Raw genomic sequence first — 288358 nt, 5'->3', positions numbered from 1 at the left:
AAGTTTCCAGATGGAGTCCTCAGCTCAATAAACATGGATTGTGTGTGGGGTTATAATATTTTGTAGAGGACATCATGTGAGGTCAGGTACACAGGTTTAATTTGAAACTCAAACGAATTGCTTTCACTGTTTTTCATGAGGATTTTGTTTATCCTCACTTCATGTTGTCCTTCTTCCAGTTATGTCTTTCCTTGACATTTTCTTCAGGGTCCCAATCAGATACTTCTCTTACGCAAAGCATTTTCTTGTTGGCTAAAACAACTTTTCCCCATGCGGTGCTGAATCTGCACCTTCACTTGGTGGTCTTATCCCGTTCCATCTTTGAATACAGTTATTTACTAGTGGATGTATCACTCTTCTTAAACTTCAGTTTCCACATCATGGTAGCCAACCTCCAAATGGCACCAGTATTCACACCTCTTGTATAGTTCTTTCCTCACCAGACACACACTAAATAGAGCTGACATGTGGAACCAATGAGATATTTCAGAAATAGCAGACTGTGACTTCCCAGACTAGGTCATAAAAGGCACTGAAGCTTCCTTCCTACTCTGTTGGATCACTGGCTCTGGGAGAAGCCAGGTGCCATGTCATGAGGACAGTCAAACATCCCTATGGAGAAGCCCATATGGGGTAGAAATGAAGCCTCCTGACAACTTGTCAGGAGTATCGTGAGCCACCCTGGAAGTAGATCTAACTTCACTTATGCCTTCAGATGGCTGTAGCCACAGCAGACATTCTGACTGCAAACTCGTGAGAGATCCTGAACCAGAAGTACCATCAACAAAGCCACTCCTGAATATCTGACCCACAGAAACTGTGAGATAATCAATGTTTATTTAAGCCACTGAGTTTGGGGGTAATTTGTTATTCAGCAATAGATAACTAATATGACAGCTGAAAATATTTAGATATCTGCTTAGCATTAAACATGGTCTCCAGCAGAGTGGACATGTTATAAATATTTGTTGGATTGGATTGAGTTGAAGATTTATGCTCTAGAGTTGAGCACTCAGTTTATACATGACAAAGCCTCTTAGGAGAGCAGACACTTTCCTGACCTGACACACCCTGGGTGAGCTTTCAGGGACAATCCACTCATGTAGGAGTAGATATTAATAACTAATAATAGCTAAGATTTTTAAAACAGTTCTTAGATGCAAAACATTGTGAAATATATTAGTCTCACTTTATCTTCGCAAAATCCCTATGAGTTAGATATTACTGTCCCCACTTGACAACGAGAAAATTGAGACAAATTATAATCGGTACCCTGCCCATGATCACCTAGCCTAGCAAACAGTGAGACTAGGAGTTGAACTCGAACAAAGACTTCAAAGATCATGCCCTTAACATTACATCATCTTGCCTATCAGAAAAATCAATCAATCAGTCAGACCTCTGAATCGTCCTAGTAACAATCTCATAGTAACCTTTCTTAACTTTTGGGGCATTGTCGATAAACCAAACTCTAGACAAGTTGTTCTCAAAGTGCGGAGTCCAGACCAGCAGCATCAACATTATTTGGTTGTTAGAAATGCAAGTTCCTAATGGAAAACAATATAAAAAAGAATGTGTGTGTATGTGTGTGTGTGTGTGTGTGTGTATATATATATATATATATATATATACAAAAAAGTGAATCACTTTTCTGTACAGCAGAAATTAACACAGCATTGTAAATCAACTATACATCAATAAAAAAATAAAATAAACCAAAATAAATAAAAGAAACGTAATTTGCCAAGCCCATCCCATATCCCCTGACTCAGAAATGTGGGGAGTGGGACCCAGCAATATTGTCTTAATAAACCCTCCAGGGGATTCTTGATACAGGCTCAACTTTGAGAATCACTGCTCTAGATTGCCTGAATGTCAAAGGCTGCTGGACCTGTGAAAGAAAAGGGGAAACATGCAGCATGAGCCTGGCACTTTTATCCTGACTTTGGCCCTTCCCCGACTATTGCCCTGAATCAGTCATTTAACCCTTAATAAGCTGAGTGACTGGGCTGCTCAACCTGTGGGCAACTCGCACAAATTGGCAGGATGCCACTGAAAAATATATGCAAATAGGGGGTTTGAGCAAACTTTGATGACACTTTCTATATTCTTTGTTGAATTAGCAAAGCCTTTCAGCGGGTAAGGGACTGTCCCCAGCTCTGGGAATTCCCAAGTAAGAGATAGGACCCTTTCTACCTTGGAAAACCCAAGTCTTAGTGAGGCTGATAGAGTTCCTGAAGAGATTACTCACAAAGATTGGATCCAAAGGAGGCTCATCATAAAAACACAGACATGCATGCAAACACACATACACACACCCCTAAAAACCAACTCATTTAGAGTAGGAATTCTACTAAACCTTTGACTACATAGTGATATTGCTCTTTTATTTAAACAATAATCATAATTATTATAATATAAATAACAAATATGCCCAACTTAATGGATTGTCACAATAAACTCTTGGTTTGAATTATGTGTGTTACATGGAAAATGATTACTTTTGAATACTTAATAAATCCTGGTTAAATTTAGATAAGCTTTGTTTGTATCTCTTTCCACACTTTCACATAGCTGTGGCTTTGTGTTTTTCTTCTCCAGTTACTGTGAATAACACACTCTCCTGCCTCATTCTTTATTTTTTTAATGAAAAAGAAAAAATTAAAAATTAAGTTAAAATGAAAAGCACTTCAATATGCAATTGAAAGATTGGAAACATAACAACACAAATTCTAGGAAATGCAAGGCTTTGCTTACACTGCACACACATTATTCTTTTGTTAATATTTAAATACTTAAAAGTACAGTATAAGCCAAAAATAACTCAAACATTATGACAATGTTTCAGTAACAAATACCACATCAGGACTCCACTGAGAAACTTCCACAAAAGGCCCAGTGTCACTTGCTTTGCTTTTATTTATACTAAGCAAAATCAGAGAGGGCCAAACTCAAGTCACCCTGGAAACTTAGTGACAATTCATTGAGAAATATCATCTCTCCTAGTTAGGAGAGTAGGGTTGCTTTTGAGGCTGCCTCTTAAGAGTCAGTGTTGTAGTGGGTATGAAATACCACTCAAGAATATACTCTAACCCAATGCTTCTAAACTTTTAAAGTACATAGGAATTGCCTGGGGGTCTTGTGAATATGCAGATCCTAATTCTGTACACCTGGGGCAGGGCCTGAGCTTTCGTATTGCCAGCCAGCTTCCAAGTGATGTCAATGCTCCTGGTCCCTGGACCACACTTTGAGTAGCAAAACACTATTCCAGCTATTATCCCCAGGACAGACAACCTCTTCTCCAGGAAAAACCTGACAATGAGAAGGACCTCTCCTAAAATTACTTCTTCATTCTTAAAAGGCAAGATAAACCAGAAATTACTAGAGCTTATCAATGAATTGAGTAAAGTTGCAGGATGCAAACTGTACGGAAATCTGTTGCATTTCTGTACACTAACAACAAACATTCAGAAAGAGAAATTAAGGAAACAATCCCATTTACCATCACATCACAAAGAATAAAATACCTAGGAATAGACCTACCTACGGAGGTAAAAGACCTTTACTCCAAACACTATAAGATGCTGATGAAAAAAATTGAACACAACACAAAGAGATGGAAAGATATACTATATTTGGCAGAATTAATATTGTTAAAATAACCACACTACCCAAGGCAATCTATAGATTCAATGCAATCTCTATAAAAATACTAATGGCATTTTTCACAGATCTGGAAAAGATAATTTTTAAATTTATATGGAAACACAAAAGACCCCAAATAGCCAAAACAATCTTTAGAAAGAAGAAGAAAGCTGAAGGAATCACACTCCCTGACTTCAGACTATACTACAAAGCTACAGTAATCAAAACAATATGGTACTAGTACAAAAACAGACATAGAGATAAATGGAACAGGATGGAAAGCCCAGAAATAAACCCACGCACTTATGGTCAATTAAGCTATGACAAAAGAGGCAAGAATATACAATGGAAAAAAGACAATCTCTTAAGTGGTGCTGTGGAAACTGGATAGCTAATGTAAAAGAATGAAATTGGAACATTTCTAATACCATATATAAAAATAAACTCAAAATAGGTTAAAAATCTAAATGTAAGACCAGAAACCATAAAACTCCTAAAGGAAAACATAGGCAAAACACTCTTTGACATAAATTGTAGCAATATTTTTTGGATCTGTCTCCTAAGGCAAATGAAATAAAAGCAAATAAACTTAAAAGCTTTTGCACAGCAAAGGAAACCATCAACAAAATAAAAAGACAACCTACAGAATGGGAGAAAATATTTGCAAATGATATGACTGATAAGGGCTTAATAACCAAAATATATAAACAGCTCATACAACTCAACATCACAAAAACAAACAACCTGTTTTAAAAATGGGCAGAAGACCTGAACAGGTGTTTTTCCAAAGAAGAAATGCAGGTGGCTGACAGGTACATGAGAAGATGCTCACATCATTAATCATCAAAGAAATGCAAATTAAAACCCCTACGAGACACCACCTCACACCTGTCAGAATGGCCATCATCAAAAATAACAAATGTTGGCGAGGATGTGAAGAATTCGGAACCCTCATATACTGTTGGAGGGAATGTAAATTGGTGAAGCCACTGTAGAAAACAGTATGGAGTTTTCTCAAAAAATTAAAAGTAGAACTATGATATGACCCAGCAATTCTACTCCCAGCTGTATACCCCCCAAAAAAAACACCTATTCAAAAAGATACATGCACCCCAATGTTCATAGCAGCATTATTTACAATTGCCAAGATATGGAAGCAACCAAAATGTCTATCAACAAATTAATGGATAAAGAAGATGTGGTGTATATATATATATATATATATATAAAATGGAATATACTCAGCCATAAAAATGAATGAAATTTTGCTATTTGCAACAACATGGATGGACTTGGAGGATATCATGATAAGTTAAATAAGTCAGACAGAGAAATACAAATTCTGTATGATATCACTTATATGTGGAATCTAAAAAATGTATCAGACTAGTGAATATAAAAACAACAACAAAAAAAGCAGACTCACAGATACAGAGAAGAAACTAGTGTTACCAGAAGGGAAAGGAAAGCAGGGAGGGGCAACATAGGGGTAGGGGTTTCAGAGGTACAAACTATTATGTATAAAATAAGCTACAAGGATATGTTGTACAACATGGGGAATATAGCCAGTATTTTATAGCTGTAAATGGAGTATGAACTTTAAAAATTATGAATATTGTACACCTGTAAAGTATAATAAGGTACATTAACTATACTTCAAGTAAATAAAATAAAATAAAATAAAGGCAATATAAGATAATTCCATTATATTCATCACTATTATTTTTAAAATTTGACATAAGGCCTTCATTTCTTGAGGGAAGACTCCCAGGCAATATAGTAAAGCTTATTTTCTGTGTAATCTTGGATAAGATTCTTAACTCTTTGAGCCTCATCCATTTAATTAATATTTAGTGAACTCCATCCAGGTTCCAGTCCAGGTGCTATACCCTAGAGATAAAACTGGTAGACTCACAGTCTAGAGAAGATGCATTTGGAAGCAGGTGATTTCAGAGCCTGTGATAAATGCTTTCATAGTGATTAGCCCAGTAGGTCACAGAAGCCCAGAAAGGGAGCTGCTACCCATTGAGACAAATTTGGCAAATATGCATTCACCAAGTGAAAGAGAAGAACATTTCCATGTGCCTATTATAATATCAGTGGCCTTCAATGAATCATGACTCTCTGTGTCGCCACCCCTTTGCAATGTGATGCTGCTGCTTCTTCTATCAAGCAATAGAATCAACTTTTCCCCTGAATCTAAACTGTGACTTGCTCTGACCACTGAGATATGGAAGAAATGACATGCAGAAATTCTGGAGCTTTAAGAGACCTTTCAATTCCCATTCCTGCCTCTTGTAACACAGCCATCATGTAAAGAAGCTTGGACTAGATGGCTGAAGGATAAGAGACCATGTGGAGAGACATCCCAACCTTCTTGCCATCTTTACCAAGGCCACAACGTGTAGGTGGGGCCATTTTAGACACTCCAGTTCCAGCTGCCCATCAGAAGAATGAATCCACGTAAGAAGGCCCAGGCAAGACTGGCAGAACACCCAGCCAACCCACAGAATCATGAGAGATAATAAATCATTGCTATTTTGAGTTACTAAGTGTTGGGATCGTTGGTTATACAGCAATAGATAACTGAAACACCAAGTGAATGAGAGAGAGAGAGAAGTGCATGGAGAAATTTCAAAAAACTCAGTATGTCTGGACATTACTGTGTGAAAAGGCAGCAGTATGAATTGGGCTTGCTGAGGAAGGAAAGGAACAAGTCTGTGAAGGGCTTTGTAGAGTGTTTAAATCTTATTCTTAGGCAATTCAGAGCCATAGAAGTGATTAAAGAAGTTTGGAGGGGGGGGATATTGTCAGATTACTCACTTGTAAAAGGGAATGTTAATACTAGTTGCTAACTCCTTCCAGCAGTTTTTAGTTTAGTGAAAATTCAATGAGATATAATGGTAAAAAACACCATGGTGGGGGGGAGGGTCTCTGCTGAGAGTCCGGATGACGATGGCAAAATAAGAGGTCCCTGAAGTTCCTTCCTCCCATGAACATTCTGAATATACAGCTACACACAGAACAATTCCTTCTGAGAGAAATGCAGAAACTAGTTGAGTGACTCCTACCTATCAGGTGACTGAAAAAATACCCACATGAAAATAGGGAGGAAAGGCTGAGACACACTCTTGCCATAAATCCCACCCCAGTACGGTGCCAGCTATCTACTGCTGTGTAACAATGTAGCAGCATTCAATCAGGAGGGAAACTTCAACTCCCAGGTTCTCCCTGAGGAGTGACACTCCCACACCTAGTGCCCCAACTTTTAAGGCTGCCACCCAAGGGATGGGCCCCCAAATCACATAGTTCAGAAAGCCAGCAGGACTTGCATTCACAAGTCCCACAGGAATAAGCAAAAAAAGAAGGAGTTCTTAACAGACATGTGAGCACTTGCTTGCAGCTATTTCTACAGGGCTCAGTGCAGAAGCAGCAGGTGCAAACACCCATATCCCAGTTTCTCCCTGGAAGGAGTTTGACTATATGCTTCCAACTGCTACCTGGGAGTTCAGCTTCTAATCAGCCTGTGCTAACTGCAATCCTCCCCTTTGAGATGGATGGGTCTTGGCACACATTGAACTGCTAGGAGTCACCAAGAACAAAGACTGCAGCTTGGACAATCCCAAAGGTTTGAGAGACAACTAAGAGCTAGAGCAGGGTTGAAGGATAAGGTTCATCTCCTACACAAGATCACTCCTTCAAGGCTGAGAGTGAAAATAATTTGACTTACAGAACACATTAAGCTGACCAATACATGTATTATGGGGATTCCAGAAGGAAATGAAAGAATTAAATCACTGTAAATGTATATGCACCCAATATTAGAGCATCTAAATCTATAAAGCAAATATTAACAGTTTTGAAGGGAAAAATAGACAGCAATACAATAATAGTAGGGTACTTCAATACTCCACTTTCAACAATAGATAGATCTTCTCAACATAAAATTAATAAGGGAAAACTGGACTTAAATTACACTGTAAACCAGATGGGCCTAACAGACATACAGAATATTTCATCCAAAAGCAGCAGAATACATATTCTTCTCAAGCACACATAAAACATTCTCTGGATAGTTCATATGGTAGGCCACAAAACAAGTCTAAATGAATTTAAGATGTTTGAAATCATACCAAGCATTGTTTCTAATCCCAACGGTATGAAACTTGAAATAAATTACAAAAGGAAAACTGAAAACTTTACAAATATGTGATAATTAAATAACATGCTTCTGAACAAACAATAAGTCAAAGAAAAACAAAAAGGAAAATTTTTAAATTACTTTGATGCAAATGAAAATGGAAATACAACATACCAAAACTGAGATGCAGCAAAAGCAGTTCTAAGAGGGAAGTATATAGCAATAAATGCCTACATTAAGAAAAAAAAGAAAGATCTAAAATAAACAACCTAGCTATACACCTCAATGAACTAGAAAAAGAACAAACTAAGCCCAAAATTAGTAGAAGGAAGGAAATGATTTAAATAGAGACTAGAAAGATAATAGTAAAGATCAGTAAAACTAAGAGATGGTTTTTAAAAAGACTAACAAAACTGACAAACTTTTAGCTAGACTAACTATGAAAAAAAGAGAGAAAACTCAAATAAATAAAATAAAAAATGAAAGACAAGACAACATTACAACTGATAACACAGAAATACTAACAATCATAACAAACTACTAGGAACAACTAAACACCAATAAATTAGATAACTTATAAGAAGTGGATAAACTTGTAGAAACATACAACCTACCAACACTGAATTATGAAGAAAGAGAAAATCCAAACAAATTAATCACTGGTAAGAAAATTAAATCAGTAATCATAAACTTCTGAACAAAATCAGTTCAGAACCACATGGCTCCACTTCAAATATTTAAAGAAGAACTAATACCAATACCCCTCAAACTCTTCCAAAAAATGGAATAGGAGGGAACACATCCAAATTCATTTTACAAGGCCTGTATTACCCTGATAGAAACCCAGACAAGGACATTACAAGAAAAGAAAATTACAGGCCAACAACATCCCTGATGAACATAGATGCAAAAATTCATCAACAAAATATTAACAAACCAAATTCAACAGCACATTGAAAGGATCATACACTATGATTAAGTGGAATTTATTCCTGGGATGCAAGGATGGCATAACATACATGAAGCAGTAAACATGATACACCATTATAACTAAATGAAGGATAAAAATCATATGACAATCTCAGTAGATGCAGAAGAAACATTTGACAAAATTTAACATCACTTGATGGTACAAATTCTCAATGAATTGGTTATAGAAGGAATCTACCTCAACATAATAAAGGCCATTTATGACAAGCCCACAGCTAACATCATACTCACTGGTGTTCCTCTACAATCAGGACCAAGACAAGGATGCCCACCCTCACCACTGCTATTCAGCATAATACTAGAATCCTATACAGAGAAATTAGGCAAAAAAAAAAAAAAAGGGAAATAAATAGGCATCCAAATTAGAAAGGAAGCAGTAAAATTTTCTCTGCAGATGACATGGTATTATATGGAGAAAACCCTGAAGACTCCAAAAATAAAACCCAAACCTGTTAGAACTAATAAATGAATTCAGTACAGTACAGTTATAGGATACAAAATCAATACACAAAATCAATAACGTTTCTATACACTAACAACAAACTTTCAGAACAAGAAATCAGAGAAACAATCTCATTTATAATAGCATCAAAAAGAATCAAATACTTAGGAATAAATTTAACCAAGGAGGTGGAAAAAAGCTATATGTTGAAACCAGAAGACATTAATGAAAGAAATTCATGAAGACACAAATAAATGCAAAGATATTTCACATTCAGGGATTGGAAGAATTAATATTGTTAAAATGTCCATACTGCTCAAAGCAGCCTACAGATTCAGTGCAATCCCTATCAAAATCCCAATCGTAGTTTTTACAGAAATAGAACCAAAAAAGTCTACAATGTGTATGGAACCACAGAAGACCCTGAACAGCCAAAGCAATTTTGAGAAACAAAAACAAAGTTGAAGGCATCACACTTCCTGATCTCAAACTATAAAGTTATAGTAATCAAAACAGTATGATATGGGCAAAAAAACAGATATATTGTTCAGTGGAACAGAAAAGAGAATGCAGAGATAAACCCACACATGTGTAGTCAATTAATTTTTGACAAAGGAACCAGGAATTACAATAGGTAAAGCATAATCTCCTCAATAAATGGTGCTGGGAAAACTGGATATCTGCACACAAAAGAATGAGACTGGACTCCCTATCTTAAGTGTAAGATACAAAAATTTTTCTGTACACAAAAATCAACTCAAAAGGGATTAAAGACTTGAATATAAGACCTGAAACCTTAAAACTCCTAGAAGAAAACCTAGGCAGTAATCTTGACGTTGGTCTCGGCAAAGATTTTTTTGATTTGATACCAAAAGCAAAAGCAACAAAAGCAAAAATAAACAAGTGGGGCTACATCAAACTAAAAAGCTTCTGCATTGGAAAGGAAACCCTCAACAAAATGAAAAGGCAACCTACAGAATGGGAGAAAACATATGCAAACCACATGTCTGATAAGAAGTTATTATCCAAAATATACAAGGAACTCATTCAATTCAATAGCAAAAAAATAAATAAATAAATTTTAAAATGGGCAAAGGACCTGAATAGATATTTTTCCAAAGAAGATATACAAAGTGGCCAATAAGTACATGAAAAGGTGGTCAACGCCACTAATCATCAGGGAAATGAAGATCAAAACCACAATGAGTTATCATCTCAGAGCTATTAGGGTATTTATTTATTTATTTTTCACTATGAAAATGCTTTAATGGTGGTACCTGTACAGCATGTGATGTCAAGACAAAAAGAAGAGCAAATACACACACATATTAGGGTATTTATTACCAAAAAGGCAAGAGAACAAATGCTGGAGAGGATGTGGAGAAAAGGGAACCCTCTTGCGTTGTTGGTGGGAATGTAAACTGATACAGCTACTATGGAAACGATAAGGAGGTTCCTCAAAAGATTAAAAACAGAACTAACTTATGATTTAGAAATCCCACTTCTGGGTATATATATATATATATATATATATTCAGAGGAAACAAAAATCACTATCTTGAAGGGATATGTATTCCCATGTTTCCTGCAGCATTATTCACAACAACCAAGGAATGGAAACAACTTAAGCGTCTGTTGATGGAAGAATGGATAAAGAAAATGTTACATACATATATGGAGAGAATTATGCTACGTGAAATAAGCCAGACAGAGAAAATCAAATGCTGCATGATATCACTTATATGTGGAATCTAAAAAAAAAAGGAACAAATTTTTAAAAAATGATGGGACTCAATGAAACAGAGAATAGAATGAGTAGAAAGGTGGTTGCCAGGGGCTGGATGTGGGGGGAATAGGAAGGGGTTGGTAAAAGGGTACAAGCTTTAACTTAGAAGGTGAACAATGTCTGAGGGTCTAATGTATAACATGGTCCCTATAGCTGATTACACTGTATTGTATAACTGAAATTTGGTAAGAGAGTAGAACTTAAGTGTTCTTATCAAGAGAAAAAATGTAAATATGTGAGGTGATGGACGTGTTAGTTAACTTGATGAGGGGAATCTTTTCACAAGGTATACATATACCAAATTATATCCTTGTACATTTTATGAATGTTACAATTTTATTTGTCAATTGTACCTCAATAAAACTGAAAAAAAAATACCATTAAGGGAGGAGTCATGATTCCCAGAGCTGGTAAAAATTTGGCCCTGCTTCTTTCTTCTTTCTCCACTCTTCTATGTCTCTTGCTGACTCAGTGTCCCCTATCCTAGCCTGTCAAGAATTTGAAGAGAGGGTAGCAGCTCTGGCAAGAAGATGAAGATGTATGTGACAGCAAGAAAAATATGTAAGTGCCAAGGAAATGGATCTTGGAGGTCCCACCTGGGTACTTGCCACTGGCATGGGATTTTTCTCTTCTCATGAATTTTCTAAAAGAGAAGCCTATAACTTGGAGGATCACTTAATCTTGATCCTCCACAATAAATGTAGTTTGTCAACTAATAAATTTACCTTTGAGTGCAGTGACTCAGCCCTGGAGGACTTAACCTACCTCTACAGAAAAGAAAACTGTTCCCAGTATGTTCTCTGTCCCCTAATGCCTGGGGTGGTGTTGTAAAATCCAGTGCAGCTTTGGTAACAGAGCTCTGAGAAATTGAGGAGTTGCTTTTCCAAGAAGCTGAGGACCAAATATAAACAAAGTGTTGGGTTTTTTTTTAATGTTTTCAGGAGTTTGGGAAGGTGTAGGGTTCAAGAACCAAAAGCCGGATTCCCTGTCTGTCCACCACATGATCCCATCCTTGACTTAATAGAATACAATTCAGTCCCCATTTATAAGATACCATGTAAGATACATACTATCAGCTCCTGATGATTCTTAAAATGCCATCATTGTCCATCAGAAGAGTCTACTTACTCTGGAGACTATTCTGTCAGGGCACTAATACCTCCCAGTCCCATGGCCAATCTTTCCCAACACAGTTACTTACCTAGAAGATGACACCAGGGGAAAGTGCCCCTGGAATGTGTTCTCTTATACTCTCAAGGGTGTGTAAAATGCAGCTCGTGGGTTTAATTAGAATTAACTCAGAAAAATCTCATTTCCCCTGCCAACAAGAAACATTAAGTGGACCAAGTGATATTAGAATATAAAACTCAGAAGGAGAATTCTCTGCAGGCTGGACCATTCTGTGCAGATAAGATTATTCTTTGGGAAAAAAATGCTTGGCCTGGAGCCACTGGGGGAGCTTGACATGGCTCCTCCATGTCACATTTATAAGCAGATTATACGGCCAAACTGAAAACAGAGAGAGATTTATGAAAGAGTGTGATGCCACAGAAGGCTTCCAAAGATTTGATGGAAGAAGGTTTTGTTCAGGGTGTTAGAGAAGAATATCTGTGTGTTGGAGGGTGGAGCTTTTTATAGCTGAATTTATGCAAAAGAGTATGAAGTTTCTTTTCCTACAACTAAGAGAACCCTATCCTTTTCCCCCAGTAGCTTTCTGTTCAAGCCCAAGCTTGGTAGAAAAGTGCTAATCTGGGGGTCCTGACTTATTGATGGGCTGCATGATTGTAGGGTGTGTTGTAAGTAATTTGCTATTAATGCCACTTAGAGAATGGAAATGTGAGGTTGGTTTGTTTTTTAAATTCATATATATTGGAGCAGATTCAAAGTCACTGTAAGAATTAAGTCTAGGCACAATTGCATCTAGGGCTTGGGATTAAAGACAGCATAGGACACAACCAAGGGAATGCACAATTCTAGCCTGGACCACTCACTCTGTGCATCACATCAGGAAAAAGGTTAGAAACTTTTTGCCTAGTTCCAATAGATGCTGTATACATTCTTGAAAGTTCCCATCCTTAGTTTATCCTTAAGATAAACTGATTCTCTTCCTACTCAAGGGGTGCATTCAGTCATATCTTCAACAATCCTAGAGGTGTCACTGTATCAAAAGCCAGTCCAATAATTAATACCAATAAGGATGGTGTATGAAGCATAGAAAAAATTAATAATGACTGTACCTGTGATAGATAAACTCCACAGATCTCAAAAGCTGACTTCTCATTCACACAAAAGCCCAAGGCTGGAATTCAGCTGGCCGTCAACTCTGTATTCAGAGTTCTAGGTTTCTTCCAATTTGGGGCCCTATAGTCTTCAATACAATGTCCTACAGAAGAGGAAAGAGAAAGCGAAAATGGCACACCAATCCTTAACCACATCAGCCAGAAGTGACACTGTCATTTCCATTTCTATTCCATTCATTTAAATGCAAGGTGGCCTGGGAAATACAGACTCTGTCCAGGAAATGATCAGAAACAACTCTACACTGTGGATAGAGAACACACGTATTTGTGAGCCTCTCCCTATCTCTGCCATATGGGAAGAGAAGTCTCTGAATACTAAAGAAGATGAGGAAGCCAGACATTCCTTTTCTCAGCTTTCCTGAAAATCACAGGACCATGGCGAAGTTTAAATCAATCAGATGGCCCTCAGCAGGATTCTGAATCTGGAACTGGCAGAGTAAGAAAGAAGAAAGAGGGAATTATTTCTGGCCACAGTGGCAGTGGCAGCCACATACATAGTGCCACTGGCAGCAGCCAGGGTACATCGCTGATGATGTCAGCGGTGGAAGCTGTGACAGCCCTCACCCAGTCGTGCTTTCACAAAACTGGGTCACAGGAATTATTTGGGTTGCACTTCTGACTGCATGGATGCCCTTTTTATCTGCCTATCTGAAAACTCATTTCTCTAATATTCTCAGAAATTCTATGAGCTCCCCAATTTTCTACCAAGAAATTCTTTTTCTGCTTACACCAGTAAGAGTTTCTGTTGCTTGCAGCTCAAAATCCCGACTGACATAATAATAAATGATGCTATTCTGCATGGAACGGTGTGGGGAGATGGAACATTAAAATAATATTGGTTTTATTAAGCCCCTCTTAAGATGACAACAAGTGAAAATCCAATTAAACGAAGCTCCAAAAACATTTCAAGAAATTGGCAGCAATTGTTGGAGTAAATGCCAAGTATTCCAAGGTGATTATATTGAGGGAGATTGTGCTGCTTGGATAGACATGTAAAAGGGGACACGTGGTGATAAGTTTTTAAATCATATGTGGCACATAATGATGGAAAGTTTAGCCTGCACAAATGAGGCATATTAGATTAATGGTTTAAGAGTGATCAGCAAATGTAATCAGTATATGGGAACATATGGCTTTATAAATGTTCAGGTTTATATATTATTGTCTTTTCCTATATTGTATGTATTGCCTTTACAAATAAGTAAGGCTACATGTCTGCAAAAAGTACACAGCACTCACAGAATGTTTCTCAATGTTTTTCATTTTTAGCTGTTGTATAATAAATAATTAATCTGCTAACAATGAGATAAAGTGTCATCTCTTCCATGAAGCCTCCTTCCTTCCTTCCTTCCTTCCTTCCTTCCTTCCTTTCTTTCTTTCTTTCTTTCTTTCTTTCTTTCTTTCTTTCTTTCTTTCTTTCTTTCTTTCTTTCTTTCTTTCTTTTCTTTCATTCTTTCCTTTACTGTTTTTTGGGGGGTTTAAGAAACATCACTGACCTACTGATCTTTTTCTAAGAGTTAATGGTTAGGAAGTTCAAAGTTTTATTTGAAATCCATCTCTACCTTTACCCAATACGTGACCTTGTTCAAGTCACTTATCTATTCTGATTTCTGATTCATGGGAAGGGTACATAGTTAGATGCAGGTTATTATCAAGATTTCACTTTGTTTTGTTTGAAGCTTGTGCAAGTACTGCTTACATACTTTAAATAATTAATTAACCAACTGCATAACTAAATCAAACTGAGCTATACAAAGACCAAATATAAGAATGTATAATGAACCAAGGATCTTGATTTATCCAATACTGTGTAACTGAGACCTCCCTGCATGACAAACCATTGCAAAATGTTGTCAGGTAACCAAGTTAAATAAGTGACCTGTCCTCTTGGGAAAACAGAAGAATCATTCGCTTACAAAGTGAATTCGCTAAACAGAGTTCCCATGTCTACTATTCATAGTACATGTATATTGAAAGAGTTGGCTTTCTATCCCAGATCTAAAGAGATCAACTGAGCACAAGGTAGTGACTTCAAATGTATCTGCTCTGTTCAGAAATGCACCATCCATTGTAAAACAAACGTTATTTAGAGGCTTCAATTTACTATCTGGAACAGAAATAGAATGGATGGTGTTAATTGAAGTATCTGAGTTGTCATTTTATGAATATTTTAGTTCCATTATAAATTACTCACTTGTTCAGATATGTCAGCTTTCCTCCCCCCACCCTTCTAAGCCCTAGAACATCTCTAGTCTAGTAAATAATTAAACGGTTATCAGAAAAAGTCAAAAGGAATTTGACATGAGAATATCTCATGATAGATAGTGTTAAAGTTAGCCACAAATAACGTGTCTCTTAATTAACTACTCTAGAGGAATCACCTGCCAAGGCCTGTCGGTGAAGACTTGGTCTCAACCCCCTCTCCACTTGTGATGCCATGGTGTGGTCAGAGCCACCATCTCATAATTCTCATGTGAGACAGGGGGCTCGAAAAGTCTTTGTTTGGAAGGCCACTTGCTTAGACTATGTGGTCTCTGACTTCTACCCTCCTAAGTCTTCAAGACTTGGTCCAAAGACGATGCCGCTCATGCAAAAGCACAGCTATTAACTCTGCTAATCCCAGTTCGCCACTCTAGTCCTGCCCTCCAGGCCAGCTGAGCTAAAACAAGCCAGCAAAAAACTAAATAAAGATTTTTCCATATGTCAACAAAGGTGGCAAAAAACAAAAGAAGACAAGGACAGAAAAAATTCAGCCAAATGGGAAAGAACCCTGAGAGAAAAACCAACCAGTGATGGCTGAGAGAACTCAACTCTTTTATGTTCACAACTGTGAACATTCATAGATGAGTATTCATAAAATAAATTTTAAAAATAAAAATTTAAAAAGCATTCAAATAAATGAAGTGAAAATATGCTCTTAATAAATAAGTCTGCATTAATAAAAGCAAGTGGCTGGAAAGAATCCTGTGTCAGCTCTGATATACAACTGTTATACCGCAGACAGCTTGAATTACTTTGCTAAAGATATTTTTTAATAAGATGCCCATTGGTCTGATTCTGGTGCTGTTGGAAAATAGCATAGACAAGAGTTGTATATATATATCAGTATAAGCCAATGGTTTATCAAATCATTTAACAGCAACATGTTTTTGTGCAATGTTACAAATATGGTGAAAACAATAGTATAGATGAGAACTTCTTTTATCTATCAATAAGCAATATAAAAAGACAAACCACACAGTATCTACTGTCCTGTCTCATGGAAACCCCCTAAGAATACATTGAGTTAGAGACTATTTATTGAACATCCAGCAACTATTCTATGCAACCAATCATGGTTTTGAAATTAAGAAGTCTTTTTTCTCCACTTCAATAACGTAAACTTCATAAAGAATCAGAAAATCTTAATCTATGGACAAATTGATTTGAGCCAAAATTTAGAGCATTTTATACCCAGCCATTTTTATTTTAAGGTTTCATCTTTTGTTGCAATCAGAAAGAAGTTGTTGTACATTGTTTGGGATTTGGATGTTATTACAATACTTCTATTGGCAATTTCAATTTTTTCTTTAATATTTTTTCTTTTTTATCTTGTATTTAAAGCTCTACTTTTCACTTTTTTTCACCAGTCATAAGTTTCTTTCGAGTCATATTGAGATTTTATTGACATATAACATACGTAAGTTTAAGGTGTGCACTGTGATGATTTGATATACCTATATGTTGCAAAATGAATACCCAATAAGGTTAGTTAACACCTCCATCCTCTCACATAATTACCATTCCGTGTGTGTGTGGTGATAACATTTAAAATCTACTCTCTTAACTTTCGAGTTTATAATAGAGTATTGTTAATTATAGTCACCATGCTGTACATTAGATCCCCGGGGTTTATTCAACTTAGAGGTGGGAGTTTGTACCCTTTAACCAACATCTTCCCATTTCCCCCATCCCTCCAACCCTGGTAACCACCATTCTATTGCCTGTTTATATGATTTTGGCTTTTTAAGACTCCACATATAGGTGAGTGCATACAATGTTTGTCTTTCTCTGTCTGGCTTTTTTCATCTTGTGTAATGCCCTCAAGTTGCATCCACGTTGTTGCAAAAGGCAGGATTCCCTTCTTTTCTATGGCTGAGTAGTATTTCAGTAGTATACATACACCACAATTTCTTCATCCATTCATCTGTTGATGGACACTTAGTACTTTCCACTTTCTTGTGGGATTCGGTGACTGAGAATGATTCATTCTGACAAGAAGTTTGAGTAACAAGGAGAATCTGAGTTGGCACCAACACCCCAGTGCAAATAGATTAACAGCAGCCATATCTACCCACAGTGGACTCAGCCCGGGCTGCTCCCTATCTGTCTATGATGTCTTAGAAGTCAAGTTCCATGGAGGCTTTAACACACTGTCTTCTCTGCAGTCACATTCCCATTCAAAGTGTGTATCAAGCACATTAATGCTCTTTTCCCCGTGCTTGGTCCAATTAGACAGTGTTGCTCCAAACAATAAATGCTCATAAAAATGAGAAACATATTATATAGGAAGGTTATTATTGCCCTGTGGCCTAGAAATTAGATTGGTCCACACATGTTTCCAACAGAATCTTTAATTAAGATGCCTTTCTTATCAATGTGCTTTAGCAATTACTTGTATTGATGATGGGCCATTATTTTCCTGGCAAGGTAATAGCGAATCTCACTGGGGTGTCTTCACAAGTCACTTCCAGAATACTTTCTGCCTTTTGATTCTTTTTCTGTGACAAATTTACCTAAATGACTTGGTACTTATCAACTCCTTTCTTAAATAAGAATGAATTGGAGCGTACACTTGAAAAATATTTGAGGATAAATGTAGTTGGGCTAAAGACTTCTATTCCTTAAGAACTCAGTAGAGACATTCATTCATCCATTCATTCAGTCATTCAGCAGAAAAATGCTGAGGGCCTAATAAACATCAGTCATGGTGCTCGGATGTTGATGATAAGATTGTTGGTCTGCCGATGTTAAACTTCCACGTTAAGGTGACAGATATGGGCCTGCTTGCATGGGACCCAGCCTGAGACTAAAAAATAATAATGAAAAGAACTCATTTTTAGTGGAGGCACTAAGCAGTTGAGGGTCTGGCTGAGTCACCATGGCAAGAGACAAGGGCCCAGGCATGTACAAGTGAGGTCTACCAAGGAGGTCTGAGCCTGAAGTACAGGAGCTGTTGCTGTCTCGCAGGAGTATCCGTAGCACCAAGGGTGCTCCCATTCTACCAAATCAGCACGAGGAGACCACTGTGCTCAAGCTGTGCCAATACAGAGAAAAGAACCCAAAGCCTACCAGGAGCAGCTCTCAGCAGTAGATACCAGCAGGATGGAACCAGCTACCCCTCAGAGGTCATTATCCCAGCAAAAGCGTAAGATGACCAAACAAAGTCCTGAGAATGTATTTCCTCACCACCATGAGAAGGTCGTAAGTCCCTGTCCCACAACCACCTACCTGTTCTGTTCGGGGTAAAATGGTTTGGTTTCTGAGGACTGGAGAAGAGTTTGAAAAAAAACACCATCTCCGTTAGACCACGTTACGTAACGAAAATGTCCAGATTAGGGATTCGTTAATGATAACCCCCCAAAACTGATACTTGGTAGGTGGGCACTCATGAGAAAGATCATATAAGTAACAGGGAAATGTTAAAAGCTGTGTTTCCTTTGCACTCAAGATGAAAGTCAGTCTGAGTGTTTTGGTGACCCGACTCCCTTCGCCTTTTGTACCCCCAGCAGCTGTGAAAGCAAATCTCTCTTGCCTTGAAAATGTGTAGGTATAGGAAAGCAGGATGTCCCATACCCAGTGCTCTGGGGGCAGCCAAATAGAGGAGTCTCTCTCTGCTTAACTTCCAAACCTCTTCCACAATTTACTTACATTATTTTTCATTTTTATTTTGCACACGTGTTGAAGGTTGCTGCCTCGTGAAGAATTGACTAAACAAGTTTTAAAATATTGTCTCTTGCCCCGTTCACACCAGCACCCATGGGACTGTAGACTCTTTTCCTCTGACATTTGAAAGCATTAAAACAGCTCCGGGGCTGAAGGAAACGTTTTCCCTGTAATCTCTGAAAAGTGTAGTTGCCAAGGAGACAGAGGCCATAGAGACCAGGTAAGAAAGCTTCTGCAGTATACTCACTTGGTTATTCAGTATAGAGGCAGGAAAGCAAGGGATGATTGGAGGGAAGAAACAGGGTTTCCCAGCATCTTATACCTAGAGTCTCTTTTTTTATGTAATCAGAGGAAACTCAAGCTTCAAAAATGGTAACGTTTTTTGAAAACATTGCAATTTAGTCTCTGTGCCACCTTGATTTAGTATCACCAGGTTGAAATGCAAACACCATCCTCAGAACAGCTACTTTCCAGAGAAGAAGGGGTCTGAGAGGAGCAAGTTTTATATGATGAGAGGATAAATGACAGCCACCCAGCAAGACACTCTACTTTCAAGGAAGGACATAAAATCATCTCTCTATAGTGGAGCTAGGAAAGACGTGAAGTGAATACAATTCTGAGATTTAAAAAAAAAGAGGTTGATGGGTAGATGGAACAAAAATATGAGAACAGTTCAAGTTTTTCAAAGTACATCCACCAAATCTCACGTGTACTTACTGAGTGGCTTCTGCTTGCTCATGTTCTTTTCATTCTACCATCAAAGAGTCGGTCAGAGTACGTGAAGGTGCAGGAAATCCCCTCAGAAAGCACCACAGGCTGTTCCTAGCTGACTTCTTTCTGATATTAGAGGGAGAAAAAAGAGGGTTGCAAAGGAGCTGAGAGAAGATTCACTATCAGGCAACATTCTCAATTCGCCTAAATTTGACCATACTTTAATATGGGATGAACAAGACTGGATCTTTTGTCAAATGAATTCTAAATTGGGGCAAAGAAATTGATAGAATATTGCATATTCTGACAGGTGGTTTTCTATATCAACCAGTAACAGAGCCCTACTATTTTACCCTGTACAACTGAACTTAGCACATCAAGGTTTGAAGGCAGGAAAGACTCCTCGTCTTATCTGGCCTGCTTGAAATGCTTTCTCCTGACACAGTGAGTATTTTAAATTCAAGAAAACCGAAATGCCAGGACTTCCCTGGCAGTCCAGTGGTTAAGACTTCGCCTTCCAATGCAGGGGGTGAGGGTTCGATCCCTGGTCGGGGAGCGAAGATCCTACATGCCTTGCAGCCAAAAAACCAAAACCATTTTTAAAAAGAAGCAATATTGTAACAAATTCAATAAAGACTTTAAAAAATGGTCCACATCAAAAAGAAAAAAATCTTAAAAAAAAAAAAGAAAGAAAACCAAAATGCCGAACTCACAAGAAAGGAGAATTCTACCTCCTGGCCATAAATTCATCGAACCAGAAGCCAGAAATGGTTGTCTTCATAACATACAGCCTTTTGTCCTTTTCTTTTCTTTTGAGTCCAAACTTTCTTAACTGATTAGCAAAGAATCATTCTAATAATTAGCTCATGAGGAATTCTGCGGTCATGCGACTATACCTATCAGAAGAACAAAATTTACTGAATACGAATTTCAGTCCCTTTTTAAGATAAAAATCCAGCCACAATTCATAGGCATGCCATTACCTTTTTTTTTCTTTCTTTCTTTCTTTTTGGCCACACCATGCAGCATGCAGAATCTTAGCTCCCTGACCAGGGAGCGAACCCGTGTCCCCTGAATTGGGAGCGCAGAGTCTTAACCACTGGACTGCCAGGGAAGTCCCAGAATGCCATTATTATTTTTTTAAATTTATTTTATTTATTTATATTTGGCTGCGTTTGGTCTTTGTTGCTGTGCGTGAACTTTCTCTAGTTGTGGTGAGCAGGGGCTACTCTTCATTGTCGTGCACGGGCTTCTCATTGTGGTGGCTTCTCTTGTTGCAGAGCACAGGCTCTAGGAACGCAGGCTTCAGTAGTTATGGCACACTGGCTCAGTAGTTGTAGCTCATGGGCTTAGTTGCTCTGCGGCCTGTGGGATCTTCCTGCACCAGGGCTCAAACCTGTGTCCCCTGTATTGGCAGGCAGATTCTTAACCACTGTGCTACCATTATTTTTAAATCAAACTGTTAAGCAGTAGAACCTGTAGTTGATATAATATATATTTTCTTGCCTATATTGCCCTCATAATTATTTATTCAATTAGAGTTCCAAAAGACATGGGTTTTGGGTTCCAAGGCTACAGTTGGTTTTCCTGAAAATCTGTGCACACAAGGGAATTATGAGTACAGTGGACACAAGGAAATCCTTGGATTTTTTTCTAGCAAGAATTAATGAAGCAGCAATAGGAAATAAGATTATACACATAGTAGACACTTAATTAAATCAATTAAGTAATGAGTAATTGATAAATATATATAAAAACAAGGCAGTTTTCCACCATGTGATTTTAGCTATTATATCACAAGGTTGTTTTGAAATTTTTTTAATGTATTAAATTTTTTAAAGAATTTTATCCTATATCATTAGCCTAGAAAATATCAATATGCTTTTTCCATGAGATAAATATGAAAACAGCCATGTTTATTCCAATTCCTATAGGTAAAGAGCCACATGAAGAAGGTAAAATGACCCATAAAAGGCCATGGAAAGACTAAAATAATGACAATATTTTATACTTTGTATTAGGAATTAACATGGAGTAATATTTTTCCAATAGAATAATTCCAGAAGCAAAAGTTTTGGGTTAAGTGGGTAACTGAAACAATTTTAACATTTTGACTTCTGACCTCTGACTCTCCTGAAGGCTCTGTGGTCAGAGAAATTTAGACTTTTTTGCCCAAGATGCTGGCCCAATATAAGTGTTCCCATAATGTCAGGAATCCTTTTTACACAACATTCCCTTTCCCTCATATAGATCAGAATTTTTCAATTAAACTCCTATTTAATTTATCTCTTCCCTTTAGAATACTAAACGGGATATTGTTTTCTGATTCTTCTTAATTGTTCTCCTTTTTCTGATCCAAATCAATTGGAACATCATAACAGTTTCAAAATTAATTACACAATTTCCCCTCTGCTTGGATAGGTATGTAGGCATCTCAGAGTGTGATGACTGCATTCACGTTACTAATTACTCACAAAATCCTTTAATGTCTGTGTGTCTGCACTGGCCCAAGTGAAACAGCCCACCTTTAGTTGGGAGTTGCTTTGTTTAGAAAAAAAAAAAAACCACGGTGGAAAGGCATTGAACAGAATCTACTCCACCTTTTGCCTTACCGGCTCAATTTGTGCTTTTTTTTTTTTTTTAATTCTACTTTGCATAAAGAGAAGCCAAACATTTGACTCTAGAGACCAATTTTTTTCTGGAAGGGAATGCTGAACTGTTTCCATCCAATTAGGGAGGTAAGACCTGCCTTTCAATAGCCCTAAGATCTATAATGAGGGGAATCTAGAGTCACTGGAAATTACTCCAAAAGCCCCTCTTCATTGTTTCACTTTTTTTCCCTTGCATGAAGTGCAAAATCCATGAAAAATGAACTTTAAAGAGAAAACATTTTAGTGCATTTGGATCAATTTGAAATTTTTTGTTGATTTGTTTGTGTGAGACAGAACGTGGTTATCTAATAAACAAAGGAGAAAGAATATTTTGAGAAGTATTTTAGAGACAACAAGTCATTCTTTTTCATTGTCCCTAAAGTAAGTATCAAAGGGCTGCCTCAGAAGGCTGGACAGCTTGTACCCCTACACAAGTCCAGTGGGAACTGTATACAGAGGTCTGTACACACAAGTCACTCTGTGGGGTTGTGCAACATGTAGCATGGTGCACAGATATTTGTCCAAATGAGGTTTGGGGGTGTTTTTTAATTTTTTTTCATGAGGACTTTATTATTTTAAGATGAGTCAAAAATTAATCCCCCCCAAGGGGAAAATTATTCTTTGTAGCCCCCATACTATCTAGTTCTAGGTACTCTAGATAGTATAAATATAAATATTTGTTGAAAGAATAAATGATTGAGATATCATATCTTTTGTTTTCCTCTTTTTAGACTTTTTCCCAACTCCTGCAATCATTTTCTAACAAAGCACCTGAACATAAAATGTAGTGAGAGAAAGTAATAAAATTAGAAGACATTTTTGCAAGAGGCAATGTGGTAGGACTCCTCATTTTGAAATCTGGATTCTCTTTCTCAGTTGAAAGTCCTTTTTTGGGTGGAGGGGAAGAAGAGTCCTTGGCAAACTAGAGCACATGGTATTGATCAGTTGTTGACTAATTATAAATTTAGTTAAGTCCCAAAGAACTCCCAAGCCAACCGGAAGGGTTATTTTAGTCTTCAAACAAATCCCTACCCCACTATCACCTTATGCTCAAACCAGAAGCTCTATAATGTTCCTCTGGTGCTATCAGCTCATTAATGCCTAATTTTCCAGTAACTAGGACATCATTTTCCAATTCCAATCAAGATGAGGTTTTAAGTGTAAATATGCTTCAGAAAAGCAACATGGATTTATGTTTATACTTCCAATAGCTGATAGTAGATTGTTCCCTAAGAATCTTGCATAAAAGATAAGAGGGAGAGAAATTAAGGCAATAGGTGCCTGATATGAGGGGATGGATGGATGAAAAGAAGGAAAGAGAAGATTCAGAAAAAAAAAAAGAGTCTAGAACATTAAAAATAGACTTTCTTTGCAGAGTGTATTTTGCCTGCATTCAGTCTTTGTATCACAGAACGAACTCAAACCTGAAATAAGGCCACACACACACCAAGAAAAAAATAAATAAAATAAACAAGTTTAATTAGGAATGAACCATTGGTATTCTACTTCTGCCAAGTATTTGGGTGGTTTCCCATAGTACACAGCTGTATCATTGCTATGAAATTGCTAAGTGTAGAAGGAAACTACCATTATCCATCCCACAATAATACACTCCTTTACAATTCTCCCAAAATGGGTACAAATGTCCTTTGAGTGTAATAACCTTCTCGTTCTTCATCAGACCTATAATTCTTCAGCCTCCAAAATAAATATTTGTGCTCACTCCTGAAGCTTAGTGCTCAGCCCAAGAAAAGAATTAATTAAAACTAGCCCAATAGATTGTCAATGAACAATACAGTTCATAAACCTGGGATAGAAAATCTAATTGTAACAACAGATGGCTGAGTTATAAAACTTTGTTTTTGTCATCATCTTAAACTTATATTTTGGACAATGATTGAGGAAAGTCAACAAAACGAACAGTAATTGAAAGCTTTCACCTACTCAAAAGGACTTTCCAGTTTTACCTCTATATATTTTAAATGACTATGTTATAGTTCATGCTACAAATCACAGGGGTTCAATATCTGCCAGAACCACTGATTATTCCTCTGAGCCATGCAATCTTGAGAACCCATGATTAGGAGACGAGGGGAAGATGGCGTAAGAGTAAGACGCAGAGATCACCTTCCTCCCCACAGATACACCAGAAATACATCTACACGTGGAACAACTCCTACAGAACACTTACTGAACGCTGAGAAGACCTCAGACCTCCCAAAAGGCAAGAAACTCCCCACGTACCTGGGTAGGGCAAAAGAAAAAAGAAAAAACAGAGACAAAATGATAGGGGTGGGACCTGCACCCATGGGACGGAGCTGTGAAGGAGGAAAGGTTTCCACACACTAGGAAGCCGCTTAGTGGGCGGAGACTGTGGGCGGCAGAGGGCGGGAGCTTCAGATCCGCGGAAGAGATCACAGCAACAGGGGTGTGGAGGGCAAAGTGGAGAGATTTCCGCACAGAGGATCAGGGCCGACCGGCACTCACCAGACCGAGAGGCTTGTCTGCTCACCTGCTGGGCCGGGCATGGCTGGGAGCTGAGGCTCTGGCTTCGGTCAGAGCGCAGGGAGAGGACTGGGGTTGGTGGCATGAACACAGCCTGCAGGGGGCTAGTGCGCCACAGATGGCTGGGAGGGAGTCCAGGGAAAAGTCTGGAACTGCCGAAGAGGCAAGAGACTTTTTCTTGCCTCTTTGTTTCCTCGTGCGAGGGGAGAGGGGATTAAGAGCACTGCTTAAAGGAGCTCCAGAGACGGGCGCGAGCCGCCGCTAAAAGCACGTTCCCCAGAGACGGGCATGAGATGCTAAGGCTGCTGCTGCCGCCACCAAGAAGCCTGTGTGTGAGCACAGGTCACTATCCACACCCCCCTTACGGGGAGGCTGTGCAGCCCGCCACTGCCGGGGTCCCGGGCTGGTGCAACGTCCCGCCGGCCTCTGCCGCCACAGGCTCGCCCCGCACTTCGTACCCCTACCTCCCCCTAGCCTGAGTGAGCCAGAGCCCCTGAATCAGCGGCTCCTTTAACTCCGTCCTGTCTGAGCGAAGAGCAGACACCCTCCGGTGACCTACACGCAGAGGCGGGGCCAAATCCAAAGCTGAGCCCCTGGGAGCTGTGAGAACAAAGAAGAGGAAGAGAAATCTCTCTCAGCAGCCTCAGAAGCAGCGGATTAAAGCTCCACAATCAACTTGATATACCCTGCATCTGTGGAATACATGAATAGACAACGAATCATCCCTAATTGAGGAGGTGGACGTTGAGAGCAAGATTTATGATTTTTTCCCCTTTTCCTCTTTTTGTGAGTGTGTATGTGTATGCTTCTGTGTGAGATTTTGTCTGTATAGCTTTGCTTCCACCATTTGTCCGAGGGTTCTATCCGTTCATTTTGTTTTTGTTTTTTGCTTAATATTTTTTATTTTAATAACTTTATTTTATTTTATCTTACTTTATTTTATCTTCTTTCTTTCTTCCTTCCTTCCTTCCTTCCTTCCTTCCTTCCTTTCTTTCTTTCTTTCTTTCTTTCTTTCTTTCTTTCTTTCTTTCTTTCTTTCTTTCTACTTTTTCTACCTTTTACTCTGAGCCGTGTGGACGAAAGACTCTTGATGCTGCAGCCAGGAGACAGTGCTGTGCCTCTGAGGTGGGAGAGCCAACTTCAGGACACTGGTCCACAAGAGACCTCCCAGCTCCACATAATATCAAATGGCAAAAATCTCCCAGAGATCTCCATCTCAATGCCAGCACCCAGCTTCACTCAACAACCAGCAAGCTACAGTGCTGGACCCTACGCCAAACAACTAGCAAGACAGGAACACAACATGACCCATTAACAGAGAGGCTGACTAAAATCATAATAAGTCCACAGACACCCCAAAACACACCACCAGACATGGACCTGCCCACCAGCAAGACAACATCCAGCCTCATCCATCAGAACACAGGCACTAGTCCCCTCCACCAGGAAGCCTACACAACCCACTGAACCAACTTTAGCCACTGGGGACAGACACCAAAAACAATGGGAACTATGAACCTGCAGCCTACAAAAAGGAGACCCCAAACACAGTAAGATAAGCAAAATGAGAAGACAGAAAAACACATAGCAGATGAAGGAGCAAGATAAAAACCCACCAGATCTAGCAAACTAAGAGGAAATGGGCAGTCTACCTGAAAAAGAATTCCGAATAATGAGAGTAAAGATGATTCAAAATCTTGGAAATAGAATAGACAAAATGCAAGAAACATTTAACAAGGACCTAGAAGAAATAAAGATGAAACAAGCAATGATGAACAACAAAATAAATGAAATTAAAAATACTCTAGATGGGATCAATAGCAGAATAACTGAGGCAGAAGAACGGATAAGTGACCCAGAAGGTAAAATAGTGGAAATAACTACTGCAGAGCAGAATAAAGAAAAAAGAATGAAAAGAACTGAGGACAGTCTCAGAGACCTCTGGGACAACATTAAACACACCAACATTTGAATTATAGGGGTTCCAGAAGAAGAGAAAAAGAAAAGGACTGAGAAAATATTTGAAGAGATTATAGTTGAAAACTTCCCTAATATGGGAAAGGAAATAGTTAATCAAGTCCAGGAAGCACAGAGAGTCCTATATAGGATAAATCAGAGGAGAAATACACCAAGACACATATTAATCAAACTGTCAAAAATTAAATACAAAGAAAGCATATTAAAAGCAACAAGGGAAAAACAACAAAAAACACACAAGGGAATCCCCATAAGGTTAACAGCACATCTTTCAGCAGAAACTCTGCAAGCCAGAAGGGAGTGGCAGGACATATTTAAAGTGATGAAGGAGAAAAACCTACAACCAATATTACTCTACCCAGCAAGGATCTCATTCAGATTTATGGAGAAATTAAAACCTTTACAGACAAGCAAAAGCTGAGAGTTCAGTACCACCAAACCAGCTTTACAACAAATGTTAAAGGAACTTCTCTAGGCAAGAAACATAAGAGAAGGAAAAGACCTACAATAATGAACCCAAAACAATTAAGAAAATGGGAATAGGAATATACATATCGATAATTACCTTAAATGTAAATGGACTAAATGCTCCCTCCAAAAGACACAGACTGGCTGAATGGATACAAAAACAAGACCCATATATATGCTGTCTACAAGAGACCCACTTCAGACCTAGAGACACATACAGACTGAAAGTAAGGGGATGGAAAAAGATATTCCACGCAAATGGAAACCAAAAGAAAGCTGGAGTAGCAATTCTCATATCAGACAAAATAGACTTTAAAATAAAGACTATTAGAAGAGACAAAGAAGGACACTACATAATGATCAAGGGATCAATCCAAGAAGAAGATATAACAATTGTAAATATGTATGCACCCAACATAGGAGCACCTCAATACATAAGGCAAATACTAACAGCCATAAAAGGGGAAATTGACAACAACACATGCATAGTAGGGGACTTTAACACTCCACTTTCACCAATGGACTGATCATCTAAAATGAAAATACATAAGGAAACACAAGCTTTAAATGATACATTAAACAAGATGGACTTAATTGATATTTATAGGACATTCCATCCGAAAACAACAGAATAAACATTTTTCTCAAGTGCTCATGGAAAATTCTCCAGGATAGATCATATCTTGGGTCACAAATCAAGCCTTGGTAAATTTAAGAAAATTGAAATTGTATCAAGTATCTTTTCCAACCACAATGCTATGAGACTAGATATCAATTACAGGAAAAGATCTGTAAAAAAATACAAACACATGGAGGCAAAACAATACAATACAAAATAACGAAGTGATCACTGAAGAAATCAAAGATGAAATAAAAAAATACCTAGAAACAAATAACAATGGAGACACAGCAACCCAAAACCTATGGGATGCAGCAAAAGCATTTCTAAGAGGGAAGTTTATAGCAATACAATCCTACCTTAAGAAACAGGAAACACCTCAAGTAAACGACCTAACCTTGCACCTAAAGCAATTAGAGAAAGAAGAACAAAAAAAACCCAAAGTTAGCAGAAGGAAATAAATCATAAAAATCATATCAGAAATAAATGAAAAAGAAATGAAGGAAATGATAGCAAAGATCAATAAAACTAAAAGCTGGTTCTTTGAGAAGATAAACAAAATTGATAAACCATTAGCCAGACTCATCAAGAAAAAAAGGGAGAAGATTCAATAGAATTAGAAATGAAAAAGGAGAAGTAACAACTGACACTGCAGAAACACAAAAGATCATGAGAGATTACTACAAGCAACTCTATGCCAATAAAATGGACAACCTGGAAGAAATGGACAAATTCTTAGAAATGCACAACCTGCCAAGACTGAATCATAGAAAATATGAACAGACCAATCACAAGCACTGAAATTGAAACCATGATTAAAAATCTTCCAACAAACAAAAGCCCAGGATCAGATGGCTTCACAGGCGAATTTTATCCAACATTTAGAGAACTCAAACTCTTCTAAAATATAGCAGAGGGAGGAACACTCCCCAACTCATTCTACGAGGCCACCATCACCCTGATACCAAAACTAGACAAGGATGTCACAAAGAAAGAAAGCTACAGGCCAATATCACTGATGAACATATATGCAAAAATCCTCAATAAAATACTAGCAAACATAATCCAACAGCACATTAAAAGGATCATGCACCATGATCAAGTGGGGTTTATTCCAGGAATGCAAGGATTCTTCAATATACGCAATTCAATCAACGTGATACACCATATTAACAAAATGAAGGAGAAAAACCATATGATCATCTCAATAGATGAAGAGAAAGCTTTTGAAAAAATTCAACACCAATTTATGATAAAAAAAAAACCCTGCAGAAAGTAGGCATTGAGGGAACTTTCCTCTACATAATAAAGGCCATATATGACGAACCCACAGCCAACGTCGTCCTCAATGGTGAAAAACTGAAAACATTTCCATTAAGATCAGGAACAAGACAAGGTTGCCCACTCTCACCACTCTTATTCAACATAGTTTTGGAAGTTTTAGCCACAGCAATCAGAGAAGAAAAGGAAATAAAAGGAATCTAACTCATAAAAGAAGAAGTAAAGCAGTCACTGTTTGCAGATGACATGATACTATACATAGAGAATCTTAAAAATGCTACCAGAAAACTACTAGAGATAATCAATGAATTTGGTCAAGTAGCAGGATACAAAATTAATGCCCAGAAATCTCTGGTATTCCTATACACTAATGATGAAAAATCTGAAAGGGAAATCAAGAAAACACTCCCATTTACCATTGCAACAAAAAGAATAAAATATCTAGGAATAAACCTACCTAAGGAGACAAAAGACCTATATGCAGAAAATTATAAGGCACTGATGAAAGCAATTAAAGATGATACAAATAGATGGAGAGATATACCATGTTCTTGGATTGGAAGAATCAACATGGTGAAAATGACTCTACTACCCAAAGCAATCTACAGATTCAAAGCATTCCCTATCAAACTACCACTGGCATTTTTCACAGAGCTAGAACAAAAAATTTCACAATTTGTATGGAAACACAAAAGTCTCCGAATAGCCAAAACAATCTTGAGAACGAAAAATGGAGCTGGAGGAATCAGGCTCCCTGACTTCAGACTATACTACAAAGCTACAGTAATCAAGACAGTATGGTACTGGCACAAAAAACAGAAAGATGGATCAATGGAACAGGTTAGAAAGCCCAGAGATAAACCCATGCACATATGGTCACCTTATCTTTGATAAAGGAGGCAGGAATACAGTGGAGAAAGGACAGCTTCTTCAATAAGTGGTGCTGGGAAAACTGGACAAGTACATGTAAAAGTATGAGATTTGTCACTCCCTAACACCATACACAAAAATAAGCTCAAAATGGATTAAAGACCTAAATGTAAGGCCAGAAACTATCAAACTCTTAGCAGAAAACATAGGCAGAACACTCTATGACATAAATCACAGCAAGATCCTTTTTGACCCACCTCCTAGAGAAATGGAAATAAAAACAATAATAAACAAATGGGACCTAATGAAACTTCAAAGCTTTTGCACAGCAAAGGAAACCATAATCAAGACCAAAAGACAACCCTCAGAATGGGAGAAAATATTTGCAAATGAAGCAACTGACAAAGGCTAATCTCCAAAATTTATAAGCAGCTCTTGCAGCTCAATAACAAAAAAACAAACAACCCAATCCAAAAATGGGCAGAAGACCTAAATAGACATTTCTCCAAAGAAGATATACATACTGCCAACAAACACATGAAAGAATGCTCAACATCATTAATCATTAGAGAAATGCAAATCAAAACTACAATGAGATATCATCTCACACCTGTCAGAATGGCCATCATCAAAAAACCTAGAAACAGTAAATGCTGGAGAGGGTGTGGAGAAAAGGGAACACTCTTGGACTGCTGGTGGGAATGTGAATTGGTACAGCCACTGTGGAGAACAGTATGGAGGTTCCTTTAAAAACTACAAATAGAACTACCATATGACCCAGCAATCCCACTCCTGGGCATATACCCTGAGAAAACCATAATTCAAAAAGAGTCATGTACCAAAATGTTCATTGCAGCTCTATTTACAATAACCTGGAGATGGAAACAACCTAAGTGTCCATCATCGGATGAATGGATAAAGAAAATGTGGCACATATATACAATGGAATATTACTCAGCCATAAAAAGAAACAAAATTGAGCTATTTGTAATGAGGTGGATGGACCTAGAGTCTGTCACACAGAGTGAAGTAAGTCAGAAAGAGAAAGACAAATACTGTATGCTAACACATATATATGGAATTTAAGAAAAAATAATATCATGAAGAACCTAGGGGTAAGACAGGAATAAAGACACAGACCTACTAGAGCATGGACTTGAGGATATGGGGAGGGGGAAGGGTGAGCTGTGACAAAGCGAGAGAGTGGCATGGGCATATATACACTACCAAATGTAAAGTAAATAGCTAGTGGGAAGCAGCAGCATAGCACAGGGAGATCAGCTCGGTGCTTTGTGACCATCTAGAGGGGTGGGATAAGGAGGGTGGGAGGGAGGGAGATGCAAGAGAGAAGAGATATGGGAACATACGTGTATGTATAACTGATTCACTTTGTTATAAAGTACAAACTAACACACCATTGTAAAGCAATTATACTCCAATAAAGATGTAAAAAAATAAATAAAAGATCCCATGACTAGAATAGACCCCCTAATAAAAGTGTCTCCTGGTTTCTTCTCTTCCAAGTGTGGTCTATGAACCAGCAACCTGTGCACCACCTGGAAGCTTGTTAAAAATTCAGATTCCCTGGGCCACACCCCATTGATGGTCAATCTAAGTTTTATCAAGAAGGATCAAGAACAGTTAGAAATCAAAGTTGTGCCCAAAAGGGAGTGGAAAAGGAGCAGCTGTCAGGGGAGAGAACATGCAAAGGCCATGGTGGAAATTTTTCAACTCTGAAGTCCTTCAGGGTCTCTCACGTTACTAAGGCTGAGTTCTGAGGTAGGGTCTTGTCTTTTCTATTTGGTTTCATTGTTGTTTTGTTTGTTGGCTTGTTTTTTTAACTTTTTATTTTATATTAGACTACAGTTGATTAACAATGTTGTGTTACTTTCAGGTGTCCAGCCAAGTGATTCAGTTATATATATACATGTATCTATTCTTTTCCAAATTCTTTTCCCATTTGTGTTGTTACCTAATATTAAGCAGAGCTCCCTGTGCTATACAGTAAGTCCTTGTATGGAGTTCCCTGGTGGGCCAGTGGTTAGGACTCCACACTTTCACTGCCGAGGGCACAGGTTTAATCCCTGGTTGTGGAACTAACATCCCACAAGCTGAGCAGTGTGCATGCCCCCCCACCCCCCAAAAAAGTTTGTTTTTATTTAGATAATTTGACCTGCCCCAGCTAGACTTTTGACCCTAGGAGTCAGAGAAGCCTATCACAGGAATCGAAGGAAGGTGAGTTCCGAGGAAGAAAAAATTTAAGTGCTATGACGGAAGCAAAAAGGATTTTCATTAGAAGATTCATGCTGCTTAATAGGTGCTCAATGAATAGTCACTAATATTCCACTTGCCAGCAATAACATTACACTTTCTGAAAGAAAAGAGGCTTAAAAAAAATAGATTTCCATCCATTAAGTATCTACTATGTTCCAAACACTGTACTGGACATTTTTAATTCTTTTTAAAAATTCTATTTATTTGTAAGAAGTGGCCACATTGAATGTTCTTGCCTGTTTGAACTCCACTGTACCACATGCTGTATTCCTTTGACCAGAATGGGGCAGGTCAGCCCCTCAGTGGGGTACCTGGCCTGCCTGCCCCCTTGGCTTTGTCCTGATCACTGCAGCTACATTCTCCATGTTTGTATAACTTCTTATCCGTAACACTCTCCACTTCTAGTGCTGATCTTTTGTATTAAAATAAAATAGCAAATATGCTGAGTGGAGCACACAGTACAAAATGATACTTGTAGTATCAAGCACTTTCCAAAGTGTATAATATTTGCATTAGGTCATCAAATATATTCCCTACTGTGGAAGAGAGCTTTTGTTCTCTGCTTTCCCCTAACATGTTTCATCTCTCACAAGTGAAAATATCCTTATCTCTACTAAGCCATTCTTATGTAATCTTCTCCCTGTATCTGTTACTATTCATAGGGGAAAATAATATCACTCTGTATGAGCAGAGATAAATCCTAAGCAAAACATATTACAACTGCATTTGTCTGGAGCAGTGTTCCCTGTAAACATGGAGGGTGCAAGCCTTCAAATTCCTTCATTGTTTACAGGTCCAAAAGTAGGATTCCTACTAGAATCAGGATGCTCAAAATTGAAAATTAAAAGGCACACTCTGAGTCTAGTTGGATATCTTCCACCATGCTACTTTGAAGAATATATAAAAGAGAAGGGAAAGGCAGGTGGTACATTTTTAACTGGCAGCTGAACATGTGCTTGGCTTAAAGTCAAATGAAATAACATAAGGCTAACTGACTGGTATACTTTTCCCTGATCCCTTTAAATTCCTCTTTCTCAAATTCTTTGTGACATTTAAATATCCTACAAATTAATCAATGTTATGAAACAATGAGATGGTTGTGAATGAAGACAGTTAGCAGCAATAATCATAATAAGATGGCGACCTTTTCCTGAGTATTTAGGATGTTCTTTGACTTTACCTGAATCATCATCCAGTCTCATGAAAACTTTAAGAGATATAATAGTACTCTCATTTTATAGATGAAGAAACTGAGGCTGAGAGAAATGAAATGATTTGCCCAAGGTCCCAGAGATAAATAGAGGGAAGACAAATTCAAACTCAGTTTTGTCTGTTTGTATGTTTGTTTTGCTCCAAAGCCAATGTTCTCTTTACCTTGGTCCCCAATAATCATGTTATCTACAGCCTCTTTCCTTATTTCTATATCTCTATAGAGCGCTCCCTAAAACTTTTTCAGGTTTTCTTGCTGGGAAGAAACGCCAATGAGAATACCACTGGGAAAGGACTCTTTCCGACTCCTCTGTTCACAGGCTGGCTCCCACGTGGCTGGTGCTCAGTCAGTGTTAAGTAATAACAGTTCAAACCCCGTAATGATCAAGCCGGAAGTGCCTCCCTCTTTATACTTTTTAATGACTTCATAAGGTTCTTTTCTGTGAATTGTTTAATCACAAATTTCAGTTAGTGCTATTTCCATGCTCTTTTTCAACTTTTGAATACAGACATTTCTATTTTGCCAAGCTTTTGGAAATGCCAAATTAGAAACAAGCTTATTGTCTTCCACACAACTTTTGCAGTGTGAAGAATGGAAAATGCCACCAGAGTGCCTGCGTGCCTAAGAGGGAAAAAGAAAGGGAAAGAATCCATGTTAAGTCATCTGAAGAACGCCACCTTAGATGAAATGCTTCAAAGGTGGAAAGCCGTTCTTTCCATATTGAAAAACACCCGCCATGCCACCTGAAGAGCACTAACAGACAAACCAAGGTAGAAACTCCAGGGGAAGCAAGGGGTCATTGAATGACATAAAACTGGCAGGCTTTTGTGCAGGGGTGAGTGAGTGAGTGACTTGCTCTTTAAAGGAATAATCAGTCTCCGGCACTAAAATGTGAGATTAGAAAACAAAAATTTCACCTTGCCCTGGAGGATTAAGAGGAAGATACGTACATGAAGTTTGAGCTTGGTGTTGTCACTATTTTATGATAAACCATCTGTACAGACACTATCACAGAAAGCATTAGACAGGCTCTCTGCCCGAAAACATTTGAACTGGAAGTTCACCTCCAGGAAGTTGAATTCTTTTTTTTTTTTTAATTGAAGTGTAGTTGATATACAATGTTTTAAGTGTACGGCAAAGTGATTCAGTTATACATACACCTATATATCTATTATTTTTCAGATTCTTTTCCATTATAGTTTATTATAAGGTATTGAATAGAGTTCCCTGTGCTATACAGGTTTTTGTTGTTTATCTATTTTATATAGTGTGTCTGTTAATTCCAAATTGCAAATTTGTCCCTCCCCCTGAAGTTGAATTCTTGAACCGTCACCCAAACTGAGAAATGTATGTCCTTCTCACAAAACCTTTCTGATGTTTTGGGAAATTCAAACATGAAGATGACAGGGAATTCCCTGGCGGTACTGTGGTTAGGACTCCGTGCTTTCACTGCAGAGGGCTTGGGTTCAATAGCCGGCTGGGGAACTAAGATCCCAAAGGCTTCGCAGCCAAAAAAAGGCAAATCATTTACTCCCAATGGCTACTAATTATACAAACTTTGTTACTGTTTACAATGGCATAGGTACTCAGGGTATGAAAAGCCTTAAAAGAAAGCTTAAGGAAATCCAACAGAAAGGCTTCAATATGTATTGTCAAAGGTGATTCCATTTGTTTCTGAGGATGCCTTTGAGCTCTTAAACCTAGCAATATCCAAGGAGTAAAGGGATTATTAGATGAATAAGAAGGGAGTAAAAGATATGAAACAGAGGCTTACAACTGGCCAGGCCCTCTGAAAACTTTTATTTGGCTCACGCAATGCTTCTTAACATTTTATATATTTTTCCCAAACTTAAAAGTTAGAAAATTCTACGTAAAATCCAGATTAGATCTCCTTTAAATAGCAGAAGATCTGGAAAATTTAGCACATGGTTCCGCAGGGCAGTAAGCAGCAGGGCTGAGAAAAGTTTGCTCCCCCCTTCCACTTTCGTAGAAAGGGCCCCTGTTCTTCAGTTTTTCACAACTCCCTGGAAACAACACCCAACCTGGTTGATTTATTTCTATGATCTCTCTGGCTCCTGTGAGCATTTAAGCATTTACAATCTTTGTTGCAAGCATTAGTGAGGGAATACAAGTGGTGTGTATCTGAGAATTCTTTGACTTAAAGATTTTAGGATATTTATCGGTATATATGAGCACAGTGATAGACTAAAAAGCTCCCATATTCAGAGTTAAATGACATGGCTTTGATTCTACTTCTACCCTTAATTAGCTGAGTGCTCTGAAGCAAATTATTTTAACCTCTTGGACTTGGATTTCTTCGTTAGTAAAACAAAGTTATTGTGTTACCTTTAGGGTCCCTTGCAGGTCTAGAAGGCTGTACCTGTTATGTGGCTAAACCATAAGAGCCAGGGGTCAAGTTGAGGTCTAAGTCACCTCTTACTATCCTAATGACACCTTGTACATGCTGAGAGAAGAATGATTTTAGCTTCCTCTAAATAGTAAAATTCTAAGGGAAAGGAGTACAGAAGTCATAGTTCCTTTAGAATACCACCAAAAAATGAGAGATTTAATTCAATCCTATCCAATCTTACTCAAAAGATAATTTAATATACAAATAATAACAATTCTGTCTGACAGAGATCCATCTATTATGGGTTGAATTGTCCCCAACCCCCTATAAAAAAAGATATAAGTCCAACCCCTAGTGTTTCAGAATGACCTAATTTGGAAATTGGGTATTTACAGAGGTAATTAAGTTAAAGTGAGGTCTAGTGGGCACTAATCCAATATGACTGGTGTCCTTATAAAAAGGGGAAAGTTGGACACAGACAGACACACATACACATGTGAAGAAACATGGAGAACACCATCTACAGGCCAAGGAATGTCCAAAGCTATTAGAACGTAGGAGAGAGATATGGAACAAATTCTCTCTCACAGCTCTCAGAAGGAACCAACCCTGCCTTAAACTTGGACTTTCAGCCTCCAGAACTATGAAACAATAAATTTCTGTGTAAGCCATCCAGCGTGTGGTACAGGCATACCTCAGAGATATTGCAGTTCAGTTCCAGACCACTGCAATAGAGAGTGTCACACAATATTTTTTTTTTGGTTTCCCAGCACATATAAAAGTTATGTTTACACTATACTGTAGTCTATTAAGTTTTCAATAGCATTATATCTAAAAAAATTTACATACCTTAATTAAAAAACATTTTATTGATAAAAATGCTAACCCTCATCTGACCCTTCAGTGAGTCGTAATCTTTTTGCAATAGTAACATCAAAGATTCACTGGTCACAGATCATCATCACGAATATAATAATAACGAAAAAGTTTGAAATATTATGAGACAGTGACACAGAGACACAAAGTGATAAAATGCCATTGGAAAAATGACACCAATAGACTTACTCAATGCAGGGTTGCCACAAACTTTCAATTAAAAGAAATGAAATATCTGCAAAGAGCCGTAAAGTGAAGCACAATGAAATGAGGTATGCCTGTACTTTGTTATAGCAGCCCTAACGAACTAATATACCATCTTACATCCATCTACCCCCAGCTGACAAGAGACATAGCTGTTCCTGGGGTGGGGGCGGGGGGGGGGGAAGACCCAGAACAGAAAGGAAATAGCATCCTTGTGACCTCTGCAGAAACATAATGCAGACCATCTTGGCTTTTCCAATTGTTAATCTCCAGGTTATGAACAAGGGCTGGTATGTACTGGTTCCTAGTAACTCTTCTGAATCTTGAAACTGCTTCTTAAACTGGATCCAAGACCAGCTACATAATCTGCAGAACCCCGAGAAAAATGAAGATGCAGGGCCTCCTGTTAGAAAATTATTAAAAATTTCAAGATGGTGATCGGAACGCATTGAAACATGCATGGAGCACTATCTGATGCAGGGTTGCACACCTAGGAAGCCGGCCATGACTGGGTCCCTTCAAGCATTTGAGAAAGCCACTAACATCTTCACTCTCCTTTCTTTGCTGGGTAATTCTGGAATGTATCTTGCCTCTTTGTAGAGCATTTTTGACTTGCTCATGGTTGGTCAAGTCCAAGTTTTCTAGCAAATTATCATCTCTTTCCACAAGTACATTTATTTGCCAATTGTGCTGAATCCATTCAATGTCTCAGCTACTGTGCTAGCTCCAAAAAAAGTCACATGGAACCTCGTCTGAAATCATGTATAAGTTAGAGGCAGAAATAACTGCAACATAAGGAAATGTGTGATTAGTAAAATAGAAATAAGATTGCACTCTAGATGTTCAAAGAGGAAGAGTTTACTTCCAGATAGAAGAGGCGATATTGGATGGACCCTTAAGAGAATGGATTGGATTTTGTTACGCATTTATGAAGACAATCCAGGTAGAAGAACTAGTACATACAAAAGCACAGAGATGGTGCACAATGAAATACATTTGAGGAATATGGGCATTTTGGTGTAAGTGGAAACATTATGGAGCCATTTGGGGGTAAACCCAGAAAAATGGGGTAGGAGTAGGTCAGGAGGGCTTTTCCTGTCTAGGAAGCTAATGGTGCATGAGAACTGATTAATTAAACTTCAAATTAAGTTTATGTCTGACAATGATGGCATCAACCTTACAGGTGTACATAAGTCTATCCTACCAAGTTTTGCTGAACACTACTATTTTATTCCCATGGGGGGGAAAAAAACTTTATAAAAAATCTTGGGCCCTCCTAAAACAGAGGAAATCCCACCATCTTTGGGTTCTTCTGATAAGCTGATGCCCACCTAAAGGTGTCCTATCAGGACACATCATACTAGGTTGCAATTACTTGGTTACAAGTCCATCTTCCCCACTAGACTATGAGTTCCTCAAATTCAGAGACTGTGTCTTATAATCCTTTTCTACTCCTACATTTGGCAAAATGCCTAGTACATGATGAATGTTTAGTAAATATTTGTTAAATGACTAAACAGAGATTGCTGCTATATGTGTTTGCCCCCATCTAAACAATCCCCTTCGATCTGCTCATAAGTGAAAGGTATTAAATAAGAAATTGGAATGAAAAGGCTCTCATCTAGCTCTAGCTGTGAACAATAGCTAATTGTTTTACTTTCCAGTACATTCTGTTTCCCATACCTATGATGCTTTGCCTTCCGGTCTGGTTTCATCATCCTTCAGTGTCCTCCTGGTGCCTGGTTGCCGAGTTACATGGTACCATTGTTTTCCTACACTTGGCACTGGGAAGTCACCTCTATGGAGATGAAGATGAGGGACTCCAGGTGTGTTTAGCTACATCAAGGACAGCCTTAGTGTGAGTATAACATCCGTTTCCCGTACAAAATGGCCCCCTGACATTCAGTTCAAGATTCAACTTTGGAAGGCCATAAACTTGAAAGGTAATATGGAACAGAGGCAATCTGATATCACCCTACTGCCTCAGGAATTCCTCTGCTGTGTAATGCTAAAAAGCCATTTTAATGTGTCCTCCTGCTATTCTGTCTTGCTTGTGGCATCTTTGTTAATTTATTTTTTCTGAGAGAGCGTTTGATGGTGGTTTTACCTTAGGACTCACTTCAGGTGTGGAAGTAGGGAGAAAATTCCTCTGCTGGAAGACTTTGTTATTTGGTTTTTGAATGGAAGGCTCTGTGACATAAAGAGTGTTAACTGTCTATTTTGATAAAAACTGCCTGCAACACAGGCTGGTAGGTAGGAAGTTTTCAGATGGTGTCATGATGTGAGACACTTACTGTGACATCCGAGGACCCAGTGGTGTCCCCACCACTGCATACTGGGCCTCACGCCACTTACAAGGAACAATTTTAAATCACTTTGATTTTAAAGCAATTTGAAATCAGGGTGAACATCAGAACACAGTTTTATCATTTTTAAAAATGTGTATGGTGTAGCCCCTGAGTTAGGCAGTCAAGGGAAGAAAAACACATCTTTGGAAAGATAGTGAAGCAGACTTGGAATGAAGAGGGACGTCTCAGGCTCCCTGGATCTGGAGCCTAGCAAGGTGCTTAGTTTCCAGGGTTCAGCATCCTCATCTTTAAAACAAAACAATAAAAATGACTACCTTATGGGCAGTTCAACAAAACAGCACTCAACAAATTACTTGATGCTAAGCACATATTAATTACTCAAATTATTATCATACTTAGCATTGGTTGTGGAGTCTGGCATCTTGAGTGATTTGAATCCAGTTTGCTCCACATCTACTGATCATATAGTCTTGGGCATAACTTCTCTTTGCCTCAGTTTCCACTTCTATCACATTGGATAGAACGTTCTTTTAGGATTGGGGTGAGTATGAAATGAGTGGATGTCTATGTAAAGTATTTGGCAGAGTGCCTGGTATGTAGTAAGCACTCAATAAATGTAAACTATTATTGTTACTATTACTGTTACTGCTAAGATCATTCAAAAGGCAGGATCAATGTTCCCGGAGAAAAGGAAAATGGCCTATTGTAGGCATTTTGAAGATTCTTCTGAGGACAAAGAAGCAAAGAGCTGACAATTAGATGATACCAAAGGTACAAAGCTTCAAAAAATGTTATATTCCTTAAAAAAAAATTATTTTGAAACAATTTTATATTTGCAGAAGATTTGCAAACATAGTATAGTGTTTCCCTGTATATCTTTCACCCAGCTTCCCCTAACATTAACATTTACATAATCATGATACAATGATCTAAAGAAATTAACACTGGTACAATACCATTAACTACATTACAGACTTTATTCTGATTTCACCAGTTTTCCACTAATGTCCTTTTTTCCATTCCAAGGTCCAATCCAGGATCCACATTGTACTAGATTCTCTGTCTCCTTCGTCTCCTCTAATCTAACTGACATTCCCTCAGTTTATCATTGTCTTTCATGACCTTGACCTTTTGAAAAATAAAGGTCAGATAATTTGTAGATTGTCCCTAGATTTGGGTTTGTCTGGTGTTTGCTCATGATTGACAGGGATGATGAAAATTGGGGAAGAATACCACAGAGGTGGGGTGCTTCCTCAGCTCATCAGATCAGAAGGCACCTGATATCAATATGCTTTGTTACTGGTGATGCAGTAGCTAGGGCCAGCCCTCACCCAAGGGGAGAAGACATAATCTCTGCCTTGTGGAGGGCAATGTATCAAAGAATTCATGAACATATAAATAAAACCAGCACAGTAATTAATACATATTTTGAGGAGAAATCATTTGTGGTGATGCTAAAGTTTCCTCTTAAACTTTTACCCACTAATTTTTAGCATTCATCATTATAGCTTGCCTGCAGCAACTTTCGCTATAATGTTCTAGCGATAATTTTCTATGTCCCTCATTCTGTCTATATTTATTCATTGGAATTTCTCTGAAAGGAAGAAGTGACCTATCTTATTTATTTACACAAGCATGGATTCATCAGTGTGTATTTTATCTTTTGGGCTATAATCCAATACTATATTATTTTTTTGCTCAAATTGTTATAGCTTTGGTCATTGGGAAATTTTTTAAGTTGCTTTTCCTTTTCTCATTTTCTTACTTTTTGAAACAACAAGATGCTCTGGTCTCATCTTATACTTTTCCCTGCCCTCAACCTTTTCTTCAAGGAGACCTGATTCCTTCTATTGGAGAATGCTTTTTAGAAACCAAGTTCTGGGTGTTAAATAGGGTGTCACTGCTAAGAGGCCTTCTCAGGGAATATATGTATGTATACTAACCAATGAATACACATACACATATATATGCATCCAAATTTATTTTCATATCTAACTATATATATCTAACTGTATATATATTAAAATAAACATGAGTTCATACTGATGTCCCTGAATCTCACCTAGAACCACAGGGTTCATTCTAACCTTCCCACTGATTATTTGTAAACTTCTTTCTGGCAATGAGAAATCTGGCATTTGTTTTCTACAATATAGGTATTTATTTGTTCAATCCTAGTTTCAGAATTGCTAATCCATACCCCTGTGAGAAACAAATTTATCAACTAGAGTAAAGAGTTCATGTACAGTTTGGGTCTTCAGGCTTACCTCATCTAGTTAAAATATTGTTTTCCAAAGTTACATAGGTCAACTCCTTTCTTTCCTCGTCACTTTTAGTAATTATATCATGTATTTATTTATCACAGTCTGTATTCCTTCTTGACTTTCACTGACATCCTGGTTATTTTATTCAATTTGCATAAGTAAAACTTGTTCTTCGTGATGTCCACGTCTATGAATTTTGACAAATGCATAGAATTATACATCTACCATCATGATACCTTTCAGAAAATCACCCCCCCACCCCCGCAAACTCCCTCCCGCTGCTTTTTTGAGTCAACCCCTCCCCCACTCCCCCACCACCAGTCTGCTTTCCATTTCCATAATTTTTCCTTTTCCAGAATGTCATATAGGTAGAATCACACAACATATAGACTATTATTATCTGGCTTCTTTCATTTAAGAAAATGCATTTAAAATTCATTCATGCTGTTCATTCATGAATCAATAGTTGGTTCCTTTTTACTGCTAAGTAGTATTCCATCTTATGGATACACACAGCTTGTTTACCCATTCTCCTGTTGAAGGACATCTGGGTTGTCTCCAGTTCTTAGCAACTATGTATCAAGTTTTTATAAATGTTCACATACATGTTTTTGTGTGATTATAAGTTTTCAGTTCACTTGACTAGACACCTAAAAGTAGGATTGGTAAATCATTTGGCAGGTGCATGTTTAACTTTATAAGAAACTGCCATGCTTCCCAATGTGGCTGTACCATCCTGCACTCCACTAGAACTAGAGGGCCCGTTGCCCTGCATCCTTATCAGCATTTGAAATTGCTGGTTTTGTTTTGTTTTATCTATTCTAATGTAATGGTATCCCATTGTGATCTTAATGTGCATTTCCCTAAAAATGAACTTCAGTGTTTAACGTATTATTATCATAGGCTTATTTGCCCTCTATGTATGCCCTTTGGTAAAGTGCCAGTTCAGATTCAGCCCATTTTTTAAGTGGGTTGTTTGTTTTTATATTTTTGAGTTTTAAGATTTCTTTATATATTCTGGTTGTAAGTGTCTTGTAAGATATGTATTTTGCAAATGTTTTACCCCATTCTCTGGCCTTTCTTTCCATTCTCTGTTACCAAATGCAGTAAGTTCATGTGCCTGACACACACTGAGGTCAAACAAACTGAAACATTGGAGTTTGGAGCCGAGAAAGGTGTATTGCAGAGCCAAGCAAGGAGAATGGGTGGCTTGTGCTCAAAAGCCCCAAACGCCCCAATAGTTTTCAGGGAGGAGTTTTTATAGGCAAAATTTGGGGTGAGGGCTGCAAGGTATGTGACTTTCTTCTGATTGGAGGGTGGTAAGGTAACAGGGCTGTGCTCCAGGAATCTTGTGCTCAGCCTGAAGTTACCATCCTCCACCTGGATGGGGACCTTGGTTCTGCAGAACTCAGAGATAGTGTTATGTGTATCCCTTGAGGAGGAACCAGGACCTGCCCCAAGGCTGCACTATTGTCTCTTGGCTGCTCCTCCTCTGTTTCTGCATTCCCTCACTTCCCTGATTAGTAAGAGTTTGAATCTGCTCTTTGGTGTTCAGGAAGGTCTAGGATGCTGAAGCCTTTATCCTGCAAATAAGAAACCAGGGACTCTTTGTACCCGCGAGGACCCCATAGTGTCCTGCTCAGTTTATTATCAGCATCTTTCACAGAGTAGAATTTATAATTTTGATAGAGTTCAATTTATCAAATTCTTTTCTTTTTCAGATTGTGCTTTTGCTTTCATCACTAAAAAACTCTCTGCCAAACCCAAGGTCACGCCCATTTTCTTCTAGCAGTTTCATAGTTTTATACCTTACGTTTAAGTCAATGATCCATTTTTGAGTTATTTTCATATAACGTTGGAGCTATGTCAAGCTTCCTTTTACTTTATTTTATTTTTGCGTGCGGACGTCAAGTTATTTCCTCACCATTTGTTGAAAAGACCATCTTCTCTCCATTAAATTGCCTTTGCATATTTGTGCAAAAATGTGTTGACTATATTTATGTGAGTCTATCTCTGAGCTTCCTATTTAGTTTCCTGGTCTGCTGTGTGTCTTTTTGCCAATAACACAGTGTCTATGTTATATCTGAGTCTGGTTCTGATGACTGACTTCTCTCTTTGGAGTGACTTTACTTGCCTTTGTATGTGTCTCATAATTCTGTTGAAAGTTGTTCATCTAGTGTAATATAGTAAATATTGAGGTAAATATTCTTTGAGCCTGTGTTAGGGGATCCACTGACCAAAACTACCCTCCCTGGCCGGGGACCATAGTAACCACTTGCTTGAGTTTTCTTACAATTGCTTGAGGTCGTGGTAAGGAATGTGGAACTAACAAGCTACCATCAACCAGAAGAATTTGGGAAAGGCCAAAAGGAGAGAGGAGACGCCAGTTCCTATGTCCTTCCAACCTCCCAGAATCCTTTTTGCTGGAATCCATCTTGACTGAGCGATGTGCGTGCCACCAGGAAGGACCCTGAGTCAGAATGATTGGCCAGAGACAACCGGGAAACTAACCCCATCATCATAAAACCCGAGACTGTGAGCCACGTGGCAGAGCAGTTCTGGGTGCCCTTACCCTCCTGCTCTCCGCCTGGGCGCACCTTCCCAATAAAGTCTCTTGCTTTGTCAGCACATGTGTCTCCTCGGACAATTCATTTCCAAGTGTTAGACAAGAGCCCCTTGGGTTCCCCTTCCTGCAACACTTGGAGATGAGCACAGCTTTCCTTCTGTGAGGCCTTTAGTGTCAGATGTTTGTGAGACCTATTCAGGAGTTTTGCTGTTGCTGTGGTTACTCTCATCCCACCTCAGGCTTCATATCTTCTCTTCAGGCTGGGGCTGGCTGCCAGAGGTTATTTTCTCAGTGTCCACTTCCCTCTTGGATCTGGGTCTGCCCTTTGTGATGACCTCAAAGAAAATATGACCCTTGAAGCTCCCCCAGGTTTAGCCTGGTGTTGAAGGGCAGAGGATAGAGGGCATTTTCTGATGCTCTGATTAATCCTCAATTCCAGGCAGGCCCAGTGTCCCTCGGTCTGGTGGGAGATGGGGAGAAGAGAAGATGTACAAAGTCCCCTGCCCCTCCCCCAGCTGGCTGCTGGGCCCAGGGTGCACACATGCCCCTCCCCCAGAGGTACAGGGGTTTTTCTCTTCTCTTCCCTCGGTTGCCATGAGAGTCCAGCAGTACATTAAGGTACCACTTTTGGCTGCCGTGCCTCAGATTAAGGCTTTTGTTCTTTAGGGAGACGGTTCTGGGGCAAGTTTCTGTTGTGGCTGCTGCTCCCCTCTCCCAGACACTCCCGCAAAGGAAGCTTTGAATGAACAACAGAGAGATGGAAACATTGGGAAGGTTTTCAATATAGGATCTGAGACAAGAGCAAGTGTACATTTCAGAAACACACAGAGACTGGTTTGGAGGGGGGCAGGATGTGAAAAGGCCAGATACAAAGCTCTTGAAATGGTACAATATAGCAGGGTAAAAGGAAAATCAATTCTCTTTAGAGCTGGTATCAAACTTCCTCTTAGGGAGGGAACTGTCTCTGTTCAGGAAAATCCCTTGGCAAGTCATTTAGTTATGAAAAGATAGACCCTCAGAAAAGAAGAGGAGAACAAAAGCTCTGCTGAATTTCTCGATGGAATCAAATGAAGTAAAATTTGAACTTGATTTGCTGAAATTGATGAGAATGGGAAAGAGAGGCAGGAAAGCGGATCAACACAGTGATTACAGAGCACCTTGTAGGGAGCTGAGAAGAGTGATATACCTGGGGGAGAGGATTATCTAAATGACATTTATGTATAAGGATTTCTAAAGTGCTAGTGTAAGGTGATTGGTTTCTGTGATGTAAATGCCCTCTATTGCCCTGAATCTTCAAGAAAGTCAGCCAATACACAACAAAGGGAGTGTTCTAGGGAATTGTGATTGTGGTGGGGTATGGGGAGTCTCCGTAGAGGCTGTTTCCATTAATTGCCTAACGGCAGTGGTCAAGAAGGAGGGCCAGAGAAGCCCCTACAGTGAACAGATTCAGGGAAAGTAAGAATTCCACACCTGACACAAGCACAACAATTGAAGCTCCCAAAGGCAGGCACTGAACTTTTCACACATCAAAGATTTGGGCATTTGAGACAGGGTGATCTCAGTGAGCCCTTCAACTCATAGTCAGAAGTGCATTCCCAAGGCCAGGAGTAGGATAACACTCAGGGATGGAGTATACAACTGGTGCATCTGTTGTATATATTATCTAATTTAAAATAATTATATATATATATATATATATATACACACACACACACATATAGTTTAATAAAGGCACAGCAAACTGAGTGTATCAAAATAAGCTGTTTTGGTCTCCAACTTGTACTATCAAGAGAAAGCACCAGTTAGGTCAACGTATTCAAACCACTTGGAATTATTTAAGAATGTCATTGTATATCTGTAAAAGAGAAAATACAGTTGAGGTTACTGTCAGAGAATGTTACTCTGGGAGAAGATAACACATAATTGTGAATTATGTTTCAAGTGGCATCAGTCTACTCCAGAAGGAAAATTGGGCATTTTCATAGGATGAAAGTAGAGATGGGAAATGGGAAAATCCAGGAGGACTGGGATTATGGCCATGCTTGGAACCACTGCTCCCAATATGAGTCTTACAAAGACACTTAAGTCCCACTGCACATAACATATCACTTGCAAAAGGCAAATTGGGCATAAAATGCCAATTATTTTGCACCTGAGACACAAAAGCAAGACATATTACAAACAAGTGTATTTTGGGAGATTCTTTCAAAACAGTTAATCACTAACTTTGGCTCATAGTCTGTTGTATGAACTTCAGTACCAAACAAGAGGCAGTTGGAGTTACTGTCAACAACAGAAGCACTACATAAGAGAGTCAAAATTTTAAAAGAAAACCTCCTGTACATTTATACTGTAGGAATATGTCTTATAAACAAGGGAGAAAATGTCACTAAAAACTCAAGGTATTCTTGGAAATATTCACGTTCACATTGTCTTGGATTTTTTTGTCTCCAAAATATCTCATGTCCTTTACTGAAACTAACATAGAGAATTATACTCCCCTGAATTCCCTTGAATTCGGTCTGTAATAGGGATACAACACCATTACCAATCCAAGCACATTGGAAAGTGAGCATTTTTTAAATTAATCCTGATAGACTTAATATTCTTTAGTGTCTGTGTTGATTTGGTTCCCTCAGAAGCAGACCCTGACATGAGGATTTGAGTGCAAGAAGAACATTTGGAACACGATCCCAGGAAACTCTGGTAAGGGAATGGGGAAGTGAGACAAAAAGGAGGTAAAAGACGATAAAGTGTGCCTTATCAAGGAGATAATCGCTGTGCACAGCAGAGACTCCAGGCTCCTGGAGAGCACTGAGAGATAGTGTAGAACACACCTCAGTATTATCCCAACGGAGGGGCCTGAGCTCAGATGTATATCTGCCAACACCTCATGTGTCTGCTGAGGGTTGACTCTAGGGATATTAACTGCAATTTGCCCTGTGACTGGGCCACCCATCCTCCAGGGACCAGAAGAGCCCTTTGGAGAGAGTTGAAAGTGCTTGCCTAAGCAGCTTTGGGAGCTTGTAGAGGTAAATACTGAGAGGATGTACGTAGGGCACCCACGGCATCCTTGATGTCACTTGAGCGTCACTCACAAATGAATCGCAGAACTGTGGAATGAAAGGGATGTCCAAATAATAAGGAATCAAGTTCTTTCTACAGGTGGTTCTGCTACTGCCTACCTGGTATAGGCCTCTATGCTTTTGTAGTAAGCACCTTATATTCTTTTTAGAGATGGAGAAAAGGAAGACTTATAAATGTGCTGCTGGTATTCCAGCTGAGCCCATATGAAATTCATGCAGTTGTGTCTTAGGAAATGAGGGAAGGAGAGTGTGGCATGTGTAGTGAATTCTGATACAAAGGGTAGCAGAAATGAGAAGTTGTGGAAACAGAGCCGATATTGTGCCGTCTGCTCCCCACCCTGGCCCCAAGGACTCATTCCCTGTTTGGCGGTTATATGAGAAACGGTGCCACAGTGAGAAACGGAGGCTTCTTGGTTTTTCTGGCAAGAGCACAGTGTGGTCCTGAGGCTGTGAGGACTACTGGGAATCCATCACTTTGACAGGCTGGGTGTGGGCTTCCAGATATGAGAGCTGGGGGGCAGCCCCCTCAGGGCAAGCATCGGTAATTCAGGGGGAGGGGACCAAGTACCAGCCTCTGTGGCCAGAGCAAGGCACCCCTCGCACGTGACTTCACAGGTCACATACCACCGAGGGGGCAGCGTTTAACATGTGGGAGTGTAATAGGGAAGAACATTTTGTATCCTATTACAAGTTAATCACTAAAGTGATGTTGCCTATAAGCTTAAATTATACATCATGGCCCATCTCTGGGAACCCTGCTTCCTGGGTAATGAGCATTAAGTTAAAATACCTTTGTTAAGCTCACAGGAAACATCCTGACCAGGTCCACCTGTGAATGACTGCAGGGAGGAAGAAATTAACACGTGCCCTCCCAGAGGCTGATGGGAACCAAGAAGTGCTTGGCTTTACTCCCTCTCCTTTTAGTATAAAAGGAGGCTAAATTCTAACTCAGGCAAGATGGTTCTTTGGGGGCAGGACCCCACTATCTCCTCGGTCAGCCTGCTTTCTGAATAAAGTCGTTATGCTTTGCCCCAACAGCTCGTCTCTCAATTGTTGGCCTGTCATGCAGGGAGCAGTATGAGCTTAGACTCGGTAGTGGGAGAAATGTTCATGGACACCAGAGATACTATCAACCACTCTTGGGAATAAGTAGAGAAGCCTCGGAGACGGGACTGGGGTTACACTGGAGCTGGGTAGAGAAATGGGTTGAGGAACGACAAGGCTCAGATATTGGTTGTGGATTGTGGTGGGACTCCATGGTGGATCAGAGTTGGAGTGAAGTTCATGGATGAGAGAATCAGGACACGTGTGAGAAACCCAGTGGGGCTCTGGAATGGATACGGAGCAAGGATTTATTCCTTCAACAGATGTTGATTGAGCTTTTAACACTTGTCAGACATTGTTCCACACGCTGGGGATACATCACAAGAGAGGAAGTTCCTGTTCTTATGGAGCTTACAGTTTAATGCAGCAGTAGTACTACATGTGCGTGCTACTAGACAACTTTTTCTACTGTTTTAAGACATCTTTTAATGGTTCAACAATAATTATCTTTTAAAGTTATTCTCTTAGGATCAGATGTGGATTTTGCATACTGGAATGTTCAAGGATGAAAATTTTTGTGTTGAAACTTAAGATGCACAATGTCTCCATTAGTCTAAGCTGTTCTTGGTAATTCCATTCCTTGGCATGTGATACAACCCTGGCCAATGTAACTTAAAGGGGAGTTTGCTAAGGAGCTTCTGGAAAATGTTTTCCTTCTTGACAAAAAGACACTTAAGGAGAAATGTCCTCTTTTCTATCTCTCTACATGGTTGTGTGAGAACATGGCATCTAGGACCACAGAGACCATCTTGTTTCTATGAGGAAACAAACAGAGGGGAAATGCCAATAAACTGAGGATGGAGAATGGACAGATAGAAAGAACCTGGGTCACTAGGATCATCTTTTGGCCACTGATTAATATATCCTGGAATTGCACCCGTTTTTGAACATATAAATTCTTCTCACGGTTTAATTCATTTTTAATGGCATATTCTGTTACTTACAGCCAGAAGCACACTAAGTGATGGACTTAGTGAGTTTACCAAAGAGTTAGTCATCTTTTAAGCATCAGTACCAAATGTCCAAAACTGCCTGGGTTTATATCACTGAAAACAGAAATGTGTTTCTTCACCTAAAGTAAATCTGTTTATATCAAAGTATTCCACAGACTGACTTTACTTGCTTTATTCTCATTCCTCTTGAAAGAGAAGGCTTGTAGTTTTCTCCATTGAGTTAAAAAAGTATAGATTGGATATACTAAATGTGCCCATTGATATATTTTTAATAATGCAGAAAAATAATAGTACTCAAGCCTAACTATTATAATAAACAGCTATCCAAATTCCTCATGAGGAATTTGTCATTTTTAGTAATTTGTTAGGTATTCAGGACACACCATCCTTTATCATACACTTTTAAGGTGCAGAGAATACCCTTTACACGTGTCTGCCACACCTCTCCTTCAACATGGTTGCCCCACTAGCCACTTACGCCATGGAAAAAAATATATATATATCTGCCAGAGTCACTAAATGTAGGAAGAATCCCAAGGCAGTAAGAAAACTTCCAATTATACCCTGATGTAACTTCTTTTACAGTGTCTTCATATTCCCATAAATCAAAACAGGTGAATGCTTAACACTCTCTTTGAAAAGTTATATTTTTTAAAAAAGGAAAGAATCAGTTTCTCTCACTGTGAGATTTTTACCATTATCTTGTGAAAACCTTTCAAGACTTTTTCAGTATAAACTATGTCAGGAGAAATCTCAAAATATACGATCTGAATTGCAGATGACAAATGGCCTGAGTTTCCCATCATTCCAATGTTGTCAATTTGGTCTTCCTCTTCATTGACTCAGGACAGACAGTGGGACTCCAGACTCAGGTCTTCATTAAGTATCACATCCAGTAAATGAATTTATTTCCTTTACTAATATCATTGCATCAGGGAAACGTGGGGGAACACTGGCTTGGAAGAACATTTCTGGTAGCTGCAAACAGTTCCATTTCCTTCCTGTAGTCCCAATAAAGATGAAAAAAGAAAGAAAGAAACAATGAAGACAGAAGGAATACAACTTCATCTGTTTTAGAGTTCCCCTCCACAGTTTCACACCAACACACTGCATGATAAAAATCGAACACTTAAAAGAGTGGGACGGTGTGGAGCCAGCAAGCCCTCCACCTCCACCTGCATACCTTTCTCAGAACCACAGAGTTCACAGGTGTCACCCAGCGAGGTGTCTCTGATACTGGGTGCCAGCCCCCAATCCAATTTATTCCCTTCCCTAAAGCTTCCTTCCTCAGATGTGACAATCACACCTCCTCACCTTCCTCCTCCAAGAGCTTCCCTGATTCGTTTTCCCCTGCTTAAATCATCTGAAACCTGCCACGGCGTCGGCGTCGTAGTACCTCGCAGAAGAACAGATGCAGTCGGGTGCACCTGGGGACAGCTGCGGTCTGGACTCCGGGCCCCCATCAATTATCACTCCCCCTTACACTCGCCCTCCCCTCCGTCACGTTGCCACCTGTGCTTCGTGTATTCCTGAGATTCCTTGGGGAAAAAATGCAGCGAGTGGCATTCAGGAGGCTCTCTGATTCCCGCATAGTGTAGAGTCCATCCCTCTCTTTCAACGTGCTAATTGTAAATGCAGATACAAAGAAATGCCTCCAGAAAGCACAGGCTTCAAGCTCAACCCAGACAAAGGTGTAGCAGCTGCCAGGACTCAAACACTCTCGGATTTCAGTCTGAGGCACGCCTTGGATATGACCGCAGGCTCACAATTCCCCTTGTCTTGGAGGGCAGAATTGGCCCAAGCAGGAGGCCATGACAGTGTCTGAGAGCCGCCCAGCCATGTGAAGTTTTTCAATATATTACAATTATTAAAACACCTGTGCTGAATAACCTGCTCCAGGATGAAGTGTTCTGAATCTCTGAAATTACTCATTTCTTAACTAGGCGGGCTTACTGATTGCACCTCTTGGTCGGCAGGAGAAAAAGGAGGCAAAGCCAGGTACAGAACGTCTTGAAGTTTCTTTTCACCTGCATTGCAAGGCATGATACACCTGCTTTGAAAGTCTTCTTCTCCTGCAATGCTAGTGAAGACCAATCCAGGTTTAAACGGTCCTAAAACGGCAACCATAGGCAGCCTGAAGAAGCCAGCCCAGGGATGAGAAGGTGCTGTTTATTTGGACTGAGATTGGAGTGGAAGAACTTCTTACTAACATCAGATGATTTGGAGAAAGATAATTTAGGGAGGAACCATGCAGCAATGACAGAAATGCAGTTTTAAGTGAATAAATTCCCTCCTGCTTCTCAAGATGTACTAAGTGCCCGTGTCATACGCTTAGTTTATTTTAAAGCCGCTGGTCACTTAAATCGAAAATCACACAGATGGATGAAAAGTTCTCACAGGATTAGGAAATGTCTTTAAAAGATCCATGGCCACATGGGCTCTGTGACCATTGGCAAGGCTAGGACTTCAGCCTCTCTGTCCACGAGCCCGCAGCCTCCTGCCGTCCAAGTAGACTTTAGGCTCTAACGGTGTTTTTGCTTCCTTCAAATGAAATCTCTTCTTTGGTCAGGGTTTCTTTCCTAAGCAGTAGGGCTCAATTCAGGTATGGGCAAGTGATACAGGCACTGATGGAAGGAAGCCATGCACAGGTTCTAAGGAAATTCAATTCTTGTCTAATCTCTAAAATTTCTTGAAGCATGAAAGGGCTCTGGGTCTGCCTCATCCCAGGGTTCTTTCTGTAGGGACTATGGTATGGTTCTGAGACCAGCTATAGTTACACCCACACTTGAACTTCTTAAGCATCCCTGGACTTAGAATCAAACCAGACCAAGCCAGGTGGAACCCATAAATGCACCCCTTGACTCATTGCTATATCAACACAATCTAGAAACATACAAGTGAATGCCATTAATGCTCTGAAAATCTTCTCTCGAGAAATTTCTAATATTTCATCAGTGTTTGTGTTCCAAGAGCTATGCTAAGGCATTTTATATAAAATCATTTATTCCTCATGGCAAGCTGGTGCAGAAGCCACTCTTGGTTTTCCCATTTTATAAATGAAGAAGCTGAAATACAGGGTATATAGGTAACTTTCCCAAGGCCACAGACCTGGTAAATACTAGAACCAGAAATGGTCCCACACATTCTAACTCCAAAGCCTTTACTCTTTTAACTACTACATGATTCAACCAAAAGAAAAAGTCACCTGTTCAACCTCATGAATAATATTAGCAATGTAAAGGAGAATAACAGTGAGAGAATCTTTTCTTTCTCGGACTAGAAAATAATTGCAATAATACTATCTGAGCAGGGTTGAAGGCTGGGGTTGGGACCTCACTGGTGCCGGGGCTCCATATAGGTATGAATTTCCTGGAAGGCAATTTGGCAATAATACAAAATGCTTGGGGATTTCACCTACTACTCCAAATCAGCAAATTTATTCCCAAGGATTTATCTTAAGGCCACAATCCAGACAAGTGGGATAGGTGAATACACAATGATTTCCTCATAGCATTGTTTGCAATGGAATGAGAAAAAAACACAATGTTCAGTAACAGGGAACTGGCTAAACAAACTGTGGTGTAGCCATATATTGGAACACTTGCAGTTACCCAAAATTGTGATTTTAATGTCTATTAAATGATGTGGAAATATGTTGAAGGTATACTTGTTAAATAGATACAAAGCCATAGGCATAATATAATCCCATTTTTTTTGGAAGATTTACACACACACTGGGAGCTTTAATGAAAAGCATTTCTTATTCCCATTATTTTAACTCTGATTATCTTTGTCGTGTGAAATTGTGCACAAGTGTTTTTATTTTTCATTTTCTCTGGATTAATAATGTGATTTGTGTAATCAAAGCTTTTTAAAAAAGCTATTAGTCGTGATAATAAGATTAAATTGATCATATAGATCAGCAAATCTCAACCGCATTGTATAGGCAGATAAAGATATGAGATCAGTTATGAAATGTCAACATTGTCTTATTACAAGTAATACTGAAATAAAATTAGCAAAAGCTTTGTGAATTCAAAGTTATCGCTTCAATAATGACCCTTTTACACCCTTGGGTTCCAACATTGCTCTCGTGAGTAGAGGTAGAAGGAAGCGGGTAAAATTCCCACTACCTGGGCCGGCATGCCATCCACAGCTGATGTGATCCAATGGACAGCCATCTCCACCCCACAAACTGACACATCTGGCCTTGGCAAGGGTGGTGGGGTCTGGCTGATGTCTGCATGTGAATGACCATTCGTCCTGTGGCCTCTGCAGAAAATAAAAGTTGAGAGTAAAAGCCACACACTACTCAGATTATTTCTGAGTTATAATGTTGGAAATCCAACACTGTCCAAAATATTTCATACTTAAAATCAAACCACTCCAGTTCTTAACATTTCACACCATACCCACAAATCAGAGGATTCTGACCCTCACTCCTTCCCTCTTTTTGCCTCTTTCTTCATCCATTGTTACAAGGCTTTCCCGAGATCAGAACACAATGCTCCTGGGCCCAAGGATGCAGGTCCGAACTTTTGGGGTGTCAACCAACCTGGCTCTGTTCCTCGGGCTCAGGCTCCAACTCCTGCAACGCTTCTCAAAAAAATGTAGAGTTTGGCCAGAGGAGGCCAAAAGAAATTACTCAGCTGAATTTTTTGCCAGCGTGGCAAAGATCAAAGCACATGCTCCATAAAAGGTAGGTTGCTGACACTTTTCTGGATGCAAAAGCAAGCGTTGCGTGGCTTTAAACCATCCTGCAATCCACACACTTTTGCTGTTTGTTTATTGCTTCATCCAACAAATGCGTTAACTGATAGTCAAAGGCGCACTCTTTGACAAGATCGAATATGCTGACAATATGAGAGTCCAAGTGAGTAATTGTTTCCACCACTTGCAATAGGATTAAGCATTTATCAGATAAGGAAAATACTACCATTCAATTGGGAGCAGGGGTGACAGTTCAAATATAAAATATTTGGAATATGTTTCCCTATCTGATAAACATCTCAATCAATTTCCTTGCTACTATATCAATTTTATCTCTATAGAAAACACAGGATTCTGTTTTTAAACACCATACAGATATATTTACACTTGTTCGGGCACAAAGAACTATACATGTATATGTGTACTGTGTGTGTATTTGATTGTATGTAAGGTTACATAACACAATGTGCTTTAATTCACCAAAGTTAAGCCTGAAGTGATTTTGCATAGCAAACCATAAAGGGGAGCACGAAAGGAAGTAGGTAGAAAAACTCCCCAAAAATAGCATAAGGAAAGCTAAGGAGGAAAAAAGCTTTAGGAGGAAAGAGTGGTCATCAGTTTCAGCAGGGGTGTAACAGACATGAGGAAACGCAAAGACAAGGACATTTTCACAGACTGAGGATGTTAGGTGACCACTAGGGACTTTTGTTACCTGCAGGAGTGTGATGGGGACAGAATCAAATTGCAGTTGGTTTAAGAATGAACTGGCGAGAGTTTGGGATTACAAGATGCAAACTATTATATATAGGATGGATAAACAACAAGGTCCTACTGTATAGCACAGGGAACTATATTCAATATCCTGTGATAAACCATAATGGAAAAGAATATGAAAAAGAATGTATATATACATATAGCTGAATCACTTTGCTGTACAGCAGAAATTAACACAGCATTGTAAATCAAACATACTTCAATTTTAAAAAGTTAAAAAAAAAGAAAGAAAGAAAAGACAGCATAAACCACCCTCAATTCGATATTGTCTTCAGACAGGTATTTGTTTATCCTGCCCCCAAGAGATGATTATTTATTTTCTCCTTGCAGATCCCTAGGGACAGAGACGTGACATCCTGCCTTGTTTGTTTGCTACCACATTTCATCCAGATGTTGCTTCTCCTGAACAGAGATCTGTACATTTGTGGCAAAATGCACCAACCTCGACGCTGGAGCCTTTGTTCCAATGTGGACTATATTTTAATAAACACGTCTGGGTCACTAAGTTCCTCACAACAAATGTTTTAACATCTTCCTATTTCTTTCTCCCATTTGTTCAATTCATTTCAAAAATAATAATCATTGTTCTTTGCCCTTTTGTCCAGTTTGTTACACTGTCTTGTATTTTTTTTTTACTTAGAGAAATTTAGTGCAACATGTTATGCCTCTGATTCTAAATGTCGACAGTAAAGCTCTCCAAACTCATGATTCTGTGACAAATGTAGCTCCGTCTCATTGCCGAGTCACAGAGGCACAAGCATTAATATTTTATGCTATATGACAAAATACTGCAACTTTGGAAAGGGCCGGAATTAATGTTACTATGACAACTCCAAATTTCTGACTTTTAGGCATGTAAAATTTCAAAGATACAGTTGCATTACAACAAAAGGTAGTTTCTAAAATTTCGCCTGAGTACTAAGATATTTATTACAAGTCTTCACTGAGACCCATAGGAAGTGTCTCACCCACACCCCCCAACCCCACGCCGGCTTACAATACACATCAGTGAAATAGATGGGAGTGTATATGTGGTTGCAAAATATTATGAAATCAATTAAAATCTCATTTCTTTTCGTAGCGGCTATACTTATAAACACACACATACAGTATGCAGCCCCAGATAAAAATACAAATAAAACATAAAGAGAAAACATATAAAACCTCATAAATATACAGTATCCTGCCTTATCAATATTCATTTATGCATATCTCTGCACTCACGCATTAATAAAAGGACATATATTGGATTTGAATGTGTGAGGGATGGGTAGGGAAGCTGTAATCAAGATATTCAAGCTCTCCTCTTCATGGAGAAGGATTACATTATCTCTCTCAGCCTATTATGTTTTCTGAAATTTCCAAATGTATGTTTTGGCCTCTTCAACTTTAGTCTTTTGCATTTAAGTAATGAGAAAGTTAAGTACAATAAATGGATCACTCAAGGGCATTACAAAGAATGTTTTGATCTATTTAAAGCCTTTAGCTTCAGAGCAAAGGCCTGGTTTACTGTGACCTTAGTGAATTCAAACGGTTTTGTTTCTCTAACAAGTGAAGCATATATTTCAATAGAATTAATGTATGACTAGCTTCTCAAAAAGACTCCATTTCAGGGGGTGGGGAGTGGAGGGAGCTTATTTCTAAACCCCCTCAGACATTTTTAAGGAAGCATCTCACACGCTACCATACATAAAATAGATAAACAACAAGGACCTATTGTATAGCACAGGGAACTATACTCAGTATCTTGTAATAACCTATAATGGAAAAGAATCTGAAAAAGAATATATATATATATATATATATATATATATATATATATATATGTATGTGTAACTGAATCACTTTGCTGTACACTTGAAACTAACACAACATTGTACATTAACTATATTTCAATAAAAAAAAGAAAGCATCTCAAGTATAAAGTCAATTGATGAAAACTTGAGAAGTATATGGACCTGCAACTCTATTTGATTTCTGTTAGGAATTAGTGGTGCAAATATAGTTTTCTTCAAAAATTCAAAGCACTGAGACTCTTTGGGGAGAGATCTGTGCTTTTTCTCAACTGAGGCTTTCCTGTTTCCCCATGGGTTACAGGGTAGAGGGCCCTGTTCTCTTCTTATTCGGTAACTGTTAATGCTGAGGCCAAACCCAGCTCTGAGAGGAGATTATTTACTGTTTTCTGGGCCTTCACGTCCCTTAGGTGTCTTTCTTTTCTATGGCTTTTTGTATTCCTTTGGCAACTATGAATAATGCCTCAACATCCTTACTAAAGACTAGTTGTTTTATGGAAACAGGATGGATAATTAGCACATTAATTCATTAGCGTTACCCTCCTATTATTGAACCAATCATCTGTGTAAGCAAGATGTCCTTAGTTTATAAAAGATATTTGTGCCTGTGAGTGAATAATTGTGAACCTGTTTTTCTAGAAAGAGTTTAAAAAGACATTTCACACAGAGTTCCTTTGTGTTCTTACTGAAAACAACTGGAAGAATGTAACAGGGGCCCCCGAGGCAGCTTAGGGTTCCGGGATCCAAGAGGTCTAACACAAGAATTATAATAAGCAAGTCTCCGAAATGGAGCCTTGATTTAATAATAGCTCACATTTATTGAGTTCTTATTGAAAGTGAGGTGCTATTGGAAGTACTTTCCAGTTCCACGCTTTAGTCCTCAAAAAGACCCCATAAGGATAAGGCAATGATACAACAGACTAAATGACTTGTTCAAGTTCATACAACCAGAAAGCAGAGGAACCAAGATTTGAATCCAGGCAGCCTGGCTCCAGACCCCACTCAGCTGTTTTTCTTGACTTAATTTTATCAGACCACTTAAGGAGATTCAGTGTTTTGGGCATAGAGTTTTGGGCCCTCTTGAGGCACCTCTATTACCATCTGCATCTGAGGATGTGATAGGTCTTCCTATAGGTGGAAGCTTCAAAGCAGTTCCTCTCTGTTCAGACAGTTTTGCCTCTTTCATATCTGAAATCCAAATATGTCATTGCCCTTAAGTCAGGGAGAGAAGGAAAGACCAAACTTATACCTTAATTGTTACGTTTTCTCTTTATTATTACATAGGCTTTTTTCTTATTATTAAAGTAATAATCTCTTATCACAGAAAATGTTTTAAACACCAAAACTATCATTTTAAATAGTTATGCCCTACTCATGATCACTCCTGGTCATAATGCCATAGTAATTAGCCCTTTAACATATTTTCCATGCATATTTTCCATATTTTAGATCATAGTGTACATAGTAATTACTCATAATATTTAATGCCAGTGCACTAATATGTCAAGTTTCATATGCATCTTGCTTATTTATTTTATATCATAAGCCTCATGCTGCTTATTTATTATCAGGTCAATGGCTTTATGATATTTCATCATGTGTAATAGCTAATGTGTTTACAATTAAACATTTGTGTTTTCCATTTTTTTTTAACCATTATAGATAATACTGAAATGAACATCTTTGTGTGTTTCAGATTATTTCTAACATGGATAAGGTAGACTTCTAGACATGGGATTAGTATGGCAATGATGTGACCCTTTATAAGTCTGGTAGTTATTGCCAAATTGCTTTCTAGAATCTACTGTGCAATTCTCACTAGAAGCCTGAAACATTTAGTGAAGCAACTGTTGTCTGGGGAGGTTAGGTCAAGAGACATGCCAACCCCGTGACCAAATTAAACCATCAGAAAGCTCCATGTTTGAAACTCATGAATGCCAGCTCCTCAGAATGGCCCTTCCCAAAGTCATACGTCAAGAGGATGGCCTCGGCTTTCATTGAGGACCATCAAGGCCACATCTGTATGGGCAAAACCACTGCTGAAAACTTCGTCCCCAGTGTTGGGATGATCCCTTACATAAGAGGAAGCAAACTTTGTCCTGTCTGATTCACTGGTACACATCTGTCTGTTTCTTTTAGAAAAAAAATATATAGTTCCATTTTTGCCTGGACAGTCAGGATACCCAAAACTTAAGTGAATATCCTATAGTAGCCTACAGCTACAAACTTTTCATGAGCAAAATTTGCTGCCCACCGTCTTGCCCCAATCTCGTGTCCCAATCACACATCTTATTACTGCTGTAAGCAAACTCTCTGCCCTGGAAAATTTAAGTCCCACTTTTTGACGACTCTTCCGTTGTCTTCAACATCCGCATTACACGCCCAGTGCCCTTATCCAAACACCTTGTCTGAATCGTATGTGTTACTCTGTTTTCTTTAATTGCCTTTTATGTCCAACTTGGTGCCTGGGTCATTGGCCCCCAAAGGGTTCCTCTCATGTCCTCATCCTGGAGGGATTCTTAGAGAAGAGGGTCTCACATCTTAGGTTTATGTAGTGATCTCTATGGGATCTATTGTGTATTTCCCAGGGAAATACAGTGAGGTGAGAAGAATCCATTTTTACCCCTGATAACTTTTAAGGACTTGAAATCCTTTTAAATCATAATAACTCTAATAAAGGCAGAGTCACTTAAGGTAGGAAGTCATTCTCCTGCACAATAGAAACATAAACTGCTAAACAGATCTCGTTCTTATTGTTAGGGCTACAGCTTAGTACAAGACCTCAGCTGGAACCTCCTGAGTGGTTAGGAAAACACAAAAGTTGACTCAGTACTCATTATACATATGGAACCTCTCCCCAAGAAAAGAGGACATTTCTGAAAACCCCCTTTCAGGTTGATTAGGGTTTAGAAATTTTTTTCTGTACCCCTGCACCAGGGAACCTTTCTCAGTGGCACTCCTTCAAAGAGAATAAGTATGTTTTGTAGAAACCTCTTTAGAGAGTGCTTGTGTTGTCTGGAAAGCCACTCTTTTTCAATATGGGAGCTGAACAAACTAGCTCATGTCCTTTTGTAGCCCCTGATTATTCCCGCTCAAGCTTCCAGAATTACTTGAGAAGTATTCAGTTGGTGAACCTCTCCCTTTGTAAAGTCAGAATTTGACTTGCATGCCTCAGTCACGGGTAGAGTCATAAAATGTGACTGAACAAGGCACTTGAGGAAAGAAATTCAGGGTCAGTGTTCACGTTAGCCTGGCAAAGGAATCAATTCACTGAGGAAAGCCACCAGGTAATGAATGGGTTGGAGGCAATTGAATTTTCTGTCTGGAGAAGTCTTCAACTCTCAGGAGGATGAGGGAAGGAAAAAACACTTGTTGATCCAAGAGGCTCTTTAAGTCTCCCATGGCTCGAGTGTGGAAATGTCCCAAACTAGCCACTGCCATAAGAGGAGGCAGCTTCAAAACAGGCAGTGACAGCTTCCCCTAATTCCATCTGAAACTTGCAGAGAGAAATTGCAGAAACCATCTTCCAGCTCCTGGAGACCGGGAAGTAGTTAATGGAGCCATATATTCATCATATTGATTGGTCCATTGATTTTTTTTTTCCCCTGTTTTAAGCACCCTTTTCTTGGTCCTGTGCCAGAGATGCTTTAAAGAACTTAAACAAGACTTACACCAAATCTTGCCAATGGCCCCCAGGGAACCGACAAAGTAACCTTCTCTGTTGTCACCAGTGCAGCTGCACAGGTGAATCCCCTCCAGAAGAAACTGCAGAATTTTGGATCCAAAAAGCTACTCAACCTATCAAGCTAAGAACCCCAACTGGGAAGGGAGGTAAGGAAAACCTAAGTAAGGAGCCTGGGCAGTTGGGCTAAGAGGTTATGAAGAAAGAGATTTGCTCAGGTTGCCCTGCTAATAAAAGATGAAGGATTCTTATCTCAGCATCAGGGGTATGGATGGAGCGTATTCACTCTAACAGGACCAATCCCAGAAGTTCTGGCACCACCAATTCCTTAATCCATTTTGAGAATCATCTGGAACATTGTTTAAAATGCAGATCCCTGGATCTACCCTCATTGAGTCTGATTCAGTAGGGAAAGGGCCTCGAACCTACATTGTAACAAGCAGATTCCTAAGTGAAGGGGGTCTTTGGATTCAGCTTCTCCAACTCTGCGAACAAGTTAACAGAAAAGCTTTATCTGGCGACTGCTGTAGATTAATTGATGAGGTATAAAATGGATGTTATTAAATATTTGGAAGGTTGCTAATTATCCCTAATTGTTGGCCTTGCATCCCCCTACACAAAGTACTCTAGAGAGCCTCTTGCCAACCCTTGAGTAACAGAAATACACAAAGATTGGTATTAATTGGTATTAATTAGAAACTTTTGATTGCAAGTAGCAGAAACTGACTTACTGATTTAAGTCAACTCAAGCAAACCAATGAGGCTACAATGGTGTCCCATGGAGTTTGATGACCTGAGATGTAGAACCAGAAATTCACAACACTCTGCCTCTCTCACTTATGCTAATCTTCTCTCTCTCTTTCTCTCTGTCTTCAAATATTCCTTCCCTCCTCTGTTTACAAGACAGGACACGGGTGCCCCCAAGCAACCCAGTTAACACATGAGAGCTCTACACACTGAGACTAAATTCCAATTCTAACTTGGGTTGGTTGCTACCTATGGTACAATCGGTATGGATCCAAGGTCATCTAAAGGTCAGGGGCCCACAGGAAGAGTGGAGAGTAATCTTGAATAGAGAGTGATAATGAATTTAAAGTTTCAATCATACTCTTTCTGGGCTTTCCATTTAACTCAAATCCTCACACCCCTAATAGAGATTATCTTCCAATTAATCATGCAGAATGTAACTGTTATAACAAAAAACCAGTGGTCCATAGATGGTTCTTTCTTAGAAGGAAGATAAAATATATGGACATGATTTAGTCTCAGCACCGGGTCAGCTCAAGGCATAATTGTCAAATGGATGATAAATAACTGATTCCCTTTATCTTCTCTTTCCAAGTCTTTATACTCCACCTGTGTCTACCCGCTCACCCCACCCTCTTCAGGAGACTAATATTATTTAATCATTTGCACCCAGTGTGCATGGATTAAGTCGATCTGTTCCTTACTCCAGGGGAAAAGATAACCACAAGAAGCTTAAAAACATCCATTTGAATGACAGAACATTAATTTCATTTACCCCGAAGGGATCTCTTTCCTAGAGCACTGGGCGTGTGAAGTTAGTCCTTGTGCTAGGATTTTGGTGCCTCTCACATTTGAGCAATAAAGCAAATCAAAACCTACAGAGTATGATCAGGAGTCCTGATGTCAAAAGCAGATGTATTCTCGGATATATCTTTTGGCACTTCATGACCTATTTGCCTGTATCAGGAGAATTTTCTGTTTTTAAATATTAAAATGGGGTGAAAGAGTTCATTTCAGCCTCGGCGACAGGCAAACCCCATGGTACCCTCCTGCAGCTTGAACAGAATTTTCTTTCTGAAAAAATTCATTCTCGAAAGGTTGAAGATGGAGGTGTGTGTGTGCGTGGGTTGGGGGTGGGGGGAGTTTGATCACAACTTAGCAAACCTTGACATTCTTTACAAGCTCCATCATCTACTGCTTGAGGGCATTTTCACCCACCCAGGTGTTCTCTACTGGCAGCTAGTTGGTGTGTGTGTGTGTGTGTGTGTGTGTTGGTTTTAATCAAGCCACAAACTTCTTTGCTTGAAATTTTATAAGTTCTTTCTGGATTTAATTTGTGCATTTGAAGAAAGAATTACCAATGAGCGTCTGGTCTCTTGAAGGTGGACACTCACCAAGCCACCCATCAGACATCAGAGCCAGCTTCAAATGTGTCTCCCTTTGAGTCCAACGAGCACAACCTTATGCTTTTGGCCAAGGTGTGACTTTTCTTTAAGACGGGATGAGCTAGCTCGTGCCAGTGAAATCCAATAGGACAGCAAGCAGCAATTTGTTCCCACTGCTCTTTGGGAATTCACATTTTGTGGGGGGGGTGGGGAGTCTGTCTACACTGAGCCACCTGGTGGTTGTGTAGAGAACAACAGCCAGAGGCACAGGTCCTGGGTGACACAACAAACATTTGCAGGGGGGCACTCTTGGGGAGGGTGGGGTAGTGATTCTGTGAGACCCCTGAAGTGAAGGAAGCAATTGGACCGCAGAGCTTGCTTCTGCTACTCAGTACGTCTTCTGTAACAACTCGTCAGGGTGATGGTATTGTAGTGATTCAGAGAGGAAATTTGGAGAGCTGGAAAAATGAGTCACTCTTCACCCCACCGACTGCTGGCCACATAACCCAGAACAAGTTACTCAGCCTTTTGAGCCTCTGAAAAATGAGAATGATAACGGTACGTACATCACACAGTTGTTGTGAGAATTAAATGAGATAATTCATGAGGCACAGAACGTCTAGTACAAAGAATGGGCTTGTTAACGTGGTTAACAAGCAAACACAACACTGTCAGACTTCGTTGGGAAACTCTCACTGTTTCTCCTTTGAAATGAGAGCCGTGCTTCTCTTGCGTGGTCAAAGATCTGCTGACAGAGTTGCCTTTAGAGAAAAGAGGAAGAATCTTTTAAGAAGTGCTGTTAAATGGTCAAATTCAATTAGTCAAGTAGAAGTGACCTTTAGCTTCTCTCCATTTATGAGGAAGAGGTCCACTGTGTATCGTGGTGGACTCTGAAGATTCCCTTTCTTCTTTGTCTTCATTGTGCCATATTTGACCGAACTAGACGCCGCAAAGCCTTAGGAGATATTAGTCAGAGAAAACAGACTTATTGACCAGTTTCAGCAGCTTAATTTGATGTCTATTCAGATGAAAGTTGAGAGCTGTTGGTGATGGTCACATGACCATTGCATTTATCTCATTTAATCCTTACAACAAACATATGAGGTTGGTACCATCATCATACATGCAGAGTGATTCCATCTAAATCCCAGCTCACCCAAACCAGTGAGGGAAAACTTCCTTTCCCATTTCCTGTCTGTCTTCTTCCTCTCTATTTTTATTTGAACATCAAGTGACTCATTCTTAAGTACTGATCTTCTGGATACATCTGAGAGCATTGCCCATACCACAGACCATTTTCTTCTGCCAAAATACAATGAAGAATCTGTTGAGGGAGAAAAAAATTATAGAAAAATGCTATCGAAACCCAATAGACTTCAATTTTGAGTGATTTTATTTTTCTGGCCAATATCTCAATAAGAAAAACCTAAATAAAATAGAATTATGTAGAGGATGAAATCTCACATTATTAGTGGAAGACACCAGATACTCGGCCATATTCTTCTCTCTCCATTTCTCAGGCTGACTCACTGGAAGAAGGTCTTAGAAAGGTGGATTCAATGGCACAGAAAGGGCCACAATCCCAGGTAATGGGGTACGAGCTACTATTTCTCTTATTCATTTGGAATATAACTGAGATGGCATGGAAATTAGAGTCAAGGAATCCAAAGAATATCCAACTGTAGGAGATATCAATATTTTGAGTTTAATAACAGAAGGTATGAGTTTGTCCTTCTTCCATCATATTATGTAGGTTAAATTAATAGGAGTTGGGAGAATGCCAATGGTTTTCCATCTCTACTAAGGCGTTCGATGTATTTTCTTGATTGTATTGTGCTTTGAGAGGTGCGACATGAGCAGGAATTATGTTTAATATCATAGGAGCTTTTCACTGTGCAATACTTCACAGTTTGAAAATTCCTTTTAAGTGGGTTTTTCAGTTTGATCTTCACAACAATAAAATGAATTCCACAGATTATTATTAGAATTCAAATTTGACAAATGAAGTTCCAAGAGATTAAGTGACTTGTTCAAGTACATTCTGCTAGTAAATATTCACGCCAAGATAAAAAGATGGTGTTGCTGGGAGCTTAAATGGGATGCCAAGGAAACTTGGGAACTTCCTCTCCTGCAAATCTTTTAGAAACACAGTGTTTTCTGAATAAAGCATTTTGATAAGCGGTACTGAAGGAAGGTTAGGAAAGAGACCAGGAGACCTCGCCTAAGTATCCTGCTAGCCCTGTAATCGGGACAGTTTCTTGCTCTCTAAATGGAAGGGCAGAGATGATAATAATTAAGCTTTAGTCTTCTGTACTTCCTTTCATCTGAGCATTTCAGCCAGACAGGAAGGAACCACCCCCTCTACACGGTATGGTTCTCTTTTCAAGCAGGTCCATGTCCATTAACTCTCTAGACTTTGATTTGGGGTGAAAGACAAACGTCTTAAGGAAACCCCAGGAATTTGCACCCCCAAAACGTGTGGTCAGGGCTGCTTTTTATAGAGCTGGATGTCATCGTTATAGAAAACTTTCTGAACAAACCAAGTTCCTGCTCTTCTGCGTAAAAATGAAGTTATGGCACCATCAAAGTCCCTAGTCAGCAGCATCTGCAAGTTTAGTGGGAGAGTCTGAAGGCAGAGCATGAACCGAAATGTGAACACTCCCTCACTCTGTCCCCGCCTCCTCCCAGCCTCCCACCTGCAATAGACTGTATTCATATCTCCCAGAGGAAATATGCTGTTACTGATAATATGATCACTGAAACACTGGGAGTGGTTAGATATCGAGCTCTGGCAGTGCGTTAATAAAAGGCCTAATGAAGAACAAAAAATCCTGCCAGTCACTGTAAAAAAATATTGCCCTCAGGAAATTATAAATCAGACACAATAGTGTGAAGTTAAAAATATACATATATACATTGCATTGGCTCGCTGATAAATGCAGGAGTGGGCAGACTGGTGACGAAGAAAATATGTCACTGGATGCCCTTGAAGTTCCAGTCCACCTCATATGGCGCAGTTAAACGCCTCTGCAGTGCAAAGCCAAAACCACATTTACTCAGCCTTGTCAGATCACGCTGCACCACACAGCAGAAACAGGATGCCTGGTCCACAAATTAGTTCTAATTCCCAGAGCCTGACTCACCTCTTCTCCTTTTCTTTTTCTCACTTTTTTACTTGTCTGTTTGCCTAATTCCGCCTCATTCATCTCAATGGACTCTTAAATGCTGCCTCTGGATACAGACCTGTGGTAGGGTTTCCTTAATAGATCCACTCTGAACTTGTCTGGAAAGAACCCAGTGGAAATTAATTTTATGGGCAACCTCAACCCAATGCCATCTGACGGACAGAGGAAGTATGAGGAACAAACCAAGATAGAGGCCCTGACCAACAACTTAACCTACCTTTCTGCCATCACTACAGAACTAGTCACCCCAAACATAACCAGAGTTCTTAAAGTATAAGCCCAAGGCAATAAATTCTCCCCCAAAATGTAGGAGTTGCCTTTCACTCCAACCTGAAAGGACCAATTTCAAATTTTTATTCTGAGACCCTTCCTCTTTCCATCTAGCTTGAAGACAAAATTGGTTCCCGAAGGGTGTTGCTAAGGTAACATCTACCACATGTAGACAAAAATGAGACCAGTGACTCTCTCGTGTTTGCACTGCCCCAACCTTGAGCCAAGCCGAAGACGCACTTTCCCTTCCACATACACTTAACGGCGGCATTGTGTGTATTTGGTCATGCGTATTATCAGACAGAGCTTTGTCATGTTGCCAGATGTGTGACCACCAGACTTATTTGTCAAATAAATTCGTTGATGGAATCTAGTTATTTAGTCATTTTAGTTCATGAATTCCAAATTCTAATATGTATTACTCAAAACCAACTGAATAACCCAACCAAGCTGGATTAACTAATACTTAACAGAGTAAGTTATGCTTAAATAGTTCTTGGTGACATGCAAAATAAAGGCTATGAAAAGGTATGTTTTTCACCCCTAATTTCTAAGTATTAAAGAAATGACTTGTGTCAAAAGGAGACACTCGATCGGCAACCAGGGGACCACAAACCATCCTTTAAGAATCAGCACTTTGGGAACGCTAAACTACAAATGAACAAGCCATGCCTATGGACCAGAATGTTGGCTTGATAAATTATTACTGGGTTTATTTTTTGGTCTTTGTGATTCCTGAGTTTTTAGTCTAGTTATTTTTTTTTACATGTTCCTGCTGTGCTGGGAGATCTTAAAGAAGAGTCTTCAGGGCTTCCCTGGTGGTGCAGTGGTTGAGAGTCCGCCTGCCGATACAGGGGACACGGGTTCGTACCCCGGTCCGGAAGGATCCCACATGCCGCGGAGCGGCTGGGCGCGTGAGCCATGGCCGCTGAGCCTGCGCGTCCGGAGCCTGTTCTCCGCAACGGGAGAGGCCACAACAGTGAGAGGCCCGCGTACCGCCAAAAAAAAAAAAAGAGTCTTCAGTCTACACCTGAGTTAGGACTACTGAGAGATATCATAGGAGACACCTCAAGTCCACATCTGGATTTGCAGTTAGGAAAGAGGTGGAGCAGCGGCTATGCCAGGATATGGTTTCCCAAGGAAATAGCCATCTTGAGAACAGAGAGAAAAGATGAAGGACCCCCCACTGGAATGTTCTTCCTCCTGGTCAGTTTTAGAGAACTGCAGTCCTATTTTACTAAATATACCACTAAATGCTGTTAGGTAAAGCCTTTAGATAAATAAATAAATATAATACTTATATTTATAAATATATATATAAATAAATAAAGATAAATAAGAAAATAAAGATAAGGACAGAAAATCAGCCTTTGAAATTCATCCACAAAGATTCTTAGTGGTCTTAGCCAAAGCAATTGTAGTGGAGCGGCAGGGGTGGGAGCCATTCTGGAGTTTGTTAAAGAGTGAATTCAATGAAAATGTTGAGTAGCTTTTGCAGACCAATCTTGGGAAGATAAGCTGTGAAAATGTGTAGGGAAATGGGGCAGTAGCATGAGGTGTGACGGGGAAGAGGAAATGTAGAGATGGGAGATAAGACGGCATATTTGTATTATGGGAAATGTCATTCAGGAAGAGAAAGATTGATAACGTAAGAGAGAGAGAATGGCCTAATGAGCAAAGATCTTAACAAAGGGAGAGGGGATGATCTCAGGAGTATGTATGGAGGTACCAACATTTGAAAGAAGGGATATGCACTTCATTTTAATATTAAGAAAGAAGAGGACAGGCAGTACTGCAAATGGATTTGGACCACCCATTTTGATGATGGAAAAAAATGACAGAGTTCTCTATCTTATGGTTTTTACTTTCATACTGACACTAGGTTATTAGCTGAAATGAGAGGGAAAGAAGTGAGAGTAGGATAGAGTTTTTAAATGATGCTGATTATTTTTTTTATGTAGAATTGTTGAATAGTGAGTATTAAGAAGCCATTTGAGGTCTGATATCTTGACTTTTTGTTTTTTCCCTCAGCTATGTCGTACTCCTTCATGTGCAGATATGGAAAGGGCAAGAAAAGTTGAACCAAGACTGGAAGTTTACAAAATTCATACAACAAAGGGAAAGAGGACAAGAGCATTGGGATATTTGTAAGGGAGAACTTTTTATCACAAATCTAACCTGGAAATGAAGGGAAGTGATAGCAGACATGAGCTCAAGGATTTTAAGTAAGCAATGAGATCAACAGATTGAATGTCATGGAGTAGAAAATACCAGAATAATGAGACATTGTGGTCCAAGAAAGAGATATATGTAACTGAGATTCTGGAGTAAATGGAAAGGACAAGTTCACTTCAAAGAGAAGGAAAGGAACTGAAAAGCCAAGTTCCCAAGAATGATGAAATAGGTGTAGAAGGAAATTCAGATCCTGAGGCTAAAATTTAATTTAATGAAAGAAGAGAAATGGCTAGGAGGAAGGCTGTAAACAATGGTCATGAAAAGAAGATGATGGTCTATTTAAAGAACTGAGCCTCAAAGCTACAGGAGTTGCAGAGGACGGAGGGGACCTCTGGTCTAAAAACAGCCTGGTGCAGTGGAGGACAATTATGTCTCTTTCCGGTCCTGGTAAGGGCGAAGAAACCTCTCCGAGAGAGGGCTGCTGAGAAGTGAGGTCTTCAGAGGACTGTCAGATGTCAGTCCAGGTGGCAAAGTGGACATTTATCAGAGAGTTTGGGTCTCTAGGGTGGTTTACCTCCACAGGGAGAGTGTCAGGATTTGATAGTGAGGGGAGACTAGAGGGTGGAGTCAGTTGTCCCGTGATGCCAGTTCAATGAATAGGGAAGGAGAAGAGAACAAGCAGAATTGTGAGGCGTGATGGAATGTTCCGAGTTTCTGCTTTTTCTATGAATATAGCCACTATTTTGAGCATTACTGAGTATCTGCAGTGTATGAGGTATGCATTGTCTCATTTAAACTTCATAACAATCTATAAGCAAGTTGCCTCATTGCCCATTTTACAAAGGATGAAAGTAGGACTTGGATGGGCCATGTAACTTGCCCCAAAACACACAGCTTTTAAAAGACAATGTTAGACATTGTTTAACATTTAGTAACAGATGCATTACTGAAGAAGTTGATCATCATTTGAAATTTTGTTAATCAAGCCACAGTTGTAATGCACTAACGGAGTTTGGATTTCTGGGAACGCACTTATGAATCCTTTGTCAATGCAAAAATAACTTCCCCAAATTGATGCCTCCTCTGTAATCTGTTTGGACAATCCCAATTTTCTTGAAGCAAGATAATTTTTATTAAATGGTGTAGTTACATAGTATTCTAGATCAGAAATGATCAAAGCATTTTACAGACAATAAATGGTCTCTCTGATTTAAAAAAAAATAAAATGACCCAATAAGGTCAGTGGCAAAAGCAAGAATTACACCAAGGCATTATGACTCTACTCAATATAAAACACTGCAATTCCTTACTCATTAGCAGAGCTTTATTTTCCATGGGATGTATTTCAAATGAGGATATGCTATAAGTAGAAAACAATACATACGGGTTCATTAGTCTTGCTCTTTTAAAGATAAATGCTGTATGTGCGATAAATGCTGTGAGCAAGAAATTATAAGCAGGTTCCCATATGCTAGATATCTATTTCTACAGCTCCTATCATCATGGTTTCTGGGCACTTTGACAGATAGATGAGGCTAATTCAGGCAACACAGTACATTCAGAAGAGTAGGTGAAAATCCTCTCTCCTTAGCTCCCTGCCTCAAAAAACAATAATTCATCAGAAAGTGAGAAGAAGAAAAGATTTTCTGGAATGGAAACCTAAGAGAAAAGCTGCACAGAAGGGGCAAGTTTCAATCTTTTGGTTACAAATAATAATGTTGACTGTATTACCCTTTGATCAAGGTGTTTGGGAATCTATCCTAAGAAATAATCCTAAGTGGCGAAAATGTTGTATGCTAATCATCATAGCCTTAGATTAAAAAATTCAAAAGTAAACAAGAAAGAAAAGTGTTTAAAAGTAGGAGATATTTTCAAGTAATTCATAGCGTCTATTTCTCTGAATATTATGTAACTGTTAAAATCATATTTATAAAAACGGTAAAATTATTTGGGAAAGTTCTTATATGACAAAAGTAGTAATCCGTTCAATGTAGTATGTCAAATGTTAAATAAAGAATATGATTACAACTGTGATTGGGTTTAGGTATTGAGACAAGAAGCATAGAAAACACAAGGCATAGAAAAAAGGTTGGGTTTAGGGATTGAGACAAGAAGTCATTTCTTTTTGTTCTTTTAACTTTTCTGTGTTTTTCAAATTTCTATTAAATAAAGAGTCATATTTTAAAATATAAATGATAATTCTTTTATATTCTGAAGGTTTAATAGCTGGAAATTCTACCAATGATTATTACACCTTAAAAATTAGCCAGTGTGTGTTTCCACTAAGTGTATTATTATTGGCTAACCCTATGGTATTTTTTAATCATCTTTAATCAAATATTCTTGATTTTACATACCTCGAAGTACACTAAAGTGTGGACAGTTGATGCATTTTGACAAGCACGCCCATATAACCACACCACAGTCAAGACATAAAACATGTCCCTCCCTCCAAAAAGTTTCCTTATGTACATTCCCAGGCAAATCCTCCTTTACTCTTAGAGACAACCACTGATCTGTTTTCTATCACTACAGATTAATTTTTCCTGTTCCAGAATTTCACATGAGTGTATTCTTTTGTATCTGTCTCTTTTGACTCTGCATAATGTTTCAAGGTTAATCCATGTTGTTGCAACTGTATCAACTGTTTATTTTTTATTGTTATGTATATATATATCACATGTATCTATATACCACCTTTTTTATCCATCCACCCATTGGTGGTCATTTGAGTTGTTTCAATTTAGGGATACTATAAACATTTGTGTTCAAATCTTTCTATGAACATGTTTTCATTTTTCTTGGGTAAATACTTACCAGTGGAATTCCTGGGTTGTATGGTAAGTGTATGTTTAACTTCATAAAAGTTAAACCAACTTTCCATGTGCTTTCCCAAAGTGGTTTTAAGCATAAAACGTCTAGGAGAAAATCTTTTCAACCTTAGAATATGCAAAAAAATTCTCAGATAGGACACAAAAAGCACAAACCATAAAATAAAATTTCTTATATGTAAGACTTCATCAAAATTAAAATTTTCTGTTCTTTTAAAGGCAGCACTAAGGAAATGAAAAGGCAAGCAACAGACTGGGAGAAAATATTTACAATACATATATGTGAAAAAGGACTTGCATCAGAATGTATAAATAACTTTTACAACTCAATGATAAGAACTCGAACAGCCAACGAAAACATGGGCAAAAGATTTGAACAGACATTTCTACAAAGAAGATAAACAGATGGCAAAAAAAAAAAAAAGCACATGAATAAATGTTCAATATCATTAGTCATCAGGGAAATGCAAATTAAAGCTATGATAAGATGCCATTACACTTCTACCAGAATGTCTAAAATTACAAAGATTGACAATACCAAATGTTGGTGAGGATGTGGAGCAACTGGAACTCTCACTGTGTTTTTTACTGGTATGATTCATCTTATACTGACATCTTAAACAAGTAACAGATCATTTCCTGAGTCAGGCCTGAGATTTAATTAATGTTCATATTTGTTCTTTATCTCGTTATGCCCTCAGACTTTGCTAATTTCCATGACGGGATTACTGTACATAGCATCACTAAATATCGAATACTCTCTACATCAGAAAAGAAACAATTAATATTGGCCTGATAACTTATTTTAGGATATCACCTCTAAAACGCCACCTCTTACATTTAACATCTCGTTCAAACTTTGTTCTATTTAAATTTTTATAAATGATTTTAGAGATCATACTGCATCTCATTCTTACCCTGTAAATCTTATAATGTCTTTGTCCAAAAGGAATAAAAATTCAGGCCAGAAACAATTAGCAAATTCTCGAGTTATCTTTCAGTTTCTACATCGAAAGCCAAATTCCCCTTTGACTCAAGTCAAGCTTTATGGAGTCAATTAGAACGTTAAGTGTGCTAGGTTGTGTAGTTTGAACTGTGAGATTGGGAAAATTCAAAAATAGTTTCATTTACTCTAGACTTTTAATTTCCTATCATCTTCTCACAATCTATAATAAAACAGCTCCGTGGTCTTTCCAAAGTGAACACAGGATCACTCTTGAATTTTACTAATTGCCCTCTCTGCAAGTCTTATTTGTACTTTTTTGTGTGTTATTCTGACTTTCCAAACCCCAAATCAGATATTTCAGAGGCAGCTGGGAGGCAAACAATCTGAGATATGTTGTTTCTCTGCCAGAATAATGAAATTTCCACAATATTTTGATGATGTATGGAAATAATGGAACAGATATTTTAAATCCAATTTTTCCAAGATCCCAGATCATATATTTACTGGAGCTATAGCCATACCAAATGTTCTCATCACACCAGAGCAGAAATACGTTTTGATGATATACTACTGAGACCTCCAAGTTTAGACATCACATATATCTGATGGTTTTATAAATTATCTGTGGATTATGCCCTCCGCAACTTACTGGCCCCTTTTCAGTACCAATATTGATGGGTTTGGCTTCATTATTCATTTCTTCCTAAGTTTCTTTAAAATGTTGACACATACAGATTAAATCAGATGGCAGGATTGTTCATGGTACAGCCTGTACCTTTTTGGAGACACATATTTAATGAATTAAGAAAAAATAATAGCATTCTGCAGGAAAAGCAAAAAATGCAAGATCAAAACTCCAGCTAAACTCTTTAAGCCATTATGAGTGACCTCTAAACCACAAACAATGCTAAAGTTCTTGGGAAAACTTTGTTTCCCTGGCACTCACAATGCATATTAACTCAGAAGCAGAACTCTGCCAAAAATGTAAACCAGTCACTGTTTATCAACGTGAAATAAAATTAGCACATGAGCAAAAGGAAAAGCACATCTTTGGTGTCAACATTTCTGTGAACTTCTCTATAGTGATTACAGTTGCGTTTGCTGGGTTTTACAGAAGTATGATGGGCAAAAGAAAATGTACACCTGGAGTGAATGGTGCAGCTGTTTGTGGTTGCAGGTTGCAACTATGTCAGGTACAACTGTGTTCATTGCTCCTGATTCCAGATTTACAGAGCCTCTTAAAGTCACTGCAAAATGAATAAGATTTACAGAGGTCCCCAATTCTGGCTGCACATAGACTCGCTAGAGTGTTTGAAAAAACAAACAAACAGACAAACAACACTCCAATGCCTGACTCCTTCTCCAGGCTCACTAAATAAGAATCTCTGGGCATGGGACCTAGATATCAATCAGTATTCCCTAATAATCTCTGGTGATGTACAGTTAGGTCTGAAAAATTCTATATTGAAACAAACTTTAGCAGCTGTGTCCAACTCAGTCTTCTGAGATGATAGAGGTGGTTGGGAAAGGATTGAAGGTCATGGAGCTATTTCCAATTTCTCAAAAAGTCCAAGAGAAAACACACATGCAACCTACAACATGTGGGATGGGGAGGGGTTGTTTGTTTTCTGTTCGTTTATTTGTGTTTTGTCTATAATTATATTAGCTCAATACTGTGTCATGAAAGAAAAATTAATTTATTTGAGGAATAGAAAATGAAGAAATGAACTATTACATAAGAAAGCATATTTTCAGTAGACAAATATCTTCAAGCATGGGCTCCATTTGGGAAAAACTAAAAAGAGGATCTCTTGTAGATAGCTGTGGCTTTTGCCTGTACAGCATCCATTTTCCTTTGGAAAAAACAGTGCTCTAATTTTGGAGTCAGGGGAAAGATTTCTCCCCTAGAGTCAGTCTGAGACTAGTTGAGCCCACCACTTGGTCCTAGGATAAGCATGTGACCCTGACCTGGATAATTCCAATATCACATCCCCTCAGCCAGAATGATTGGTTCAGGTCCTTGACAATGACCCTAGTCAGACTATTAGAATAATCAGGTGTCAGCCCTGAGTCTTTTCTAGAGGGATAAGAAGAAGCCTCCAGAACCACTGTGAGAGAAAAGTCTGTGTTAACATGAGGGCATTGCAGAGGAAAGCAGAGAATAGCAAGGAAGACAGAACTGCTCCAGTTGACATAATTGGGTCCCTGAGATACAATGATCAAAGCAGAAAGATCTTGTGCTGGTCAGTTATGTGAGTAAATAAATTTTATTTTATTAAATTCATTCATTCATTGATTTTGTAAAAGTCAATATAAATAAAGTTTCTGTTACCAGCAGCCAATCAAGTGTGATGAATGCAAGATCCTTGTCAGTGAAATTGTCAGAACCATTAAGAAATCTGGAGATGCTTTCCCATCTCACAGGCAGTTTTTGTTGGTTTGTTTGTTTTACTAGGCAAACTAAAGCTTTAATTTCCTAGAATCAGAACCTCAAGGACATTTCTAGTCAATCAATCAATCCTTTAACAAGTATCCAATGAGCCCCCTACCTGGGCCTGTCACTCTACTAGGCATGACAGGAAAGTGGAAGTAAGTAGAAGGCCTGGTCCCGGCATTCAGGAAGCTTACAATCTACTCAGAGAGATAAAGCAAATGCATTAGAAATAACTCGGGGAAGAAAATCACGTAAACTTCAGTAGAAAGAAGTATTAATTAGCATGCCCTAAGTGTTTTCCATGAGCCAAATGTCATATGAAGTATTGTAAATGGTACTACCACTGCCTTCAAGGAGCATATTATCGAGAACATAAAACACAGATTCCAGAGATGATCTTAGTGCATTACAAAGCAACATGGCATAATTCAACAACAAAAATGGTACTTCAGAACAAAGGTCATGAACAGCATGGGAATTACTGGACAAATTTACTTCAGAGGCTTCTACTGTGACTCCCAAGTGCCACCAACACTAATCTCACCTAAACGTTGAATCTCTAGGGTCTGAGGTCTTCTCCCAACTCCACCACAGCTCCCATGTTCTCTGTTGGAACAGGTCATCCTCTAAAAAATAAGACCACCTCCACTGTTCCCCAATTCTCCAACTTCTCATTATCCTCCAATGCCTCATCATCCTTCAACTTCCCCTCTTTCTCTAGCTCTCTTCCACCTCTCTAACTCTCCAAGCTGTTTCCAGCTCAGTGTCCAGAGCTATCCAAGTGCACTGTAATGGAGTTCTCATACTAAAGACGGAGAAGGAGGCGATGGAAGGGTGCACTCAAGGGAGCAGAAATTGCATCCATGGTGAAACAAATCTCTATTTTGTTTCTTTTTCCTCTGGTTCTCTTCTTCCCTTCAACATCCAAATCCAGACTCCTTTGGAAACAAACTACTTTTGTGTAAAGAATTGCTTTTGTACTTTAAAAGAGGAGTTTGTTAATGCAAATGACTCTCCAGAGTATGTGTGTCTCTGTGTGTATGTGTTTACATGTATATGTGTGTGTGTGTGTATGTTGAGGGTTGATATTTCAAAGCTTTGGAAAAGGGAGGAGGCCAGGAGAGGTTGAGAAAAAAAATCACCAAATAAGGATTCTTATTTACTTTATATACTCCTGGATCATTTCCTCACAGGGCGTGGGTGATCAATTAGATTAGTACTGCAAATATTCACATACCAAGAACACAAAGAATGCCTCAGTAACAGAATCAGAGAAAAATTCAAGAATTAAAGGTTCTCTAGTATCGATTCTGCTACCTTACTACCTTAATTTTCCCTTTGAATTCTCACTAACTTTTCTGTTAAGTCATGGAGAGCATGAAGCATTGAAAGGGGAAATTACACGAACTGACTACACAGAACTCTTGTTTTTAAATAAAAAGTTGACATTTAAATGAATGATGGAATAATAATGTTAAAATATTAGCCAGCCTGATCCCACCCACACACCCCAAGTGGTCTCTCAACACGTCTTTGGCTTACCCACTGTTCAGTCAGCTAGGCTGTTCTCATCTAATTCTTTCAGAGAGAGGATGTGACAGGAGAGAACAAACAAAAAAAAGGAGTGGCTTCTTGGCTTGTGGATTCAAAAGCCTAAATAATGAAGTAGAAGAATAGAAATGAGTCACAATCTAGCAAAATATTGAGGATAAAATATCATGACAATGCACAGAGCTTTCCCTAAGTCCTCACGGCCAATTTAGAAAACAAAGTTCCCTAAATGTCACAGAATTAGGAGCAAAGGAAATGCAATGGGGGCAACGGACTTCAGTGCCCTCCCAAGGGAGGGTCACTGTCCACGCTCCTAAGCTAAGCCCAAGGCAGAGGACAAAAATCCCTGAGAAGCTGGTGAAATCTAGGTGAACGAAAGGAGGGAAAAGCTGAGAGAAAGAGTGACCTCAGAGTACATTGAGGCAGGTAGAACTTTAGACAATAGCAGCATTTCCCACTCCGCAGTGCAGCGGAGGAGAAGGAAGATGACTGACTTTGGTCAAGTGTGGCTCAGAGGTAGCAGGAGAACCACCCGACCTGTGATTGTGCACACCAGAAGAAGGCATGTCTCTGTGGTGACGCAAGGAGACTGACAGCTGAGATACAGATGAAACAAGGAATGTCGTAGCCATTGTGGACAGAGATCACTGAGGATCGATCGGATAAGGCAATGAATGAGCAAATGACATGGAAGACCAGATTTGGCCTGCCCCCTGCCCATGCATAGTCTTCCATAATGCAAGATCTTTAGCACTAAATAATTTATAAAGGCAGACGTAATATCTGTTAAACTCTTAAAAAAATGGACATATTTCAGTAGTCAAAACCTATTATCCAGCTGAATAATAATGTTCAAGTAACTGTTTCTAATGCAAAAACTTCTCTTTCATATGGATGATCACAAAATTCTGTGAGTGATCTCCTTCTAAAATGAAGCTGATCAAAATTTTACAACTGACCAATATGATCAACAGTCACCACATCACCTTAGAGTGATGAAAGCTGAAACAGTCACACCTCACCCCCTCGAAAACAGACATGACTGAAATATCTGCAAGCCAACAGGCACCAAAGGCATTGCTTCAACCAAGGCTCGATAATAGCTCCATTTTCCCTGTTCCCAGAGCCATGAGTGGGTGGCTTAGGGCCAGAGCAGAGTAAACCTCTGAGCTTCTATGCTGGGAGTAAATGAAAAAGTATTTATAATGTCACTCATTTGATGCCTCCACACTCATGTACCATTTCCATCATATTATGGTATGCTGCTTTTAAATGCCTTGTACATTTCCAGGGTCTATGCTTTGTGCCATCAAGTAAAGCTGTTGAGGAGAGGGATTGAGTCAGACCCAGTGGATGCCTCTTTATTTTAGGTCTTTCTCCTGTTTTTGACATTATTGCCCATTGACTGTTTTTTTTTTTGTTTTTTTTTTTTTTGCAGTACGCCGGCCTCTCACTGTTGTGGTCTCTCCCGTTGCGGAGCACAGGCTCCGGACGCGCAGGCTCAGCGGCCATGGCTCACAGGCCCAGCCGCTCCGCAGCATGTGGGACCTTCCCAGACCGGGGCACGAACCCGTGTCCCCTGCATCAGCAGGCAGACTCCCAACAACTGCGCCACCAGGGAAGCCCCCATTGACTCTTAAATCTCTCTTTGCACTTTGCTCCTTGACTTGGAGCATTGATCACTCAATAAATAGTTATGGACCATTATGTGGCAGGTACCATCCTAAGTCCTGGGAATACTTCTGTAAACAAGGACAAGGTTCTGGCTCTCATTGAGTCAACATTCCAGTGCAGGGAAAAAAAACAAGAATTAAAAAAAGAAATATATGAATGACATAACTTCAGATTGGGATGTATGTTTTTATTTAGGATTATCAGGAAAGACATCTCTGAAGAGGTGACTTATGAGCTGAAACTTCAGTGATTGGAATGAATCAGACTTGCATATATCTGGGAGGAAAGCGAATAACAAGTGCAAAGGCTCAGAGACAGGATGAACCAAGCCTCATGGCAAGAAGACCAGTGTGTCTTAAGCTGAGCAGTCTAGAGGGGACATGAGGAAAGGGCCTGGAGAAGCAGGCAGGGGCTAGCTCTGTTGTGCCTTGTGGGCTATGTCCCCTCTCTCCCTGATTGTCCCCTTCTTTTCCTCATCATTCCATCTTAATCTCCTTCATGTGCTCCTCCAGTTCTTCTGGCCTCTCAAATAGTGGTATTCCCCAGATTTCCATCTTGCGTCTATTCTTTCCCTTCCAGGCTTTTCCTAGGTTGTCACTTACCATTTGATGAAAACTCCAAGATCATTATGTCCAGTGGTAGAATGCGTTCATTATGGCTCTTAGTGGTGGCCACAGACACATAGCAGTATCAACATAGGAGAGCTGTCTGAGTTCAACAGTATCAACATGTAAGTGTTGTATACAGCCCCTCATAAGAGGCCCAGGAATAACATCGCCCACAAGGAAACCAATCGTGAAAAAAGAAATTTCCGAATGTGAATCTATCTCTATGGCACTTCTCCCAGGGGAGGGTGTACACTGCCTCTTTTCTCCAACTTGCTTGAAGATCAAGCTTCCAGGGACAGAGACAACATTTATCCGTACAAGATGTCTGGACTGTTGGAGGCACCCATGCAGTGGTTAAGGTAATAAGTCTTTATAGCTCTACCCTAGGTTTGTCTAGATAGATGGAATAATTTTATATAGGCATATTTCTGGAATGTTGAGTAGTCCTATAATAATTAAAAATCATTTGGAAAGGCTGCTACTGGTCATTCCCACTTATTACATGGAAGCCAACAGAGCAAATCTTGCACTGTTTGCTGTAAGTCTTTAGACCCCCAGCTCTTTGACACCAGCCCTGAACTCTTTCCTGAGCTTTAGGTTCATCTATCTACTTTCTCCTTGGTCTGTTCATTTCTTTTCATTGTTATGTATTTATTTTTATTGAAGCATAGTTGATTTACAGTGTTTCAGGTGTACAGCAAAGTGATTCAGTTACACACACGCACACGCCTATGTATATATATACATACACGCATATGTACTCTTTTTCAGATTCTTTTCCACTATAGGTTATTACAAGATTTTTGTTTTGTTTTGTTTTTTATCATTTTTATGGGAGTATAGTTGATTTACAATGTTGTCTTAGTTTCAGGTGTACAACAAGACAAATCAGTTATACATATACATATAACCACTCTTTTTTAGATTCTTTTCCAATATACTCAATTACAGGGTATTGAGTAGAGTTCCCTGTGCTATACATTGGGTCCTTGTTGTTTATCTATTTTATCTATAGTAGTGTGTGTCCATTTTGATATAGCTGGGAAATGTAAACTCAACAGATCCTAAACTGAACTCTGCACTCTCCTCCACAAGCCTAACCTTATACTCTTCCTATATTTCCAATTTATTCTAATGCGATGTTTATACTTTCAGTCACTAATGCCAGAATCTACCAGTCAATTTAGATTCTTCTCATCCCCCACATCCAATAAACTAACAGATACTCCCAGTTTTATTTCTCTCAGATATTTCCCTAAATCCATTCCTTTCTCTACATTTTCATAACCTCTGTTCGTTAGGTCCCATCACCTTTCAGTAGACCATTGTAACAGCCTTCTAAGTAGCTTCTTTACTTCCAGTTTCATTGTCTCTGAATCCCCTCTACACACTAACATCAGAGAGAGTCTCTGAAAACCACTCTGCCCAGAACACCATTCCCTTGCTGAAACCTTTTCAGTGAGTCCCCATTTCCAGCAAAACATCCAAGCATCCTACCATGCATACAAGGTTCTCAATGATATGTCTCTACCCATTTTTCCAGCATAATCCCACCACCACTCTGCCTTACCCTTTATGTTTTACCCACAACAGATTTCCTGCATTTCCTCACTCCCCATGCTGTTTGCTCTCTCCTTGGAATTTTGCCTGAAACTTCTCTTCTTTTCATACCACTATATCCAATCTATCAGGAAATCCTATCAGCTCTATCTTGGAATTTAGCTAGAATCTCACGACTTTGCACCATCTTCACTGCAATCAATCTGCTCTAGAAATTCACTGTCTCTCACCTGGATTATTGTGACAGTCTCCTAATTGTGTCCCCACTTGTACCCTTGTTCTCTGTAGTCTATTCTTTCCCAAGAAGCCAGAGTAATACTTTTTAAATGTCAGTCCTATCATATCTTTTATCCATTGTTTCCCCCATTTTGCTTAAGTATAATCCAGATTCTTTACAATGGTTCACAGTGTCTTAACATGATGTGCTACCCTGAACTCATCACTTCTCAGCTCTCACCTCCTCTCACTGTCCCCTTTGCTCACTGACCTCTCTACTCTTCCTTGGCCATGCCAAGCCTGCCCTTGCTCATGGCTTTTTCACATACTCTTCCACCTACCTTGAAATTTCTTCCACTCTGTATCCACGTGGCTATTCTCTGACTTCGACATGAAAGTGACAGCCCTACATAAACACCAACCTCCCCATGACTCTCCATGGCCCATACTCTGCTTCATTTTCTCCTTATTACTTCTTTTTCTCCTTTATCAACACCATTCTATATTTAAGGAAGATGGTTTCTTTAATCACCTGTCTCCCTCACTAGAAGAGAAACTCTACGACAACATAGATTACGCTTTGCCTTGTTCATCTTCAGCCCTCTGCATCTGTAACAGTACCCAGACTATAGAGCTGCTCAGTGAAGATTCCTTGAATGAATGAGTGAATCTCCATATCTGCTTAGGCTATGTTTTCTGATGGGTATGTTCCACATTTTCCCTTCTGTTTTGTTTATATTCATTTTTCTCAGCATGGACATCATGCCCTCCATAAAGCCATTCCAGAAACCCCAGTTTGGGCTAATTGTTCCTCCTCACTACACCCAGAGCACTGAATGTGTCATCACCTAGCAATCGTTTGTCCATTATAATGACATAAATCTATGTCCTTCCTCTTGCACTAGACTTCAATATCCATTATGAGGGAATATATCTTCATTCGACATAGTAAGCACATATGAAGCACATAGTGCTAGGCACTAGGCATACAGCATTGAACTTATAGGAAAGCCCTCATATTCATGATGCTTGCAGTCAAATGTCTTACTCTCTGGTGCATGGCTTGGCATATCTTGGCATATTAATCATCTTGGATGATTAATGAGTGTCTCTATTTGGGCCTATTATCTTTTATCTTACATTTAAAAAGGGGTCTCTCCTCATATTATTTCTTTCATCAGAATAAAGGGTACAAAATTTGAAGATAATAGCTTCGGTTTTCCTTTGTAGTTGGCAACTTGGTTCCCATTCCAAAAGTCAAAGGCATTCATGCATTTTTCCCAGGAACGGGAGCACCTAAAGAACTCAAAGAGAATAAAGAAGTAAATTGAGCCTGTGATTTGCTTACTTTTAAATCAGTTTTACCAATGTACAATAGACAAACACTAAAATGCACTCATTTTAAGTGTTCATTTTGATGAGTTTGGGCTAATTTATTTAACCATGCAATCACTATCACAATGACAATATAAGAACATTTTCATCAGCCCAGAAAGCTCTGTTGCCTCCTTCCCAGTCACCCCCATCAACACCTCTAGCCTCAGGCAACCATTCATCTGCCTTCTTTCCATTTAAATTAGGTTTGCAGTTTCGTATAAATGGAGTTATTCAGTGTGTAATTGCTTAGATCCAATTACCTTTGCACAGTCTGATGTTTTTGGAATTCATCCATACTGCTGCTTGTATCAATATTTCATTCTTTTTTATTGCTGGGTAGTATTCCATTTTATGGGTATACCAAAATTTGTTTACCCATTCATCATTGGATAGACATTTGGGTTATTTCCAATTTGGGGTAATTGTGAATAAAGCTGCCATGGACATCTGCATACAAGTCTTTGGTAGAAAACTGTTTTCATTTCTCTTGAAGAAATACTTAGAAGTGAAAATGTTGGGTCGTAGGGTAAGTGTATGTTTAATTTAATAAGAAACTGACAAACTGTTTTCCAATATGACTGAATCATTTTACATTCCCACCAGCAAAGTATTAGAATTCCAGTTGTTTTGCATGCTTGTCAACACTTGGTATTGTCATTCTTTCTTATTTATGTCAGCCTATTTCTTATATTTCAGGGCAGACTAATGTCTTGATAACTAGGGCAGAGTTTGGGAATACTCAAGCCTTGTAGAATAAGAAGAACTAATCTGCAGATATCTTCTTATAGGCAATTTGGTGAAACCCTATATAGTGGAGCCTGGTACAAAGACAGCGGCCAAGGTTTTCTAAGCCCTAGGAGCTGATCCTTGGCAACAAAACTGAAAAGACATTAGGGTTCAGAAGATAAGGATGAAAAGGATAAGAATGCAACTGGAAATCATGGTTGGGCTACAAGCTTTAGTAGGGGAAATACAGGGCTAGGTTCCTGTGAGTCTCTGGGCACAGCATTTTCATCAACCAATCAAAACATAACTTTGTTTTAGGTATGTTTCTGTTTAAAGACACCTTATTTAATATATGTTGTTGATTCATTAACGGTGAACTCATAGACAACAGCACTATGACTCATACCAAATGAAGCTATCTAAAACACATAATTTTCTTCATAAGACACATCACAGCCTTCTTGATCTTGGGGACACTAGACAGCACTTCAGCACTGTGTTTGGGGGCCATTTTAAACAGAAAAATCACCAAAAGATCAACTTGTAAAAAATGTGGCACTAAATAGACCACAAAAAGGGTACATGTTTACAGTAAGAGAGCTGAAACAAGAAAGCAGTGTTGCTTTGTTCATCCTTTGCTAGGAATGTGCACATCCGGTGACAAGAAATTGTGTGTCCACAAGTGACCGTGAAAGTGCCACGAGTACTGATCTGGGGGTTACAAGTAAATTTTAGCAACTAGGCAAATTTGCATAGTGGAATCTGCAAATAATGAGGATAAACTGTGTGTGTGTGTGTGTGTGTGTGTGTGTGTGTATGTGTGTGTGTGTGTGTATGTGTGTGTGTGTGTGTGTACACAGAGTGGACAGTACGCTCCGTGAAGACATGAGCATTGCTGATATGGCTTTAGAAAGAAAATTCGCTCTCTGTGGATCCTCAACATATACTGAATAATCAGTCATTTTTGATCCAACATTAGTAGATCAAAAGAATGTATTCAAAGCTCCATTTCTCTCCAGAGGTGTTAATAAATTATAATCATTTAACCTCAAGCATTCTCTAGACTAAAGCGCTTTGCATTAGTGATGCTTAACTTTGTAAAAAAACAGTTTTTACCCAAAAATACTGATATTACAGAGTTTGAAAATCAATCACCTTATTGCTGTACATCTAGTTTGTCAAGTTTAGAGCCCTTATTGCTTGGGGTTGGGTCTTTGTGGCCATTCCTCATGGATCATCAGAATTTAGATCTTTGTGAGCTCACACTTAATTTGCACCCTAATTTTCCCTTTTACTTTCTAATGCCTCCTCAACTCTTTCTGCAAGGAGCCAATACAAGACCTTCCATATTTTAAAGAAACTTATGTCACCTTATACCAAATGTAGATTGCTCTTTCCATAGTTTTAATACTTTTTCTTATTGGCCATCCATTCACTTATTTTTAAAAATCATTTAAGAAATGATGATTGAGTGACTCATGTCCTAGATCACCATCATGTTCTATGTGGAAATCTATCTTCTACTTCAATGCCAGCCAGTCAGCTCTCTGCTGAGCCTCATAATCTTGATTCATATTTCCCAGACCTTCAGTCATCTTCATGTTTATCTTCTATTATCTTCTTTCTTGTTCTAAAGATCTTCTTTTGGTTCAAAAGCCCAGAACTGAATCCAAAACTATCTGATTAGTGCAGGTAAAACCAACGAATAACAACAACAAAAAGAATCTTGGGATTTGAAGCAGAAAAAGTTTAAGTTTTTCTAATTATAAAATGACTGGACTTTATTGTCCCAAAGTATTTAAAATAGTTAGTAAACGTCTAATCTCAGCATCCAAAGATAATGCTCTTTATAATTTGTTGTCTTTCTCTCCTTTGCATATTGTTTTAAATAGTTTAAATTGACAATGTATGCATTTTCCTGTCTTTTCCACTGTCCCATAGTTTAAATTCTTTATAAATATAATAATATTCTTTTGTATAAAGACATCATAATTTAATTAGTCATTCCCATGCTGTTAGACAAATAGATTCCTTGTAATTGAGTAACATTGCAAAGGATTAGCTTTGATAGCAAATCCAAGTGAAGTTTTCTTAGTCATTTTTGACATGGTTAAATATGACCCATTATTTCTGATTGGAATACACAGTGTTAAATTTATATCCTGGAGGATATAATACTCTGTGGTTTTTGACTTCCATTTGTGTTTACCAAGGTCACTTCAGATTTATTCCTACTAAAGGTGTGAATTTAGCAATGGAATTTTAAGTGGCTTTATTATAAATAAGTTACACTTGAACAGAAAAATATATAGAATGACATCTCTGCTATAAACAAATCAAACAAAAATATTCTTTTAAAAATAAAAAAATGTTAGAACTTACAGGTTTAAAATAGATAAGTCATATGGATATAATGTACAGCATGATGACTATAGTCAATAATACTTTGAAAGTTTCCAAGAGAGTACATTTTAAAGTTCTCATCACAAGGAAAAAAAAGTTTGTTATAACTTTATATGGTAAAAGATGGCAACTAGAATTATTGTGGTAATCATTTTGCAGTACATACAATCTTTATCTTGTATGCCTGAACCTAATATAATGTTATATGTCAATTATACCACAATTTTTAAAAGAAAAATAAATAAGTGAATAAACCAACAAATAAATAAAAACAAAAATAATGTTAGAATAATGCCAAAAATGAGCATGGAGCTTGTATCTGCTAGAGTTCAAGTTTTGCTGTAAAGATAACAACATGACCTATTTGGGGCAGTCCATTTCACAATAAATTATATATTTCATGTCATGCACTATAACTAAAAGCAATTAGAGTTCTTATTACTCAGAACTTCTGAAACAAGATCCCCTTTTACAGATGTAAGCATTTACTTTATAGTTTTAATCATTCTATTCTCACCACTTAATAAATTTACTGAGTCCCCCATTCACCCCAGGGAACATGGCAATGTACCAATTTGCTTTGTATTTGCTGAAAAGAGCAATTAAAATGTCCAGAGAATTTTTATTCTGAAGAAACTTGTTAACCCCCTGCTAATAGGTAAAAGGTGCTCTCTTTACATTCCCAAGGTGAAGAAATCAATAGAATCTGAAGTATGATCACCTATGAGGAGTGGAAATCACTTGTACCATAATTATCTGCTATATTATATGGTCAGAACAGGAATAAGAAAGTAGCTAAGTGTAGCTTAGCTGTGGGTAGCCTCTCTCCTGCTCTCTCTCTCTCTCTCTTTCTCTCTCTTTCACTCTTTCAATTGTGGGTATGGAGTGAGAGGAAGCATGTGCTCTGAGAAACAATTTATGGGCAAAGGGTTAAGATACAGGTATAAGAAACAGACCTCAAGAGAAGGGAGTCCAAACTGGGATGTTGAAAATTATGTACATGTGGATAATTTCACATGGAAATAAATCCCATCCATCATTTCTTAGAATTTGCATAGGGTGAGATTGCATGTCCCTGCCTCCTTGATGGGAGACGTGGTCATGAGACTTACATGGGCCAATGAAACATAGGATGGGCATCACTTCCAGGTGGCAGCTTGAAGAACCAGGGCACGGTTGGCCATGATGCTACCTTCTTTACACTGTGATGGTGGATTCACATTTTGAGATGCGACCTCCATCTACCTGGGTTCCTGATTGACTATAAAGAACAAAGTCCCATTGCTAATTTGCTTTGGAAATGTCACATGCACAGGAAGTATATTTGTATTGTTCTAAGCCCATGAGATTTTCGAGTTGTGGCTGTAGCATAACCCCAATTTATTCTGACAGCCACCCTTGAGGAGAAAATCTCCAGTAACAAAACAAAATGTTTCTTGTTCTCAGAATAACTTCATTTGCAAAAGACCAAGTAGAACTGGGGTAGATACTGGGGTCTTGTGACTGAATTAATTCTTCAAAGCCTACGGAAATGGTAATATTTGAAATTCACCCCTTCCAGACACAGAAGACTTGCTGAGTATTCCGTATTCTATGAGGTGAAATCCACTTCTTAATTCACTTTAATTTTTCCTTTGTTTATATTCGTTCACTCCACAAAGTGGAGTTACCTAATTTGAATAAATTAGGTAACAAATATTGTTACCTAATGTGAACAAGTCACTTCAAGATCATCTTCAAAGATGACATGAACCTTATATTTGAAGACTTTCTCACCTAAGGATGGGGATAAAAGATTTTCAAATATTAGGATATGAAATAGGAAGTGACCTTCCCTCCCATAAATCAATACTTTGGAAACAATTACTTAATTTGCTGTAGAGCTTTCAGGATTTTGATGCTCATAAAGGGACATGTGTTCTACATGGTTTTCTGGAACCTGAATTATTCACATTTCCGTAGCATCTTTCCATATGACTACAAAAAGACCAACCTCATTATTTTTTTATGTTAACTCTTTTTTTAAATTGAAATATAATTAATTTACAATGTTGTATTAGTTTCAAGTGAACAGCAAGGTGATTCAATTATACATATATATATATTTTTTCAGATTCTTTTCCACTATAGGTTATTACAACACATTGGATATAGTTCCCTGTGCTGTATAGTAGGACCTTGTTGTTTACCTATTTTATATAAGTAGTGTGTATATGTTAATCCCAAAGTCCTAATTTATCTCCCCCATCCCTTTGCTAACCATAAGTTTGTTTTCTATGTCTATTCTGTTTTGTAAATAAGTTCATTTGTATCATTTTTTAGATTCTACATATAAGTGGTATCATAAGATATTTGTCTTTCTCTGTCTGACTTACTTCACTTAGTATGATGATCTCTAGGTCCATCCATGATGCTGCAAATGGTGTTGTTTCCTTCTTTTTCACAGCTGAGTAATATTCCATTGTGTATATATGTGTATATACAAATTGCAGATGCCACAATAGTTTCAGTGTACATTTTTCCAGACTCACATCCAGAAGAAAAGAGTTTATATTCCTGGAAGCTCACAACTGCATCCTAAGATTGACTCTGATAGGACCAGCTTGCAGCTCATAACATCCCTGACCAATCACTGTGGCTCAAGGTGTTGGATAGGCTGTTTGACCAGGCTTCCATCTTATACTCCATGTCTGGAGTCACAGCAATGAAGCACCCACCCAAAGCATGTGACCTGAGTGAGAGGGAAGGATATAATTTTACACAAAAAATGAAGAATAAATGTTCTTGGCCAAAAAATAATTAATGCCCAATCTAACCCCTGTCTCCCTCTCTGGACCACTATTAGCCCTGCTTACATATTATCACTCTTAACAATCACTCACGTACCCTTTTACAAATGTTTGATGCATATACAAGACATACACAAATGGGATCACACTATAGTTTTTTTTTTTTGCTATTTTACATTTCATTAATAATCTATCCTAGATTCTCCATATGAGCCCACAGAAATCTACTTTATGCTTTTCAATGACTACATAATACTCCATTATAAGTATGTACCGTAATTCACTTAACTAACCCTGTATTTATGGACAATCGGTTTTTGGGGGGTAGTGTTGTCAGAACAAATAATGTTTCATTGAACATACTTGTACATAAATATGGCACATTTGTTCAAGTTTATCTCTAGATCAAAATCCTAGACATAAAGTTACTAGGTCAAAGAGGATGTGCATTTAAAATCTTGATAGAAATACTCAAAAAAAACAAAGAAAACTAATGGTTGAATCTCTTTGTATTCCTATCCATAGTATATGAGAATGCCTGAGTTTCATTGTACCTTTGTACTTTTGCTCCAAGCAATGACTAAAAAGCAGTATTTTTATTTTATTTTGTATGTCATATGTTTACAGGCCACATGAATGCCATTAACTGTGAATTGCTTTTTTCCATGCTCATGTTTCTTCTGGGTGCTGAATTTCTCTTATTTTGTTCTTAGTATATTAAGAAAATTAACATCTATTCTGCTATGTTAACACATTTTTTTAGTCTTTTGACTCTCTACTTTTCTATGGTATGTTTGTCACATCAAACTTTTTCAACTTTTTATGCATTTAAATTTGTCAGTCTCTTTCCCTTGCAGCTTCTGGGTTTTGCATATTACTTAGAAATCACTTTAAATGTGTATAAACCTCATTCATGGTTTATTCTGTTCCTTTAATGCCACTTTTGGGGTCAGGTCATTGATCCATCTGAAGTTATTGTTAGTCTTGGGATGTGGTAGTCCTTAGCCACTTGTTTCTCTCTTCTTCCAGATACATGGTGGAGGGTATGTACACAGCTCATGGTGGATTTGACTGTGAAAATAATCCTAGGTGATCATTTGTGGGTCGAAGTGGCACAAGTCACTGTAGGTCAAACTATTTAATTGCCAAGGCAAAGCCTCACTTTTCCCTCTGATATGCAATTGGCCGAGTTTGACGTGGTGGCACTCCTACCATCTTGGGTCTTTGAATGAATACAATCCACAGAGGCCCCTGGGCGACCATGAGTGAAAAATAAACTTTTGTGGCATTGAGCCACTACTAATTGGTTGCTTTTTTAACTGCAACATAACCAACACTATTCCAACTGACACAGGAGATCAAGTATTATTTTTGCATTTTTATTTAATAGACACTCATTTGTCCAGAATGTTCCATCTTGTCTCTCGGGTGCAGTTTTAGAGCAGACGGTGTCAGTGCCTCTCCCATATCACCTCCCTGTTAACATTTGTTTGTACTTGCTCTGACTCCTAGCTCCCAGCACCAGCAGGTTTTGTTAGGATGTCCTCTCACTGATGGAACTCACTTTGCCACCTGTTCAACAAACTGTAAGTTTCTGGAATCCATGCCTGCAGAAGTAATGCTCAAGCAATATCAGAGGAATGTTGGAGGTTAAAAACTGTAGCTCCCTTACCCCTTAGGTGAGATAACTCTAAAGTGGAATAACTTATATGGGCTTCCCGTGCTTCCCCAGTGAGATTATACTTCATAACACTGCTCAGTATCTAACCCATTACAACTTTGGTAACCCCATTCTCATAAAAATCCAGGATGTCCACCCCTGCCGCAAAGGAGACACAGTGGAGGGAACATGACATTGGCCATTAGAGCTTAATGTGAATTAAGACCTGGAAGCTTTCAAGTCTCAAAAGATAAAATTGATTTCCAAAAATGTAATAAGCCAGTCAATTATTCCATGCTTATTCACAGTAAGTGTTTATATTTAACTTTTCTGAGGTTAAATCTACTTGAAATCCTATTTGAAATTCTTTTTTAAAAAGGATCTATCAACTTGAAACTGAATTAGTTGGATTTTAATAAAAGGTATACTTGTATAAGTTAAGAACAACTATGCTACTATGGAGAACAGTATGGAAGTTCCTTAAAAAACAAAATAGAGCTACCACATGATCCAGCAATCACACTCCTGGGCATATATCTGGAAAAGATGAAAACTCTAATTTAAAAGGATACATGCACCCTAGTGTTCATAGCAGCACTGTTTACAATAGCCAAGACATGGAAGCAACCTAAGTGGATAAAGAAGATGTGGTATGGTATATATATATATATATACACAATGGAATAATACTCAGCCATAAAAAAGAATGAAATAATGCTATTTGCAGCAACATGGATGGACCTAGAGATTATCATACTAAGTGAAATAAGTCAGACAGAGAAAGGCAAATATCATATGATACCAGTTATATGTGGAATCTAAAAACATGATACAAATGAACTTATGTACAAAACAGAAACAAGCTCACAGACATAGAAAACAAACTTATGGTTACCAAGGGGAAAGATGGGCGGGAGGAGGGATAAATTAGGAGTTTGGGATGAACAGATACACACTACTGTACATATCAATAGAAACAGATAAACAACAAGGTCCTACTGTATAGCACAAGGAACTATATTCAATACCTAGTAATAACGTATAATGGAAAAGAATTTGTAAAAGAATATATATATTATTTTACCTATATATAAGAATATGTATATATATATATATATATATATATATATGGGGGAGGGGTATAAATGAATCAGTTTGCTGTACATCAGGCAAGAAAAGAACAACTAGTATATGGGTGACCAGAAAAGCACAGATATTGTTCAGAGATAATATAGTAATTCTTGAGGTGATATTAGTTAAATTAAATTTTATTATATTTTTATTGGTGATAAAGTTCAAGTGAGAAGATGTTTTTTGAATGAAAGAAAATATGGTGGTATCCAAAGAATTGAATATTTACTTATCTCAATTAATTCAAAGCTCATCTTATGTCTCCCATGAGAGAGAATTTCAGGAATGTAGAGGTCTGAGTTGTGAAGTTGATACATTTCCACCATGAATTAATCAGCATCCTCAGAGTTGAACAGGTGTCAGAAGAGAAAGTTCAGGCTTTACTGACCTAAGGCAGCAGGAAACCAACAAACTAAAGCCTCTATAATCTATCACTGATAACCAAAAACCAAAACACTATTTCAAATTATAGTTTTTGGGTTTTTTTTAAATATATATATTTTTTAACATCTTTATTGGAGTATAATTGCTTTACAATGGTATGTTAGTTTCTGATTTATAACAAATTGAATCAGCTATACATATACATATATCCCCATATCCCCTCCCTCTTCATCTCCCTCCCACCCTCCGTATCCCAACTCTCTAGGTGGTCGCAAAGCAACGAGCTGATCTCTCTGTGCTGTGCAGCTGCTTCCCACTAGCTATCTATTTTACATTTGGTGCTATGCAGATGCTTCCCACTAGCTACCTATTTTACGATAGGGATTGCATTGAATCTGTAGATTGCTTTGGGTAGTAGAGTCATTTTCACAATGTTGATTCTTCCAATCTGTTTTATTTTTAAAATTAATTTTTATTGGAGTATAGTTGATTTACAATGTTGTGTTAGTTTCTACTGTACAGCAAAGTGAATCACTTATACATATACATATATCCACTGTTTTTTAGATTCTCTTCCCGTATATGTCATTACAGAGTATTGAGTAGAGTTCCTTGTGCTATACAGTAGGTCTTATTAACTATCCATAGTATATATGGTAGTGTGTATATGTCAATCCCAATCTCCCAATTTATCCCTCCCCACCTTCCCCCTTGGAAACCATAAGTTTGTTTTCTACATCTGTGACTCTACTTCTGTTTTGTAAATAGGTTCATTTGTACCATTTTTTTTAGATTCCACATATAAGTGATATCATATGACATTTTCCTCTGACTTACTTCACTCTGTATGACAATCTTTAGGTCCATCCATGTTGCTGCAGATTACAGTATTTCATTCCTTTTTATGGCTGAGTAATATTCCATTGTATATATGTACCACATCTTTATCCACCTCTCTGCCGATGGACATGTAGTTTGCTTCCATGTCTTGGCTATTGTAAATAATGCTTCAGTGAACATTGGGGTGCGTGTATCTTTTCTTTTTAATTTTAATTGAAGTATAGCTGATTTACAATGTTGTGTTAGTTTCAGGTGTACAGCAAAGTGGATCAGTTATACATATATACATATCCACTCTTTTATAGAGTCTTTTCCCATATAGGTCATTACAGAGTATTGAGTAGAGTTCCCTGTGCTATACAGTAGGTCCTTATTAGTTATTTATTTTATATATAGTAGTGTGTATATATCAATCCCAATCTTCCAGTTTATCCCTCCCCCCTTTCCCTCCTGGTAACCATAAGTTGGTTTTCTACATATGTGACTTGATTTCTGTTTTGTAAATAAGTTAATTTGTACCATGTTTTTGTTTTGTTTTGTTTTGTTTTTTTGCGGTACGCGGGCCTCTCACCATTGTGGCCTCTCCCGTTGTGGAGCACAGGCTCCAGACGCACAGGCTCAGAGGCCATGGCACACAGGCCCAGCCGCTCCACAGCATGTGAGATCCTCCCGGACCGGGGCACTAACCCGTGTCCCCTGCGTCGGCAGGTGGACTCTCAACCACTGCACCACCAGGGAAGCCCTGTACCACGTTTTTAGATAAGCAATATCATGTGATATTTGTCTTTGTCTGACTTACTTCACTTAGTATGATAATCTCTAGGTCCATCCATGTTGCTGCAAATGGCATTATTTCCTTCTTTTTTATGGCTGACTAATATTCCATTGTATATATGTATCACGTCTTCTTTATCCATTCCTCTGTCAATGGACATTTAGTTTGCTTTCATGTTTTGGCTCTTGTGAACAGCGCTGCAATATACATTGGGGTGCATACATCCTTTCAGATTATGGTTTTCTCCAGATATATGCCCCGGACTGGGATTACTGGATCATATGGTAGTTCTAGTTTTAGCTTTTTAAAGAACCTCCATACTGTTCTCCATAGTGGTTTTACCAATTCACATTCCCACCAACAGTGTAGGAGGGTTCTCTTTTGCCCGCACCCTCTCCAGCATTTATTATTGTTTTTATTTCCATTTCTCTAGAAGGTGGGTCAAAAAGGATCTTGCTGTGATTTATGTCATAGAGTGTTCTGCCTATGTTTTTCTCTATGAGTTTGATAGTGTCTGGCCTTACATTTAGGTCTTTAATCAATTTTGAGTTTATTCTTGTGTATGGTGTTAGGGAGTGTTCTAATTTCATACTTTTACATGTACTTGTCCAGTTTTTCTAGCACCACTTATTGAAGAGGCTGTCTTTTCTCCACTGTATATTCTTGCCGCCTTTATCAAAGAAAAGGTGACCATATGTGTGTGGGTTTATCTCTGGGCTTTCTATCCTGTTCCATTGATCTATATTTTTGTTTTTGTGCCAGTACCTTACTGTCGTGATTACTGTAGCTTTGTAGTATTGTCTGAAGTCAGGGACCTTGATTCCTCCAGCTCCTTTTTTTGTTCTCAAGATTGCTTTGGCTATTCGGGGTCTTTTGTGTTTCCATACAAATTGTGAAATCTTTTGTTCTAGTTCTGTGAAAAATGCCAGTGGTAGTTTGATAGGGATTGCATTGAATCTGTAGATTGCTTTGGGTAGTAGAGTCTTTTTCACAATGTTGATTCTTCCAATCCAAGAACACGGTATATCTCTTCATCTGTTTGTATCATCTTTAATTTCTTTCACCAGTGTCTTATAATTTTCTGCATACAGGTCTTTTCTCTCCTTAGGTAGGTTTATTCCTAGATATTTTATTCTTTTTGTTGCAATGGTAAATGGGAGTGTTTTCTTAATTTCACTTTCAGATTATTCATCATTAGTGCATAGGAATGCCCGAAATTTCAGTGCATTAATTTTCTATCTGCTACTTTACCAAATTCATTGATTAGCTCTAGTCGTTTTCTGGTAGCATCTTTAGGATTCTCTATGTATCGTATCATGTCATCTGCAAACAGTGACAGCTTTACTTCTTCTTTTCTGACTTGGATTCCTTTTATTTCTTTTCCTTCTCTGATTGCTGTGGCTAAAACTTCCAAAACTATGTTGAATAATAGTGGTGAGAGTGGACAACCTTGTCTTTTTCCTAATCTTAGCGGAAATGTTTTCAGTTTTTCACCATTGAGGCAGATGTTGGCTGTGGGTTTGTCATATATGGCCTTTATTATGCTGAGGAAAGTTCCCTCTATGCCTACTTTCTGCAGTGTTTTTATCAGAAATGGGTGTTGAATTTTGTTGAAATCTTTCTCTGCATCTACTGAGATGATCATATGGTTTTTCTCCTTCATTTTGTTAATATGGTGTATCACGTTGATTGATTTGCATATACTGAAGAATCCTTGCATTCCTGGAATAAACTCCACTTGATCGTGGTGTATGATCCTTTTAATGTGCTGTTGGATTCTGTTTGCTAGTATTTTGTTGAGGATTTTTGCATCTATGTTCATCAGTGATATTAGCCTGTAGCTATCTTTCTTTATGACATCTTTGTCTGGTTTTGGTATCAGGGTGATGGTGGCCTCGTAGAATGACTTTGGGAGTGTTCCTCCCTCTGCTATATTTTGGAAGAGTTTGAGAAGGATAGGTGTTAGCTCTTCTGTAAATGTTTGATAGAATTCGCCTGTGAAGCCATCTGGTCCTGGGCTTTTGTTTGTTGGAAGATTTTTAATCACAGTTTCAATTTGAGTGCTTGTGATTCGTCTGTTCATATTTTCTATTTCTTCCTAGTTCAGTCTCAGCAGTTGTGCATTTCTCAGAATTTGTCCATTTCTTCCAGGTTGTCCATTTTATTGGCATAGAGTTGCTTGCAGTAATCTCTCATGATCCTTTTTATTTCTGAAGTGTCAGTTGTTACTTCTCCTTTTTCATTTCTAATTCTATTGATTTAAATCTTCTCCCATCTTTTCTTGATGAGTCTGGCTAATGGTTTATCAGTTTTTTTTATCTTCTCAAAGAACCACCTTTTAGTTTTATTGATCTTTGGTATAATTTCCTTCATTTCTTTTTCATTTATTTCTAATCTGATCTTTATGATTTCTTTCCTTCTGCTAACTTTGGGAGATTTTTGTTCTTTTTTCTCTAATTGCTTTAGGTGCAAGGTTAGGTTGTTTATTTGAGATGTTTCATGTTTCTTAAGGTAGGATTGTATTGCTATAAAATTCCCTCTTAGGAATGCTTTTGCTGCATCCAATATGTTTTGGGTCATCGTGTTTTCATTGTCATGTTTTTCTAGGAATTTTTAATTTTTTCTTTGATTTCTTCAGTGATCTCTTGGTTATTAAGTAGTGTATTGTTTAGCCTCCATGTGTTTGTATTTTTTACAGATCTTTTCCTGTAATTGATATCTAGTCACATAGCGTTGTGTTCAGAAAAGGTACTTCGTATGATTTCAATTTTCTTAAATTTACCAAGGTAAATTTACCTGTATAATCTATTCAAGTATTTTCTCAGTCCCTTTCTTTTTCTCTTCTTCTCCTGGGACCCCTATAATTCGAATGTTGGTGTGTTTAATGTTGTCCCAGAGGTCTCTGAGACTGTCCTCAGTTCTTTTCATTCTTTTTTCTTTATTCTGCTCTGCAGTAGCTATTTCCACTATTTTTTCTTCCAGGTCATTTATCCATTCTTCTGCCTCAGTTATTCTGCTATTGATCCCTTCTAGAGTATTTTTAATTTCATTTATTGTGTTGTTTATCATTGCTTGTTTCCCCTTTAGTTCTTCTAGGTCCTTGTTCAATCTTTCTTGCATTTTCTCTATTCTATTTCCAAAATTTTGGATCATCTTTACTATCATTATTCTGAATTCTTTTTCAGGTAGACTGCCTATTTCCTCTTCATTTGTTAGGTCAGGTGGGTTTTTGTGCTGCTCCTTCATCTGCTGTGTGTTTTTCTGTCTTTTCATTTTGCTTATCTTACTGTGTTTGGGGTCTCCTTTTCGCCGGCTGCAGGTTTGTAGTTCCCGTTGTTTTTGGTGTCTGTCCCCAGTGGCTAAGGTTGGTTCAGTGGGTTGTGTAGGCTTCCTGGTGGAGGTGACTAGCGCCTGTGTTCTGGTGGATGAGGCTGAATGTTGTCTTTCTGGTGGACAGGTCCACGTCTGGTGGTGTGTTCTGGGGTGTCTGTGGCCTTATGATTTTAGGCAGGCTCTCTGCTAATGGATAGGGCTGTGTTCCTCTCTTGCTAGTTGTTTGGTATAGGGTGTCCAGCACTGTAGCTTGCTGGTCGTTGAGTGAAGCTAGGTTTTGTTGTTGCGAAGGAGATCTCTGGGAGATTTTCACTGCTTGATATTCCATGGAGCTGGGAGGTCTCTTGTGGACCAGTGTCCTGAAGTTGGCTCTCCCACCTCAGAGGCACAGCACTGACTCCTGGCTGGAGCACCAAGAGCTTTCATCCACACAGCTCAGAACAAAAGGGAGAAAAAATAGAAAGAAAGAGGATAAAATAAAATAAAATAAAATATAGTAGGATAAAATAACATAAAGTTATTTTTAAAACATGAAAAATAATTATTATGAAAAAATTTAAAAAGTAAAAAATAAAGAACGGATGGACAGAATCCTAGAACAAATGGTGGAAGCAAAGCTATAGAGACAAAATCTCACACACAAGCATACACAAACACACTCACAAAAAGAGGAAAAGGGGGAAAAATAATATATCTTGCTCCCAAAGTCCACCTCCTCAATTTGGGATGATTCATTGTCTATTCAGGTATTCCACAGATGCAGGGTACATCAAGTTGATTGTGGAGCTTTAATCCTCTGCTCCTGAGGCTGCTGGGAGAAATTTCCCTTTCTCTTCTTTGTTCGCACAGCTCCTGGGGTTCAGCTTTGGATTTGGCCCCGCCTCTGCGTGTAGGTCACCTGAGGGCGTCTGTTCTTCTCTCAGACAGGACGGGATTAAAGGCGCAGCTGATTCGGGGGCTCTGGCTCACTCAGGCCGGGGGAGGGAGGGGTACAGATGCAGGGCGAGCCTGCAGAGGCTGGCGTGACATTGCACCAGCCTGAGGTGCGCCATGCGTTCTCACAGGGAAGTTGTCCCTGGATCACGGGACCCTGGCAGTGGAGGGCTGCACAGGCTCCCGGGAGGCTGGTGTGGATAGTGACCTGTGCTCGCACACAGGCCTCTTGGTGGCTGCAGCAGCAGCCTTAGCGTCTCATGCTCGTCTCTGGGGTCCGCGCTGTTAGCCACCGCTCGCGCCCGTCTCTGGAGCTCCTTTAAGCAGTGCTCTTAATCCCCTCTCCTCGCACACCATGAAAGAAAGAAGGAAGAAAAAGTCTCTTGCCTCTTCTGTAGCTCCAGACCTTTTCCCGGACTCCCTCCCGGCCAGATGTGGCGCATTAGCCCCCTTCAGGCTGCGTTGATGCCACCAACCCCAGTCCTCTCCCTGCGCTCCGACCGAAGCCCGAGCCTCAGCTCCCAGCCCCTCCCGTCCCGGCGGGTGAGCAGACAAGCCTCTCGGGCTGGTGAGTGCTGGTCGGCACCGATCCTCTGTGCAGGAATCTCTCCACTTTGCCCTGCGTACCCCTGTGGCTGTGCTCTCCTCCATGGCTCCGAAGCTTCCTTCCTCCGCCACCTGCAGTCTCCGCCCGCGAAGTGGCTTCCTAGTGTGTGGAAACCTTTCCTCCTTCACAGCTTGCTCCCACTGGTGCAGGTCCCGTCCCTATCCTTTTGTCTCTGTTTGTTCTTTTTTCTTTTGCCCTACCCAGGTACGTGGGGGAGTTTCTTGCCTTTTGGGAGGCCTGAGGTCTTCTGCCAGCGTTCAGTAGGTGTTCTATAGGAGCAGTTCCACGTGTAGATGTATTTCTGATGTATCTGTGGGGAGGAAGGTGAACTCCACATCTTACTCTTACGCCATCTTCCCCTGGTCCCCGCAAATTATAGTATGTTTCTTTTTTTTTTCTTGGCCCTTATCAGTTTTTTTCTTCCTTTAGTCTATTTGGGTTCATTCAGTTTTCTTTCTCTGATTTTTTTAAGTTAGACAGTTAATTAATTTCCAGCATTTCTCATTTTTCAATTTAATTATTTAGAGCTATAAATTTCCCTTTAAATACCATCCTCCAAGCTTATAGGTGTAGTATTTTCTTTTGCCTTTATTTTGTATTTTCTAAAGTCCACAAGCTCTCTTTTTTTTTCTGTAATAACTTTATAACATCTTTTTTTTTAAACATCTTTATTGGAGTATAATTGCTTTCCAATGGTGTGTTAGCTTCTGCTTTATAACAAAGTGAATAAGTTATACATATGCATATGTTCCCATATCTCTTCCCTCTTGCGTCTCCCTCCCTCCCACCCTTCCTGTCCCACCCCTCTATGTGGTGACAAACCACCTAGCTGATCTCCCTGTGCTATGCGGCTGCTTCCCACTAGCTATCTATTTTACGTTTGGTAGTGTATATATGTCCATGCCACTCTCTCATTTTGTCACAGCTTACCCCCTTCCCCCTCCCCATATCCTCAAGTCCATGCTCTAGTAGGTCTGTGTCTTTATTCCCATCTTACCCCTAGGTTCTTCATGACCTTTTTTTTTTCTTCTTAGATTCCATATAAATGTGTTAGCATATGGTATTTGTTTTTCTCTTTCTGACTTACTTCACTCTGTATGACAGACTCGAGGTCCATCCACCTCACTACAAATAACTAAATTTCGTTTCTTTTATGGCTGAGTAATATTCCATTGAATATATGTGCCACATCTTCTTTATCCATTCATCTGTTGATAGACACTTAGGTAGCTTCCATGTCCTGGCTATTGTAAATAGAGCTGCAATGAACATTTTGGTACATGACTCTTTTTGAATTATGGTTTTCTCAGGGTATAAGCCCAGTAGTGGGATTGCTGAATCATATGGTAGTTCTAGTTGTAGTTTTTTTAGGAACCTCCACGCTTTTCTCCATAGTGGCTGTATCAATTTACATTCCTACCAACAGTGCAAGAGTGTTCCCTTTTGTCCACACCCTCTTCAGCATTTCCTGCTTCTAGATTTTTTGATAATAGCCATTCTGACCAGTGTGAGATGATATCTCATGGTAGTTTTAATTTGCATTAAGGAAACACTCCCATTTACCATTGCAACAAAAAGAATAAAATATCTAGGAATAAACCTACCTAAGGAGAGAAAAGACCTGTATGCAGAAAATTATAAGACACTGATGAAAGAAATTAAAGATGATACAAATAGATGGAGAGATATACCATGTTCTTGGATTGGAAGAATCAACATTGTGAAAATGACTCTACTACCCAAAGCAATCTACAGATTCAATGCAATCCCTATCAAACTACCACTGCATTTTTTACAGAACTAGAGCAAAAAATTTCACAATTTGTATGGAAGCACAAAAGACCCCGAATAGCCAAAGCAATCTTGAGAACAAAAAATGGAGCTGGAGCAATCAGACTCCCTGACTTCAGATTATAGTACCAAGCTACAGTAATCAAGACAGTATGGCACTGGCACAAAAACAGAAATATAGATCAATGGAACAGGATAGAAAGCCCAGAGATAAACCCACGCACATATGGACACCTTATCTTTGATAAAGGAGGCAAAAATATACAGTGGGGAAAAGACAGCCTCTTCAATAAGTGGTTCTGGAAAAACTGGACAGGTACATGTAAAAGTATGAAATTAGAACACTCCCTAACACCATACACAAAAATAAGCTCAAAATTGATTAAAGACCTAAATGTAAGGCCAGACACTATCAAACTCGTAGAGAAAAACATAGGCAGAACACTCTATGACATAAATCACAGCAAGATCCTTTTTGACCCACCTCCTAGAGAAATGGAAATAAAAACAAAAATAAACAAATGGGACCTAATGAAACTTCAAAGCTTTTGCACAGCAAAAGAAACCATAAAGAAGACCAAAAGACAACCCTCAGAATGGGAGAAAATATTTGCAAATGAAGCAATTGACAAAGGCTAATCTCCAAAATTTATAAGCAGCTCATGCAGCTCAATAACAAAATAAACAAACAACCCAATCCAAAAATGGGCAGAAAACCTAAACAGACATTTCTTTAAAAAATATATACAGATTGCCATCAAGTTATAGTTTTTAATGTTTTGTCTTAAGCCAATTTTGCTCTGTATTACAGAAAAGAAGGTTCAAGGAACTCAGAGAGAAAAACTCAGTTGTGCAGTTTACATGAGATTACGGCTCTGGCAGGAATTTTTTCCACTACTGGCAAAGCCAGGAAAAAAAAAGCCTTTGTTTTGTTTTTTGTTTTTTTTGCAGAATTTGCAGAAACAATAACTTTAAATCAGCCTTCTTGATCTACCACAGGCTCCGGGTAATTATCCCCAATAGATCCCTTTAGTGAGTCAGTTTCTATTTTTTTCTTCAAAAGTAGTTTCTTTTTGACATTTTTATGCAGTCTTTCTGTTTGCTAAAATAACAGAAGTCTCCTCTTACAAAAGCATCAACAACTGTCAGGGATTTTTTTTTCCAGAGTGCAGCTCTCAAGCCTTCTGACACAGTGGCTAAAAGGGCAATCTGAGTTGTGAATTTCATGCAGATTCCTTTTGCTTTAGCAGATTAATGAAACTGAAGTTGAGACTGGCCCACTGCTCTATTTGATTGTCAAACACCAATGCTGCATACCTGAAATCTCTTTGTGAGTTTCTTGAAATATTCTTTTCTTCTTTACCCTGATCTTAAAGAATCCAGTAGAAGTCAGAAAGAAAAATCAAATAAGGAGAACGCCTGCCTCTGGCCAGGTTGGAGAATAAGGAACTGATTTCGTCTCCCACCAAAAACAACCAAAAATTAGACAAAAATATACGAAGCAATTGTTTGCTTTCAAGACATTTGATCTTCAAATGATAAATGATACTGGTCCCTCAGGTATGAGAAACAAACCAAGTGAACACTATGTTGCTCCATCTTGCTACCTTACAAGAGTTTCCAGGCCACATCTAGATGGAGAGAGCTCAGGTGGAGTGCAGCCAACTCCTTGAGCTGAGGAGAGCAAGGTAGCTATAGTTCACAGGACAGAGTACCAGAGTGTAATGAGCTACACAGAGAAAGTACTGCAGATACCTACAGAGTGTCCCCCTTGAGTACACAGCTGAGTACAGGTCAGTGTGTGCATGTGAGGGAATTACCTGGGACCAGTGAAAGAATCACCTGAAAGGATTAGAGGTACTAGTGCCCAGTGAACACTCAGGGGTAAGAATCTTATGTGTACCCATCAGGCAGACTGGAAACCTGAAGATTTACAGGGCTTTGAGTACAATACTCAGAAGCATCTTTTGTCAATGGGGAATAATTAGCCCATGAATAAACACGACATTGGTTCTGCCTAACAGTTATTAAAAACAAGACCAGAAAGGACCAAACTGGTTCCAAGTAACTTAACTGCATCCCAGAACAAAGATCAAGAGTATTTATAGAAACTCAAAAATATTCAACATCGCACAAGGTATAATTTACAATGTCTGGCATTCAATCAAAAAGTTCCAGACACACAAAGAAACAGGAAAAATATGATCCATAATGAGGAGATAAATCAATCAATTGAATCTGATTAAGAATGAACCACAGATGTTAGAGTTAGCAGAGAAGGATGTTAAAATGGTTATTATAACGGTATTCCATATGTTCAAAAAGTTAAGCAAAAACATGGAAGATATAAAAAAGATCCAAATCAAACTTCTAATGGTGAAAAATAGAGTCTGTCAAGTAAAAAATATACTTTCTAGGATTAACAGTAGATGAGACATTGTGAGAGAAAAGATTAGTGAACTTGAAGGCATAGCAATAGAAACAATCCAAAATGAAACACAGAGAACTTTTAGAAATTGGACAGAGGGTCAGTGAGGTGTGGGACAATTTCAAGCAGCCTAATATGTGAAGTCACAATGGGGAGAGAGAGGCAAAAAAAATTTGAAGAAATTATGGATGAAATTTTTCCATATTTGTTAAAAACTATAAGCACCTGAAGCCGAGAAGCTACAGAAACATAAAGAAAATGATACCCAGGCACAGCATAATCAAACTGATCAAAACCAGTGATAAACAGAAAACCCTAAAAGCAATCAGAGAAAAAGATATGTACAAAGGAACAAAGAAAAGAATAATAGTAGATTTCTTGTTGCAAACAGTGCAAGAGAAAAAAACAACAGTAGAACAACATCTTTAAAGTGTTAAAAGGAAAAAAAGCTGTTGTTCTAGAATTTTACATTTAGTGAAAATGTCTCAAAAATGAAAGCAAGATGAAGACATTTTTAGATGTATGAAAACTGAAAGAATTCATCAACTTCTTGAGAAGATCAATAAAATTGATAAATCTCTACACTAATCAGGGGAAAAGGGGAAATATAAATTGTCAATATCAGAAATGAGAGAGGTGATATCACTAGAGACTTTACAAATATCCAAATGATTCTACATACACAACTTTATACCAATGAACTCTGCAACTTAAAGGTAATGGGACAACTCCTTGAAAGATACAGACCATCAAACCTCACTCAAGAAAAAACTAGACAGCATAAATATCCCTCCATCTATTAGAGAAGTTAACTTTGTAGTTTAGAAACTTCCTACAAAGAAATACTGAGGCAAAGATGGCTTCACTGGAATATTCTACCAAAGACTTAAGGAAGAAATAATATCAACTCTAAACAAATACTTCCACACAATTGAAAAGGAGAAAATACTCCCCAGAATGCCCTGATTTCAAAACAGATGAAGACATTACAAGTAAAACAATTGCAGACCAATATCCCTCATGATCATAAATGAAATTTTTCTTATCAAAATTTGAGCAAATTAAATCTGACACTATGTAAAAAGATAACACATTCTGACCAAGTGTGCAAAGTTGGTTTAACAGTAGAAATTTGCCAATGAGTTTCATAATAACAAAGAAACAAATAAGAAACAAATAAGCAAAATAAAGAAAAATTATATTAACACCACAATAGATGCAAAAGAAAGCACTTGACAAATTTCAACATACATTCCAGATAAGAACTCTTAGAAAACTAGAAATACAAGGGAAATTTCTCAGTTTTAAAAAGGGCATCTACAAAAATACAGCTAAAAAACTGTAAATATAGCTTTACCTGAAATCAGAAACAGCAGGATGTCCAGTCTCACTACTTCTCTTCAATATTGTATTGGAATTTCTTGTCAGTGCAATAAAGCAAGAAAAAGAAATAAAAGGCATCCAGATTGGAAAGGCAGATATAAAATTGTTTTTATTCAAAAACAACATAATTGTTTATGTATAACTCCATTGCAATCTATAAAAAAACTACTAGAACTGTTAGGTGAGTTTAGGAAATGTTTCAGGATGAAAGATCAATATATAAAAATCAATCAGGCTTCCCTGGTGGCGCAGTGGTTGAGAGTCTGCCTGCCGATGAAGGGGACACGGGTTCGTGCCCCGGTCCAGGAAGATCCCACATGCTGCGGAGCGGCTGGGCCCGTGAGCCATGGCCGCTGAGCCTGCGTGTCCGGAGCCTGTGCTCCACAATGGGAGAGGCCACAACGGTGAGAGGCTCACGTACTGCAAAAAAAAAAAAAAAAAAAAAAATCAATCGTAGTTTTATATACTAGCAATAAACAATCAGAACTTTAGATTTTAAAAAAAATGCCAGAAGAAGGAATTCTTCCAAACTTATTCTATAAGGTCAGCATTATCCCAATACCAAAACCAAACAAGACACTATTAAAAAAAAAGAGAGAGAGAATTACAGGCCAATATCCCTGATAAACACAGATGCAAAAATCCTCAACAAAATATTAGCAAATCGAATTCAACAATATGTTAAAAGGATCATACACCATGATCAAGTGGGATTTATCCCGTGGATGCAAAGATGGTTCAAAATCTGCAAATCAATCAATATGATACTCCAAACTTAAGAATTAAAATTATATGATTATTTTAGTAGATTCAGTAAAAGCTTTTAACAAAACTTAACTTTCATTTATGATAAAAACTCTCAACAATGTGGGAATACAGGGAAAATAACCTCAACATAAAAAGACCATCTATGGCACACCCACGGCTAACATCATCATTTCCTCTAAGACCTGGAACCAGACAAGAATGCCCACTCTCACCACTTTTATTTAACATAGTATTGGAAATCCTAGCCACAGCAAAAAGACCAAAAAAAAAGAAAGAACAAGAAAGAAAGAAAGAAAGAAAGAAAGGGAAAGAACAGAAAGAAATAAAAGCCACCCATATTAGAAAAGGAGTAAAACTATCACTGTTTGCAGATGACATGATACTATATATAGAAAATCCTAAAGACTCCACCAAAAAAACTCTTAGAATATATGAATTCACTAAAGTTGCAGAATACAAAATTAACATACAGAAATCTGTTGCATTTCTATACAGTAATAATGATCTATCAGAAAGAGAAATTTTACAAATAATCCAGTTACAATTGCATCAAAAAGAATAAAATACCTAGTAATAAATTTAACCAAGGAGGTGAAAGACTTGTACTCTGGAAACTATAAGACTTTGATGAAAGAAATTGAAGACAACACAAATAAATGGAAAGATAAACTGTGTTCATGGATTGGAAGAAGTAATATTGCTTTTTGTTTTTGCTTTTTAACTTTTTCATAGATCTTTATTGGAGTATAATTGCTTCAAATACTGTGTTAGTTTCTGTTGTACACCAAAGTGAATCAGCAATATACATACATATGTCCCCATATCCCCTCCCTCTTGAGCCTCCCTCCCATCCCCCTTATCCAACCCCTCTAGGTCATTGCAAAGCACTAAGCTGATCTCCCTGTGCCATGCTGCTGCTTCCCAACAGCTAACATTTTACATTCAGTAGTGTATATATGTTGATGCTACTCTCACTTTGCCCCAGCTTCCACCTCCCACTCCGTGTCCTCAAGTCCATTCTCTATGTCTACATCTTTATTCCTGCCCTGCAACTAGGTTCATCAGTACCTTTTTTTTTTTTTTTAGATTCCGTATATATGCATTAGAATACAGCATTTGTTTTTCTCTTTCTGACTTACTTCACTCTGTATGACAGACTCTAGGTCCATCCACCTCACTACAAATAACTCAATTTCATTTCTTTTTATGGCTGAGCAGTATTCCATTGTATATATGTGCCACATCTTCTTTATCCTTTCATCTGTTGATGGACACTTAGGTTGGTTCCATGTCCTAGCTATTGTAAATAATGGTGCAGTGAACATTGTGGTATATGTCTCTTTTTGAATTATGGTTTTCTCAAGGTATATGCCCAGTAGTGGGATTGTTGGGTCATATGGTAGTTCTATTTTTAGATTTTTAAGGAACCTCCATACTGTTTTCCATAGTGGTTGTATGAATTTACATCCCCCCTTCAGTGCAGGAGGGTTCCCTTTTCACCACACCCTTTCCAGCATTTATTTTTTCTAGATTTTTTTGATAATAGCCATTCTGACTGGCATGAGGTGATACCTCATAGCAGTTTTGATTTGCATTTCTCTAATAATTAGTGATGTTGAGCATCTTTTCATGTGCCTCTTGGCCATCTGTATTTCTTACTTGGTGAAATGTCTATTTAGGTCTCCTACCAATTTTTTTCTGGGGGGGCAGGGTACGTGGGCCTCTCACTGTTGTGGCCTCTCCTGCTGCGGAGCACAGGCTCCAGACACACAGGCTCAGCAGCCATGGCTCATGGGCCCAGCTGCTCCACGGCTTGTGGGACCTTCCTGGACCGGGGCACGAACCCATGTCCCCCGCATCAGCAGGCAGACTCTCAACCTCTGTGCCACCAGGGGAGCCCCCCCCCATTTTTTAATTGGATTGTTTGTTGTTTTGATACTGAGCTCCATGAGCTCTTTGTATAATTTGGAGATTAATCCTTTGTCTGTTGTTTCATTTACAAATATTTTCTCACATTCTGAGGGTTGTCTTTTTGTCTTGTTTATGGTTTCCTTCGCTGTGAAAAAGCTTTTAAGTTTAATTAAGTCCCATTTGTTCATTTTTGTTTTTATTTCTGTTACTCTAGGAGGTGTGTCGAAAAAGATCTTGCTGTGGTTTATGTCAAAGAGTGTTTTTCCTATGTTTTCCTCTAAGAGTTTTATAGTGTCTGGTCTTACATTTAGGTCTTTAATCCATTTGGAGTTTATTTTTGTGTGTGGTGTTATGTAGTGTTCTAATTACATTCTTTTACATGTAGCTGTCCAGTTTTCCCAGCACCACTTATTGAAAAGGCTGTCCTTTCTCCATTGTATGTTCTTGCCTCCCTTGTCATAAATTAGGTGACCATCTTTTTTGCTTTCTTTAAATTTTTGGCCATGCTGCATGGTATGCAGGGTCTTAGTTCCCTGACCAGGGATTGAACCCATGCTCCCTGCCGTGGAAGCAGGGAGTCTTAACCACTGGACCACCAGGGAAGTCCTGGAAGAAGTAATATTGTTACAATTCCCATACAAACCAAAACAATCTAAAAATTCAATGCAATCCCTATAAAACTTCCAATGGCATTTTTCACAGAACTAGAACAAATAATTGTAAAATTAGTATGTAACCACAAAAGACCCCAAAGAGTCAAAGCAATCTTGAGAAAGAAGAACAAAGTTGGAGGTATTATGCACCCCAATTTCAAACTATATTACAAAGCTACAGAAATCAAAACAGTATGGTGCTTGTACAAAAACAGATATATAGATCAATGGAACAGAAAGAGATCTCAGAAATAAACTCACCCTTATATGTTTAATTAATCTACAATAAGGAAGGCAAGAATATACAATGGGAAAAGACAGCTTCGTCAATAAATGGTGCTGTGAAAACTGGACAGCTACATGTAAAAGAATTAAACTGGACCACTTTCTTATACCAAGTACAAAAATAGACTCAAAATCGTTTAAAGAATTAAATGTAAGACCTGAAACCATAAAAATCTGAGAAGAAAACATAGGCAGTAAGCTCTTTGACGTCAGTATTAACAATATTTTTTGGATATGTCTCCTCAGGCATGGGTGACAAAAGCAAAAATAAACAAATGGGACTACATCAAACTAAAAAGCTTTTGCACAGCAAAGCAAACCATCAACTAAATGAAAAGGCAACCTACTGAATGAGTGATGATATTTACAATAATATATTCAGTAAGTGATTAATATCCAAATTATATAAATAAATCATACAGCTCAATATCAAAAAACAAACAATCCAATTAAAATGGGCAGAGGACCTAAATAGACATTTCTCCAAAGAAGACATACAAATGACCAACAGACACATGAAAAGATGTTCAACATCACTAATCATGAGGGAAATGCAAATCAAAACCACAATGAAGTGTCACCTAACATTGTCAAAATGGCTCTCATCAAAAAATCTACAAATAACAAACGTTAGTGAGGATGTGGAGAAAAGGAAACCCTCATGCACCATTTGGGAATGCAAATTGGTGCAGCCAATACCGAAAACAGTATGGAGGTTCATTCAAAAAAATAAGAATAGAACTACCATATGATCCAGCAATTCCACTTCTGGATATTTACCTAAAGAAAACATAAACACTAATTTCAGAGGATATGTGCACCCCTATGTTCATTGCAGCATCATTTACAATAGCCAAAATATGGAAGCAACCTGTATCTACTGATAGATGAATGAATAAAGAAGATGTAGGTATATATACATATATATAATGTAATATTAATCAGCCATAAAAAACAGTGAAATCTTGCCATTTGTGACAACATGGATGGATCTAGAGGGTACTCTGCTAAGTGAAATAAATCAGACAGAGAAAGACAAATACCACATGATCTCACTTATATGTGGAATCTAAAATAACAAAATAAATAATCAAATGAAACAAAACAGACACACAGAAACAGAACAAACTAGTGGTAGTTTGGGGGGTGAGGGGGAAGGTAGTGAAATAGGTGAAGGGGATTAAGAGTTAGAAACTTCCAGCTACAAAATAAATATCAGAGAGAGGTAATATACAGCAGAAGGAACGTAGTCAATAATACTCTAATTATTTCGTATGGTGACAGTTACTAGACTTATTGTGATCATTTCATAATTTATTTAAATGCTGAATCACAATGTGTGCACCTGAAAGTAAAATAATATTATATGTCAACTATCCTTCAATTACAAAAAAGGAGATAGACATCTTACCTTCATAGGAAGGGAAACTAAGCTAACAACTGGCTGCTTAATGGGAATAATAGAAGCAAAGAGATTGTGAAATAATATCTTCAGAGACAGAGAATACTGGGCAACATAGAACTGAATATACAACCAAACTATCTTCACAAATAAAGGTTACATAAAAATATCATCAGATTCATGAGCACAAGCATTTCTATTTTCCCTCAATTGATATTTATTCTAGTTCTAATAACATTCCAATATTTTGTTTTAATATGTTAAAGATAACTTTAAAAATTATGGAAGAACAAAAGTTCAAAAAAAGCTGAATAAACTTGGAGTTAAAGAAATGAAAGGCAAAGAAATGAAACAAAGTGTGGTGACTTAATCAGATGGTAAAATATTTTAAGATTTACAGATTTAAGACTTAATGAGTGACAAAAATAATACTAGGAAAATAAGCTACCTCTCTGGAAAAAAATGGATCCTTACTGCATATCATATACAAAATAAATTCAAATGAATTAAGGACTGAATTATAGATGGCAATATTTCAAAGGTTTTTGAAGAAAATATACAAGAATATCTTTAACATCAGGGTAGGTATGGATTTTGTCAACAAGACACAAAAATAATAAATTAAAGGAAAAAGCCAAAATTATACTGCATTAAAATTAAGAACATCTATTTTTCTAAGTACAGCATAAAGGAAGAGCCAAAACAAACTTCAACTGGAGAAAAAAATGTCTGCCCCATACATATTACTGACAAGAGATATTTACTATCTATTACTTTCAAAAGATGTTGTAATGGACTGAATGTTTGTGTCCTCTCTAAACTCATATGTTGAAATCCTAACCCCCAATGGGATGGTGTTAGGAGGTGGGACCTTTGGGGGGTAATTAGATCATGAGGGTGGAGCCCTCACAAATGGGATTAGTATTCTTATAAGAAGAAACTAGTAAGAGAAGATGTCTCTCTCAGCCGTGTGATGATTTAAGGATAAGATGGCTGTTTGCAAACCAGGGAAAGTGACCGAAGACTAGATCTGTTAGAACCCAAATCATGGACTTCCTGGCATCCAGAACAGCTAGAAATAAATGTTTGCTGTTTAAGGAAAAAAAAAATCGCCCTTAAAAAATGACACTAAGAAATATGAAATAATTAGGGATAAACCTGACAAGAAACATGAAAGACGTGTGCACTGAAAACTACAAAACATGACTGAGAATAATTAAAGGTGTAAATAAGTGGTGAGAGATACTGTGTTCATCAATCAGAAGATTCAATAAGATTAAGAAATCAACTCTCCCCAAACCAATCTATAGATTTTAAACAAACCCAATTAAAATCTTCCCATGCTTTTCTGTAGAAATTAACTGACTGATTCTAAAATTGATATAAAAATCCAAAGGATCTAGAATAGCTAAAACAGTGTGGAAAGGGATGATCAATTTGGAGAACTAACACTTATGAAGCTACAATAGTTAGGACAGTTTGGTGTTGGTGTAAAGATAGACAAATAGATAAATGGAACAGGATAGAGTCTAGATATGGACCCACACATATACAGACAAATGATTCTGACAAAGTTTCAAAGGCAATTCAGTTGAGAAAAATTGGTCTTTTCAACAAATGGTGCTGGAATAATTGAATATATATATAAATTTAATGGTACAAGATATGGATACATATACAATATATATGTATATATGAATGATCCATATCTTGTACCATGAAATTAACTTAGCATGAATCATAGACCTAAATGTAAAATTTAAACCTATAAAAGTTCTAGAAGAAAACTTTTCTGACTTTGTATTAGATAAAGTTTTATTAGATATGACACCAAAAACACAATCTGTAAAAGAAAGTACTAACAAACTGAACATCAAATTTTAATTTTAATCAAAATTTAAAACTTGTCCTTTTTGAAATGCACTGATAGCAGAATGAAAAAAACATGTTACAGACTTGGAAAAAATATTTGCAAATTACATATCTGATTAAGGACTTGTATTAAAATATACATTTTAAAATACTCTTAAAACTCAATAATAAGAAAACAAACAGTGGGCAATAGACTTGAAAAGGCACTTCACCAAAGATATACTGATGGCAAATAAGTACATGAAAAGACCCTCAACTGCATTAAATTAAAACCACATGAGCAAAACAGACCTATTAGGATGGCTAGAACTTTTTTTTAAAGATTTACTGTATCTGATTTACTGTATGTGCTCCAAGGATTTTGGAGCAACTGAACTCTCATACATGCTGGTGGGAATGAATGTAAAAAGGTTCAACTCCTTTGGAAAAAAAAATTTGACATTTTTTTTATTTTTTGGTTTCGTTAGGCCACACCATGTGGCGTGCAGGATCTTAGTAACACGTGCCCCCTGCATTGGAAGCCACGGAATCTTAACCACTGGACCACCAGGGAAGTCCCTGATAGTTTTCTTAAAAAGTGAAACATATACCTACGTATAATCTAGGCAATCCACTTCCAGATTATTTACCGAAGAAAATAAAAGTATGTATCAGAACAAAGACTAGTACACAAATGTTCATTGTAACTTTATCTGTATTAGCCCAAAACTGGAAACAGCACAAATGTTCAACACAGAAAAAAGGGTAAAGAAACTGTGATACAGTGATATAATGGAACACTACTCAGCCATAAAAATGCATGAACTGTCGATACAAGCAACGACACGGGTGAATCTCAAAATAATTATGCTGAGTGAAAGAAGCCAGACACTTCCCCCCCCCTGCAAAAAATACATACTTTTGGATTCTATTTGTCCAAGATTCCAGAAAACACAAACTAACCTATCGTGACAGAAAACAGGGCACCGGCTGACTGGGGATGGGAGGGGTTCATGAGGAAGGGCAGGAGGAAGAGATTACAAAAAAGTATGAGGAAACTTGGGTGTGATGGGTGTTTGCATTATCCTGATTAGTTTGACAGCTTCATGGGTGTAAACGTTTGTCAAAACTTACCAAACAGTACACCTTAAATATGCACTGCTTGTTTCATGGCAATTATTCCTCAATAAAGCTGATAAAATTTTTAAATATGAAAAAGTAGACTAGATCTTTCCTTTTATACAGAATCCAGACACGCTTCAAGGAAGATTTGAGGTGAAAACTATGGTGACCCCACAAAGACTCATAAGGCTATAGTCTTGGGAGGTAGGAGGATTCACCTAGAGGTTGAAGCAATTTCTTTTCACCTAAAGCTTGAATAGACCAAGGTCAGATCCAAGTGGTTGGGGCCTAAAGAATGTTAATTTGAGGATGTTAGTTTAAGAAAAGAAATACAAAATTCAAAACGTTAAATTAGATTCAGAAGTGATTATCAATACAGAATAAGAAACCAGAAAACCTTTCCAACTTTACAAAGCTGACACACACCTCAAATTGCACAAAATTCAAAAAGTGATGTATATATTCATTAATTCACCACTTACACTTCTTAATACTATTTGTGCAAAATCTTTGTTCATCTCTTTTATGACAATTTTATAACATTGTCTATAAGAAGATAAAAAGATAGTTCATTCATTCCTCTAGAAACACCCATATAGCATGAGCCATTGTACATGCAGCATTATTTATTATATTCCTAACCAGAGCACATTTTCTAGTTTGATTTCATATTGATAGGAACTACATTACATTACTAATAATTGGAAGAATTTCCATAGACTCGCTTCCATTTCTGTTCATTTCAACCCAAGTTCCTCCTCACTAGCTACATACTTCTAGTTCTGGACAGCTTAGCACCCACTCATTTCGTGATAAAATCTCCAACCATACGGATTCTTGTCTCAGTGCTGGGTACGTTGGCCCAGTTGATGGAACGAGTATTTCTGTAAGGCCGTCCTACACTGGGATGGCTAGCAATACCTTAACTAAATATGGAAATGTCTGTGGCCCACATAAATACATCCCTCTTGAATTGTGTCCCCTAGAATTTTCGTAGTCACTCCAATGATACCCAACCCAAGTAAATATAACAGGGCAGAGAGCATTCGAGGGGAGAAAAGACAATTGTCAACCAATTTCAGTTAAAATATCTAGCTCTCGAAAATTTTGGAAAATCCTGTGACTAATGAACACATCAGTAGAGTCCCTCCTGCAGCCTCAGAAGGGCCCTGCAAGTAAGGGACCCTGCAGGTTAACATCCTTAGTTTCCCAGTGGAATGACATTTAAGCCTCTATTTCTTCTTCCACCTTCCTATTTTCTCTCTACTGTTTGCTCTCTCCCTCACAACCATTTCCCAGCTTCTTTCAGTTTCTCAGTTTAGAGGATGATGATAGGTACTTGGCTTTATATGTGATCTGTATAACACCTTGAGAACTATAGCTCCTTTTCACATACAGAGGAAGTTATCATCATGATACCTTCAGCAAATTGAGCAGTTATCAAGATAGAGAGAAATACCCTTTGCTTAAGATATATTAATACATTGCTTCAGATGAGAAACCAATATGTGCACACATTTTTTTAAAAATTAAGTCTATGTGGGACTTCCCTGGAGGTCCAGTAGTTAAGACTCTCCGCCCTTCCACTGCAGGGGGCACGGGTTCCATCCCTGGTCGGGGAACTAAGATCCCACACGTCGTGCAGCATGGCCAAAAAAAAAAAAAAAAGAATTAAGCATATGTAAAGAATTTGAGAATTTTGGTCCTCAAACATAAACACAGATGCCAGTTTTTATTATTCCTTTGGAATTAAAACTCAAATTAATTAGAATTATCAGAGAGTGGCATCATTTAATTAATTTTTTTCTGCCCAACTTAAAATCCTTAACTGAAACATTCTTTGTTTTCATTCTGCATTATTCAGAATCTTTATAAATTTTAAGTGGACAACTTTTGTCACTTAGTGGTAATAGCCTGAATGTAATTTAATGTGATTAATTAGGTTGCTGAATTCTTTCAGGAATGTGATTCATACCAGAGTGCCTGTGTCACTTACAATTCTTTGTAGTGAAAGTAGCACAAAACCTATAGAGTGGCTAAAACTATAAATGGTAGCTTGAGCGAATGTTTGTAATTATTCCTGGAGCAGGGCTTACTTCAGGTAAGGCTTGATCCAGGAGTTCAATGGTTGACAGTATGAGCCTGAATTCCCTCTGTCTCTGACCTCTATCTTCTGTCACAGTGGCTTCAAACTCAGGTTCTTCATAGTAGTTACCCCAGCAGAGCCATGCTCTCTCCCCTAGGTAAGAAAATGCTGCCACCATTTCAGAACTCACATCCTTATACAATATAGTTAAAGAAGGGAGCTACTCATTTCCAGAAGGCCAGCAAACATCTCATTCCATTTCATTGGCTCTGAATAGTACCTATTCATCTTTGAACCAGGCAATATGGCAGGAGAAATGGCAAAGAGGAATATAGTGCTTGGCTTACGTCAATCTAAGCTCACTTCTAAGGCAGGCATGGGGTCAATTCTGCACAAACCAAACAGCTCTAGTGTGCTGTGGGGGACAGGCAGTGAGGGTAGATGTTCCAGAGGAAAATAATGGCGAGGGAGAATGGATATCAGGGATGCAACCAAGAAATACCTGTCCACCACAACATCTATGAAATGATTAGGCTTTGAAGTCAGGAATCTGGAGCTCTAATTCCATCAGATTCCATCATTTATTATGTATAGAACCTCATGCAAGTTGACTTTTTTAAGGCTGTTACCTCTTCTGTAAAATAGTGAAAATAATACCTACTCCCCAAAGTTATTATGAAATTTACATAATATACATACAGTGAATGACAGAGTGTCTGATCCATCGTAGGTGCTCAATAATAATTTTCACTCTTGTACAAATTCTTCAGTCCTACGAATGGCTGCTATTAAACTGGAAGGCAGGGGAATTCTCTTTTACAGAGAACAAATTACCACTCTGGTTAGAAGAAAAACAGATATGGACTTCAGGGAGCAATTGACTTTTCACCACTGACCTCACCCAATGTGTAGAAAATCCCCTTGCAAGCCTCCACTGAGAGGTCTTTTAGGATGGAACTAGTCCTGAGGTCCCAAATCCAAACTGAAACTCGTTTTCCAGATAAACAATGATCTGAATTGTGATCAAGTTCCTATACTTGCTCAGAAGTATCCATTTAAGTCCACAGGGTTGCTAAAAACTAGGACCTTCAAAGTACATTGGGTGTGATTGCAATGGATTCTTCCCCAAACATAAGTCCATCTACATCAGAGTTTCTATGGGGAAGATATATTCATAAGTGATCTCTAAATGAATTTTCAGTACAGGTCCCATTATAAAATAGTGAGTAGTTTAGTCTGGCAGCAAACACATCATTGAGTGTATATATTTTTTTAATATTTAAAAAATATCATTGAGTATATATATTTTTTAATATTTAAGAAATCTAAATGGAGTCATCTTTCATAGAAAATCCCTGGGGGAGGGAGCAGTAGATGGACAGGGAACAGCAAAACAACATATTATTTAAAGATATGTCACACTTCCCAAGGTCCATCCCCTCTGCTATCCAGTCAGTGTCCCCAGACCATGCTGCAGCACACCAGCAAAGGCTCTTTCTCTGTATTTCTCTGCAAAATGTTCTTTTACATATATGAAATAGCTTTGGGGATCTTTTCTTTGGGGGAGAAAGGACCAAAGTGAAAAAAAGTCTTCTCATAGAGAAGCAAATCATCAGACCAGACAAGTAGGTATCCCTTCCCCAGCCCAAACAATGGGATAATTTCTGGTGGGCCATCCTCAGCTCCAATGAAGTTCACTGCTTTTTTTTTTTTAATTCACAGCTCCCACTCTGTGGAATATTGCAGGTGTGAAGCAGCTGTGTTCAGAGTAACATCTCATACATTTGCACAGTGTTTCAGGCTGGGCTTGCATCTTTCTACTTTTCCTTTCTCTTTTCTTTTTTTTTTTCTTTTCTTTTCCTTCTCATTTGAGTTTATAGAACTTCACTCTAGTACTCAATAGCCATTATGGCTAGAGAGCACTTCCTTTAATTCAACGTAAACTCCTCCTGCTATAATAGCAAGGAGGTTTCTCTCTTCTTCCACTCTGTTGATATTTGAGCACAGCTGGTCAATCAATTCTGTGTTAAAAACTTTCATGAACTTGAAGATATTATTAGATTTCCTCCCTTCTCCTGGCCATGGAATTATCCCCACTCATTTGCTAAAATATTTCTTGCTTACAAATGATTTTATCATCTGTGTTTTTCTTATTTACCCTATCCCCAATTTCCCCATCCCTTCCTGAACTGAACCCCTCACTTTGGTTATGGAATATAACCAAAAGGAATATTGGAATATAATCAAAGGAGAGAAAAGTAAGTAATATAATAAGAGGAGAGGAATAAGGAATATAATTAGCGACCAGAAAGGAATATAATAGGAGGAAAGAAAAGTAACTGTGGGCTTGGTCTTTAGATAGACCAGGAGTTGAATCTTGGCTCAGTTGCTGACCTTTTTGGAACATTCTTACAAATTACTCAACACTTCCGTTCCTTATGTAAAATAGAGATAATTCATAGGGGTATTGTGAAAACTAAATGATATACTACATGAAGAAAAAGCTTTTCTGGCACCAAAGGCTCAATAAATATTTATGGTGATGTGGAAGGCATTGTGACTACCCCACCCAGATCCCCTTGAATTCCTTTGACCCTTTCTGTGCATTTATTCCTACTCCTTGGTTTTTACTTTCAGTGACCCTGCACATGTCTCTCCTTGGGAGGATGAGCCCAGGGCTGTTGGAGCAGAAGTACCTGGGAATTTACATGGCCCTGGGGTGGGCCTCCACAGTGACTGGTGATGTACATGTATGGAGGCCCAGGCTCGTCCCAGTTGCCTCGTGGGGGACAATCAACTCCCACTCAGGCTCTCTTGAAGGATGAGGCTAAACATCTCACAGTGGAACTTGGTCTGAAGCCCACTTGTGGCTTTGCTTCTTCCCTTTCCCTGTCCTAATACCTACCCCCTCCATCACTGATTTCTCCTAGGAGCATTTCCTCAATAAATCAGTTGTATGCAAATGCTCATCTCAGGACCGGTTTCTGGGGTCCTGACCTAAGACAGTTACCAATGCAATGATCATTCCTCACGGTGTTCACATACCTCAGTTTAAGAAACATAATACTGATTTTCACTCAGGTGAGCCAATACTCTGAAAAAATTCCCAAAGAGAGCCACTTCCTTAACTCATCACCTTATAACAAACTGTGGCACATTGTGAATTATTTAGTAAATTGCCAGAAGAAAGGGAGGCTTTAAGCAGGTGGCATGGATATTTCCAGAATAATTCACAATAATTCATTCATTAGAAACTACCTTTCCATCCCTCACCTTGTTTTTGTACTACTGAGCCTACAAGGAAGAAAACCCTTCCCAACCTGTGGACACAGTTCTGCTCGGCATTAAGAAAATGTGTGTCTAATCTCATCCCCTCCCTTGCAAGAGAGACTAGAGACAGGGCCTTGAGAAGTTGGAACAAGACCTCTTATCCAAGCCACCCTGGAGAAGGAGACACACAAGCAAACAGCTGAGAGCAAGCACAGACACACACCGAAGTTGGAGTGGAAGGAGAGGAGTCTGAGGTCTTACAGAAATGGGCTCAGGGCAAGAGCAATGAAGAACACTCAGAAAGCATCCCGTGTGATTGCCAACCAGGCCCTTGGGTCATTGCATCTGAGGTGTGGGAGCGTGTCAGGCTGGCTTAAAAGTCCAGATGCAGAGATTTTAGAGCTGAAGACCACAGAGTGTGGGAGTTTACCGCATCTCACTGTCAAGCCACCACTCCTGAAGGGGGCATTTAAGGGACTTCAAATAAATTAATTTACTCCTCCCATGGGTCATCTCTGATCCTTGTTTTCACCTTCCCCATTGCACCCAACTTCTGGATTGGTCAGCAATTAGTCAATAAATCTGCTGCCCCTAATTTAAGTGGAAATCAAATAACCAAAGGAAGCAGCACATTTAGGGTTCCCTCCGCCCTCCAGGGCAGGACCACACCTGTCCTATACTACGTGAGCTTTGTGACAGCTTTCTCTTAAGAGGCTGTATTTCAGTTAGCTGAGGCTGCCAAAAATGCAATCCCAAACATGCAAAGCAGTGTGACCATTATTTTTCATGTGCATTTGCATTTCTTGAGTCTTATGGGGCAAAGGTCTATACTTTTTCAATTTTAAAATTAATCCGATCACTCCCTTCCATTACCAAGTCTCATTCCACTTAGGCTGAGTTTGAGTCCTTCTAAAAATCAAAGGGATATGCTTTTGTTTTAGCCAAGATCACCCTCCAACCTTGTAGCATAATTGGACTTCCTATCAAATCCACCCACACAACTGCAACCCCATTCATTTTTTTAAACTGGATTTTTACGTTTAAATTGGTAACTATTGAGAGGATTTTTAAACAGCTATGTTAGACCACTTTGTTTTTTTTCTAAAAGATGAGGAATCACTATTTATCTTGCCAAGGCCACAGCATGATAAATACATTGAGAAAGCAAAGCATACACACACACACAAAGTTTCTACAAGGCCTCTTTTCCCGTTGTCATGGTTTCTGTTGAAGCCTGGTACCTATGGTAATCCTATTTGGATAATGTTCTAGTTTTTGTTTGTTTGTTTATTTGTTTATTTGTTTTAAATATGGCACCATTTCCATACTTTAGATTATTGGCTGGTGCTGGGAAGGAATTTAGAACACTCTTCCTCAATACCTTGTTCTCTCACCCCAGCCTGCTTTTGAACAAATTGTTTACATCCAAACCCATTTCCTTATTTAATCCATAGAGGTTGTTGAGGCGTCTTGGATTATTTAGACCTTGAGCACAACAGAAATAAGTTCTTCTCAAAGTTACTGATGATAAATTAGGAGTTTGAGATTTACAGATACACACTACTATATAGAAAATAGATAAACATAGATAGATAAAAATAAACTATATTTATTGTAATAACTATAAACTATAACATTGTAATAACTAATAATGGAAAAGACTGAAAAAATATATATATGTATATATATATACATACATATACATATATATATATATATGAATCACTTTGCTGTACACCAGAAACTAACACAACATTATAAGTCAACTATATTTCAATTAAAAAGAATTTGTTTAATTACTGATGAGTTATGTATTGTCAAAAGCAATGACTACATCCCAATCAATGATTCTCATCTTATTAGACCTTTCAGCAACATTTGAAATAACTGATCACTATTTCTGCCTTAAAACCTGTTCTTGGGCTTCCCTGGTGGTGTAGTGGTTGAGAGTCCGCCTGCCGATTCAGTGGACGCGGGTTCGTGCCCTGGTCCGGGAAGATCCCACATGCCGCGGAGCGGCTGGGCCCATGAGCCATGGCCGCTGGGCCTGTGCGTCCGGAGCCTGTGCTCCGCAACGGGAGAGGCCACAACAGCGAGAGGCCCACGTACCGTAAAAAAAAAAAAAAAAAAAAAACCTGTTCTTCACTTGGCTTCCAGGAAATCATTCTCTTTTTGACACCTCCTTCTCAGCTTCATAGGCTGGTATCTCCTTATGTCTCTGAGCCCCCAGTTTCAATTCATAGACCCCCTTCCCTAAGAAGTGACCTAAGTGATCTCATCCCATCTCATGGTTTTAAACCATCTATCTGCTGATAAGCCTCAAATTTCTATCTCCAACTTGGAACTCTCTCTCTCATCTCTAGACTCATATCCAATGAGACTCATATCCAAGCTTACTTGGTAACGCCACTTGGATATCCAATAGACACATACCTCTTAACATGTTCCAAATGAGGATGTTTACACACACACACACACACACACACACACACACACACACCCTTTTCTCCAATCTTCCCCATGTTAACTGAACCTCCGTTCAACCTGTTAATCCAGTACCTGTTTACATCAATATCCTGAGGGAATCAATAACTCTACTCTTACTCTACAAGCTGTCATCAAATCCTATTGTCTCTACCTTCACAATATACCCGGAACCTGACTGCTTACCATCCCCATTACCACCACCTTGATCCAGTGCCGACTGGATAATTCTAGTAGCGTCCTGACTGACCTCCCTTTCTTTGTCTTTGCCCTTCATCCATCTATTCTCAGTCAACATAACATCCAGAGCCATCCTGTTAAAAGGTAAGTAGGATCATCTCAGTCTTCTGTACAAAACCCTCCAATGGCTTCCCATGGGACTCAAAGCAAAAGCCAAGTTCCTTTCTATGATTTACAAGATCCTACATGGTCAGGTCTTCATCCCCACTGTAACGTCACCTCCTATAACACTCCCCCTCATTTACTCCATTCTAGTAATCCCAGCCCCTTTGCTTTTCCCCATAAAAATGCCAGGCATGCCCCAGCCCTGTGGCCTTTGCACTTGCTCTTCTCTCTGCCTAGCTTACTTGTCCTCCAGATACCTATTATGCATGACTAGTTCTCCCACTGATTTCAGGTCTTTGTCTAAAACCACCTTCTCCGTGAGGCTACAGTTACCTCTCTCCCTAAAACTCTTCCTTCCCCTCTTTATTTATTATCAGCCCTTATCACTTTCAAGCATGTTATTTACTTTACTTATATATTTTGTTTATAATCTGTCTCATTCACTGAAATGTAATACCCATGAAGGGAGGAGTTTTTTCTATTTTGTTCATTACTGAATCCCCAGCTCCCAGTGCCAGAAGTACAGTAGGTGCTTAATGCATATTGGTTGAATGAATGAATAATGCTTAATATATACAGAGATAGTTTTATCTAACCCATCTCAATTATCCAAATCAAAAGAAGATAGAGTAAGAGTTGCTCTGGGAATGGATACAAGAATGGTCATGGGAAATGGGCATCGTCAGAAAATCTACAAACAACAAATGCTAGAGAGGATGTGGAGAAAAGGGAACCCTCTTGCACTGTTTGTGGGAATGTAAATTGATACAGCCACTATGGAGAGCAGTATGGAGGTTCCTTAAAAAACTAAAAATAGAATTACCATAGGACTCAGCAATCCCACTACTGGGCATATTCCCAGAGAAAACCATAATTCAAAAAGACACATGCACCCCAGTGTCCACTACAGCTCTATTTACCATAGCCAGGTCATGGAAGCAACCTAAATGCCCATCGACAGACAAATGAATAAAGAAGATGTGGTACATATATACAATGGAATATTACTCAGCCATAAAAAGGAATGAAACTGGGTCATTTGTAAAGACATGGATGGACCTAGAGACTGTCATACAGAGTGAAGTAAGTCAGAAAGAGAAAAACAAATATCGTATATTAACACATATATGTGGAATCTAGAAAAAATGGTACAGATAAACCGGTTTGCAAGGCAGAAATAGAGACACAGATGTAGGGAACAAACATATGGACACCGAGGGGGGAATGTTGGGGGGGGAAGAATTGAGAGATTGGGAGTGACATATATATACTAATTTGCATAAAATAGATATCTAATAAGAACCTTCTAACTTTACATGCTATCATATGCATTAGTCATTAGATGCACCTAGTTGGGAAGAAATGGATTTCACCCAACTCATCCAGCGTCTTAGGCTGCTACGTACTTACCTTGTACTAGATTACCTACTGAAGCTTTACCAAGCCCTCAGCTTTTTTCCATGCCATAGGGGTAGCAAATGTACCAGCCAGTAGTGCCAATTTTATAGGACTACATCACTGTGCCCTTCTTCAAGGTATATGTAAACATGAAGTTTCTTGACCTTGATATATCAGAGAATTATGTGGAACTTTGCTTAAAAATGGAGTTTCCATAAATTGATGACACGATGGATCCCCCAGCGTGGCCATTCAAATCCCTCTGCCTGATTCTCCTGCCCTTTGTTTTCCTGATTTTTCCCATTCTCCTCTTTGCAAAATTTTTTTGCTTCCCTTTTGTTGTTATTATTATTATTTTAAATTTGAAGGTGCATAGCAGGGATTCTATGCAGCTCACTTGAAAGCAACAGAAAATTAGTCAAGTAGTGAAAAAGTACCTGCAATTGTATTACTCAGTGGAGACCCATTTAGACAATTTTTCAGAATTGTGGTAAGTCTTCCAATTTTGTTTGTTTCTTTGTTTGTTTGTCTTTCTGTGTCTCAGATTCCATCATACCTAAGACTGAGGGTGGCTTCCTTTCCCATATTGCCTCACCTGCAGGCATGAAGTTACCTACAGGCACTCATGTGCATTAGCTGTTAATTTGGGGGTTGGGGATATTACTATTAGGGTGTGGAAGATTTGTTTCATACAGGGAGCTATGTAGCATCTTCAGGGGATCTGAGACCTAGAAAACAGCAGTCCTATTCAAGGAAGACCCTGTTACCAAGGAGCCCAGTTATCCATCAATGTACCACAAAAATTAAACCATCTCTTGTAACAGCAGTGGAAACACTGTGGGCAATGAATTCTTAGGGGGTGGCAAAACAGACGAAATCCAGTCATCACATTTTACAACAGATCTGCTGCTTGATAAAGTACAACTGGAGAACAGGCTGTTAGCAATAAGGCCATTTCTAAGAATAAAATGAGAGTCTGTAGAAGATCCATTTGAATTATTAACTCCAAAAACGTGGCTGGAGAAGAAAATTGTTGCGTGTATCACTGGCTTTTCTCCTCACGTGTATGATTAGAACAAAGGGAGGCACAGAAGAGCGGTGGAAAGACGGGAAAGCAAATTTTCTTCCGACATAAGGAGGCACATTTTCACGCAGTGCCTCGTCAATACATGGAGAGGCCACCTACCAGGTAAAGAAAAACACTGCGGCCATTGGGAAAGCAAGCAGATGCCCAAGCAGGGGAAAACCACACTCCTTTTTACCCAACACCGTTTCTTTTTTTGGCTTACAAAAGCATTCCTTTAATACCAAGTGGACACCTCTAGCCTTTATTCTGCACCCTGTGGATTTCCCCTCCCTGCTCCAGACACCCCAATCCAGACTCCATTTAAAATGCAAGGCATGTTGGGAGTCACAAGGAAATAGCCAAGGTGACCATTACGATCTTCTCTCTTGTATTGGCATTAAAAACGGAGGATGAATCAATATGGAGAGACGTATTTGTGCTTTCCAATTCAGTATTTTTCACCACATTAATCACGAGATGTGAAATCTTTCATCCAAAGAGAAGCAGAGAAACATGTTCACAGGTCACAGTGGCCAATGCTCTCCTTTGATTTTATGAGCATGTTTCTTCAATGTCATATGGAGACAAACAGACACATCCTGACTCCAGAAAATAAGGTGCTTCGTTATGGAATCCAGTCAGTGAAGGAAAAAAGACCCATACTGTCTTTGATACTGAAGATGCTGGAATGTAATTTGGTCTTTCCCTCTTCTGGAAGTTGCTCTCAGGACCCTTCCGCATCTTCCTTTTCAAATCCTTTGAGTAGAAAGTTCCAAAATCTTCTTTAAAGAATGTACAACAGGATCCTTCAGAACGTGTAGGTCTTATAGATGGCAAATACTGTCAGTAAGTAATGTCAGTGTTTCCTGTTTCCTTCCTTGTTAAAGATGTATGCCTTTCTCATATAAAGCAAGAAAATATAAGATAAGCTGAATAATATCTAAGACTGTTAGGACTTAATTGTCTTTCTATTTAAAAGATGGGGGAAATAGAGTTTACACCTCATATATTGCAGATCTGATAAGGGCACTTCAAGAAAGACAGTCTAAGACCCAAAGTAAGGGGGAAAAATGCTCCAGATATACTCAGTCTGAATATCTGGAAGATGAAAGGCATATAATCAAAGGTTACTAAATCTCCACAGATAAATAGACTTGTTCACCATATTATGGAATAACAGAGTTAAAGTACTTGAAGGAGGTAGTTTGGGGTTGAATTATTGCAATTTTTTTGTGTTGGGTTGTAGGGTTTTTTATGTGATTTTTTTCATATCACAGGGTGAATATAGATTTAGAAAGCAGTTCTTTCTCTGACGTTGTATATAAGAGCCAGAGAAGATTTGGGTTCAATTTATTTGTATTTATTTATTTTGTTTTAGGCATTCATCTAAGCACTTTTTAAAAATTAATTTATGAATCCCCACTTTGTGTTCAGTAAGGTAGGTACTCTTATTATCATCATTTTTCAGATGGGAACTGAGGCTCAGAGAGCGTAAGTAACCATCTTGACATCACACAGCGGGTAGGTGGTAGAGACTGGCCCCAGGGTCTGTGCTCGCACCTATTCCATCACCTCTCATTCAATCACACATTCACACATTCAATAAATGTTCAGTGAGCACCTTGGGGGGGAAAGCACTGTGCTAAGTATTAAATAGTATCCTTTCTTCAAAATGTCAGCAATTAAGAAGAGAGATGAGACATGAACACAAATGCCTACATCCTAAAGAAGTGTGTGACAAGCTACCTAACAGAGACACCTGGAATATAAGAAGCAACTTTGTAATCCCTACAAGTGGTCCAAGGAGAGCGGGATATGGCAGAAGCAATAGGAGGAAGATTTAGGAGGAAGGGACCAAGAGTCACGTCGGGAATCATTAGAAAGGGAGCCTACGGTAAAAACCATTCCAATGTTGAGAAAAGAGAGTTCTCTGTGGGAGAAAAATCAGTTCTTAGAAAATGCTGGGGTTTTGCCAATTTCAATGTGCTGTCGACTCAGTGAGGCCAGATCTCTTGGAGCAAAACTTGGCTCTTGCCTTTTTTCCCACTTGGACAGTAAAGAAACTGACCAAGTATTTGCACTCTTTAAAAATATAATTTAGCTACAACACATCCATAAGAAGGACTAAAATCTTTTTTTAAAAAAGAAGACCTGACAATACTGACAATGCCAAGTGTTGCCAAGAATAAGGAGCAAATGAGACTCTCATAAACTGAAGGTGGAAGTATTAGATGGTACCACATCTTTGGAAAAAGGTTGAACCGTTTCTTATAAAACTCAAAATACACCTACTCTATAAGTCAGCAATTCTATCCCTAGGTATTTATCCCAAAGAAATAAAGACAGAGTTCCACAAAAAGGCTTGTACAAGAAACACAACATAGTCGAATCTCGAAAACATTATGCTGAGTAAAATTAGCCAGACACAAAGACTACAAGCTCTCTGATACCATTTATATGAAGTTCTAGACTTGGAAAAATTATTATTAGGTGTTCAAATCAGAACAATGGTTGGCCCTGGGAGAGTTAGTGCAGTTATTACTGGGAAGGAGCATGAGGGACCCTCCGGGATGATGATGATGGTCTATATCTTGATAGGTGCTTGGGTGGCACAGATATATGCAGTTGTCAAAACTCATTAGTATCACTTAAGATTTATATATTCCATTGCATATAAATTTTACCCTGAAAGACAAAGAAGTCTAAAAGATATTAAATTCTAGTTAAAGATCTGCATGATGTTACATTTAGAAGTGAAATGTCCTGATGTCTGCTACTTACTTTAAAATGTATCAAAAACTAAGATGGACTGATGGATGAATAAATAGATAATGTGACATATCTACTTATCATCCATCATTTAATATAGCAAGTATATTAAAATTTTAATTATAGAATCTAGCTATAGATCTATGAGTGTTTACTGTAATAGTCTTTCAACTTTTCTATATGTTTGAAATTTTCATAATCAAATGTTGGGAAAATACAACTCAAGAATATATTAATACACATATATTTTTAAGAGAATTTAAAAATTTTGAATTACCTACAAATTAAAGGTAAAGTATTTTGCAATGAGGAAAGCTTAGTTTTTTATTTTACTAAGTGCCCTCATTTCTTGAAGTGTGGTGTAGAAGGATATAACCAGAGAAGTAACACCACTAACTACAGAGCAAGACTGAAGGACCCCAGTTTCATGACACAAGACCTATGTCTTATGTTTTAGAAATAATTTCACTATAGACTTCAAATGGACTTTTAATTTAAAAAAACTGGAGTGGATAAACCAAGATATTGGAATATAAGTACTGTTTCTGGACACCTGAGAATTTGTTAAAGACATTTTTTACTTGTTGTGCAGAAGATTTGGAAAAGTTCATAAGTGCACAATGAAGAAGAAAGAAGCCACCCACAAGCCTATCCTCCCACCGAAAGAAAATCACTGTTAATAGTTTGAGAAACTTATTTCCATGGATTTCTCTTTCCACATTGTTAACAGAGTTAAAATGGCAAATATAATATTCCAGTAAAGTGTAAATATGTTTCATGAGCAAAAAAATTTTTTTCATAAATAATTTTAAAGACTACATAATGTTATTTTAAATGGGTATGTTCAGTATTTTACTCTGGAAATGTGGGCATATATGTTGTTTTAATTTTATTTTGCTATAATAATGTTGGAAAAACGTCTGAGTGAAAAGCTCTGTACATATTGATTGTTTTTAGGACAGAGAATTTCTGGAAATGTACATTTAACAGAGCCTGTTGGTGGGCCTGTGGGTTAAGAATTGTCCCTGTGGACTTGTGACAAAGTGTCCTTATTGCTGCAGATAGCTCAGTGATATTAAATGTAGGATGAACCTCATCCCATGGTTTGTCGACATCCCAGCAACCCGTGGAAAGATAATCATGAACTGTCTACACCTGCAGTTCATGCAAACACAGACTTATGCACTGGACGCGGGTGGGCTGTGGAGGAGGAGATGATGAACTCAGTTTGAAATGCTCCTTTCCAATCCAGCAAGGAGTAAAACATAATCTAAGTGAAGCAGGAGCTCAGCGCTGGAAGACGCGCCAGAAAGTGGGGGAACAAGTTCTTCTCATGGCATGAGGTTCTGCTTGACCCCCTCCCAGGATGAGGACACCCTCCCTGCACAGAGCAGCCTCTGTATCATCAAAGGATAAAGAAACAGTATCATGGCAACAAGAGGATGGATAAGCCACGGTGCCCCCGAGGCCCTCTTTAAGGAAGTGGATGTAAGATGGTCAGGTTTTCCGTTTCACAGCAGAGAAAGGTGAGAAGCGTGGACAGACACTCAGAAATGGGGATTCATAGCAAAAGAACTTAAACTCAATGTACCTTGTAAGCAAGAGGACCTGGTGCAAAGTGAGGAAGGATTTGTGTCTCTCTCATTCTCTGCCTCAGCCAATGACTCAGAGCTAGGAGTGTAGTGGAGCCAGCAGGCACCAGCTGGAGAGAGCTGAATGGTAAGTATTCAGAAATTTTGCAAACCGGTTTGGTAACTTGAAACTGGCCATGATGGGAGTATTTACAGCATGGAAATCAGCAAACTACATATCACAGCTTTTTCCCCTAGTCCCCCTGGAAATCTGATTTATCACCTTACCATAGCTCAGATCCAAAGCTTCTTTTCTGATTTCTCTCCCAAATTCCAGACCCATTGTTGGTAACTGCATTCAGAACATTGCTACTCAAATTCATTAGGTTCGAAAGAGAACTCATCATATTGTCTCCCATGTATGATCTTACTGTTGTTAACAATTTATCATCTTAACATCAAAACTCAAAACCTCACAATCATGTTGAACACTGCTCATTGAAAACAAGAAGAATAAAAGGGGAAAAAAGGAGGAGGAGAATTATTTGAGAGACATTAATTTCTTAACGCATTATGTCAGCTCTTGTAATAAGCTCACAACATTCTCACAACATCTCTTAAAAGCGGTTATTACTGCAATTCTGTGGAGGGAAAACTGAAGTCCAGGGGAGTTTTGTGACTCAACCAAACTTTCACAGCTAATAAATTTCAGAACTATTATTTGAATCCACAGCCCTCTGAGTACAAAATGCACTCAAACCCATGTGCCATATTTCTAACCAATCAGTTGCTAAATTCAGCCCCTTAGGACTTTTTTTCATTGTTTTTATGGAAGTATTATTTACATATAATTAAATGCACAAATCTTAAATGTACATTCACTGTGTGGACAAATATATACACTTGAGTCAACTCATACTCCTTTCAAAATACATTTCCATCATCCCCCAAATTTTCTTCCTTCCTTATTCCAGAGAGTAAACATTGCTTTAATTCATTTCATCATAAATGAGTTTTGTCTGTTATAGAACATCATATAAATAAAATCATAAGGTATGTACTCTTTTGTGGCAGTTTTCTTTAGCTCAGTTGTTTGAGAATTAGCTATATTATTCATGTATATCAGTATTTTTGTGTTTTTTTTTATTGTGAGTAATATGCCATGGCATGGATAAATCAATGTTTTTTTATCCACTCTTTTATTGATGGGCATATGAATGATTGGCTATTATGTTTAAGGCTGCTATGAACATTCTTATACAAGTCTTTTTGTTGACATATGTGTTCATTTCTTTGAGAGTAAAACCTAAAATTATACGAGCTAACCCATAGGTTAGGTGTATTTTTACCTATAAGAGAAACTGTCAGACTGATTTCCAAAGTCATTTTATCATTTTATATTTTGACAAGCAGTATATGATGATTCTAGTTGTTCTACTTCTTTGTCAACACTTAGTATTGTCAGTCTACGTTTAGTCATCCAGTGAGTGTGTAGTGATAACTCATTGGCTTTAATTTGCATTTCCCTGATGACATTTCCTTAATGATGTAAAATGTGGACCTGGAGATCAAAGAAAACACAGGATCATCAGGAATATATCTTCATGACTTTAAAGTAGGCAAAAATTCATTTGACAGGAACCCAAAAGCACTAACTTTAAAAGAAAAAAGTGTATATATATACACACATATATATACGACTTCATCAAAATTAAAACCTTAAGAAAATGGATAAACAAGCCATATTCTGGGATAAATATACACATACAAAGGACTTATAACCAGACTATAAAAAGAACTCTTTCAACTCAAATTTTTTAAAAATCCAATGGGAAATTATGGGCAAAAGACTGACAGGCACTTCACAAAAGAAGATATGCAATGGCTAAAAAGCACATGAGAATATTTATCATAACACTTCTTCTTTGCTTTTTGAGGAGCCAGTCATTTTGCATTTTGTACTACAGTTTATGTAAGTATAACTCCCAACCTGAACTGTAAGCCACTTGAAAGCACAATGAATATTTGAGGCATCTTTGTACCCCCAGGGTATATACACATGTGGAGATGGAATAGGCTCACAAATATTCTTAAATCGTTGACCAAATGATTTAACAAAGTCTGTCTCAAGTCATTTTAGCTGGCTGTCAATATTGTAAGCAAGTGACGCAGTAATATTAGAGCAGTGCCAAGAGAGAAGAAATAAAACAGATCAGCTTAGAAGACTAAGCCTAAGAGGTGGAAAAAAGTGTTTCCCACAGGCAGATGAAATGACATTTCAAGGGTTAGTGTAAAATGTAAGAGGAAATAAGTTTAGTAGAATGAAATGACACGGGTAATGTGAAACAAAGCTTTCCAAAAATAAGACACCTACTCTTTTGCATGGGCAACCCATCTCTGTGTGGGTAATTTTGCATCTATGAAAGCCCAGGGGAAGCTATCAGACCAAAACAGGAAGCTGTGCATGTGCTCTCAGGCGGAAGTCTCCAAGACATGCCTCTTGTGTACTCTGATGTGCATCCTGCTTGCCCGAAAACTCAGATTCCTTGTCAAAAAAATAGACCCAGAAAATGCACATGGCATCATTACTGCATTACAATAGTGTTTTCAGATTCTAGTGACATCTTGGAATTCCCAGCATGCCATAATTTTAACTCCTATAGGGTATGTCCTCCTTGAAGTAAAATTTGTTCACTGGGGCACTTGTGACTGAGTTGTGTGAAACTTGCTCATCCCCACGATTCATGAAATATTCATGTTCAATATATACAGTAATTCTGAAAGGAATTTTCTAGAAGTAGAGGCTTACTCAAATCATATTCATAATTATTTTAAAATAATAATGCACTCTCTGTTCCAGATGATGACCTCAAGAACCAGTTCTTTTCAGGAAAAAAAAATCCCTGAATATATTCCAATGATCTTATTTCTGTCCCAGATTTCAAACTAATTTGCATAAATCATTCAGTTCCCATTTATTGGTTTTTTTTTTTTCCTTTCCTGATCAGCACTTTGACATATGTGGAAATTCTGACCAATAAGAGAATTTTCACGATTTTTCCTTTTTGTGATTCTCAGGAGGGAAAAAAAAGAAACTTATTGAATAAATTAAATTACATTTCATGACTAGAGCAGTAAACAAGAGGATTGATTAGAGGGACACTCTGGGTGGGGTTCACACAGGTCCTGGGAAAAGAAGGAAAAACAGAATTTTTTTTTTAAAGAGGGAAGAGTTAAAGCATTCAGAAGACCCTAAAAAATGACATCCCAGAATTATAAATAGTGTGTGTGTATGTGTGGCCGTGTGTGTGTATATGTCTGTGTGTGTTTATGGATGTGGAGAAAGAAGGTGTATGAGAGTCAGAGAAAAGAAAAGCTTAAGTGAAAATTATAGTTTTGCCAGAAAAACCTTGGAGTAAACATATTTATCCCCATTCAAGCAAAACACACCCAGATAATTAGCAGAACCCCTTAAATAATACGACCTCACCTGAGATGCCACCTCAGAAGCATTATTCTCCAATGGAATAGAGCCATCTAAAACACACACACCTTAACACCAGACCTGATGCCATAGTAATAAACGTAGGGAAGGAAGGAGAAGATGGAAATAGCAAAATGGCAGAATCCTCTTAAACACATTGGGTGGACATACTTACAACCTTCAAACCACTCTCTTGAGTTCAAACCACTTCTTTCTCAAGTTTTCTCAATGAAAAGCTAAAAAGAAAAGTAAGTACTGGTGGACAGGGTTGGGAGAGGACAAAAAGAAAATGGTTCAAAATTCTAGAATGACATCAAGGTAAAGGCAAATTCATTCCAGTTATTCCATTCTTTGTCCTTCCAAATGTTAAATAGGCTGAGGATGCATGTTCAAGGCTCCTCAGCTCTCTCCCTCTCTCAGGGCAACATTGGCTTTGATTTTTTAACAAATTTGATGCATTCCTATTAAAGATATATTCCTATTAAAGATATATCATTCCTTAGATCTGTCATATTTTTTAAATGCTCAAGGAGAGCCTGTTATGTAAAGGATTCCCCTAGTGTATAGATCTAAGTTCCAATTCTGACATTTCGGACTTCTCTAAAATGCAGCCTATCAGAATAGTATTCCATCTCAGAACTACTGAATTCATCTGCCACACCTGAATGTCATTTTTATATTTTAATTCAGATTCTTCTTGTGACTATCTGTTTCTAAGTTGAATTTTTTGGGTGGTTTAAAGCATTTACATCCTTTCGCATCTCTTCTTTAAGATGCTTAGTTTAGCATCTAACATTTTCCCAGCAGGGTTTTCTTCATGCATAATTCTTTGGCACCCCAGGCGCCAGGCTCTGAAACAGTTGTTGGGCTTTCTCTGGTCCCCAAACTTTCCAAAGGAATATGGGTAACTTGGGAGTCTCCTGAAGGATTTGGTGCCTGGTGTAATGTGTGCTGTTTGTTTAGTGAATTAGCACCTCAGAAAAAGATGTAAAGAAGGTTTTACTGATGGCGTGGAGAGCAGAGGCAGGAAGCCTAGTCAATTTACTTTGGTACTATTTGGTACTTTGTCAGCACTAGCCACGTTTTCGACTCTGGCTTGAAATTGATAACCTTGATGTTTTTAGCCGGCGTTGACGCTGTTTGAAGTTATGATTTAGGAGATTTCAGTTGGAATCCATGATCCATGCGGTTTATTTGGTCATAGAAGATTCTAATGCCTGTCTGGCTCCTTTGTGCTCCCTTGCAGGGGTGTGGAGCAAATTTTTTAGGGACCTCAGTTCTGATGTAGATTTTTTTAAAATTCTGTGCTATGGCAATAAATCTATAATGACTATTTTAAGACCTAAATACATGAAACATAAGTGGTGAAAAAAGACACCTGCATTAAGGTAGTACCAATAATAGCTACCAGCTACGTGATGCTAACTAGGGCACAGCCACAAGACTAAGCTATTTATATACACCTAATCTTTATAATAATGCTATAACTTAGGTAACATTATTTATATTTTACAGGTAAAGAAACGGGGCGTTTACATTGCTGAAAGTATATCGCCTTGACTCCAAAGCCTAGGTTTTTGACCAGTACACTATACTGCTGCTTTCTGTAATACATTTCAGTATACTTTGAAAAGGTATCACACTCTATAAGTATTAGGTGATATTATCATGGCGTTGGAGAAGAGTCTTAATCTCGTACGATTCTAACTGCTACTCTCTAAAGGAAGAAATGCCTTAAAGTGGTTTGAATGGTACAGCCATCCTTGTGAGTCATTTAAGTGAGTGTAGTTAGACCTTTTGGAATTAGGTGCAGGAATACTTCAAAACTAGTGTTTTACAATTTCGAGAACTCAAGATATGGACCTATGTCATCAGAAGCTGCTGTTACCCACTCTTGAGTGTGGAAAAGGAAAAGCCTCAGCAAGAAAATAACAAACAGAACAGCTACTTCCAGGCTGATGATGGCCTAAGAGATGCCTACATATTTCTGCTGTGACTGCAAAGAAAACATTTGCATTCTGAGAGCACTTCAAAACGGGTTCAGGTATCTGCCCCTTGGAAGATACCTATATGTTAAAATCTCTAAGATTTTGTTTCTGGAACACCACAAGTGAAAGACATCAGTTTCCATCATCCAATACTGTTATTTTGAAGTGAGATATCGATTGAAGGTCAAACCAAGACTCTGGAAGCAGAAACCTCAAACAATGTGTTTAGTATTTCCATAATACCTCTCCAGCTTGTGCGAATATGACATTTCGTAGTTTAAGGGTTATGGTTTCCTGATATATCTCTATGGAAGAAATATTATATGCCAGTGTTCCCTGAAATAGAAATACACATCACTGTTGAGACACAAGAATGCTTTTGCTAACAAGTTGATAATTTGGGCAGCAATAAACAATTGCAAGTTATCAATAACTGCTTTATTAAGCAAACAGATTTCAGCAATATCTCTCCAGTAAAATATTGATTTCATGATATCAACCCTTTATTTTTTTATTTCTTTATTTTTTAAAGTATAGTTGATTTACAATGTTGTGTTAGTTTCTGATGTACAGCAAAGTGATTCAGTTATACATATACATATATATTCTTTTCCATTGTAGGTTATTACAAGATATCGAATATAGTTCCCTGTGCTATACAGTAGGTTCTCGTTGTTTATCTATTTTATATATGTGTATCTGCTAATCCCAAACTTCTAATTTATCCCTCCCTCCATCCCCTTTCATAACCATAAGTTTGTTTTCTATGCATGACCTTGATCCTTTAGCTGAAAAGGGGAATTAATCTATTGTTGAGGCAACTAAAACGATCTTAATTATAGCTGTGAATTTGGTCTCATCCATAGACTGGGGGAACTACTTTGTTCATCTCAATGGATTCTCGAATTTCCTCTTTCTCTCACTCTCTCTTTCTCTCTCAATTAGAGTCCTTTACCTGTCACATCATCATCCCCAAATACAGGCTTGCAAATCAAAATGAACTTGACATGGTGGGACAATATGTTTGATTTGTGAAAAAAAAAATGTAGGATGAAAGCAATGTATGATGCAGAACAAATTCTGAGGTCATCCACTCAGTTGCTCATCTAAGGGTCATAGAGCTATTGATACTTTGGGTTGTCAGGAACAGCAAACAACAAAAATGCTACAATATAAATGATTAAAAGGAGTGGAAGGATGGTCTTCAAAAATTTTGTTCAACAAAAAGTTTAAAAACATGAGACAAAATATCAAAGAAAGTAAAATAAGGATGAAAAATGTATAACAAGTACATGTCGTTCAAATTTGACGTTTACTCATATACTTGTTGATATTACAAAAGAAAAGATGCTATTTTATAAGCCATTATTAAATATGTCATTAAAATCAAAACAATAAAATAAAGAAGAGTCCTCAGGCCTGAGTTGATGTAGTAAATGTCTATTTATGCATTCAAATATCTACCCCGTCTACAATGCTTTGGAGCCAGCATGATTACACACAGTCTCTGTCACTTGAAAGGGATGGCAATACATCCTTCTTGATAAGGTAAGCTACCTGTGATCACACACCTTCAGGAGAGAGCAGATGGGGTGTGTTTGGGTGAGAAAGGTGGCTAAGCCAATTTGGGCACCATCCAAGCCAGGAGTATCTCAAGACTTGGAATTGGAATATGGATCAGAGCTACAGTGTATAACTGAGTTCTATCCTTTTTTGATTTTTAAATTCGTATGAAAAAACTGAGCAGAGAAGCTGTCCACAGTCCTCTCTTTCAGCACTTTTATTTCCTCTACCCTAAGGAAGTCTAATTTATTGTTGTATGCAATTCTAACTTGTTTTGTGTCATTACCAATTTATCCCATTTTGTTTTAAATTGTACTCTGCTTTGTTCTGGAGGGGGAACCTTGAAAATTTCAACCTCCCCAAGGACACTGTGATGGAGAATCCATGGTAGGTTGTGTAACTCCTCTCAGCCTCTATCTAGAGATACAGCTTGAAAGATCATAGAGTTTTGTGTAAATTATTATTCCTCAGTTAATGAGACAAGGGCTTTAACCAATTAACACACACTTCTCAGCCTTTAAAACAATGTGGGAATGTCCTTAAAAGTTTTCTGACAGAAATAGCGAAAACATTGTGTGTGTGTGTGTGTGTGTGTGTGTGTGTGTGTGTGTGTGTGTATGGGCACACATGTGTGCACATCCCTTGAAGTTTGGGTTAGAAGCTAGAAGGAGAGTTGAAAATTTAAAAAAATAGGCAAAGTCTTAAAAGTCTAAGTACTGTTTTCAGCTTGAATCTTAAAGAAGGGTCTGAGTGGTTCGTATTCTATCTAAAATGGTTTGTTCATAAATAATGAATGTTAGAATGGCAGAATGCTAAAAGTCCCTCTACATCTGAAAGGAAATTTATGATCCCTTCAAAATTTTAAATCATTTCAGGCTGTGTAAAACATATACCTTTAGGTATTATTCTTGATCTAAGTTCTACTCTGCAAGCTTGCTAGCATTATATTCCTTATAAGGCAGAGTTAATCAACCTCAGCACGACTGATATTTTGGACCCGATAATTTTTTGTTGTCAGGGGCTTTCCTGTGAATTGTAGGACGTTTAGCAACATTCCTGGCCTCTATCCACTAGATTCTAATCGCAACCACACCATCACTTGTGAGAATCAAAAATGTTTCCAGACATTGCCAAATGCCCCTTGGGAAAAATAGGGACAAAATCATCCCAGCTGAGAACCACTGATATAAGAATAACAATGTAGGGCATGTGTGGCCCAGAGTGGCGGGGTGGCTGGTCTTACTAAAGAAACTAACATAAGATAATTTCACAATTTCATTTGGTATTGTACATTGAAAAACATGGCCACAACAGTTGGCCTCTCCTAAGGGGTCAAGTGTATTTCACCTCCTTTCGAATCTGGCCTTGCTTTGACAAAAAAAGTGCATACATGGCATTATGTGACATCTGAAGCTAGGTCTTTCAGCTTCCAATTTGCTGTCTTAGAGAGCTGCCCCGTGACCGCCATGTAAGGAAGCCAGGCTAGCCTCCTGGAAGATGAAAGGCCATGTGAAAGAAAAACAAGGTTCTTCAACCGACCGCAAGGACCAACTGCCTGACATGTGAATGGAGCCCTCTTGGGCCTTGCAGGCCAGCTGATCCTCAAGCTAATTCAGCCTCATAAGTGAACCTGGGTGAAACCAGCAGAGAAAATAACCAACCTAATTCTAGAATCAAGGGAAATAAGGAATCATTCTTGTTTTAAGTCTCTAAGTTTCAGGGTGGTTTCTGAGGCAGGCTAGGCTACCATGCAGCAAGGACTAACATGGTAGCATAGCCTGGACTCAATGTATGCTGCTATCAAGAGACTCCTACGTGAAAGATGGTGGATCAGATCCAGAGAAGTGAATGACTTCCGGTTAGAGTCATGAAGATATGGTTCCTGGTGACCTCAGAGACTTAACACAGCTTCTCCAGAGCACACATGTAGAATAGATACTAACTTTTCAGAACTTCATTCAATTCAATTAGGAAAAAGTGCATTTATACAGTATCAACAATGTACAAAGTACATAAGGGGAGGAGAGGGGAAGCTATCATTTTCTACCTGTTTTAAAGTAGGTTAAAACAAAATCTTGACAATTATTGTGAAAAGAAGTGAAACATGATGCTCTTGAACAAATAAAAATACATACCTTAAACAAAGAATGATTGTGGTGGGGGGCTGTATTGATCACTTGTCAACTTGGCTAGTTTGGAAGGATTTTCCCAGAATCTCCCGCTTATGGTTCTAGCTGGAAGTTGACCAAAAGAGAAATTCGCACGAGGTTTTTGAAAGGTGTAGGGGAAGCTGTAGCCATCATGCCCTGAAGGTTTTCACAGTTAGATGCAGAGATGCCAATGGATTCTGCCATGTTCTTGCTTCATCCCCCACCATGGGTCCAGCTCTTCTTCCCAACTGCTGGTCCTGCTGACCAGCAGCTACCCCAAGCTAGACTTTCTGTTGGCTCTCCTTAGTAATTTAACTTCAGCATCTGGACGTGCTTAGCTTCCAGATTTTCCTGTAAGTTATCACTTGTCCTCTTGTATAGTGTATCAGAAGGGGGCTGGCTGGTGGTTTCTATCTGATCTTTCAGCTCATCCTTTTGGACTTCTCTCCAGACCAAAGCAGAGTTTTTCTCCCATTAGAGTACTGCTAATTTCAAAGAAATGTATAAAATTACTCATGTGAATGTATTGACCAAGAAAAATCTATATTTTCTTTCTAAGAAGTATATTTAGGAAAATTAAGGACAACTTTAGTTCACTATGAAGAGTTTACTTTTGGCAAAAGGGGAAAATGTTGAAACATCCAGCTTTCAAAAATGGCAAAGGAGTTCACATTTTGTATTTAAGGGTTTGGCAATAATTCGGATGTGGAACAGGATATCAATCATCCACACGTGGCATCTCAACTTTTCCTATTTTTTCGTGAGTGGAAAGGTCATTGTATTTAACGAGGATAAGTGTTTCAAACGTTCCCTCTTACATCTTTGCTTTGTAGACTTCCTTCCCTCTGTCTGAAATGCCTTCCCTGTATCTTCTTCACTTAACTAAATCCTGCTTTTGCCAGAGATTTAGCTCAACTCCACCTCCCCAGGGGGCTTTCTTTGAAATGCACCCCCATCCCTACCCCCTTACCCTCCTACACAGTCTCAATACAGTCTCTTCCCTCCATCACTGCCCTGTGACTCTGATGTCTCCAACACCTTTGGCTCCACCAATAACCTGTGAGTTCAATGAGATCGAAAACCTCATCCTCTTTGTATCTATTTCTGAGCAAATAGTAAGGGTTAAAAATCTGCATAATAAGTGGATTTTAAAAATTGAAATTATTAACATTTGGTAAATCCTAATGAAACATAACATTAGTGCCTGAGTGTTAGTTGCACGTATACAAAAAAGCAGGAGGTCATTAGTTACAAGATGTGTAACTACACCAAGAGAAGCAAACATAATAACATACTGCACACCCACAGCAGCAAACACCTACAGGGACACTTAACTAAGAGTAGTAGGACCTATGACCTGCTATTTTGAACAGCTACAAAATGTGATCAGAATTTGTTTTCCCCATTACACTGCAACACACACACACACACACAGACACACACTCAAAAGGCAATGAAGTTTCCTGATCCTTCTGTTTGTTCTGTCTAGCACCTAGCACAGAGATGAGCAAACATCAATGTTCCTATTTCCTTTGCGCTTATTAATAGGAACAGTTTAGTATTTATTCTTTGATATAAGTGTACAGATTCTCCTAACCAAAATTTAGAAAACAAATAAGTATTTGATTTTCAAAGAAAAGGCATAAAATGTTTCCTTCCATTGATTTATTTATTTAAAATAGAACTTTATCACTTAAGTTGTATTGTTTATTTGGGAACAATTTTACATTTGTTTTCACTGTTCAAACCTTTTTAAAAGTGCAGATTGCTTATTGGTTTTGTGTTCTTTTCTCCCACTGCAAGTTGAGCTGTGCAACACTTAATCTGTGATTAAGAAAATGAGTTTTGCTTTTAATCAATTAAATTTAAAAGTTGGCATATGAGGCTCATAGCTCCTTAAAAGAATGACTTAATAAAGAAGCAGTAGTTTAATATTTAGACAGTGAGACAATAACCAGAAAATAATAAAAACAGACATCTTTAAATAGATAAAAGTGACAATCTTATGTAATGCATAGGTTTTATTCCAATAACTTCCAAAATTAATATCTCATGAATGAGTGCGTGCAAATCACCTTATCCAGTGCAATCAGACTGAACCTGCCGTCTTGACTATAAAGCTATCACTGCAGAGGCATTTATATCCTAACAAACAAATATTGTTCAGGTAGGAAGATGAACACACGTGGGAAGGGAAACATGTACATATTTCAAATGAAAAACTGTTCCTTGAATTAAAAAAATAAAGAAGACTTCAAATACTTTGAATCCTACATTCACCCCAAAATCCCTATGTCACTTTATTCTTAATCTTAGTTCTTAATTCTTAATCTTCTATGTTAATTCTTAATCTTAATCTGAGAATTCTGTACATTATATTATAGAAACAGTTTTTGTCTCACAGCTAATAGACTTAGTGATATGCATATGGGAAAACTCATTTTTACAAGAATATCTTAATTACATTAGGAAATTTTTTCCTTTTTTCCCCATTTTATTAAGATATAATTGATACACAACATTGTATAAGTTTAAGGTATATAGTATAATGATTTGACTGACATATATTGTGAAATGATGACCACAATAAATTTAGTTATCCATCATCTCATATAGACACACAAAAAAAAAAAAGAAAGAAAAAATTTTTTTTTACAATGAGAACTTTTAGGATTTCCCCTCTTAACAACTTTCAAATATACCATACAGCAGCGTTAACTATAGTCATTGTGTTGTACATTACATCGCCAGCTCCCACTTTTGGTAACCGCAAATCTGATCTCTTTTCTATGACTTGTTTGTTTAGATTCCACCTACAAGTGAAGTCATACGGTGTTTGTCTTTCTCTGACTTATTTCACTTAACATAATGCACTCAATTTCCATTCGTACTATTGCAAATGGCAGAATTTCCTTCTTTTTTATGCCTGAATATTATTTCTTTGTCTACATATTCCACAACTTCTTTAATCATTCATCTGTTGATGAACACAGGCTGTTTCCATATCTTGGCTCTCGTAAATAATGTTGCGAGAAACACGTGACTGCAGATATCTTTTTGAGTCTTCATACATTAGGGAAATTCTGAAAGAAACAATTGAAAGACATTTTCATAATACATTGTCATGCCCCCATTTCCTTGATGAGCCCATCCACCCGCATCACTGATCTACTGTATCTATACTACTAACTCATCCATTTAAATTTCAACACCTGCTCCACATCTGTTTTGCCGGGATGACTTCAGTGCTTCACCATACGTAGGACTATAAGTACAGCAAGTATTTTTATTACTACACTTTTTATTACGTTTTCCCAGTGCCGATCTTTCTAGTCAGAGAAATGTGACTTTGTCTCTAAATTCTACTACTATAGTAATGGGGTCATCCTTGACCCTTAGGTCAAGTTCTTCCAGGGAACATGGTGTTCTTAAACTACCCAGCACATATTTGGGAAAGAACTTTAAAATTTACCTTGAAGTTTAGGGATGAAATGACTCACCCTTTCAGTATCCCATCTGGCTACTTGGGTTCACAATTTGAAGTTGATCGTGATCCAGCACCACGAATACTCAAGTACCCACACAATCCTAATACAGCTTCAACTTCTGGCTGCCCCATGATCCATCCTTTACACATGAAACATGTGATCTGAATCCATACAACATATTAAAGTAAAGTTATAGAAATTTACTGGCACACAGTGTGGATAAGAAAAAAGCAACAAAGCAATACAAAATACAAAAAGGTGGCCATTGTGGTTGTTGGTTAATGGTGTAGATCTTTACATGGGCGCTCACGCCATTTTCGAATATGCATATAGGGAAAGTATTGGGTCAGTAGTATCATGCCCCTCTTCCTGTCTCTGATGTCAGTGCAAAAGTTCAGGTGATAATAATTTTTCTGGATGACAGCAATCAACTTCTAACTGGCTTTCCCTTTCCAATCCTGCCTTTTTCCTTTCATCCTCCATAATATTGACAAAAATACCTCCCTAAAAACTTTTAATCCCTTGCTAGCTCCCTACTGCATATAAAATATAGTCATAACCCCTTCAGAAAGTATACAGAAAAAAGCCTTAATAATGTGGCCCCAACTTGATCAGACCACCCCTCTCTCTTCTGTCTCCCGCCTTTTCCTGTGTGCCCCAGAGGGAGATGCTTCGTGTAGGAGGTGGTCATGCGTCTGCTTCATCCACCTAGTGACTAACATGGAACCTGACACGTATCAGACACCAAAAGACAGAGTCCAGATTCAAGATGGTTGATGAAGACACTTAACTTCCAAATCGCAGGGGGGAAAATGAGCGTAGAAATCTGTCCATGGCAGCACTGGAAGCACAGGAAGAGTGCAAACAGCAAATGAGCTCAGGCAGGAAGTTGAGCATGATTTCAACATTGACCAATAGAATCCAATAGGGCTGAGGAATCTGTGCCCCGATACATGTTTTTTAAAAGGCTCTTATAAATTTTCATGATTTCCAATTATTTAGGATAATCTATTTTTTAGCATGGACACAACTGATGAACAAATTAGTGACCCAGAAGATCAAGCAGAGCAATTCTTTCATAACACACTGAAAAGATAAAGCTATGGAAGGTGTGAGGAAACTACCAGGAGAAATAAAGGATAGATTCAGAAGTTCCAGTTTCCATTTAATAGGGATTCCAATTCCAGGGAATGAAGAAGACGCAGGTTTGGAGTAATTAAAACAGAAAATTTCCCTCCACTGGAAAAAAAAAAAGATGTAAATATTTCGTTTGAAAGGGTTGATACTGCCAAGCTGGAACGTTCTCAACTTAGTGAAAATTCAGCTTCAAAGATAAAGAGAAAATCACAACACAGAAATATGAAAAGAGTTTCCTTCAGCTTCAAAGGAGTGGAGTTAGAATGAGAATGCAGATGTGTCACCCGCAAATCTGGATGCTATAATGGAAAAAGTTCCTCTCGGGTTCTGAGATTAAATTATTTTGAACCTAGAATTCTACATCCAGCAAAATTGCAAATCAAGTGTAAGAGCAAAAGAAAAACATTCAGAGGCACAGGAAGACTCGGACAGCTTAAGATCCATAAGCTCTTTCTGTAAGAATTACTCAGTGCAATACTCAAACAAAGCAAAAAAATGATGTACATCATAAAGAGAAAAGCATAGGATAAAAGAAAAAGTAGTAAAAAAAAAAACCCAGCTGTTAAACTCTTGATTTAGTTTAAATAATCATCATTAAATGACTAAGACATCTAAGAAAATTATACGATTCTTATGCTCTAGAAATTCCTAAATTCCTAAGTAAAATAACAAAGCAAAATTTTAGAAAAAGCAAATGGAAAAACATAAAATAAGAGGATATTATATTATATATCCCTTTATAACAATATTTGGGTAAATCTAGAAATCTAGATTCTAACACCCTAGATTCTAGATTCCAGTGGGTCCATAATCTTGGATCGTAAAAGAAGTTATATCTTTATCTCCACTCACCTCTAACTGAAAGTTAGCTTGACCTTCAGTTATGAACCTAGGCAATAAACATAGTGAGATTAGCATCACCTGTGACAGTTGTCTGTACAAATCACACCAATGTCTATATCACTTTTCAGTTGGTGCAGGTATGTGAAAATATCATTATAGTCATTAGATCAGCTGTAGATTGCACATAGTCTCCAAGTTCCTGTCTACAGATGCCCCTGCAATGGGCTGCACCCTGGCCCACTGGCAGGGCAAATGTGCCTAATTATCCATTTGGTGCCTCTGTCACCCATTTTACTCTCTCTAATTTCCTTATCTATCTCTGTTCACCAATAGTTGAAAGGGGGTGAGCTTTTCCCCTCACTTCGTAAAGTTTTTTAAAACTGGACAGTTGATATGAGAATGTTTAACTCTCCATAAGGCAGGATGGTGTTTTGTAAAACTGATAACTGGTGAGCTACCAGTACAAGCCTTGCAAGTTCAAACACATCGCAAGATTGAGATAACTGCTGAAGCATTATTTAAAGTAACTTATTAGGAGTCACAGATTGTGCAGTGATACGGGCCATGCACGTTACAAGTTCTGAGGAGCAGCAAAAGTTCTTTTCTTTATTTGGATTCCTTTTCAATTCCTGTTTTGTACACTGTTATGAAGTAAAGACAGGCCTCACAGTATATTATAGGAGCAGGTTTTGTGCATGTTTATTCCATGAAAATACTGCACGTATTGAGAATAACATTGTGAGAACAGCATAATCAGGAAAAAAAACCCCACACACCTTATTTGTAGGAAGACACAGAAAGTCATGTGATTCCACTCACAATAAAAGTCAAATTCCAGGAAGAACAATTTTTTAAATTATTCTAAGAAGAGGGCCATAGATTTCATCAACTGCCAAAGGGGTTCAAGGCATTTAAAAAAAATAAATAAAAAGCAAAGGATCCCTGATCTAGATCGAGTAGATGTTTTCTAAGAAGATAAAAATGACCAAAACTAACTCAAGAAGTGGGGGTGGGGGGATGGGCTAGACCAATAATCATAGAAAACCTGAAGGGTAAGCAAAGATTTACATACATACCTCTCATCACCCTTACCACCCTACCACTATCACAGACTTGTGCCAAAATGCTGCTACCAAACGTGCAAGGAACGGATCATTTCCCTCTCTCTCTCTCTCTGTCTCTCTCTCTCTCTCTCTCTCTCTCTCTATATATATATATATATATATAGATATATAGATATATTTATTTATTTATTTATTTATTTATATTTCTATATAGCAGTGTGTATGTTCATCTCAAACTCCTTATTTCTCTCTCTCCCTGCCCCTCTATCCACTATCCCCTTTGGTAACCATGCTTGTTTTCTATGTCTGTGAGTCTATTTCTGTTTTGTAAATAAGTTCATTTGTATCATTTTTATTAGGTTCCACATATAAGTGATATCATATGATATTTGTCTTTCTCTGTCTGACTTATTTCACTTAGTATGATAATCTCCAGGTCCATCCATGTTGCTTCAAATAGCATTAGTTCATTCTTTTCTTATAGCTGAATAATATTCCATTGTGTATATACCACATCTTCTTTATCCATTCATCTGTCAATGGACATTTAGTTTGCTTCCATATCTTGGCTACTGTAGATAGAGCTTCTGTGAACATTATGGTGCATGTATCTTTTTGAATTATGTTTTTCTCTGGATATATGCCCAGGAGTGCAGGATCATATGGTAAGAACTCTTAGAAAAAGGAAAAAACAAACAAAAGAAAGTACCATTCTACATATCAAGTAAAATAACCCTGATATTGACTATGAAAAGGATGTATACAAATGAAAACCATTAAAGCAATACTACTTATAAATATGTACACAATTCCTAGGGCATTGAGGCTTGTGGTTTTGCAGATAGAAGAAAAAAAGAGAGTTTAATAAAATAACTATTTAAGCTGGAAAAGAGAAGTGAAGAGGAGAGGAAACAGGTCAATGATCTAATCTATTCCTGCTGTTGGAATAGAAAAGTCCAGTTGAGAGGAGTTGATGAGGAAGATTATTACATATTTCTATTATGGGATACTATGCAGCAATTTAAAGAATGAAGTAGATATATGTACAATAAAAAGTAAAACTCCCCCAAGATATACGGTTGAATATATTGAATAAAATCAAGATGTGTGTGTGTGTGTGTGTGTGTGTGTGTGTGTTTCTACCAAATGATGCCATTGCAAGGAAAAGCTCTCACAAATTTTTATTTATTTATTTTTTACTTTCCAATGGTTTGATATTTCTACGACTAGTATGCATTTCAATTTTTAAAATATTTTTTAAAAGCCATTTCCACGTTGGAAAAAAATGATGTGCATAAGTCCATCATATAGAGACACTGCTGTTCATATTTCTATTTGTTTTTATTCAATATTTTTTAAAGTATCATTTTAACTTTATTTATTTTTAAATTTATTTATTTTTGGCTGCTTTTGGTCTTCGTTGCTGGGCGCAGCCTTTCTCTAGTTGCAGCGAGCGGGGGCTACTCTTCATTGCAGTGCACGGGCTTCTCACTGCAGTGGCTTCTCTTGTTGCAGAGCACGGGCTCTATGCATGCAGGCTTCAGTAGTTGTGGCACGTGGGCTCAGTAGTTGTGGCTCATGGGCTTAGTTGCTCTGTGGCATGTGGGATCTTCCCGGACCAGGGATCGAACCCATGTCCCCTGCACTGGCAGGCAGATTCTTAACCACTGCGCCACCAGGGAAGTCCTTTCCAATATTTTTTGATGCTAATGTCCTTTTTTATGGAATGGAATCGTATTGTGCGCACTGTTTTTAATCAACTTTTCCCACCTTTTCTTAGCATTAAATATTTCTCTAGTATCATTTTTAACGGCTAAAACCTTGTTTTTAAATATTTATGCTTATTCAGTTCTTGTTTCTAACAAAAATACTTCCATAAAAATCTTGTAGCTATAATTTTGCAAATATCCATGACTATTTTCTCAGCATGAATCCCCCAAAGTAAAAATGCCGCTTTAAAGGTTTTAATGCAAAATTCTGAGGCATTCAATAGCTATGGCCAAACTGCCTTCCAGAAAAATTTTAAAAATTTACATGCTCACCAACAGCATATGACAGTGTCTCTTTCCATGCCGTTTTGCCAGCACTGAGAATATAATGTTTTTCATCTAGTTTTTAATACTAGGTCCCTAAAACTAGATTTATCATGAAATTAAGGATTTTTCCATTCTAACTCTATGTTAAATTGTGTTTTCAAATTCAAATACCATAGCGATAATTACCTTAAGGCAACTTTGATTGCATGAGACACAGGAATCAATACAACATTTATGTACCTCTTACAGACTTTTTTCCTAAGCTTCCCTTCTTTGGCTATCTGTTACACTACAAGATTGAGGATTAGGTTTTGAGAGTCTGCTTTTAACTGCCTCTAATGAGTAAAATTATTAAAATTTAAATATAACTTTAAAAACTATGCATTGGATTTTGTGCCATTGAAGAAGGTCAAGTTCAAGCCCCTTATTTAAAAAGACCTCTCCCTGAGAGATCACAGAAGGAAGTCTATTAACATTACATCTTTCTCCTTTCTTTTCCTCTTTGCTCATTTTAAAACAAGGCTAATGCTGACTGAAAGCTAAAATTGCATAAAACTGTCATGACTTACGCTATACGGCATCAAAATTGAGTGTGCTCCCACTGAAATCACTGTACACAATCATTAATGAAAATCCTTGATGAATTATCCATCTAAACAAAGCCTAGCTATTTTGTTTCCTAAACAATCCTGGAAAGGACCCATTAAAGATCGCCAGCTTGGGCATTTTATATTTTTATTTTCAAACAAGAAATTTAGAGTTTGGTATATTTGGAGTTTGGTAACTAAACATTCTCTTGTTCCTATAAGAGACCGTGATGAGTTTTCAAACAAAAATGCTGTTTGAAATACTTTGACACTAAACTTTGAGACTGTGAAATGGTCTAAAATTTTTAAATTATTTCTTTTGGGAAGGAAAATAAGATATTTGCTTGCTCTGGTTGTAGTTGTGCTGTAGACATGCAACTAAAACGATAATCTACGGAGAAAAAGTTGAAGATGATGGTTGCAAATGATTTTATTGTGTAGATGCAGCGACGTTTTTCAATTAATTATAACAACAGTGTTAACTTTTATTGTTTATTCGCCTATAAAAATTGCAAAAATGCTACAATACTGAAAAAAGAGTAGTTGAGGGAGATCAAAGCAGATCAAAAACAATTGAAACCTCTGTTGTCTTAGCAGTTATCAAAGGAAATCACACAGCTCTCAAGACATCCACTACTTATTTCATTAAAAACCATACAGTTGAAGTAAAAAAAAAAGAAAAAACAACAAGATAGCACAATAAACACAATTTTTCTCTGTAGCTTCACCCAGGATCTTTTCAAACATGTGAAGGCCTGCATATCTTATTTACAAAATAATTATAAACCCTAAAACTTAAATTTTTGCTTTATATACTACTTACCTGGCCATGGACCCATTTCTTTCTTTTATTGCCAAGCTCCAATGATAAAAGGTCCACGTTAACCACATCAATTTCATTTATTCCCAGCTCCACTTTTTGTAATATATCAGCTCAATCAAAATATTAAGTTTGTAGTTTCAGATGAGTCACCACATTAGAGTAATGCCACCTGACAAAGGAGGTGCTAGACCATACAAAATTTACAAAAGAGGTGTGTTGAAACTTTGTTACATGTTTCCTGGAACCCCTCACCTACTTCAAGGTTGTAAAGGGGGTCAGGTGTGGGAGATGAAGAATTTTGAGGGGAATAACTTTGAAGAGAACTCTGAAGTCCAGCTCACAATGGGGAGGGAGACATCCCACCACTACCCACTACCCCAAACCTAATGAGAGGGGCTTCAGTAAGACCCTTTAGGCTGTTTCTTGGCATGCATTCTTTGCAGTTGGGGGATCCAGAGGACCTTTGCTGAACTCCTATAAGGGAAAGTTAAAGGATCTGGTGATGGCCAGTGGGAGGGCCATTGCTGGTCTGGGAGATGACTTCACTGCCTACTGATGATAGGTATAAGGTACATAAATCCCAGAGTAGGTGATCAGACTGGAGGACCCCAAGAGGACCCCAGAGAGAGTGTGTGTTGCACAGACTGACAGAGAACCATGGGTAGGGGTGGGGGAATGGGAGAGTGGGATACTGCCAAAGGAAAGCTACCACATCAAGGGGGTTTCAGTCAGAGAGGCCCAGCAGAGGAAACTCTGAAAACCTCCTAAAGTGTCTGACAGAGAAAGTGACAGTGGTAAACATCTGCCAGGCATATACATGGTCCCACATCATCTTGAACAGGGACCAGTTAGGTGCGTTTCCTACGTCTCTTCTCTTTCTGCCTCTCTGCCCCGGCCCCTGGTGCCTCACAAACTGCGATTAGTCATCTGGAGAAAGAGGAGAGGGCAAGAAAGAGTTAACTTTCAATCCAGTTGGATTCACATCAGGACTGGATACTCTTCTTTCTGAGAAGAGATTGTGGCTACAGGTAACCAGAGGATTTGTGGTTACATGAGAAGGACCAGAAGTGTCAAGAAGCCTCTCCAGGTTTCCAACCAGGAGAAAGGACAGGCTACCACCTGCCCAAGAAGGTTTAAAGGGCGTACAGATTGTTTATTGTAATTTTGTCCCGTGAGCCCTAAATGCTCCATTGCTCCTAGAAAACACTTTGTCCACAATTTTTAATAATCTTTATTTATTTTTTTTAAGGTACAGTGGAGAGTGGATTATATTTTTGTCAAATAGATGGCAATACAGCATGTTTATTAGGCAATGGCACTATAACTGTGCGAAAAGAATACAATAAATGTCAACATTACCAGACTAAGCATTTGTCATAGTATTCCCCATTCGTGAGCTAGCAATGGTCAGAAGAACTAGAAAATTTGGAAATAACAAACCTCCACACAGCACAATCTCCTCACAAAAACGAGAAAGGGAAATGAAGCCACCATCAAAGTAAGTTCCAAGTGGCTCATATGTTAGCCAAGCAAGGAAAATCACTTACCAATGGGGAGTTAATTTTTTTTTATTACTTAGAAAGCAATTTTATTTATTTTTTTAACATCTTTATTGAAATATAATTGCTTTACAATGTTGTGTTAGTTTCTGCTATATAACAAAGTGAATCAGCTATACGTATACCTATATCCCCATATCTTCTCCCTCTTGTGTCTCCCTCCCACCCTCCCTATCCTACCCCTCTAGGGGTGGTCTCCTTGTGCTATGTGGCTGCTTCCCACTAGCTATCTATTTTACATTTGGTAGTGTATATATGTCCATGCCACTCTCTCACTTCGTCCCATCTTACCCTTCCCCCACCCCGTGTCCTCAAGTCTATTTTCCATGCCTGTGTCTTTATTCCTGTCCTGCCCCTAGGTTCTTCAGAACCTTTTTTTTTTTTTTAGATTCCATATATATGTGTTAGCATACGGTATTTGTTTTTCTCTTTCTGACTTAACTTCACTCTGTATGACAGCCTCTAGGTCCATCCACCTCACTACAAATAACTTAATTTCGTTTCTTTTTATGGCTGAGTAATATTCCATTGTATACATGTGCCACATCTTCTTTATCGTTTCATCTGTCGATGGACACTTAGGTTGCTTCCATGTCCTGGCTATCGTACATAGTGCTGCAATGAACATTGTGGTACATGACTCTTTTGGAATTATGGTTTTCTCAGGGTATATGCCCAGTAGTGGGATTGCTGGGTCACACGGTAGCTCAATTTTTAGTTTTTTAAGGAACCTCCATACTGTTCTCCATAGTGGCTGTATCAATTTACATTCCCACCAATGGTGCAAGAGGTTCCCTTTTCTCCACACCCTCTCCAGCATTTATTGTTTATAGATTTTTTGATGATGGCCATTCTGACTGGTGTGAGGTGATACCTCATTGTAGTTTTGTGTGTGTGTGTGTGTGGTACGCAGACCTCTCACTGTTGTGGCCTCTCCCGTTGCAGAGCACAGGCTCCGGATGCACAGGCTCAGCAGCCATGGCTCACGGGCCCAGCTGCTCCACGGCACGTGGGGTCTTCCCGGACCAGGGCATGAACCTGTGTACCCTGCATCGGCAGGCGGACTCTCAACCACTGCGCCACCAGGGAAGCCCCTCATTATAGTTTTGATTTGCATTTCTCTAATGATTAGTGATATTGAGCATCCTTTCATGTGTTTGTTGGCAATCATGTGTTTGTTGGTAGATCTTCCTTGGAGAAATGTCTGTTTAGGTCTTCTGCCCATTTTTGGATTGGGTTGTTTGTTGTTTTGATATTGAGCTGCATGAGCTGCTTGTAAATTTTGGAGATTAATCCTTTGTCAGTTGCTTCATTTGCAAATATTTTCTCCCATTCTGAGGGTTGTCTTTTCATCTTGTATGTGGTCTCCTTTGCTGTGCAAAAGCACAGGTCCCCTTTGTGTATTTTTGTTTTTATTTCCATTTCTCTAGGAGGTGGGTCAAAAAGGATCTTGCTATGATTTATGCCATAGACTGTTCTGCCTATGTTTTCCTCTAAGAGTTTTATAGTGTCTGGCCTTACATTTAGGTCTGTAATCCATTTTGAGTTTATTTTTGTGTATGGTGTTAGGGAGTGTTCTAATTTCCTTCTTTTACACGTAGCTGTCCAGTTTTCCCAGCACCACTTATTGAAGAGGCTGTCTTTTCTCCATTGTATATACTTGCCTCCTTTATCAGAAATAAGATGACCATATGTGTGTGGGTTTATCTCTGGGCTTTCTATCCTTTTCCACTGATCTATATTTCTGTTTTTGTGCCAGTACCATACTGTCTTGATTGCTGTAGCTTTGTAGTATAGTCTGAAGTCAGGGAGCCTGATTCCTCCAGCTCCATTTTTCATTCTCAAGATTGCTTTGGCTATTCGGGGTCTTTTGTGTTTCCATACAAATTGTGAAATTTTTTGTTCTAGTTCTGTGAATAATGCCATTGGTAGTTTGATAGGGATTGCATTGAATCTGTAGATGGCTTCGGGTAGTATAGTCATTTTCACAATGTTGATTCTTCCAATCCAAGAACATGGTATATCTCTTCATCTGTTTGTATCATCTTTAATTTCTTTCATCAGTGTCTTGTCAATAATCTTTAAAAGGCAATGTAATACAGTGAGAAAATAAACGGATCTGTAACTGTGAGATCTGAAATCAAATTCTGAATTCACAGCTAAATATTTGAGTGGCTTTGGCGACACCATTTAACCTCTCTGACCTCATTTTTTTCATCTATAAATGTAATAGGTTAGAATAGTTAATCTCTAAAATTCTTTCCTGTTTTTTTTAATTGAAGTATAGTTGATTTACAATGTCATGTTAGTTTCAGGTTTACAGCAAAGTGATTCAGATTGATTGCTCCATCTATCTGTCTATCTATCTATCTACTTTTTTATATTCTTTTCCCCTACAGGTTATTACAAAATGTTGAGGAGGGATAAATTAGGAGGTCATAATTAACATATACACACTATTATATATAAAATAGATAACCAACAAGGGCCTGTTGTATAGCACAGGGAACTATGTATTCTTTCCTGTTTTTAATGCTGTTTGTCATTGTTTGGATTATGGAGAAACAGGCCCTAAGACAAGGATTCTAGAGCAACCTAGGAGGTAATCCCAGGAAAATTAGCAGGGAAGCAGGGATGCAGGAAAATGAGAAGGAAAGGAAGTCAGTAAAAAGTGTGTTATCAAGCCAGTTACCATTGTGGGCACCAGGAGTTCAATCCCACTGGGGCACCCAGGGAGGCAGTGTATCACCACTAGCCAGTAGATGTGTGAAACATGCCAAACTGGCGGTTTTAAATTTTCCAGTAGCCACGTATTAAAAAGTAAAAATAAGGACTTCCCTGGTGGCTCAGTGGTTAAGAATCCACCTGCCAGTGCAGGGGACACGGGTTCAAGCCCTGGTCCAGGAAGATCCCACATACCATGGAGCAGCTAAGCCCATGAGCCACAGCTACTGAGCTGGCACTCTAGAGCCCACAAGCCACAACTACTGAACCCGTGTGCCACAACTACTGTAGCCCACGTGCCTAGAGCCCATGCTCCACAACAACAGAAGCCACCACAATGAGAAGCCTGCGCACTGCAATGAAGACTAGCCCCCACTCGCCGCAAGTAGAGAAAGCCCACGCTCAGCAACAAAGACCCAAAACAACCAAAAATAAATAAATGAATAAATAAATAAATTTATTTAAAAAATAAATAAATAAAAAGTAAAAATAAAAAGATGAAATTAATTTTAATAATTTATTCTACCTATTAAATCCAAAATATTACATTTCAACATTTTAAAATGATTGAGATATTAAATTTTTTACGACATCTTTGAGATCAATTTTATACTTACAGGACTACTGGATTTAGACACTAAAGTTTCATCCTGATGTGTATTTAGAGTTTGTAAAATTTACAGTTGGAAAGTAGATTTTTGTAGCCAAGTTTTTCCAAATATAAAGGTCTTCCAATAACTGGAGAGTTATCATTTTTTACTTTAACTTAATGAAAATCAAATAAAACTGAAAATTCAGTTCCTCTGTCACACTGGCCACATTCTGAATGCTCAGTAGCCACATGTGGCTAGTGGCTGCTGTATTGGACAGCATGCCCCAGAGTTATTCTACACAAGGGTCAAAGAGGCTGGGGCATTTATCCTCTTCATGGGGCATCATTGGCTAACGGCTGTTTCTGGGGCTGTTGGCAGCTGTGCGCACGACCGAGCTTGCTTACAACCAAGACAAAGCTTTTTGCTTTTTGCAGGGAGGTGCAGGCACTCACAGTAAGAAGCCTTCTGCATGTGGAGATGAATGTCAAGGGGATGTGAGCAGAGCACTGATGGCATCTGCTGATGGTGTATGACTGCCATCTTGCCGTGTATTGTCATCTATATCAAGTCTCTTCCTGATCTCTTGGAAGGATGTGACAAATCAATTTTTTGTTTCGAATATCTCCCAGAGTCAGCTCTTTCCTTCCATTGCCACTGGTGGTGGACTCTGTGTCCGAGGCCTTGCCTTCCCTAGCATGACTTGCCACATTTACATGGCAACTCCCCTGTAGCTTATTTGCAATCATGCAGGTGTGAAGGCGGGTGCTGCCATATTTCGGGGTCTGTGGTATTCTTATGTTGCCTTAGGCACCTTAGTCTCTAAAAACAAATCTGATTTTAGGTAGAAAGAATTTAACATCCAACTTAATATTCTAGGACTTGGCATTTAAATCTCTCTATACCTAGTTCAGTCAAGAGCTTAACCATGAGACCCTTGTACTCATGAGACCCATTCAAACCTGCACCATAGTTTGAATGTCTGATTCTCTGGTCTCTTTCTCCCAGCCCCAGCTGGGCTAATGTCTCTATTTCCTAATCTCAGGCTGGGCCTTTCCTGCTCACCGCATAGGCCTCTGGATGCCTCATGGCTCTGTCCTCTTCCCCCTTTATTCCTCAGTGGTTTTTGGTCTCCGTTATCCAGTGATTTCTTGGTTGTGTGAGGCTAAGCCCTGTGTACACCATGTTCCGCCTGCCAGACTAAATCTCCTCCTGTCTCCTCCTTCCTGGCCTGTGCCACCCACCTGGCAGCATCTCATTCCAGGTCCCTGTCTCCACCACCCTATCCCACACCACTGCATTTACCCAAGTCACAAGTGTCACAAAATAGAATAGCATCTGCCTCAAACCTAAATTAATACATGTAAATTATTATTACTCCTTTCTTTCTATCTATTCTGCATTCTGAAGTCTGACTCATTTCTTGAAATCCTGTACTTGATATACCAAAATTTGCTACAGAAAATCCATAACTGTTCTACATGGACCAGGTGTCAGGGAGACAAAAGAAGTATATGACAATATTCCTGACTTCAAGGAGTTTTCAAGCAAATTTGAGAGGAAAGATTCATAAGTATGACAGAGTTAGCAAGTAGTGTAGAACAGGAATTGGCAAACTTCATCTCTAAAGGGCCAGAAAGTAAATATTTCAGTCATTGCGGGGTGTGTGTTTTTTGTTTCATCTACTAAAACTCTTGTAGCATAAAAGCAGCTACAGACAACAAATGGGCATGGCTGTGTTCTAATAAAACTTTATTGGACACTGAAAGGAGCATTAAATTTTGAATTTTCATGTAATTTTTCCACATCATGAAATATTGGTTTTTTGTTTTTTCCAACCATTTAAAAATATAAACGCCATTCCTAGCTTGCAGACCATACAAAAAGAGGCAGTGGGCAGGATGTGTTTAGCAGCCATAGCTTCCCAGCTCAAGGTGTAGAACACAATTAAGTATTTAGTTGGGTGGCTCAGATCCAATGATATACAAGTTTAAGTAAGAGAGGGAATCATTCTTCTCAATACTTCTTTGGTCTTTATTCTGGATAATTTTCTCAGATCTATTTTCTAGTATCCAGTTCTTATTCTCAATAGTGTCTAATCTACTGTGGAACACTTCCACTGAGATTGTAATATATTGATATTTGAGCTCTTTATTATTTTAAGAATTCCATTTTTTTTAACTTCTTTTCTTAGTTTCATAATGACCTCTTCTTGAGTGCAGTATTATACCTTCATTTTTCTCTTTAAACAAATTAAATATACTTACTTTATAGAATAGTTTAGATTGTTTTATTTTCTCTGGGTTTTAGGGTGTGGATTTTGTTTGCTGCTTATGATGCTTTGTTTCTCTGAGAAGGGTATAATTTCTGATAGTAAATGCATATTCAATGGGGTTTTTGCCTGAGAGACCTTTATGAATGTGTCCCTACAAAGCGGTTTTGCATTTACCCCTGCAAAGCCCAGAAGGGTTTTACCCATTCCATAAGAGTTCCTATGTTAATTCCTTAGTTTCTATACCATGTAATATAAATTTAAACCCCACAACCTCAAAGAGTACAGGCTTGAGTTTGATATCTTATGAGCAATTATTTTCCCATTCATGGCCCTGAGCATAATACATGTTTCCTTGACACCTCCCTAAGGCTGGTGGTTAGAGTTTTCTAGTCCCTTCAGCTCCTTACCTGGCATAAGCCTAAACCTTCATTTCCTGTCCCAGGAATGACATTACGACTTCAGCCCCTGATGGAAGTCCATGGGTCTCATACGTCTATGGATTGTTGCTTTCTGCTCCATCACTGTGGGTTGCCCTTCCATTTGAGTTTATTTATGTATTTCACACATTTAAAAAATTCTATTTTGTCTAACATTTCTGTACTTGGAGGGCAAAGGGAACCTTACCATGCACCTTCATCAGACAAATTCTCCAGAAGACCCAGTGGTTTTTGTGTTTAAGGTGAGGACATAAAAACATGTGAGGACCAAAGGATGAAGATTTTAAATGTGGACAGGAAGAGTGTAAAGGTTCTAAAAATGGAGACTAAGATCCTTCTGGAGACACAGAGGACTGAGAATTCTCTTGGGTATATACATGTTCTATTTGTTTGTTTTTTAATTGTTTATTTTGAAATAATGTTATATTTACAGAAGACCTGCAAAGATAGTACAGAGTTGCCATATACCCTTCACCCAGCTTCCCCTAATGTTAACATCTTATGTAATGATGGTACAATGGTCAAAAGTAAGAAATTAACACTGGTACAGTACCATTAACTAAGTTACAGACTTTATTCAGATTTCAACGGTTTTCCACCAATTTTCTTTTTCTGTTCCAAGGTCCAATCTAGGATCCACATTGTACTAGATGTTGTCTCCCCTTCGTCACCTCCAATCTGGGACATTCCCTCAGTTTATCGTTGTGTTTCACGACCTTGATACTATTGATGAGTGCTAGTCAGGTATTCTGTAAAATGTCCCTCCATGTGTGCTTGTTTGGGGGTTCTTATGATCAGATTAAGGTTGTGTACCAATAGGAATGATATCACAGAGCTGGGCGCCCTTCCCAGTGCATCATATCAGGGTTCCATATCCTATTACTGGTGATATTAACCTTGATCACTTGGTTAAGGTGGTATCTACTGTGTTTGTAGTTTCTATAAAGTTATTCTTTTTCCCTTTGTAAATAATAAATATTTTGAGGAGCAATATTTTGAGGCTACGCAAATATACATTTTCTCCTTAAACTTTTGCCCACTCATTTTAGCATACATAGGTGGAGCCTGCCTACAACAATTTTTACTAATGTCCTAGAGGTCTAGTGATGATTTGCTATTTCCTTCTTTCCTTTTACACTTATCATTTGGAATTCTTCTGTAAGGATGAGTTATCTTTTCTCTACCATTTACTTAATCAATCATTTATTTATGTCGGTATGGACTTCTGAATATTTATTTCATTGTTTCATAATCCAATATTTTATTCTGTTACTGAAATGGTTCTGGCTTTGGCCATTGAGAGCAATTTCAGGTTGGCGCCTGTGTCCTTTCAACATGCCACCGTCCTTAGAACTTCCTTAGCCTTGGGTACTGCAAGATTCTCCAGGCTCATCTTTTATCATCCCTGCCCCAGCCCTAGAATCAATCACTTCTCCAAGGAGCTGGACAGAAGTTTTAAACCGTAGGAGTGGATAGTTTAGAACCCTTCACTTTCATCCAGGGGAAGAGAAGAGAGTCAGAAAAGAAGCTGGAAGGAACTTGGGGAAGCCCAGCATTCAGGGCTTGAGTAGAGAAGGTTTTATCAGAGAAGTGAGAGTACACTCAGAGTTGGATGTCAGAGAAGCCATGAAAAGACACCCTCATAGAGCATCCTACCTGATCCTGTCACCTTATCTCACTATTTCCTCTTCCAGACAGATAGCTTTATTGCCCTGGGTGAACCAAATCCCCAACTCTGAGGAATCAGCAGTAAATATAACCAAAACTAACAAATTCAGCCAGCCAATGGACTTTAGTCCTTCATCCCTCTTACTGAAATGTTTTTCCCTCCTCTCTCAACCCGAATTCCACTCTTTCCAAAGCAGGGCAAGTTGCACCTTTTCAGCCTACATTTACCATTTGCTTTATACAAATACCATGGCTCTTATCTCTCCCGTCAATTGGTGTTTGGATTATATTCTTTAAAAAATTTCTTTTTCTATTTGTTTCATATTACTTTTTCCCCCAAAATACTGTAGCTCCTTTAGATCAGAGGCCAGACCTCACACTCTCTGGTATGTTCAGTAGTTAACAATCTCTAAATACCTAATAAGCATTTAATAAATATATGCCATTTTAACACTCATATTAATAAATCAACCACTATGTTGAGTCATCAAAGAAATAGTGCTGGGAATAGAGTGCTGGGAAGTTTCCAGGAGCCATCTTATCTATGCAGGAATGTTAAAAACTACTCCTTGAGATGCAAAGTTAGAATAGCTACCTGAGTTGCCTATGGCTTTGATGATATTCCAAGAAGATGTAACCCTGAGCCGGGGCAATTCTTATTTTTCACCAGGAAATAATTCATCAGTATTTGTATGGCTTACCTATCAATAAAGCAAGTATTTTATATGACCCTTTCTTGTTCTGTTTTATAGAAACTGTATGATCTATTTCTATTTTTAAAATCAAGTATCTGTTACAGAATTACTAACATACAAAGCTATCAAATTTTCAAAGGACAAATGGGAGCATATTAATAAAATTCATTGATTTTTTAAAAGATAAATATCATTGTTTTTCATATTAAAAATAGTACTTATTGCTGAAAAAATTAAGAAAATACAGATAAGCAAAATTAAATAATCTCATAATCCCAACACCCAGAAACAGATACCATTAACATTTTTTCTAGCTTTATTGTTATAATTGACCCATTAACATTTTATAACATGCCATATGTGTATATATATATGGTGTGTGTGATCATTTTACAAAAATTACTTTGTACCTTACTTTTTTCACTTAATGTTTCCATTTCTCACATCATTAAATATTTTCTACACCATTTCCCTTGTGATAGTGAATGGAATTTTATAGATTGGATGTATTATAATTTATTAAACTAGTCTCTATACTTCGACATAAGGCGCTTCCAATTTTCCCCCAATATATGCTGCAACGAACATTCTTATACTTAACTGTGAACACATCCATATTTCCTTAGCACAAATTTCTAAAAGTGAGTTTCTCTGTGTGAATGGATATACACAGTTTAAGGTTTTGGGTTTTTTTTGTTGTTTTGAAGACCATTACCCACCTGTTGTGCCAATTTACTATCTCAATCAGCAGTAGTTAAGGCAACTATCAAATAATATATCATCTCATATTTTTAAAGGAAACTTGCTCCCTTCTTGAGTCTCCAAAAAGATGATGAAATAAAGCTACATTTTCTTTTTTCTAGTATGGGAGTGCCTTTTTCCCGCAACTTTGATTAATTTTTTAATAGTTTGCTTCCTGCTATTAAAAAATGCATAACAACACGCATTATTGAGTGTGAGTTGCAAAGAAAATACAAGGTCATCTGAAGGAAAGAAGTTCAAGGGAGCATGGCAACAGCAGGAAGAACAAAAATGAAATTTATTAATTAGGCTCCTATTTGTAAATCTCTTGTCAAGGACAATTACGTTTTTAAGTAAGTTTTCTTTGGTATTACTAGTATATTTACATGAAAGATAATATGTTGCATTTTTATTTCAGATTCACCAAGTTTTCTTATAAAAAAGAAACTGGATCAGCCAGCAGTTGTATGTACACAAACAGTTGAGAAATAGTTGTCACATTTAAAATAAATTTCCCAGTAGAAATGTGATCATTAGTTCTTTATTTGTAGTTATTTATACACTGCACAAAGACCAACAGGGCCAAGAAAAAGGGAAATACAAATTTGTTAACATCACAGTTCTGCTTGAACTTCAAATTTGGTTTCATGAATTATTCTTTCCTGTTTGGGACATAAGTCTTTGTTGCTAATACACATATCAGATTTATTTCATGTTGCAACATTAAGATGACAATTCAATAATTTCCAATTATTAATGTTTATGCTAAGAGAAAAATTCACATAAGTCCTTAAAGAAAAAAGTAGCTGATATATACACTTCCCCATTTCTATAGCTAAAAACAGTAGAGCAATGTAGCTTAAGTTACTTTAAAAAATTTGAACAGTTTTCAAAAACTTTATTTCCCCTTCAAAGATCTGAAAGGCAGAGTATGAAATCAATCTACATTTTTTTTTCTACTCACCTAACATCAGTCAATCGTGGGTGACTAAATCTCTACAAGTTTGCTTTAAATTGAAAAGTCCTTTAAACTAATACTGTATTCTTGAAGTATTCTTAAACTAATACTGAATTTTTAAAGTATAAAGGAGACAAAGTTGGCATCTAGGAAAATAGAAACATTCTATTGATCCCCCAAGAGACATGAAGAAAGCCAAAGATCACATAAGCAGTCTGTTTGGCAGTGGCAATAGTGCAAGAAAGAGCTATTAGTTCTAAATAGCACTGTGCCCACCAGGACGCAGGAATCTGCATCCAGGATATCCTGTTGCTGTTTGCAATATTAATTTATACTTTCTGCAAACTGGATGATATATATTGGTAAGACAAGCAACATTGCTTCTTAAACAAAGCCATAGTGGATAAAAGAACTGATAAGTGATTAGCAAAGTCGGGTTTACTTCTGGCAAGTACATCACAATGTTTGTAAGTCACGTATGAGATTGCCAAAGTGCCTATCGGCCAACTGAGCGAATCTTCTAGAAAAACGCCTCACAGTGGAAATGCTAGGGGAGTGACTCTGTAAATGCATGTCACACCTTGGAAGCTTTTAATGATGTGGGGGTATGCACATGAACATATGCATGCAAAACGTTTTACTCTCCTTGTAATGTTCCAGATTCTAAAAATGTACATCTTGTGACTGGCGTGAATTATCTCTATGATACTGGAAAACTACCTGTCTTTCTAGCTTAAAGTTTTTGAAGGGCTTTTTTGTAGACTGAGTGTGCATTGAAAACATGATACCTTATTTTCCAGAAACCATAATCATTAGAAACTTTTGGAGGAGGGAAGAGATTTGGGTAAATTGGCACTTTACAACTCAGTACCTTTGAGTTTTAGTTCCTCCTTAATAGAAAATGTTGAATTTTTTCTTTCTAGTGAAAGGCTGTAGCTAGGTACGATGACTCTTATTTGGGGCTTCAAATTAAACTTCAAAAACAGCTTCACTAATATCCAGTGAATGCCTGGATGGTCCGTCTTTCACTCCAACTCAGTGTGTGTAATAATGTCATATTTTGATTCATGTGTCTCTTCTTTGTTTAACTTGTCTGTTTTATTTCTGGTCTTACAGAGGTACTGTGCATTTCCCATGTGTCTTTAAGCCTCTGGCCAGTAAGCATTTTCCTGATGCTTTCTGTGCCAAGGGAAGAAGAGATACCCCAGAAAGGGCCCTGACTCTTGCTACTCAGAGACCAGCAGCAAAGCATCATCTGGGCATTTACATCAATCCACTTTTTACATTTTTCATCTGACGAAATCCACTTTCAGGTGATGGGGATTACTTTTGTTACAGCAAGATTGTAAAGAAAAAGGGAAAGAATTAATGTTCAGCCTACAACATCCAAAATAAAATGTTTTATTGTGCAAAAGATAAAAGATTTGAAAGCCAAGCTTTGTTAAGAGAAGAATTTCTACTAGTCCTGTCTTTCCCCATTTTGTCATATCACAAAGCAGGTGAATGCAGATCATAAGTTTTTTCCACAGCATAGAAACGACCTCTATTCCACGTATGACCTAGACTGTGACGTTTTCCCTTCATTGGTTTTATTTGGAAATAACTGTGTATTTACAGAAGAGCTGCAAACATGGTACAGAGAGTTCTCATGTACCCCTCCCCCAGCTTCCCATAATGATCAAAATTAAGAAACTGACATTGGCACCATACTCAGACTTTAGTTGGATTTCCCCGGGTTTTCTACTAATTTTCTTTCTTTTCCAGGGTCCAATCTATGACATCACATTGAATCTAGTGCATGAGTCTCCTCCAAGCTCTGATCATTTCATGGTCTTTCCTTGTCTTCCATGATCTCTACAGTTTTGAAGAGACTGTCCCTCAATCTGAGTTTATCTAATGTTTTCTCACGATAAGACTAAATGTTTATGTTTTGAGGAGGAATACCAGAAAGGTGATGTTAGGCCATGAATGGTATCCTTAATGTATGAGGATAAGACAAGGAGAAAATAAAAAGCCAGAAGTTTGCTCTGGTCCCAAGAGATGGTAGGGAGAGAAAAGAGACAGAAGCAGGGCAAGTAGATAAGATGATAATAGAGGTCTAGTTTTCAGGATCTCTTCCACACACAACTCTTTGGGCAAATCTTCAGGGCAAGGGCAGCTTTGTAACATCTTGATAGGTACAGAGTGACCAGAGGCCATTGGGTTGATGGCTCACTTTCCCAGACTTAGGCTCTAGGCAGTGACGTGCTGGTAAATGTTTAATAACTGGCCTTGGGGGTGGGGGGCTGGGGTAGAGGTGTGGGAGGGTGGAGGCCTGATTTATAAAGTTTGCTCATTTCCGTGGTGTAAATACTCCTGCCTTGACCAATTTGAAACTATCAACATAACATTACTGAACAGAATTCGGAAGGACTATGTTGTAGTTCACTGTTATATAGTATTTCTACCATGCATCTATAACAAACATAGATAATAGTAAAATGCAGTAAAATAAATAGGAAGTGATGATTCTGAGTATCAATTACCTTGGCTGTTAATATAATTTGTTTAAAGGTATGTTTATATTATTTGATTTATAATAATGGCTCTGTTTAACAGCTAGAGTGTAAAATTCCTAAAAAATTTTTTACAGGCTCCCTCCAGCATGTCACTGCTTCTAGGGGATTCTGGGCATTTGGTCCAGTACCACATCCCACGTGGATCAGAAGCAATGATGCAGAGGTGGCCACAGAAGGTGTATAGGACTTAGAAAGCAGTCCTGTCTCCTCATGGCCTTTGTGTGGGAAGCAAAGCTCTCCGGATCTTGGGAAAGAGAAGGATGAGGGAGGAAGAGAATTTGAGATAGACTGAGTCATCTAAAATAATGTTACTCAGGCTTTCCGGGTGGCACAGTGGTTAAGAATCCGCCTGGCAATGCAGGGGACACAGGTTCGAGCCCTGGCCTGGGAAGATCCCACATGCCGCGGAACAACTAAGCCGGTGTGCCACAACTACTGAGCCTGCACTCTAGAGCCCGCAGGCCACAATAGCTGAACCTGCATGCCATAACTACTGAAGCCCAGACGCCTAGAGCCTGTGCTCTGCAACAAAGAGTAGCCCCCGCTCGCCACAACTAGAGAAAAGACAGAGTGCTGCAACAAAGACCCGATGCAGCCAAAAATAAAATAAATTTATAAAAAAATAAAATAAAATAAAGTAATGTTACTCAAAATCCAGTCCACGGGCAGTGCCAGTCCACTAACTATTACTGATCTGAGGTGAGATAAATACAGGTGAGTTCACGTTCAGAAATTTTTATCATAAATTGACATTGCCTTGACATCCTAGCATGTGATCAGTGGATGGGGTTTGTTGGACAAGATATAGACTAGTTCAGGTGCATTGAACTGGAATGGCAAGGTGCTTGTGGCACGAGCTGCATCCTAGTCCTACATAGGAAGGCCATGTATTGGATCCATGATCCATTGGAAAGATCAATCAATTTGAGAAGCATTCATCTCAAAGGGGCTGGTTTTGAAATCATCATCTTTAGAAGGGAATAAAATGCTGAGTAGTCTGAATGAGAGGTTGTCAGCATGTGTTTCTTGGACCAGCAACCTGGTCCACCCTGGAACCCCTTAGAAATGCAAGTTCTAAGTCCCCAGCCAATGTTCTGAATCAGAAACCTTGGGGGAGGGCCCAGAAACCTGTGTTTTAACAAGCCCTCTAGGTGTTTCTGCTTCACGTCTGCATTTAAGAACCACTGGTTAGAATGCTTTAAGTGAAAGAATTATGCTCAAGCTGGAGGAAAATGAAACACAATTAATTAAGTGCAAATTATCCCTGCTAGTATGCAGAGCTGGAGCCCATGAAAAAGATCAGACCAGGTAGAGGAAAAAGGAAGAAAACTCAACTTTCTTTGCATATCGGAATGATACGCAAATGCTAAAGCCAACCACGCTTAGTGGGTGATGATTTTTAATTTTTCTCTACAAGCTTACCCATAGGGCTGTGTTTCCACATTTCCAAGCATCAGTCATTTCCCAGCCCACTGCAGCCTGTTTTTATCAAAAAGGGTCACAGCGATAGGAACAAAAGAGTGTTTTCTTCAGCTTTGCTCTCACCACACAACTGCTGGATTTCTGGCTTTCCTCGCATTCCCTACAATTACCACTATTAATAGCTCAGGAGGCCCCTCCTGGCTGCTTTGGGTTCTCCATCCTTTTCCCTCTCTGCTCTCTATTCCAGGTACCCCTGGCATCTCATCTTCTCCAATGCTTCTGTCCCTTCCCAGGTATGGTTTTGGCTTAGAATCTGGCTGACCTGGACGTAAGCCATATCACAGCCAAGAAATTCCCTCTGCTTTCCATCAGTGCTACGTTTTCTTTCTGGGGGACGCCACATGGGGCTCACAGGATCTTCTAAGGCCATCTTTCTCAAACTGACGTGCAAGCAAATCACCTGGGGCTCTTGTTCTGGGACAGGTCTGATCCTGCAGGTCTAGGGTGGGCCCGAGGAGCTGCATCTCTAACAAGCTCCCAGGTGATGCTGCTGTTACCAGTCTGCAAACAAGTATTTTGAGAAACAGGTTTAGAGCAGTGGTTTTCCTACTTTCACCATGTTTTCTCCCCAGGTCTTGAACACAGGTGAGGAAGTGTCGTCACAGGGTGACCAGCTGTCCTGGTCTGACAGAGATTGTCCTGAACACCATGTGTCCTGGGATATCCCACAGTCCTGGGCAAATCTAACAACTGGTCATCCCAGCAGCCCCAAACCACTCTGAAGAGCCCTCATTCTGCTTCTCCCCGACTCCCTCCCCATCCGACCCTTGGATTTTTGCTTCTTGACTCTTAAGATAAATGTTTTCCCTTGAGGCTCTTCATTTCTCCTCCGTGAGATGCCCTCTCCTTGGCAAACCTGTCTCCACTAGCCCTGAAGACAGAACTGCATCTACACCCTATGTAGTTAGTTAGCCCAGTCTTTGGAAGAGCTGCCCATTAAACTTGGTTTGTAAGGTTCCATGTAATGTTTCCCCACAGATGGTCAGAACTAAGAGGCCTCTCTGAGATTGGCTGGGCCCCTATTTGACAGTTCACTCCTGTGCTTTCACATAAACATTCTCATCCTTCCTGGTCTCTGCAGACCAAGCAGGATTGCCCAGTGCCTGGGAGCAATGCATATTCTGCTTTGCTTCTTAGGTGATGATGTGGATGTTAACTGGAATTAGCAAAAACAAAAATCTTCAACTCTGAGGTTTGGCAAATACATGTTTTCCAGTATTTCCAATTGTCCTTTCTACGTTGAAGCCATGAATTCTTTTACGCACAACTTCATGCTTCATCATCGTAGAAATACAGCTCTGATTATGTCCATCCACAGCTAAACACCTTCATTAACACTGAATTTCCAGCAGAATCATTTCCAGACTCCCCATGTTAGAACAAAGCAGTGGTTCTCAAAACTTTAGGATGCATCAGAATGACCTAGAGGGATTGCTAAAACACTGATTGCTGGCCTCACCCCTGAGTTTTAGATTCAGTTGGCCTGGGTGGGGACCCAGAAACTTGCATTTCTAACAAGTTTCCAGGAGATTCGGATGCTGCTGGCTCACAGAACACACTCTGAGAACCACCAGGCTAGTGGACCCCTTCCATCCGGCCACAGATTGCTTTCCTAACACCCAGCTACAGTACATGTTTTCTAAGATAGCCCTGTGCATACTGTATGCTTTCCTACTCTGTGCCTTTGTTTTGTTTCATTCATGTATTCACTCATGCATCGTCTTAGTCTCCTCAGGATGCTATAACAGAATACCAGAGACTGGGTGCCTTAAACAACAGACATTTATTTCTCATGGTTCTGGAGGCTGGAAGTCCAAGATCAAGGTGCCTGTAGGTTTGTTTCTTGGTGAGAGCACTCTTCTTGGCTTGCCGACAGCCACTTTTTTCACTGTATCCTTGTGTCTCTTCCTCTTCTTCTAAGACGCTCCACCTTCATGACCTCATCGAAACCTAATTACCCCCCAAAGGCCCCACTTCCTAATACCACTGCGTTGGGGGTTGGAATTTCAACACAGGAACTTGGGCAGGGACACACATTCAGTCCAGAACACTCATGGATTCATTCATTCAATCGGTGGTTCATTATTTCATCAAACTTTTTTTCCCAGTTTTATTGAGGTATAATTGAACAAAGTTGTAAATACTTAACGTTTACAATATGATTTTTTGATAAACTTCTTCAAACATCTATTTTAGCATTTGCAAATTTATTTCTTTATTTTTAAAACTTTTTCATCAAACATTTTTTAAAGACCAACACGACTGACCCTGTTCAGTGCCCTCATGAAGTTTATGGTATAAGAGAAGAGAAATTTTACCCTTTTACGGAGTGCTTCATGGTTTCCAAAGAGTTTCCACACTCAATCTCCCATTAGATCTTCTCCAGAGCCCTGAAAGACCAACGGGCACAGATCGTTTTACACATTTCACAAATGAAGAAATTGAAGGGGAAGTGGCTCATCCAAGGTAATGTCAACGCAGGTCTTCCCAGTCCCAGGCCAGCGTTTTTTCCACTCAGTTCCACAGCTTCAGTCTTGGCTCACTCCCTACTGTCCAAACTGTACCCCTTCTTTAAAGCCCAATCTGACACTGCCTCCTCCACGAAGCCTTCCCTGATAACCCTAGTTAAAATAATTTCTCCTTCTAGAAAATTCGAATTCAAAAACATACATTCACCCGTGTTCATAGCAGCACTATTTACAATAGCCAACAGATGGAAGCAACATAAGTTTCCATCGACAGATGAATGGATAAAGAAGATGTTGTGTGTATACACAATGGAATATTACTCAGCCATAAAAGGAATGAAAGAATGCCATTTGCAGCAACATGGATGGACCTAGAGATTATCATACTAAGTGAAGTAAGTCAGACAGAGAAAGACAAATATCATATGATACCGCTTATATGAGGAATCTAAAAAAAAATGATACAAGTGAACTTATTTACAAAACAAAAACAGACTCACAGACATAGAAAACAAACTTATGGTTACCAAAGGGGAAATGGGAGGGGAGGAATAAATTAGGAGGTTGGGATTAACAGAAACACAGTACTATAAAATAGATAACCAACAAGGACCTACTGTATAGCACAGGGAACTATATTCAATACCCTGTAATAACCTACAATAGAAAAGAACATGAAAAAGAATATATATGTATATGTGTAACTGAATCACTTTGCTGTACACCAGAAACTAACACAACATTGTGAATCAAGTATACTTCGATTAAAAAAATAATAATTTCTCCTTCTCATAAAGTAAGATAGTACTTTATTTTGTGTCTCTACTGGCATTTAAAAAATATATATATAAAACCTCCTTTTCTAGATAGACCCCAATCTCCTCGGGAATAAGATTAATACTTCACTCTCCTTTTGGTCTCCCAATGCAGTAAGTTCTTATCTTATAGTAGATGCTCATTAAAGCACTGAGAAATGAATAAAGGAATGAAGTTTGGGGAGATGAAAATTTCACCTATTTTCTGAGTCAGTAGTTATATTCATAAGATAATCAATGAAGAATATATTTGAAGATGAAAGCAGAGTTGTCTATTATCTCCATAATTAATTAAGTGACTGCTGGATGCCAGGTGATTTATGTTATGACATTTTGCTCTCATAACCTAACAGATAAAAAACATCGTTCCTATTTTCAAGTGGACATACTGAAGCCTCGAATTGTTTAGAAATTTTCCCCAAGTTCAGACACTGATGGCTTGTTAGAGAGGTGACCAAACTCAATTCCTTTTCACCTCATGTGGTAACATGAACACATGAAATCACCTCCAATTTTACTATAACAATAAGAAATTGTCCAGCATTTATCTACATAAGAAATTAGTTCAAATTGTAGTAATAATCTTGAGATCACCTTTTAGTAACATAGGCTCTCACAGTATTATTGACTCATCCTTGATTCACCATTTGTTGGGTGAATCCTTTGATCCATTTTTCCAAAAGAGGAAAGGAATTTCACTACTACCGTTGCTATTACTATTTTCTTATTCTTCATGTGGTCAGTCATCACTAATTGTGAAAATGCTGCCTTCTGACTTAGTAAATCTGTCTTAACCAGTGGTACTGTGTTCTAATGGAACATGACTCTAGACAAGAGAGTGTAAAAATTTGGGGCAAATCCTGGAACAAAGTTGGGGTGGGGGTGGATAAACCTAGAGATGCTTTCATGAATCACCCCCAAAGGAATAATAACTTTAGCAAAAATGAAAAACTCAGACATTAAAACAATTTGTTAGACATTTACCATTTTATAGAAATGAGAATTATTAGGGAGTTTAACCAAAGGACATTATTAATGAATGTCATAGGGCCTGGAGAGAGGCAGGTAAAAGACAGATGGCATTAAGGAGACAGCTAACTCACCTAGGAGGGTTCACAAGTGGGTTCTGCAGCTGAAGTCTTAGAAGAGCAGAGGCCAGCAACATCCTGAAAACCAAATAGGCACATCAAAGGTGACTGTTCTTCCAAATGTATAAATACCAATTTGCATCCTTTCCTCTTACAGGTACTGCAATATTTTACCTGGTAAACACCTGTCGGTATAATTGGCAGGGGTTATTAGAAGGTCTTGTCATTTCATTAGCCATTAAGACAGCTAACAATAAATCCCAGTATCTTAACAGTTGTTTGGGTTTTTTGCTTTGTTTTTTGTTCTGTTTTTATTTCACTGAAACTGTTTCAGGTCATGAAAAAATTCTACCAAAATCTTCCAAATCTTCAGGCCTCCTGGGGTGTTCAGTTCAGAAAAATCAAGTCACAACAAATGTCTTCTTTCTTATACAGCTTTCTATTGTCAGATCAGGGAGCTGGAAAAGGTCATGCATCGAGAAGAAGGTGAAAATTGGGGAAGTAGATAAATATTCTCTCTGATTCAGGGCTGGTGAAATTAATGTAACATTGGCTTCAATGGGCAGTTTCAATCGCTCTTGTACCTGTCCTCAGAGATATGACACAAGCGGAAACTGAGCTTCTTGAAAATAAAGAACATAGACGTTTGATTTTTGTCAGTGCTTCTTGGAAAGAATTCAGAAGTGCCTCTTCAACCAATAGTAGGTAGGTTTCTAGAAATCTCTGCATTGGGGAATTCATAGTAAGGACAAAGTACAACCTATGTATAGAAATGAAACTTGTTGCTAACGGGTGTGCTATCTAAGGACCAGTTACAGGGAAATGTCATTTTGTTTGGTCACTAAGGAGCTGTAAAACAATGAGGTTTGTTTGTAAAATAACAGTAACAATACTAGATGATACTTACATATTTAAGTTCCACACAGTGTTCTAAATACATTTAATCTAATCTAAATACATTTAATTTAATCTTCCTAATCACCCAGTGAGGTAAGTACTATAATTATCATCATTTTACAGGATAAACTTAGAAACAAAAGTTCAACAACTTGCCCACGGTCTCACATCTAATAAGTGGTGACACAGGCAGCCTGGCTCCAGAGCCCAGGCTCTTACACAATAAACTCTATCAGATTTTTATATATAAACAATGGTATATATTTTTGAATATAAGGAACACATATTATTAATAATGGAACATAAGGAACACATATTATTAAAAATTTGAGAACGTGAGAAATGGAAGAAAAGAAATGGAAGAATAGTGCTACTAACCTCACATAATTGGACTTTATACTTTCTTTTTTTCAATAATTCCTTGTTGTTTCCTTTCCATCTTGTCTTTTGTATGGACTATGTTTTGTTTACTTTTATCTTCCACGATTATTTATAAAACAGATATTCTGTTTCCCATTCAACTCGTACCTATATTAAATTGTTCACAGTTAACCTTAAGTGCATTCTTACCTAATGATTTAAAAAGAAAAGCAAAACTTCTAATGCTTTTTTAGTTTTCTCCATGTTCTCTTTTCACATTGTGATCGTAAGTTAGACTCTTTATTAAAAATTTTAAAACCTCCTTTTCAGGATTATTTTATTGAAAACATTGTTTCTTTAGTAAAAAAAAAATTCTAGCCATCAGCATCAATTCTTAATTCACTTCAATGTTCACTATACTTTATTCATTTATTACTTTGTCTTTACCTTCTATGCTAAATTAGCACTAATCTTTTCCCCTGAAATTTCCTATTCTTGAATTTTTGGACTGTCTCACCTCTTAGTGATCTGGAAGCTATCTCTTTGCAATTTTTACAGAAAATAATCTGACACCTTGCAGATTTAAAAATGTTCTTCTGTTGTTTATACATATAAGCCAATAACTGGGTAGGCATAAAACTTGCAGAATCAAACTTGTTTCTCTTAAAATTGTGTAGAAATTGAACTATGGTCTTAAAAAAGTTCTTGTTCTATATTAGAAATATGAAGGCAATCTACAAGAGCACATATATGTTTTCCTAGATACTTGCAGGAATTTTGTTTGTCTTAGAAATTTAAAAATTTACCAGCCTATGACCAGAGATTTATCTCTATTCCTTAGTTTTGCCCAAAAGAAACCTTACAGTGTCACTGTGGCTTTTACATGTAGAAAGTCTTCTTCTGGTACAACTTTGATTTTTACTTCTGATCCACCTGCTCTATTTTCAGGTGGATCATTTGACTCATAAATTTTATTTTATTCATAAATAAATGAATTATTTTCATTATTTTGTTCATAAATTCAAGAAATATTTATCTAACACTAACAGTATATACTGTGTTAAGCACTCTGTTGGGGTAGGATTACAATAAGATGTTTATTGTTCTCAAGGAGCTTACAATCTAAGCTAGAACTCCATAACTTGCCCATTTTCCTCTTATCCTTTTAACTTTTATTCATTTTCTTTGGATAGTTAGACTAGTTATGAGGTTTATCTTCTGTATCCCTCATTTCTAATTCTGCAAAACAGAAATTTCACTTACTGAATTTTTTATTTAGTCACAATCTATTCTTATTTTTACCTGTTCTTGTTAAATTAAAAACAAAAGAGTCTGTCCTGCTATATTGTTATAATTGCATTCCTAAGACACCTCATATTATCAAAAGGTTATTACAAAAAACAATTATTTCAAGGAGAAAAGGGGCTAGGGGCTAAACAGTTTGAAATGCACAATAATAAAATAATGTTTACTACAGTAATTTTAATAAGTGTGCTTTTAAATCTGTTTTTAACTCAAATTACAACTAATAAATTTTTATTTCAAAATCAATAAATATAGTTCTCAACATTACTGACCAAGTAATGTTAGACTTACAATGTAAAGTAAGACCACATTTTAGACAACGAGTTCTTAGGACCATGAAATAAATTATATTACAGTTTGTAACTGTCTAAGGTAAGGAAAGGACTACAACACCAACTGAGCAGCCAGCCATTCAAACAAATCTATTCCAATTATTTTTATGGAATAATTTTGCTTCCACATGTATAACTCTAGTTCTAGACAGGCCATCATGTTAAAATTAACAATAGCCAGTAAAATGCAAACGATATATCTTAATTTATCAGTGGTGTTATCTCCAATTCCATCTACAGAGGAAAAGCTCCCATGCCTTCAATGTACTTCCATGAAATTCCCCTTTCCTTATAAGCTTACGGAGCCAGCTTCTAGCACTTACCAAGAAAGCAAAGGAGAGAACAAAAAAGGAACAAAGGAGAACATTTTGTGATGCTTATATATTTCAAGTCATTGGTGCACAAGGCCCAAGAAGCCATCAAAGGGAAGTCTTATGTTTGACCATTAAAATGCAGTAATGCAATTCTGCCCAGGAGTAACTTTTACTCTGCTATAGCATAGGAAACTCCCAAGGTATGTCAGGGCCAGCAACACTGAAGGCCACAGAAACATGTTACGGTATGAATGTGACAAAGTAGACTCTTCATTCCTTCCAATATCTGGAATATGCTTATTTCGCATATTTTTACTGTTGATGCATAAAATTCTTCTACAGACGGTTTTAAAGCCTTTAAAAAAGTAATTCGGTGGAAGAGTATATTCATATATTGCAGCTCATTCAGTGTCTTTGCAGAAGTCCCCCAAATTGGAATCTTAACATATGCATATTGGGATGAAAGAAAAAACCCAGCTTAAAAACAGTTTTGTTAAATGTCTGTTTTTCTAATTCAATGAATGATTTAAAAAATTAACTTCATTGTTTTTTAATTTACCATCTGTTAACTCAATAAATATGAGTTCTTAAAGTTAACCTAATTGTCTTGAAATTTGCTGTTTTTGAAGCTGATTAAAGTTATTTAAATTAATTTTATTGTATATTCAGACTAGAACAAGGCATGTCTGCATTTGGATAGATCTTGGCTAATAATTCACAAATAAATTTGCCCATTTAAAAAATGGACTAATTTTGTTTATGGTCCTTAATATATATCAGTCAACTTGCAGAAATGCAGAGATGCTGAGGTTAGATAACCAAAGATATAGTACATCAATACATCAAAATTTGTAGCCATTAAAAACTGACCAAGTACAAAATTTTCATCAACTCTGTCTCTTGTCTAATAAAGAGGAAACGTGGAGTTAATATCAACTAGAATGCAATTTCTTTTCACCCTACATTCTCATAGATGAAAGGAACTGCTGTGTTCTTTAAACATTGTCCTTCCTCTGGTCAGTTTATTGGATTAAGGGTGGTCATGGACCCAAGTGGACCGATCAGACTCTTCCTTGAGAATTGTGAAAGACAGAAAGATGGTCCTGTCTCTGGATGGCTCCATTGGAACATCCATGGCTTGAGAACAACCTGCAACCATGTTCTGCTACGTAACTGAGGAGAGGAGCAGCTGGACAGTCATAAGGAAGAAAGCCAAAGAAGAGATATGGAGAAAGAAGATTGACTGGGTTTCCTCTAGCACTTCAGGACTTCTGTTCTGGGAGGCCGCATTGCACCCCTGACTTTGGATTCCATGAAAAGCCCCAGTCTGCTTTTCCTTTTTTGCTTGAGCTCAGAGTCAGCTTCAATTACTTACAAGTCAAAACGACTTGAACTAATGCACAAGAGAGGAAATCCTCCTGATGGCAATGACTGTTTGATCATGGATTCCCAGGCTTTATTCCTCCCCCTCTTTCCTTTAGATGAGGAGAAACTTTTTATTTTAACATGTAATTTATCTATTTTTTTCTTTTATGATTATTGATTTTTTTTGGCTTCTCTAAGAAACCTTTGTCTATCTCCAACTTATGTTTTAAAACATAAAGCTCTACAAGCTTTAGGGCTTTAGCTTCTACATTTATAGCTATAATCTGTTGCCAATGAATTGTTGTGTATGATGTGAGGGAGGGATCAAGGGCTTTTTGTTTGTTTGCTTTCTCTATGGATGTCTAGTCATTCTAGCACCATGTGTTGAAAATACTTTCTTTGGCACATTGGGTTGCTTTGGAGGAGATGAAAATGGGGAGGGAGGGCATGGAGAGGCCATCTGAAACTAAACTAATGACTTAATAGTAAAATGAAGAGGTAGACATTTTATTTTGCTAATCTTATCAATGAGTTTAAAAAAACGTAGTAGCCTCTTCACTTAACAAAAGAATGGGCTGACAGTCCATTTATTAGAAGTCACTTTTTCCATGAACTTGGATATAATGCACCTAAAACATAACTGATGACCAATAGTTAACTCAGTTTTCTGTTCTATGCTGTTGCCAGCTTAACCCTTTACACTGTCTGTATAATGTGCATCCATTCGTGTTCCAGACATTAACTGAGATCTAGACTAGGACTGTATCCATTAGATGGAACAGACTACATTTGCCCAAGAATATTAAATAAAACCAAACTGAAAACCAATTCAAAGTAGGATATAACTGTTGGCCCTGCTTGTTTGTCTGTCCTACTTTTTTGCACCAGAAGGGGAGCTTTTAGTGTCCTTTCATTTGCATAAGCCAACTTCCAAGTTATCTCAGGAAGATCTTAGAATAACAATATTATTGTGTTTGAGATGACCCCAAAGTGTGAATGATTCTCAAAATCCATTGATTCGCAACGTGCAAGTCACAGGTGAGCTGCATATAAATCATCTTCATGGTGCACACAGAAAGTGCTTAATATTGGCCAAAAACGCTGGGGTAAATGGTTGAGGCAACTGGCTCAGGGACTCTGACCATCATAAGCCCTTCCCAGGCACTGTTGGGTCACCTGAAAGGTTGAAGGCCTCAATATCTTGGTACACTGGTCATCCGTTTGTAACAGAGCAGTTGGCTTATTCTCATCTAAGTACTTCTAGGAAATGTACAGTAGTGGATGGAAATCTACAGTTTTGGCCAATAAGCATCCACTTTCCCTATTTCTGGGAAATTATCCCCAGTGTGTCTTGGAGAACTCCCAGACTACCTGATTTGGGTAGTGTGGCTAACACTCTCAAATCCAAGATGGGCATGTGACCCAAGGCTGGTGAGTTAAAGAACTGCAGCCCCTGACCAGGGTGATCAGTGCAGGTCTGGGTACAGGATGCAATTTGATCTAGTCACAACCAGGTGTAATTTCTGGAAACTTTGAGAAAGAGGAACGCTCTTTGTGCTGGGGTTTCTATGTCAGAAGAATGGAAGCCTGGAGGGAGTAGCTTACTCTAGTAAAGGGACAACCAGCCTGAGGATAAAGTGAAAACAGAAGAAAAGAGGACCAAGAGAGAGATGGTGACATTATTTGAGCAGCTAGATTTAATTATGCCTAAAGCAGTCCTTACACTGTATTTTCCAATTTATGTGAGTATGTGTGAGAATATGTATGTAGCAGGGAGAATAAGCAATGAAACAAACTTTCCTTTTTGAGTTGGATTTCTGCCCCTTAACAGCCCAAGTTTCTCAAATCAATGTGGATTGCTGGATCCCAGCGTATGTTTTCTACTGAATCTGAATTTATAGATTTGGAGCCAAGGAATCTGCATTTTAAATAAGCATTCTATTTAATTCCGAAACACACTAAAGTTTGAGATCTACTGTTCCAATTTGATGGGTTAGGAAACTGAGACTAATAAAGACTAGGTGTCTTTCCCAAGATCATTCAACAACATATATTTATTCTAGGTGGGTGGGAAGACATAACAAACTAGCTGATTAGTTACAGAATCAAAACTAGAATTCAGTTACGCTCTTGTCTTCCTGGTGACTTTGATCTTCCCAAGCTTCTGCTCTAATACCTTTCTTCCCTATTCCAACGTATTTTTCACCTAAAATAGGAACATTGGGTAGCATTCACAGTGTATCAAAATAGGAGGTACTTTAACAATCTTAGGTCAGTGTAACTAGTGTGGATGGTCTGGAATTTGGAAACATTTCCACCAAAGCGAAGGAGGAGAAGGGGCAGCAGAACTAAGCAAATGCTGTCTCCAGGCAGTCCTCCCCCGTCCCCTTCCAAGTCTCAAAGATTCTTGTTTTTGTTAAAAATTCATGCAAGGGGACTTCCCTGTTGGTGTAGTGGTTAGGAATCCGCCTGCCAATGCAGGGGACACGGGTTCGAGCCCTGGTCCGGGAAGATCCCACATGCCTCAGAACAACTAAGCCCGTGTGCCACAACTACTGAGCCTGCGCTCTAGAGCCCGCGAGCCGCAACTACTGAGCCCGTGAGCCACAACTACTGAGCCCGTGTGCCTACAGCCCGTGCTCTGCAACAAGAGAAGCCACCGCAATGAGAAGCCAGCACACCTCAGCGAAGAGCAGCCCTCCCACTCGCTGCAACTAGAGAAAGCCCACGCACAGCAACGAAGACCCAACGCAGCCAAAAATAAATAAATTTATTAAAAAAAAAACAAAACGTTGCATTCAATTCTAGTGTATGTATAACTGTTTTAATAGGAAAAGAATTTCTTCCAACATCTTTAAGTAAAAAAATAAGTACTCCAGAAATAGAGGCCATCATTATTCTCTGGCTTTGTGTGTCCCTGGCACAGCAGCAAATCACCCAGGAGGGACTTGCTTCTACCCCACTTACATTCCAGTCAATTCATTTTCTATTCCTGTTTAGATCCCAGGATTTCTTTTCTACTAGAATCATAATGACAGCAACAACATTAACAAAAGAAGCCATTGTTAGCCTTTATTGAGTACTAGCTGTTTTGAAACCCTGGGCATTTACTCTCTAGAGGAGGTGGGTACAATTATTATCCCCATCATAAGGATGAGGAAGTTGAGGCAGAAAATTAGGAAATTTGTTCAAGGTCAAACAGGCAGCTGAACCAGGATTAGAATCCAGGCAGTCAGACGCCCAAGGCTGCTTTGCCTATATCTATTAATTTACTCTGAAATTCATGTAAAATATTATGATTTGCTCATGCTGCTCCTTTGTCTTCAAAACTCATGGAACATATAAAACGGGTGAACTTTATTGTATAGAAATTATACCTCAAGAAAGCTGAGTAAAAAAATGACAATTTGTAGAGCGAGTTGTTGAGAATTTAAAGATTTGATTGCCCGGTGAATTGAGTGGCTTTAAGAATCTGGATGTGCCCATGGGAACAGAACCTACAAGAAACCAATCACATACCTTTTGAGAGAATACCTAGCGTTTCTAAAGTTATACAGGCGTTTATGGGAGAGTGTGGGGTGTTCTTGCAGACTGCTGACTGTGGAATGGCAGGCAAGTATGGTTTCAAAGCAGGAAAGGAACTGGGAAAAAGGAGGGTTTGGTGCCCTCAATTTTTTTGATTGAAAAATTAACATCATTGAGACAGTCTTAGGCACATGGATATAGGACAGACTGAGTTATAATATACTCTGAAGGACAGTAATAAAGAATTTGGCTTTCACTAGAAACATGCATAAGCTATACAAATGGGTCTCTGTAGTTCCACAGAGCCTGAGGATAGTTTTAGGGCCCAGTACAAAATCCATCTGTTTAGATGGCATTCCTCAATAAGGTGGAAAGATCAGGAAGTTTAGTCCCAGACAATACATATTCTGATGCCTGCTGATCTTTGTGTCCCGCACTGAATAATTTATGCATTTTAAAAATCCAATAATATGTATCAGAGAATGATACAGAAAAATTACATCTGATCAAGAAAAGATCATTGTGCATCCACGTTGCTGCAAGTGGCATTATTTCGTTCTTTTTTATGGCTGAGTAATATTCTATTGTATATATGTGCCACATCTTCTTTATCCATTCATCTGCCAATGGAAATTAAGTGAAGTAAGTCAGACAGAGAAAGACATATCTTATGATGTCACTCATATGTGGAATCTAATTTTAAAAAATTGTATAAATGAACTTATTTACAAAACAGAAACAGACTCACAGATTTTGAAAACAAATTTATGGTTACCAAAGGGGGAATGTGGCAGGGAGGGATAAATTAGGAGCTTGGGATTAATGTATACACACTACTATATACAAAATAGATGAACAACAAGGGCCTACTGCATAGCACAGGGAGCTCTACTCAGTATTCTGTAATAACCTATATGGGAAACGAATCTGAGAAAGAATGAGTATATGTATAACTGAATCACTATGCTGTACACCTGAAATTAACACAACATTGTAAATCAACTATACTCCAATAAACTTTTCAAAAAGTCCTTAAAAAAAAGACTGTTTTGCTCTTGAAAAATAAACAGTCTAGCAAAGGAAGTGTATAACGTAAGGAGTACTCAAAATATGTGCCCCCCTTCTAAAACTTCAGTTTTCTTCTCTTTCATTTATTAGCTCTGCAAATATTTATTGGGTACCCCCTATATACATGGGAAGTTGTGTCCTATAAAATGGGCAGTGTTATAAAGGGCTTTGCATCATCGCTCAGATGGTTATGCGGTATCAACTAGACCCTCCCAGCTCCAGCCTTTTCCTATCCACTCTGCCACCAGAGTGACCTTTCTAAAGAGATCTGATGGTGTTACCCCATCCTTACAAGCTTTAATGACTCCCTATCTCATGAAGTAGGAAACAGGTGACTGACTGGGGGTCCTTAAGCTGATTTTGACCTGTAGACGTTTTCCCTCCACATGGGTTCTTTAAAATGTGGATAAGTCCTCAACATTTAAGATTTCAATTTTTCATAGCAATCTGAATCAGTAGCTCCACATGCGTTCTTTAAAATGTGGATAAGTCCTCAACATTTAAGATTTCAATTTTTCATAGCAATCTGAATCAGTAGCTTCTCTTTAAAAGCTGGAAGATCTGACACTTGGTATGATTGGCCTTCACCATTCCATTTAGGCAGAGAATCTCTCTCCTGCTTGCCATTGTCGCTACCAATGCTTATGGTCTTCAACTCCGTCTGCTTTGCTCATTTACATTCGTGCTTGGACCAAGGTAATGTAAGAGTTTGCAATCCCTTGATGCCTAAACTCTATAGAGTATGTCTTCAAGGTCCTTCACAATTTGAAGCTCTTTGGTTTCATCCTTTGCAAAGACCCCATGTTCCAGCCACACTGGATTCCCTGTAGTCCCCTAAATGACAAGCTTTGTCATCCTCAGTGCCCTGACTCCTGCTGGACTCTGCTTGAAATATTTTCCCTCCATCTTCCTTTTCTGCCTAAAGGAATCTCATATATCCTCAAGACTTAGTTCAGTTCCTCTATGGAACTTTCCTCAATCCTGCCGGAGAGTTATTTGCTTCTACCCAAGTGTTCCCATAGCACTTTGTGCCTCTACTAGCGTTGCAATTCTAACAGAATTCAAAATTCAAAATTCTTTCTGCATCTATCCAATTGGAAAATGTATTTCTTGAAAAGGAGGACTCTACCCACCTCTATATCCCCAACCCTTAATAGGGTGCCTGGCATCTAGCAGGTACACGATGAATGGTTACTGAATGAACAAAAATATGGATGAATGAATGAATGAATGAATGCATGAATGAATACTTCCAAGAGAATTTTTTTGTGTGTGTCACAAGATTGTGACATTTAAAATAAGGGAAGTAATGACTCGAGACCAAATTTCAAAGTTTGATAATGATCATGACATCTTCTGATAACAGTTCTTAAAAGTTCCTGTTCATTGTACCCTTTCCAGGAAAACAAGTCTTGAGAAAATACAGTGTATATAATATTAATAAATGTATAAAGAGTGACTTAAAACTGATAGGGTGCCACATTTTGGTGGGGGAGGGGTGGGTTATAGGGCTGCATTCAGAGAGTGGATGGTGAAAGAAACCACAGCATGTCTCCCTTTAAGCTGGTGGACTCTCTGGCAGCGTTTACCCTGAGGAGGGGAACATTTGGGCCACGAAGTGGCAGGAAGAAATCAGTTAGCTGGAGGCGATCATGTGGACACAAGTCACCATGAATATATCAGTTTTTAGAGCTGTGTACCATAGTTCTCCACTTTGGGGCACAAGGTAGGCTGCTCTATTGGGCCTTGTTGTGATGATTCCATGGAGCCATGTCATCACTCTTGGACAATGAGTTGTGTGTCCAAATGATGTGTGTCACTTCTGGCCGCAGCATTTAAATACCAGTACGAGACTCTCCAGAGTGATCTTTATTTTTACCATAGCAACATGAAACATTCAAGGTGGCAACTGTTCCATCTGCCTGCGACCCTAAATGAGGAGACATGGAACAGACCAGTAGACCTGCAGTGGACTCATCGCATAACCAAGAAGACAACCTTTGCCATTATAGGTCACTAAAAATTGGAATTGTTTGTTACTCTGGCATAACATAGCCTATCCTGACGAATACAATAGATTTGCTCTGTTTTGCAGCAGGTGGCAGAACTAAGACTAATGGCTGTAAGTATTAGGAAGACCGATTCTGTGCAATTTAAGACAAAGATGTCATAAAGTATACAAAGACAGAATTAACTACTTAGGATGTTATTCATTCACACAGTGTACACTGAACTCTACTCTGTGATAAGTATTCTGTAGATAAAATCCTTGCCTCTATGGAGGTAAGTGGTGAGTTTCCCTCCACTCAAGAAGTTTGTATTGATGGTCCCTAAAGTTTTCACTCAACAAATCAACTTTAAAAATGCCTTCCAACCTGGAACTTCAGGATGTCTATTTCCTCCGGTCTAAAAAGGAAAAAAAAACTATTTAAAAAAAATATTCCTTTGACTCAAACCATTTACTGATCTGCTGAGTTGTCTTTTCACATTATAATGTCATTTTCCCAGCAAGTAAGTGCCTTGCAGGCCAAGACTGTTTTATTCTTCCTTTGCATCTTTCTCATACTATTTAGTAGGTAATATTTTACTGTCTGTTCTCCTAGGAAGATAATGAGCTTTTGACACTAGCTATTATTATTGACCAATTGATATGTTTCAGATTTAATTGTCTTTCAACCATTTAAATTAGGTTTGGACTTGTTAAAAAAAAAACTAGCAGCACAAACGTATTACCCTAATAACTTTCAGGCAAGATGATTTTTCCTTCTGAAAAAAAGCCTTAGCCCTATACTATTGAATTTGTGGCCAATTACAATATTTCATTTACTTATTAATCCAGTAAGTATTTAATGTATTCCTACTATGTGCCAGGGGACAGGGTTTACATTGTGTTTACCAAGATATGTTATTTCATGCACTGTACCCATCATTACATCATTCTACATTATAACAGTGACTATGAGTTCTCTGTATAAGACTATTTCCCCAGGGGAAAGCAAATTCAAAAGGTTGGGGCAAAATGTTCCCTTGGTTTAATGCAGAGGACCATTATCACACCTTAAATTCTGGGGGCTTGGTTGATAATTTGGAGGAGTAGATGAGTACGTAAGAGTGTGTAAGGGAGGAGAAACAATCCTTTTTTTTATATTTCGATTTCTGCTAAGCTTCAGTTCAGGCTTTCAGAATTGGAGAATCAGCTTCCTGCTTCAAGAAATTGCTAATAAGCGTAATTAAAGACTGAGAATTTATTCTTTCCATTCCAAACCTGATGTCATTCCCAGATGGAGATATTGGTACTAGTTAGGCAATTCAGCATTTTGGTAAATGAAGGCAGGAGGATTTGGTATCTCTTGGACCTGTGGAGACAGAAAGTGGTCCAGGAAGGAAAACTTGTGTTTTATTTTCTTTTGCCCATTGCAATCATTTATACCTTTTTGCTTTAGAACCAGAAGCTGAGGTGGGCACCTGTGTCTTAAAAAAAAAACAACGAGGGGCTAGTTCTCTTAAAGAACGCTAATTCATAAACTTTCTACATTCTTATGTCTTTAGAATTGTCAACTCTGCATAAAATGACAATCAACTGAAAAAGATGGATAAATTCCAGTGAATTCAATACCCATTGATAGAAAAGAACAAGCATATCAGAAACCAGTGCAGTATTATCCTTTATTTAGAAAAACCACACAAAAATACAGCACAGTTGATGTACCGTCACCAGGACTTGAAAGCAGAATCCACTGTGTAAAAGGTAAAATAAGAGGGCACAGATATCAGGATTTTCCCAGCGTGCTTTATTCATAGACATCTGACAGAAGAGGACCTAACAGAGCTTTGAGGAAAAACTGAATTCTCAGCCCACTGCCACTTTCCAGGAACTTCACTGCAAAACAGTGCTCTGCGCTGGCGGGATGGAGATCTTAGCAATTTTCGTCCTGCTCCCATAGTTTCCTGCTCTCTAAATACAATTATTTATGGGGTCTTAATAAGAGAGCGAGCCTTGTGTGAAAGGAACTCAAAGTGCAGCTTCTAAAAATACACCGAGGCGCCTCTACCGTCCTTATTGTTACAAACTGACGTTTTGCAGTTCGAGCTTAACGACTACACACACACACACACACACACACACACACACGAAGAGAGAAAGTAAACACTGTGTTTTTTCTTTCTGCGATTCTCTTAACTTTGAGTAAACAGTAGTCATTTTCTATTGTCATACTCAGTGCGCATTTCCCAAAGACAACACAACATAAAAGACCTGTTAGCTCCCTTAGAGCTGGGGGTAAGAACGGCAGGAAAAGAAAGCAAAGTTGACCGAGTTCCAGTTTCTCCTTAGCCTGGGTCCTGAATCTCCAGTCACCTAGATCTTGCAGAGGTGTTTGGAGTTTCACTCCCCTTTTGGCAAGGTTTCCTCGCCCCTTCTCCTCTCCGAGTCCGCTGTCATTTAATCCTCACTTGCCCTTTTTGCTTCCCGCTTTTTGGAGAAATTGGACCTCAGTTTAGGCGTCTTTTGCCAATGGGTTGAAAAGAAGTACAGCTGCCGACGGGAGGATATTAAATAAATGAGCAGGGGCGCGGCATGGGGGGGTCTGCAAGAGGGTCCCCTCCTCCTCTTTCCGCCACGTGCTCCGCAGTTGGGGTGCAGCGCTCCTGGATGGGGTGCTGAGCGGGGCGAGGGTGGGGTGAAGAGAGGTGCACCGAGCAGGTTGGAAGGGAAGGAGGCCCTCTAGGAAAGATCGTCTCGACCGAACACTGACGAGAGAAAAAAGCTGGCCCACATGCCCCTAGTGGGGAGCGATCCACCCCACGGAGGCTGGCTTGGGGCGGGGGGGGGGTGCGTCGGGGCCTCTCACCTGACTTCCTCCTCCGCTGGCACACAGCTACAATCATCCCCTTCCCGCTCCCCACCCCCCCCAGCCAAAAAAAAAAAAGCCCAGCCAAACAACGAACAACAAGAGGAAGCCGCAGGCGGCTGGAGGAGGGGTGCGCGCGCTGGGGGCCCGGGAGAGGTGAGGGGGGGTGGTTGGCGGGCGTCAAGAACCGCGCCGCGCACAGCCAAGCGCTCCCCCAGGCGCCCACACTTACCCTCGCGGCCGAGGGTCCGGTCTCCGGCGCCGATCGTAGCGCGCGCCCCTCGTCCGCCCGCGCCCCTCCGGCCCGCTGCCCCCCACACCCGGGCCGGCGCGCTGGGAGGGAGCCTGGGAGTGGCGGCGGCGGCGGCGGCGGCGGCGGCGACTCGGGCTCGGCTCGGCTCGGGCTCCAGCGCGCCCAGTGTCGCCGGCGGTCGCCGAGGCTCCACCGCCAGGGGGAGAAGCCGGGGTGGGTGCTGGGGAGGCGGGCCGGGCCCTCGCCGCCCCGCCGGCCAGACCGCGCCGCACACGCTCCTCGGCGGCGGCGGGCGGCGGCGGCGGCTACGCGGGGTCCGCTGAGCCCCCGGGCGCCGCGTGCCCGGCCCGAGAGCTGTGGCTGGATGCGCGCCCGGGTTGCTGCGGGCTCCCGCGGGGGGCGCCCCGGCCGCCCCGGTGCGCCTCCAGACTGCGGGCGCCGAGACCGCCTAGCAGAGAGCGACTCCCGCCGGCCCCTTCCCCCTCCCGCCCCCGCCGCCGCCCCCTCCCTCCCCCCGTTAACATCTCCTCCCTCCCCCCCCCTTCCTTCCCTCGGCCCCGCGCGCTCGCTAGCTCGCTCCTCGCCTCTCTCTCCCCTTTAAACGCCCACTTCGGATGGGAAAAGAAGACAACTTAAAGTCAAGTTGCAATTAACTTCCGCGGCAGCCGCAGCTCCGGCGGCGGCGGCACCAGAGGCAGAAGCCGCCGCCTCGGAAGTCCGACGCCGCCGCGCCCGCCCGGGAAGCTGCGCCTGGTCTCGGGCCGTGCTCGACAGCCACCGCCGCCCCCAACGCCCATGCCTGAGTGAGTTCTGCTCCTTTGCCTCTCTCTCTCTCTTTTTTCTTTTTGGCCCCTACTCTTAACCTTTTATCTCTCTTTCTTTTTTTGGAATCGATCTAAACTTCACCGTAGCGCCCACCCACCCGCGGTGCCCGTCGTTGGGGCGACTCGGCTCCCCTCTCGTGGGCGCCCGGGGACAGGGGTCTTCCGAGCTCCTTCTCTCGCGCGCGGCCGGATCCGGAGGGGTGGCCAGGAGAGTGAGGGAGAGCACCCGGGACGGGGGACTTGAAGATGCCATTCGTTCTTTCTCGGGGTGTGGACACCCTCACACACACCTGCCCGACAGACCCTGGCTGAACAAACTCCTTCAGGTCATCGGTAGAACCCCTTTGGGAAGAGAAAAGGGGGATCGAAAAGACCGAAGGAAGCACACGGGGAAAGGGAGACCCTCTCTGTGCGCCCCGGGGCCGGGCGGAGTAGGCTGGGGAGTGGAAACGTTCCCCCGCCGGATCGCAAGTTAAGCTCAGCATCCTTCCCCGGTCCATCTGCGCCTTCCTCCGCCCCCCGCCGGCGCGGCTGGTTGGGAGCAGTGGCGGAGAGAGGGGCCTGGGAAGTTTGTGGCAACTCCTCCATCCCGGGAGCCACTCGGGCCCCGGGGTGTTCAAGTTGGAGCCGGGAGTTTGAAAGGGGCGGCAGTCCGCGTTTCGAGCCCTCGCCGGTTGTAGTGAGGTCGGTCCTGAAGGCGCTGCTGGAGGGAATGTGGGTTTGGAGTTGGGCTGGAGGCCGGAAGAGGTGCTGCCCTCTTTGCAGGGACAGAGACATCACAGGTGCGGCCTCGGGGTCCGCGCCGTGTCTCCCTCCTGCGGCCCCGACCCGAGCGTGGCGGCCTTCTCTGAGCGCTCCACTACCGAGGCTCCCGAGGCGGCGGAGCGTGGGTTTGGACCACCACGATGAGAAGGACAAAGCAGGCGGGTGGCAGGTCCGGGGAGTGACAGGCGCGTACCGGGGAAATCCACCGAGCTGGACTCTTGGGGGCGACCCCAGAAGACGGAGAGGGGCTTAGGGCTCTTGCTGGAGATTTTGGCCCTGACCTTAATTAGAGCGTAGCAAATTTCACTTACAAGCGTCAACCACCGGATCGCCTCTCAAAAGTGCCCTGGTTGGCAGCTTGGACCTCTGCGCCTTTCCTGGGCGAACTTTCTCAGCAGCATTCCGGATTTCCAGGCAAATGCTGTTAAGACTTGGACTCCACATGGTTGTAAAGAGACAGAAAAGCTAAAGACGTCCTGTTCTCAGGAGAGAACCTTTCTGCCCCGACTGGCTGGGGGTCCATCCTGGGAGGCCAGGGGACCTGAGTTTCCCAAGAGGACAGAAGAGGGGGTAAGAATGAGTAAAATGCGACTTACTGGGTGTCAGGATTTGTCCTAAGCAGTCCCTGAAATCTACAGTGTTTGTACTGCTGACAGAGTAACTCATCCCGCTGAAACTTTCTTGAAATTTACACCCAATCTAAAGTGGATTTTTCTGAGATGTCAGGAATTAAGATTTATTCTGTCTTCAAAAGTAGCTGGGGGGGGGAACTAAGACTGGAGAAAGCCAAGGTTGAGGTGTTTGCTCTAAAGACCTTTAATCTGCTGTGTGGTACTCGTGCTATGATTTAGCAGCGGTCCTTTATTTCTATTGCATATTATTTTAGTAGAACAGTAGTAGATTCGTATACTGGCTGCTCCAGTCTGCTGGCAAACATTAGCATTCAGGCTTACATTTTTGACAAATGTGCAGACAGGAATAGCATGAATAGGCATCTTAAATATTAACAACCTAAGCATCTGTTGTGAAACAATTTTAATATATTTACTCTGTTTTTCTCACATTGTTAGAAAAGGTTATAATAAGCGCATAATCTCAACTTTAGTTAGCAGGAGTAACTGGCTGTATCTTTCACTACCTCTCCAAGTGTTTAACACAATCACCAGACATAAATACTTTAACTAACTCGGTTAGGCACATTATTAAATACACTTTAGACAATGTGTATTCTATATAAAATGTAACAGTAGCAAAATATGTATCCTATTTGTGCACATTTTAAATGACTATACATTTTATAAATATACCGGGCATGTTTATTCTTCATCTCCATTTGACACTTATTACTTCATATTTTTCCTAATGGAAACAATATTTTAAATGTAGAGTCGTTCAGTCATATGTAATACATAATATGTAAACAGTAGCTATAAAATACAAAGCATTGTTAAATTTGAGTATGGCTGCATGTAACAAGATTATACAAGAGAAATAAGAATCACTGCACAATTTTGTATTCCTTTCTAAATAATGAATACAAATGATGGATGAAAAAAGAACAAATAGGGATTTCCTTCCTAAAGTACTAGTGCCCTAAAATGTAGGGGGGGTGGGTATGGGGAGACAAGGGGGGGGAATGAAGGGAGGAAGCAGAAAAAAAAAATATCAGCAGAGAAAGAAGACTTAAAGAACTTCCAAAAGTCTGAATAGTTATTTCCAGAATCAATGCATTCTTCATTTTCCCACAAGCTGAAATATGTAATAAATAATAGTTCTTTGTATGTAAAAGTATTCCAAAGGAATGCCTTTTGTTCAGTTGTTGTAATAAATTAATATATTCTTTGGTTGATAATCTACAAAAGGAGTTCTTTTGTCTCTCAGCATCTTAAACAAGAACAACAACAAAATGAATAATGGTTTATTTCTGCAAAGAAGTCTGTTGCCAAGCTATATGAACCTGCGATTGAATAAGATGATGTGCTAAATGATGGTTAGGCAAGTCTGCATTAAATTAGCAAAGACTGAAATATCTGGGAGAGATTTTCAATGATTTTTTTCATGTGACAGGTTGCGGATTGTAAATTAGGCCTAAAAGGTCAGGTGACAGGCACCTGTTCCTCATTATTGTTAAAACCTTTTGGTTACAAACACTGTTAAGCTAAACACAACATGGATATACAGCAGGGACTCTATAAAGCACTCTGGTGGGTTTTCATCTGCTCTGTAAATTTCCGAAAGGGCCATACACAGATATGCCCTTTACACAAACACATCTTTTCTTCTAAGACGTGTTGTCTCGGATGACTCTTGTGTCATATTCGTACCTGGGACTGATGAAGTATATAAAATAAATGCATATGACGGAATCGATCTTCAGACTCTGTCTGGACCTGTTGTAATCAGATGCAAAAATATTGGGTTTTTTTGCATTTGACTTTTACAGTCCACTGATTAATGATCAGAATTTGTTCAGGTTTTAAATAGAAACCTCCCCAAATTACCTTTTATACTTTTTAGATAAGGTAAGTTCTCATCTTAAATGATGCCAGGAGATATTTTGCTTTGTGCTTATGTATAAGGAGAACCTGAGTTGCTCTATACTGTCAGAGCTTTGTGGTATGTAGAAAATGGGAAGAAAACCACATTTTACATGAATGCTGTTAGGAAGGGTATCATCATTTGCTCTTCATACTTGCCACTTCTCTCAGGGGAGTTCAGTAATCTTTTGATTAGAATTAAAGAATGTGATCGGATTTTTATGAATGGTTTACCTTTAGATATTTCAGAGAGCAGAAGAAGCATACATATTGAACAGGCCTAAGTAGCACAAGGTTGCAAAATATGAAAGGTGCCAGTTGCTTTTAATTAGCAAAGGAGGAGGATTTTGAGTAAATTCGGTAACTGAGATGATTGAATTCTCTATTTAAATATGTTCTTTGTCTCTTTTGGTTTGGTATAGTTTCTGCTTATTATACTAAGTAGTCATTTTTAGCATTTGTGATCAGATTACAGAACAGTCATCCTTCTTGCGTTTCCAGTTGGTTTTCAAACTCCAAAACTCTGGGATGCTTTTAACAAATTGGTTTACATTTTGACAGAACAGAGTTAAGTTAATTAATAGATCAGGCACGAAAATCCTCCACGGTAGGGTGTATTTTCTGGTAAAATGAAAGTTGTGTTTCAGCACGATGAGCATCAGGCTTCAGTAATCTGTTCCTCGTGTGGAATGAACACTTCCTACTTCAAGCTAGCAGGCACCTACTGTTTATTTACGCTGCATTAAACTGACAGCTCAGCAATCAGAGGAAAAATATTACTTACCTTCCTGAAGTAAATACCAGCTTATAGGTTAGTGCACGTATTTATATTCCTGTCACCACTAAATAACGGCTCTGTCTCCACTTTAACATCTACCTGTACTATAATCCAGGGCTTTAAACTCTTCCTGGTTGGGGGTAGGGGTCGAGAGGAGTTTTCTTATCATTTCCCAGTGGCTAAAGTTTTAAAAAGAGTCATTATATCTTCTCATGTTTTGTCCTGCGAGAATCAGTTGAAAGAAATATTATACATTTTTCCTTTGCATACTTCGACTATAATATCCAAATCCCCAAAGACTCCACATGCCACTTAAAATAGTCATCGTAGAGCAACCTCAAGACAAATATGTTCAGACACATTCAAGTGTACGTTTGCTAAATTAAACTCTCTACAGAATTCCAAAGAGATAACTTCAACTATTTGATTTCTTAGATAATAACTTTGATAAAGTGTCTTCTATTCCAAGCCATAGATGGAATGCTTCAGGTTTTAATGGAGGTCTGCAAATATGAGTATAAAGTGGGACACATTGATTGATTGATTAATACTGTTAACTTTTCCTCTGAAAATATTCTTGCCTCCTTTGTCTTTTTGTTTAATCTGCCAACCGTGAGTTTCAAATTTTTGACAATACTAAATGCATTTGTTGTTTTTCTTCTTAAGTTGAAAGCCCATTCTCTTTGGAGACCCCTAGAAACTTCAAAATACTGTTAACGTTGAATTCTAAAACTTATTATTAACTTGAGAAAGTGCTCGTTTTCGAGTATGCTCTGTAAGTAGCTCTTACGCTCATCCTGTACACACGGTTGTTAATCTCTAATCACATGTTCCATTGACATCAGAGCAGAATGTGGTCTTAATACAGCATGTAAATCAAATCTGTTACACAAGGTTCTTCTCTTTCTCTCCCAAAGAAAAAGTGTCTACTGTGGTAATTTATATATCATTCCTAAGTGTTATTCTCAATGGTAAGTCTGTTTCAACTTGATGTCTTCATAGAGTGTGATCAACACATTAACACACATTATTTAGTACTTTTGAACTTATGCCAACGGTACCTTTTGCTGTTTACTTTTTTTTAAGTCTTTTTTAAGATCAGATATTTCATTTCAGAGTAAATAGATACAGATTGTGTGTATATATATTCAGGGTGAGATTTAGTAGCGTAGCATTTCTCCAGCATATTGGCCTATTTTTATTCTTTCAAGTTATTCTGTATCACTTCCACAGTTGTTGCTGTCTGAAGGTTCGTAAATAGAAATTCTCATCACCTCTTTCAATGGACTCTCAAGGATGTAATTTAGCTTATGTGGTGATCCAGTTTAGTTGTGAGAGATGAAAATTAGTTAACCGGTACCCCAGCATTTATGTCCCTAGATTCAGCTGCAATTTATTCAGTCCAGTTATTTGATGTTTGGTAGTGAAGTGTCTTGTAATCAAACATTAAGAGTTGGTTCAGTTTCCAGTGGAGAAACGATCTTGCTGGATACAACGTTTAACTGTGCAATATTTTATTACACTCATCACTCCTTGGAGAGCCTGCGTATTGTGGCACGAGTTGTGGCTGCACGTTAGGGGTGCAGGTCCCCCACATGAAGCAGAGATGCTTGCAGAAGAAGCAGATGTCAGGCTGCACTTGGTCCTGCCTTTGCTCGGATGTCTGTGGACCTGCATTTCCCTCCACCCCTTCCTTGGCACCCCTTCCCCCCAGGTGTGCAGGAAATGGAGGGCGTTGTACCCGGTGAAGTGGGTGGACTCTACCCAGAGCTATGACCTGATTTGTGACGTACCCTCAGAACTGCAGTAATGGTCCAGCTGCTTCACAGGCAACTGGTAACCACCTCATTTGGGGATGCTTCTGCCTTGCTAGCAGTGCCAGAGAGAACTTCGTCATTGTCACCTCGTCAAAGACTACTTCTTGAGAGCTCTCTCGTAGGGCTAGATTCGGAGAGCAGCCTCTGATATTTGGAGGGTAAGTGGCAGAAAAGTTCCATATGGGGAATCAGGGCTATAGCCACAGGAAGAGACCAGCATTTAGTGTCCAGGGGAGGTTTCTGTGTTGGGATGTTGCTTTTTCTCAGCGAGAGATGATTTGGGACCAGATACCAGCAGAAATTCTGCAGTGTGAATTCTACTCTGGGTGGTGAAATGTGGTAGAAAGATCCCAGGAGAAATTACTAGATCTTCTTTCCCTGAGATATTTAAAGAAAAGGTAGTCAGTAATCTGTGAGAGGGGGAACTCTTTAGATGCAGTTTTCCAGGAAGCTGGGCATATAGTGGAGTTGATTGCTAGAGGTTCTTTTCTAGTCTTACTCCGTGGTTTCTGATATGCTGTTAAGAGCATGCAAAAGACAATTTGGCCTTTTAATGTTTATAATGTTAAGGACTTTAAGGTAAAAGAGGTTTTCTGTTGTAAATATTTTATTGTAATAAATACTATAAATAAAATAGAACCTAGTATATGCAGATATCTTTTAAACTTGAGATAGTCTTGAATATAGTGTGTCCATAATTAGCTGTTTGATGTTGAATGCAATTGAGTTTTCCTGTTCCAGTGAACCAGACAATGGAAATCACTGGGGATTAACAACAGGGCTATGTGATCATTCTTGATATAGCAGACCTTTTTTTCCTGTTCACTGATAAAAATATTTTATCAGTAAAGAAAGCACTCAGTTCAAATGCTTACAGTTTTAAATTCTAAAAGAATATCTAGAATTAATAAAATAATCCAAGTGTTTCTCACTATATTTTCACCAACTGAAATAAATGATACCTAGATGTTCTAATAGTAGACAGATTTCTCCAGGCTCTGAGAGGTTGGCACAATATTTTAATAACTGTGCTTTAAAATTTTTTTCTTAGAGGTGGGCTCTCTTTGGGGTAGTTTAAGAGGACTCAAAAACAATTTAGAACATTATCTTAAAAGTTTAAAAATGACAGTCTTACTTTGTAAGGAGTCATTGTATTTTAATAATACTGTACACATATTAGTGTTATTGGAGCAGTAGACAGTTAATTACAGCCTTTTCTGAGACATGTTAACTGTATATTAACAGTCATGTTAAAAAAGAATGATGTATACTCTTACATACAAGCTGCTGCTTGCTAGACTCTTTTCAAAATAGTCTTTTAGAATGTATGGAGTCAGATTTGGGGTCCAGAATTATCAGAATGTTTTCTACTAAAGCAACTTTATTTTAAAACTTTTCACTGGGATGTAAGCTTTTCAATTTTCTTCTTTTTTTTTTCTCTTCCTTTCTTTCTTTGTAATTAGCATTGGCTTGATCACTTTTGCCAGTGGCTTTAGAAATCAGAGTCCCTCAGTAGTTTCAGCCTTCCCACATTGTATTTTGAGATGCCTACATTTTTGTTTTGTGATGACTTTGGCCAACATAAGCCATTAAAAGCTTATTGAGTTGATTTAGCACCTCTTAGTACTACTCTTTGTGGAATCGTTTTAGTCACTGTTTCTTGAGCCAAGCTATGTTTTCTTACAATTCTCTGTAACCTGATATTTAAGATACGTTTGAGCAATTGATCATAGCAGTAGTTCTAAGAATATTTTATTTTCCAAATCTAAAGCCTAGGTTTTTGCTTTGGCTTCTGGTATGGCAGAACAACGCGTGACTGAAACTAGTGAGGTTTAAAGCTGGACTGAGCCTGCCTTAGACAGTTCTATCAAATTGGTTAACTATTTGAACTCCCTTGGTGAATCTGGATATGTTGACCTTGTAATACAGCACTTAAAAATGCACAAGGATTCCCACTTTACAAATTTTTAGGTGCTGCCCTTATTTATTTCTACAAGGTATTCAACTACAAGAAAAAAATTCAACGTAAGATACATGTCTGTGTTATAGAAAACAGTAGAAGCTTCGCAGTTAGCGTTCTGTCTTGCGTGGAGAGCACTCGTTAAAGATTTGCTAAATTAATAATAAAACAGTGAATTTAGCTTGTGCTGATATGGTTTAATGGGAAAAGACTTTCCTCTCTAATTTTCTGTTTTTACTCGGGTTATCTGCACACTTAATCTACACATGCCCGTGTTCTGGATAATTGAGTGTTTTTTTCTCTCTGTGCTCTGTCATTTTGGACAGTAGCACTGGGGTTTGTTTTATCCTCACTGACCTTGAGGATGAGGCAAAGTCTGTCTGATTAGGTTCATGGTCCTTTGGTGTTCAGTTGTGGTAACAACCTATTCTGGTATAAGCACAGAGCACTCCCTGGAGGTCCTTGCAGTTAGGCTACCATGTAATGGTTTTTCTGATATTCTGGGGCCAAAAATACCATGTGGCCCAAGTCTGATTGACCTCTATCTGTTCTTTTCTACAATAATGATTTTTTTCAGGACCCCACTGGATAAATATCAGCCATGATTAATTGCATAAATAGATATTTTTTTAATTGTAGCTGTAGCCATTATTTTAAAATGTTTTGAGAGTTAGGGTATTTATATTAATGAAGATTTCACTCCATTCCTTAAGGGTTGTGTTAGGTGCATCTAAAACATTCTGAAAAGTTCTGGCCATTCTATGCAAGTTATCTTTAAAAAAGACACTTCCTCTTTAAATTGATTTTCATGTGTGTGGCACTTTACAAGACAGTGTTAGTTACACAAAGAAAAGTATTCCTGAAGCAGTACACTGCTGTGTGACCTATTCCATTATCATGCACATTCTGTCTCTTTAAAAACAGTCTCCTCTATTTGCCCTATTAATTGTTGATATGTTGCCATCCACGAGACAAAAATTAGAGCTGTAATTAAATAATCATGTGATGCTCCTTTAGTGCCAGTGAGAGCAAACTCATTTTTCCAGGCCCTGATGGTCACTGATTATTGTATTACTACCAGCTTGTTTTATTTTTTTTAATGATTCTCTATCTGTAGATTACCTAACTACTGTCCTTCTTTGCAAAATTAAAGAACATAGAGAACATTCAGCCAGTTAATTGGCTGGACGTCCTCAGGGATGTAAGGTAGACATACCTTTTTCTGCTTTTGGTCACCTGGTAGGTTCTTTGGGGAGGCTACATCAGTGGTGTGGTTGCCTGCCATTTCATTTACACTGGTGTTTTGGCTGGGATGGAGGCATATGGGGAATGCCAGGAGAATTACAAAAGGAGCCGGGTATTAAAATTCAGAAATGATTAAAATTGAAATAAAAGGATGCTGCTTCTTTGCCAGTACTCTGGCAGTCATAATGACACATAGAGATTAGTTTCCACCTTCATCTTTTCCTTCTTTTTCATTTCCTCTTGTTTATTGTTGACACATTTTCCTTATGTCTGTCTCCCGTCTCTGTATCTTTTTGCACTATTGTGCATTCCTAGTTGTCCCTCTTTCCTTAAGCATGGAGAAGCCTACTTAACCTTATTATAACAATAACAGAATAGGTTATTAATATTTAATATGCACATGATTAAAATTTCTCTCCCTTAAACATAGGTCAGCTGTATTATTATTAACTGGCATGTAATTTTTCATTTTAAATATTCTTATTCTACCCTTGCCGTTTCTGAAATGTAGTCTACTTTACTGGTGATTTAATACATAATGTTTAGAAAACTGTGGTCGGCTAGTGAGAAAAGAACTTACCAGTCATGGATAATCAATTATGCATGAATTCAGATGTAACAGATGGAATCTGGTGAGTTAAAGTTTCCCTTTGCCTTAGTGGTTTTTTTTTTTTAATTTGTTTGTTTGACACCTGTCTCCTATATAGATAAACATCTAATGTAGCATGTGAGAAATTTCCTTATATTATCTGTATATTCTCTTTAAAGTGAACTTGATTTTTAAAATTGAATTTAAGGGCAGAGAATTTCTTTTTTTTTTTTTGTGGTCTGAAAGATGATCAGATTCTTTTCCAACACTTTGTAGGTACAGAACCGGGTTCTGCTTGGCTTATGAAGGGTAACTCTTCTACTTGGTAGAGAAAGAAGCAAGACCTGAATCTAGGGTTCCTACCTTTTCTCCACTTCTTTTCCCACTGTGTCATTTATCCTTTTTTGTAGGAGTTGCCTAATGATAGAACACTATTACACTAACTCTGGGTTTTAAAGAATTTCTGATGAAAATTGTGGTTGTCTAGTTTTAAGTTGTGTGACATTCTCTTGTATGACATGCAGATAGTATCTGTGAACATGTATATCACGTTATGCTATATGTATATCATACGTACATGTATTCATATTAGGTTGTTGGCCAAACAGTTGGATTTTTCAAATCTATTGAGAATGCCCCAAGACTTGGCTTATATCTGAAACTACAGCATATGCCAGCCACAAAGATGCCTTTACCCTAGCTTGCGGTGTTGTAAATTCTTAGTGACAAAACCCCTTTGTGCAAAGTGAACCTAAAAGTTAGTTTTGAGAGTCTTGTTACCTCCACAGAGAGATAAGTTTAATTTTCATTAAATATGATATGAATGTGTAGTATTCTTTTCAGTTGCAGAAGTAATGAAACAGTGGGTCATGTCCATCTTTAGAGCAATTACAGTCTCAAAACAGTTACAAGCTGGTTCCCATCAAAAATTTTCATAAATATGCTGTTTGTTTCTCTTCCAAGTGTATTTATATATAGATAAAAAAATACAAATGAAAATAGTCTGTACGGAATAAACAAAAATAAATGATTAAAAAATAGCCTGAAGGCTCACTAGTTCTGTTTTTAAAATTATACTGCAGCATTATTTATCAACTTTTTGCTTCATATCAGCTGGAAAGTTGCACGTGTATTTATAGTCCACGTTAGTTATCTAATGAATTAAATTCCACAATAAACACACTAATAAAGAAGGCCACACCTGCAAAATAGGTAACTGGATATGCTCTAGCTACAGTTATGCTGTGAAACTAGTTTTTAGTATTTTATTTAGGCTTTTATACCCAATAAGTATGTAATTTTACTTTGGCTTTACTATGTAATCATATTCCTTAGTCATGCATCAGAAAAATACATATCTATAGGAATGAACTTCAATGAGATACAATTTATATATGAATTTCCACTACATTAAAAATAAAACTCCATCATTAATATAAAAGTCCCTAATATAAAATCAGTAAGAATAGATGATAGGAAACAGAATATCAGACAATATACTGGAAAAAAAAGAGATGATATTACAAATTATTGCATGCAGAAATAAATACTTCAATCGTAATTACTATCACAAAAAAGTGACTGATAAAAATAAATCTGAAAGCCTTTTGGACTTTTTATAACAAAAAATATACTCTTTTATTAATAAATAGGATGTAGAATCTTTATATAGAGATAGTTTATAAATTATTACATTGACTACATTTATACAGTTGTTTTACCTCTGTGGCTGGACTGCATAAAAGCGTCCTGCAGATGTTCCCCTGGGACGGTCTACTGTTTCATGAGTATAGTTAATTTTTACTCATTTGAAAAATAGCCAGAAAGAATGTTTGGATATTTGAATGTTGGATATTTGGAGTGTTTGGTTTTTGTCTGTCCTTCCTCTTTTGCTAAGATACAAGAATATAGAAGAACATCTGAAAAGAGAACCATTTTCTTGCCTCAGAGGACCATCAGATTACCTACTTTGGGTGAGATCTTGGTCTCTCATTATCAAACTATGTTACTTATCCTTGGGTCAGGTAATCATCATATGAATTAATTATCCAGCATAGACTGGACTGTGCTGTTGGCGGGTAAGGACAAAGCAGTGGCGGGTTGGCATCAAGGAGGCAGTTGTCAGTGTGTTGTAGCTTATTGTTTTTCTGTGTGGCATGATAATATACGTCTGCCAATCTTAGGAATAGATGAAAGATTGTTTTGCTTAGTTTTGTTGTTTTTACATTTTTTTAATTGAGGTAAAAGATATATACCATAACATATGCCACTTGGGCAGTTTGTAAGTGGACAATTCAGTGGCCTTAATTACATTCACACTGTTGTGCACCCAGTGCCACAGTCTCTTCCAAATCTTTGCCATCATCCCAAAGAGAATGTGCTTTAGTTTTGAATTACACTTCTCCTTCGCCTCAACAAATTTCAAGCATTATAGGGGTATTTAATCACCGTCCAGGTGTGTTGCACTTGTTTCTGGTGGTGGCTTTTCTTCCCAATGAACAACCCCTGTCCACTGCTTTGTGGCGATGGGCACAGCGGTACAAAATCAGATGTTGCCCGTGGCTGGTACTCTCCCCCAAAACAATCTGAACCCGGATTCAGGTCTATTTTAACCTCAAACTCTTTTTCCCTTTAAGTAAGCCGAGAAAGATTAAAATAGCTTTCACATCACTAAGATTTGGTTGATATGTCTTGGCTAAATGTTGATTGGGAACAGTTCCTGTTTGACTTCATTGGAATTCAAATCCCCTGAGCTTCCTGAGAGTACCACACAGCAGCTAGGTGCCCTGCCACTAGCTCTTGGGCACGGACAACGTGAACACTTCACTTCTGCTTAAGTGCAATGACTAAGTCTAGAAATGAGTTGAACAGTTTTCAACTGTTGCAAAGGGAGTCCCACTCCAGGTTGAAATTTTCTGGGAGAAAAAGCCTGCTGGACTATGTTGAAGAAAAAAAAAAAAAAGAATTAGAGAAAACTGGGATGGTTCTGGCTGCAGTAAATAATAGACTGATTTTGGAACTTTACTTCCACGTGTAATTTTGTGTTTAGTCGCTTATGTCTGTGATGATAAATCATATACTTGCACAGAATTTCTGGCACCCCCGTTAAGTCTCACGCAAGTGCGCAAATGCTAATTTGTCATGGTTCCTCAAACAGCAGACTTTTATTCACCAAATCAATGATCTAATAGCTTGCCCCCTACCTTTTTTTTTTGTTTGAAGCAAGTAGCTTGCCTGCACATATATTTCTTAAATTGGGGGGTGAGTGCTGGTTCCTAGAAAAGCCTTAACTTTTCCAAGTGACCCCAGGATCTTCATCTCCCTTGAGGATGTCCTAGCAGGTATATTGGATTTCCTGTCTTCAAAACATTACCTAATCCAATAGATGCCAAACTTGGCTGTACACTGGAATCGCCTTGGTAACTCGCAACCACTGCATACCTGGCTCCTACCTGCGGCAGTGGGGTGCAGCCTGGACATCTGGGTTGTTGAAGGAGCTCGCAGGTGATAACATGCAGCAGATTTGAGGAGCCACCGAACTAACTTCTGATCTTGCACCTGGCTTTACCGCCCAAGATTGCAAGAATCTTTCTAAGATTCTCACCAGCATTCACTTGTAAGAGCAGTTCCTGGATTCCTTTCCCTGAGAGGGCAGGCACCGTGAGACACTCCTGGAATACAGACAGGAGTCCACCCTCAGAATGTTGACAGACTTACACTTGGGAGGGGCAGACATGTAAATCTGAAATGCCACACTGGAGGACAGGGGCTGGGATGGGGCATCGAGAAGGAAGTAGCTAATAGCTGGAGGAGACTTTGGACAGAAGAGGTGTACAATCCAGCTGCATGTTAAAGGATGTGGCAGAGGGAGAAGCGGGAGGGCGGGCACTCAGAAGCAATGGGGAGAAGACAAGGCAACCTGAAACTTAAGTGATTTGGTAATTTGGCGATAGCTACATAACTATGTGAAGGTCTCAAGAGCATTGCTTTTGGAACCTGGTCCCCTCCCTACTCAATTTTGGAGCTAGTTCTAGATAGAGATGCCAGTTTTCATGGAATGATTACCACTGTACCTTGTCAAGGTTATGCTCCACACTGACATCTATGGAAGGGAAGGTAGCTTTTTAAAAAATTTGTCCAATCAATTCTTGCTTTAAAAAAGGTAATATTTCTGGGTGAAAGGACCCGATAGCCCATCAGGTTCTAGAATCCAACTATAATGGCTGCTCACTTCCCTTAGCCCACTCTCTCCAAACTAGCTTAAACATTGGCCTTTCTTTGCTTAGCTTTAATGCTGACCTTTGTCTATTAAAACCATAATCCAAATGACCAGTGGGTGTTTACATCCACCTTAAAGTAATTAGGAAAACAACTTTTGATCACTCTCAGTCTGACTATAACTGAAACCCCATGTATTAGGGAAAAAACAAAAACAAAAAACCTTAGGCCCCCTATTTAGAGTTCTTTATTATTTCTCCTTTATCTCTCCGGAAATATATTCAAGCCTTTTGCTATGATTTTCTGCAGTACACCATTATTTGTTTGGTGTTTGGATGCCCACCCGGTTTGAGTAGGTATCTACATTAAAGCTTCCAAAAAAGCCATTTCTAATGGCAACTATGCTTATTTAATGTGGGGGTGGGAGAGAGGATGGCAAGTGATTCTGTGGTTTTTAGCTTCACCTGTGAGCTATTTAAATGTTCATGGGAAGCAGCATTTGGGGTAACTGCATATTATTCCAAATGTACTCTAGGACCCTTTCACATACATACAGGTCTAGAAAGTTGTCTTAAATCTGTGTGCAGCGGTACCCTATTCTTATTCCATGCAACCTTACAGATCTATGGGCTCATTCTAAAGTGGAAAATGGGGCTTCCCTGGTGGCGCAGTGGTTGAGAGTCCGCCTGCCGATGCAGGGGACACGGGTTCGTGCCCCAGTCCGGCAAGATCCCACATGCCGCAGAGCGGCTGGGCCCGTGAGTCATGGCCGCTGAGCCTGTGGGTCCGGAACCTGTGCTACACAACGGGAGAGGCCACAACAGTGAGACGCCTGCGTACCGCAAAACAAAAACAAAAACAAAAATAAAATGGAAAATGACTTCAATTTGGACATGATTAGAATGTCTGAAAGCCATTCAGCACCTCTAAGACTCCTCCTGGTTAGGTCCTGGATTTACTTAGTCATCTTTGATAGAAGTTCTCCAGATAAATGCTGTCCGATAGAACTTTGTGCGATGGTGGAAGTGTTCTATAATCTACACTGTCCCATAGGATAGCCACTAGTCACATGGGGCTTGGACACTTGATATGTGACTGAGGAACTAAATTGTAAATGTTACGTAATTTCAGTTAATTCACATTTCAATGATATAGCCACTTTTCCCTCTGCTAACTCCATCTCACTTCCGCAATCTCTAAAAGGAATTGTCCTTGCAATTAGCAGTGGAATTTGGTTGCAAGTGACACTGTGAGCGTTTGGCTCTCATTTATTTATTCAGAATGTAAATATTGCAAGGACACTGTACACATCCCTGGTGATAGGGCAGTGAGCAAGACACAGCCACTGCTCTCATAGGGTTTACAGTCTAGTGTGGGAGATATTTGTTAAGCCAGTAATTATCCACATTGTTCATTGATGATAACTGTGACAAAGGAGAATTGCCAGAGGCTATGAGAATGTAAAATGGGGACCAGACCTTCTTGTAAAATTAGTCAGAAAGTTTAATCAAGGGTTCTGTTTATTCACTAAACGCGTGAGCCGGCTTCCCTTCCCCAAGTTCAAGGCTAGGTCAGGCTGACTGCAGGACCCAGAGCTCTCAGAGTAGGGCAGTTACCATGTGCCATGCCATGACCTCCAGAGATGCGGGGTCTATCTGATTCAGCTGCATACACACACACACACACACACACACACACACACACACACACACACACACACACACACACACACACACACTGCAAACTTCTGAACTTGATCAAATAGATCCTCTCCCCAAGCTATGCAGTTGTGATGATGTCAGTCACAGATAAGATGTGAGAAGAAGGGTGCAGATGTTTACAGGATATTGCATTTCCTCTCCTATATATGTTTTGACAAAGTTGTTTGGGCTCCAGCCCCAGTTCTTTTTTCCTCTCTGCTCTTACAAATTTATATTTGGTCCATTCAAGAAACGATGTGGAAATCAGTCCTGACATCCCAGACAGACAAAATGAGACACATGACAGCAGAACATATGGCTCAAAGAGACATCCTTATATGGCCAACACAGACCGTATTCCCAGAAATTCATATATGGAAAACACCACCTGCAGCTAAAGCCAAAAAACAAAGAGTTGACACGACAAAAAGAGCAATATGCCACGTAAAATGTGCTGTTTTAAGAGTGTGGAGAGATAGCCAACAGTATTTGAATTTAAAAATTTGAAAAAAAAAAAAAACCCACCATGTCCTTAGAAAGTGCTAATGGTGGTAAGCACTGCTTTGCTAACACAGTCACTGGCGGAGCTGTCATATCTTAAAAACGTTCAAATTCTAAATACTTTCTCTGTTTATTACAAATGTATGTGCTATTCAGAACTCCGAATGTGTTTTAATGCTTTCGGATATCTGCCTGTATATTTATCTTAATATGTTGCCATCTGAAACATGCTGTAGTCCTTTTATTATTCAACTTAAAAAAAATCTTGTCATCTGTTAAAATATTTTATCTCTGCTACCTTTGTGTAGCCAGTCTGAGTGCCGCCTTCTGTGATAAAAAACTGATGCACTGTTTTAACTGTACACCCACATGTTAAATAGTTCATGTATTTGACTTGCAATATTTCATGTTCCTGAGGTTTTCTATTTTCATAGCTAGATTTATTAAGTTTAACTTTATTCAATACTCTCTTGCATCTTTGTTGCCAAATTTAAGATGCCTGTGTAGAATAAAATTGATGCCCCCCTATTATGATAGTTTATTTTCACATATGCCTGGAAAGGTGGTATTTTCCTAATTACCTTTCTTTTCTTCTTCTTTATTTTAGAATGAGTATTCTAAAGGGGTAGATAATATATAGGAAGTTCATCAGTGTACTGTATCACTTGGAGGACATAAACCTCGGTGCCATTTTACTTGTGTCATTTCTTATATAGTTCCTAAATAAAGAAATTATTGCTTGGGGGAAATTAGTTATGTATATGTGATTAACAGATTTGTAATTGTACTATATTGTTTTTTTAAAAATAGTAAAGTCATTATTAGATGTCTTTATCCTCATTTATTCTGTTTATCATTTTCCAAGGCCACGTCCGTCCTTACTACACATTTTTATGTTTTGTGTTTGAGAATTAGCTTATAATTCCTGGATAGAAGGTGCTATTCAAATTTAAAGATTAATATTTGAATCCCCACATCATTAGGAGGCTAAGGCAATCAGGAAACTTTTTGTCTTGTTTATTTGTGTAAATAATGGGATAACCATCATTTACAATATTTTATGCCAATGTGTCTTAATATTGATATTTTCAGTCACCCTTTTTTAGTCTCCTTTTCTCTTTGCTCAAATTTTGTTTTGCCCAACAGCTGTCTTCCTTTTCTTTCTTTCTTTTTTTAAACGTTCAACTTGAGTTGCATTTGCATGGATAAATGATTTTTTGCAGTCCACTATACTTTTTCTCTATTTTTAAATTTTGCTATTGTTTGTAAATTTGTACACTTGTGATGCTAGAATGCACTGTCCCTACTGAAAGAAAATCAGGCAGGTTTCAGGGAAACATGTCAGGCATCACCAGTTTGAAGCAACTATTAAAATATACATCTTGGAAATTCCTAATTTGACCTACCATATTGCAAAAATCATTGTCATTCTAAGGATAATTGAGTGTTATCCATGTTTTTCTTTTTGAATATCAAACATTAAAAAAAAATAAGTTTACATCCATCCATCCACAATACCAACTCTGACAGCAGTGCTGTGTTTTGCCATGTTTATATATTTCCTTACTGACTGTATTTCTTATACTTTAATTAAAATACCCGCCTCCATACTTCCCCACATTTCAACTTTTGAAAATATGTTATCATTTGAGCTTTTTAGTAACGATTGCCTTATGTTTATTTTCTTGTTTAGGATGCTGGGTTTTGTGTTTTATTATCACATTCTTTTGCCCTAGGCTTGGGTTTCTATGCGCCAAGATTTCACTGTTGCCTTCCTCAATTTTCACTAACCTTTCTGGTTTTGTGGGTGAAACGTGGGTGCCATTAGAGTGATATATTTTCATTGTGTTTCTCCTAAACTTATCCTCCCTGGGAGGCCATTATTTCCTATACTTTATCTTCTGCTTTACCTTCTGCTTGTCTTAGATTTCTCATGTACACACTAAGAGTGTATTGGTAGTTTTAAAGAGCTTCATTTGCATATTTTCCTCTTATTTCGGTACTTGTGCTAACTTGTTGCTTTTTTTATGTGTAACAAAATGTTTCTCTTATTTTTCTCTTTTCCCTCCTAGTCTATTCTGAAAAATGATTCTTATAACATTTTTGTTTTTGTTTAATGATTAACTGCCTTCAGGGTTCTAAGATGTTAGTACTAAAACCTCTCTATTTGGGGCATGACTGTAATGTTCTTCATTTTTTTAGGAACTAGATTTAATAGATTATCTAAATAAGAGGATCATACTTATGTGCTAATGACCATTTATCTACCTGGGTAATTCACCGTAGATTACAGAAGTATTTATTGCTACAACAGAGGTTCCTACCCACCCCAACTTTCTTGTCTTTCACCCGAGGTAAATTAAGAATGGTGGCATGTTTTCTTTTGTAATAACTAACTGGTCAGGTCTCGTTCAAGTGACCTAAATTTTGTTTCACTCGGCCACCGTGGGCCACGTACTTCTTCCTCCGACGTGTTCCCTGGCTCAGAAGGGACGGAGTTTTGAATCTACCTCTGACTAGTATAGAAAGGCTCTTACTCATCTTTTTTGATCACTGTCTCTTAATAGTTTAGGGTTCCCCCTACTTTGAGGATAAATAGTCGCCAGAGCGTTTCAGGGACCCTGGCCTTTATTTCTCTGCAAACGCCTTATGCACCCTCCGCGCTTCTCCGGAGAGCTGCACCTCCCGACGGTCCCCTTCGGCCACTTCCTTGAAGTCCCCCTGCCTCGGCGCTAGGCGCCCGTCACCTGCCCGCCCGGGCCGCTCTCCCGCGGGCCGGTGCGCCCTCCCCGCCTCGCCAGTCCCCCGGGTGCCCGCCCGCTACGCTCCCGACGTATTCCTTTCGGTGGCTTTTGTGGCGCGCGGGTGGGGTGGTTAGTTTACCCCGGCCCTAGCCCTCTTCTCCCCATCACTTTCCTCCCCCGACACCCCCCGCCGGCCCTGTCCCTCCTCCCGCCCCGCACCCGCGCACACCTGCCCCCGCCGCCTGCGCGCCCGGCGGCCGCAGCCGGGGCAGCGCTCCCCGCCCCCCGCTCCTCCTCCCCGCGCGCCCTCCCCGCGCGCCCGGCGGCCGGCGCCGGCCCGCGCGCGGCGCCCTGTTATTCTGGGTATTGTGTGTAATAAACGTCGGGCCGCCTCACTCTAATCAAGCTCATTACAAATTCTTGCGCGCCCGGGGCCGGAAATCGTGCGCTCCCCCCTCCCCGCACTCATTCACTAGTTACTTGTCTCGCTGCTTTTTTAACTCGCCGCCCCCGCCCCCTCCCCCAATCCCGGCCCTCCAGCCCGGGTTTTAATCCCCATCCCTTTTCCGCCTGCTCCGTGCACCCTGCCCCCCCCCGCGCCTCCTTCCTCCTCCTCTCCCGCCCCCTCCCCCTCCGCCGCCGCCGCCGCCGCCGCCACTCGCTCGCTCGCTCGCTCCCGCTCCCCGGACGCGGCGGCGGCGGCGGCGGAGCCGGCCCCGCTGGGGAAGGGCTCTGGGCGGCGGCGGCGGGCGGCCCGGAGGAGGCTGCGTGCTCGGGGCTGGGGCTGCGAGCGGGGTGACTGTGTATTAAAATGAGGAGGAGGAAGAAGAGGCAGCCACAGCGGCGGCGGCGGCGGCAGCAGCAGCAGCGGCGGCGGCAGCAGCGGCGCGGAGGGCTGCAGCGCGGCCGGACGCGCGGAGCCGAGCGGGGCGCGGCGGCGGCCACCGCGCCCGGGAGGAGTCCGTTCCGAATTTGATGGGGGCAGCGCCGGCGGCGAGGGGGAGAGCGGAGCGGCCCCGTCCGGGGACCCGCGCCCGCCCGCACGCACACACACCGCCGCGCGCGCGCCGCTCCCGGGGCCACCAGGCGACCGCCGGCCTCATCGCCACCGCATTAGCCGTGGCCGCCCTCTAGCCCGCCCGGGCGCCCAGGCGACTCCGGGGGGGGCGCCTCCCACCCACCCCCAACCACCCCTCCGCTTTCGGGAAACTCCTGCTCAGTTGTGTCGGGGTTTCTGGCTTCCTTTTCCCCCAAGTCCTAGAGCCATTGTGGAGCTCGTTGTTTATTTACCTCGGACTCCGGCTGAGTGAGAGCTCGGCGACTTTTTGGGGGAAGGGGGTGGGGAGTTGGTGGCGGCGGAGGCGGCTGGGGTGCCTTCCGATCCCCCGTCCCCTCCCCCCAGCCCTCTTCCTCGGCCTCACTCTCTCGGCTCCCCAGACGCTCGCAGCCCCGCGTCCATGGGCAGGAAGGGGGTCCTCGAGGCTGTCGTCAGCGAGGGCCGAATCAAAAGTGGCATTTTAATGCCTTGCCGGGGCTTTTTCCGCGACCTCCTGCCCCCCACCCTCGCGGCCCCCCGGTAGATGCCCTGGTCGGGGGCGCGAGGCTGTGGGAAGAAAGTTGAAGGTTTGTTACTATCAGGCGCAATTGTTGGGGAGGGGGAGGGGCGGGGGGCGATCGGAGGGGAGGCGAGCGGGCCTTCCCCTCCCTGCGTTCTCCGGGGTGCCTGGAGAATAAGATTACAAGTGACAGCCAGAAGTAGACTTTCCGTCCTCACACCGAAGAACCCCAGCGAGCGGGAGGGAGGGAAGCGAGGGGAGCCTTTCTTGCCTTTCTGGAGACCTTGTCCGCAGTGATTTTTTTTTTTTTTAATAAGAGAATCCCCAGTCACCACCTTGTCTCCCCAGCACCGCCACAGTGTACTGCTCTTACGGGGTTTTGCTTTGTTTTTACGATTCCCCCCCCCCCCCCGCCACCGAACGAATCACTTGTCAGATCAATTTTATCTTCTCTCTCCTCCCACTCTCCCCTCCTCCCCCATCGAAAACCCTGTTCTCTGAGGTTAGACATTTTACAAACCATATATGTTGTTTTTCGAATTGTGATTTTTTTTTTTAACCCCTCTCTCCCATGGCTACTCTTCCAGACGTTTATCGGCCCTTCCCCCGCTTAGGGGGGCGGGGGTAAGGGAAGAGAAAATAATACAATTTCAGGGGAAGTCGCCTTCAGGTCTGCTGCTTTTTTTTTTTTTTAATTAAAAAAAAAAGGACGTAGAAAACATCATTCTTGAACTTCTCTTCAAGAACCCAGGCTGCAAAGGAAACCTCCTTTGTTTTTGTTATTTATATGCTGTCAAGTTTTGAAGTGGTGAGTTTCAGGTCGGTTTTGCTAATTTCACTCAGTAAAACTGCAGTGTTTCTGTTTCTAGATAGTACTTTGCTTCTTTGTCTCTTTAAAAGGTCACAGTGAAAGCTTGGCCTGGATCGTGCCGGCCATATGGAATGGATAAGGGCACAATCTCTTAAAATGTGATTATGAGGTTCTGTGGGCCGAGGGAGGCGATCCAGCACGGAACTCATTGAAAAGGCTCCCACGCTGCAAAAAATAGGTTCTTGAAACCGGAATTTCGGGCTTGGCTTTCTCTTTTCAAAGGAAATAATTGCTGTGTCTGAGTTCACTGTTTATTTAGTTGATTATCGTATATGGACTTCGTTTATGGACAGGGAAATGGGGTTTTGAGAAAGTAGCCTGCTTTCAATGCGCCAGCCAGACGTTGCAGTAAAATGGGTTGTTTAAATGTGTAACTTAAAAGAAACTCTTCAGCCTGGCATCTGTTGAGACTGTAGTTAGTTCCCGTGCTGTCAGTCCAGCGGGCCCCGTGGAGGTTGCTCTTTGCAATTCCAAACTCAGGTTTGGTGAACTTTAGCCTTGGGCGTAGAGTTTAAATGAGTAAATTGGGCGTTTTATGTGCATGTAATTTTGCTTTATAATGTAGAGCTTTATACAAGATGACTGAGTTTGATAGCTGCTTATAGGTGGGTATTCATTCGAAGGACAATTTTGCATGACCTATATGACGTTTTGATTGTCAATACATTAACTAAATTATCATCTAACACTTTACAGTTTATAACGCTGTTAAGCCTCATGACTACTTAATATGTTTTGTAGCATTAACTTTGATGCTTTTATCTACTCCCCGGTCTTTTTTTTTTTTTTTTTGCTCTTAAATTGCCCCATGGGTTAAGTATTTTCTTTTCAAGTCATATGTTTTAAAATTCATCTTCCGCTTTAGGGTAAGGCAGCCAATTTCAGGAGAAGCAGCTCTGTACTGTAACCCATATGAAGCATTATAAAGCGTGTTTTGAATAAGTTAATAATCACCACTAATTTTGGCTTTAGACTACAGTTTAATATTAGTGGAAAAGAGTAATCTTGATAAAAAGTGGTTAAAAGAGGCACATTTATTGTTAATGAACCTCATAACCAAAAACAGATGGGACCTCGATCAACGGTAGACCTTTGGTCTCAGTGTGCCACCCTGGAGTACAAGGATAAATAGCCATTATTTGTCTAACTTTATAGTTCTTCAATTGACATTCTTAAGGTTGCTTTTAAACCTACAGATTATCACTGCTCTCCCCTCCCCATCACCTCTTTCCTTGATTATAATGGACAAAGTAATCTACAGTTAAACAGAGGGGGGAAAATAAATGCTTACAGAAAGGCCATGCTAATCACACAAGCTCGCTTTCAAATCTGGATCTGAGTAGCTTCTTCGGTATAGTGTGTGTGTGTGTGTGTGTGTGTGTGTGTGTGTGTGTGTGTGTATGTATATGCATATTTTTTTTAAGGGAAAGATATGTCGAATTACCAGACAGCTGGAGAAAAGTGATAATTCTCATATTGTCTCTGGTTTTTCTATATATGCTCCCCTCTCCCTTAGTGTCGGTGAACTCAGTACTTCAAGTACCATGAAAGTTCATAAAAGAATTCTACTCATCTGTTCGTATTAATGCTAGTTAAAACTGTATTTTAGAAGGGAGTTTGATAATGTACTACTTACTTTATTATAAACAGTATGAAAATTGATGTCCCATGTATAATACAACTGCAAATAATTATCTGTTAATTTTTTCTGAAGTTAATTGAGATGTTGACTTCTTTGCATGCTGAGATTATTTTTGAACACTGGCAATTGTGTTTTACCGAAATTATCAAGATTTTTTTCAAAGCGAGTTTAGCACTTCAATCTAATGTGTGTATTATGAAATATTTTCAAAATTTTTGCTATTTAAATTGTTAACAGCATTCTATTACTAAAGGACCCCGAAATATTAACCCTAAGACATGTGAGTTGTAACAGTTCAGTACCGGGGCTATTTGAAGAAATCCTCCACTTCTATCCATTTGCTTAGGGGTGGAATGATTCAGTCACATGTTTGAGACAAGACTTGACTAAATCTTTAAAACAGGTCATGTAACTCTTGATACTTTGACAGTAGAAAAGTTTTTCTACAAATTAACTGTAAAGCCAATAGAGAGTTTCAAAAGCAGAAGTTTGCTACCTTTTGAGGTGGTGTATACGTATGTAGATATATTTTCTTAATGAGAATTAAACTGCATATAAAAATATAAGCAAAGACATCAGATCTAACTAATATTTTGGACTGTGATAATCTTTCCATCTTTGATTAAAGTGTTGTTATTGTGTTCTGTATTAAGTTTCTAATTTTTTAAAATTGGGAGTACATAAATACAATTTATTTTCTCTTTAGCTATACTTGTAAATTCTTGTTCTGAAAGTAAGCCCATTCCCCCCGCACCCACCTCCCCAGTTAGTTTTGCTGGTAGGTGACAAATTACCTTTTCGTTCATGTGTGTTGGTACAATTTCCGCAAATTATTCTGTTACCTTGAATGGAAATATAATGCTGTGATCTAGAAATAGAGTAACGTCTGCATTATATTATATGCCCAGTTAAGCAATTTTACAAATAAGAGAGAAGCATCCAGGATAAAACATATACATGGTGTTACATATACAGAGAGAGAGAGAGATGTGGAGACCCCCACCCAATTATAACATGTCTTCTTTTTAAATTCTGGCAGGTGATCTTTAGAGAGTAACTGAGTATGGATCATTTGAACGAAGCAACTCAGGGGAAAGAACATTCAGAAATGTCTAACAATGTGAGCGATCCGAAGGGTCCACCAGCCAAGATTGCCCGCCTGGAGCAGAACGGGAGCCCACTAGGAAGAGGAAGGCTTGGGAGCACAGGTGCAAAAATGCAGGGAGTACCTTTAAAACACTCGGGCCATCTGATGAAAAGCAACCTTAGGAAAGGTAAATACTTTCGATACAAATCCTGGAAGGCTGCAAGCCCTGTGTTCACCCAAGGCCACTTGGTGTCCGTGTGGAGAGGCAGAAGGCTTCTTTGTTACGTTCTTTTCCTTGATTCTCTTTCTGATCTGAAGTTAGTTACATTTCTGGCTGTAGGTTCAGCCACGTTTGAAAGTGTAGGCTCCGTGCCTGAGCAGAGCATCTTACTCCCCTATAGACTGGAGTCTTTGGATGTTGTGGACAATAAGAACTGAATTAAATGTCATTGTCTCAGTTACACGAGGCTTCCATCGAGAAGATGTTATTGTAGTAGAGCATACAGAGGTGGCTATTGCTGAAACTAACCCTGAGTAAGAAGAAGACATGTGGGACTTCCCTAGTGGTCCAGTGGCTAAGACTCACGCTCCCAGTGCAGGGGGCCCAGGTTCGATCCCTGGTCAGGGAGCTAGATCCCACATGCTGCAACTAACACCCGACACAGCTAAATAAATAAATAAATACTAAAAAAAAAAAGAATAAGACATTTCCATTGTTTGAGAACCAACCTAGCTTTTTCATAGGATTACTGGTTGTAAGGCAGTTTCACAGATAATGGAAGTCTTCTGCAATATAATACAAAAGTTTTGTGATGTTGGGTTTTTTTGGTGGTTTGTTTTCTTCAGAGCAAACTCATTATTTAGTAGCGAAAAACCTGAAGATTCTAGTGTCTCCCTTTTGCTGTAATTGGGTATTTTTGATAAAAGAAGGGCAGATCTAGGCAAGTTTATAAGGAGAGGGTATGTAACTGTGTGATTCCTTTCTACCAATTTTATATTCCATTGATGCAGTTGAATAACTTTGCGTTCAGCACTGTTGTTTCTATAAATCATTGCCTATCCTGGCCATAATGTGTGGGCCTTAGAAGGTCTTTATTTGTCTCCGAATAACTGTGTATAGGATTCAGATTTTCCTTACATTTGCTAAAGCAGAGGATAAAAATGCCATCTTGTAGCAACCAAGAATATTAAGTAGATAAAGTTAGCAAGCAGAGGAATTTCATTGTGTTTGATGCATAACATTTATCATACAATCATTTATTTTTTCCTTGGTTTGGCGAAAACAAAGAATATATTGATCCTGAAATGAACAGACACAGCAGTCCATATTGTTAGATCTTTATCTATTAAAAATGGAAAAACAGCACTTCAGCAAATTCTTTGGCCTCTCCTCATGATTACCCTATTTATTGATTGTTTGCCAAGAATGTATGCATCTTAAGAAAGCCAGGGTAAGAGCATTAAAAATATAATTTATTACGGCTTTTTCAAACAGAGTGCATTAATATTGTACTGCGAAGCACTGGGGCTCTATAAAAAAGACTTTCTGACGCCTGCAAACATGTAAGTTCCATAAATTCCTAAATAGGAGATTTCAGCTGTCTCTGGTATTATGTGATATTTGCACAGCAAACTTTAATGCCAGGACAGTTTTAGACAAGGATTCTACAGACTTCACTGCTCCTTATGGCAGACGTGCTGTTTACACAGGCTCATAAACCTTCAGCAAAAGCTCCTAAGACTGCCTTCAGGTTTAAATCATGGGGTATTTTTAGCAGTCAGCAGTGACCAGCGCACTCCCCTTTCCATGCTGGAAGGTTATGAAGTTGGTGGAGTTGGAAGCCTCGTCCAGCGCTTACACAAATAATCAGACAGTTCAGAGAAGTCCCCTGTTCAGCTTGACTCCCAGCATCCGGAGGACAATGTGACAGTTTGCTGGAAGGTTTAGTAGCTAGATTGGGAATTAAAGGCTACTGTTGTCGCTTTATCAGTAGCCACCTTAATGATCTTACAGGGTCCCTCTAAATAAAGTCCAAAACAACTCTCATATATTTCAACAGTTTGAAAAACCTACAGTTATTTCATAGGTCTCAGGAGAAGCAAAGAGCAGAACAGGTCTGTATCATTCTATAAGAGAAGAAATCAATGTGTATGTTTTTGTTGTATTGGTAACCCAATTCTTTGAAGACCTCAGGACAGGGGGAGGAGAAACCAAAGTACAGTAATTTCACTCCCTGCTCAAGTGCTTTTTTTTTTAAGCATTGCATTCATAGTGACATTTTAAAAATGCAGTTTAATTGTAGAAGTTTCTCTGCTTACTTCAAGCAACAAAATTCCTACAGCCTTTTGGTGGTGGTGGTAGTATTTTTTTTAATCTTCTTTTTCCAGTGCAGGGTTTCTGTTTGACAGGCGCTAGATAAAAAGTGGGGCCGGGATGAGAAAGCACACCTTAAGAAAAGGGGTTGGAGGTTTTTGTTTATTTGTTTAGAAGGTTTTGCCAAAGTACCTTCCAGCCAAGGAAGAAATCACCCGTTTGCATACCGCTGTTTTTGCTGTGGTCTCCCCCAGTCTCTTTCTGATCCCTGATGGGTTCTCTCTCTGGTATAAAACAGCCGAATGAGTGACATGAATATTGGCAAGCTCCGCAGCTTGTTTTTCATCCCTAGCCTGTTGGGTCCCTCCAAATGAGTTTGCGAGCCTTTCTAAGTAAACCTAAAGGGGTTTGTTTGTCAGAGCTAGAATCTCTTGTGAACAGTTCACTGAAGCTGTGGGGTAGATGCACACGTAGAAAAATGTAGCTGCTTTTACTGCCGGCTTTGTTCAGCAGCAACAAGCAAAGAGGGCGTTTTTAAAGGGCATCCCTAGTGTCAGGAGGAAATCCTGATTTTTATCTGTGCTTGGCAGGCACTCGACACCTTCAGAAGTTGGTTGGATTCTGTGAGTCCAGAGGGCAGAGCTTAGAGAGGCATTAATGTGATAGGACTAATTGGGGATCCTGGGTGCCCTGTTAAAGTAACCCTAGTCATCATTTATGCTAAAGATGATACCCTCCTGGCAGCTTGCCACAGTATAGTTCAGATGCATCTGCTTTTAACCCTTTTCCGTTTATCTCTGGAAGTCTGACAGTGCGCTGCGTAAACACCTCGAGTACTACCACGTTCCATGATTTCTGTTTCTAGAAACCGCTTTGCTAACAGTGGTGTGGCCTGTGTTTGTTAATCATCTGGCTACTGAGTTATTACGTGGGATTACAGTAAATAAAGAGAGAACACCTCAAGTCTATGCAGATTCCTGTATCCTAAGATGCCCTGATGAGGCCAGTTTCCTTTCCTCTCATTTTTATCCCATTTGCTATAGCAAAGATTGTTCATTTTAAAGACATGTGGTTACTGTGATATCTTTTTAGTCAGATAGATTAAATGAGTAGCCATCAGAGTAAAATCTTATTCATCTGCAGTATGCACATATTGAAATCGTGTATTTTGAACATCAGTTTGGTTAAGTTTTGTGTTTCTTCTATGGACTCGTTAAAGTCAAGGTCTTAAAAAAGGAGGAAAATGCTAATAATTTTATCATCAAATATAATTTGTTTGGATACAGACAATGAACGTTTAATGTTAACAAAAGCGTGTAGGAAGCCCAAAGGTGGGTTCTTTCGAGGACAAGTGTAGCGAATTGCGTTTGCACACCGGGTACCACTCACAGCAGATCAGACGAGACCCTGGCTCCTCTCTCATCAGCCTTATGATTTGATCAAAAAGGTAGTTCTGCATTAATTGATGTGGGGAAACGCACTGTTAAAATTAAAGCAGAGCCCAAGTTACCTCAGGGCCAAGTTCACATTCTGTTTCAGTATTTCTCTTACAACTTAAAAAAATAAAAATAAAGGCAGGTGTATGTGTGTGTGTGTGCGCCTGGATCTCTGTGCCCTGTCTGCCTTGGAAACACAGCCGCCCCTTCTCTCACTGTGTTGAAGATTTATTTTCACGGCTTCGTTTTTCCTCCCCCCAGACTGTATTTCTGAAGATCGTTGGTTTGCGTCTCTTTTTCCTCTGTGTCCTTGATAGGAACCATGCTACCGGTTTTCTGCGTGGTGGAACATTATGAAAATGCCATTGAGTACGATTGCAAGGAGGAACATGCAGAATTTGTGTTGGTGAGGAAGGATATGCTTTTCAACCAGCTGATTGAAATGGCCTTGCTGTCTCTGGGTTATTCGCATAGCTCTGCTGCCCAGGCCAAAGGTAAATAATGCAGACGTGGGGTTGGAAAAATTGCTTGGCATCCTTTGTTTACCTTGCAGAGAAAGCAACTGAATATTTCCATTCAAAAAACTGTAGCCTGTGTGTTACATGGGTTCCTTCTAGACTGTGGCTTTAAAAAATTGGCTTAATTCAGTTTGGTTTAGTTAACACACATTTTGCTCATGTGGAATGTCGAGGTAGATTTTTTTTTTAAATTACTTCAGCTGAATCATTAGTATGCTTATTGACCTTAATAATCTGCTCCACTGAGGACCCACAAGGAAGTGAGGAACGTATTTGAGCAGATGGACTGTTGAGAGTCAATTTGCATTTATGACTGAATATCTAGTTCTGTTTCTTTTATTCTGTTTCTGATGGTTTTATGGGCTGTAAAGTATTTTTCAGTGCTGATTCCCATTGCAGTAGAGAATCTTATCTAAATCGTAAAGCCATTTAGAACTGGTTCAGCTATGTCTTATTAGAACTTCCTGCAAGTTAGGAAAATGTGGCCTCTGCCTAGGTTTTATTGATGGGGTTTTATTTCCAAAATAATAAACAACCCCACCGTCATTTACATAATTTCACAATTTAGAAAGCTAAGCTGTGAATATTTTCATTGACCTGCCTTTTAGAGGGAAGGGAATCATTCAAAAAAATAACAATATTGCTGGTGGTGGGGGGCAATTAAAAAAGAAAAAGAACAAACCTTCTACTAGATATGTTATCTGAAGGGTAAAATAGTTAGTGACATATTCTCTTTATCTGGAATAGGACTAATCCAGGTTGGAAAGTGGAATCCAGTCCCACTGTCTTATGTGACTGATGCCCCTGATGCTACGGTAGCAGATATGCTTCAAGACGTGTATCATGTGGTCACATTGAAAATTCAGTTACACAGGTGAGTCAGGACAGCAACTCTAGGGCAGAACATTCTACTTACCTGATCATCTGAAATAAAGCATCTCTGGTCACCCTTCAGTTGTGATTTACTCTGTGTTTCAGAAAGGTTAACCCAAATTGATTTTGTTACTTTACCCCTTCTGCTTTATTTTCCTAACTTCAATCTGTCATTAAAAAGCAACCTTCCCCCCAAATGCATCGATCTGTGCAGGTTATCAGACGACGAGACTTTGTATGTGCAGTGGATTAAATGATGCATTACAAGAAGGCATTTTACATAAAGTTTACTTAAGAGAAAAATATTTTTGCATATCATGAACAGTGCCATCTGTGTACATTTTGTGAAAGAATGCCTTATTCGCTATTGCCGAGCTCTTCTTCATTTATGTATATCTATATTTTTTACCATTTTAACTCGTATGAACAGAGTCCTGAAAGGAAAGTGTTCCCACGTTCCCGTTTTTCACCGTGGCTCGTGAGAAAGCAGCACACCTTAAATTGTCTTCCCAAGCACATCAGAGCAGGAAGGTAGAAGTAACGTGAAAAAATAGCCACCACAGGCAGCTGATGTATAATTCATGCATCGATACAGCAGATGTGTTGTATAAAGTAATTAACTAATCGGAACAATCAGGAGACCGAGAGCAATCTCCAGATGCATCTGTTTGATGCGCAAAATGAAATCTGTCTGTCTTAAAGGAACGTTCTGCAGCAGGATGCGATCTGGTCATAATCCCCTTTCTAATCTGTGTCTCCAATAGTTGCCCCAAACTAGAAGACCTGCCTCCAGAACAGTGGTCCCACACCACCGTCAGGAATGCGCTGAAGGACTTACTGAAGGATATGAATCAGAGTTCCTTGGCCAAGGAGTGCCCCCTCTCACAGGTACTTGGCATTGCCTGTCCTAAATGTTAGGACATTGTGGGCAGCCCTAGTTGGAGGTGTAATAGGGTTCCCTAGTCTAAAGCAACTGGCATCGGAAGCAAGAATCTCCCCAAAAGGCAAAGTGACTTGACTGCTGGTGACTTTCAAAAATATGCCGTATTCGTCCTGAACCAGAGCCTTTACACTTTTTCTCCCTTGGGGAAAAGAGCGGAGGAAAAACAGCTCAGCAGAACTCTACACTAGCTTGATTGTAGATTCCTCCTCTTGAGTGCTCTGAGCTTGGAAGCTACATTGTCCTGAGAGCCTTTGTTTAAGGGAATAAAGGTGGTATAACTTCCAGGCACCCCTAGGTGAGTGGGAAGGGCATTGGAAGTGTTAATGTTCAAAACTGCACCATGCTACCTCAATAAAACAAGAGTATAGTATAGTTTTCGGATACTTTGTTCATTACCAAAAAAAAAAAAAAAAAAGAAGAAGAAGAAATAGCATTTAGTAAAAAAAAAAATTTTTAAGTAAGAACAGAAAACAAATCTCCCTGTAACTAAAGATTAAATAGTTATTATTTAGCAGGATTTTGTCACCAGTTTTATGGCATTGGTTTACACACCCCAGCTTTTTTTTTTAGTGAGATCATATGTTTTGCTCTGAGACGCCTGTCATACCATCAGGGATTTTTGAAATGAGACAGAGATTTATTATTATTGTACTCGAGTTTTTAGAGTGAATTTTGGTAGAGGGGCAATTAAAACTCTACTGAGAGATTGCCTCTGTTTCTAAATGTAAAGCCAAACATCACTTTTGATGATGCAGAGCTGATTTCAAATAAAAAAGAAAGGATGCTATGAACCCGCTCTTCATGGGCTGCTCGTGTGGTCACGACGTAACTGTGTCGTAATGTCATCTCTCAGTGCCCACACCAGTGAAGGTCATGCCACCATAGAGTATAGTTGAAGTGCTGGTCTAACTAGATTTTTACTAAATTTTTAAAGTTTTTCTTTCAATGCAAGTTTAAAATGTAAGTGTGAATTTTAGTCTGTCAGTCATTTGGACTTGAACTGAATGAGTGCTGTAAACATTTCTGCAACTGAGATATTCCCAAAATGTGTTTCTAATGTGATGGCCGTGAAGATACATGGGTACCTTTGGAAGGAAGGTTGTGGCCTTTTGTGCTGCCGTTTCATGGAACCTCCATGTATTGCAGGTTTGCTGCGTTACAGTCCATCAGCTTTACTTTGTTATTTGTTAGCAATTCTAGGAATGAAGCAAATGAATTAAGTTTACAGTTAATGATGGCTTTTTATATTCTTTTAAGGTAAGCTATGGCCACAGGTAAAATATTCTCTGGTGTTAAGTGTCCGTTTCTTGAAAATCAGAGCAAAGTCTTGTTGTCATTTTAGCTGGTCTTCTCTTTCTCTCTCTCTCACCCTTGGAGTAGGCAGGATGTGAATTTATAACCGTCGAATAAAAGTAATTTAAATTAATTAAACACAGTTAAATCAATAGGATGATATAATGAAGCAGGTGACTTACCTCTGGGGCTTTGGATTTTGCAGACAACTCCAGATAGTTTGTCACTTAGTTTCAGCATTTGAAAATTTGAAATGTCCTAGAATTAAAGGCTGGTTTATTTGTTTGTTTGTTAACTCAGCGTTAAAATACATATAAATACCCAGTATAGGAATCTCATGTATCTTCATGTTACTAAGTGTCCCATTGATTTGGGAAGGCAGAGATTTAAGGCATTTACTGTGAGCCGGAGAAGAGGATGCTAGTATAAGTATTTATTGAAACAGGCAGTGAGAACTAATTGTTAAATGACATCAACATTCAGCCAATAAACTCTACCTCACTATAGCTTATAAATACAATTGTGAGTTTACTTAATGTTATCATGGGAAATGAATTAAATACAAACTATTATAATGTTAAACAGAATTGACAAAATGAAATTCAGGACTTGGTTTTGGAGTCAGACATGGGTGACTTTCTATAGAGAGGCCTCGAGAGGAACATGTGGGCCTGGGTAGCTGGGGACCCTGCTGTCATCCTTAAGTGGTGAAACTAGGCTGTAACTTCAACATCAGTTGTAATTACAATCTTCCTTTCTTTAAAAAAAAAAAAAAAATTTGTAAAAGTATACATCGTTCAGCAGTGGCAGCAAATATTTGAAATTAATTTAATATTTAATATTATGAAAAAGTGCAACTTGTTCTCTAAATGAGGGGGTTATTTTATATTCTGCTGCATCATCTTCTGTTTCTCTAGAATGAATTCGTGAATCTGATACTCAATTCGGAATGTTTTAATTATGGACTATTTTCCATTTGCTTCTTTATTTTCTCTTCTGCCAGAAGTTATTAGTTAGAGGAAATGCAGGCACTCTAAGGCCTCAGCCCCAAATATATGCTGAGCTTGGTAAAACTGCTCTTTTTTTCCTCCCTGGTGAGATTTGGTGATGAAGATGCTGTGGTGAAAAATGCCTAGCAAATAATAAATACGGCCTCAGTCTTGTACAAAATGGGACCTAACACCAAGAAATGCTACAGCTTAAGACTTTTTCCCCTCCTGTGGAGTTTTGATTCATTCACGTGAGGACTCTTAGCATACAATTCAGCATGCCCATTTTGCTGTACATTAAGGATTTGGTTTTGTTTAATATGGTAAAATAGCCCAGTCTTGAATATGGCCATTGGGTCCCTAATGATATGCTGAGCAGAATGTCCACCCTGTGGGCAAGGAGATTCCCTTTACTGAGGAGCGGCCAGGAGGGAAGGGGAGGGGCAGCCCCAGGAATTTGCCTGCGGTGTCCGGCAGGCCATGCCTCCAGTGCTCCCAGGAGGATTGTCCCCTACTTGCAAAGAGCAAGTCCAGTTTGCACTTCCAATCTTAGAACTAGAAGATGTTATCTTTCCCAGAGATTAAAGTCAAAATGCTGGTTAGTGATTGACCCCCAAAGTCCTTTCCCAAGGATGCGTTTTAGCGTGTTGATTTTAAAATGAAGACTTAGGTTTTCCTGCAGTAATGTTTTCTTGGATAATCTTTGCAAGGTTTTCTCTAGCCGCAGAAATTCCATTAAGTGTGCGTGGGGTTTGACTTATAACTCAGACCTTTATTTCTGTGACTGATTTCCTATCATAAATCTGCCCAAATAGATTGACATCCATTTATTGTTTTTTTCTACCACGTGTTTGTTTATTTTTGTAAACTGTTCTAAGGCATAAGAAACCCTTAGCTCATTATGGATCTGAGGTTGGGCACTGTGTTGTTATTCTTGCTTTTTTCAGTGGATGTGGTTAGGTAAGGTGGGTGTTGTATTCTGACCTGCAAGTAAGGAAGGGAGAATAAAGTCTGACGTGGGGATAAGAAAGCTTATGGTCATGGGAACTTGGAGGGTATGGATTTGGAAGGTAAATTGGGATTTGAAAAAGTAAATATTTTGATGTACAATAAAAATAGATTTCATTTTAAGTTTCCCCTGAAGTTTTAGAAATTGAACATTAGATAAATATGTATACATTCAGTACAAGGATAGATTCGTTTTGTTAAAAGTATCATAAGTAAAAGGTCAGTTATTACTTCTGCCAGACTAGCGTCTTCCTTCTAAAAATGTTCAGGTCACATATTCCTAAGGGATTTTAATCTGATATATGTGCATTTTTAACACCCTTGCCCACCACACACACATTCACATTTGTGTACACAAACACACACACGCTCACACATCACCACTTTCATATTTCTAAGGTGCCGGTTCTTTCTGTTTCATTTCTCACCTGGGAAAAGTAGCTCCAAGCCCGAGTCCTCCATACAGTGAGAACTGTCATTTTTATTTTCAAGTAGCAAAAGATATATAAAATGAATTTAAATTCGAACGTTCCATTTAGAAGTAACGTGGAGAAAAACGATATTTTGGTTTTCCTTTTTCTGACAGCATCTAGGGGTGTAGAATGTGTCAGACTTTTCATTAGGTACTGGCAAAACAGGCGAAAAAAGAAGCCACCTTGCCCTGCTGACACTTGGCGTTTAACCCTGCCCATTCTCTGAAACTTGACAGTCATTTCCATAGACATTAATAAACCCCTGTGTTCAGCTGGTTTTCAGTCTGTATTATACAAAGCACCAATTTAAAAAATCCCTATCTGTTAGGCTGTAGATATATATATTTTTTTTTAACTGTACTTTATATTATTTTTTTCATAATTTTGGGGCCAAAATGACGTCTCTAAAAAAATTCCAGTAAACATTAATAATCACATTTTCTCCAGAGAATATCCAACATCAGTATTCAAATACTGTATTTCACATGAGAGTCTAACCTATGAAACTTATTCACATATTCATATATTTATACATTCAAAAATATGTATTGACAGTCTGCTGTGTGACAGGCATTCTATTTCCTATGGAGTAATAAGGGTGACACATCTTAGTAGTTGAAATAATAGTAACTTTCATTTAGTACTTTTACAGTATCAAGACTGTATCTGTCACCCTAAGTGGTATATGGTTTTATATCCCCATTTTCAGTTAAGGAACCCGAGCCATGGGATGTTTAAGCAAGTCCCATGATTACGGAGCAGGTGAAGCAGAGGGGCGAGAATTCATACCCAGACCCTGTGAGCTTAATCAAGTATTCTCGGATGGATGGATGGATGGATGGATGGATGGATGGATGGATGGATGGAAGGAAAGATAGATAGATAGATAGATAGATAGAGACAGAGGCCTTTTTAAAAAACCTTTCTCCAACTAATTTGATGTTTTATAAAATACATTTCTCTGTAGTACTGATAACTACTTACAGTTTTCCAACTGTATTTATTCTTACTGCTGAAATTTTTCTTTAACGTATGTTTTGTTTTTGTATCTTTGATTTTGTCATTCTTACATTGACTCACTTTAAAAATACCGTCATGCCCCTAATTTAGAGTATTCGAGGGTGATTTAGACCACGGGGACTGATTCCTGGGATAGTCTGGTATTTGGGAGGTTCCAAAAAGTTTGACTGTAAGAACTCTGTTGGCAGTCACTTCTCCCCGTCCTTACATCCTGTCCGGATCAGTAGGTATAATTGCGCTAATAGCCCTTTGTTTTGACCCCCAAGACAACGTTAGATATTTGCATGGGAAACAGTGGGCAATTTCTCGAGTCTATGTGAAAATATAGACCTTAGTCATTCACTGGCTCAATGTGATGACCAAGGGTATAACTGGCAGCTCTATTTAAAGTTTCCTGTTAGAGATGTGCTTGTAGGATTTTGTACCTGCCCCTTCCTAGCATAATATTGTAAATCTATTGTAAATCTTGTCATTAAATATCATATATTTTGAGGAAAAGCTCCACGTAGGAGCTTTTCTTTCCTCTTTTAAATGGCAAAACTTTTCCCAGTTTTTACCTTACTGCCCAAGGGAGTCCGAGGTTATGAATATCTGCTTTGCCAGGCATGGAAGTACTAGATACTAATTGGATTTTATTACTACTTTCAGCAATTAATGGCGAGATCCATAAAGGAAATGGCAAACCAGTCTTAAATGGGCAGTTGTGTGAATTGCTAAACTTACATCAGATTACTTTTTCTGTCTCCTTTTTTGAACCAGTTATTACTTCACTCTAGTACCTCTTTCAAATTAGTGAGATATCTGTTCTGTGTTAATAATGTAATACGTAGCATCTACAATAGACGTGTCCTCCAAATTGCAAATTTGCTTTTTTGCGTCACATCTATCAGGCTCATTTTTAGCCGGTTTATATACATAAGGGTTTTACTGTAGCTTGATATTAGTTCCCTGTAACCTTTCAAAAAAGCCAAACTTAATAAAGCATCTGACTTCAAATGGATTGATCTCAGATATTTTATGGCCACTATCTTTTCACAAGAATAAAACATAAAAGAGTTTAAGCCATGCCAATTTAGAGGGTGCTTTGACAGTGTGTAAGCACTTCATTTTCACTTAATAGATTTTTACCTATGCTTTGTTTTAGATCTGAACAGGTTTCCTCTGACCTCAAAATCACTAATGCAAGGAAAATTACCATATCATGAGTGCATTTCTCCTATTTTTTTTCTGATTTGCAGAATAATAAATACTGCCAAGGCTTAGGAGTAGACATGGCCTGAGAGAAAGCCTATTAAATGCTAGTTTCTAATTTTTTTAAAAAGTTAACCAAATCATGCTAATCAATCAGATTTTCTTGCTCAAACAGAGCTAGTTTTAAAGTGCTTTTGGAGTGTCTTTTGTCGGAATGACTACGTAAATTTCAAGTTGGGCTTTCTCTGGATTTGCTTTTTAAACCTGTTTTATTTCATGTCAGATTTTGGTCCCCAACAAATTCATAAACAAACAAACAGAAAACCCTAAATTCAGAATAATCAAAACAGATACTACACGCACCAGATTTTTTCCTCTTTCTTTGGAAACTGCTTGATTGTAAGGTGCTCTGAGTATTAAAAAACATAACAGAGCCTTTAACGTAACAGGAGAGAGCGTCAGCCAGGCTCCGCAGTTCATTGCCAATTGAAATAAGGAACGCTCTTGCTGTTGGGACTTTTAAATCTAGACTTAAAAGTTATTTGTTCTGCTTAGCATTTTTAAAATGGTTCTATTAGGAATTGTATGTGCTTTAGTTTTAATTTTAACTCATAATGATTGTAAAGCACCCTGGGATCCTTGCATGAAGGGCGCTACAGAAATGTAAGATTGTAGTGGGTTCTAATATGCAGTATTATTATGGGGTGCTGGAGTTCCATTAGGGACAATTCAGGAGGCTGCAGAATTCCGCATTGTAGAGAAGGTGGCTGACTTAAGAAACTTTTTCTTTTCTCTCATTCTTACTCTAAAACTTCATCCTCTTTAGTCATCTTTTTCTTTCTCCTTTTCAAAAGACTATTCTCTTGTATGGCAATATTTCCCCATGAAAATGCTAATCTAATTTAGTTTACTCAAAGAGGTTAAAGAGGCAAATGATGTTGAAAGTTAAGAACGATTAAAGCTTTAATTGTTAGCACCGTTTGAAATCACATTCTTATCTAGGTGACAAGACAGGGTATTTCCTCATTGGGTACCACCCGACTGTCCTAGGCTTGTCCCGTTTTACTATCAATCCAGCGCTTATTCCTATGCAACTGAAAAACGTGGAGCAAACCAAAACGATTATTATCTTTATGAAACGTCACAATAAATATTTCCCCAAATGTGTTGAATCTCCTCGATTATGTTAACATAGGGCAGAGCTCGATCTCATTTTCTTTTTATTTCTTAATGGAACTATCTTTGGAAGTGATATATTTCATCAGCCACTGCTCTTTGCCATCACATAATTAGTAAGCTAATAGCATTCGTTCCATGGGAGTCAAGAATGTGAGCTCTGTCGTTACCCCTCTGTAAATTCAGGCAGGTGACTCTCCATGCCTCATTTTTTAAATCTATAAAGTAGCAAGATAATAGTACCAATTTTTCAGGATTGTTAGGAGAATTACATGAGTTAATACTTGTACAGCATTTAGAACAGCGCTCAGTTCTAAAGTACAGTATACTTGTTTTTCTACAGCCTGGGGATTGAGAGTTTGAAAGGGCACTTGTGGGTCTAAGAAACTTTGTTGCTAACATAGAAGATTTTGGTACAAGTGTCACTTTTTATGGAAACAACCAAGAACTTTTCGTTTGTGAAAAAATTAAAGGGCCGTTTTATAACTAACTCATTCTCACCTTTAAGGAATGTTTTTAGCGCCCTCCTTAGAATCAGTATAAAGGTCTGATGCATCTTAAAATGCAAGTGGGGGGGAAACTCAAGCATGATGCTTTAAATAAGCACATTTGAAAGTTAAGCAGATGTGGTATCTTAGACTGGACAGTGTCAAAGATGCCTGGTGTGGACTGTCCTCTGGATGTGAGTTTTCCCAGTGTTCCTTCCTTTAACTACCCTCCACCCCCTACTCCCTACATCCAAGTCTCTGTCCCTCCTTTATGCCCCCCCAATAGCACTTTCCACTTTGTTTTGTAATTATCTGTGGACTAACTCCGTTCTCTGAGTACACTGTAATTGATGGTCACAAAGGGACTAAGTTTTATTCATCATCACATTCAGAGATCTGACACATAGTAGGATCTCAGGAATATTTGTCAAACCTAAACAGACTCATAGAATTTTCATCATGTTTATTTCATGAGCCTATAAACTATGTCAAGTAGTTTTATTACTAGTATTTTATATGTAGTCTTATCTATAATATCCTACTTTACAAAATATATTTCCTATTACACTTAATTCTGAATTTTTAATTTACCTTACCAAGAGCAAATTACTTCTACATTTTCCTCTAAGAAAACCTACTGATATTCCAAGCTGTCCCATATTTTTGCTTATATTGTCACTGTTCTTGAGTATATGTACAAAACTTCTATGTTTGTAAGCAGAACAATAGTCTTGGGAGGTACAAGGGACCCAGAGATCTAAAAACTGCTATAAAAGACCTAATTATACGTCACTGTTAAGCACACTCTTTAACAACATATTTCCGTGCACATTTAAAATTTTTCTTTTATAATCAACTATGTATTTCAGCTTGGCTAGTAGGTTTCATTTTGTCTCAATTGCGTTATATTTGAGATCCATGCTTTTCTACTATTACTCTATTTATTTATGTTTGTCTATTTCTCATATTAAAAAAAAAAAAATAAAGCGGGGGGGAATACCAATAGCAGAATCAAATGATTTTTAGACCAAGACGCTGACACTGCCAAGCTGCTGACACTGCCAAGCTGGAAATGCCAGCAGTTAAGTACCACCCCGTGTTAGCTCACAATGTCTCTCCCTCAGCTGAGGTTCCAGAGGCCACATTTGGCATTGGAGACTCCGTTTGGGGCTATAAACATCTAGTGTGTAAAAGTCAGCGGTGTGAAGGTCCAGAATCACCTGAATTTAGAGAGAGCTGCAAGTGGAGATAAGTGTTGAGCCATTGCAGAACAGGCCTCAGGGGCTTGGTCTGTCCACCCTTCTGCAGGAGGCACCAGCTCAGCCTGGCTCTCACGCACCCGGTGATGGGCTGAGCTCCTTACTTCATGACGGACAGCCCGTCCAGCACATTTTTTTTTTTACCATTTCACCATAACTCCCAAAGAGGTGATTACCAGTATATGGCATTTTCCTAAACTGTAAAGCATTTTCATAATACTGATAGAGGTGAGCTAGGTTAATTTGATTTTTCTCTGTGACCTCATCCAGAGGTGACATTGGTGTCTATTTATTTAGTAGACGTGGGAAGTCTTGGCTAACAACTAACAACTAGTAAAACACAGAAATCAAGGACGTGACCTAGCCCTCAGTCTCCTGTGAAATCTTGGATCAGATCTGGGTGTGATCCACTGCCCACGCAGTGGGCTCCCAAGGGTTTGTGCAGACCCAGAAGTTCCAAGCCTCTTTTGGGGAGTATATATGTGGGGAGAGCTTCCATCGGTTTCATGAGACTCCCAAAGAAAGTCTTTGGCCCCATAAAAAGCTAAAAAGCAGTCTTACTTTTCTCCCCAGTTTTTAGGCAGTGTGGCTTAAAAATCTGATAGCGTTCATACAGGGAAAGAAGGGATATAAAATCTGTGAAGAGTTACAGAGTCTGATTCTAGTATTTACTTTTGGAAAAGTGGATTGTTCAGACTACTTTAGTTTTTTTTGCACTCTGTGGCTTGAAGTTTCTCAAAATGCTTTATTTAGGACCTCTGGAATTTAATACAAATTTGGTATCTTTTTCTGCTATTTCTAAGTACAGATATGAGAAATTTTAATCTCCATAGAGAATGGGAGATTTAACCACACAAGGGCCATCAGAGAAAGAAGGAGCAAGCATTCCCAGTGCTCAGGATTTAGAATTTTAGGAAATGATTTTTGCTATAAAATCAAATAAAACTCATTAGATTTATCTAATGAAAAACTTATGAAAATTCTATTTGGAGTAGCGTAATGTTTAATGATAGTGAGTATGTTTTTAATAATCATATTATAAGCAAGATACCGAGGGACTCCAACCTTCCTAAAAAATAAAACTGGTAATGTCTGCACAGTGAATGGTTGATGGGTATAACAATCGCATCTTCTTTAGTCATTAAAGAAGACCCTGTAGGACCTGTGTCTGGGAATGCCTGTAGATCTCATAGAATCTTCAAGCTGTTAGAAGGGACCTTGCAGATTATCTAGTTCATTTCCCTTCATGTTGCAGATGAGCAAACCTAAGCCTGCAGTTAGTTTGAAATATTACATGCCCTTAGTAACAGTACGCTTTTTAGCAAATATTTTCTAATTTAAGCTCTTTACCAACGTATTCAATTCGTTTGAATAAGAAGGTTTCAGTAGCATTAAGAACGATCTAGATGATACTTATACAAAAAGATAGAATAGAGAATCTGGTCAGAAGATATTATCTGGGCCTTATGTAAAATTACTTTAATTATGCGGAAAAGCCGTACGAACTGTGAGCCAGCATTTCCTTTAAACGTGATGAATTGGCTATTTAAACCATTACATAAAATTCCTGTGCTTCGAAACGGTCACATTTTCATCTTTAGGAAATGTAGTAAGAGAATTAAAACAGAATTGCCCAGGTTCTCTTTGTGCTTCCCTTTGTACTCCTTTGGAGCTTTGTACCGAGTTTCTATTTTTAGCACGATACAAGGGTGACTCTGTGTGACGATGCCATTTTCAAGGCACCGGGATTGATCAAGATGGCAAGAGCCTTAACGATGGCAACTGGAGTTTAAGTAAAATTTAGAAGTGATTAGTCTCTTCTCAACAAATTGAGATGCCAAGTATGCCCCAGTTGTATCTCCCAAGAGAATAGCTTAGAAAGCAATAAAGGATCCAGAGGGAAAGATTTGGGGAACATAAGCTAACATCACAAAGAGAGTATGACACTTAGAAATCCTGCCATTTGCTTCCCATGAATTGAAACCCGATTCCCTTCCTCCCCTCCCTCAATACCAGATGGGGACTACCTGTGAATTTTCAACAAATTCGTTCCATGTCACCGTCTCCTATGATGCCTTGTTTGTAGTATTTGATATCCTTTGGGATGAAAAGAAAACCCCATTTACTGAGAATCCCTATTAAAACAGTGTTTGAATGTGGAGTTGATTCCATTTGATCTGAAGTTAAAATTTGACCTTTAAGTTTCCCACGCGCATCTAAAAACCTGCTGTGAAAATTCAGGCCATAGGCAGGCCGGACCTAGAGAGAGGGGAGGGCCAGCCGAGTGTGTGAAGTTACACTTGTCAAAAAATAAAAATGTAAAATAATAGAGAGCCAGCAGTTTGACAGATTGTTCAGTAAATGCTCATTTTATTGAAAATTATAAAAAGGTGCTTAATGTCTCTGTGCCATTAATACAATACATAAAAAGGTTACTGTCAAGATTAGTGTTCCAACCCTGAAAATTAACTGCGGGGCTTTATAAAGCATCACTGTGTGTCGCCTGAGAAGTTAAAGGTTTCTGTATATACATTCTGCACGCACGGACATTTATTTCAGAAAACAATTATTTTAGACTTTATGCCAAAGACATGAGCAGTTATGTGCTTTCATTTAAGACATGGATGTACCAGATATATATTACAGACAAGGTAGAACCATGAAAAATCGCCTTACAGAATTAAACCTGTGCAAGATGATTTCCCTTGTGTCTCTGGAGTATTCCAATTCAAAACATACATTCCTTCCTACAGAACAAGATATTCAGATTCCTTAGTTGAAATTAATTAGCATTCAGAAACCAGATAGCATGTTTTTGGGTATTCATGAGATCTCTGTTTGGAAAAAAAAATGTTTTTAACTTGTAGAAATGTGTTGCAACACACAGATGGGAAGAAAAAGGAAAAAAAAAATCTCTTTAGCAAGCACTGTGTGTAAAAGGAATATTACATTTTGCACGCTCCTGATTGCTCTGTGTAAACAGTTTTTGACATCTGTCTTTATAGTTTTCGAGGAGAGGAAGACTTTGTTAAAAGAATCATTTTTATACAGCAGTCCCCATTTCAGTCTTGCTTTACCTGTATTATGAAAGCAGATGGTCTGCATGTCTTTTGAATATTTATAACTATCAAAAACAATCTCTTGCTATTCACCCTTAGGCTTATGAGATGTCAGGACTGTTCTGGTTGAAAAAAAATCATCTTGGGTGTTTACAGAAAGAGGATTACATTAAGCTGAAATGACTATACATTTTCCAGTTTAATATTTGTCCATCAGCTGTTTAATCGTATTTAGATAATTGTGTAAATAAGATGTTGTAGCTTTTGCCCTCTCTGCTGATGGAGCCTGAAAGCTTTAAACTTGGGTGAACCACCATTTTGTAGAGGCTCTGGCACCTCTTCCCACCTCAGTCAGACCATCCGCAAGTCTTTAGTAAGTTTTGATCATGATATCACAGTCCTGTTAAAAAAAAAAAAAAAAAATTGTGCACGGAAAGCCTGTATGGAGATCCCATGAATGCTAGGGACCTGCTGGCTTCCGGTACAGGCTGTGTAGTTTATTAGAGTGAACTGTAATATGCAAATAGGGTCCAGCGCTCCAATTACCCTTTAAAGATGGCATGGCTTTCTCTTTCTCCTCCATGAGCACGCAGCGCTTTGAGGGTATTTTGGAAAACTTTTGGTATAGTCGGGGTTAACTGGTTTTTTGACTGGAAGCTGAGCAATCAGAGATAACAGATTTTGCTGTGGTTGGTTGATTTGGCAGAAAAGCATGAACAGTTTTGGTTTAAATGATTGAATAACCTGATTAGCATTGTTTGGGGGTGGGTTTTTTTGTTGATGTTAAAGGCACAGCAAAGCAATTTTAAGGGTAATCAGATCACTGCCTTTCCCCAGTTGATGAACCATTTTTTCAGAAGGCCTCACCTCTCCCCCCAACCTCTTCCTTGGCTCCTGAGATGACCAAGGAAAAAAATAAAAAAACTCTCTTCCTTCGGTTTTCTAAATGTGTTATAAATACATACTTAACAGTGTACGTCGTATTCTAGCAGGGGGTTGACAGGATAGAATATTTTGAAAAAATTATGTAACTTCCACCAATTCCTTATGGGTTTGGGGGTTGTTTTTTGTTTTTCAAATGCAGAGACCTGCAGTATTTGAGAGCAAAGGTTCAGAATGTTCTAACCATATCGAAGTCAGGCTGTAGAAAAATTCCACCCTTACCTTTTCACAATTAGAAAGGTTATAAATAATGTATTTGGCTGAAAAGGAAGCTCAGCCTGTGGCAGATGGTATCATTCTAGAGAACCAGGGTTTCTGTGAAGATGGCATTCTTTCAGATCGGAACTCGAGCAGACTCTCAGAAAGAGCCGGAGCTCCTCATAGGGCGCAGACATGTGCTTTATGGATCTGAGAAAAGCTTACAACTTGGCTCCTAGGATGAGAATATTGTGTCACACTGGGGTTAGGAGACCCACAGCCAATTTCTGCCGACTTCCAAACTGTATTTCCTGACGCTGGAAGCTGGGGCCTCTTCCTCGGTTTGTGTTCCTGGGTAGTGTTTGAACTTGGGATTTAAACCGAAGGAGTTTTATCAGCCTGGTTATTTTAGTCCCTGAACGTGGATGCTTTCCACAGACTGGCCACCAAATAAGAAGACTTGTCAGGCAAGCCGTGCCCTTTTCCCAGTGCTTTGGAGAAGCTCGTATAAATAGACACCCAGAGATCTGGGAGAACACGAGCACCGGGCTCGGTGACTTCCAAGACATCTGTAGCTTCAAAAGGAAGTTACAGGAAGTAGCTTCAAAAACCTGGAAGGGAGCTCTTGCAAATTCAAGAACAAAGGTTCTTCAAACTCTTTGAGCTCGAGCTTGACAGCTAGAACTGATGGATCGAAAAGATTCCCTGTGACAATTAATCTAACATTACCTTTGACCTTTAAGAAAACAAAGAGGGAAGAGGACTTTCTGGTAGCCTGCAGTAATGACTTATTTCAGTGACCTTTTATCGATCACCAAATAGGTTGCCCAGCCCTGTGATAGGTCCAGGCTATATGGAGATAAGCCCCAAGGCTCACCCACCTAGTAGGAAATAAACCGCGTGATGGGTGCCATGGAGGTTCTATGTACGGGATGTTTGGGCCATCAGGAAGAGCCCTGCAGGAGTCCGCGCTGAAATTGTATCCTAGGTGAGCAGCTGTTAGCTAGAGATGGAAGAGGGCATGGATCAAATAAGTCAGAGGAGTGGTGTGTATCTTCCTGATGTCAGCTACCACCTGGTACCTACTGGCCAGCTTTGGAAGATACCGTCAAATTGGAATATTGAAATAAATGGAAATGCTCTTTTTCATTGATGTTTTCCCTTGTTATCCCTTGACCCGACTTGTCATTGAATCATTTAATTTGTATCCTCTTTGTTCTTTCATAAGAAAATTTCTTTGACTTAAAATACATCATTTGAAACTTGTATCTAAGACTCATATGTTATTTAAAGCATAGTCTTTCGACTGATCTGAAATGTGATCACATAATAAAAGCCAATGAAGAGGGAGGCAGAGGGTTGTCATAGTAATTAACTTCTCTTAAGTCCATACTCCGTATGTTCCAGGCTCTGTGCTAATTGTATCACATTCATTGTTTTATTTATTGTCAGTCCAAGTGGAGATAGTATGTCTCTTCAAGTCATTATTTTTGTAGTGACTTGTTCAGTTCTAGGCACATAGCAGGAGTTCCATAGATAGTTGCTGGATGAATGAAAAAAAAAAAGTCCATATGAATAGGTTCTCAGAACAGCCCCAAGAGGTGACTGCTGCTGACATTCCCGTTTAGTACTGGGAATTGTCGTAGTAGTCAGTTAATCTGACCCAGGTCACACTACCAGTGTGTGATACATGTTGGACTTGAATGCAGGTTTAGCTCATTCTGCTTCATCAAATGAACATTTAGTGTGTATTTAATGCGTGCCAGGCATTTGGGCTGGGAAGGAATACAGAGCCCCAGACCTGCATGGACTCATAGCTTAGTGAGTAATCTTTTTAGTTAGTGATCTTTTTAAACTACATCTTTTTGATTGACAGAAGAATCCCAAGCCTCTTCTCAGAAACATGGACCTTCGTTTACCTACTCCCTATCCATCCTCAGCCCGTAGGAAAGTATTATCAGTCTTGACTTTCTCTTCTTTGTATTATCAAAACAAGAGGTGTTTCTTTATGATTTTCCAAATTTAAGACACAGGACTGAATGTGATCTTTCAAATACCATGTGCCCCCCCAAGATTCTGAAATCTCTCTTCCTGCCTTTAAAACTCACAGACCTAGTTAGATGCCATGCCGAAGCCTTCAGTGGGGATTGTACCACAGGGAGAACAAAATGTTTCATGCAGTGGCTGTCTGAGCAGTTTAGTTGGACATACCACTGCATATTGTTCCAGTAAAAATAGAGGTGACCCCAAGTTACCTGAATTATGGACTATTTCCCGGCCCCCTAAAAGCACAGAAAGATAGAGAATCTAGAAAGTTGCTTTGGCATGCGTCATAACCTGTGGATTAGCCTTTTGACTTATGTCTCGCTTAGGCTAATATTTATGTTATTCAGAGTTTCCCTAAGCCTGCACCACTTGACAGAGCAGAAAGCATCCAGAAAGTCACTTAAGGACAGAGCCTACCAATTTAGGGTTAAACGAGGGCAGGGGGAAGCTTTGATGAACACGCACATATGGATATTATTTTCCACATATGGGTAATAATGAACTACATAGCACTGTTACATATGGGCTCTAGTTTTATAAAAATATTTCAGATGTTTTTTTTTCTTTTTCCCACACATTGTATATTTTTCTTCCTCCCCCACCCCCACATATTTTCCACTCTTGCGCTACTGAATCACATTAAATTGAAATGATCTGTTTACATGTCTCTTCCTAATAGACGGTAAACTTCTTGTAGGCTGAGGCTGTATCTTATCTGCCCTTGTATCCCTAGTACCAGCCAGGGACGTAGTAGGTGCACAGCAAAGAGCGAATCTCATAGATGGAACCATTGGCAAAGTCAGGTAGCCTGGACATTTGTCAGAAACCTCAGCAAAATTTTGATATTTCAGACTTTTCTGAAAACCAAGACATAAGCTACATCTAAAATTTACATGTACTATTATGTTAACATTTAAGAATCTGCCAGCATGTCTAAGTTGAAGAGTAATAATTTTTTAAAAATTGGACCAAAGTAGAAGAACATGGGCTCTCACCCATTTGCAGAATCACAGTGATCCATCAGCCGTCTCAGTAGTTTTGTTAGTGTCTGACTTTATTGATCCATCGTTAATAGAGTAAGTGTGATTGAAGCTGACGGATTGTTAACTGGATCAGGTAATCTTCTGGGTCCGGTTTTGGCAACCTTGCTAAGTATCTTTTTGTACCTTGGACTGAGGGACTCTCTTAGTCTGGATTAATGGCAGAGTATCATGAGCACATTAAGAATGTCTTTTTAGAGAAATGTAAAAATGACTATCCAGTAGAAAGTGTCAAAAAAAAAAAAAAAAAGATATCATAGTGCCTCTTAGGAAAGATAGCCATGTTTTACATCAATAATGTAACCCCAGCTTATCCTTCACTGGAAGTTCTTCAAAGATCCCCAAGGTTTACATATTACAGGAATGTGTGCATGCTACAAAATTAACACTGATGACGGATGTCAGGAGAATCAACGATAATCAAAAGAGCTCTACGTTAGAAGTAGCTTAAAGAAGGTAACGATGTAAAAATACTTTTGTCCCCAAACTGGCTTTTCTGCTTGTTCCCCGCCTTCTGTAAACCGTTTTCACCACAGACCACCTGAAGTCTGAAATGTAAGTTCTCATGTTTCTACACATAGGAGTGGAGGACAGATTGGCTCTGCAAAGTCTAATTATTCCTACGACTCAATGGGAAATTAATTTAGCCACTACTAGAGAATATGAGTGTTGTGGCTGGAAATAACCATGACCAAGTCACTGAAATGACCAGAACCAAAATTTCCTGGGAAGAAAATACTTTTCTTTGTTGAAAATGAGTTTAAAAAAATAAAGACAAAACTAGTAATACATCAAAACATTGTCTTTCTTCATTTTGCTATGTTAAACTGTTGACTCCATTTTCCAAGCTTTTGTTATTAGAAGCAGGATGAAGACAAGTGACAAAATAGGGCGTTTTCTTTTTTGTGGTATCCTTGAGAGATGAGTCACCATGAAATGCATATTTTTAAAAATGATATGGTTAGTTTGAAATTCAAAACCCAAGCTTTACTATATATGAAGCTAGCAATAAGATTGCAGCATATGTTTTTCTTCTGTTAGAGGATCTTTGTGAATAGTTTTTTCTCTTCTTAAATGTGGTCAGTCAGCCTTGCAACAGTGTTAATTTATCTCCAGGTGAAACCCAAATACTATGAGTGGAAAGTGCAAGGGGTGTTTCCCAAACTTTAGTGGGCACGCAAATCCCCGGGGATCTGATGAAAATGCAGGTGCTGCCTGACCAGGTCTGGAGTAGGGCCCAATATTCTGCATTTCTAATAAGCTTCCAGATGATGCTGATATTATGGTCCCTGGGCCATCCTGGGAGTTGCAAGGATGGAGAATTTAGTCACCAAACCACAAAGTGGCATTTATTTATGAATTACAATCAGAAAGCCATCTCCAAGTATTTGGATTTATTGGGATTGGTGGAAGTTTGAAGTTTGTCCGCCCAGGAACAGATGACATTGGTGGAGGTCCCATACATACTAGAGCAAAGTCTGTGGGTATGATCATTTTATACCAGTCTCAGTGGACTGTTGCTTTCTACTTAAATAAAGCATTTGATGCTCTGCTTATTGACTTTGAAGAAGTCATGGCTTTAGGCTACAGTGTGAAACAAAAATGTATTGGTACTCAGCTGATGAAAAAAAGTTACAGTTTCCACAATTGAAATCATGTCCGTGTTCTGTCTTGTGCCGCTGTGTATTACAACTGTTTCCATCCCCCTCTTCACGCAGAGTATGATTTCTTCCATTGTGAACAGCACTTACTATGCAAATGTCTCAGCAGCAAAATGTCAAGAATTTGGAAGGTGGTACAAACATTTCAAGAAGACAAAAGATATGATGGGTAAGCAGAAAACCGTTGCAGCGGTGGCTACATACCATTACGTGTCATTTGGGGGTTTATCCAAGTTGCATGTAAAGCCAGGTCTTGTGATTGCCCAATTAGAGATCAATTTAGAATGTTTCTTGGAGGGTGGGGAGTGGGTCTGAGTATAATGAGATAATTAAATTCAATAAATGTTTGTGTTTAAATCAGCCCAACTGACTTGGTTGTCAGACATGCAGGAGATGGAGGCGAGGCGGGGTGGGGGGGGAGCTGTCATTTTTTAACATCTCAGTGAAGACCTAACCAGGCCTTGAATAACTAATATTGGCTGTGGGTTCTCTCAGAGATAAATCATGCTTTTATGTTTTTTTGAGTTTTCTTTGAGAGAAAGGGAAAGTGCCGATTTTTACACCCAATTTTTGAGGACATTCAATTGTATTTATAGTCTCCACAGTTGAGATCAAGTGATATTTACAGCTATAGTCTCCAGCCCCCCCAGATAGGCACTTTGGTGAGCGTATTGCTTTACCATCCGTAACCAAAGAACCATTGCATCATTTCTAGACTCTCAATGCCATGGCATCCTATCTTAACATGTAACTTTAGGTCAATATTTGTTACGCAGGAAATACATTAAAATTATCTGCAGTGTGAAGTGACAGATAAAAGTTGTGTGTTGTACCCTACCTAGCATTTAGATGATGTCATTTCTCCCTGTTGAGTTTGTTAGTGTTCATTAAAGCAAACACTGTGATTAAGGTTAATGTTTTAATTTCTATTAAGGTTTTCTTTCTTGTACCTACCAAATAAAATGTTTTAAAATAATATAGGAATGGGATGTTTAATATGCATAGCATTACGTTGGGTTTTAAGTCTATTTCTGTTTACTTCCATTACATTCATTCAGTAAAACAATAATAACTTCTCCTGAAGATTTTAAGAGGCAAGAGAACCTGAATTTTGAGCCTGTTTTAGCTTTTAATATTTGAAGCAAAACCATCCATCTACCAAAACAGATTCTTTGCCGTTTATAGCTTAGAGCTGTAATGAAGACAATGCATCATTTTTTGGAATAATTGCTTGAATTACTATTCCCTATGAATGGCCCACTTGGGCTGATATCACTGGTAGAAATGGAAGGTTTCTTCCCCAATGCTTAGTTATATTTTGCATATATCAGTGACTATAGCAGTATGATAAGTTCCTCTAAATATAAAGCCTGAATATTTAATAAAAAGAGAAATGATGATTAAAATCAACCCAGAGTCCACACATGGGAAGCACGGTGTACTATTTATTTATTTATTGGCCGCACTGCACAGCTTGTGGGATCTTAGTCCCCCAACCAGGGATCAAACCCGGACCCCACAGCAGTGAAAGTGCAGAGTCTTAACCACTGGACCGCCAGGGAATTCCCATGGTGTACTATTTAGAGAGACTCACCTACTGACCATCCTCAGCCTTTCAGGTCAAGAGCATCCAAGCAGTCTCTTCCCTGTAGCAGGAAAGCAGTTGACACACTCACTATTCACTCTCAGCCAGTCCATGTGAGGGATCTAGCCAAGGGAGAAACGTTCGTCCTGTGTGGGTGGTAATAAATTGCAAGATGGTGACAGTATCACCATTGCATCAGAGTGACTCCCTACCCCTTCCTTGAAAGATTGTCACAGCATCTGGTGATGGTCACAGCTTCTTCAAGAAGCATTTGGGTCTTAGCAACACTGGGTATGCTGGCTTGCAATACATTAAGTCCTTTGCTTCATTCTAAGAAATATTTGCAGCTATACCCATCATCTAACATGATAGTTAGAATTCAGCAAAACAGGACGTGTAAGATACCCAGCCCAGTGTTCAGCATGCACTCAGTTATCATTACTGATCATTATGACCACTTTTATTATTTATTATATTGATTAGTTTTCTATATTAACAGCTAGGTTAAAATTGAACATAAGTAACATTTGTGTACTTTTTTTCTTGCAAACTTTTTGCCTGGAGTAGTAACAATTAATGTATATATTATGAGAAAATACTTGCATATTTCTTTTTTCTACAGTTGCATATGATCTTCTTCTAGCTCCACTCACTCTTTCTAGTTGCCGTTAAGGAAAGAGTGTTCTTCTAGAAGCTATTTGGTTTTTTGGGGGCCGCATGCAGCACGTGGCTTGCAGGATCTTAGGTCCCCAACCAGGGATCAAACCCAGGTCCTCAGCAGTGAAAGCGCCAAGTCCTAACCACTGGACTGCCGGGGAATTCCCTAGAAGCTATTTTAAAATAAATGTTGCCTTATAAGAAGTAAGAGTGAATAATCGTTTGACCCCCAGACTAGTCACATAGACTTTGAAAATAATTGATTTCTGGCCTTAAATCTAAACCACATTATAAAACTAGAAAGCGTTATCCCCCTTTCAGAGTTTGTGCCATGGTGCAGAGGACAAAAGTAAAAGCATTGCCAGTTGCATTCCATCTTGAGATGTTGTTAGTTTCCTTGGACCTTGGGTGTGCCCTGTGCCTTCTGTCTGTATTAGGGAATGACCAGAGATCCTTATCAATGCAGATCATTGTTGGCTCAACGTGATTTTCCTTCTTGTCCACTTCAGTTGAAATGGATAGTCTCTCTGAACTATCCCAGCAAGGTGCCAACCACGTCAACTTTGGCCAGCAGCCGGTCCCAGGGAACACCGCGGAGCAACCCCCGTCCCCCGCGCAGCTCTCCCACGGCAGCCAGCCCTCTGTCCGGACCCCTCTTCCCAACCTGCACCCTGGGCTCGTGTCAACGCCCATCAGTCCTCAGTTGGTCAACCAGCAGCTGGTGATGGCTCAGCTGCTGAACCAGCAGTATGCAGTGAACAGACTTCTAGCCCAGCAGTCCTTAAACCAACAGTACTTGAACCACCCTCCCCCTGTTAGTAGATCTATGAATAAGCCTTTGGAGCAACAGGTTTCCACCAACACAGAGGTGTCTTCCGAAATCTACCAGTGGGTACGTGATGAACTGAAACGGGCAGGAATCTCCCAGGCAGTATTTGCACGTGTGGCTTTTAACAGAACTCAGGTCAGTTTTGTTTTATGTGTAAATGGTTCCTCTCTCTCTTTTTCTCTTCCTTCTTTAATCCCATCTACACTAATGTTTATGCTCTTACTTTGTACTAACATTTTTTTCCTTCTCTCCCTGTGGTCATATTGTCTGTACCTGGGGGTGCCTACATTTGATCATTTCTCTGCTTATCGTAAACCTCTTCTACCAAGAGAAAGCTGTGTACAAATCGATCCTGATTCAGGGGCCTTGAAAGAATAAATATCGAAAATATTTCAAACTGACATTACTTATGCTTTTATGTAATGGAATTATAGACTGTTAGTAGCAGATTGAGAAAGGTTTGAGGACTTGGTCAAGGCCATTTCATTGGTAGGGCTCCAGGCTTCTAGCCCACTATCCACCTTTCCTAGACCAGGGATCAGCAGACCTTTTCGGTAATAGGCCAGATGGTAAGTATTTTAGTCTTTGAGGGCCACAGCAGCCATAGACAGAAATGCATAAAACTATTTACAAAACAGGCCCTGGGGGTCAGCTTGGCCTTGGAGGCCTTAGCTTGAGACTTCTCACTGAGACTTGCATATACCCCTTGTGTTCTCACCTTTGTCCTCCTGGGCAAATTCCTGTGAAGATATTATCAGGAAGGAAGATGTTTAGCAGGATGTGGAGAAAGGGTGATATACAGGAGAAGACCTAAGATAAAGACATCTGAAAAGCCCTAAAAAAATGGATTCCATTGGGCTTCCCTGGTGGTGCAGTGGTTGAGAGTCCACCTGCTGATGGAGCGGACACGGGTTCGTTCCCCGGTGCGCGTCCAGAGCCTGTGCTCCGCAACGGGAGAGACCACAACAGTGAGAGGCCCACGTACTGCAAAAAAAAAAAAAAAATTGATTCCATTAAACACTGAATGAGAGGATTTTTTAAAAATGTCTTTTTTTTTTTGAAACTAGTATGATATATACATGGTGTTTATTACACACACACGCACCCTCCCCAGAAAAACCCCAGAAGAACATGTAACTTTGATTAGAATGAGGACATTATGTCCTTTTAACTTTTCTTGTTTTGCCACTGTTCTTTCGTCAATTTTTTTTTTTTTTTGGCCTGACTCATACTTTCCTTTCGTATTTAAGTTATTTTGTTTATTACATGATTATAAGAATAAAATCCGGGGGCTTCCCTGGTGGCGCAGTGGTTGAGAGTACGCCTGCCAATGCAGAGGACACGGGTTCATGTCCCGGTCCAGGAGGATCCCACATGCCGCGGAGCCATGGCCACTGGGCCTGCGCGTCCGGAGCCTGTGCTCCGCAACGGGAGAGGCCACAACAGTGAGAGGCCCGCGTACCGCAAAAAAAAATTAAAATAAAAAATGAAATCCGGGTACAAAAATATCTAGTATTAATTCCTTGCTGGCAGTTTCCATACCTAGGAGAATCCCAGCTGTGACTTATGTTTGGCTTGCCTTCACTGGATTGAAACTTAGGAGGCCTTACAAAGCCTTTAACTCAGTGTTTGTTTTCAATTTCTTTAACTGTTTTTTGTACATCATCTGTCTGTGTTTAAAAGGGTGGTTGCAAAGTTATTTCTCAGGTTAAAATTGTATGGTTTTACCTAGTTTTATTAATATATCTTTACAACTTAAAAATGTGTTCATTATTAGGTGGTAAATTTAATATGACACCTCTATTCAGTTGGAGGGTCATTATTTTTAAAAAAATTTTAAAAATGAATGGATGAAAGGATCAAGTCAGCCTTCTAGCTACTCCTGTTTCTGGCAGCATCCTTTATTTTTGTAAATAGCAGTAACTACCAGTAGTTCTTAGTACTGGGCAAAAACCAGGCAGGTCTCTGCATAAAAGTTGCTTGTTGAACTGAATTGAAAGCCCACAAAGACAGCACTGACATGGACACAGATGACTCACAGATTCAGTGGAAAGCATTTTGGAAATTGAGCAAATTGTTATTTCTTAAAGGACCAAGGAAAGTGTGTTTTATGTAGTAAAGAGAGTCTAGCTGAAGGTGAAAAGGGTAAGGTCACCACCCATCAGTGTGTGTTTTCTTCTGTGGGGCTGTAATGTCCCAGGCATCATCACCCTGGAGAGTGACCATTTGTTCTCCTTGGGTTTTCATGTGGACGGATTCCACGGATATCAATAGGATTTGTTACTGGAAAAGAGACAGAGTTCTCTATTTTATACCCTATCAATCTCTTCGAAAAGATGGTTATCTCTGTGGTTAACATTGAAAACAGTGACTTAATGTTTTCAAGGGAGAGAGGAGAATGAAACCCGGGTGCAGCTTGATATCCATCTCTTTATTAATAATAGCCAGTTGAGAAAGAGTCATTACCGAAAAATTGTCTGGAGCCCCGGATGACAGAGGGGTTTGGTTTTAAACCTGTATAGAGGTAATTGGGACTCCTCCGTCGAAGTGGATGATGGGCCATGTTTGAAGCTGTTAGATTTCAATGAGAGTCATTGTCTATGTATATTTAAGAGTTCACTTTTGGGGAATTCGCTTTGGAACACGCAAGCATGCATGTCTTTTCGGTGGTCATACCAAAACACCACGCACACTCACGCGTACACACACAGCTGCATTTATTTTAATGATTATATATTCATATGAGTGTATGTAGTATGTTTATTTCAAACTGTATGCATTTCAATAAAAGCAGGTGCATCTTGAGAGTGTATGGTGTGAGTGTGGAGGATGAAAATACACATGCTAATGCATATGTATAGAGCAGGAGCTCTGCAGAGTTAAACCACACAGACACGTTTGTGTGTACTTATTACAGTGTGCAATTCCGGCTCCAGGTTTTAAAAAAATTAATGAAAAATATGTACATACAAATGCAAAGTCCTCTGATGTGATCGGATAAAGACACTGGCATCCTATAAACAGTATGTTAAAACATTCATGTAATAGATGATGCTGTTGTGAGTTGAGAATATCGACAGCTCTGTATAACTTTAAAATCCTGGGTCTCATCTTTCAACTCTTCATTGGAGAATTTTCTCATCAGCTTAATTGGGTCTCCTGAATTAAAACATACCCCTCTCTTTTAAGACATTCCTGTATCACTATTTTTTTAAGTCGAAAACAAAAGAAAGCAAAAAGATGAAAAAAAAGTCTACCTTTTCTGAAAGCTTGTGATGAAATTTATGTAATTCCTTGTTTTAAGGATGTTTCCCCCTTCTGAATTGATGGGCATATGTTCTTTAATTGCTACGGAAGTTACCAGCTTTTAGCATCTGTCATTCATTCAGTTATGCCTACTTGATGTCTTTTTAATGGAAACCCATGGCTAAAATTAATTGCTGAAGCTTCTAGATTTATACTTTTCAATTCACTTCTCTGTATTACTGCTACTTAAAGGTCGTGATAGAAGAAAATATATTCTTTAGTGCTCCCCCCGCTTTTTAAAATAAATCCCATAGTTTAACTCTGATCCCATTCTGTGGCTTTTCCCCTTTTTTCTCCCCCCTCCTCTTGTCTTTGGCACACTTTATTTTCCAGTAAAATAAAGAATGAAGATGGATTATTCAAAACTGATAACAGTAATGGACCATCATGTAATGTTTTATTGAATTTGAGTTCTGTAAATTATGTGGTGGAGAGAAATTTGCCTGCTTAAGTATAACAGAAATTGCTACTGTGTTCCTATAATTCTTCACAGTGTAATTTAAGAAAAGTCCACTCTCCATATCACTATTGAATAAAAGGTAAAAAGGTGCTATTACCCCGACGTGACAGCTCTTGTTTGGCCTCCCAACCGACAGAGATAAATGTGTCTGCTTATAACTTGCTTGGCCTGAGTCCAAGGTAGGAGGTGGAGTTCGAAAGTAGTCTTTCACCTGGACATGTGATTAAAAATTCACCAAACAAGAGGCAGGTAGCCTTGAAGAATCTTCTACATGTTTTATTTTTAGAGGGAGGTTTCATCAAATCATATTTTCCTTCTGAGGGCTTTGAAGTTCCACGAAGCTGATAAAAATCTATTTGAATCAGTGATTATGTTCAAAGAGGAGACAAACGGGAGGCCAGACAGGCTTTTTGTTCATACTGGCAGTCTCTTTCGCTTATCTGCTGTTTTAAAGAATTCATAATTAGCTTTTGGAAGTACTGATAATATTTATTGAAGGTTTTTCTTTCTTTTCCAATACTAATGAATTTTACTTGTAAACTCTTTCTGGAATGTAAAAAAGGTTTAGGTATTCATCAGCAAGTTCACTCTTTAATTGAAAACATTAGAAATCTCACCACCACTATGGAATGGCGATGCAGAATAATCTTACGTTTTCATGTATAGAGCACATATTGAACAATTTGAAGATGTGAAGTGCATGAAAAGCAGCTTCTCGTTTCCCATAAAATTGATATCCATGAGGTGCTGGTAACATACTACATAATATACAAAATCGCAAGTTCTTTTTGGAAACAAAAATGACTAATGATTTTGTTTAATTTCATTCAGCAAATTTATTGAGCACCTATGGGGCATAATATTGGTAAATATTTTAGTCCTGGTATTTCAGCGATAGCAAGTATGGTACATGATGACCTTGACATGTTATTTTTTAGCATGAAGAAAAGTTTTTGGTAAGAGGTCTCTCTTACTATCCACCATGGGGCATTACTACAAATGACCTTGACCTAACTTGGCAAGTCTTAACTGGATTTTCAGTCATGGGAAATGGGAAACAAGGGCCACATACATCTTGAATCCATAAATGTAGCTACTCAAATAACAACAACCCAAACAGGACCAAAACGTGCATTCCCAAACCCGGATTCTAATGCCAGTCATTTCGCATCCAGAATTTTCTCAAGTGACATCATTCTCTTTAAAAAAGTAATTAACACATTCTAATCAAAACATTTTCTAATAATATTTTCAAGCATTTCCACCAGGGGGCACTCCCCTCATTGAAAGCCTGGGCCAAAAAAAAAAAAAAAACACACAAAAACCCGAAGGTTGTAAAATACCTGAGGCTGTCTACACTGTCTGCTTTCGAGCTCTGTGAATGTCCCAGGATTTGAAATATCAGTCTAGACCTTCAACACATCCCAGGCAGAAAACCTGCACTCGCTCTGGTTAGAATAATTAAGTGGAAATAAAATGCTTTGCCCGGAAAACATTTCATATGCTCAAATGGGACGTCATGCTAACGTCAAAATATGAGTAGAGAAATTGCTAAATTCTCTCCCAAGTGACCTTCTATCTGTTACTTTAAGCCATACAGGAATGACTCAGTCTCATGTTAGCAAGACTTGATATCATTATGTATTTTTTCATGTGTTGGCTTTCTCACTGTAGTTCTCTGCTGTCTCGGGAAACATTTGTAATGGAAAGAGATGACATTTTGTTATCTGAGATCTCTGAATGTCTAATTTCAAATTTCCCAAATATAATAACATCTGTTTATAGGATCTCTTTTGACCTAAAGTGTTTTGTAAATAGTTGATTTACAATGTTATGTTAGCTTCAGGTGTACAGCACAGTAATTCAGTTTATATATTCTTATATTTTTTTTCAGATTCTTTTCCCTTATAGGTTATTACAAAATATTAAGTATAGTTCCCTGTGCTATACAGTAGGTCCTTGTTGATTATTTTATGTATGTTGATAGTAGTGTGTATGTGTTAATCCCACACTCCTGTTTTATCCTTCCTCTCTTCCTCTTTGGTAACCGTAAGTTTGTTTTCTGTGTCTGTGTGTCTGTTTCTGTTTTGTAAATAAGTTCATTTGTATCATTCTTCTTAGATTCCGAATATGAGTGATACATGATACTTGTCTTTCTCTGTCAGACTTACTTCACTTAGTATGATAATCTCTAGGTCCATCCATGTTGCTGCAAAAAAATTTTTTTTAATTACTGAACAATTAGTGCAGATAAACGTCTTACAAAGTGCCACATAACTTTCCACTGAAGGCTCACCTTGAGTACATTATTAATTACCATTAGAATTTTCCCATGGGGAACATATCTTGTTGTTAAGTTTCTGTCACCCATTTGGAATTTTTTCCTTCTATGGTCTGAATACACATAATCCATTTAGTAAATATTTATCAAACACTTACGTGGCAGGCATTGTGCTGGGATGACAAAAAAGAATATTAGACTATTGTACTCAAGGAATTTATAATGTATTTTTGTGTACTGTATGTTTCTGTTTCTGTAGAGTTAAGATATATTGCTTTGTGAAATACATCTTTTAATATCTTTAAAGATTTTTTATCCCCATTTGGTAGGGAAGAGTTTAGAGCAAGGGCTGTTTTTTTTACACCTATTTTCAAACATTGTTTCTGAGACCTGTATTTCTTGGTTTCAACGTGACACATCAAAAACACAGTCAATCTAATTAGTTGACCTTGCGCAAATTAAATAGCTGGGTGATTGACTGCCTGTTTGACTGAATTTTAGTTAAATTGACTGGATGTTTTGCTCATGTATAAACACAGTTGCAACATTACTTGTCAGTATTATAAATGAAAGAACAAGTACCTTTCATTCTTCAGTCACATTTCTTAGGGTGAAACTGGCTTCCCTTGCATAGACCAAATGAGAAACTAAAATGTACTCTTAAGCCCCCGAGCCTATTGGAGGATCTTTTTTAATAGCAGCCTATATAGATCGTTTTTGAAGTGGACACTGCTTTTATGTTGTCTGTATACCCAACTGTTATCTTGGGGCAATATGCTACATTTTCCTTGAGGAATTGGGAACAAAGCCAGGTTTGCGCTTCTAGGAAACCATGAAAAAACCCCAATGTTACAACGTTGGGGCTTGGTTGTTTTGACATGACACTTTACCTCCCTTTCCCAAATGTACCCTGTTGCCATTTCTGCAGGGTTATTAGAAAGTGAAATTTGCAAATGATATAGAGATCTCCACAACATTTTATTCTGAGCCATATTGTGATAAACTGAAATGTAGAAAGCAAACACGTCTTGGCATTCCAGGCATTTTTTCATGCAGAAGGTTGAAGAGGTAAGGCCTGCTCAGTCCTTATCAAATGGGCAGAAAATGTTTCTAATCCTTGTATTTCATATAAGCCCTTAAACAAAATTGTGGAGAAACACCCATTTTTAAAATGCATTCTTCCAAAAATTAAAGAAGTAGTTAACAATTCTCTGTTATTTGGGGAGGAATACCATTAAGAAGTTTACTAATGGTTTGTGAATTTCTTCTAGCACTATTAAAAATGTTTATTCCTCAAGAAATTTGCTTTTTACAGAATTTGATAATATTCTTTTTCTTGGCATGCTACGATGGATTTTTGCAGTGGAAAAGGGGTTATGTATTTCAAATTTAAAGGATGGTTTCTGAAGTTCAAATTTTCAACCTGTTACTCAGAGGTATATTGTATAGCAAGCAGTATAGTTTCCTTAAGCGGTAAATAGAATCACTTGTCATTGACTCCAATAATTTGAAAACCAAGGAATAATGTAAAATATTGCCTGCAAAAACATAGCATAAATCTTAGATGATGCTTTAGTGATACTCTTTTTCCTAGTATGTTACAATTCATTTTCGAGTATTTTCTTTGTAAATCCTACTTCTCTCGAAATGGCTTTGTATCTTTACATATTGGGCTGTTGGCATTCCACTGTCTTTGTCTTGGCAGCTTGAGAACTATACAGTTCAGTGCTGTCGTATTATGAGCATTTCATTTATTCTTAACTTGCCTCAATCCTGTCTCTGTGAAAGATTTCATGGCAAGTTAAGCTACTCAAAAGAAGGAGACCAATTAGGCAGTTGCAGTTTATGTTATATGTAAAGCAGACGCTTAATAAAATTAAGAATACAATTGAGGCTCTCTTCTCTACCACTTCAATTGTAACTAATATATTCCTATGTGGAATTAATGCTTCTGACTGTTCATTTTCTGAACAGAGTGGAGAAGAAAAGGAAAGGTTCACCGCGGGCTGGGCAGAGCATGGGGGCAAGCTCACCCTGTGCCTTTCATTCCCTGCAGGGCTTGCTTTCAGAAATCCTACGAAAGGAAGAGGACCCCAAGACTGCATCCCAGTCTTTGCTGGTAAACCTTCGGGCTATGCAGAATTTCTTGCAGTTACCGGAAGCTGAGAGAGATCGAATTTACCAGGATGAAAGGGAAAGGAGCTTGAATGCAGCCTCAGCGATGGGTCCTGCCCCCCTGATAAGCACACCGCCCAGCCGCCCTCCCCAGGTGAACTCTCTTTTTCCTCCTCACCTTTCTGCTTTTTGTTTTTGTTTAAAAAAAAGAAAAAGTCTAAGGAAGAATCTCAACAAGCATGAGAAAGGTAGATGGATAGGGATTTTTTTTTTTAATAGTAATTCATAGACTTGCTTGAGGAGAATTTGGTCCCAGCTCACTAATTCTGATATAAAAACAAGTAGCTACTAATTAGATAGAGGGAAAAAAATTACTTTGTGCTGCTTCATTTGGGGGGTTCTTTGGGGGTGAAAAGTCATCTTGAAATGGGATATTTGGCCCTACTACTATTAAGTAAAAAGGTATTTTAAACTCAATAGGGAAGAAAAAAGTAATGAAGTCCATTTTATCCCTGCACGTTTTAGAACCACCATTTGAATAGTAAATAAATAAAAATAAATAATTCCATTTGTATTTATGCTTTCCAATACCAACTGCAGCTGGTACCAATTACGCATCATCTCGTTTGTAATCTTTCATAATTAAGTTTAATACAATCCTTGAAGGCAGCTTTAAATGGGGCTGATAAGGAATTCCATCCATATTCCCAGAAATGGGCACATTTTCTATTTTCCAAATTTTTGCACTTTTTAGAAAGGACAGAAGTCACCTGCTGGGTAATTTTGTGTATGCGCATCTGTATTTTTTTAATCAAGTTTAAAAGGTAGCCTCAAAACTATTATGAGAATTGAGAAGTTAATTTTCAGTACAACTGTTAGATACAAATTTAAGAGTGGATTAGATGTAAGATCCACAAGCAAATATATTTCTTACACATTTAATTTGTGGCCTGTGCAACTCTTAACAATGAGGTCAGCTAAAACGATGGAAAGTAAATATGGAGTACTAATTAAAAGTGCTTATGTAACATAATGTCATAATGAAATTATCTCTTAATGTTAATTTCATCAATAGTAAAAAATGGCCATCCATTTCCAAGTATAGAGATAAAACTCACTCAACACTAAAAGTGAAACTGCCATAGATACTCCGTAAATAAGAAATAGACATACTATACAGCCACTTGTGGAGGGTCTTAAACTGCATATTGTAATGTTCTGAAATGATTATTGTTTAGAACCATCCCAAAGGTCCATTTTCTCCATTTTATTCAATGAAAATCAATTAAGTCTTAATGTCTATAGGAGCAGACGATAAAGAAGGCATTGCTGTAATTTTAAGAAAGATATGTTTCTCTAAGCAGAAAAGAATGGCACCCAAATACATGCATACATGTCCATCTGCCGACACACACACTTACTGAATCTGATCTGTTAAGCCTTCAATACAATATTTCTTACCAAAAAGAATGAGGAATTCTTTATATACATATATGACTTTTGTAAGAGTGATTAAACAAAAAATACTTGGACTTGACTAAACGCTGAGTTTGTGGTGTTTTAGAGTAATCATATGTACCATCATTAGTTAATTTTGCTGTTGCAGTCATCATTGGAAGGCCTCTGGGCAGAGTTATTTTACTTATCACTTAATCTTGCAATACTAACAAAAGAAGGGCTTACTTAAGACCAGTGTGAATTTAAGCATTGAGCTGCTTCTTTTTTTTTGTTTTAATCTATCCAAATATTTGACTTAGTAGTTCCTTAATATAGCTTTTGTTTTCTAATTTTTCTAGGACTTTAATGCTTTTATTTGTTTTCCAGATACGATTCTGCTTTCCTTACTCATCGTTTTTTGTTTTTTTAGCCAAAATTACATTAATTCTTAATTGTGATATTTATTTTTGTATACTATTAAGATACTCTGGGTTGCTTTCCTATATGTATGTCTAAAGACTGTACCTGCTGATAAGTTGGGATAGAAACTGTAATTTATTTTGGCCTGAATTACTGATAAACTGGTTGAGCCACCCTCAGCTGTATGTGTTTGTTCTCAAGAGGGGGTTGAGACCAAGCCTTTAGCTGGGATATTTAGCCAGTGATGAATGTACTTAGATACTGTAAATTCTTAGTGAAGCTCTTTCACAGAAAAAAAGTTTCTATTAACACAGTATTATTGGCCATCTAACCACATTCTGAAATGATTATCTGATATGTGTGAATAACTTTATTTCACTGCTTCATAGAGAATCCCTTTGCATTCCTTAATTTTATCATAACAGAGCTCACAACCAGTTTGTTCACCTTTTACCCTTGGACAGTGATTCAGTGAATTAAATTTTAGGGAAGTTTTAATGTATTAAATGTATTATCAATGTAAAATGAGTACTTAGGATTTGGAAAAACGGGTTATAGAGCAGTTGAGTTAGTACTGTTTTGCAGCAGTTGAAATCCAGTGCTTAACCTGGAACCAATATACCACACATAAGGTTTTCATGTGCTTATTTACAGATGACTAAAATGGAAGGGGTTTAGTAAAGGAGGAGACCACAGGTATAGAAAAGGACTGCAGGATTTTGTCTTTTTATATTTTGCCAGAGAGGAATCTGTGTGAAATCACTGTGCATTTCATTCCCCCCCCGCTGCCCCCCCACAATGAAGATATTCGAAATCTGTTTTGAGACTAGTCTTTGGCTTGGGTTGGACCGGAACAGGATTTTTTCCTAATGATTGTTGAAGGCAGAGGTCCCTTGTGGCTCACTGAAGACCCAGGACACCTTTAGGCCTGAGAGACTGGATTATCTTCCAGCTTCTCTGAAGAGTTTAGGCCATATGGAAGATGATTGGATGTCCCTGGGTCCTGCCAGACCAAGGACCTAAACCATTGAGGAATTCAGGTTATAAATCATCTTCAAGAAGGGGCTTCCTTCAGGCCCTGGGTGTTATTCTTAGGAGAACCTCACCAGGGAAAACCTAGACCAGCCTCAGGAAGCTCTTGGCTGGCTCTGCCTTGGCGAGATGGCTCCTGTGCACTCCTGTCCCTCAGGCTTCGGTAGGGGTAGCCACACCAGGAGCTTTGTCTTCTGGCTGGGGCAGTAGGCTCCGGGCCAGAGCTATTGGTTGAAAGCATATTTTCACAATGTCCATGCTCTGATTCAAGAAATATGAATACCTTGCACTTGACAATGATTCACAGTTTTCTCAGTACCTTCACATGCATGAATTCATGGAATCATTATACCAACCTTTTGGTATGAGAAAAATGAGAAAAGTCAGATACTTAGTTTTCAAATCCCCTATTCAGTCGGATGCTCTTTCCCCTACCTCAAGCCACGTCCTCAGAAGACAGACATTTTAGAAAGGAGAAAATGAAACTCAGGGACTCTTTCTGTTTGTCAGAGAGGATGAGAAGTTTTCTTGTTAGGTTAGAAAGAGGAACACATGTGAAATGTTCTTCTGATAGAGTACATTGAATATTTGACAAATGGTCCACTTTGGAGGACTTTAGACAGTTGGGCATTTCTGAGATTGTAGAGAAAAGAGCCCTTTCCAAACTTTGGTGGTAGGAGTATCTGGGAGAAACCAATCCCTCCAAAGCTCCATGGCCTTAAAGATTTCTTTTCTGACTATCGCTTAGCAAATTTTCCAGATGAGCTTACAAGATGAATCTTATTAAGAGTAATTAATTATTATTTTCTGGAAGTTGTCTATTGCACTAAGCATATCCATTTTAAGTTGATGATTTCTATTTAGGTGTGCACTTACTATGGATTTATTTGTGTGTTTTAAGATGTGTGACTTTTGGAGTTAAATGAGCAATTTCTGTCTTCATAAGGACCATTTGAAAGCCTATAATTATCAAGTTATAACTTTTACATGAATTATATAATATTTTTTCTTTTTTTAACATCTCGTTATGGCATTCTTTGGTTTCTTCTGAAGATGGGACATTTTATAACAATGTTTTAGAAAATGTACAAAGTTTATATCAATAGAAGCGATATATAATTAATCTGGTAGTTGCACACTTCTGTCTCTTTACAACACATTCTTCTATAGTATAATGAAACATAGGTTCAGTTGTGGGCAGGAACTTCACACTTGATAAAAGTTTTATTTGTTATGAATCCCTTGACCAGCTTTATTTTAAGATCACATATGTGCTTGGAAAACACTTCTCATTAATGGTCATCTTTTAAAAGCTAGAGGACTTTTGAAAGTCTAGGTCTGGAAAATAACTAATATGGTTTCTACAAAAGGAAGAAAAGTGTAAAAAGATAGAACCATGATACTCAAAACAGTATTAATATATAAAAGTATGAAAATGTGGACTGTTTTCTATCACCAATAGGAATTCCTCAAAATAGCACGGATTTTTTAAACTAATGATAAAACCATCCCCTACTAAAAATTAGACATTCATGAGCTAGATTTAGCAAAGGGCCACCAAAAAGCAGGTGCAGCATGTCTTAAAAAATAATAAGAATTTTCCCAAATAAAGAAGTCCTATATAACATCATACCCTCAGTGTATTGCAGTGATTCCTAAGATAAGCATTGGTGGTAGACTCAAGTTCAGTTCTCAGCCTTGCCCCATGGACAAATTACTTAACCTCTTTGTTAGCTTCTCAATTTAAAAATGGGGCAGTAATGTGACATTACCTACTCAGGGCTATTATGCAGGTTAATGTATGTTAACACAAGGCCCAGCTCATAATAAACAACTGATAAATGTGAGTCTCCCTTATTATCATAATTATTATTAAAACTACATCAACCTTTAATTGCATATGGGCATGCCCTCACGCATGTGTGCAGTATGAGCTTGCAGGCAATTCCACTTGCATCAAGGAAGAGCACAGACGCCAGTCAGGACCACAGTAGAGTCCATTTTGTGTAGCCTGTATGTAGTACATATATAGTACATATGTAGTGTATATAGTTCATTTTGTAGTATGGGTTGATGAATTCAGCAGCGGTAAAGGAGCAAAAAATTCTCATGGAAAATCTGTGTTCTACTGAACAATTGTAGTGAAATAAAAAGCACACCCTAGTGCTACACCCTCTCCCCATGTGGGAGGGTAAATAGCAGAAGCTCCAATTCTTAACTACTTCCCTGGCGCCACCGTAATGATGGAGTGGTACACGCTACCTTGATAAATGCTATTCAGAAAGCAACTGCATTTATTTTACCTCCTGTGCTATTTGCAGAGAAGAGCTGAAGAGTAGTTTGTTTTGCCTGGAATGAACTACTTTATGAATTTTAATGTGTGATATAATATTAAAAGCTAAACCAGGATTAAAGAAGATTTTTTTTGAGCTAAGCTAAAATAGTACTTAGTAGAGTGAGGTATAAAAGATTTTTGTTTCCATTTTTACCTGGGGAAAAATTTCAGCTTTCATATTTTTGAAAAGCTGTCCAAGTCAGTTCCCCTTAAGCAATACCTTGTGTTTAGAGAAAAATGTGGTTCCAGAATTCTAATAGCTTATCTCTAATAAGATGCATATCTGAGCCAACAAGATGATAAGGAAGAGCTTTTCTAAATATTTTTTAAATGAGTAATACAGTTTCTTAATATTTTTTAAAGCTGTTGCTCTCACTTTTTTTTTTTTTTTTTTTTTTTTTTTTTTTTTGCGGTACGCGGGCCTCTCACTGTTGTGGCCTCTCCCGTTGCGGAGCACAGGCTCCGGACGCGCAGGCTCAGCGGCCATGGCTCACAGGCCCAGCTGCTCCATGGCGTGTGGGATCTTCCCGGACCAGGGCACGAACCCACGTCCCCTGCATCGGCAGGCGGACTCTCAACCACTGTGCCACCAGGGAAGCCCTCTCACTTTGTTTATTTTTTTGAAAGAACTTTTACAAAGAACTTTTAAAAAGTACTTTAAAAAGGAAAAAAGTACTTTTCAACTTTTGATTGTGTTGGCTACTAGGAGATTTTTCTTTTTTATGATTTAAAATGTTTGCTTTTTGGTTTAAGTTGTAATTGTTTTATTAAAAAAAGAAAACTTAAACCAAAGAAATTTTTAGAAACAAAATCACAGGGTTGAAACAAATGATTATAACCCACCTCGAAGATAAATTCTTAAACATCATTTTTACAAAAGAATGAAAATGATTTTCAAAACACACTGAAACACCAAGTTTCCAAAGCCTGCCCTCTTAACTGTTGCTAAGCAGATGATACCAAGGAACTGTTTCTTCCAATGCCCTGAACTTCATGCCTCCATTTCCATAACATTCAATGTTCAAAGCGATTGAAATGGCTTTTCTTTTCTCTTTCATTTAAGCCGTGAAAAAAATAGGTATTAAAAGGGACCCCATGTGGTGATCAAATCTATCCTTCTGCCTCAAAGCAAGACCACCCCAGAGCAAAGTTGCAAATCTCAGCAAAGCAACTTTGTAGGCAATTTATGGTAATGCATTAACTCTTCTGGCTCCTAAAGTGGTGTTTAGCAGATTACTGCTTCAAAGCCCTGTGTCTGTGCCTAGTGGCCCCCAGTCCTTAAGATGCCTCCGTGAGTTAGTGCCCTTGCTTACTGGAGTGCAGAGCTGGCAGGGGAAGGCTGAAATCCAGCCTCTGCTCTTGCTGTTTCTGTCTGCGGATTATGCTTTAGGAGAGGCCAGTGAGGCCAGCCAGTGGGTCCCTTGTCCTGACTCACCTTCTGTGTCCTCACTGGGGGCCTGTGGTCCAACCATTTCCCAGCATTCTCCTTTCCGTGCTCCCAAGGGTAGTGTCCAGGTGGGAGAGTCTAGCTGCATCCTCCAGAGGTGAGTTATTTTGCTTACCAGGTAGAAGTTACGAGTCAGAAAGCACGTTGTAAAGGAGACTCAGCTTTACTCTCTAAGTGCAGGGAATTAAATGGCTTAGGATAACCTCTGCCCCTCTTTTGATACCAAATATTTGGGGGCAGGGTGAAATAAACATTAGAAGACTTACTGTATGACTAGGAAGGTGTGTTATTTAGTGCCCCCAAATCATTTGTTTATCTTAAAATGAGCTTCATTTTCTGTTGTTCCTAGTGGATGAGAGAAATGGCCCAAGATGGTAAGTTTCTAGAGAAGGGAAACCTGGATTCTGTAAAGGACCCTAAGAAACGTGGTCCTTGATGAATCACTTTGTCAGGAGAAATGTGGTCCTGCATCTGGACAACTTTTCATTTATGTTTTCATCAGTTTCCCAGTAAAAAGCAGCTACATGGTTCATATGTGAATTTCCCAGGCTGGTTGGTTCCTGTAAATGCTCAATAAAGATCAAATTTTTATTTTAAAGATTTAAAGTTTTAAAGATTGTTTTTAAGTTTTGAAGATTAATCATGGTATCAATAAATTCTGAGGTTGATTTTCCCCCTAAATTTTGTGGCATTTTTCTGGAGCTATCTGCTTATCATTATTACCAAAGGCATTTATATTAATTTCTCACTCAAGATTATACATTTTGATTATATTTGTAAGTCACTGTTTATATATTTTGTGTAACTTGCAGTCATGTTCTATTAAATATTGTGAAACTTTTTCTTATTGTCTGGTTCCACCAGTCAAAAGGAAAGAGTTATATACAGCGGTGCCAGGAAATGATGAAATAATTATACAAAACAGCTTGGACATGCATGTGTAAAATGCAACCAGCCTTTATGATAATTAAGCAAGGCACTCTACCTGTTTCATGGATGGATAGAAGATTTAAATGTGCAGCTCTGCAAATGGCTTTGTTATAGAAGGTTTTTTAAATGAAACATAAGAGGAAAAGGCATTAAAAAAAAAGTCTAAAATTAAAAAGGCCGTAGTATGTAATAGCTATTAGTGATGCAATTGTCTCTTAGGCATCGGGTACCCAGCGAAGATAGAAGATACAGCCCTGTGCATTATGATTTTAATTGTGAATTTCCTTTGTTAGAATTGCCGTGGAAGGTAATTGGGAAACAATTAGTTTAGGGTTTTCAAGTCTTTGAAACTATTCCATTTTCCAGAAAACTTACTTTATGGCATTATAATTCCTGGTTGTCAGCCGGCAGTTGCTGTCGTATTACAGCTGCAGTCACCTGTGACACTATGACTTCCTTAACTTAAGCAATCTGATATCCAGCTAAGAACTCATGTTGAATGACCGCATTGTTGATCACCTTGATCGTAAAAGGAGCAACAGTATCCAGTTTGGATGCCGAGCCTGAGAAGCTTCAAAACAGTTTGGCCAGTGGGAAATGACAGGCATGTTCAAAATGTTTTGTAGGTGAAAACAGCTACCATTGCCACTGAGAGGAATGGGAAACCAGAGAACAATACCATGAACATTAATGCTTCCATTTACGACGAGATTCAGCAGGAAATGAAGCGCGCTAAAGTTTCCCAAGCTCTGTTTGCAAAGGTGGCAGCAACCAAAAGCCAGGTAAGAGCCTCTGTTAGGCATGGAGGATGTTTATCTGCGATGCCTGTGAAAGTTCCTTCGAAGGGGTGTCTATTTGCAAGTTGAACTTGCATCCCTGAGAGGTCACGGTTTCCAGGATTATTGACAGAGCTCATGATGAAACAGAGTGTTCAGATTCAGGGAACAGAGACGCTTGGTTGTGTTTCCTCCAACATCTACTGTCCAGACCACAGATTTCTCAGGAAATCCCTGAGTCAGTTAATAGTTGTTTCCAGAAGAGTACTGTAACGTATAGGAGGTTTCTCCATCTGGTCTATTGTAATGGAACAAATAACTTGAATTATTATTATTTCATTAGTACTTAGGTGACCTTGATTTCTATCCTAAAATTACTACGAGCATTGTATTTTTTTTTCTGTTCCAACTCAGGCATCTACAACTGTTAGGTGTGCTTATTACAACCAAGTGACACACACACACACACACACACACAGCTTTGTAAAATAATGATTTTAGTTATATATATATATGTGTATATATGACACACAAATTTAATTACAATTAGGAAAATTGTCTATATCTTTTGAATTATAAATGAATTGAATTGAATGGGAAAAGTGACAGACCCCTACGAGACATAACGAAGGACAGATAATGCAGTCTTTTTGTCATATATTGATAATTTCTGTTCATCAGAAGTAGAGTCATCTACATGAACAAGCTCACAGTTATCTACAAACCCTTGTTCAAGGCCAGGAATACTTTTTAAAGGACCGGAAGAATACCGGTCTTGTCCAGTATAAGTCTTGTCCCCTTTGCAGAAAGATTTGATAACACTATCAAAGTGAGATTGAGAGGCAATCAAGGAGATTTTAGACACATATATTTCATTATCGTTAATGAACCCTCCTTTGTAAAATAGCCTGGCTGCTCTCAGCCTCTGATAAAATTATACAGTCCTGAGACTATTCACAATGTGAGGTATTTACAATACAGTACTTTCCTTATTAGGTTTTTCTGAAATTTCACTCTAGCAGCATTCATAGTGGTCCTTGATGGGAGTTTTGCTTGAGAAAAGGTGGTTCTTGTTTAAGTTATAGGCTGGCTGGAAATACGTAAGGGATATCTTGGAAATGTTATATAAAAATGATTAAACTCAAGCTGTGGACTGTAAAAATTATAGCTTTATAGGCCACATGCCTGCGTACCCTTCAATCACTGTCAAAGTGATAATTTCTACAATAATATGTTTCTTTTATTGTGAGATTCTAAACATCAAGTGCTGTTTAAACATTAAACTGAATTGTTTATGTTAGTGCCATACTCGGCGTGTCATACATCAGGCCACCGTAATCTCTCATGGAATGTAAAATTCTGTCATGAATCATGGCTTGTATATCGGAAATTACTGTAATTTTGATTGGAAATTACAGGGCTCTTGAAATGTTTCTAATTATGATAGAATGTCAGAGCCGCTTCAAACCTGTGTGCTTCTTCAGATGTCTTCATTTACATGCCAAGACTAAGCATTAAGGAGAAATGTCCTGTTCGTACATCGCCCCTCACCCACCCACCCTGCACCTTCTTCTTTTGGCTATTTAGTCTAATTAGGATGAGGATCTCATATTTCAACATAGTTTATCCTGCTTTTCTTTCTGATTCTGCATCTCTTCTGACCTTTCCAATTAAATTATCAAGAATAACAGACTGTCTTCTTACAAGGCCAAACACTTTCCCCCAATCTCCAGAACAGATAAACAGAGAAACTAAACATGCATTATTGTGATAAGGGGCAGCCTTAAAACCAACAAACAAAAATAGACTATTAAAACTTTGGGTAAGTTGGCATCTGTCATATAATCACCACCACCCTCCCTCTCCTTTCTGACGAGAGCATAGCTCCTTCTGGCTAGCAGCGTTTTTGCTACCTTCATTCTTTCTTTCTTTTAAAGGATATCCACAATTCTCCCCTCCTGGGCTGAGTACTGATTTTGGAGCTATTCAGACAGTGGTAGCAATGGGTTGGTAATGTCATGTGAGTGATGTTCTAAGGGTTTTTTTAACATCTTTGCTCTTTGGGCTCCTCTCCTACGAAGCTCCCCATGAGTCACTTTCAGAGATGTCAGTTGCCAACTTCTGTGTATCTGCCATGATGGTGTGTTCCCCAGAACCCCCAAAGCTGCTAGCTCATCTCCTCATTACTGGTTGAAAGAGATTCCAGGGGGCCAATTGTAGACTACTGGGGTCCAGCAGACCATTAACTTTCATGCCCTCACATAGTTATTCCTAACTAGTAATTTACTGGAACTTCATTAAAAAGCGTTTCTGTAGCTTTCTCTTAGCTGTTCAGTTTAGATGTTAGCACTGCCCTTTTTATGAAAATCTAAAAGTTGATGATTACTGAAAAATAAGTCCAAAAACTGTATATATCCCTAAGAGAAGAGATCTAACTTAACAAGGGCAGGTAGTCCATTGACTTAAGTTCTGTTCACCTGCCATGATTTTTTGTGAAGGAAATAGAAAAACTAGAAAACAAACCAAAACCAAAAAAAAAAAAAAAAAAAATCTTCAAATCCAACGTACCTTTCTCATGGTCAGAATTCTTAACTTGCGCAAGAGTTGTTTATGCCTTGGAGATAGATGCCAAGGCTTGTCAGCATGGGCAGAGGTCCTCCCAAATGAAACACGTGTACAGTGTGCTGGAGCCATTTTATCTCAACTGGTCCAGCCCCATCTGCTTCTGTATCTCGCCCTGATTCTCTATGTTGGCCTAACGTTCACTACCTTTTTTGTGCTAGACCCCGTCCTGCATTATATATTATCTGCATTTAGTTCTCAGTAACCCTGTGGGCTATAACATTGATTTCCTCATTTTACACGAGGGTTACTTGACTAAAAAGTAGGAGAGCCAACCCCAAATTCTGCATCTCAGCATCACTATTTTAGTGTCTCCTCAGGGTTCCAGGCAGCATCAGGACCAAAGGAAAGAGGAATTAAGGATGCTGGACTAATTGATAGTGGAATGGGAGGGGCTTTCCTTTCTTCACTGACATATTCATGGAATATGGGTTCTTGCCAACATAGGGCCCTTAGAAGCCAAGCTTTTTCACGTCTGTTTGGGGTTGGGGTGTAGGGAAGGGTACATGGTGGAGGACTCAAAGGACGCTATGGTCCAGGCTGAGTCACTGCTGTTCTGATATTGGGAAATGATTTAACCTTTTGAACCCAAGATTTCTTTTAACATGGGAGGAGCTCCCATGCTGTCATGCATGCAGAAGAGCTTTTAGATTTACAGCACTGTAACACAGATAGATAATGTCTTACAATGTGCTAAGCAAAAGACTCGGACCTGCACACAGAGTGACTTATTTATTATCTATTTTTGTATCTCAGATACTTTTTATTTTACAAAGTAAAGCTTTAGGTAAATCCCCTGAATGGCAGAGAGCAGGATTATTTTGAAAAGATAGTACAGCCCCAGAATGTGGTGGAACCAGACATGTGTAGCTGTGGTCTGCAATGACTAATGCACAAAGTATTTTCAGGAAAAGAAACCAACTTTTCAGATCCCACCATTTCATATGTATTATACTTTCTCTTCGATGAGTAATAGAAATGAGATTGTTTTTAACGTTAATAGAAATGTCTGGGTAAAGTATGCAACTGCAAACTGAAGGTAGGCTACTTTTTGTGCTTGGGTAGGAAAGCAGGCTAACGCAGACTTTAAAAAGATGATATGCTTTAAACATAATGTGAATCGCTACAAATGAATACACTGTATACTGTGGGTATTCAAACAAGCAGCCTTTTTTCCAAGTGAATCATATTAGAATTTTATCAAACATTTAGTCTGCTAACATTCAAATAATTATGAGAGCAGAATTCGCTAATTTTACTGTTTAAAAAAAAATAGTTGATTTGGGTAATAGCCATTACGGTATCAAGGTTCAGTTACTGTTCAGTGGTTATAGTGTTTTCATATGGGAGACGGAAATGGAATTTTTTCCTTAATGGTGGCAGATGTTGGAATCTAATTTTATTCCTCAGCAAACCTCCTGAGAGCTCTGAGACTTAAGGTGTATGTCCAGCAAGGGGACATTAGCAGTGCCGTAGGCCTTGCCTTGTACATCGAATTGTTACATTGATTTTCATGTTTGCAGAGGTGGAGCTCGCAGATACAGTAATGCAGTCAGAATAAAGGGCTTTTCCAGAGCGGCTGCATCCCCACTTGCGTTTAGAAAACGATTTCTCTCTAGTGCGTTACTGAACAGGGTATTTCTTTTAGGTAAAGCAGCTAGATGATGGAAATTCTATTTGACTGAACATGCTTTTCAGTAGAATCTTTTGCAGTCTCTACCTACCAGTCCTGTAGTTACTGGACTCTTTGGCTGCAACAACTTCGACTGCTTGATAGGTGTGGTTTTTTGCACTAAAAAAAGAATTTCTGCCTCTGTGAAGATAGCACGACCAGTAGAAGAGACCAAATAATTCGAAGCCTTTTGCTTTCTTCCATCTACTTTTCAGACACTTTTGTCATTGAGATTCAAGACCTCTAGGATGGGAGAGAGAGGGGAGAGTGAAGGAGAAAGAAGAAAGCTTTAGTGCCCTTTGGGGTTGTAGGTAAAAAAAAGAAAAAAGCATCTTCAGATTTGGTAATTCTTAGATGGTGATGGGAATGCCTTAAATACGAGTAAGACAGGATATGTCACAAATCATTAGAGGTAGAAATAGGGCTAAGAATGTCATTTTCATTGCTGGTTATAGGAATCTACAGTGATAAAATCCAGGAAAAAAAAATCACGGCACCATGACTGCATTCTGTATTCTAGCATGTCAGCGAAGCCATCTTTTATTTTGTTAGCATCAAATTACACTTCACGGAAACTACGCTTTGAAGCCCTGTGCTGATTCATTTTTTTGGAATGTTCACATAACAGACTTCACTGCAACACGATTTCACCTGTGTAGCCTCCTGTTTCAGATCCACAGGAGGCCCCTGCAGATTTGCGAGTCACGGTTCCGGTTATTTCTGGTGTCACATGCTTTTCTAGCAGCCTGTGGGAAGATCTTTACATCGTGTCCTCAGAGCCCCTTCTCTTGGGCTAATAGAGTTGCCTTCAGCCAGCATCTAAGGCGAGAACTGCCTCTTCATACATTTTCCATCTAGTGCCTTATTTTATTTTACTTTATCCATTTATTTATTTACTTTTTACTGGGTGGGAGGACATCCTGGGGAGATACAGGTTAGGTTTCCCTGGATCAGCTTCCAGGAAGAAGGAAGAGGCCAAAGGAATGCTTGAAGGGAGAAGAGAAGTAAGACAGCCCAGCGTGTAGTATCTCAGGACTGCCTGTATTCAGGTTTACCTACATTTGGGGAGGGCCCGGTGCTGCCTTCTTGATAAAGACGTGGAGACCCGTCCATCTCCTGTTTAAGGTGTTCTGTGGGAGCTATCTCTAAAAATCCCTTCTGTCTAAATATTGGGAATCCATGTTGGATTTAGTTTTCTGCAGTGTAGACCTACCTTTATGTCTCTAGTGGTTGCTCAACAGGACTTTTGAAATTAATGGCCTTAAATACATAAACATTGACATAATCTAGCGGTTTAAAGGTACATGATTGTGTTATACGATGTTTTAAGAACTAAATTTGTGAATCTGAGCCCTTTCCACATTTCTATGTTATAAAAACAAGCATATGTTTTAATTAATCTAGGGTTTGATCAAGGAGGTTCAGAATTATTAAATAGAACACGTACTTGCCGATCATATTTTTGGCTAAAAAAAATCACGTAATGGGGTGTTTTTCCCCCAGGCACTTGATATTGTCTATTGCAGCAAGTCGAACCGAAACTTCCTGGTTATCTTATTGCCACCTTCAAATTATTTAAAAATTTGTTTTCCTCTAAAATTTGAAATTCGGTAACTAGAGTGATATAAATGCATCTACCTCATTCTCCCATCTAATAAGTTCACTGTAACAAGTATAGTCATAACTCATTAAGCCCAGTTTCTCCATCTTTCAGAAAATGTCATAGGAAAATATGAGTCAAGATTTGAAAAGAAGCAGTTTGTGAATATTGAGCCAACTCTCTAAAGAGGATTATCATGTGAGGAAGTTCCGGGAAGGTGACCCCAGGAGTGGTCCACTTTGAAGCAGACCAGTGTAATGCAGTCTAAAGCATGAGTATAGCAAGTACATATTCGTAGAATCTGCTTTAATCTGAGGCCACCTTTTGTCCTAAAATGTAGTATAAGTTGAAAAGTGTGGACTCATAATATCCTATGAAAGTTCCTCTTTTTGGAAGCCCTTCTATAATCATCTTTGACAATTGAAGAGTTAAAGTTCTTCAGGACAGGATCCGGTATCTACAAAATGGGAGTAGGGAAGAGACCAAATCCATGGGTTTTTTTTTTTTTTTTACATGTTTATTGGAGTGTAATTGGTTTACAATGGTGTGTTAGTTTCTGCTTTATAACAAAGTGAATCAGTTATACATACACATATGTTCCCATATCTCTTCCCTCTTGCGTCTCCCTCCCTCCCACCCTCCCTATCCCACCCCTCTAGGTGGTCATAAGCACCGAGCTGATCTCCCTGTGCTATGCGGCTGCTTCCCACTAGCTATCTACCTTGCCTTTGGTAGTGTATATATATGTCCACGCCACTCTCTCGCTTTGTCCCAGCTTACCCTTCCTCCTCCCCATGTCCTCAAGTCCATTCTCTAGTAGGTCTGTGTCTTTATTCCTGTCTTACTCCTAGGTTCTTTGTAACATTTTTTTTCCTTAAATTCCATATATATGTGTTAGCATACGGTATTTGTCTTTCTCTTTCTGGTTTTAACTCTTAAGTAGGAATGAATTTCAAAACGGAACGTCATTCAGTTAAACTTCACACATAATTATAACACTGATTTCGTTCTTTCACAAACTACCAAGTGAAAAGACAGAGTGTTTCTCAGAAGTCTCAACAGTTGTCTTTTATGGTTTGGGTAGTAAAGGTAGGATTTATTTTAGCTTTATCTTCTTTTTCCCTCATATGAGAAGTGAAAATAAAAGCCCCGTGAAATGAATGAGCTCTAAAAATGCATTTATGCAAAATGACAGTAGAAAAATAGCTTTGGAAGAAACTGCACTGTTAAACTTTCACATCAGTGAAAGGTACTAAAAGAGGGATGGAAGAACTTATGTTGGTAATAGGAATCTGATGTAGAATTTTGGGGCCTTGCAAGACCTGCACCTTAAAAAGTAACCTTTGAGATTATTCATTTTTATAACTATAGTTGTTATGCTTTTGCACATGCAGTTCTTTTGCGTGACAAAACGACACAACTAAATCATAGACCACCTATTTATATATATAAAATATACATATTAAAAATGCTTTATATATAAACATATTTATAAATATATATATTTATATAAATATAAATACATAAAACAAATAAATATAAATAAATTAAATAAATATATTTATATAGCACATAAATATATATATGTATATTTTATATATATATATATGTATTTTAGAGATTAATAGAAATATAGCCACTTTATAATTTGTCATTAAATACCTTGAAAAAATATAAGCTCCAGTCTGCTGATGGCGTCGCCATACAATTGCTAAATTGATGAAGTTGTCCTTTTTCTAAGACCTAATCTACTTCTGTTGTCTGGTCATAGAGAATCTGTTCTCCTCTGATTTCTTGCTTCAACCATTCCAGTGGCCTTTTGTGTAATTTTTTCTTTTTTTTAAACAATCCCCTTTTCAACCCGTATGCCTCAGGAATTGGGTGGAAACACACTGTTTCATAAACCGCCAGCCTCCTCGGCTGCCTCGGTGCCTCTGATTCTGTAAATCAGATCATAGGCAGCATGCTGTCGTATAATAAGGTGTCTGATCCTTATTACCAGTTTGTTGATGCACAGGCTCCTTCAAATTGACCATTGCAACACATGGTTTCCCCTGAAACTAGCTGTGATAATTAGCGTGGTTCTAATGAGACAGAATGTCACTGATCTTGTGCTGAACTGTCGAGTCTTGATGCTACGGATGGGAACTGTCAGAGCCTGCCATCTGTGACAGCGCTTGGCGTATTCCGGTGGCAAGGTAGAGCATGCTCAATAGACTAGTTTCAAACAAATGGCCCTTTTCTTGACGAGGGCTCTGTGTTCTGTTCAAGTCAAGAATGTTTGCCCCAACTTCAGCCTACGCCAAAACCCATTTTGAGATCCAAAGGGGAAGAAATATTTAAACCTCTGTTATATGTTACAAAAGAGAGGACTCTTTTGTTTAGCAGGTGAATTTTAAGTGGCGTTCCTTCCCTTGGGCTTTTTTTTTTTTTGGCCTCTCCCAGTGGCCCCATATAGTCAGTAAGGCAGTCCTGGAAGAGCCTTTCCCCCAATTTTCAAATTGCCTTGTTTAAAAGAGATTTGTTAGGGAGTTGGGCTGGCTCGTCATGATGGAGCAGTCAGATTTAGCAGAGAGAGGGGAAACGAAAGGAATAGTTGAGAGTGTGTCTAGGAATACACAAGTTGAATAGCAGAATAAAGAGGACAGGAAGTTAGATCTGTAGGCTCCAGAGAGAAGTGGAGTTTTTTTTTTTTTTTTGCTAGAGTACAAGTCCAGCGCTGCTTATCATTCCAAAATATGCTTTGTTGCTTTTTATTTCCTCTTCTCTGGCAGACCACACAGGGCTTGTTCTGAAGAACATTTTCACTAATCTGATCAGGCAGCCAAATATGCCGGGAAAACTGCTTTAATGATCCCACTAATTACCTCAAGTCAATATGAACTGTATTATTAGACTGAGGGAAAATATTCCATTAGGTCTCCCCCTTGGGAGTTCCTCCGCTTTGTGATGTCACTGAAGCCTTCACCCTCTCGCTTGTAATTAATTTTATTTACACACGCAGGCACGCACAAGGTCACACCTGCACAACCGGCGCTGGCCAGGGAGCTTGTGGCACTCGGGCTTAATCAGATCTGTCATAATTACCATTCTGCATGTTTCTGACACACGCTGTGAAATATTTCAATTTAACTGCCGCTACCAGCACAACCAGATGTAGTGCGAGTGTGGCTGCATTGGAAATATTATTCCTCAGGATAAACTCTCTCCTCCTCCTCTTTTCCTTCCTCCCCCCCACCCGCCCCCAATTTACAGCTAATGTAGCACAGAAGCTGATGGGTCCTGTAAATCTTGAATGCAGCGCTAGATTGATAACAGGCGATTAGACAGTTTAACCACAAACAGCTTGTTCATTTTTCACAAATGAAAACCACATGTGGTGTAACTAAAATTTCAGGCCCTTTTTTTTTTTTCAGAGTTGGGGTCTGTATGTGTGTGTGTTGGAGATGTGCTTAAATAAAAATAAAATGCAATGGAATGAAGTGTCTAGAAAAATGGAGAAGTTGCCTAGTTTTTTTCCAGGTGATTTTATCAAAACCATCATCAAATTCCATGTTTTCACTTTTGCCAAAACTCGAATGGGAAAAAGATGGTACTCTCCGTTTCCTTTTTTGGGTACAATTTTTCTTTCCTCTCTCTCTCTCGCTTTCTCTTTTTTTTTTTTTTTTTTTTTGTATGGGAGGGATAATATCCTTGGAGTCTCTGCCTTTTTTATTTTGTCAGTGTTAAGCCTTTTATTTGAACATAAATTTTGAAAGAATTTCTACAGTGGGCATATGCAGTTTTTTAATGGACGGTTTCCCTTATTTTTGTTAATGAAAAGTTGTTAGTTTAGGCGTGCTGGTCATATCCCAGACAATCCCAAAACAAAAATGGACCCAATCAAAAAATTTGTTTCCTAGAGAGTTGTGTTAATTTGCAGAATCAGTTTGGAAGGTAGAGTTGAAAACCAGTGAATTCTGTTGCTGCAGAAATAGTGGAGATAACCTGGCAGAAAGTGCAGGTGCAGGGTAACCATATAAGGCCAAAGTTATCACCAGTCTCAGAAGAATTCAGCCATAAGAAAATTAAAGTATTGGAGCCATAAGAAGGCAAATAAGCTGGTGGAAAACTAAAATTAAGAGAGGAGAAAGGAACAGGATCATTGGTGATTTAGAATCGTACCTCTAAAGAAAGCTTGCAACCATCCACTTTAGAGAACATTTAAAACATAGATCAAGATAATTAAGTGTCTTTTAATGCCAAATAAAATACACTCTCTCTTTTTATCTTTATTTTTGTTTTACTACTAAAGTTATGAGCCTCGTTTGGAAGCTTCCTAAAGTTCTATGGTGATTCCTGTTACTGATAAGAGGTACCATTCCCCATAGAATAGCAGATTTTTCCCCTTTATTTCCTTTCCTTAACCATTTTTCCCTCTTCCTTATTTCCTCACATTAAAAAAAAAATTCCCAATTTTTCCCTGTTTGCTTAGTGTTTGCTCCATAATATCTTCCAACTTTGAAATTTAGCATTTTTCTGCCTATTCATATTTTCTTCTGGCCTAATATCACTTCAACGGAAAAGAAGGTATTTTCTTTTTAGTTAGAATCCCTCTTTCATCTCAGCTGCTAAGCAGTTTACATGGTTAATACCAAATTATTAGGTCAGTTTCTTCGAACAGTCTTAATCTACCTTTATAATCATTTTGCAAGATACAGTTATTGTGGAAGATTTGATTCAAGCCTCACATTACCTGTCACATCACTGTTGCGTACAGATATAACCTCAGAATCCTTCTTAGCACAGAAGTGAAAGCACCCATTACTAATCAGTGAGCTCCACCCACAATGGCTTGCTGTCACTTTTTATTTAGGATTCCCAAGAAGAGGTTTGATACATATAGTTGTATGGGAATGAGTCCAAGAAATAAGAAAAGTAGAGGTAAAAAAAAAGTACAGCTTATGACTTCATTGCTCCTGCCCTTGCTTTAATGACCCTGAAGATTTTGCATAGCTACTTCAAGATAGGTTAGTCAGCATGCAAATTGAATCACATTTTGCAGTCATTGGTAACGCTCGCCACTTAAAGGAAACTTGCCTTGTTTTTTTGGCAAGTGAAAGATTTCATTTATAACCTGAAAAATCATCCCTAGCTTTCCACATTTGCAAACTTTAGTTTTCATGTGTTAGGATTATCTTTGTGTCTAAGCACACCTGTAGATACAAAAGGAAAGATGAAAGAGAACCAAAAAAAAAAAAAAAAAGAATTGCTGTTTAGGGATGCTGGGGTATGTGTGAAGTTTGAGAATATTCAATATTTTGAGTATGAGGGAAGAGCATGTCTTTCCATTAAATGTAATGAGACTACAAGAATCTCATTATTCAAGGAAAATATTGTAATTTTCTTTACGGACCCTGCTGGGTCCTCGTCTAACGAAAGGACAGTTTTCATGTAGTCTGTTAGCAAGTGCCAGTGAAGATTCGGTTGAAAAGGAATTTATAAACTTGATCCTGCCTTTCAGCTCAGTCCACCTTTTTCAGCCACTCTGCAGTCGCTCTTCTCCACTGCCCTCAGATCCTTAGGAAAATGTACAGGAAGGAGAATTAGTTTCTTTGAATACTTTCTGCTCTTTTCTTTTGGACCCACTGTCTGCATTTTTCATCAGCATTGTCTAAGTCATCAATATCGTCTGTTAGTGTAGCTCACATTTTTATTCCAAGCTGAAAGGAAGGGGAAGGCATGGTTCCTGATTATCTACATGAGAAATAGGATTGTCCATAAAGTCACACGTGGTTTATATAACAACTTGTACATAAACTGCATCTTTCAGAGAAAGCATTGAGGATTGGCAAAGAGTGGGGGGTGGGGGTCCCAATTTCCTGTCTACCATGTTGTGGATTTCCCTGGGCAAGTTGCTTGACCTTTCAGGCTTCTAACTTTCCCTTCAGGAAGGTGACATAGATTGGGTCGGACTCTGTAATGTCCCAGGCAGTTCCAGGTTCTGTGAGTTTGTTGCTGAAACAGGTGCAGAAGTGTGAAAAAGGATGCTGTTTTGACTGAAGGTCCTGCTGACAGGTGTGTTAGTCTGGGAATGAGTCACAAAGGAGGCAAGGTTTTGAATAATGGAAGGGCTTAGTTTGTGGGGACAAAGTGCTATTTTGAGGTCTGTAGCCCAAAAGGGTTATTTATGAGTGGCATATAGTGAGGAGAACTGATTGTTTGCAATCCAGGGTATGAACTCCATGTTACACAGGAGTGTGAGATGAGCTCAAGATTGATAATGATCTCATCTGCGACTTGTTGCTAGAAAACTGGAAGATCCGCCTCTCTCATCAGGGACCTAGCAAAGTCAGGACACTATAGAGAGGAGGTGAGCTTCATTCAGTTGGGCGTGGGCTTGGCTTACTGTGTGGTGAGGTAGTGGTTGCCGACACCATATGACTTAGAGATCGCTAAAGAGTTTCCCCCTTTAACATGTCTTTTTTGGGTTTTTAACTGATGCCTGAAAGTCCACCTTTAACTTCTCATTTTGGGGGATTAATGCAAGTTCTTCAGAGGCAGGATAGCACATCAGAGAGGAAAACATAGACTCAGTCCGTGAGAAATCACAGGTTTGGAAGAGGTTCGTGAAATGGAGAGTAAACCAGGAGGAAGAAGCAGGGAATGGCTGCTGGTGTGAAGGAATATCTTGAAGCCCATATTTGCAGTTTGTCATTTGGTACCTGTAGCAAGCATGTAATAGCTGCTGAGGAGTGCCCGTCCCCAAGTGTGTCCTTTAAATGTTTACCCATTTTACTCCTGGTACCAACACTGGGCTACTTGTCAGGGTGTTACTTGGCTGGTTCATTGATGGAGTGTTTGGTGGTTTAAATGCAATGCAGATTAGGTAAAAATAAATTACTTTCAATACGGTCAAGAAAGTGAAGGCTATAAATAAAATATACATTCACAAACAGACAAATGCTATTAGGAAATCCAGCTCAGTCCATGCCAAGCTGTTACTGTCTAAATTGCCTTCTTTCTTCCGGGCTTGCAATTAATTTTTGCTTGTGTGTTTGGAGATTGGGGGAAGGGTAATAGCCTAATGGGTAATGATTTTATTTTAGTATTTTGATTAAAGAGACTAAATAACTTGGACCCTGGGTAACCATGAGGACTAAAGCCTTATCCATCAAGCTTAATTTCTAGGCAGAAAATTGTGTTTATATTTTTGGATAAACTTAGCATCGCGTTATATATAATATAAAGTGATGAGATGGCTATGTGCTCATTTTCTACCTATCCCCACTTCCTTTACCCTCTTTCCTACTCACTTTCTTTTCTTTCTTTAATCCTTTGACTAGCTTCCTTCTGCCCTGTTTTCAAATCTTAAAGGCGTGTCCTTTGTGACCGTTTGCTCTTTGAAGAGGTGATGAGAGGAAAGACCAACCATTGTTTGATTTGTAAGCCTTCCCCCCTCTACCTCCACCCCCCAACAGCAAGCACCTGCCTTAATTCCATTCCTTTCCCCGCCTCCATCCTGTATCTGCCCTGCTACTTTATCCTCTTCTATTTGGGAAACCCAGGTGTCTTTGGAAAATTGGTAGTGTTCCTCTCCTGGCACATCCAGACATTTCTCAAAGGATACTCTACTAATCTTGCTTACCTTTATAGTTCTTGGGGTGGTAGGACGTTGGTTAACTAAGTCAGGGTATGGATGCTTGCTTTATTCAGAGGTGGTAAACCCATTTACTGAGTTTGTAACAGGACCAGGGAAAAACAGTGAGGTATATATATGTGCTAGTGCAATTGTCAATCAAGAAATTTCAAGCTGTAAAACTACTGTTTTATGAACAAAAGCTCATCCAGAACTGAAATACGTAAATGGGATAAAAGTCTTCCCCGTTCTGATTGACTTGAGGATTGGTTGGGGGCGGAGTGTTCTCATCAACACCCCACCCTACGTACAGCACTGCTGAAACACCCCTGGTGGAAAGCTGGGCCTCCTCAGGACGCAGTCTGGGAGGAACCATTAACTAGTGATTAACTCTTTCCCTCCAACCCATCTCTAAGAGGCATGGTCCTTTAGTGGCAAAAAACAAACAAACATGATAAGCAGATCTGTTCCAAGAACTTATAAATACCAAAGTTTTGTAATCTACTAGGAGCTTATATAAGATAGTTCTGGAATAATATTTGAAATATATACATGTATGTATCTATGTATGTATACAGACACATATATATTGGAGGGGGGCACCCTCTTCAGGAGTTCTTAACCTCTGTCCCATCTTCCCCCAGGGGGTCCGTGCATGAACTGGAATAGAATAAAAAAACTTTATTTTCACTAATGTCTTACTGAAATTTGACATTTTATTTAATTATCAACATAGGCAACAAGTCACAGTAGTATTAACAATACCTATGAATTTGTCACCAATAAAAATCACAAATATTGGGCTTCCCTGGTGGCGCAGTGGTTGGGGGTACCGCCTGCCGATGCAGGGGACACGGGTTCGTGCCCCGGTCCAGGAAGATCCCACATGCTGCGGAGCGGCTGGGCCCGTGAGCCACGGCCGCTGAGCCTGTGCCTCCGGGGCCTGTTCTCCGCAACGGGAGAGGCCACAACAGTGAGAGGCCCGCGTACCGCAAAAAAAAAAAAAAAAAAAATCACAAATATTTTCATATCACATTTTTATTGCAGATATCTCAAAATACTATCTTTGCTCATCCCTCTGAAATTACGGTAGTTATTAGATCTCTTCCGAGATCTTGCTATTTGGTACGTTAATAAAGAAGCACATACATTACTGTATGATACAGTTTGGATGACTGTATTTCAGTACAGTTGGTTTTCTTCGTAATTTTATGCATTTTATTCCAGGCACATAAAAACATTGTTCTGAAAACAGTGGGCTTTACCAGACTGCCAGGAGGGTCCATGGCGCAAAAGAGATGAGACCAATGATTAGATAAGTTGTGTGTTGGAAGAAAAAAATTATGTTTTTTTAACATGCTAGCTGAGGAATTCTTGAATTTGCCCGGGAAAGAATTGTTATTTATTACTTTTTCGATGCTTATTTTTCAAGTGCCCTTCACTCCAGAGCATGTAAGCAGGATTTATGATCAGATCATTGCAATGACATTGCAAACAACAACAAAAACCTTATAGGCAACCTTGCTCCAGTGTTCTGATGCCCGCATATAGTGCTGGAATTCGAGGAGAGAGTACCTTTGCCCTTAGGCTAGAAACTTTTTGCCAGTTAAGCTACACCTTTGCTATCAGCTTACACATGAAGTTCAATCTGTTCTTACCTCACTGGACAGTCAGTGGCTGGGAGAAATAATTCCCTCTTAGGTCTGTCCCCGCATCTCTTAGCCTCACAGTAGATGGCGCTTTCTAGTTTTTTTGTAGAAGGGTGGAATGATTCAGAAGCAAATTCATCTGATCACAATTTTGCCCTCACAAAAGTGGGCACATTCCTCAGGTAGTCCCAGCGGGGGACCCTGTTCTCAGAAAGACAGGGTAGGGCCAGTCTCCACCCCTGTCTTTCTGCCCCGGGCCCCTCTCTGGACTTGCTCTCCCCAGTGTAACACAGGACCAGTGGTTGTGAGGTACAGCTGCTGGCCTGAGTGACCCAGCCTCCCTTGTCTCCTTTCATTGGTAAATGTCTAACCTGGCCATTATCACTGGGACCCCCACGGTGCTTCTAGAAATATTTACGCTTTCTTTTTTTAAAGCCTACTTGTGAATCCCAAAATTTGAGTCCCTCAATTAAACCGACTTCTGATGAGTTGGTTTGCATAATGGGTAAAATGATGAGGTTTTTGGCCACAAAATGGGTGTTACTTTATCAGCAAAATCATAAGCAACTTGGGAGCTTGTAATGACCCTGCCCGCTTGATTGTTCTTCTAAGATATGAGTCCCATAACTTTTACAATCCCGAATTGCCTTCCCCTGGTTTTAAAAATTCTTTTGTTATCTCTCCTAGAATATCATAGAGGGAAGATTTAAATTTTTAATTCCCAGCCCCTCAATATGCATAATGGAAAGTATAGCTCATCTGAGGTGATATCTGCAATATTGAAAAGTTTTATATAAATCAATTAAAAATGCAGTGGCAGAAATATTTGTTTAAATTAACCTGACAATAGATTATTTTTGTCAGCAGACAAACCAGTGTATCGAGTCAATCATAACCTAAAAATTATTCATTTTATAGGTTCATATTTTTATAGTTTTTTTTTTGCACATGGCATATACAGATATTCAGCAACAGTTTTTCTTAGTGATCATCATAACTTTGAAGAGAAGAATAAATATTGTAAATTTTTCATAGTGACTTAAGAATGCAACATGATAAGAAATTTGCTTCATAATATTACAGTATAAGAGCACATATTTATTGGGTCAAGGGATATGGGAAAAGGTAAGTTTCCCAGGAAACTTCTGCTTTAAACAGTCTAATGTATTTGCCTTTGATAGAAGCCTTTAATAGTGCTTCTCTGCCTCTTACACCTACTAGGCTCAGCTCGCTTTGAATCTTATTCCTTTGAAATGCAACGTTATTATGAATGTAAGTTGTTGGGCTTTGCTACAATACACAATGCCCTCAGGAATTGTAGAGGTGTATACAGTTTTTTGCCACTAACTAAATGTCCCAGACTGTGCCGTTTTTGTATTTTCCTCTGATCCCCCAGCTTACTGCTGCTTCAGTGTTGCAGGAAATCTTTTGCTATATTTTTACACTCACTCATTCAAGTATGAGCCTTAAAGCGTCTCCAAGCCCCTTGGGTGAAAGAAAGTGTGGAGTATGCTGTTCAGGGGGCTCTTTGCATTGACATTTGTTTATGATAAATGTAACTCAGGTAACAGAGATGGGGGTGGATTGGAATAAGGAAACCCATCAGCCTTAGTTCGTGGAAGAAATGCTGAGGGCCTGAACCAGAGCAGTAGGAATGGAAAAGAAGGAACAAATTCAAGACGCCTTCTGAAGGAGTAGAATTGACAGGAATTCATGATTGTTCGCTTATGGAGGAAGCAAAGAAGAAAAGTCATATTTTTAAATTGAAGCCATTTGCTATGTTTTTTTTATTATTAAAAAACAGTACTAGCCAAACTAGAAAAAAAAATTTAATGCAAGCATAAAGGAGGAAAGAACATAAGAACTAACCATAATCCTGATTAACTAGCGATAACCTGATTTATGTTCTTTGCATACATATCACATATGTATACACATATATGTGCGTGCACATGTGTGTGTGTATATATATGCCTTTCATTCATTCATATGCTATACCCACCTGTTAATTCCCTATTGAGGTATATTTAAGTTGTATTCAACTTTTGCTGTCACAGATAATGCTAATGTGAACATTATTATGGTTAAATATTTGTATACATCTTTATTATTTCCTTATGATTAATTCTCAGAAGTAGAATTATTGGATCAAAAAAGGCATTTGTGTTTTAAAGGTAATTGCTAGTCATTTCTACATTCAAACATTTCCACCTTGCGCTTCAGAAAGTATATACCAATTTATACTTCAAATCACAGCCTTTCAGCCCAGGTGACTGGGTGAGTGGTGATGCTGTTAATTGAGTATATATAGGCAGAGCCTCGTTTGTGGGAGGAAGATAGTGGGTTCAGGTTGGGATGTGGTAGCTGAGTTATTTTCATTAACTCCCTAGGTATTTCACATTCCTTTGCATTATCTTTGTGATAATGACAAAATAATAAAAATAATAACAGCTGACATTCATCATACTGTTACTGTGTGCCAAGCCCCTTGCGTGAATTATTTCACTAATTCTTACAACACTGTGAGTGGTGGTAACATTACCCCCATTTTACAGAGGAGAAAATTGAGGTCTAGAGAACTCAAGGAACTTGACCAAGGTTACAGGGCTAGTCAGTAGTAGAATAGGTGTTAAAATGAAAATCCAGGCTTTCTTAACAAATAGATCTTAGAAGCACATTATGAAGACGAGACGAAGTCACAGTAATTAAGTTGCATCCTCAAGAAAGTATGGTAAAAAGCAATGACGAAAGAATGGATTCCAAAGCAACTAGTCTACCTATTTTTCCTAGCATATTGCTAATTCATCTCTTTTTTTTTCATTATTCTTCCCGCTCTAAATATTGCCCATTCTTAAAAGCCAAACCAACATGACTCTACATCAACAAAGACTTCCTTGACCCACCCCAGTGGATCTCTTCTTCCTCTCCTCTTGGTTCCCACTGGATGTCCGCCCCTCACTGACCTTCACCGCATACTGCTTTGCTCTAGTAGTTATTTTTGAATGTCGCCTCTTCCCAAATATACTGTGAGCCATTTAAGGGAAGTACTTTTGGTTAAGTCCATCAGACCTTTTCGTAGTTATCACGGACCAGGCACTGGGCTAAACGTATCCTGTTTCATTTGTACCAGCCACAGTCTTGTGAGATGAGTACCATTATCATCTGCACTTTGTAGAGGAAGATCTGGGGCTCAGAGAGGTAATTTGCTCAAGGTTGCATACATAAATGCCTATAACAGGATGTAACCCTTAACTGGTATACTGAGGTGGTTGAGAGTAACTGGAAGGACCGTTAGTATTCAGGTGGGCAGAAAAAAAGGGGAGAGCGCTTTCCTGTTCGAGAGAACAGTATAGGGAATGAGAGTAGAATGTGGGGAAATGGGCAACAGTTAATAAATGGTCCGATGAATTAGGACCTAAGTGTAGATTGAAGGAACCTTCAGTGACCTCTAGGGAGGATGACCTTTTTCTCTGTCTTGGGAAGCTTTGAAGGTCATTTTGAGCAGTGGGATAACCTTGGGTAGTTTGAAAGCAAAGACCAGAGCAGTGGTTTTCATCCCAGCCTCCCTTTCCAAGGGCATCTCAAAGAGGACTAAGGGGATTCAAGAAAGCTTAATTAAACCTGTGCATTTACCTATCAGGAAGTTCCACAGACCAAGTCAAGCATCGTATTTATTTGCTTCTTGTAGGGATCACAACTCTCTATGATAACCCTTGTTTTCTCATTCTTCCCCAAAGCTCTAGTCATCATTGGTATACACTTTCCCCTAAGTTAAGAGAGGAAAAGGAATGATTACTTAAAGGCTGTTTTGTTCAGAAATTAAGATAATTGTCCATTGGACATAATTAAAAAGAGTGTTTGGTACCTAAGAGCATCATTCAAGGAAAATGTACCCCAGCGCTGACAAGTCAGTGGTGGGCAGAATGGAAAGGAGAAGACGATTCTTTATGGTAGAAACAGAGGTGAAAATTGATGCAAGTATTACAGCATGAACCTTAGGGATATGGTGTTTTCTGTCTTTTAATGACATCTTGCTATGAAGAGTGAGGAGAGAATAAGAACTTAAGATTTTTTTTTAAAACAAACAGATGCGGTATTTTATTTTTTTGGATTTTTTTAAACTGAAGTATAGTTAATTTACAATGTTGTGTTTCAAGTGTACAGCAGAGTGTTCAGTTTAATATCAATATATCTATTCTTTTTTCAGATTTTTTTCCATTATAGGTTATTACAAGATATTAAGTGTAGTTCCCTGTGCTATACAGTAGGTCCTTGTTGGTTATCTATTTTGTATATAGTAGTGTGTCCATGTTAATCTCAAACTCCTAATTTACCCCTCCCCTCCCTTAAGATTTTTAAGACAGAGAGTATAAGTGTTAAACAAGAGCCAAACCATATCACTGAAACTTACGTAATGTCAAAAATACATCCTGGATTGAGAGGGAAAAACAAATTCTTTTTCAAAGTCTGTATTCAAGTATCAGACAGGTAAGCCAGATTTTTATTTGTTTCATTTAAACTTTGAAGAAACCATCCTGAAAGCAGCTTTGAAGCCTATGAAAAAATAATCTTTAAATTAGATATCTTCCAAATATACTTTTTTTAAAGTAAAATGAAGGCTTTCTTTGGAAATTCTCTGTTTCAGTCGAATGAAGAGATTATCTTCATGACAGCTAGTTTAATATGTTGTCTAGAATTTCATAGTTTTATCTTCAGTCCTCCTTTTTCTCCTCAGATTCTTCTTGAAAATACTCTTTAAAACTTTCCTGACAGTCTTAAGTGAGAACCATCTTTATATTTTTATCTACCCTGGCCATCTTATAATCTTGTTACGCACCAAACAATCTATAGGAAAAGAAACAAAACACCATATTTATGTGTTCCCTCAAGTCAGTGGCTTTGAGAAGGTAAAAAAGAGGTGAACAATCAAACCACAGAAAACAAATGATGTCTTTTTTTTTTTTTTGGCTTGGTTAAATTTTAAGCAAAATTGAAAAATAAAAATCATTTACCAGTGGTTCTGAATATTCCTTCTAAATTCACTGACTTTTAATGTGAGCTTCCCCTAGATTGTAGAAACATTTCTTTTCGCAAATGCCAAACCTCCAGAAACTCTGCTAGATGCGCTTAACCTCTTAAAGACAAAGTGGCAAAAATTTACTCAAGTGGGAAATTTATGGGTAGCCATTTTATTTCCTATTACTACCGCAGTATGGAAACCCACGGATTTTTGGCTAAGATATTGAGTCCCTTAAATAAACTATAGAGTCTGGAGAGAGTTTAAAACAGTAACAGTTTAGACATTTAAAATAGTAATAATTTAAAAAACTAGTATGATTGGGGGTTTTTTCCCCCAGCAAAAATACAAGCATCAGAAACCACACCTTGAAAATAAAATATATTTGGGGATACACACACATATGTTCCATTTAAGTAGGTTTCTTTTTAAAACCCATCTTTGAATAAAGTGAGTATAATGTGCTACTTTTCGAATGGCAGATGCATTTATTGCTGTGCCTCTGTTCAGATTTATTTCCCATGTTTTCTTGAATCCAACCAATGTTAACTTAGCAGGAAAAAGTTACTTGTAGTGCCTGCTGAAATTCTCTTTACACAAAGTAGATATTAGTAAACTGGGAAGGAATCCATGTATTTCCTGCTAATCCCATAGAGAACATGTATCTTTATTAATGTTAATGGTGGGGACCTCTCATTATGTTATAGAATAATCTGCTTTAGCAAAGGTTTTTCTCCTCAAGAACTTCATAACATTTAAAGGTTAATATGTTAGGTAAAGAACAATATCTTAAGATAAGCGTTTTTATTACAGGACATGATGGGATGGTTTTTATTAAATTATATGATGATTTGAATGGGGAGAAAAAAGTGCATCGCTTCTTTGCCCTCAACTTTAATGCCTTTAATCAAATAATGACCTTCTGGAAAATAGTTAATTTTCAGCATTTGGAAAGATCAATACCACTTTGCCACCAAAAAATGGCCCAGACGATGAAATCTGATGTATTTAAAGTATCATTTCACCCTTTTAACCTAGTAAATAATTGAAAATGCTTTCAGTAGTGCTTTGCCGCTGTTTTGTTTCTCACTGTTCAAAGTGTTAGGATTGTTCTTGAAAAAAAGGGTTTAAAGTTGGTATGTGAAGGAAGGATGCAGGCCTCACACCCAGAAGTGGGATTGTACCCCCATCAGGCCTTGTGTGTCTCTGCCTTAGGGGCATGGAAGAAGTAATATGTTTTAATACTATATTTGAGGCAGAGTGTATATAAAATACAAAAAGGGTGGAAATGGAACCCTTCTGGAACATTCAAGGGGTGGTTTAAAACATCATTAGTCACTTTGCATCTTTTGTGATATCTTTCAACCTTTATGCTGGGGTAAAAGATTCAGTAGTTCTGACAATTAGAACCCATTTCCCCCCCACCCCAGCTTATAGAACATTGATATGAAATTAGCCATGAGCACAGATAACTTTGTAAATTTAAAAAAAAAAAATTGCCCTCTCTTAGCATGTTTGTGGGCAAATTAAAAACTGTCTTCATTAGCATAAGTAACAGATTCTTTTAAAAGTAGAAAATTATTTGCTGAATGATAAATTGCTAGCTCTCTAGTTAGGTGTTGTTGAAAATGTACTCATTCAAAATGCCTGGTGTAGTTTAGTCTACAATACTGAAATTTTTTTGTGTGAGAAGTACTATTTAATGGATTATGTACTTAATCCTGTTCCTACTACTTGCTAAACTGTAATTCATGCTTTCCACTAGAATGTTTGTATCAAATACCTCCCTATTTAGATTGATTTCTTTTAATATCATATATTATTATACTATATGCCCCAGAGATTGGAACAAAATACTCCTGCAAATAACACATGAAAGATGAGGGTAAGGGGTGGGAGAATAAATACAGACTGTGAAATGTTTTGCTTTTTAGAACTCAAATTACCCATTCTGGTTTGTTTTTTTTTAATGTTTTTTCCTTCTTAGTTGCAGGGAGAATTATTTGTCATTTTTCTTTCTCTTTTTATAGCTCTTGGGTTTAAAATGTATATGTACATAACAATCATATATACATATCTGTATATTGTATTAAGTGACTCTGTTTTTTCTCTCTGAGAACACTGAAGTCTCTTTTCCCCTGGAAAACTAGTTGTGTTACATGCTCCCAGCTCTGTCACAGACCAGGCCTTGTAAGGGTTCTCCTTTTATGTGTGTGAGGCTTCCTAGGTACAATAAATTCATTCGTGAAACGAGGTTGCTTTCCTGACTCAGTTAAAAATCACTGTGCACCCCTTATCTGTTAAAATGATAGAAGCAGCAAATTGACTTGAATTAACTGTTCTAAAAAGAGTGGAGTGGAAATCAGAGATTCAGTTTGGGTGGAAATTAAGCAGCTGAGAGATGAAGGTGCCAGGATTTTTATTTCAATGTGGTACAACAAGATTCTGTCGGTAAAGCACATCATTAGAATATTGAGTTTAGAACTGCTAATTTTTCCTTTAAAATGAGCATACAGTCATGTGTTTCATGGACCATGATAAATTGCCATTGTGTTGTCATTGAGTTTGTTTTGCTTTTTTTCAGTACTGGTTTGGCAGTCGTTCTGCATTTTCTCTTTTCCTTTTTCTCCCCCTCTGATCTTCCATGTCTTTCATAGATTCCCTAACCAAAACCAGTCCAAAGAATGTTATTGATTTCATACAGTCTGAGGTTTAACATCTTTACCATTTTCTTGCTTACAGTGGCAAGACATTTACAGATGGTTCTTGGTTCCTATAAAGTACATAACAGTATTTCCTTTGTGGCAGATGGATTCAAGACTTTTAGTTCTCAATAAATGTAGGTTTACAATACATAACTTTACAGGATTTGTGTTGTATATAACAGGTTTGAACATATTATCTCAGAATTCATCTGCATGGCATTTTCAGCTTGTTCAGGGTCCATGCCAGTTTTTTTAAGTAATAGGGGAAGTGCTGTGATTGATAGCAACAGCTCAAGGCGTGATTTTGAATAGAAACAAAGGGTTTAGAACAGAAGGTGTCAAATTAAACTTTGTCAGTTTGAAAAGTAGGAACATCCTGAAAGTTTTACTTATTTATTTACATGTGGCTACTGTTTATATTTTGCCCTCTTTATATTCAGCGTAATGTTGCTTGGCAAATTTACTACATTTAAAGTTTAGGTTGTTCCTTGTGCCATTTTAGTTTTCTGAGAATAGATCATTCTCATTATTTTAAGGCTGTTAGTCTCCTGTCTTTTCTACTGTTCAGAACAGTTGTGATCTAATTTTAATTGTCAGAGCAGTTCCCTACCCCCACCTAGGGTCTTATGATATTTTAAGTCCCAGAGACCTGGCTTAAAAGGTAATTATGTTCACATTTTGCAACAAAGTGCAGCACCTTATTCACCTCCTCCACCCAGTAAATCTATGCATGTATCATTTAAAAAACCAATCTAGTACATAGGGAAATCATTATTTTTATTTGTTACATATTACTAGTATTCTGACATATCGTTGTCTTTATTTGCCCTAACAATATGGCTTATGGAGAAGCGACCTAGGAAAAGGTATTGGGGAATTGGAAAGCATTTGGTTTTTTTCGTCACTTTCTGCAAAACATAGATCAGATTACTGTCATCATTAATAGAGTCTCGATCGATAGGATTTGAGGGCGTCAGAATATTCCGACGTGTTTAAATGGTATTATAATAAATTGATCTTCTTTTTGCCAGTGTGAATTGGGAATGAGCCAGTTGATTTCTCTGCTGACAAAGAACTAGCCTGTCAGAATATCTGTTTTCCGTTATTTGTTGAGGGCGACGCACAGCACACCGCTCCTCCCCCCATTTTTGTTTTTTGGAATACCCTTGTAGAACTAACAGTTCCCAGCTGCATGCACCGTTAAATATTTTTCTAAGAAGCATCTGATTTCAGTCTCTTAAAATCATCACGTCTCTTGAAAGGCTAGCGGAGACATGCTTCAGATTTATAATTCATCACATTATTTTTAGATAAGGAATTAGAAGTATTATTTAAGGGCAGAGGTTAATAGCAAACTACTGGAAATGTTATGTTAGTCATGCGCAATTAATAAAAATAAGAATCCGTCTCATAAGTATAGAGACAAAGAAGGGACAATATGAGCAAAATATTTGTTGAATGAGTCAGGGCTCTTTTTCTGAAATATTTGTGAAACCAGCATGAGTGTGATTGTTTAGGAATTAACTATCATTATTAGCCGTTTTAAAAGAACTAATGATTTTCTTTTCCAAAGAACATCTGTGATCCACATGTTTGTTTTTTGTTCACATATATGCAAGTGCTAACTGATCTCTGTGTTACTTTTAAAAGTTTCTAAAAGGATTCGAGAAATTATTGGAGTTCTTCAGCTTTCTCTGAGAAGATTTTCTTACATGAATCGTTCTTAATTTAACTTTTAGCAATTTTTAGTTACAAGCATTTATTGCTAAAAAAAAAAAAAAGACATGCTCAATGTTAAGCACTTATTGCAATAGTATAATTCTAGCTAAGTAAAGGAAAAAAAAAAACTGTTCTGTTCTTGATGAACCTTCTAACATCTCTTGAATGGTAAATAAAATTGTAGCAATTTGCTGTGTTTAGGCATGGCGGCCTGTCAATTGCCATAGCTGAAGAATGGAGACAGGGGTTGCGGGGGGTGATCTTAACCATAGTTAATATTCAAGCCTTCAGGAAGACAGATCTAAAACCTGCCCTGCATCAAAACATAGAGGTAAAGTGTAAAGAAATAGCTTAGATGTAGGAAAATATAAAATATTTTCATGGCTTAATCGAGAGAGCAAATATTTGTCAGTAAGAGCTAAATAAATATCTCTGGGGCACCATATGCAAGTGGGTCTCAAATGTTTCAAATACTCAAATACAGTTTTGTAGTTAATGTTCTATTCACATAAATAGAGCTAAAATGTGACATGTCACCATATGATTCCAGAAAGAAGCATAGAACTGCCATGGTTAGAAGAGAAGCACGTTCAGTGACACTGTCATCACAATTACTTTTATTTTTTATTGAGCTAATATTCTTTCAGGTAAATCTTCAGTTTACTGTCTGTTCTCTTAGCCTGGAATTATGCATTCAGTAGCATCAAATGAGTGCATGATTACATGACCGTCTGTAGGTTAATTATTTGTTTAATTAAACAACGTGTTGAATGGAGAATCAAAGGCCTCTTAGTTAGGGTTAAGGCTAGTAGATGTCATGAGGTTTAGCAGCTGTCACCCTTGACTGGGTGGTAGGTGTGCCTTGGGAAGCTAGTATTATCAGTCTCCATCTTTCCTTTTAAAATATTTCAAATAGGCCATTTCAGGGAGAATAGGCCTTGCTTCTTCCCACAGTTAGAAGAGAATTTCTCCAGTGGTTCAGTTTGAGAAGGAAAGGAAAGTCACACCATTTTCTGATGTCACCCAGAAGTAACAACAACAAAAAAGCAACTCCCTTTGGCCAGTTCTAAAAATCAGACACTAAACTGTACTCTTTCCATTCCCATCCAACTAATTTACTTAGAATTTCCAAGAAACCCCTTTGTCTTAGGTCGAGTTCCCTAAAACAGAGGCTAAGATAAGGAATCAGGGGCTCATGATTTGGTGGTGAGGGACCCGGCTGGCATTCAGGAGGACAAGAAAGTGGAAGGGGTCAGGAAAGAATGTGGTCTCAGGTAAAGTCCGTATTGATGGGGAAAGGCAATAAGAAGGTTGGGGAGGGCCATCTCTGGCCATCTCTAAAGGGTAGAGTGAGTCGTCACTGTGGGGCAAGAGGGTGGGGCAGCCAGTCACTGGCCACCCCAGGGTGAAGGGGCTAGTGAGGGGTGGAGTAAGCATCCGGGCATCTCCAGGTGCGATGGCTCCAAGACATTTGTCCAGAAAAGAGTATGGTTGTAGGCCGACAACAGGCAGCACGGCATCTGGGGCTGGTTGCCTTGGCTGGTGAAGGGGGTGTGGGTGGGACCTCTTCCCTCTTCCTGTCCACCCCATTGCAATCCATCCCATTGCTTAGTGTCCATCATGGCGGCCAAGATAAAGAAGGTTTGAGATGATGATTAGAGAATGTGAGACATGAGAATGTGAGACAGCGTACTCTCTTGGACCACTCGGTTCTTGAGAATCTGAGGATCAGAAACTGGGCCTTAGGAGGCATCAGAGAGGTTCAGGTTTTGGCATTCGTTGGACATTTCCTTGTCTCTTAGCCCAGGCATTCTATTAAAATGCTCACTTGATGAACCATGTGTGTACATAGCAGCAGGGAGGACTCCGAGGTGTCTTTCTGGAAAGTTCTATCTTGGAGAATTCTTCTAATGCTCATTCTAAATACAGTGCCTTACCTTGGACGACATTCTTGCTCACATAACTGCACACGTCCTTTCTCTCTCTTTCCTACACACACACACACACACACACACACATGTTCACACAGGGTTGCCTTTCTAATACAAAAATTATAAACTTAGGGAATCCTTTTAGAAAACAAAATTATTCTAAAAGCCTGTCCTAGCCCTTCTTAAATACCTTCAGAACCTCAGATGGCCACTCATCTGACAGGAAGCACACTCAGCCTTGCTTTTCTCCTCTGACACATTCTGCAGACTCCATGGTAAATGGGTCTTGCCCTTGGAGTCTGAAAAATAGGACCCTCCTTTAAGATGCAAATCTGAACGTGTATTAGAAACAGAGCCTGCTTCCGCGATAGCCACAGCTATTCTCTCTTAACAGGTTAAAAAAAATTTTTTTAACAGATTGGGGTGTTTGTATTTTATTTTATTTTTATTAGTTATTTTTATTTGCGTTGGGTCTTTGTTGCTGCACGTGGGCTTTCTCTAGCTGCGGCAAGCGGGGTACTCTTTGTTGCGATGCTCGGGCTTCTCATTACGGTGGCTTCTCTTGTGGAGCACGGGCTCTAGGCACGCGGGCTTCAGTAGTCGTGGCGCATGGGCTTAGTTGCTCCGCGGCATGTGAGATCTTCCGGGGCTCTAACCCGTGTCCCCTGCATTGGCAGGCGGATTCTTAACCACTGTGCCACCAGGGAAAGTCCTGGAGTGTTTTTAGCTTGTGAAAAAAGTTAACTTCACAGGGTTCTTCCTTTTTAGCTCCTAATGGAAAATGTCAGCCGACCCCCCTTCACCTCCCCCTGCCATCAGCCTGAACTGACCTGTTATGCCTTTGTCTCTAAGGGGTGGCTGTGTGAGCTATTACGCTGGAAAGAAGATCCTTCTCCAGAAAACAGGACCCTGTGGGAGAACCTCTCCATGATCCGAAGGTTCCTCAGTCTCCCTCAGCCTGAACGTGATGCCATTTATGAACAGGAGAGCAACGCGGTGCATCACCATGGCGACCGGCCGCCCCACATCATCCACGTGCCCGCAGAGCAGATTCAGGTTCGTTTACCTTGGCCAATTCAATATAACACTCAGTAAATAGAGGTTTAAACTTAGCAGGGAAACGAGCATTTCTCTTCTTTCCACCAGTCTAAACATAGGCTTCTGAGCAAGAGATAACAATACACTGCCATCTCACTCAGGGGGAGAAAAGGAAAATGAACACACGTTTTCCAACATGTGTATTGTGTTCCTCTCCTTTCATCTCCCCTCCCTCAAAGCAGTGGAACCCCCTTCTACACTTATTTGGCAAGTCTGTCTTTGTTAGAATTGGGTTGTTTTGTTGTGTGAGAGCTTAAGAATTTTGTCGCTTTTGAAAAATCAGAACTTTTAGAACGCCACCTCTTTTTTAATGAGTACCAATACTGTCCCCGAGGAAAGGCATGACTGCTGTTTCTGTACAGGAAGTTAATTGGATCATAACTGTATACCTTGGATTCTGTCCAAAAGAGAGGAGGGGAGGGAAACTAAATTGGCTTCTGGCTTCTGACTCCCTGGCCCTGCCTTCACTTTGTAGCTCTATCCTCACAGCCTTAGGGAGCACAGGTTAGGGGTGAGTCACGTTTGTCTGTCTTTCCTTTAGAGCCCCTCTCCCAAGACCCCTGGGAAAGGAGAGTCTAGAGGCGTTTTCTTGCCAGGCCTGCCAACCCCTGCACCGTGGCGCAGTGCTGCTCCACAGGTGAGCCAGGCACAAGTTAACCTATGCCAGCAAGAGAGGGACACACAGAGAGGGTGGTGCCAAGACCTGCTCTCTTGGTCAGGATGCTCAACCTTGCAAAGGCCGTGCTAACCGTGGCATTGGCCGAAGATCCCTGTGCCGGCAGAGTCAGCCTCGGGCTCAGCTTGTCACATCCCGCGACCTGTCTCCACTCATCCACTGAGTGGATCCACTAAATTCATCCCCAGTGAATTCAGATTGGGAAGCTCTGGGTCCAGGTCATTGTTGGCCTCCATTGCTTAGGAAGTGTGTTGAAATTGAACTTGAGCTGTACAAATTATTTGTGTTAAATCTAAGGGGACGCTTTTAGCTTTCCCCTTTCAGAGAAAATGCCATTGCCTTCCAGAGTCCTAAAATTCTATGCTCTCTTTGTTGAATCACCTGTATATTATTTCTTGGTATTGCTATTGGGGGGAGGGGCCGCGGGAAGGGGAGGAATACACACACATACACATATGTACACAATAATAGCGTTATGCATCCACTAAGGGAAAAAAACCTTTGACTATAAAAGTTAAATTGAGAAAGGGAATCCCTTAGGATATCAAGCACTAAAATAATCGTGAAAGCCTGAAAAACTTACTGTTTAGCAAAAACAAAAACAAAAAAGATATGTGTTAAGTTAAAAAAATAGTACTTGTTTGAAAATGTAAATTGTTTTTAATAAAATTGCTTCTTAGGAGGATTAAGGAAATACCTAGGGCACCGTACAAATGTTCTAGTATTATGGTCTTCCTCGGGTTGATTTGCTTTGCTAAGAATCTTGGATATGGAGTGTATATATTATGTGCATGTGTCACACGTTTGTTATGTATGATTGTGTATGGAAGTTACAGCACATATACAGATACTAATTATGAAAAATTGTATACACTAAATTTAAATCCTAATCACATATGAGTTTAGTATAGATAAAACAATTTGCTAGCCGTTGTGGGATGGATGGAACCTTTATTTGTTGGTAAGAAAAAAACTTGCAGTGTCAGCCCAGTGCAATTTTGTAAGAAATCTGTGTGTCTGTTAGACTGAAACTGCCTAGTAGGACATTCACACGTGAGAATCTCAAAAACCCTTTGGATTCACAAGGGCTGTGCTGCAGAAGACCAGAGGCTTACCCATTTTATTTGCAACGAAAATAAGACTTTGTATGCGTATGCTTGCTCAACGTTTTACCCATCCAATGAAATGGGACAAAACACTCATTTCCTTCCCCACGTCTCCACAGCTCACCTTTCGAAAATGCCTTTGAAATCCTTACTTCCCAATCTTCATTTAAAATCTTTGTCAATTATTGATATCATAATTTGCTTTGCTGTCTTCGCCTCTGATGCGTATCCTTCTGGTGAAGTTTATGGCTCACATTTTCAGAGCGCCGAGTTCCGGCCACCGTGAGCTAGCCTAACCTCTGATGAGGAAGCCCAGGAGCCCCCCCAAGCCCTCTTAATTCCACCCTTTCTGGTGATCATTTTGATTTTCTTCCTAGTACTGTGGACCATTTAGCTGGCTTGCCTTTCCGCCCAGGATCCCTGTCCCCGTCCCGGTCCAGGCCAGGTGCATGTGGGATCCCTGACCATGTGCTCGCTCGTTGGGAGGCCGCATGCGCAGTGGCCAAGAACGCCGCTGACCCTGTGCTTGTTTCTTTCCTGCAGCAGCCGCAGGCGCAGCCGCAGCCGGCGCCGCCCCCCGCGCAGGCGCAGGTGCAGCAGCCTCCGGCCGGGCCCCGGCTACCCCCGCGGCAGCCCACCGTGGCCGCGCCCGCCGAGGCGGAGGACGAGAGCCGGCAGAAGGTGCGGCCGCGGACCAAGATCTCGGTGGAGGCGCTGGGCATCCTGCAGAGTTTCATTCAGGACGTGGGCCTGTACCCGGACGAGGAGGCCATCCAGACTCTGTCCGCTCAGCTGGACCTGCCCAAGTACACCATCATCAAATTCTTTCAGAACCAGCGGTACTATCTCAAACATCACGGCAAGCTGAAGGACAACTCGGGCCTGGAGGTGGACGTGGCCGAGTACAAGGAAGAGGAGTTGCTTAAGGATTTGGAGGAGAGTGTCCAAGACAAAAATGCTAACACCCTTTTCTCGGTGAAACTAGAAGACGAGCTGGCGGTGGAAGGGAACACAGACATTAACGCCGACGTCAAAGACTGAGATGAAAGTCTTCTTTTCCTCCATCAGCACCAGTGAAATTGACTAACGACACGGAAGGTCCACCCTGTACTCGCTCAGCAAACCTTGTTGTCCATTGTTTGGCCAATGAATCTTCAGAAACTTGCACAAACAGGAAAGTCGAGAAAGGATGATACAGACTGCACTAAGCGTTTTGCTCTCTTTTACAAACTGCTTGGCAGCCCCAGGTGAAGCATCGGATTGTTTGGTATTAAAAATGAAAATTTGTGTTCACGGAACACACCCAGGTGTGTACCCCGTAAGCATGATACCAGTGATTTTTTTTTAATTATTATTCTGGAGCCTCAAACAAGCATTATAACTTCTGTGATTATTATTTCCTTCCTTTAATTATTTCTGTAACACTTCACACTGATCTTTGGAAACTCGCCCCTCGTTTAAAAAAAAAAAAAGAAAAAAGAGTTTGTTACTCTATTGTATGTTACAAAAGAACTATAGACTGTGGAATGCAGTTTAAAGATGACATATGCCAACAAATGCCTTGTATTATATGGCACTGCCGTAATTCAAATTTGTTTTTATTTTGGAAATAAAAGTTCACTGTAATTTTTTTTCATTCTCATTGTTACATGATTTTTTAAAAAATGAAAAGAAAATGTGAAACACAGTTTAGTCCTCATTATTTATTTGTAGATCCTGCAGCATCATGTTGTAATTAATTTTTTGGAAGTTTCCGTTAAATGTAAAATTGCTTCTCTTGTTACCATACTGATTCTTTTCTATTTATAAATGTATTTTGATGGGCAGTAAAACAAAGTGTCTTAAAAGTTTTAAATAGATAAAATGTGCTTTACACAGTTGCCTATAAAAAGTGCTCTATGTTATCCAAGCAATTCATACTATAAGCTTCACTCTTATTGTTGTATGCAATTTTTACTATCATGCAAATAAGCTTAGGTAAATAAAACTAATAGATCACCTTAGAAAATTATGCAATTAATGTGAAAATAATTGATGTTTGCAATGTGTCTTCCTTTGGTTTACAATCAATTTTAAAGCTACATCTGTATAAAATTTCTGTATAAAGGTGTTATTTCTTTTTTATGAGTTTATGGCTATGAAAACACCAGCTATTTTGTTACAGCTGGCTGTTTTTATAAGTGTATCACAATTTTCTTTATGCAGAAATGTTCTGATTAGGAGTGGTTATTGACTGTAACTACACAATTAAAATTGTTTGTATGGTATGACAATGGTAGGGTTTGTCTGCTTATGTGAAGTAACTTACAGAGTCCAAGACGGCCCTCTAAGTTAGATGCATGTTAATACTTTCTTGATATTTTGCAGATCTGAAAAAGAGCAATTGAAAAGTCACTTGAAACACTGTATATTTAAATCACAAACACATGCTCACTTTTTAAGTTTAACAATGAAGACGATAACCTGTTTTTGGTTAATATATTAAACAGAGATAGGAGGATGGTCAAAAGACTCGCCAACAGAGACATCAATTCAGTCTCTAGCAGATAGGTGCTTAGAATGGATTCATCTGCATTTACTTCACAATACTTCCATCATGGCGACACTTTTTTTAAGCTGATGTATGAATATTTTTAAAGGCCATTAATAGTAACATAAGTAGGGGAAAAAAATGGACCTTCTGTTTAAAAACTCCTTAGTAAGCAATGTATTTTTTTTTAAGTTGTAAATGGAATATAACTTAATAACTCTGAGCTTATTTGGTTGTGTATGTCATAACTATAAGACCTCCGTGAAGAAAATAAGAATAACATGCCTGGAATTGAAACACGCACTTCAAAATTCTTGCAACATGAAACTCAGTAAACTCCAAGATATAAAGTGAGGTGTGCTAGTGGTCATGAAAAGGATTGGGGCCAGTGTTGCAGTTTTTGGTTATTTTTTTTTTCACATTCACATTATCTTTTGCTTCTTTTTAAGATTTCCTACTTGTTAGCAGGTGTCTGTTTTCCTTTGCTTCTAAAATCACCCACTCTCTTCGTGCCTATCTTTTTCCCTGAGCCCTGATGAGCCCATCGGTGGGCAACTGGACTGCTTTAATGCTGAATTTAAGAAAATAAAATGAGATGGCTGAAAACTCCCAATTCAGCTTTCAAAGTTACTATTTACTTTTGAAGCACAGCTGAACAAAGGCACCTGGTTTGCTGTAAACTTAAAATTATATTGGAAAAGTTTTCAATTCTTTTCATTAAATGAGAGAACAACTTTTAAATATTCTTGCTTATTACTAGGGTTCAGAAAATCATTTAAGCAAAAGAAATTTGAGATAAAATAGAGTAGATAGTGTGTATTAAAAATAATAATTAAATAGAATAATATGCCAGGAAGCTTAAAGAAAGACAACCTATCTTCTTTCTTTTCTCTGAGTTTAAAGGGAAAACCTAGAGCAGAGGGTAGTTTTTTGTTTTTTTTCTACACCAGCACAACACCTAATATAAGGTGTCACAGATTTAATAACATTTAGAAGGAGAATTTGGGTTGCAAATAAGATTTTCTCATTCCCAGTAACCTCCTAACTTCTTTGGAAATAACATTTTCAATGAGTTGCTGAGTGTGTATAAGAAATCAACATGACAATACTAATAAAATTCTCACTTAGGCCCCTTAACTCAAGCAACATGATCTTGCTAATATGACTTTTTAAACCAAAAGAAAAACACATGTGTATAAACAATGACGGTCATGATGGAGTGAGCAAAATTGTTTTCAGGGAAGATGGCACGTTTTGCAAGAGGTTTGTCGGGGTAACCTTCCACATGGCTCCCCCAACGTCATATACTGCTCATACCAGCCCCAGTGTTGCCAGAGACTATGGTAAAATTCCTTGAACAAACTTCACTGTGTCCATGTATTTCAGAGACTTTTAAAAGATGGGCATGACAGCGCTTCGTGCTTTTAAGACCTTAGCAGAGTCAGGTAGTTTACGGGTAATATTCAACCTTGTGCATCTGAATCTGTCATGGATTCCTTCCCTCAGCACTTTGCCACTAATTTGTATTACACTCTGTGGCCATATAATACTTGCACATTATGCAAAAAATAATGTTGATAGTATCTCCTTGGCACATAATATGCAGAGTTGACACATAACATTTGAAAACCAAGGTAACTGATACGTGTGCCCTAGTTGCGTGGCACTAGGTTACAAAGCCTGTACATATTATATATAAAATGTGTATTGATTAACAATTAGTCCTAAGGAATTCTGAGCTTAAAAGAAGTGGTTTTTTTCTGCATTAGTGATATCTATATCTAACTGTGCTTATCTAAAATATATAGCTTGAATAGAAAACATTTTCCATTTGTTCAAGATTGAAAACGACAATCTCATACATTCCATTATTCAATTCTGCCCTATTCCATATTGTTATCACTGGCTGATATTAAGGTCCTTGACTGTCACGATATTATCAATAAAAGGTATTCTGCACTGCCTGGTGATATTTTCAAAAAGAGCAATTAAAATGTGTATACCTACGCTATTATATAGCCAATGGAAATTGGACTATTGTGCTAAAGCAGGCCAGAATTTGCATGATAGTGTGAAAACCAATAGAGGTCCAAAAATACTAATCCTATCTAAAATATCAGAAGATACCGATACTGTAGTTAACCTTACAAATAAATACTTTTTACTTTTTAAGGGAGCATATCATGGATTCAGCATTTCTGAGACAATCCATTTAATGTAAATACTAAATACTTGCATGTCTTTCGACAAAGGCTAAATTACATCTGTTAACGTGCACATATTTGATGAAATATGAAGTACCCTCATTTAAGAAATGTGATAGAAAGTATATGTCCAGTATACTATTACCTGCTTAATAATACCACATGTTAAGTAAAAATAGTTTGGAATTCATGTTTAAATGATGAACAACATTTTAAGCCTTCCTTACATTACCCCCCTTATGTGGATCATACGTATTTCCAAGTTTAATTTTATCAAAATAATTCTACAAAAATGCCATTTCGGTTTCTTGCCCTGTATTAAGGTTGTATATTAAGTCACCTTCTTCTGTCAACTATTTCAACTGCTAATATCCCTCTTGTGATCAAAAGCACATGACTAGGGCCCTGTTCTCTCTGATACTAGTTGATGAGGTGGTGGGTGAGGAAAAACAGAGCAGTACATTATTTTTGTTGCCTTGCAAAGAAAATACAGAGAAACTCTAAAGTGACATTTTGCACTGAGTTAAATGTTGCCCATTATTTTTTTACTCTTAGTTGCATTTTTTTTACTGTTATTGAATATTTGCATTTTATGGTATTCAAATAAGTTTTCATGACAGTGACAGTCTCTTTTCATGCTCTTATGCCCCCCCCAAAGAGAGGATGTCCCATGGGCTGCTTTGATTTTCCACTCACAGAAGAACCATCAGTACCTGTTAAATGAGAACGCTGAGAAAGTTCAACTATTTAAGTGTGTGCATTAATTCACTGAGCCTGTGGCAATGTGCTACAAAATAAGCATTTGTTCAGCACACAAACCTGTCCAACAGCCTCTTTCACCTACTCCACCTTTGTTTCCAATTTTAATTTCCAAATATTTGTTCTACCAGATCTCATACCAAGGCTTTCTACCTTCTGAGGCCCCTCCCTAGCATGTCCCTCAAATATACTTAAAATGATAATAGCAACAACATTGGTAGAATGCTTCGTTTTACAAGGCACTGCCACACCATCTTTGTTCCACTATGAGTACTTAAGGCAGTCACAAGGGAGGGGAAAGTCAAATAGGGTAACTGATTTGTTCAGCTGTTAAGTGGCTATATTTGTTTCAAACCCAAGTCTTCTATCTACAAATTTCTATCTCTGTTTACTGCTTAATAAGAGCTTTTCAAATGCAGAAAATATAGAAAAAATTAAATGCAATTCGATATTGTCAGAAATAGAGTATAATGTATTTTACTAATAAGAAAAAGTCCATCACTAAGTAATTGAAATCAAGTGTATGAAATATTAACCCCAAAACTCTGCTGTAAAATGCATATACACCGATTTTTTTAAACATACATTTTATTATAGGAATTTCCGAATACACCCAAAAAAGTAGAGAGAATAGTATTTATAATGCACCCGCAAGGATTCATCACCCAGTTCAACCATTGTAACATTTTTCCGTTAATAAATACTTTGTGAAACTTGTTAAAATTTTGATGAAACGTATGAAAATATCGAAACTATTCGATGGGTTTTGCCCATAATGACGTGACATCATCTTGCTTTTGCAAAGTAATGAATTTTCTGGTTTCTAAAGAAAATATTAAAATGAAGTTTTCCTCGGAGCTCTCTGAGAATTTTCAAAAAGCCAGTTTTAGAGAACTTTTGAGAATTCCACAAATATTTGTAACAAAAACAGAGAGGCAAACCAGCCGCTCTTTATTTATAAACAATACGTGCTTTCATATCACTGTTGAAACTAAAGTATATAATTTTCAGTTATGCATAATAAAATATGTAATTAAGCAACATTCCATGGTGGATTAAAGAATTAAAAGCTTCAGGTGCAGAAAAGAATTTGTTGGCATTTTCTTTTTCAAGGTGGTATTTTGAGATGTTACTTTTCATTTTCCTTTGACATCTTATACACAAATAAATAGACAGAAACAGGGGAGAAGCAGAGAAACAAAGAATTGGCTTTACTAAAATGGACCTGAAAAACAGAGTGAGGTAGAGTATTTGCAATGTGCCCATGAAGGCAAAATTAAAAAGGACAGAAAAATCTTCTTAGCCCGGGGAGAAAAAAAAATCTCTTAATAGGGGCATGTGCTCCAAGAAATAGAAATAACATACAAAGTTAACTGCATTTGGTAATTTCAAACTACATTAAATTAACACACACTCCAATTGATACAGTCCAGTAAGCTTATTTTTCAAATGAAGAACTGAATCTAATTAATAATTCTATGCTAGAAACACTGAAGTTCATAGAGGCGTTTGGCATGTATCCTATTTTTAAAAAAGGGTAATACTTCAAATAAAATCAAACCACTCAAATGTCAGAATGTGTCAAGATGATTCTGAAAATAAATTATTCTACTGAACATCTAAGAAAAAAAATAACATAGAGGTGAAACTCTGCATCTAGCACCAGGAGAACTTTCTACCTAATATCGGCAGTTTTTCGTGCAATGCTTTAACTACAGTTACAGTCAGCCATATATGAACAAGTAAATGCAACATTTTTTGTTTATATTACTCAAAGAAATATGCACTTGTGAGCAAATAAATGAATGAATGAGATCAGACCATTTAGAAGAAGTGTTGGGGTATGGTATGGAATGAGACCCATATCCCATGGACAATCCTCTTGGTGGTGGGTTTTTTAAATTAATTAATATATTTTTTAATTGAAGTATAGTTGATTTACAATGTGTTCATTTCTGCTTTACAGCAAAGTGATTCAGTTATACATATATATACACATTATTTTATATATATATATATTCTTTTCCCTTATGGTTTATCATAGGATATTGAATATAGCTCCCTGTGCTATACAGTAGGACCTTGTTGTTTATCCTTTCTATATATAAAAGCTTATATCTGCTAAACCCAACCTCCCACTCCATCCCTTCCCCAACCCACTCCCGCTCTGCAGCCACCTATGTCCGTGAGTCTGTTTCTTGGTGGTGCATTTTATTTAAATTGATGTTTGTGCAGAAGATTTGTTAGCCTTTAACATTTCATGGTCCTGCTGAAATATGGCATTGTTGTATTTGTTTGTGTGTGTTTTTATACCCCATCTTATTACAAAAAGAATTTGCTAAGACTCTCATATATACTACACTGACATAAGATAAAAAAGAAAAAAGAACAAAATTAATCCAAAATTTGGATAGAAAATAACACAAAATGAAAGGTATGTTTGACACACTGAAATACGTATCCTGAGAGCCTATACAATTTATTAGAGTGGGCTACTAAAATTGTAACAGCTTTATTGAAGTATAATTGATATACAATAAACTATACATATGTAAAGTGTACAATTTGATAAGTTTTGACATGTATGTCAAATACAAATATGACACAGACACACAACTGGGAACATAACACACCCAACATTCCAGTAGTTTCCTTGTGTGCTTTTGTAATATTCCCTCCCCCTCACCCCTCCCATCCTCATCTGTCACTGTCCCCATGAAACCACCGATTTGCTTTCTGTCACTATAGATCAGCTTGCCTATTCTAGAATTTTATACAAATAAGATAATTCAGAATGGACTCACTTTTTTCTGGCTTCTTTCACTAAGCATGATTATTTTAAGATTCATCCATGTTCATTCCATTTATTATTGTGAAATATAACCTTTTTCAGCTGTAGCACAGTTTGTTCATCCGTTAAGCATTTGATGGATATTTGGGTTGTTGCCAGTTTTTGACTGTTATGGATAAAGATGCTGTGAGCATTTATATGCATACCTTTGTATAGACATATTTCATTTCTCTTGGGGAAATTCCTAGGAGTAAAGTAACTTCTCATATCATAGGTATTAGTTTAACTTTATAAGAAACTGAGAAACTATTTTCCAAAGGACTTTACCGTTTTACGTTCCCAACAGCAGTGCATGAGAGTTCCTGTTGCTTCACATTCTTGTCATCACATGATATGGTCAGTGTTTTTAATGTTAAACATTCTCATAGGTGTGTTGTGATATCTCATCATGATTGTAAATTGCATTTCTGTAATGAATTGCATTTCTCTAATTGAATATCTTTTCATATGATTTGGTATTCATATATCTTCCTTTAAGAAGTGTCTGTTCTTTTACCCATTCTTATTGGGTTGTTTGTTTTCTTATTATTGAGTTTTGAAGGTCCTTTATATATTATGGTTGCAAGTCGTTTGTCAGATATATGATTTGCAAGTATTTCCTGTCAGTCTACGGCTTATATTTTCATTCTCTTAACAGTGTCCTTTAAACAACATAAAGAAGTTCTTGAATTTGGTGAAGTCCAATTTAACAAATTTTTTCTTTTGTAGGTCTTCCTTTCAGTGTTGTATGTAAGTAATATTTGCCTAATACAAGGTCACAAAACTTTTCTCCTATCTTTTCTTTTAGAAGTTTTGTAGTTTTAGGATTTACATTTAAATCCATGATCTATTTTGAGTTAATTTTTGTATATGATACAAAGTATTAATTTTTGCAGCAAAACTATTTTTTATTTTTTTTAAAGATGTATTTCCAATTGCAACAGTACCATTTGTTGAAAAGACTATTCTTTCTCCATTGAATTGCCTTTACATCTTTGTCAAAAATCAGTTGGCCATATATGTGTGTGTCACTTCTGGACTTCCTATTTTGTTTTGTTGCTCTATCAAACTTTCCACCAAGACCACACTGTCTCTATTACTATAGCTCTACAATAGCCTACAGGTAATCTACATCTTCTAACTTTATTCTTCTTCAAAGTCAATTTGATGATTCCGGGTCTTTTCATTTTCCTGTGAATTTTAGGTTCAGTTTGTCAATTTCTACAAAAAATCATATGCTGGATTTCGATTGGAATTGCTTTAGCTCTATAGATCATTTGGGGAAGAATTGGCATTTTAACAACATTGACTCTTTAGACCCACAAACAGGATACAGCTCTTCATTTATGCAGGTCTTCTTTTATTTCTCTCAGCAATGTTTATAGTTTTCATTGTATAGTTCTAGCACATTTGTCAGATTTATCCCAAATAATTTTATATTTTTTATTTCATTGCATATGATGTTCTTTAAAATTTTGACTTCCAATTATTTATTCCTGGTATAGAGAAACACAATTGATTTTTTGTATATTGATCTTTTATCCTGCAACCTAGCCTAAACTCAATAGCTTTTTAATAGATTCTGTCAGATTTTCTACGTAGACCATACTATTGTCTACAAATAAAGACAGTAGTAGCTGTAGTTTTTGCCTTGGCATTCACTGTTTTATCCTTACTTACCACAAGGGTGACAGCTTCAACACTCAACTCCTGAGTAGGTTGTCAGGCTATGCCACAAAATACCTTTTTTTTTTTTTTTTTTTTTTTGCGGTACGTGGGCCTCTCACTGTTGTGGCCTCTCCCGTTGCAGAGCACAGGCTCCATACGCGCAGGCTCAGCGGCCATGGCTCACGGGCTTAGACCGCTCCGCGGCATGTGGGATCCTCCCGGACCGGGGCACGAACCCGTGTCCCCCGCATCGGCAGGCGGACTCTCAACCACTGTGCCACCAGGGAAGCCCCACAAAATCCTATTTGACCAAAGTAAAGTTGAGATGTGGGACAAGAGTAGGAGAAGGACTATGCCAAAAAATAACCCAAAGGGAAGAAAAGGAGATCTAGGAGAAGGAAGAGGGGCACAGAAAGAGGAGGGTAAAGATGTTGGGGAGGAAATAGGAAGACTTTGGCTGGTAAGTGAGATTACTCAAAGGGAAAGTATATCTTCTGCATATTTCCATGTAATGAGTAGAAAGAAAATCAGGAACCACATGGCAAACTGACCTCTTTTAGTCATTCTAGAAACACTGCCTATTTTTAAGTTTGGGGCTTCTAATAAGTGCTCTAGTTTTGGATAAAGAAAGTATTTTTATATATAATATCAGAGGGGATCAAACAACAGAATCAATGCCCTAGATCAGTGTTTGGCAAACTATGATACGTGGGTCAAGTTTGTCCTGCTACCTGTATTGTAAATAAAGTTTTATTGGAACATAACAAGGCCCATTCTTTTATGTATTATCTCTGGCTGCTTTTGTGCTCAACAGTAGAATTAGAGTGGTTGGGAAAGAGACCACATGGCTCCCAAGCCTAAAATATTTACTCTCTGGCCCTTTGTAGACAATGTTTCTCACCCTCTGCCCTAGGACATTAAGCTGTGCCTAGGTTTACAAAGGTCAGGAATTAAAGCAACTTTCTGGACAACTTGTGTCAAAACAAAATAATCGTTTTAGTGTTTTTCAGAAGAGTTGGAGGCTATATTAACTAGAAAACTCTTTTTTTCTCAATTCCACATTTCACTTGATGTGTATGAAGAACCTAATTCTTTCCTTCTACTAATTATCTCATTGGGCTACACAAGAGCACAAGACCAGAGATGCTACACCCTGTTACTCACCAGTAACTGTTCTATAAATTTAGAAAATTATTGACTAGAAATTTCACCCCTTCTTGATAAACTCAAGAAGTGTTAATATTCTTGGCAAAATTGTTTTTGTGCTAATTGCCGTATCCATCTGCTCTGTGAGATGTATTAGACTGTGAGAATATTTGCTCTCTCCTGCAGTCCATGCCTCCTGGCCCCGCAGAAAGCTAGACCTGTCTTATTTCCACCCTGAGAAAAGCACACCACTGACAACCGTAAACTTTTCCTTTGGGAATCTGAGATTCAGTTGGCACTGCCCTTGGCTTGATGGCCCTTAGGGAAATCATTCTGTCTAGAGAGAGTTTTGTGGAAA

The 288358-nt window shown here is 38.7% G+C and overlaps 1 protein-coding gene across 4 annotated transcripts; it reads left to right on the top strand.

Annotated features, from left to right (window-relative positions):
• Positions 1 to 50722: 50722 nt before the first annotated feature.
• SATB1 (SATB homeobox 1) lies at positions 50723 to 279477 on the top strand. 4 transcript variants are annotated; one of them, XM_082840034.1, is made up of 12 exons: positions 50723 to 50733; positions 200438 to 201121; positions 203866 to 204100; positions 207981 to 208157; positions 208929 to 209055; positions 209819 to 209942; positions 227898 to 228009; positions 230592 to 231046; positions 239015 to 239227; positions 247301 to 247456; positions 274836 to 275039; positions 277407 to 279476. In XM_082840034.1, the coding sequence occupies exons 3-12, from the start codon at positions 203890 to 203892 to the stop codon at positions 277902 to 277904; spliced, it is 2277 nt and encodes a 758-aa protein (XP_082696160.1). In that variant the 5' UTR covers positions 50723 to 50733; positions 200438 to 201121; positions 203866 to 203889; the 3' UTR covers positions 277905 to 279476. The 4 variants fall into 4 exon arrangements, with proteins under 4 accessions (XP_082696160.1, XP_082696161.1, XP_082696162.1 ...); XM_082840035.1 differs by lacking the exons at positions 50723 to 50733; positions 200438 to 201121 and adding an exon at positions 200279 to 200380; XM_082840037.1 differs by lacking the exons at positions 50723 to 50733; positions 200438 to 201121 and adding an exon at positions 275623 to 275733 and having other exon boundaries at positions 201150 to 204100; positions 277407 to 279477.
• Positions 279478 to 288358: the final 8881 nt, after the last annotated feature.

Source organism: Leucopleurus acutus, assembly GCF_964270905.1.
Source record: "Leucopleurus acutus genome assembly, chromosome: 5".
NCBI lineage: Eukaryota > Metazoa > Chordata > Mammalia > Artiodactyla > Delphinidae > Leucopleurus > Leucopleurus acutus.
The sequence above is the reverse complement of the archived record's forward strand: the minus strand, read 5'-3'. Positions and strand labels throughout refer to the sequence as shown.

Excerpts from the sequence above, each read along its gene's own strand:
- SATB1 (XM_082840037.1), top strand. The coding sequence starts at position 203,890 with ATGGATCATTTGAACGAAGCAACTCAGGGGAAAGAACATTCAGAAATG. Across the intron at positions 209,943-227,897 it reads AGGAGTGCCCCCTCTCACAG|AGTATGATTTCTTCCATTGT; the intron begins GTACTTGGCATT and ends CTCTTCACGCAG. Across the intron at positions 231,047-239,014 it reads TGGCTTTTAACAGAACTCAG|GGCTTGCTTTCAGAAATCCT; the intron begins GTCAGTTTTGTT and ends CATTCCCTGCAG.